Source organism: Panthera tigris, chromosome B1 (genome assembly GCF_018350195.1).
Source record: "Panthera tigris isolate Pti1 chromosome B1, P.tigris_Pti1_mat1.1, whole genome shotgun sequence".
NCBI classification, from domain to species: Eukaryota; Metazoa; Chordata; class Mammalia; order Carnivora; family Felidae; genus Panthera; species Panthera tigris.
This window is the reverse complement of record NC_056663.1, coordinates 567940-808428: the sequence shown is the minus strand read 5'-3', so window position 1 is coordinate 808428 and position 240489 is coordinate 567940. Positions and strand designations below refer to the sequence as shown.

General features: G+C 47.8%; 2 protein-coding genes, 1 long non-coding RNA gene and 1 other non-coding gene across 16 annotated transcripts; 2 read left to right on the top strand and 2 right to left on the bottom strand.

Moving 5' to 3' along the window:
* Positions 1-53969: 53969 nt before the first annotated feature.
* On the bottom strand, positions 53970-59863 carry LOC122237595. Its single transcript, XR_006216170.1, has 5 exons — positions 59707-59863; positions 56382-57249; positions 56186-56282; positions 55466-55718; positions 53970-54539 (listed from the first exon to the last, which is right to left on the bottom strand). It is a non-coding gene; the product is annotated as an uncharacterized LOC122237595 (long non-coding RNA).
* A 2524-nt stretch (positions 59864-62387) lies between these two features.
* Positions 62388-108782, top strand: LOC102965620 (testis development related protein). Of its 5 annotated transcripts, none has more exons than XM_042982816.1 (4): positions 68130-68165; positions 69035-69227; positions 105077-105180; positions 106358-108782. In XM_042982816.1, exons 2-4 carry the CDS (start codon positions 69120-69122, stop codon positions 106701-106703), a joined length of 558 nt encoding a protein of 185 aa, XP_042838750.1. In that variant the 5' UTR covers positions 68130-68165; positions 69035-69119; the 3' UTR covers positions 106704-108782. The 5 variants fall into 5 exon arrangements, with proteins under 5 accessions (XP_042838754.1, XP_042838750.1, XP_042838751.1 ...); XM_042982817.1 differs by lacking the exon at positions 68130-68165 and adding an exon at positions 68533-68638; XM_042982820.1 differs by lacking the exons at positions 68130-68165; positions 69035-69227 and adding an exon at positions 62388-62426.
* Positions 108783-118617: 9835 nt separating this feature from the next.
* Positions 118618-172889, bottom strand: FBXO25 (F-box protein 25). Of its 9 annotated transcripts, none has more exons than XM_042982811.1 (11): positions 172824-172889; positions 163258-163398; positions 144992-145095; positions 144026-144075; positions 141313-141426; positions 132378-132471; positions 130167-130351; positions 126298-126480; positions 124886-125029; positions 122504-122530; positions 118618-121965 (listed from the first exon to the last, which is right to left on the bottom strand). In XM_042982811.1, exons 2-11 carry the CDS (start codon positions 163389-163391, stop codon positions 121876-121878), a joined length of 1125 nt encoding a protein of 374 aa, XP_042838745.1. In that variant the 5' UTR covers positions 163392-163398; positions 172824-172889; the 3' UTR covers positions 118618-121875. The 9 variants fall into 9 exon arrangements, with proteins under 9 accessions (XP_042838745.1, XP_042838743.1, XP_042838748.1 ...); XM_042982809.1 differs by lacking the exon at positions 122504-122530 and adding an exon at positions 168850-168933 and having other exon boundaries at positions 172781-172883; XM_042982814.1 differs by lacking the exon at positions 122504-122530 and adding an exon at positions 168850-168933 and having other exon boundaries at positions 118618-121902; positions 172781-172883.
* A 44577-nt stretch (positions 172890-217466) lies between these two features.
* LOC122238175 lies at positions 217467-217573 on the top strand. The gene has a single exon (XR_006217137.1). It is a non-coding gene; the product is annotated as a U6 spliceosomal RNA (small nuclear RNA).
* The last annotated feature ends 22916 nt before the right edge of the window (positions 217574-240489 follow it).

Here is a 240489-nt window from a genome sequence, read left to right as displayed (position 1 = left end):
TTTCCCAATTTTTTTTAAAGCAGGATTCGTGCCCAGTGCAGAACCCAATGCGTGACTTGAGACAGACCCAAACTGAGATCTAGAGTCAGACATTTAGCCGACTGAGCCCCCCAGATGCCCCTGAGGTTGTTTATATTTCCTTCTCAGATACTTTGTTCTCAGTATACAGAAATGCAATTGACATTTGCATGTTGATTTTGTATCCTGCCACTTTACTAAACAGGACTTTACTAAACTTTACTAAACTTTACTAAACTTTACTAAACAAGTGTTTACTAAACACTTAACAGTTTTTTGTGTGTAAACTTTATTCCAAATATAAGCTCATCTGCAAATAGGGATAATGTTTGAAATCTCTTCCTCTGTGATTTGCATGCTGTTTATTCCTTTCCTCGCCCGACAGCTGTGGCCAGGACGTCCGGTACCGTGGTGAATAGTGGTGGTGAGGCCCCCGTCTTGTTCCTGACCTGAAAGGAGCAGATTTCCACCTCTCACTGAGCGTGATGTTGGCGCGGGCCTTTATTATGCTGAGGTGGTTTTCTTGTATACTCAATTTATTGTGTCTTTATCAGGAAAAGATGTTGGATTTTGTCACATGCTTTTTCTGCACCTATTGAGATGATCACATGACTTTTACGTCTCGTCGTATTCCTGTGGGGCATCGATCCCGTGTACTGCTTTGTGGGTGTGGAGCCATTGTTGCATCCCAGAGACGGATCCCTCTTGCCCATGGTGTATGATCCTTTTAACGTGCTGCTGAGTCAGTCTGCTAGTATTGTATTGAGGGTTTTTGCATCTGTGTTCGTCAGGAACGCCGGCCCGTAGCTTTCTTACAGTGTCCTTATGTGGCTTTCGTGTCTGAGAAATGCTGGCCTCGTACAATGAGTTTGGAAGCGTTCCCTTCTCTTCCGTTGTTTGGAAGAGGTTGGGGAGGACTGGCCCTCAGGGGCCAGCCTGTAGATTGGGTCTGGGAGGCCGGTGCGGCGCTGGGGTGGGCCAGGAGCCGAGGTCTGGGGAGTTCAAAGCCTGGGTTCATGGTAGTTGGCCTGTTGCCGGACCCAGCGGGCCTGGGTTCGGGGGAGCCCAGAAGGAGCCTGGGGCTGCAGGACCCAGCCAGTGCCGGGAGCCTGCGTTTGCTGGAGTCCACGGGTGCCTGGTGCCACAGGAGCCCCCGTGGGCCAAAGGAGCCAGTGGCATCGTGGTGGGGGGGAGGCCTGGGTTCACGGAAGCCCACTGGGCCACAGGAGTCAGCCTGGCGCTGGGTCCCCGCTGAGATCGAGCACCCACTCCCGTAATCGTAAAACTCAGTACCCGCACAGTGGCTGGCGTGGGAGAAGGTCCCCGCGGGTCCACAGGAATGCACGGAGTCTGTTCCCAGGGAGCCCCTGCTTAAGCCAAAGCTGCAGGTGGGCTTGCCGAGAGGGCCTGAGAGACCCCTAAGTGCTTGAGAGAGAGAGAGAGAGAGCGGGCCCCTCTGTCAACACAGCTGTGCTTGGCGGTAAACCAGGGCTTAACCTAAAAAGGACCGGTCATGTCTACGTAATGAAATTTGACTGCTAAGGAAATAAGCAGTGAGCAGCAAGAAGGCAAACGTCACGGATTTCTGTCCTGTGTGTTCTTAGATTGTGGTCTGGTGGTCAGACACGCGCATTTAGAGCACATCCAGCCTGCAAGCATCCTGCCTCTGAGTTGTCCACAGGTGGAGAATTTCTTCTAAAGCACTAATGTTGGATGGGGGTGGGGGGGGGCGATGCTTGAATCTCATGAAAAACAGTTTCCCCAAAAGGAAGCAGGTCTTGGACTTAGAGAACTCATGTCCTTACGGGAATCACTTAAAACAAATCACTTTCAGGCACCTGGGTGGCTCAGTGGGTTAAGCATCCAACTCTTGATTTGGACTCAGGTCATGATTTCACGGTTCATGGGCTCTGTGCTGACAGCTCAGAGCCTGCTTGGGACTCACTCTCTCTCTCTCTCTCTCTCTCTCTCTCTCTCTCTCCCTCTCCCTCTCTTCCCCTCCCCTGCTCATGCTCTGTCTCTCTGGTTTATTCTGCAAGGGGGTGAGTTAGATTCTACCCACGGGACTCACAGATGGATGAGAGACCATCAGAGGGGAAGGACGTTACCCAAGTGACAGTGGCAGGGCCACTGCTGGGGTCGGCAGTCCGGGGCTGCTGGTGACCCCCTGGTCCAGCAGCAGATTGCATGAAGAGGTGGAACAGCCTGGTGCCTTTGGGAGCGATCTGAGGGACGCTGATGGGTATCCCCCGGAGCGAAGGAGCCAGAATCTCCTGCTGGAGGCGCAGCATCCCCGGGAACTGGTCCCAGAACACTCAGTCACGTGTCCGTTCCAGAGGCCAGCGAGGGCATTGTCCATTTGTTTGTTTATTTAATAAACACATATAAGGCCCCTACCTGGTGGCAGGCCCTGGAGACAGAGGCGAGCCTGACCCGCACCACCTCCAGGCTGACGGGGGAGGGCAGACAAGAGTCAGAACTTACAGCACACACCATGGTGCGTGCACAGCTCCCTTGAGAAGGACACGTGGCGAAGGCACATGGAGTAGGTGGGGAAGAGCAAGAGGCACTCACGGGGCAGCCTCTGGAGGGGGGTCAGTCTTCGGGAGAGCAAGGAGCCCCCTGGTGTCAGGGCAGAACTGCTGGGAAGTCGAGTCTGTTCAGCAGGGCTGGGCAGTGCTAAGGCTGGCAGCTGGATGAGGGACATCGTGGGGCGGGAGGACTAAATATTCGAGTGACAGGAAAGCAACTGCGTAGGGCAGCCAGAAAATCACGCAGAAATGTGTCTGATAGCAAAGTCATAGAAGCCCCAACCACACGGGGCTGTTTTGGTCTCACCAAGAAGTTGATGAGTAGGTGACCTCTTATGCCGGTTTAGCTCCTCAGCAATGCCACTGGGGGACCCAAACCCTTCATGGATTTCTCTTCCTCTATCTTTAGTATGTCGGCTCTTGCTTAATGCTTCATGGTCACAGGGTGGTTGCTGTACTTCCTGCCATCACATCTGCATCCCAGACAAGAAAAATGAGGAAGAACGGTTGATCCAGGCACACCCACCCTCTTTTATCAGGAACACCTACATCCAACTGGTCTTTTGGTTCTGTTAGGGAAAAATCTGTTATATGACCGCGACAGGACTGATAAGGGAATTGCAGTCCCTGCCTAAAGACTTCCCTTCTGGGTTCCTGTTCCCACCCTGCTTGCCTCAGGCGCTAAATTACTCCTAATGAGAAATGCGGAAGTAACAGACTATAAATTGTCCCCTCTGTAGATGCTCTGGGCTCAGATCTCTGGAGAATGATCTCTTCTGGGCCCACCCGTGTAAATAAACCTCCTTCCTTCCAAGATCTCCAAGTGCCGCTTGGTTCTTCTGCCGGGTGATCCAGACCAGTTTCTGTAACAGTTCCACTGGCCATACCTGGGTCACATGGCCACCCTTAGATGCAAAAGGGATCAGAATGTGCCACACTACAATATGTGACTTTGATATAGGAATTATAAGCTAAAGACAATGACAAAAAAGCAGACACAGGAAGAGCTCTCTGTCCTCTCCCTAAGAGCAGAGCATACATTTCCTTTGTCCAAGTGTCCCCCTCTTCGATACCAGAAAGAGGAAAACAGCCCTAATCACTGGAGGTGGTACCAAGATGAGTCACATAAAGAAACTCTCCTAAACTCTCCTTAACTACCATTAGTTTCCCGCATGTTTTTGTTAGCCATCTTCCCATAATTTATCAGCCCGAGAAGTCCAAGCCTCCTTTCCATTGTCTGGTCACTTCTCCACAATGTATTGGCCTTTGTTAAGATGGTACTTAAGTCCCTGAGTCTAACCGATTCTTTGAGGTTTCCCCTTCTTTGCTGTGGAGCCCCCAGGCATATAAAAATATTAACATTAACAAAAATTGTATGCTGCTTCTGCTGTTAATCTGTCTTTTGTTGGTTTAATTTGCAGGCCCCAGGTACATTACTAAGAGGGTAGAGGAAAAGCTCTTCTTCCCCCTGCAGCTGCAAGGGAAGCTGGGAACATTGAGAACAGGTCACTGTGACTTTCTTAGACCAGTTACTATCTACTAGTTAGGTCTGGGCGCAGTGCTGCTCCCATTTCTAACAAAAGGGGGGGTGTTGTTTCAAGAAAGAGAGGCAGTAGAGGTGCTTGGGCAGCTCAGTCCATTGGGCGGCTGACTTCAGTTCAGGTCGTGATCTCACAGCTCATGAGTTCGAGCCCCTCGGCAGGCTGTGTGCTGACAGCTCAGAGCATGGATCCCGCTTTGGATTCGGTGTCTCCCTCTCTCTGCCCCTTCCCTGCTCCTGCTCGGTCTCTCTCTGTCTCGCAATAATAAATAAACGTTAAGAAAAAAAAATTTTTTTTAAAGAGGGGAAGTACGGGTATCAGGAAGGCACTGAGGACCATTTGCCGGCTAGGACGTCATGCCAGGAAAATCCTATGCAGCCTCGCCGTTTTATAGAAATCTAGGAAGAACAGAGACCTAGCTCACAATTCACAAACGTTAAGCCTGCTCGCCTCTCAACTACACTTGGCTCGGCATGCAGGGCCCTTGCCCGGGCAGAGGTTTGCGGGCCAGGCTGCGCGTCCGCGTCGGGACCCACAGACTCGCGCGGCTCCGAGAACCCCGCCCTCAGGCAGCGGCTCCTCGCTGTTTCACCTGCAAGGATCCGGGAGTTCCCTGCTTCACTCCACTGGCCCCAAATTGTGCGAGAGCCACCCACCAGACGGATAAGCGGCGTCCCCTCCGGAAGGACGAATCTGTAACTGACCAGACCCTCACATCCAGACGCTGAGCCGGATCGCAATAAGCTGAGGCGGTAACGAGGCCTCTCGGGGAGCGAGCGTGCGCTTACAGGTGTGCATGCGACTTGCATCAAGCTTGTTAGGATCGGTGCTGCCCACTATGATTACCATTAAGTTCTCCGTTGCTACTGACTCACTTGCCGGAGCCTGGATTCCCGGGTTCTTCTCCAGCCGCCCGGGTGCCCGTGCGCACGCCGGCCCCTCTCCAGACTCCCGGGTGCCCGTGTGCATGCCGCCCCCTCTCCAGCCGTGGTCCTGCCGGTGCGCACGCCGCCCCCTCTCCAGCCTCCTGGGTGCCAGGGCGCACGCCGCCCCCCTCTCCAGCCGTGGTCATGCCGGTGCGCACGCCGCCCCCTCTCCAGCCTCCTGGGTGCCAGGGCGCACGCCGCCCCCCTCTCCAGCCGTGGTCCTGCCGGTGCGCACGCCGCCCCCTCTCCAGCCTCCTGGGTGCCAGGGCGCACGCCGCCCCCCTCTCCAGCCGTGGTCATGCCGGTGCGCACGCCGCCCCCTCTCCAGCCTCCCAGGTGCCCGTGCGCACGCCGCCCCCTCTCCAGCCTCCCAGGTGCCCGTGCGCACATCGCCCCCTCTCCAGCCGTGGTCCTGCCCGTGCGCACCCCGCCCCCTCTCCAGCTGTGGTTGTGCCGGTGCGCACGCCGCCCCCTCTCCAGCCTCCCGGGTGCCTGTGCTCACACCGCCCCCTCTGCAGCCTCCCGGGTGCCCGTGCGCACGCCGTCCCCTCTCCAGCTGTCACCTCCTCTCCTTGAAGGTGAGTGCGTTGAGGAAGACCTCGCCCACACACCGTGAAACCCGAAGACGGGAAAGTGGGGAAGAACATCTCGGTGTGATGGTGGGCACTCCGCCTGCCTCCCTCCCTCTGCTCGGCGCCAACTCTGACAGGCGAGCCAGGGCGGCTCAGGGCCCGGGTCCCAGGCCGGCACACCGTTCAGGCAGTCACATGTCTGTGCTGCATCAGGGAAACCTGAAGCAGCCGAGGGGCGTGCTTCCCAAACTGGGGCAGCTCCGTGGGAGCCCGCCCTGCATCTCCGACCCCTGCTGCCTTCTTCCCTCGCACTGCCGTCTGGCTCCCCGCGACCCTGAACAGAGCAGGTGTCCCCAGAACTGAGTTTCCTGCTTGCATCTTGAGCCAAGATGTGATTTTTTTTCCTGCTCGTTTGGGACTGTCAGAGTGGGATGTCACCTCGAGTGCTTGCAGGGGAGAGAGCCTGAGACAGACGCACAGACACCCACTCTTGTAGAAATGCTCCTTTTTAGACAGGTTGCTCTGGCAATCCACATGTCAACTTCTGGGAGTTTCTGAAGCCTTAGGCCGTGCTGAGCCCAAACCCCAAATGCACTTGGAAGCAGTGAGAAGCAGGTGGCTGTGGGACAAAGCCCCAAAGGCTGCTTTCTTCCTTCTCCCCACTTCCTTCCCCAGAGGAACCCCAAAACCACATGTGGCCCTGGGGCCAGGGTGGTTCCTGAGGGCCCTGGTGGGACCCATTCTGTCACCCGATTCCTCCTGGGTGCAGGCCACGGAGCTGCTGAAACCTGAGAGAAAGAGCCTTTGTCCTCCATTGCTTCCCCCGCCCTGCGGCTGGTTAGTGGGACGGCGCATGCGGAGGCCTCTAAAGGCACGGGCTCTTTCCTCTCTTTCCTCGCGGGGGAGAACTGCTCATTGCACCTGTGGCCTGCCGGCGGCCAGCTAGGAGCTCGCTGTGTCCAGCCCCGTGTCCGTCCCCATGCTGATTTCACTGCTGGGAGCACAGGTTCCTCCTCAAGCCCTGCGTCCTCCCTCCTGCACACAGTGAGCACCTGTGGCCTGCCTGGCACCTTGCTGGGCACTGTCAGTGAGTCAAAAACAAATGTGCTTCAGAAGCTGCCAGCCCAGCACGCCTCCACTTGGTATACGTGGCGTGTACGTAATTAATATCACAGAGAGTAGAAGACGAGCTGTCTCACTCACCCTGGGCAGCCCTCACAGGACACCATAGACCGGGGCTTCTCACGGTTCTGGAGGCCGGACGTGCAAGATGGAGGCGCTGGCAGGTCCAAGGTTGCGAGGTGGTGCGAGGCCTCCTCCTGCTTGGCAGACGGTCTTCTCCCTGTGTCCTCGCTGTGAGGAGCGGCCATCCCAGTGGGTGTTAGGCGAGCATCTTTCATGTGCTAATTGGCTGTTTGTGTGTCTTCTTTGCAGAGATGTCTGTTCAAGTTCTTTGCCCATTTTTGATCAGGTTGGTTGTGTTTTTTTGTTGAGTTTTAGGAGTTCCCTATAGATTCTGAGTATTAATCCCTTATAAGATACACATTTGCAAATATTTTCTTGCATTCTATGGGTTGCCTTCTTCCTCTGTTGATAGTGTCTTTTGATACACAAAATTGTTCAATGTGCATGAAGTCTGTTTTTTGTTGTTGTTCCCTGTAACTTTGGTGCCCTATCCAAGAATAAATGTCAAATCTGGTGTCATGAAGTTTTTGCCCTATGTTCCCTTCTAAGAGTTTTATAGTTTTGGATCTTACAGTTAGGTCGTAGATCTGTTTGGAGTTAATTTTTGTCTATGGTGTCAGGTGAGGGGCTAGCCTCATTCTTTTGCATGTGGACATCCAGCATCCCCCATGCCATGTGTTGACAAGACTGTCCTTTCCCCTTTGAATGTCCCCAACACCCATGTCAAAAGTCAGTTGACTGTATATGTGAGGGTTTGTTTCTGGGCGCTCTCTTCTGTTCCATTGACTTAGAGGTCAGTTTCACCCTGTTTCAGTCACTGTAGTTTCGTGGTAGGTTTTGAAATCAGGGGCTCTCATACCACCAGCTCTTTTATTTTCAGGATTGTTTGGCCACTTGGGTTCCTTGATTTCCTGTATGGATTTTAGGATGCATTGTTCTATTTCTGCAAAAAGTATCATTGGGATTTTGATAAAATTTTATTTTTTATTTTTCTTTTCTTTAATGTTTATTTTTGAGAGAGAGAGACACACACACAGAGTGTGAGTGGGGTAGGGGCAGAGAGAGAAACAGACACAAAATCCCAAGCAGGCTCCAGGGTCAGAGCCGTCAGCACAGAACCTGATGTGGGGCTTGAACTCATGAACTGAGAGATCGTGACCTGAGCCTGAGGTCAGACGATTGACCGACTGAGCTACCCAAGTGCCCCTTGATAAAATTTTAGATAACATTGTTCTTAGGGTTGTAAAATGTCCTATAAATGTACTTTTTTTTTTGGCAGATGTTAGCACTCTGATCGTGGGATTCATCCATGTTGATATGTGTGTCCTACTTTGCTCACTTGGATGCGATACAAAGTTACACGAATGCATCCTCCTTCTCCCACTGATGGATGTGCCAGTTTTCATTTCTCAGACAACACTGCATGAGCATTTTTAACCATGTCTCCTGGTGCTGGAGTGAGTTTTTCTAAAGTATAAACCCCAGTGCAATTGTGAGGTCATAGGGTGTGCACATCGTCACCTTTACGAGACAGTATCAGTCAGCACCTGTTCACAGTCACACCAGCAAGTCCAATATCCACATTGATCTCCATCGCCTGCTGTGTGTCTCAGGATTTCTTATCTCAACACTGTTAACGTTTTCAGTGGGCTAATTTCTTGGGGGGCGTCGCGGGCCTCCACCCAGTAGATGCCAGTTGCACCTCCCACTCATGACAGTCAAAACTGACTCCAGACATCGCTGAATGTCCCCTGAGGGGCAATGCCACCCCACTTGAGAACAACCAAAGATCTTAACTTTTGTCAACTTGTGTTGATGATGTCACTCACCTCCCTTTTCCTCTCTCCAGGCGCCAGTGAGATGGAGTGTCGCCGTGGCCTTTGGCCACCATGTTTCCTCTTCTGTGAATTTCCTGTTCACAACTTTTGCCCATTTTTGTACTGGGTTTTTCGGTTTATTCTTACCAATTTATATATCTTTAAGTATTCTGGATGCTTGTTTTTTTGCTACTTATTCTAATGGTCTTTCTGTAGCAAAACAATGTTAGTAAATTTATCCTTACAAAGATGGGAAATATAAAACATTGAGTTGATAAAGCATCGTCTAGTTTTAAACAGAGGAGCTTTAAGAATCTTTGGTCAATTTCATTGCTCACTTTCTTTTAGTCTTAAGTAGGAAGAGACGGTTTTTTTCAGAATTTCTTTCTGGTTTGGCATTTACTTTTCACTCGAGTTGTGCTGCTAATTAGGAATCAGTTTGGCCAAAATCAGCCATAGTTTAAGAAAAATTATCTCACGGATGTTTTTCTCTGAAAACACTAGCTAGTGAAAGTTATTAATTAACTCAAAGTGTTACACATTTTTCTGTAAGGATTTTGGTGGGGTTTTTTTAACTGAATTTCTTTTATTCCTTTCAACAGAGATTTACTGAGGATGAGGATCTGTTCCAGGGAGGACGCCATAGACGTGATCAAGTTGAACAAAAAACAGTCTCCACTTGAACAGTTAATAACTCGTTGGAATTAACGAGTTAATTGGGGCCGGGACAAAAAACTATAACATCAGGCTTGAACAGCTTGTTAAAGAAACACCACCCCCCTTGCAGCCAGACTCCAGTGTTTACGCAATGAACCATTTCTCTCGCAAGGATGGAGTTCTGTCTATGCCTCTCGGAAGTCCCTGCTCCATGGAGGGAATCACGGTGTGTGTCCTCCGGATGCAGAGATGCGTCCTCTCATTGTAAAGCTGTGGGAAGTATCCAGAAGCAGGGAGCCGCCGCCCCGGCCCTTAAAGAAGAGGTGGGTGTCCCGGGAAGAGGGAGGGTGGGCATTTGGGGGCTCCCCACAGATTGTGGGTGTTTGCTCACAGAAGCAGTCGCAGCACTGACCCGGGGGAAGGCCCATGTGGAAGCCACACTGGGAATCACCGCCTGGGCCCGTCCCCCCTGAAGTATCCCGGCAGCCTGTCCCCGAGGGCCCCATAAAGTCAGCCAGCATGGCACGTATGAAAATAGCAAGTCTCGTGTGGTTTTTAGGAGAACTGCAAAGAAATGTGTTTCTCTTAATCACCCACAAATTAAAACCCAAGGAGCCAATTTGTTATCTGATGAAGAAAGAGCTACAGCTGCTGGGTGTTGGAGGGTCCCTTTAGAGGAAGCCTGATCTGCACATGCTCTGTCTCTCCGTGTGTCTATCTCTCTGTCTCTGTCTCTCTCTATCTCTGCATCTGCGTCTCTCTCTCTGTCTCTGTCTTTCCATGTGTGTGTCTGTCTCTCCGTGTGTCTTTCTGTGCTGTATCTCTCCTACCCTCCTTTCCTCCCTCCCTCAGGGTCCTGGGTGCTGGCATGGAGTTTACTCTGCCCTGGACATTGGGAGTAGCTGAGTGAGGTGTCTCTCCAGTGAATTCCAGGGGCAGGAGCAGGTGTCCGAGGTGCCACACAGGGGGGCCAGATCGGCAGGCACCGAGCCTGGAAGGGCCAGACGCAGCCCCCAGTGCAAGACCCCCCCACCCCCACCCCGGGCGGCCGGACCCCAGCCCCCGCTCCCCAGCCGCACACGGTCTCGCAGCTGATTCAGAAACAGGATAAGCGAGGAGCGAACACTGAAGGGAATCTGGCGAGGTTTTACAGGGGAAGGGGCTGTGAAACTAGTATTTTGGTTTTGTTTTCCTTTTCAAGGAAAGCTACCCAGTGGGATCTGGGTTTGGTCTTGACTCCTATGAGAGACGCAGGTGAACGCCTCCTCCCCTCACCCCTTCCCGCGTCCGCAGTGAACCTGCCACCAGCATAATGGTGGGGGGACGTGCTGGGCTCTGCCCACGCAGGCTGGTCACAGTGAATGTGCGGCTTCGGGACCAGAGGCCTCTGGGCACCATGAGTCCCCCGGGGGCCCGGGCAGCCAGCATCTGTGGCCGGAGCAGTGGACGAACAAATGTGGTCGGTCCACACGGCCGTCAGGAAGGCAGTCCTGACAGGCTGCGGCCCGGACGAACGGGCCGCGGGCGGTGCCTGGAGGGTCCGATCCGCGGAGGACGGGGTGGGCAGGTGGGTGCAGGGGTGGGAGGTGTCCAGTGTGGACAGAGCTTCAGTTAGGGATGACGGAAGGTTCTGGAGGTGATGGTGGTGAAGGTCGCACAACATCATGAATGTGCTTCATGCCGCCGTACCGCGCCCTCAGAAATGGCTCAACGTTAGTAGTTTAGCAGAACGCATGTGGGAGGCCGTTGCAGGACTAGGACCAGGAGCATAAATCCGGCCTCGTTGGCTTCCCGCCCAGTGTCCCTGACTGGAAGCCACGTCTCCCAGAGACCAGCCTGGAAGCTGAAAAGTCCGGGTGTTTCCCCGAAGTTCCTGCCTGACTCGTCCCCAGGGACCCAGAGCAGTGGGGACAAGGTAGGTGCCCTCGTAGCCTGTGTCACACCCGGAGGGGATAGTCTGCAGGGCAGATGGGCAGATGGGACCAGAGAGCCATGTCCCCTACTCATCTGCAGAGACCCACACTCCAGGGAGGCGACTGAGCCCAGGTCCGGATGGCCGGGTGCTGAACCGAGCAGGAGGTCCCCACACAGATAGTGGGGGCCCGTCGCCTGCCCCCCCCCCGAGTGTGCCCATGACTCGTGTAGCCCTGCCTGTCACCTGCCCCCCTCAGGACCCATGTAGCCCTGAGTGTTGCTGAGAAGACCTCAGCCCCCAGGTGGGGATCCATGAGCATTGGGCCAGGACGTGGGGCCCTGGCTATGGCAGCTCACGGGAAGGGAAGGGGCCTTGCCAGGATCCCACCAGGGACCTCAGCCTGCACCATGGGGCCCTGGAGCCGTTGTCCACCCTACCCTGCCTGCTGCCCCCCAGAACAGAGGATCTCGGCTCCCGGTCAGGGGGTCGCCCCAAAGGGCAGTTCCAGGCCGGCAACTGCCTGGCAGTGAGCTTGGCCTCCTTCAGGGCCTACCTCCCCGCCTCACCTGCTGGCTTTTGGGAGGTGATGTGGGGTTAGTGGACCCGAGTCTGTGGAGGGCAGGACGCTGCCTGGAACCTGTGCTCTCCAGGTGCCCACACCCTCCGCTGCTCTGTCTCCTGGGCTCTTTGCTCAACCCTGCACGGAGGGGGGCCCCCCCGACTCTCTTCCCCCTGGGACCCCAGGGCGCTCTGCCAAGGACAGAGCTGAGGAGGGAGTGTCAGGTCAGGAAATGGCCAGTGAGATGGCCTCCAGGGGCTTTTCCAGAGCTCATTAGAGACGTTTGAGAAAGACAGGCGACTCCGCACCGCATCCTGCCCTCCTCCCGCAGCCCTGGGCACCTGCTTGTTCTCTGCAGGGCCTGGCCTGGCCTGTGGGGGCGGGGGGAGGCGTCACTGCCTCTGCCCACCTGCTGGGAGGCCCCGGGGGCGACCAGAGCCACAGCTCCCCCGGCCACACGCTGTCTCATAGCCGTGGCCACACGAAGGGACACCTGATGACGTGCTCTGCAGAGGGCGGGGGCCTGGCTGCCCCGGGCCTCGCCGTCTGGTTCCCACTGCCCCGGGCCAAGGCAGATGTGGTGGGGCAGGGCATGGTTTGCCGTGAAAGTCTTCCTGTTCGCTAGCAGTTTGGTTTTAAGCAAGTTAGTGAACTTTTCTAAAACTGACTTTCTCTGTGTGAAGAAAGCGGGGGCTCCTATACCCTGCCTCAGAAGGGTGTGATGGAAATAAATGAAATCACTCAGTGCGAAGGCCAGGCCCGTGGAAGGGAGGAGGGGAGCAGGAACGACTACTTATCCTCACATGCTGTGGACGAGGCCCTCACGTTGCTCTCCTAGATGAGTCTCCTTCCTCGGAGGCTCAGAGAGGTCGAGTGAATTGCCTAAGGGCACGCAGCAAGGAGAAAGCAAATGTGGATGCAGGCCTGGGCCTGTGTTGTCTGTTCTGGTCTGCCTGGTACCATGACCTTGACTGGCCCCTGGTGTCCAACAATGCGTGTGTCCCTGTCCAGCGGGAGCCCCGTAACATATGAGTGTGGTCCCCCAAGGAGACCAGGTGTCTCCAGGCTGAGTGCTTAGGAACTAGTGAGCTGAATTCCTCTTACCTCCTCTGGACTGGATCTGAGGCCTCGTTTTGGCCTGTCCCGGAGGATCATGTATCGCCCTTGGGAAGGACCACAGGAGCCGAATGGCGCTACGTCTGCTCCGGACGATCTCCCAGCAAGACCGGGACCGCCGTGTGAACGAAGGTTTGTCTTTGCCTCAGATGTTGGCTCCTCGGCTCGGAGGCTGGGAGTCTGGGATGACGGTGCCGGCGGGCTCCGCTCCTGGTAAGGACCCCGTCCTGGCTTGGGAACGGCACCTTCCCTCCGAGTCCTCATGTGGCGGGCAGAGAAGCATCTCCCCTGGTCTTGTGAGGGCCCTGCTCCCATCGCAGCCCGACCCTCACGCCCTCACCTGACCCCAGTCACCCTGAACCCCCCTCCCAACAGCACCCCCTTGGGGTTAGGGCTCCATCGTGTGTCTGGGGGGCCCACACGTCAGTCCCTAACAGCTGGCCAATGTAGAAAGTGGGACGGAACAGAACACCTTCCAGGACTTAAAGCTGAGTCCGACGCCACCCCTCGAGGTGGGCCCGGCCTGGAGGGTCCCCAGGCAGGGCAGCCGACCCCTCAGGGCCACGACTCGGCTGTGCCCACCGAGTGTCATGTCTGACCCCGTGACGCTGCTCAGAGCGGCACCTTCTCAGCCCCCAACAGGTCGTCCAGTGACAGTTTCGTCCTTGCGTCTGAGCAGAAGTTCCGTGTACTTCCTCGCGCACACGCCGTCCAGTGGCGTTCAGAAGCGCCCCGCGCCCTGCCCGCGCACGCAGCAGGGGACCCGGAGTCTCCCGGAAGGAGGGCACGAGGTCTCCAGAGGAGCGACTGAGGTCCTTCTCTAAACTGTGCTGAAGTCCTGGCTCTCAGAAGATGGGCTTTTCTAAAACGTCACAGTTTCTCACCAGAAGCAGACGGAATGACAGGCAGTTCGTGCGGCGAACTTGAGCCGCGCGTCTGCTCAGATTCCCTGGGACGACGTCGAACCCAGACCAGCCTGCTTTCCCCGGGAAATCTCTCCGGGAAGGCCGAGGTGGGTGGGGGGGCTGTGGAGGTGGTTTTGCACGCCTGCAAGATCTGTGTGCAGGGGCGGGGGGTGGCGTGGAAGTCTTGTTGGCACTAAACCTGCACCCCTGATGGGCCGAGCACAGACGTTTCTAAACAACGTGACTGATGGCTATGGCATGGAAAAGTCTGCGTCAGTTTTCTTGTTCAAGGGCATTTTTGGCCCCAGGCGACATCCATGTGGCCTGACTGGAAACACAGGGAGAAATAGCCTGTCCCGGGGTGAAGAGAAGACATAAGTCAGTGAGTCTGGAAACTTGAGGAAGGGGCCTAAGGCGATGCACGGCTCAGAGGCGGGTTTTACGCACATCTGTCCCCCGAGTGTCCCCTGGGCTAAGGGAGACGTGTGAGCGCCATGATCTGTTCTGCAGCGCGTGTTGGCTCATTCACTCAAAGTCCGCACCTCGAAGGCTCCCCTGGAACCACCGCGTTGTGCAAACACTGCCTGACGATTTGAAAACGCTTGTTGCCCCCAGAGAAAGCCCGTGGCTCCGAGACTTTAGCATCGGCCGCGCTGTCTGCTCACAGCCCCTGGCAGCCTCTCCTCTACCTGTGGGTCTGCGGACGCCCCCCGGGAGTGGGCCCCCTGTGGTCCTCCGGGCCCCGGGCCGCGCACCTGCGTAACATTTTCAAGTTTCCGGTGTGTCGGCCCCTCATCCCTTCCCAGGCCGAGTGACGCTCCAGGGCGCACACCGCAACCTGAGAGGAGGGACGCGGGCCCGCCGCCACTTGGGGCCTTTAGGAGTGAGGCTGCTGGAGCGTTCACGCTCTGCTGTGTGGACCCCGCTGTCGCTTCTCCCGCCGCGCCTACACCGGGAGGGACGCGCACACCTGTGGGTCACGGGGCCATTTTATGTTTAACTATTTGGGGAACTGCTAGACTACTCCCCCAAGCGGCGGCACCATCCTATTATTTTTTTAAATTTCGTATTATAAATTTAAAAACCCTTTTTTTTTAACATTTATTTATTTTTGAGAGAGAGAGTGCGAGCAGGGGAGGGGCAGAGAGGGAGGGAGACACGGAATCGGAAGCAGGCTCCGGGCTCTGAGTTGTCTGCACAGAGCCCGATGGGGGGCTCGAGCTCACAGACTGGGAGATCGTGACCTGAGCTGAAGTCAGATGCTCAACCAACTGAGCACCCCTCCACCCCCACCCTGCACCCCGTGGCAGCACGATCTTACGTTCTCGTCAGCAATGTGTGCACCTTGTTTTTCCGTCTCAAGGGCTCCAACCTCCGGGTGTGTCTGACACTCCATGAGGTCTGAATCCTTGGTTACAGCCGTCCTAGCACCTTGGAGGGACATCTCAGTGTGATTCTGCTTCGCATTTACCTGGTGGCTACTGAACTTGAACATCTTTTTGTGTCTTATTGGCCATTTGTATGTCTTCTTTGAGGACATGTTTATTCAAATCCTTTGCTAATTTTTGACAGGGTTTTGTGGGGTTTTTTGCCTTTTTATTATCAGGTTAAAAGAGTTCTTTATATACTTTGGATGTCAGTTCTACCTTAGATCTTGCAAATGATTTGCAGTATTTTCACCCACTTGCAAATATTTTCTCCCATTCTTCTTGGGTTGTCTTACTTTGTTGACACCACTTGCAACAAAAAGTTTTAATTTCAGTGTGGTCTAATTTATCTATTTTTTCTTTTGTCGCTGGGCTTTTTTTTTTTTCAACGTTTTTTATTTATTTTTGGGACAGAGAGAGACAGAGCATGAACGGGGGAGGGGCAGAGAGAGAGGGAGACACAGAATCGGAAACAGGCTCCAGGCTCCGAGCCATCAGCCCAGAGCCTGACGCGGGGCTCAAACTCACGGACCGCGAGATCGTGACCTGGCTGAAGTCGGACGCTTAACCGACTGTGCCACCCAGGCGCCCCTGTCGCTGGGCTTTTGATGTTGACTCCAAGAAACCATCACTGACCAAAGGTCATGAAGACTTACACCTGTTTTCTCCTAAGAATTTTACGCTTAGGTCCACGGTTCACATTTAGTTAGTTTTGTGCGTAGTGTAAGGAACAGGCCCCAACGCGGTTGTTCCTTACGGGAATATCGCACTGTCCCAGCACCACTGGTGTGAAAGACTGCCCTTTGCCCTTGGACTTGTCCTGGGACCCTTGTCAAAAATCACCTCACCAGACAGAAGAGTCAGGCTGTGGAAGTTTCCTCGTACTGTAGTCTGGTGAGCATTTTTGTAATGGTGGAAGGGTGATGGGTTTTGTCGGGATTATGTTCTGCATCCATTGAGATGCCCGTGTGGGTTTTGTCCTTTATTCTATTCATCACACGGTGGATTCCATTGATTGCTGTTAAGCCAAATGTACACGGCTGGGTAAATCCTGTTTATGCACGTTGTATCGTCTGCCTCCGTGCGGCTTTCCTCTGTGCTGGTGAACAGATGGAGATTCCGTGTCTGTGTTCCTAGGGGACATCAGGCTGCACTTTTCTCCTCCCCAGGGGTCCGTGCCTGGCTTTGGTGTCAGGGCGGTGAAGAGCTGGGAAGCATCCACACCTCTGACTCGTTGGTAGAGTTTGGGAGGTGTTGACGCCAATACCTCTTAGATGTTCTCGGGAAGTCACAGAGCAGCTCTGTGGCCTAGATGCTCATAGAAAGTTTGCATTATTAATATTTCTACTTGTTTTATATCTTTTCAGAGTTCCTCTTTCCTCTTGAGTCTGTTTCAGTGTTTGTGTTTTCCTAGGGTTTATCCACTTCAGTGAACTTTGCTGATAGCGCTCAATTCTAACCTTCTGTTATATTTATAAGGTCATTATTTTTATAAGACATCCCCCCTTGTTCCCGATTTGCTAATTTAATCGTTTTCTTTTTTCCTTAGACTCGTGAGAGGATTGTCATTTTATCTATTTTTTCAAAGAAATATTTTGGTTTTGTTGGTTTCTCTATTCTCTTCTCTGATTCATTTTTCTGCTTTAATCTGAATTATTTCCTTCCTTCTGCTGGATTTGGGTGTGCTCTTCTTTTTCTAGTTTCTCAGGGTGAGAAGTTATTGATTTGAGGTTCTTTTTTAAATATAGGCATTTGTAGCTATGATTTTCCCTCTGAGTGCTGCTTTAACCACATACCATAAATGTTAGCATGCTCGCTAATCTCAAGGGTTTCTAATTTCCCTTGGGATATACTCTTTGATCCAGGATGTGTTGTTTAATGTACATATTTGTGAATTTCACAAATTTCCTTCCATTATTTATTTCATATTTAGTTCCACTGTATGCCGACTGCATACTCTGTATCGTTTCCAGCCTTCTAAATGTACTGGAGTGTGTTTCATGGCACCTGACACAGCACCAGAGAACGTCTCGGTGTACTTGCCCACGTCTTCTGTTGGGTGGAGCATTCCCTGGACATGGGTTAGGTCTAGTGGGTTTGAAGTAGGGTTCCCTCGTGCTTGCTTCGGCAGCACATATACTAAAATTGAAGTAGGGTTCCCTGATGATCTCTGGCCTGCCCATCCCATTAATTATTGACATTGGGTATTGAAGTCTGCAACAGCTGTTGTTAAATTGTCCATTTCCCCTTCAATTCTGTCAGTTTCATGCACTTGGGGTCCCACTCTTCAGTGCATAGAAATTTAAAATTGTTATGTCTTCTTTATGAATTGACCCTTTTATTATTATAAAATGGCCCATTTTGTCTCTAGTAACATTCCATGATTTATTTATTTATTTATTTACTTACTTACTTATGTATTTATTTTTGTATTAGAACAAAGTAATTTTTCTTTTCTTTATTGAGGTATAATTGACACAAAATATCAGTTAACAACATGGTGATTTAATATTTGTGTACATCACAAAATGATTATTAGCACAGTGAGTCTACCTCTTGTCTCCGCCACACAAAATGATTACAATATTATAGACTACATTCCCCATGCTATACATTACATCCCCATGACTTATTTATTTTATATTAGAATTTTGTATGACTTGATCTCTCTCACTCATTTAACTGCCCCCAACCACTCTCTGACAACCACCAATCTGTTTTGTCCCTAATAGTGTGGGTTTGGTTTTGTTTCTTTGTTTCGTTCTGTAGATCACACCTGTAAGTGAACCCATGCGATCTTTGTCTTTCTCTGTCTGACTTATTCTACTTAGCAAAATAGGCTCATGCGTGTTGTTGCACACAGCAGATTTCATTATTTTTTAGGACTAATATTCCATTGAATACTAAACCACATCTTTTTTATCCATTCATCTACCAAGGGAAACAGTTTACTTCTAAATCTTTACTATCGTAAATAAAGTGGCAATAAACATAAGGGTGCATATATTTTTTCCAAATTAGCGTTTTCATTTTCTTTGGATAGATAACCAGTAAAGGAATTGCTGAATCATATGATAGTTCTATTTTTAATTTTTTGAGGAACTTTCCTACTATTTTCCATAGTGGCTGTACCAATATATATTCCCACTAACAGTATGCAAAGTGTTCCTTTTTTTCCATGTCCTAGCCAATACTTGTTATTTCTTGTCTTTTTGATAATAGACATTCTGACAGGTGTAGGGTGATACCTCACTGCAATTTTGATTTGTGTTTCCCTAGTGCAAATGACTAGTGATGTTGAGCATCTTTTCATTTGCATGTTGACCATCTGTATGTATTCTTATGAAAAATGTCTATTTAGATTCTTTGCCCATATTTTTAAAATTTTTAGTTCAAGTTTATTGTTTTATTTTATTATGTATTTTTAAATTTGCATCCCAGTTAGCACATGGTGCAACAATGATTTCAGGAGGAGATTCCTTAATGCCCCTTACCCATTTAGCCCATCCCCCCTCCCACAATCCCTCCAGTAACCCTCTGTTTGTTCTCCATATTTAAGAGTCTTACGTTTTGTCCCCGTCCCTGTTTTTATATGATTTTTGCTTCTCTTCCCTTATGTTTTTCTGTTCTGTGTCTTAAATTCCTCATATGAGTGAAGTCATATGATATTTGTCTTTCTCTGACTGACTAATTTCACTTAGCCTAATACTCTCTAGTTTCATCCACATAGTTGCAAATGGCAAGATTTCTTTCTTTTTGTTTTGCTGAGCAACACTCCATTGTATATATATGCCACATCTTCTTTATCCATTCATCCATCGATGGACATTTGGGCTCTTTCATACTTTGGCTGTTGTTGATAGTGCTGCTATAAACATTAGGGTGAACGTGCTCTTTCAAAACAGCACTCCTGTGTCCCTTGGGTGAATACCTAGTAGTGCAATTACTGGGTCATAGGGTAGTTCTATTTTTAATTTTTTGAGGAACTTCCATACTGTTTTCCAGAGTGGCCGCACCAGTTGGCATTCCCACCAGAGGTGCAAAAGAGATCCTCTCTCTCCACCTCCTCGCCCATATCTGTTGTGCCTGAGTTGTTAATGTGAGCCATTCTGACAGGTGTGAGGTGATATCTCATTGTGGTTTTGATTTTTATTTCCCTGATGATGAGTGATGTTGAGCATTTTTTCATGTGTCGGTTGGCCATCTGGATGTCTTCTTTGGAGAAGTGTCTATTCATGTCTTTTGCCCATTTCTTCACTGGATTATTTGGCTTTTGGGTGTTGAGTTTGATAAGTCCTTTATAGATTTTGGATAATAACCCTTTATGTGATATGTCATTTGCAAATATCTTCTCCCATTCCATCAGTTGCCTTTTAGTTTTTCTGATTGTTTCCTTCACTGAGCAGAAATTTTTATTTTGATGAGGTTCCAGTAGTTCATTTTTGCTTTTATTTCTCTTGACTCCAGAGATGTATTGAGTAAGAAGTTGCTGCAGCCAAGGTCAAAGAGGTTGTTGCCTGCTTTCTCCTCTAGGATTTTGATGGCTTCCTGTCTTATGTTTAGGTCTTTCATCCATTTTGAGTTTATTTTTGTGTATCGTGTAAGGAAGTGGTCCAGGTTCATTTTTCTGCATGCCTCTTTCTAGATTTCCCAGCACCATTTGCTGAAGAGACTGTCTTTATTCCATTGGATATTCTTTCCTGCTTTGTCAAAAATTAGTTGGCCATATGTTTGTGGGTCCATTTCTGGGTTCTCTATTCTGATCCACTGACCTGAGTGTCTGTTTTTGTGCCAGTACCATACTGTCTTGATGATACAGCCTTGTAATACATCTTGAAGTCCAGGATTGTGATGTCTCCAGCTTCAGTTTTCTTTTTCAGGATTGCTTTGGCTATTCGGGGTCTTTTCTGGTTCCATACAAATTTTAAGATTGTTCTAGCTCTGTGAAGAATGCTGGTGTTATTTTGATAGGGATTGCATTGAATATGTAGATTGCTTTGGGTAGTATTGACACTTAACAAGATTTGTTCTTCCTATCCAGGAGAATGGAATATTTTTCCATTTTTTTGTGTCTTCTTCAGTTTCTTTCATAAGCTTTCTATAGTTTTCAGTGTATAGATTTTAAACCTCTTTGGTGTATGGGTTTATTCCTAGATACTTTATGGTTTTTGTTGTAATTGCAAATGGGATTGATTCCTTGATTTCTGTTTCTGTTGCTTCATTATTGGTCTATAGGAATATAACCGATTTCTGTGCATTGATTTTATATCCTGTGACTTTGCTGAATTCATGGGTCAGTTCTAGAAGTTTTTGGGTGGAATCTTTTGGATTTTCCATATAGTATCATGTCATCTGCAAAGAGTGAAAGTTTGACTTCCTCCTTGCTAATTTGGATGCCTTTCATTCCTTTGTGTTGTCTGATTGCTGAGGCTAAGACTTCCAATATTATGTTGAATAACAGTGGTGAGAGTGGACATCCCTGTTGTGTTCCTGACCTTAGGGGGAAAGCGCTCAGTTTTTCCCCATTGAGGATGATATAAGCGGTGGGTCTTTTCATATATGACTTTTATGATCTCAAGGTATGATCCTTCTATCCCTACTTTCTTGAGGGTTTTTATCAAGAAAGGATGCTTTGTCAAATGCTTTCTCTACATCTATTGAGAGGATCATATGGTTCTTGTCCTTTCTTTTATTGATGTGATGAATCACATTGATTGTTTTGCAGATCTTGAACCAGCCCTGCATCCCAGGTATAAATCCCACTTGGTCATGGTGAATGTACTGTTGGATCCAGTTGGTTAGTATCTTGTTGAGGATTTTTGCATCCATGTTCATCATGGAAATTGGTCTACAGTTCTCCTTTTTAGTGGGGTCTCTGTCTGGTTTTGGAATCGAGGTAATGCTGGCTTCATAGAAAGAGTTTGGAAGTGTTCCTTCTGTTTCTGTTTTTTGGAACACCTTCAAGAGAATAGGTGTTAACTCTTCCTTAAATGTTTGGTAGAATTCCCCTGGAAAGCCATCTGGCCCTGGACTCTTGTTTTTTTTTGGCAGATTTTTGATTACTAATTTGATTTCCTTACTGGTTATGGGTTTGTTCAAATGTTCTATTTCTTCCTGTTTCTGTTTTGGTAATGTATATGTTTCTAGGAATTTGTCCATTTCTTCCAGATTGCCCATTTTATTGGCATATAATTGCTCATAACATTCTCTTATTATTGTTTGTATTTGTGCTGGGTTGATTTTGATCTCTCCTCTTTTATTCTTAATTTTATGTGTTTAGGTCCTTTCCTTTTTCTTTTTGATCAAAATGGCCAGGGGTTTATCAATTTTGTTACTTCTTTCAAAGAACCAGCTTCTGGTTTCATTGATATGTTCTACTGTTTTTTGGATTCAATATCATTGATTTCTGTTATAATCTTTATTATTTCCTATTTTCTGCTGGTTTTTTAAATTGATTTGCTGTTCTTTTCCAGCTCTTTAAGGTGTAAGGTTAGGTTGTGTATCTGAGTCCTTTCTTCCTTCTTTAGGGAGGCCTAGATTGCTATATACTTCCCTCTAATGACCACCTTTGCTGCATCCCAGAGCTTTTCATTGGCTTCCATGCACTTTTTAATTTCTTCTTTAACTTCTTGGTTAGCCCATTCATTCTTTAGTAGGATGGTATTAAGTCTCCAAGTATTATTTTTCCAAATTTTTTCTTGTGGTTGATTTCAAGTTTCATTGTGTTGTGATCTGAAAATATGCACGGTATGATCTCAATCTTTTTGTACTTGTTGAGGGCTGATTAGTGTCGTAGTATATGATCTATTCTGGAGAATGTTCCATGTGCACTGGAGAAGAATGTGTATTATGCTGCTTTAGGATGAAATGTTCTGAATATATCTGTTAAGTCCATCCGGTACAGTGTGTGATTCAAAGCCATTGTTTCCTTGTTGATTTTCTGTTTAGATGATCTGTGCATTGTTGTAAGTGGAGTCTTGAAGTCCTCTACTATCAAGATATTATCAATGAGTTTCTTCATGTTTGTGATTAATTGATTTATATATTTGGGAAATACACATTTAGAGCATGAATATTTGCAATTGTTAGATCTTCTTGGTGGATACACCCCTTAATTATGTTATAATGCCCTTCTTCATCTCTGGTTACAATCTTTATTTTAAAATCTAGACTGTCTGGTATAAGTATGGTTACTCCAGCTTTCTTTTATTGACCATTAGCATGATAGATGGTTCTCCATCCCCTTCCTTTCAGTCTGAAGGTGTCTTTAGGTCTAAAATGGGTCTCTTGTAAACAGAGTATAGACGGGTCTTGTTTTCTTATGCATTGTTACCCTATGTCTTTTGATTAGAGCATTTAGTCCATTGACATTTAGAGTGAATAATGAAAGATATGAATTTATTGCCATTATGTTGCCTGTACAGTTGGAGTTTCTGGTAGTCTTCTCTGGTCCTTTCTAGCCTTTTTTGCTTTTGATCTTTTGGGGGGTTTTTGTTGTTTTTTTTTTGTCTTTTCTCCCCTCAGAGAGACCCCTTAAAATTTCTTGCAAAGCTGGTTTAGTGGTCACAAACTCCTTTAATTTTTGTTTGTCTGGGAAACTTTTTATTTCTCTTTCTATTTTGAATGACAGCCTTGCTGGATAAAGAATTCTTGGCTGCATATTTTTCTGATTCAGCCTATTGGATATATCCTGCCACTCCTTTCTGGCCTGCCCAGTTTCTGTGGATAGGTCTGCCGTGAACCTGATCTGTCTTCCCTTGTAGATTAAGGACTTTTTTTCCCTTACTGATTTTATAATTCTTTCCTTGTCTGTGTATTTTGTGAATTTTGCCATGATATGCCTTGTTGATGTTCAGTTTTTGTTGAATCTAATGGGAGTTCTCTGTGTTTCCTGGATTTTGATGTCTGTGTCTTTCCCCAGCTTAGGAAAATTTTTCTCTAGGATTTGTTAACATAAACGTTCTACCCATTTTTCTCTCTCTTCATCTTCTGGGACCCCTATGATTCTGATTTTGTTACTTTTTAATTAGTCACTGAGTTCTCGAATTCTTAAATCATGCTGTTTTGCCTTAGTCTCCCTTTTTTTTTCTACTTCATTATACTCCATAAGTTTGTCCTCTATATCACTGATTCACTGCTCTGTTTCATCCATCCTTGCCACCATGGCATCCATTTGAGATTGCAGCTCAGTTATGGTATTTTTTATTTCATCCCGTCTAGCTTTTACTTCTTTTATCGCCACAGAAAGGGATTCTAATCTATACTTTCAACCCCATCTACTATTCTTATTATCATGATTTTAAATTCTGGTTCAGACATCTTGCTTGTATCTGTGTTGGTTAAGCCCCTGGCTGTCATTTCTTCTTGTTCTTTCTTTTGGGGTGAATTCTTTCATTTAGTCATTTTGAAGAGAGAAAAGGAATTAATAAAGTAAAAACAATAAAAATTTAAGAAAAAGAAAAAAAAGAAAAAAGAAAAAGGACATTTGAAAATTTTAAAAAATGAATACAATAAAATAGAATAAAATGAAATGATGAAAGTGGAATCGAATTTTAAAAATTTATGAAAAGGTAAAAAAATAGAAAAATTAAAGAAAAATCTTTTTAATAAAAATGGAAAATAAAAATATTTTTTTCTCTTTCTGTATTCAAGAAAAACAAAAGAAAAAGAAAAAAATTGAATAGACAGACCAGTGAACAGAATGAAGTATGATTGAAATTATATCCAGTTTCTCCTAAAAATTGAACTATCAAGCACTTTATAGTCCATAAACTAAGCAAGCAGAGATACTTGTGGTGTTCCTGAAGAGTAAGGTTGGCCCAGTTGGGCAGGGTTTATTTAGCGTAACATCTCTGTTCTCCACTAGATGGTGCTGCTTAGCTTACTGGGGTGGACCGTTCTGCCAAGTGTAGGTATGTATGTGCATGCACGTGAGGGTTGAAAATGACGTCACCCAACTACCCAGTCTCTAGTATCAGAACTCTGTGCTCTCCCCCACCAGCAATCAAGCACTCCTCCTTTGTCTCCAGCTTCTGTCTACTCACTGCTTCTACACTGTCCCTGACCAAGCCATCAGGCTGCCAGGCAGCACCTCCCTCCTGAGTTTTATCTCAGATGTGGCTGTGTTTCCCAACCCCTCACTTCTGAAGGACTGTGTCTTTGACCCGTTCTGACCCTCTGGGGGAGGGTCTGGCTGAGCAATGGCTGGATGCCGGCCTGCCCCCAGGAACATTCGTGAGTCTGTGCCACTGCTGACGCCGACACTAGCCGGGTGCCGGCCTGCCCCGGAAGAAGTTCACACGTTTGTGTAGCAGCAGCATTTCAGGGTTTGCAGGAAATCACAACATTCATCTGGAGCCAGTCTTTCCCTTAACGTCCTTGTTCCAGCACCAACAAATGTGTTGTTCTCCAGGGTCTGCTGGGACCTTTGCCTGTGGGATGGCCACACAGCCTCTACCAACGGTCCTCCCAGCAGGGGAACTGCCTCTCCCCATGTGGCCTGAGGATCCCTGGACCTCACTCTACTCCTGGGGATTTGCCTTTGCCACCAGAGCACTGCCAGGTATTGAGATGCAGAGTTTCAGACTCTGCTCTCCTCCTGTGTGTAGAGTCTTACTGGAATTTAAACCCTCTCCTTTCTCCTTTCTCCCTTTTTAGTTCAGTCTCCATGGCTGTTTCCACTCTCCCCTTTCTCTCTGGCTGTTTTTCGGGAGTGGCGGGTGCTTTTCCTGTACCCTCCCCCCATTTCTCTGTCCTCTCTCCACAGAAACACCTGCCTACCCTCTGCAACCTCTCTCTCCCCCAGTTCACCTCTCTGTGCCGTGTACCTGCCGAGTTCTGTGGTTCAGGTTGTGCAGAGTGTTGTGTTAATCTTCCACTCGGTTTTTGAGGTGTGCAGGATGGTTTACTGTTGATCTGGCTGCATTTCAGGGACAAGAGATGCAAAAAAACTTCCATGCTGTTCCGCCATCTTGGCCCCTCAACTTTTTCTGTTTTAAAGTCTATTTTCTCCTGATGTTAGTATGGTGTCCTCATCTCTCTCGTGGCTGTGGTTCACATGGCCATCTTTTCCCGCTCCACACTGGCCTCCTGTGGACAGCGTGTGTGTGTGGACGTGCGTATGTAGACCCAGTGTGTGCGGTGTAGATCTGCGCCTATGTGTATACGCTTCCCTTTACCCAGTCTGACCACCTCTGAGTCCTGAGGAGCCATTCCAGTGATTCACAGACAGTGTCACGGTTGGTGTAGTTGGATCCACGTTTGCCATTACGCTCTGTTCTCCCTGCGTCCCGCTCCTCTGTCCATCCTGCACCACCTTCCATGCTCAGTGGCTCTTTCCCGGCATGAACGTTTCCATTCCTTTCAGACTTTTTTACCGTACTATTGAGTTATTTTCTTAGTGGTTGTCCTGGGGCCTACAAGATACATGTTAACACCAGGATCTACTTCAGATGTGTACTGAGTACCCATGAGATACAGAAATGTCACCCTGCACAGCAGCTCTCGTGACTGCATTTTCATGCTGTCACTGTTGGCTTCGCCAGTCTGTGTCTCAAATACAGTGACACATTGTCATAATTATCATTTTATATAATCTTAACTTCTTAAAGAAGCTGAGGGAAGAGAGAGCGGGTATGTATTTACAAAGTTTGCTAAATTCAAGTTCTCATTGGCCATCTGACCCTTCGCCCCTTCCTGTGGGCAGGGGCACCTCTGTCACCCCGTTTCTCCACTGCCTGCCTCCTCGGTGCTGTTTTCAAATGTATTACATTTCTCTATGATACAACCAAATAATACAATTGTACACATATTGTCTTATGCAATTATTCTTAAATCAGTTAAGAGAAGAAAGGGGGAGAAACAAGCCTGTACCATCTTTTTTAAAAAAAATTTTTAACATTTATTTATATATTTTTTTTTAAATTTTTTTTCAACGTTTTTTATTTATTTTGGGGACAGAGAGAGAGACAGAGCATGAACGGGGGAGGGGCAGAGAGAGAGGGAGACACAGAATCGGAAACAGGCTCCAGGCTCCGAGCCATCAGCCCAGAGCCTGACGCGGGGCTCGAACTCACAGACCGCGAGATCATGACCTGGCTGAAGTCGGACGCTTAACCTACTGCGCCACCCAGGCGCCCCTCATTTATTTATTTTTGAGAGAGAGACAGAGTGCTAGCGGGAAAGAGGCAGAGAGGGAGACACAGAATCCAAAGCAGGCTCCAGCCTCTGAGTTGTCACCATGGAGCCTGATGTGGGGCTCGAACTCACGAACTGTGAGATCATGGCCTGAGCCGAAGTTGGACACTTTAACCGACTGAGTCACCCAGGTGCCCCAAGCTGGTAACATCTTTTCTAATTATAGATGCAGTAGCCTCTGTTTTACCACATGACTTTGAATTACTATCTGGAGCCGCTTCCTTCCAGCCCGAAGAGCCTCCTAGTGTATCTTGTAAAGCGATTCTGCCAGCGACAGGATCTGTTTATCTTCATTCGCGGCATTTCTGAAAGACCGTTTTGCTGGATGTGAGATCCCTGACTGACAGCTTTACCTTCAGCACATGGGGTGTGTCCTTCCATGGCCTTCTGGGCTCCTTTGTCTGCTAACCCAGCTCTTAGCCCTGTTGGGGTGTGTCGGCAGCCTCGGGAGGGGAACGGGATGGCTTCCGAGTCCAGATCAAGTGCAGCCTGGTGCTTGGGGCTGCTTCCTGCCAAACAGAGACAGAGGAAACACGGACACAGTCTGAGGAAGACGAGGAGGTGACGAACCCTCTAGCGTGTCCCAGCCCACGGCAGGGTTACCCCAGCCTCGCAGGCTCAGAGGAGGCTGAGGGCTGGCGTTGGTGCCCAGGGAATTTTGGCCGCTTGACTTCGGCCAGAAGGCAGAAGTCCTGCAGTGGTGGTGCTGTCCCCAGAGGCAGGTGCCTTCATTAAAGGCCCCGCAGGAAGTGGGGACCCGCCAGCACTGGGGAAGGTCCCTGAACGGGAGAGCCCAGAGTGTCTCCTGACAGGCCTTTTAGCCTCAGTTCCTAAAATAGATGCTCGTCCTACCCTTCCTCAGGCCTAGGCCTCATCCTCCCAAATACGAAAATCAAGCGCTACCCAGATCTGTGCCGCCAGGCACAGTTGGATGTAGAGAAACCGTCGTTAATCATCATGTCCTTAGTGTAGCTACACTTGGCTAGTTATTTCCTTCATTGGTACCCTTACGTGTGACATTTAGGACGTATGAATGTACCCACGCAGAGAAAAAATTACCAGAAACACGACGTGCACGTCGTGGACTTCCTTCCTGTGCACATTCCTGGACGTGATGTAGAACTAATACCAGCAGAGCCGCTCGCAGGTCCCTGGTAACTCCTGACCGTTTACATCTTTGAGAAAACAACATTCTACAGTCATCTGGACCATCTGAACTTGGCCATTAAAGAGGATAACTTTCTTAGCTTCTCTGTATTGCATGGGACTGCAGCATCCTCGTGGAAGAGGAAGACTAAGGATTGACAGAAAACAGGAGTTGGAAATCTGTAACAAGATGAAACGTAATTTTCTGTCTCATGCAAGCTGTTACCACACAGATAACAATGGGCGCCTGCCTGTCGTTTCTCTTAATTCACACCCGAGTCGACCCCAAAGCAGCAGATAATATGTTCTCTTGCTGTGTGGACCGCAACACTGACACAGCATTCCCAGGACACACGCGTCTGGCTGGCTGCGTTACCATGGAAATCATGGGGACCACTTTTTGATCACAGCCTTTTGCAGGAATGGCATCATCCTACCCAATGCTTGTAGAGGTTAAGAGCCGCCCCGGATGCTGTTGGAGTACTTGGTCCTGTCATCATCCTCACTTTGTGGTGGAGGAAATGAAGTTTAGCAGGACTGACCTTAGGGTCCCTTCTGCCCAAGTGGTCAGCACCTGTCTGTGGATCAGTACATGTGGAGTTAAAGCCGAGACAGTTCATATTCCCTAACCAGCTATTTCTGGGAGTCCCAGGCAGATCTAACACCGACACAGTAGGATGATGACGGACAAAGGTAGCAGCGAATTGACTTACAGAGCTGACCTCGGCTGTTTCAGGTCAAAATCGACATTGTCTTCCTTTTACTTAAATTATTCTGTGTAATGAGTAACTTTCTTAGGAAAGACCCAGGAGCCCAACACTCAGCGATGCAGGGACTTACGGACAGCTGAAATCTGCCGTCCTTCTGCCCAAAGTGGTGTGAATGCAGGTGCGGCTGTAGTCCTTCTGACTAGAAGAAAGCCCACAGCTCAGACCTGTCCCTTGTCCGTCTCCCGATACGTGTGATCCACAGACGCCTGTCTCATGCAGGCGAGGCGCTCTACCGGCTGCGTGGGCTTCCTCCACCCGACTTCCACCCAACCTGAAGGATGCCCTTTTCAGATTAACCAATCTCAACGTCTAAACACCCCTTCCTACTTTTTATTTAGTCCCATATGAAATCCAAAAGGAAAATAAATTCCAGCCCTTACCGGAAAGCACTTGGAATATGGAAGGGGACACACGCGGCCATCAGTGCTGTCGGCAGGTTACCGCCAGCAACGTGACAAATCTGGTAAGACGCTGCCTGAGTAGCCTTGCATCATTTCCACTAATGCAAAGGGGGCTTTGGCAAAACTGGAGCCACGTGACCAAGCACGCGAATGTTAACACGATCCCAGACCGGAGGAAGTTAAGTGTCTGCAGGCATACGAAGCCTGACCAGATGGCCCCCTTTGGCTTTAAAACAAGGGGGTGAGTGCTGCTCTTTATTTCTGAAAGGTGTGGTCCCAAATCTCAAAGCAACTGAGTTTCCAAAGGATCTGACCGTTCTGCACACCCGTCCCCCAGCCAGCTGAGAAGCCACGTGCAGGACGCAGGTGAAGACAGGCCCACTGCACTGTGGCGGCAAAAGGGCAGGTGGAGACGGCGGAAGGCGAGGCATGGGGTCGCCCCAGAGAAACGTACGACCGTCCACAGGTTCTCAACAGCAAGCAGCCTGTGGTTTGCAGGTGATTCGGGGACAGAAAGGCGCCGGTGTTCAGACGCCGACTGAGCGGCCTAGAAAGGTGTGCACCGACTTTGGCTCAGCTGCCCCTGTTGCCTTCCTGCCTTCTGTCTGTGCTGTGATGACACTGTTCCTTCTGGACACACTGCTGGAGAGAGCCGGGCCTGTCCTCTTCCCCAGGGACACACGTCTGACAGCCACCACCGCCCCCACTCGCCTGCACTGCTTCAAGAACTTGACGAATATTTAAGGAATAAATGACCAGTCGGGGCGCCTGAGTGGCTCAGTCGGTTAAGTGTCTGACTTCGGCTCAGGTCATGATCTCTCGGTTTGTGAGCTCGAGCCCCACGTCGGGCTCTGTGCTGACAGCTCGAAGCCTGGAGCCTCCTTCGGGTTCTGTGTCTCCCTCTCTCTCTCTGCCCCTCCCCCACTTGCTCTCTCTTGCTCTCTCTCTCTCAAAAATAAACATTTTTTCAAAATTTAAAGAATAAATGACCCATAAACCAACTCAGCATAGATTTAAAAATTGTCTAGCCAATTTGGGACTTAGATCACATGTCAGAGAACAAAGGCAGAGAGAAACGAAGGAGGGCCTTGCTGATCTCCTCAGTCAGATCAGCTTTGACCAGGATTTCATCACTCACTTCACTCTCCTGTTCCTTAGATCGAGTCTCGTGAATTTTTCATTTCTCCTTAAAAACACGTGGTTGTGTCTGCATATGTGAAATTCAAGCAGACTTAAATTTTCTCACACAAGATGACCAATGCAATTAAAATACACTTGGGCGCAGTATTTTGGCCGTGTGTGCGCCCACGCTTTTGGGCCACACACTCCATTTACGGTCATGTCGTTTTAAGTAAGTGTTGGCAATTACACGAAAATAAGTCTTTTTACTTAGGAGAGTGATCGTTAGTGGAAGATGTAACAGATCTGCAAAGATTTTAGTCGTCCTGGGAAGCAGGCCCCGAATGGCTGAGCCGCGTCTTCCAAATGCTGTCATTTTGCCTTCTGTCAGCGCTCACCCTCCATCTTCAAAGTCAGCATTAAATTGTGCCACTTGTGTGTCATCAGTTCTGTTCTCAGTCACCTTTGAGTCTCTCTGCTTAGAATAGGAAGCTCGTACTTGACGTTGACTGGAAAGACCCAGTCTGGCTTCTCTGATCGACCAACACTGATCTCAATGCCTCTGCTCCTGCCTCTACTGATGGTAAGAAACGGAGTTCAGAGAGAAAATAATGATAAAACATAAGCTTTTCTTCCCTGTTTTTTAAGAGTGAATTTCTGTGTGCTGCAGAGAAATTACCCATTTTGTACATCTGTTGGGATTGGTGATTGAAATGGATCGGGAAAGTTTCATTCCTGTGAATTCAGTCATTTGGTGGAAGTTCATGGGTGTAGACTGGCCTGACCTCGGATCATGGCTGCAGTGAGCTGGAATCCTTCACACCCTGGATAGCAAGCATCACCCAGGCTGCTTTGAGGAGCTTGGAGGGAAGCTCAAGCTTGGAGGGCTCTTGAGTGCCCACCTGTCCTCCAGGACGCAGACCCTGGGGTCCTGTGGGCTGTGTGTTGTGTACAAAGATGCCTGGGGGCCTTATACACGACAGAGACTGAGCCCCCACGGTTCTGGAGGCTGGAAGACCAGCATCAGGGCACGCTGGCAGGTCCGGTGTCTGGTGAGGACAGCGTCCTCACTCGTCTTCCTGGGAGTCTTCTCGCTGCCTCCCCATGCAGTGTGGGTGGGGGATGGCCAACCCTCATGACCTCATCTCCCCCCACATCACTCAGGGAGTTACTTTGTGGGGACACAGACATTGGGTCCATAACAGCCTTGAACAAGTCAGTGCACCCTACTTTCCATAACTGTGACATGGGGACGGGACCAGAGGGTCTCTAGGAGAATCCCTTCTGTGTCATTCCTGTCAGGACTCTGTTTCTTCAGGGATAGCAGATGCCAGGAATCCCACCAGGTCTATTGCTTCCAGAAGCGACAGGACATCGTCAGTTAAAATGTAATGACATTAATAAAACCAGCTGTGTGTAGACGTCTTCATGACAAGACCGTTGTCTAACACGTGTGCCGGTCTGCACCCCTGTCACCTGTGGTCACCTTTGGAAAAGCCCTAAGGCCCTGTGACCACAATTTTCCATGTTTTGCCGATGGGAACATTGAGCAGCCGATTTGAACATACGTGTTTCCTTCCTTTGGATGGACTGACGGAGCACATGGTGAAATGTGAAACCTAGAAGCAGAGCCCCCAGTGCCCCGGTCTCTCTTCTGGGTCTCAGGCCCCGAGCTCCGACCTCCCCTGTAGGGAGGTGCTGACGTGGGCCTCACTTGCGGTGACTTTCCTGTGGGGCTGTCCGTGCTGAGAAGGCGGTGTCCTGGGAATAACATGTCTGGGGAGAGCCCACGTTCCCCCCAGGGGGTGTTTGGTGCCCGAGATGTGAACGGTAATTACCCGCCCTGGTCCTGGCGGCAGAACCCACCGCGGCTGCATGTCAGGTGCGGTTCGCGCCACGGGTCTTGTCTCCAAAACAGACTGGTCTCTAGTGCTCACACGCCTGAGTCCTAGAAGAAAAAATTCACGTGAAATAAACAGCCATTAACACATGGTTTCACTAGGCCCACAGAAAACAAACAAATTGTTTGTCTCCCAAGCTAATGTGGGTCTACGGATGTCACTCTGTCAGACCTCCGTCTTCTCAAAAGTCACTTTGGGACACCTTCTTTATGTCTCCGATCTGAGATTTTTCTCATGTCTTTTTGAACCAAACAAAATGTCTTTTGGAACAGTGGTAGCAATGTCTACGATCTTGCAATTAGGCAAATGCTCGCTGAAATGTCTCCAAATCAGAAGAGAGGGCGCCAGTGGCTCTTCCAATTAGGGCACCCAAAAGGGTGTAAAAACTAATGTCTGGAACCTGAATGTGGACACAATGACACTGTTCCAAGGTGAAGTAGCCCATTAACCTCCTTTACAAACATTCATTTGAAGACGAAATAGATGAAATTGGCCTCACGGAAGCCAGCGCCCACAGTCTGAGTTCCGGACCACAAGCAGGAACAGCCAAATGTGTTCGTAACTGCAGGCCCTTTATTTAGGAAGTGACAGCCACACTTAGCACTTATTCTGTTGCCCAGAAAAGAGATGTTACAGTATTTTGGTAACGGGGTAATTTTTGGAGAAAAGTTTTATATTATTTTTAAAGCATTTTTCAAACAGATGCTAGTTCTAGAAAAAAACACAAATCAAGTAGAAATGAGACAGTTTCTGTTTTGTTGACAAGGCAGTGACCTATTAATTTGCCGTCTGTAGACAAATGTGATGCCAATCATTTATTACAGTCCATTAGAAACCAAGTCATTAGTTACACTGAACAAGCACAGGGCACCTGGTGGCTCAGTCGGTCGAGCATCAGCTCTTGATCTTGGCTTAGGTCATGATCTCCAAGTTCGTGGGATCGAGTCCCAGATGGGGCTCTGTGCTGACCGTACAGAGCGTGCTTGGGATTCTCTCTCTCCAACTTCCTCCCTGCGCCTCCCTCACTTACTACACACACTCTCTCTTTCTCTTTCAAAATAAATAAGCAAACATTTAAAAAATTTAAACTGATCAAGCACAGATGAATGTCACTAAGATTATCTCCTTGATGTGCTCACATTCACCTGCTAATGGTTTATGTGTCCTGGAGAACTTGCAGCTCTATAGCCAAGGGGCTCATAAAATAGAGCTCGAAAGGCACCCCTCCTCCCCCATGACCTCCGGCCACTACTGTCACTGACAAGTGTTACATAAAATGAGGGCACTGTGCTGGTTTCTTTGCTCCATCCAAGGGGCTGCAATGAACCTTCACGAGCCTGTGAAGAAAGCCGCGTTTTCCCCACTGGCAGTTAAGTCTCAGTGACCCTGACGGCAAGGTGCTAGTGAGTCATGGAGGAGAGGGGCAAGTCAGGTCTTCTGATGCATGCGGGGCTCCTGCCAACCCCATCAGCCACTGAAATCTGCCCATCGGGGGTCTCTCATCAAGTCCCTCCGCTGAGACTTTCCTAGACCGTTAGTTTCCACATCTTTAGGGACAGATGAAGACCATCCTCCACACAAGCTATTCAGACACCTTCTTCATGTGCCTTTATGCTATAGGATTTTTCCCCAGAAAGTTGAATGAGGTTAGTATTTTACTGATTTTAAAAACAATTGGCTTTCCTTGCGTACCGTTTGACTTAAACAAGAAACAGAAGTAAGCTCTGACTGTTACAAACAAAAAAGGGACTTAGTGAAAAGATACTGGGAGCCTGAACCAGAATCACAGCCCAGGGAGGCCAACAGAGTTACTGGGAAGTACCCCACGGCCCCCCTGTGAGACCAGGACACAGGGCAACCACTCTCTGGTCCCCAGAGGGGCGGCAGATTCAGAGTCCCAGCAGGGCTAGGTCACTTGCAGCTCTGTGCACCACCCCCATCACTGGACTGTAGTGTGGGAATTGCCCGATGGAGGTAGAAGGATGGGGGGTTGCACGTGCAGAAATTCCCAAAGAATCAATTAAAAAAAAACCCAAAACAAAAACTCCTGCAACTAATAAATGATTGCAGTAAGACTGCAGGATGCAAAGTTTATGTACAAAAGTTAATTGCTTTCTTATATACCAGCCACAAGCCAGTAGGATTTGAAAGTAAAAACACAGTACCATTCATTCATATTTTCACTCTCCAAATTAAATATTTAGGTATGAATTTAATGAAATGTGTGCCAGATCTATGTGAGGAAAACTATAAAATTCTGATGAAATCAAAGAAAAATATGTGGAGAGGCAATTCATGTACATGGTTGGAAGGACTCCATATTGTAAAATGGCGCTTCTTCACAACTAGATCTGTAGAGTCAATGCAATCCCAGTCAAATCCTGTTATTTTGTGGGTATCAATGAACTAATTTTAAACCTCGCATGGACAGGCAAAGGAGCCAGAATAGCCAACACAGTGTCGAGGAGGAAAACGTACTTAAGTAAGTGACACTGCCAGACTGGAGTACTTCCCAGAGCAGTAGAGTAACCACGACCACGTGGCATCAACAGAAGAGCAGACAAGCGTATTAGTGGAGCAGAATAAGGGTCCAGGAACAGACCTACGCAAATACAGTCCACTGATCTTTGACAAAGAAGCAAATGCAGTCCGATAAAGGATGGCCATTTCAGCAAACAGTGCTGGAAGAAGCGGACATTCACGTGCACGCCAATCACTCTGGACAAGAACCTTACACCCTTTACGAACGTTAGCTCAGATCCGAGACCTAAGTGGAAAATGCAAAACCACAAAACTCCCAGAAGAGAACATAGGAGAACCAAGCTGCCTTTGGGTTTGACAGTCCTTTCTTAGATATGACACTGAAAGCATGATCCATGAAAGGAAAATGGACAAGTTCATTAAGATGAAAAACTGTGCTCTGTGAGAGCTAGTGTTAAGAGAATGAAAAGACAAGCTACAGACGGGATAAAATCTTCGCAAAACACCTCTCTGTTAAAGGACTTGTATCCAAAATATACAAAGAACTCTCAAAACTCAACAATAAGAAATCAAACAGCCAAATTAAAACTGGACAAAAGATCTGAACGGACACCTCACCATAGAAACTAGACAGCAGATAAGCATATGAAAAGATGTCCCACTCGTATGTCACTAAGAAATTGCAGACCGAGATGTTCAACGTCGCTCCTTATCAGGGAAATACAAATCAAAACCACACTCAGATACCACCTCACGCCAGTCAGAGTGGCCAAAATGAAGAAATCAGGAGACTATAGATGCTGGAGAGGATGTGGAGAAACAGGAACCCTCTTGCACTGTTGGTGGGAATGCAAATTGGTGCAGCCGCTCTGGAAAACAGTATGGAGGTTCCTCAGAAAATTAAAAATAGACCTACCCTATGACCCAGCAATAGCACTGCTAGGAATTTATCCAAGGGATACAGGAGTACTGATGCATAGGGGCACCTGTACCCCAATGTTTATAGCGGCACTCTCAACAATAGCCAAATTATGGAAAGAGCCTAAATGTCCATCAACTGATGAATGGATAAAGAAATTGTGGTTTATATACACAATGGAATACTACGTGGCAATGAGAAAGAATGAAATATGGCCTTTTGTAGCAACATGGATGGAACTGGAGAGTGTGATGCTAAGTGAAATAAGCCATACAGAGAAAGACAGATACCATATGGTTTCACTCTTATGTGGATCCTGAGAAACATAACAGAAACCCATGGGGGAGGGGAAGGAAAAAAAAAAAAAAAAAAAAGAGGTTAGAGTGGGAGAGAGCCAAAGCATTAGAGACTGTTAAAAACTGAGAACAAACTGAGGGTTGATGGAGGGTGGGAGGGAGGGCAGGGTGGGAGGGAGGGCAGGGTGGGTGATGGGTATTGAGGAGGGCACCTTTTGGGATGAGCACTGGGTGTTGTATGGAAACCAATTTGACAGTAAATTTCATATATTAAAAAAAAAAAAAAAAAGCAAAACCTAAGAAATTGCAGACCGAAAGCATGAGCTACCACCGTGCACCTATTAGAACGGCTAAAATACAAAACGTTGACAACAATGAATGTTGATGAGGATGTAGAGTAACAGGATATACACAACAGAACAGTACTTGGCATCGAGAAAGAATGAAATCCTGCCGTTTGCAGCAACGTGGACGGAACAGGAGGGTGTTATGCTGAGTGAAATAAGTCAGTCAGAGAAGGACAGACACCATATGTTTTCACTCATATGTGGATCTTGAGAAACTTAGGAGAAGACCATGGGGGAAGGGTAAAAAATAGTTACCAACAGAGAGGGAGGGAGGCAAACCCTCAGAGACTCTTAAATGCAGAGAACACACTGAGGGTTGATGAGGGGTAGGGGAGACGGGAAAGTGGGTGATGGGCACTGAGGAGGGCACCTGCGGGGACGAGCACGGGGTGTTGTATGAAAGTGATGAGCCACGGGAATCTACCCCAAAAACCAAGAGCACACTTCACACCCTGTATGTTCGCCAATTTGACAGTAAATCGTATTAAAAGTAAATAAAAAAGAAACGTACCATCAAGTCATGAAAGGACATGGAGGAAGCTTGCATGCGTGTAAACTAAGTGAATCTGAAAAGGCTACACATGGTATAATGCCACCTTCTGGAAAAGGAGAAACTCTGGAAACCGGTTGACCAGAGTTTGGAGGAAGGAGGGTGAGTAGGTGGAGCACCAGGGACTTTTCGGGCAGTGTCACTACTCTGCATGACGCCATAATCATGGCTATGTGTCATTATACATTTCCCCAAAGCCACAGAATGCACAGCACCAAGAAGGAAGCCTGGACTACTGTCAATAACAATGCGTTAGTGCTGGTTCACCCACTGTAACAAGTCCCCACACTAATAAAATGTGTACGTAATAGGGAAACTGAGAAGGGAGAGCTATGTGGGAACTTTCTGACCAAGTTTTCTGAAAACCTAAAACTGCTCAAAAAAAAGTACTGTTTCTAAATGCAATAAACAAAACTACTGCATACATAGAATATGATCCAAATGGTATGTTTAAACATGGAAAAATATGCTACAGTGTTCATTATGGTTGCTGATAAATGGTGTTTATGGGTTGTTTTGATTTTCTTCTTTGTGTTTTATGCATTTCTTATTTTTAGGCAATGAGAATATGATTCTTTAGTAATTAAAGAACAATAAAAGTAGCTCATTTTGTTTAAATAGGATACATGTAACTAAAATCTAAATTTAAGAAAAGGGGGAAAGATAAATAAATAAGTAGGATCCACAGTCCCACAAGTGTAACTATACCTTGGGGACAGTGGTAAAGAATGTTTGAAATTGTTACTGTCCCAGAAAATCCAGGGACAGTGCTTCCTGTTATTACGCGGACCACTCACATCCATCGTTAAGGAACTGACACTAACGTGAGGACAAATGTTGGACAAACCTGTGTGTCTCTAGCTAGTTCGAGGCGGTCAAAGGTATCCAGGTCGTTGAGAAAAGGATCTGCAGCAAATTCTGACTCCACTAAACCCCTAGCTCATGACCTTGAATAAATCCCTTCTCCTCTTGGAGCCTCAAGTAAAACGAGGGGTTTGGATTGGCTGAGTGGTTTTCAAACTGTTTTCTGGCCATACGACCCTATGTTTAAATGAAGTTTAATTACACAGAAAACCAACCTGGAAAACAGATAAAAGAGGTGTGGTGTTCCTGGCACCTTGCAGCCCCTAATAGGGCACACGTAGAACAAAATCGAGTTCGCTTCTGTCCTACGAAGTCTAAATCTACTTTAATCTGTAACACGACACATGGAAGAACATCTCTGCCCTAGGTCAGTCCGTTGGCTTCGGCACCTGGCCAACCACATACAGTTTTGAAAAGTTAAACTCTCTTCATACTTACTAGGTATTAAGAGTCACAGCTGGAACAGGAGATAAAATGATAACTAGGATCAAAGCAGAGGAACTGGGTCCTAACCAACCACTGCTGCGGTGTTCTGATATTGGACAAAGGGCTTCGGCACTCTCTCTGTGATGAGGACGTGATACCCCAGTTGCTAACCCACAAGTCAGATGACGGGGGGAGGGAGCAGAATCTGTGAATGGTACTGGGTACATTCAGCAATGATGCTGGGTACATCAGAGGGAAGTGAAGAAGTCCTTCAAGTGTGGTGTCAGGTCTGATGTGGCCATCATAACATCTGGATAGATGTACTGGCTTTATTTATAACCCGAAACGCACCGTGCAAGACACTTCACCCATGAGTTTAAACTGAAGCCTTATGGATCGTGGAAGAGAAACATCATGGAAAGCTGCTTCCTGCAAAGGATTCTATCTGAGATCAAGACTGTCTGGCACAAAAGCCAAAAATAATATATTTACCGTTCCTGAAAGGTAATGTCCTTTATGACATGTTTGTGAAAGTCCCTCCACTGAAAGGGAGACAGCTCTGATTTCTTTCCTTTCCGCGGAAATGACCGACTAAGGAGGCACCTGGGTGGCTCAGTCGGGTAAGCGTCCAACTTTGGCTCGGGTCATGATCTCGCAGTTTGTGAGTTCGAGCCCCACATCGGGCTCTGTGCTGTCAGCGCAGAGCCTGCTTTGGGTCCTCTGTCCCCCTCTCTTTCTGCCCCTCCCCTGCTTCTGCTCTCTCTCAAAAAAAATAAGTAAATAAAAACACTGAACAATAAAGAAATGCCCGACTAGGACTTGTGCTCGTGGGAAGGTGCAGTAGCTGTACTTCTCTCCGTTCTTCCCACAAGTGCCAGGAAACCCCACACTGTGTGTCAGGGAAACAAGTGAAGACTCTGAAAGACTGGCTAGGGCCATGACAAGGGTCTTCCTGTTGTCTCGGGGACCTCGGCCTTGGAGCTGAGGAAGCCAGAAGCCTGGACACACCAAGAATTCGGCAACAGGAGCCCCGGCAGAGCTGCTCTCTTGACCCAAGGACCAGGGAGGGGGAGCCCAGAAAGACAGAGCTTGAGGCAGAAGCTGCCAGTCACCTACGGAAAGGGCCGCAGCCACAACCCTGCCCCCCGCCCAGCCAAAGACGGGGAAGGACACCTGCAGGTGACAGAATCCACGGACCTCCAAGACTGACAGAGAAACAGAGAAGACCCAAGTGACGGATACCAGGATGGAAGGGGGGGTTCCATCCTGCACACATCCAGACGACAGGTAGCAGGAGAACACTGTGAGCACCTCTAGACACAGACATTCGACAGCTTCGAGAAACAGACCAATTCTTCAAAACACAGACTACTACACCTCAGCCAGTATGATAGAAGCATTTGAGTAGCCCTATCCGCTATTAAGGTAAATTGAAATCATAATTTAAAATCTCCCCCAAAATAAGTCTCCAGGCTCAGATGGTTTCACTGGAGAATTCTACAAAATGTTTATAGAAGAATTAACACAAATCCCATGCAACTTTTCGGAAAATAGAAGAGGGAATTCTTCCTAATTCATTATATGAAGATAGTATTATCCTGGTGCAAAAATCAGACAAACAGTGCATAAAAAGAAAACTACACACCTACAGCCATGGATATAGGTGAAAATGTTTAAAATTATTACTAGTTTAGTTTAAATTCCATTTAGTTACCATACAGTGTAATATTAGTTTCAGATATATAGTATGTAACTCAACACTTCCATACAACGTGCCCATCACAACAGGAGCATCCTTCACCCCCATGACCTCCCCCCCCCAACCTCCCCTCTGGTGACCCTCAGTGTGTTCTGTATAGTTGAGAGTCTGTTTCTTGGTTTGTCTCTCCTTTTGCCCTTTGTTTTGTTTTGTTTTGTTTCTTAACTTCCACATATGAGTGAAATCATATGGTATTTGTCTTTCTCTGACTGACTTCACTTAGCATAATTCTCTCTAGCTCCATCCACATTGTTGCAAATATCAAGATTTCATTCTTTTTATGGCTGAGTAATATTCCATTGCATATATCTACACACATCGTCTTTATCCATTCATCAGTCTATGGACATTTGGGCTCTTTCCATAATTTGGCTATTGTTGATAACACTGCTATAAACACAGGGGTGCATATATCCTTTTGAATTAGTGTTTTGTATTCATTGGGTAAATACCTAGTAGTGCAATTGCTGGGTCATAGAGTTCTACTTTTTTTTAAAGTTTATTTATTTTTGAAAGAGAGAGGATGCACAAGAGGGGGGGGGGGCAGAGAGGAGAGACAGAATCCCAAGCAGGCTCTGTGCCATCAGCGCAAAGCCCGTCGCAGGGCTGAAACTCACAAACTGTGAGATCATGACCTGGGCCAAGATTAAGAGTCGGATGCTTAACCAACTACACCACCCAGGTGCCCCTAGGGTAGTTCCATTCTTAACTTTTTGAGGAACTTCCATATTGTTCTCCAGAGTAGCTATATCAGTTTGCATTCCCACCAGCAGGGGGTTCTCCTATCTCTACATCCTCGCCTTGATTTTAGTCATTCTGACAAGTGTGAGATGGTATCTCATTGTGGTTTTGATTTGCATTTCCCTGATGAGGGATGTTGAGCATCTTTTCATGTGTCTGTTAGCCATCTGGATGTCTTCTTTGGGAAAATGACTATTCATGTCTAATGCCCATTTTTAACTGGATTATTTGTTTTTGGGGTGTTGAATTTGATAAGTTCTTTAGATTTTGGATACTAACCCTTTATCAGAGATGTCATTTGCAAATATTGTCTCCCGTTCCATAGGCTGCCTTTTAGTTTTGTTAATTGTTTCCTTTGCTGTGCAGAAGCTTTTTATCTTGATGAGGTCCCAGTGTTCATTTTTGCTTTTGTTTCCTTTGTCTCAGGAGACATATCTGGTAAGAAGTTGCTACCACTGATGTTAAAGAGGTTACTGCCTGCTTTTTCCTGCAGGATTTTGATGGCTTCCTGTCTGACATTAAGGTCTTTCATCCATTTTGAGTTTATTTTTGTGTATGGTGTAAGAAAGTGGTCCACGTTCATTCTTCTGCATGTCGCTGTCCAGTTTTCCCAGCACCACTTGCTGAAGAGACTGTCTTTATTCCATGGGATATTCTTTCCTGCTTTGTCAAAGATTAGTTGGCCATACATTTGTGGGTCCATTTCTGGGTTCTCTATTCTGTTCCATTGATCTGAGTGTCTGTTCTTGTGCCAGTCCCATACCGTCTTGATGATGACGGCTTTGTAGTATAGCTTGAAGTCTGGGATTGTGATGCCTCCTGCTTTGGTTTTCTTTTTCAAGATTGCTTTGGCTATTTGGGGACTTTTCTGGTTCCATACAAATTTTAGGATTGTTTGTTCTAGCTCTGTGAAGAATGCTGTTAGAATTTTGATAGGGATTACATTAATTCTGTAGATTGCTTTGGTTAGTGTAGGCATCTTAAAAATATTTGTTCTTTCAATCCATGAGCATGGGATGTCTTCCCATTTCTTCATGTCATTTTTTAAATTTCTTTAATTGTTTTTTAAATTTTTTTATTTTTTAGTGAGAGAGTGAGAGAGCATGCACATATGGGGGAGGGGCAAAGGGAGAGAGAGGGAGGGAGGGAGAAGGGGGGGAGAGAGAGAGAGAGAGAGAGAGAGAGAGAGAGAGAGAATCTTAAGCAGGCCCCATGCTCACCATGGAGCTCGAGCCCACGAACCTGGGATCATGACCCAAGCCAAAATCAAGAGTTGGATGCTCAACCAACTGAGCCACCCAGATGCCCCCTTTCATCATTGTTTTATGGTTTTCAGAGTATAGGTCTTTCACCTCTTTGGTTGGGTTTATTCCTAGATATTTTGTTATTTATGGTACAATGGTAAATGGGGTTGTTTTCTTCATTTCTCTTTCTGCTGTTTCATTATTGGTATATAGAAATGCAATAGATTTCTATATGTTGATTTTAAATCTTGTGACTTTGCTGAATTCATTTATCAGGAATAAATTGTGTATGTTTGTATGCATGTATGTATATTTGTATGTATTTTTTAGAGAGGGAGAGCAGAGAGAGGTGGAGGGAGAGAGGATCCCTAGCAGGCTCCATGCTATCAGTGCGGAGCCCAACACGGGGCTCAAACTCATGAACCCTGAGATCATGACTTGAGCCAAAATCAGGAGTCAGAGGCCTAACTGACTAAGCCACCCAGGTGCCCCAGACTGCATCAGAATTTTTAAACTTTTGCTATGTAAACCGTCTTGCTAAGAAGATGGGAAAACAAGCTACAACGTGGAAGAAAATATTCCCAAATCATGTTTCCAACAGAAGACTGGTGTCCAGAATATAGACAGGAAGCTGGCAGTTCAACAGGACAAATGAGTAGAACGGAAGAGAACTTCAGCAGAGGATCTACAGATGTGCCCCCTTGTTAGCCACGAGGGAACACAAATTACAACCACCGTGAGAGATTCCGTGTCGGAATAGCTAAGATAAACACCAGTGACAACCCCAGGGGCTGGGAGGATCAGGAGTCATCCTTCCACAGCTGGCGGGAACGTGAGGGGCGCAGACTCTGGAGAAACCAAACGTGCGGCTCCCCTGCACTCGAGCACCTGCCTGCCTTCGCATTCTTCCCAGAAAAACGATGACTCCTGTGCTCACACAAACCCGCATGCGAATACTTACAGCGGCTTTATGCACAGATCCCATCCTGGGAACTGCGCTGGAATCCTGAAGAAGGTAAAGGGCCAAACAAACACAAACATTCCTCGGAGTCCCGCTCGTGGGACGGGGATTGAACATGATCCAGGCCACAGCCCAGATGAGTCTCCAGGCAATCGTGCTGAGTGAGTCACATTAGTCCCCAGAGGTTACAGAAAATGTGATTCTATTTATATAACATTCTTGAAATGATGAAACTGCGGAAGGGGAAGCCAGATGAGTCATCGTCAGGGCTGAGAAGGGTGTGGGGATACGAGGGCCACATGGAGGACACTTTGGTGGCAGACGTTCTGTGTCTGGGCCGTGGGCGTGTTCACGACCTCGTCAAGGCTGGACCACGCTCAATGAAGCACACACTGGACCATCTGTGTTACTTCTTTTTTTATTCTTAAATTTAAAAAATCTTTATTTGAGAGAGAGAGTGTGTGCACATGCACACACGAGTGAGGGAGGGGCAGAAAGAGAGGGAGAGAGAGAATCCCAAGCAGGGTCCGGGCTGTCAGCATGGAGCCCAACGTGGGGCTCAAACTCATGAACCATGAGATCACTGCCTGAGCCAAAATGAAGAGTCGGATACTTAACCAACTGAGCCACCCAGGCGCCCCTGTATTATTTCTAACCACTGCATGTGAATCTACAATCACCTCCAAAATTAAAACTTTAATTAAGACGCTAAATGGCCAAATCTCTATTTATGAAAACGTGTCTCACCTAATTCTGAAAGCAAGTAAGTCTACTGGAAACATCACCTATACTTCCTCTCTAGAATGTTATGTATATTTCTTTACTCTGAAGACCTTAAGGTGCTTTAGGGGTCATCACTGGGAACATCAGTTCTGATGCCACTTTTAAAATAATAAGTAATAATGACAATAATCCTGAGCTTCGTGCTGCGTCGGAACTCACATAAACGAGGCAGCCATATCCCCAGTGCCACGGAAGCTAGAAGATGCAGCAATCCATCTCTCCGTGGGCTCGTGTTTGTCACGGCGAACTGTAATGGATGGATGCATCTTTAAAACCCACACGCCATCCTTGCCTGGAATGTGCCGGAAGGCAAAGCCATCTCAGAGGAGAGACACTGTCCCCAAGTGCACAAAGGGCCGTCACAGAAAAGAGCCGCCTTCTTGCTGCAAATGGGGGGGGGTGGGGGGTGGGGAGAGGCAGGGGGGCGGGGTTCACAGGAATGGCGACGTTTTCTTCTCCAGACAAGAAAGCTTGGCACAGCTAGAGCAGCAGCGGGGGACATGAGCTCACAGCGAGCGAGGCCAGGACGATGGCGCTCTCACAGCCCCGCCGTCCCCGCTCCCCGGCCTACGCCTGTGCTTCTGGAAACCTCAGCAGCCAGGGCACTACTGTCCTGGCCGGGGACACACTGAGAGCCCCAAGGGCAAGATCCGTGTCTGTCTGCGGGTCCGCCTCAGGCTCCTACACGGGGTGTGTAACTGGGCAAATGTTATTTCTGCCCCCGAGAGTCCTATGCAACACCCAAGTCATGGCCTCATGAGCACAGCTCCCCCCACCTGCTGGCCGGCTCCTCTCCCCTTTTTCCCGAAAGAGGCAGGCATTGTCCACGGGAGCATCTCTGAGCTGGTCTCGGGGGTCTGTCCCCCACCCTTAGTTCTCCACCACCCTCCCGAAGCGGCGCTCAGAGACACGCGCCTTCCATCCAGCAAACACTGTCTCGCTGTTAGGGTGCACCCAGGATGCCGTGTGGCAGTCAGGATGGCGAGGTCCGAGGGGCTGCTACGCCAGGCCCCCAGTGCGGAGAGGTGGACGGTGCCCCGTGTGGCCCTGCAAGGAGACAGCAGGTGCGACCCCAGTGTTCTCTGGCGTGTGCGGGTTCTGTTTGTCACGGGCGGATAACGCCCCACGTTCCTCATAGGATCAGGGGACGCGTCCAACGAGCTGACGCAGGTAAGGGTGTTTGGGACGAGACCCGGAGGGCAGGTGGGTTGTTGCGGTGCAGCCGGAGGACTCCACACGCACAGACCCTCGCCCGTGGGCTCTCGAGGTGACACAGTACAGAGGTAGCCACAGGCCACGCCGGAGGCCTCGTGCCGTGGTCGGAGAAAGCACCTGGCAGGACGGGGCACTGGGTGGTGATGCAGACAAGGGCCGAGCAGGGGCTGGACGTGTCGCTGCCGTCTTTCCGCTGTGCCAGGGCGGCGATCTCGTTACGAACGCTGGTGTCCATTGCCTTTCCGAGGAGAGGCTTCCAGAAGGCTCGTGTGACCGTGCTGGTAGACGATCGATTCAGGGCTGGACTTCATCCAGCTCTCCGTTCGCACCCCATCAGGCTTTGGTCAGAGCCCCCGTCAGGCACCTTGAGTGGAAACCAGCCAAACTCGGAGCCGGGCTGTTCAGACTGTGGGTCTTGCCTGGCGTTTCTGAAATACTAGACCGAACAGATGATACGAAAGCACAAGCACAGCTTGTAGTTACGCCGGGTCTTGACGTGGGATGGTTTTCGTGGCGCGCTTCGCGACCAAGAGGGTTCGAAGCCACTGCTCCAGGCTCTGAGTGTTTATTTAGAGCCGTGTCTCTGTGGCTGGTGTTGGGAAACTGCCCGCCCGAGGGCCCATCCAGAGCTCCCGACGCCCTTGGAGCTGCGACAGGGCTCCCCACCACTGAGGTCTCGAGCGGGTTCCCCGTCAGGGTCCCCGACCTTCCCAGTCCTCCTGTCCCTGCTCTCCTGGGTCCCGGGGGACAGCCCTCCTTCCATCCACAGGTGATGGAGAGGCTGTGGGGCTTTGAGTAGAAACGTCGTGCCTCATGATGCAGCCCGGGGGGGTGGGGGGGGGCGAGGACAAAGTGCTTGTGGGGTGAAGTGGTCTGGATGCTCAACAAAAACCTGTCCTGTCGGTCTCTGCAGCTACAGCTTAAGTAAATGCCACCGCTTGTTCACCTGTGCATGGAGGGCTCCATCTAAGCCCTCCCCGTTCCTGCCCTCCCACGCCGCCTCCTGCCGAGCCCTGCCTCTGTCTCTTTGTCTCTGTGTGTCTTGCTGTGACCCCCTCAGAGCCCGGGGCAGGGCAGGGGACCTTCACCTCCGTAAGTGTCCCTGTGAGCCTGCCACGCGACCCCTCCTGATGCCTCTGTGAACCTGCAGGGAGGGGGCCACGGAGCACGTTCTCTCCTGCCTCATTCCCTCTGGGGGCACTGGGGGTGCCGTGTCCCCTTCCCTCAGAGCCAAGGTCGCAGAGGAGGCTCGCCAACTCGCAAGCCCCCCAGACAGCCTGGCCCTGTCCTCCCACAGGGCGCACTCTGCTGCTTTTTCTTCTTTACTTCATTTGCTCACTCAGTCGTTCAACAGACGCTCACCAGTCCACGCTGTGACACGCGTCCCGCTCTGGAGGACGCCACACGCTGGGGCAGTGGGCGCTCCTACATGGACTCCGGTGGGATGTGGTGGCTGGGGAGGTGGGTGCAGACTCGGTCCCACAGGAGTGACTCCGGAAGACCCCAACCCCAGGCAGATGCTGGCAACCGTCAGGATGAGGTCTCCTCAATTCCCAGCCTCTTGAGCAGGGCTCACGGTGACACCGATGGTCCCCAAGCCCCCTCACTTTGCTAGGAATATGTGGCCCCTCTGGTTTTCCTGGACCCTCTTGGGGTCCCTGGCTGGGTCAGAAAGTTAAATGACAAAACCAGATCAACGGGAGAGAAGCGCCCAAATCTTATTCAGTTTGGACGTGTGCACGAGGACGGTCGGGGGGGGGACGCGGCCCCGTAGGAGTGGCCTTCAGACAAACACACACTAAATCCGGGAACAAGTTATGAGCGGGGTTGGGGCTCAGCCTGGTCAGTGGTCAGTGGTCAGCTAGGAGGATGAGGGCCAGGTCAGCAAGGTGAGGCTCAGAGGCTTCTGGCCCCCATTTCCCCGTCTCCCTCCCCCTGGTCCAGGCTGGCACTTCCCCGGGGGTCATGACTGGTTTCCAGGTGGTGAGAGGCACTTCCCGCCTCTGTTTCCTCAAACTCCTCTAGCTTCCGACACTCGGTGTCCCAGGCGCCACGTCCTGAGCCCCTCGACCTCTCTGCCCCCTTCGCCACGTTCCACTTCCCCGTGTCCGCTGACAAACGGCCAGCACAGGTGCCCCGTGGGGGTTTGCTGCCCTGGAAGGAGGAGGGCCCACGGGAGAGGAGGGAAGGCAGGCGGGGAGAGCTGGTTCGGGGGCGGGCACGACGGTACAGATACATTTTGAAACATGAAAACAGAGAAAGAAGCATTTCTGGCCGCAAACGAGGTGCGTGCATGACAGGAGAGGTGGTGCTGGCGGTCGAGGCGGCCCGTAACCTGCCGGGGCCTTTGTGCAGCAGGTGGGTGGAGACCACCGGCCGTCTGCGGAGAGGAGGCAGGCCCGCCAGCGGGGGGTGTCCTCCCCAGAAGCCCCGCGAAGGACGTGGGCTGCGCCAGGTCAGAGGTGCGTGGGCTGTGCTGTTGGGAGGGGCCGCGGGTGCTCGGCGGGGGGACACTCCCTCCGTCCGTCGCTCTCCTTTGTGGTCCCGCGGGGGACGGGCGCAGTGAGGGCGACGTTGGCAGGACACTGACTTGCTGCCAGATGCGACCGACCCGGCCCCACGACCTCCAGCAATTCCCCAAGTGCGACCCCCGCCAACGTGAAAACTTCCACGAGGTAGAAAGCAACGTGGCCCCACGCGTTACTCGTTTCTTAAGTAGAAGTTTGGGAAGTAACGACCACGATCCCGCACGGGCACTGGCCGCCGCCTCCGATTCCGGGGCGATGCCGAGCTGTTTCACACGTGCAAACCCAACCACGTGCTGCCACTTAAAGCACGACTGTGCGTGTCACGCTCCTTCAGGTAAGACTTCTGAAAGCCCGAGGGGAGCCCCAGGTTTATGATGAAAGATGGCTTCCTTATTGTCAGTGTCTGCTCCCCGCTATTTTAGTGGCTTCCCTCGGTTTGCTCCGCGAGGCTGAAGAACATGTGGCGTTTCGTGGTGTTTTCACGTGGACACCTCGCCTGCTGCTCTCCTGGGAGGGAGCGGAGAGGCCGTCTGCAGGGCGGGGTGTGGGTGAGCGGCGTGGACGCCCGTCTGCGAGCTGGTGGCCTGCACGCGCCCTTGACGGCTGGGCCCCAGATGCCTCCCCCGCCACGTTAGGACTGCTGCATTCTCCCTGTTTGCCCCACACTTGCCAACGGAAACCTGGGGCGCCCCTCCACAAAGCCGAGCCCTGGGGCCAGCTGGCGGCCCCCCTTCTCCTTGGAGTCACCCCAGGTGGTGGCCGCACCGCCTTCCTGGCGTCGTCCTCCCTCTGCTCGGAGCACATCCTGCGGCGTCGGAGGAAGGGCTTGTGTGACCCTGTCCCTCATCCCCAGACCCGCTGTCCAGATGCACGTTGTCCTCTGGCTCCCCGAGTTCCCACATGCTGTGAGTGAAGACGACGTGGCACCTGTCTCCTGGGTCCCCACATTCGCGGGGCTGTGTGCCTCTGAGCTTGTGGCCGGCCGTTCTGCAACTTGGGTGTGGTTTCTGTGAGGTCCCCTCTGACTTCTGGGTTCTCTCCGTATTTCCCCCATGGCGGGTGCTGGACTGTCTGGGTGGATTCTGTTTCTTTTGTCTTTTCTCTCAAATTCTTCACGTATGTGTTTTTATGTCCAGGACATGTGAGCACTTCTTACGTCCAACGCTTGTGCTGAGTCGTTGACTCCTGCTGGACCTTAACTCCCAGAGGTCTGCGAATGCAGTTTCCGTCTCTCCATTTGGTGAGACAGCTGCCGTTTCTGAGAACATTCTGGGTTTCTTTCTGCCCTCCGTGGACTCTGCCTCCTCCAGGTGTCTGGGTTCTGACTCGTGTTTGGACCTGTCTGGACCTCTGTCCTTTGTCCTTTGTCCTTTCACACGGACTTTCCCAGCTCCTGCCAGGGCCCCTGCAAGCCTCAGCGGGCTCCCCAGTGGGGCCAGGCTGGTGGGGAGGCCACTTAGGACCAGGGTCTGTCCCCATTGGTCTCCCCATGTGACAGCGTCCCTCGGCCGAGGACCAGCCCCCTGTATGCTGTCCCAAGTGTGTCACACGCATCCCCTTGGTTCAGGAGGTGGTATTGCCCGTGCGCCCCCGACACTTTCCATCCTTAGTTCCTTTTCAATGACGGCTTTCACTGTTGTTCCTTATTCACGGTTTCCCAAATTCACCTGGTTTACGGAAGTCCCGTGTTTCCTGCCAGAAGCTTTCTTCACCTTTGTCCCGTTCTTGGCTCACCGTGGACACTTAAGACCAAGGCAGCGAGAGCCATTTGCAGGGCCTGGGGACTCACTTGCCAGCGGCCCTTCCCACGGAGTGATCCAGGTGACCCGATGCCCTTGTTGCAGACAATGTGTTTGGGATCTTCCCTCCGGGCCGGTTCTTCTCTGGCCCCACCTCAGGGGGGTCTCAGCACTCAGCAGGTGCCGCCCCTCACCCCACCCGCGGCCCCTGGGGTCTCTAGGTTTCGGCCAGGGGCCCAGACTGACCTGGCTGCAGGGGCCAGGGGGCATCTCTGCACCCTTGTCAGGAAGCTCTCGTCTTCGTGCTGCCCCTTAACCTGTTTGTACCCGCCCTTCCTGACCCAGCTCGCTCCACCCTCCACCCTGTCCCTCGGGCAGGATAATCTGTCCTTCCCCCAAATCAGAGACTCAGCACCTAAAACATGGGAGCAAAAAAGACTTGAGAGACAGTTTGGTCCCGTGGCCTTTAATGCAGACCCCACCCCAAAACTTGCCAGCGACCTCATGTTGGTGCGATGTGAGTCCCGTCCCGAGACGGAGGACAGATGTGAAGAATGAAAAGGTGAGGGAGACGGGCCGTGCTGGCTGGATCTGGAGGGGGAGGGACCCCTGCCAAGATGTGTGTCTCGGGAAGACAGGCGGAGAGGGCAGGGGAAGCAGGAGAGCGTGATGGCTAGTTTTTATTGGTGCCGTAAATATAATTTCCTCCTCAGATCTTGGGAGCGGATTCGGAAGAGCTTTACTTGGCCCTTCGTCTACGGGCCCTTCTCTTGTTACTGTTACTGTGTCCTCAGGGCTTACTCCTGTGCGCTCACAGCCCGTAAACTGCCACTGGTTGCGTCTCAGGGCCTGGCGGGTGTAGCCCCTGCTCCTCTGACCCCCTCCGGACAGGGCCGACTGCTGTGGTGACCGCCACGCTCCGTTCCCCGATGGCCTCTCACGCTGGCTCACACCGAGCAATCCCATCCCGTGACAGGTGAGGGGAGGCGCACGATAAAACGCACTCGGCTACTCGGGTCAAAATACTGGGGACGCGGCAGAGACGCCTCACTTAGTATCTGGAACATTCTCTCCCCTCCGATGGAGATACAGCACAGAGAGGGCATGGGTAACTGTCATTTACAGCAAGATGTAAAAATTGCCAAGACCGTCTTGTGTGTTTTCTCTCTCCCCTTTCGTGATTTAAATAAACCAAGCTGTGGGAACACAGCAGGCCAGGCTGTGGCACACTGATGGCTCCCCCAGGGACAGCTCATCGGTCCCGTTGTTCTGTGCATGGAGGTGGCCAAGGGTCTTTTCCAGCACGAGGGGTCCAGGACTCACGGAACACTCAGCTCTTGGACAGGGGTCGGTTCCTAGCAGTTGTGGGACTGGAGTCCCTGGCTCGTCACCAGCTGTCCCCCAGGGCCACTCTGCTCCTTGAGGACACCTATGTCCCGTGTCACATGCCCCCCACTGCTACAGCCAGTAACGTATGCATCGTCCTCCTCATGCCCTTGGCCTCTGACCTCCCTTCTGCCCCCACCTGGGGACCCTCTGCTCTCAGGCTCCTGTGAGACCAAGCCCACCTGGACCATCTCCCTGCCACCATGTAACCACGGAGCACCACAGGGGGCACAGGGGACATCCTGACTCCCTCTTGTCACCGAAGCCATTACCATCCCTGAGCAGAGGAACAAGAGGGGAAGTGTGACTGCCCACAGCACGGGAGCTGCCATGCTCTCCCAGGACGGGCAGGGACCGGGCCCTGACCTTGCGTCCTGCCTTGCTGAACCCTGGAAATGCCGCCCTCGGGTCGGCCCCCTTGCAGTAACCATAATGAGGGAAGGACACGAGGGAAGGACAGGACGGGGCAGGAGTGAGCAGCGCCCCCACCGCGGGTTTTATGCTGCCGTGAACACCAGCATCTCTGTCCTCCATCACTTCGGGGCGTCAGTGGCTCATGTGAAGTGCCTGGTTGTTTCAATTGCATACCATGCTGCCTCACCAAATTGTCCTATCGCTTGAGGCACTTTTTCAGCTGGTTCTTCCAGACTCTCCAGATTAGGAAAAGAAAATCGTCCTAGTTTTGTTATTGCCATTTTTGGTGGTAAAACGCACAAAACATAAAAGGTGTGATTAGTGGCATTTCGTACATTCACTACACCGTGCACACGTCACCCCATCTACTTCCAGGACTCTCGTGGCCCCGAGAGGAAGCCCTGAACCCATGAATCAGTGTCTCCCCGTCCCCAGCCCCTGGTAACCAGCAGTCTGCTTTCTGTCTCTGTGGCTCTGCCTGCTCTGCACGCTCCATAAAGTGGAATATTACGTGTCTTCCGTGTCCGGCTTCTCTCCCCTCTCATCATATGTGTAAGGTTCCTCTGTGTGGAAGTCGTACCTTGTTCCTTCTGGGGTGAAACAATATTGCGCTGAATGTTGTACTGCCTTCTGTGTGTCCTGTCATCAGCTGATGGACATTTAGGTTGTCTCCACCCTCTGACTATCGCAAACAGTGCGGTCGTGAATGTCCGTGTGCAAGTTTCTCTGAATGCCAGTTCTCAGTTCTCTGGGGAATGCACCCCAAAGTGGAACTTGGGGCCACCTGGCAGTGGTACATTCACTCACTGAGGGGTCATCCAAACTTTCCCACGGCAGGAGCTCACGTTTCCACTGGCAGCGGACGAGCATCCCTGGTTTGCCACGGCCTCGCCAACGCTTGTTACTTGCCTTTCTCAGAGAGCGAAGCCGCCATACTGGGTTTGGGGCAGAATCTGGAGTGGTCTGGATCCACGCGTCCCTGATGCCGAGTGATGCTGAGCAAATGTTCACATAATTGTTGGCCACCTGAGTGTCCTCTTTGGAGAGATGTCTGTTCAGATTGTTTACTTGGGTTGTTTGTCCTTTTGCTGTTGAGTAGTAAGAACTTTCATGTCTTCCAGATCCTAGACATAGTCTGTCAGATACGTAGTTTGCAAACATTTTCTCTGATTCTGTAGGTTGTCTGTCCTTTCACCACTCTGGTTCTGTCTTTTAATGCGTTGAGTGTTTTATTTCAGTGAGGTCTAATTCATCTACTGTTTGTTGTTGTTTGTGTTTGGATGTCACATCTAAGACCTTTACCAAATCCAAGGTCATGAAGATTTAGTCCTGTGTTTTCTTCTAAGAGTTTTATGGCTTTAGCTCTTTAGTTTTTGACTCATTTTTAAAATTTGATTTATTTAGAGAGAGTGAGCACAAGTGGGGGAGGGACAGAGAGAGGGAGAGAGAGGAGACAGAATCCCAAGCAGGCTCCACGCTGTCAGCAAAGAACCTTATGCAAGACTCTATCCCCAGAATTGTGAGATCATGACCTGAGCCAAAGTCAAGGGTTGGATGCTTAACCGACTGAGCCCCCCCGATGCCCCGAGAAAACTTCTGTTTATAAAGAGAATTTCCATTCATATAGGTTGTCACCTGCCTTACCCTGGACTCTGGACAACCCTTCTTGATGGGGAGACTCTGGCTGAAATCTGCCTGACAAACCCAGCTGAACACCCTTGTTCTCCTGCTGTTCTTGGTCACCTTCCCATAGCTGCCTCGGTTTCCTTTCTTTTGGCCCAAGGTGGTGCGTAAGCCCACGCTGTGATGACTGCTCTGGGTTACTCATCATGTGCGTGTGAACATGCGTGTTAACAGACTTCTTTTTTTCTTGCTACTCTGTCTCTTGCCAGCCTGACTTAAGGGTCCTCAGAAGGCAAGTTGAGTAGAGGGAAAAGACCTTTTTTCTGTCTGAGATCTACGCACCACATAGCGGTGCACGAGTCCCGTGGTGCATGCCATGTGCAAGCTGCCCAGCTCCCGGCGTCGGGGTGCGTGCAGGTCGGTGCCAGGGATCCTGCTCATGCCGGCATCGCTGTGTGATTGCCGCATTGCTCCCCACACGGGGGGTGGGGGGGTCGGTCTTTGAAAACCCTAGCGAAACAAATCTGTCTTATTTGCAAAGTACTATATCTTATGTGAACGAAAGTAGCTTTAAAAATTAAATCCCTGGGCGCCTGGGTGGCTCCGTCAGTTAAGCGGCCAACTTCAGCTCAGGTCATGATCTCACAGTTGGTGGGTTCGAGCTCCACGTCGGGCTCTGTGCTGACAGCTTGGAGCCTGGAGCCTGCTTCAGAGTCTGTGTCTCCCTCTCTCTCTGCCCCTCCCCTGCTCCCTCTGTCTCTCTCTCTCTCTCTCTCTCTCTCTCAAAAATAAATAAACATTTAAAAAATGAAATAAGATAAAAATTGAATCCCAAAGTATCGAGACTAAGGAGAGTATCTGCACTTCTCAGAGTCCCAGACTTGAGCGCGCGTGCACAGCTATCACCTAGAGACTCTGGAGTTGCCGTAGGAAATCTTAGATGTTTTTCTGTCCCTGTTCACAGACTTATTCCAGGCCTTTAGCATAGCATGTAATATAAGCCGGGCACTTAATACCAGCTGAACAGTCTGCCAGTCCAGGTAGGGTAAAATGATGGGGACCAAAGGGACAGATTTTTGAGATGAGTGAGATCCACGGGGCGTCGGACATTGTGATGCCTGTGTGCTGTGAGAAGAAGCAGATTGCGGGAGAGGAGGGAGAAAACCCTGTGTTCAAGAGGAAGTGTGCAGTGCTCCCGTCAACCTCCCTCCCTTCCTGAGTGAGGAAGGGATCTTCTCAGAAGGTCCTCTGTGCCCCAAATCGCCTACAGAACAAGTCACGGTCCAGTGAAATTAGAGAAAAGGAGAACCGGGTAGAAGATAGGATGGAAAATAGGTGTGTGTGGCCTTCCCAGAGGAGATGGCAAGGTCATTGGTCAGGGGCGGGGCTCACGGAGAGAGGGGGGCATTCGTGGAGTGTGTCGGGTGTGGGGGAGGCGGGTGGAAGAAATGGTAGAATGGAAGAATCGTCTGCAGTGGGCAGCGTGAGTTAGCAACAGAGACGCTGGGTACGGTCCTCCCACGCAATGGTGGCCACGGCACTGGAAGATGCCGGCGGGCCGGGGCCTGGCAGAAAGAGAGGGGTCACAGGAGTGTGGGGGTGCAGGAGCCCACGGGCAATCAGTGGGGCACGGACTTTGAAGGAAAACCTGACACGGGACCTTGTACGTGGCACCTCACTCGTGGAGGTGGGAGCCCAGGATGTGACTCCACTGGGGACGGCTTGCACACTCACAGCGCCTGGCCGTCCACACGTCCTGTGGGAGAGCGGAAGACTGAGGTCGGGAGGAGCAGCCGGGGGCTCTGTTCCGTGTTTTCCCGACCTCAGATGTGCTTCCTCTCAGGAAAAGATCCTGAGACCTCACTGGACCAGGCCTTAAACCCAAATTCTGTTCCCCTTAATCCTCATCAACTTTAACTTGTGTAGTTGCGACCTAGTGATAAATTTATTTTTAATAAAGTTGTAAAGTTGAAAAAAAATGTGTCGTTAGGTTTTGGTGGGGAGTTTCCAGACAACGGTTTTTTTCTCTCATCCTTGAGGCTTCCTGTCCCCTCCCAGCCACCACCAGAGCCATGTAAGCTGCCAGCAGTTCCCCACAGTGGCTTTCTGGGGACACTCCAGCTTACAGCCAGCCGTGGCACTGAGCAGGACCGCTCTTGCTGCCCCGGGCAGCCTGTGGTACCCGTGAGGCAGCGGGACGCACCTGCCACCAGCAAGGTGACAGACACCTGCCTCCATGTCCTGGGATGGCCTCATGTGTGACCCCTCCCTCTGAGTGCAGAAGGTCCACTAACTGGTGTGGAAACAGCCGGGACGCACCGCGGGAGGACCGGCAGGGGCTGCTGACTCAGAGCCTGCTGTCCCAGGGCCGTCAGCCGGCTCACCTGCCTCTGGCAGAAGGTCACGGGCAGGCACAGGAGCGGGGTCTCCGCCGGGGGGAGGGGGAGGAAGGTCCGTGTCCTGACGGAGGCTGTGGGCGCCGTGAAGTCGGGCCTGGGCAGGCCTGGAGCGTCGTCCTCAGAACTGGTTTGGGGAACGTGTTTGGCTTTCTGTGGTTGGTCCTAAGAGGGAAGCGGGGACAAAATCGGGGAAGCTGTCAGTTACTGATCAAGTTCTGGCTGTTGGGACAGCTGTCCCAGCATGATTGTTGGGCTTCCTGGATGGGTTGCTAGAGACAGAGGTCTGACTTCCTAGAGACACGTCTGGCTTCAGCAGGCTGGGCCCGCAGGGCTGGTGACCTCTGAGGACAGGGCTGGGTGCCCAGGGCTGGTGACCTCTGTGGACAGGCTGGGCCCCCAGGGCTGGTGACCTCTGAGGACAGGGCTGGGCCCTCAGGGCTGGTGACCTCTGAGGACAGGGCTGGGCCCCCAGGGCTGGTGACCTCTGAGGACAGGCTGGGCCCCCAGGGCTGGTGACCTCTGAGGACAGAGCTGGGCCCCCAGGGCTGGTGACCTTGAAAGATGGGCTAGGCCTCTGGGCTGTGACCTCTGAGGACAGGACTGGGCCCCCAGGGCTGGTGACCTCTGAGGACAGGCTGGGCCCCCAGGTCTGGTGACCTCTGAGGACAGGCTGGGCCCCCAGGACGGGTGACCTCTGAGGACAGGCTGGGCCCCCAGGGCTGGTGACCTCTGAGGACAGGGCTGGGCCCTCAGGGCTGGTGACCTCTGAGGATGGGCTCGGTCCCCTGAGCTGGTCACCTTGGAGGATGGGCTGGACCCCCAGGGCTGGTGACCTCTGAGGACAGGGCTGGGTGACCTCTAAGAATGGTCTGGGCCCTCAGGGCTCATGACCTCAGAGGATGGGCTTGGCCCCCAGCTGATGATGTCATCCAAAACTGGGTTCTCCTCTTGGTGGATATCCAGCCAAAGAGAATAGGAAAAGGAGGGTTTTACTTGCAACCAGTAAAGGGGAACCCGGGGATCTTTCCAGAAGCAGCATCCCCCCAACAACAGACCTGGGGAAGCTATAAGCCAAGGGGCACACATACCCGCAGAGAGGCTTGCTCAATGGGGAGTTCAGCGCCGAACTGGGGCAGAAGTCATTCTAAGGTGACTGCGTCCAGGTCAAAGTCAAGAGCCGCTGCTGGTGGGGGATCTGACTACTCAGAGGGGGTTAGATCTAGATCCTGCAGAGATCAGCAAGCTATGTGAGAGGCCAGTTGGCCCTTCTGAATACGGTTAGGTGTCTCCTGGCCTCATGGTGGCTGTTTGTTCTTAGACTTTCACAAGATGTCCAGGGGCCTGAAATGACTTTTGTTGTGTTAGGAAAGCTGTGTCTATCTTTTTCCGGGGATCCCCCCAACTCTTTCTGCCTACGGTGATGGTGGGAGATGGACTGGCCCCCCAGGGCTAACTGGGGGCGGGGGGGATTCCCCCCAGCCCCCAAGGGCTGCGCAGTTCTACATCCTGTTCTCTTCCATGGTTCCCCGCCAGCCCCATGAGGTAAACTTTGTGGCCAGGGGGCCTCGAATCCGCAAAAGGACGTGCATGTGACCATGACGGTGCTGGAGGGAAAATGAAAATCAGGCCTGTTTGGAGTTCGCCGCATCCCAAACACTGCCTTTATGAATGAGAAATTCACCCCCAGGTTTATAAAGTAACCCCAATCGCCTTACAGACCAAACAGCCCTCTTTCCTGTGCTCTGCAGGGAAGGCATTCCAGGAGTTTTTGCTGAGCGGTGGTGGGGGGGGGGGGTGTCCAAGCAAACCTTAATCTCCAGAGCTTTGCACTTCAGTGCTGTCTGAGGGTCCACATTCTGTGTCCTTCTAGAGAGGTGTCTTGTTTATGGGTAAGCCAAAGCATTTCTGAATGAAAAATAGTAATGTTTTCACACCAAATTAGCCATTCAAATGGTAATTTGAAAACCTCCCCAAAATTTGACCATGGATTTTTTTTTTACTCACTCTGAGGCTACAAGTGTGTTTTCTGAAGGCTCAGAACTCGCTGTGTGATGGGGTCACTCGACTCAATGTGACAGATAACGAGGGAGACACACAGGCGGGCAGGTGCCCCCAAGGAGGTGGGTGGCAGCTGGCAGGAGTGAGGAGGGGAGGGCAGGGCCATCAGGGACCTCAGACCAGCTCGCCCATCAGAGGGTTTCAGTCCGGAAGGGTGAGATCCTGTCTCCATTGAAGGAAATGTAATTATTACCAAAGTCTTTGATGCCTGGATTCCCCAGACAAATAACCGTAGGGGGGATGCGGGGGGGGGGGGGGGGGAGGTTAGAGAGAGGAAGTCATTTTGTGTTCAGATGGAAATCCTGCCTGGGAACAAGATCCAGGGCCGGGGTCCCCTCTGGCTGGACAGGGTCCTTGTCCTAGACCCTCCGGGACACAAGCCTCTCAGACGCGAAGCCTGTTTCCAAGCTCTGAGAAATAGCTCGTTTAGAGACAAGAACAGAGATTTAGGGAGGGCAATCAGGCCCAGTAGTCTTTCTAGAACAAGAACACAGCAAAGATGAATGTATTAAGGGCTAACAGTCCACCGCTGTCTGGTGCCCCGGCGAAAGCTGTGTTTATTTTCAAATGGGGACTTCCGTGCCACACCCAGATGTTTCTCTTTTACCGCAATAGGTAGGTAAACTGGGCCTCTGAGAGGTCAAATATTGTTTTTCACTTCCTTTCCTCATGTGAAAATCAAGAACTCTTGCTAACATGTCTATGTTGTAAAGCCCTGGTTGTACTTTGAGACACGGATCTTCTGCCAACCACGGTCAGTAAACGGTCGTGACAAAAATGACTTCTGGTTTTCCTCCTTCTTGGGCCATGGCTCCTGTCACAGAAGAAGAATAATAAGAAATTATGTTTTTTATTTACTTTTTTCTAATTTTTTTTTAATGTCGATTTTTGAGAGAGAGAGAGAGAGAGCATGAGTAGGGGAGGGACAGAAAGAGAGGGAGACCCAGAATCCAAAGCAGGCTTCAGGCTCCGAGCTGTCAGCACAGAGCCCAACACAGGGCTTGAACCCACGAGCCCTGAGATCATGACCTGAGCTGAAGTTGGACACTTAACCATCTGAGCCACCCAAGTGCCGCATTAGGTTTTTTTATTTTTATTTTTTTAAATTTATTTATTTTGAGAGAGAGAGAGAGAGAGAGAGTGGGGGAGGGCAGAGAGGGGGGAGGGGCTGAGAGAGAGACATCGGGAGGGAGAATCCCAAGCGAACTCCAAGCTGACACAGCACAGAGCCCGATGTAGGGCTCAAACCCATAAACCGTGAGATCATGACCTGCGAGGAAATGGAGAGTTGGACACTTAACCAACTTTCACCGTAATTCCTGCCTATTTTAAAATCTGTGGGCACCCAGCGGGCACCCATTTGAAATCGTGGTTTTCGCTGCACTCATCATGTGGAATTACGGGCTCATCTATCTAGCGGGGTCAGCGCTAGGGACGTGTCTGCTCTGAAGATGCCCCTATAACTGGCCTGTCCTTCCCTTCAGGTGGACCTTGATGTGGTTTAACCTCAGGACTGAATTAACTACAAAATCCACCGGGCAAATACATGCAGAACCAAGAGACAGGGAGACAGACAGGGAGGGAGAGACAGGGAGGGAAAGACATAGGGAGTGACAGGGAGGGAGAGACAGAGGAAGAGACAGGGAGAGACAGGGAGAGAGAAACAGAGGAAGAGACAGGGAGGGAGAGACACAGGGAGAAAGACAGAGGGAGAGACAGGGAAGGAGAGACAGGGAGAAAGAGATAGAGGGAGAGACAAGGAGGGAGAGACAGGGAGAGATGGAGAGGGGAGGCAGGGAGGGAGGGCTGCTGAGGTAGGGTCAGTCACCCACTAGTAAGATGCTCCTGAGTAAGGAGCCCCCTCCTGGAAGGGGTCTGCATGGCCTTGGCCAAGGGGCCAAGGGGCCCACGTGCTGCCCGATGTGGGCACAAGGTGATCGACAGGAGCTCCTGGCTCTGGAAAGAAGGAAGGACACACAAGGGCCCAGCTCAAGTCCGCCTGTTGGGGGTGGGAAGGGGGCTGGGAACCCCTGGACCCAGGGGGCCCTGAGGTGGGGGTCTGTGCAGGTACAGGGGCCACGGGGGAGGGATCGGAGCAGGCAGGGCCTTGGGGGAGGGGTGGCATTATGGTTTAAAACCGCAGCGCCCTGTTGGTCGTGCATCTCAAGTGCCGAGTCGCTGGGCATGATTGCTGAGCTATTGCAGATTGGATAATTGCAAAAGTCTCGTTACTCTGTGCTTTTCACTATTTACCAATTGTGAACATGTGTTATTCTTGTAAGCAGAAAAGATACATATTTTTTTAAAAGTATTGAATATTTTCACATGAGTATAGCAAATATATTGCTGTTAAATTGAATGAGAAGGAACAGGCAAATTGTGTAAGAAGACTTTTAAAAATACAGTTTAGGGGCACCTGGTGGCTCAGTCCATTTAGCGACTGACTCCTGGTTTCCGTTCAGGTCAGGATCTCATGGTTTGTGGGATCGAGCCCCACGTCGGGCTCTGTGCTGACAGGCAGAGCCTGCTTGAGAGTCTCTCTCTCTCTCTCTCTCTCTCTCTCTCTCTCTGCCCCTCCCCCCATAAATAAATGAACAAATAGTACAGTTATAAAAAGAAGAACAAACCAAAGAAGAGAAGGCAAAGAGGGGAAGGAAAAGGAGAGTGTGGCATCATGACATGGTCCAGGCTCGGTGGGGGGGGTGTGGGCCGTGAGTGTCCCCCACCGCGAACACCTCCCTTCCTGGGACTGTGGGCCCAGGGCTTTCTGAGCTGACCTCCCCCCGCCACCTGGTCAGTGCTTCACTCCTCTGGGTTTGGAGTTTGCACAGGGGGGAGGGGGGAGTCAGCAGTCCTCTCTCAAAGGCTGTAATTACTGTCCTGGTGTTTTTCTCCTTTAAAACATTTTTTGTTACATTTAACATCTTTAAAAAGTGACAGATCCGATGGTGAGTTGGGATTTACTCAAGGGTCAACGAAAGCTAATTATTCCCTCAAGTTCTTTGCTGGAGACCATCGGGTCTACCTGGTTCTCCTGCATAGGGCCTCGTGAGCACAGTGTAGACGGGCGGGTTTCCTGCACTTCCAGTGTGTGTGTGTGTGTATGTGTGTGTGTGTGTGCACATGCACCCGTGCATGTGTGTGATGTGTGTGCGTGTGTGAGTCGAAATGGGCAGCCGGCCCTGTGTGCTGACACCCTGCCAGTGAGCCGGGCACCCAGTTGCCCCAAGACCGGACACTCCCCCAGCCCTGCCCCCAGGGGAGTCCTTACGGAAAGTTAACTGAAGGAGTTCAGGACACAGCACCCCAAAGTTGACGCTTGAGTCTATTGATTACTTTGAGCAGAGGACGATGGAGAACCAGCAGGTGCCTGGAGGGGCTTTCTGTGAATGCTCCCCATCTGCCTGCACACAGACCCCCCCGGCCCCCCTCTGGCCCCACCCCCCACCCCCAAGGAAGCTCTTGGTACCAATCCCGTCCCTGGAGTCTGCCCACTGGGAGGATGGACGCTTGTCACAGGCCCCACCCCACACTGTTACACATGGCCACACCTCCCAAATGCCCCTCCCACGGCCCACATCCCCTGCAGTCATTACTCTGCCCGGGAGAAGGGGCAGGGGCCTCAGAACAGCAGTGTTCCCGGTTCAGGAACTCACACACATGATCTCCTGTTGTGTTTGTTTCTTGGGTCCAGCTCTGGAACCCAGGAGGTCAGAGGGGGGGACCCTGGAACCCAGGAGGGCACGGGTGGGGGGGCTTCCTCCCCTACAACCCCCCCGAGACCCTGAGACCCCCAGGGAACTGGCCAGCCGCAACTCTAACCCCTTCCCCCTAGGCAGCCTGGCCAGCATCTGTGTACTGGCTCAGGAGCAGGCGTTACTGCCCTGGTAGCGACAGTGGGCCGCTCTCCGTCCTCCAGGTGTCATCCCCCCAGCCCTCCCACCCCCTGCAGCCTTCCTGCTGGAGCAACCCCAGGGCCCCTGATGCAGAAGCAGCTTCCCCGGGGTTCCAGTGGCCCAGTGGCAGGGGTCCGCGGGGACGGAGATCCGTGGGGACAGGGGTCGGGGGACGGGGTCCGTGGGGACAGGGGTCCGTGGGGACGGGGATCTGTGGAGACGGGGGTCAGGGGACGGGGGTCCATGGGGACGGGGATCCGCGGGGACAGGGGTCCGTGGGGACAGGGGTCTGTGGGGAGGGGGGTCCGCGGGGACAGGGGGCATGCATGGGGTCCAGGGCGCGGGGTCCACGGGGACAGGCCGCGGGGACAGTCTGTGGGGACAGGGGTCCGTAGGGACGGGAGTCCGCGGGGACGGGGGTCGGGGGTCCACGGGGGACGGCCGTGGCCAAGGCCGTCCCAGCTCCATCTCTGGGTCATCCTCCTCTGGGCTTGGCTGCGGGCCTTCAGGGAGACTGTCTGCAGGTTCTCTGCACTAACTGCGCCCCAGGCACGACTTGAAGGTCCCCGAGGTACCACGTGATATCACACCTGTCACTGCTCAGGCCTTACTTACCTGTGAGGGCGGGCCAGGCACAGAGAGGTGACGTGACTCAACGTCACAGAGGAGCAGCTGGGGAAGCCGTCCCTGGGTCCGCCGCTTGGGCTCGCCTCTGCTCTCCTGTCCCTGATAACAGGTTCTTTAAATTTTTTTTTTTCAACCTTTTTTATTTATTTTTGGGACAGAGAGAGACAGAGCATGAACGGGGGAGGGGCAGAGAGAGAGGGACACAGAATCAGAAACAGGCTCCAGGCTCCGAGATAACAGGTTCTTTAAAAATGCATGTTTAGGGAGCCCTGTGGGGGCTCTGTCAGTTAAACATCCGACTGTTGGTTTCAGCTCAGGTCACTATCTCACAGTTCATGAGCTCAAGCCCTGCTAGGGTCTGTGCTGACTGCTTAGAGCCTGCCTGGGTTTCTCTCTCAGTCTCTCTCCTTTCTCCACACCCCTCCTCAAAACAAATAAACATTGAAAAATGCATATTTATGAGTTTCTGTTTCCATATTTCAAAAACGTATAGATATAACTATTTAAATATAGAAAGCCTTTTAAAATGACTGTAATTTAAAAAGGAATAAATACCGCCCTTGTTAACTAAGACACAGGAATGACTCAGACGAGACATCAGATACAAACTGCTTTAAAAATGAAGGATGGGTGGAGGGTGAGGGTGCTTCGTGGCCTTCTTGCCACTGTCTTGGATGATTGCACTCTTACCACCCCCTCGGGAGAAGTGGGGACTAAAAGGTGCTGGCCTTGGGTCTGGTGACGGCGGAGGGGCACTGGGTGGTTGGCTGACCCTCCAAGGTGGCCCTCAGTCAGGGACCAGTCTGCAGGGAGGGGCTCGGAGGCAGGGTGGGGCTCACTGTTTCTGTGCCTTCACACTTAGTTTCAGGGTGTGAGGGGTGAATGCTGTTCTAATAAAGGCTGTGTCCCCACCCTTGGCACCTCTGTTTAAGAAAAGTTATTCTGACATGAGGGCTAACGGTGGAAAGGGGCTCCATCTGGCGACCAGTGGGTGGGGCCCAATGGGTGGGGTGTGCACCCCAGAGCAGGTGGGGCGTGGAGGGACACCACTACGAGGAAGCATCAGGGGCTGGGGGTTCTTCCAGACGGGTTTCATGCTGAAGGCGGGCCAGGCGATCGGACTCACCTGGGGGGCGGTGAGGAGCCTAGTCAGACACAGAGCTGGGGGCTCCCTGAGACTGGGCGACACAGGCCCCACAGGGCCGGCACTGTGGTCGGGCAGTGAGGGTCAGGGCCCTGGAGGAGCCTCCCTGGAGTTTGGTCAAGGGTAGCATTTCTGTCGCCTCACACAGGGCTTGTTAAGTGACCGAGTTCTGACTCAGGTCACAGAAGCAGGTGTTTTGCCATTTGTGTTGACCCAGAGCCCGCACCTGAGACCCAGAAACTGTGTTCCTGGGGGCTTTACAAGCGAGTGGGAGGTAGAGGAATCACGCTCAGGCTACAGATGGAAATCCAAGGCTCAGAGAGGGTAAGTAACTCTCCCAAAGCCTCACAGCAAATGCACGTCGCATCTCGATGCGTCAGCAAGCCTTCCAGATTCCTCTTTCCTCCTCGGTTTCTTTCCTGTGAGGCGTTCCCATTCCTACCCCACAGCGAGTTGTAGTGCAAATGATGAAATGGCAAAATTTGCCAAGGGATTTTTTAATCTGAAAAACAGAACAGTACCAGAACAGAAAACACATTTCACATGAATATGTACATGACTATTCATAATATATATGGTATACATTCGGTTTAATTGCAGGAATGTGAGTCTTTATGTATCATTATGTATGTGTTTGGATGCAGTCGCTGAGGTTATTGTAGGGTTTTTTTATGTGAAAAATAGGAAATAAATTAGAACAAATCAATTATTTGAGTTTGTTGTAAATTCCCTGTCTGTTGCAATGTGCGAACTGTTTATAGTTCACAAAGTAGATTTCTTTTTTTATTTTTTAAATTAAAAAAAAATTTTTTTTAACGTTTTATTTATTTTTGAGACAGAGAGAGAAAGAGCATGAACGGGGGAGGGGCAGAGAGAGAGAGAGACACAGAATCGGAAGCAGGCTCCAGGCTCTGAGCCATCAGCCCAGAGCCCGACGCGGGGCTGGAACTCACGGACCGCGAGACCGTGACCTGAACCGAAGTCGGACGCCCAACCGACTGAGCCACCCAGGCGCCCCATTTTTTAAATTTTTTAAATGCTTATTTATATTTGAGAGAGAGAGAGAGAGCACGAGCAGAGGAGGGGCAGAGAGAGGGGAGACACAGAATCCGAAGGGCTCCAGGCTCTGAGCTGTCAGCACAGAGCCTGATGTGGGGCTTGAACTCACGAACTGTGAGATCATGACCTGAGCCGAGGTCAGACGCTTAACCGACTGAGCTACCCAGGCCCCCCTCACAAAGTAGATTTCTTAAAAAATCAAAAGAGCAAATACTTTTTGAACACTTTGCATACATAATTCATAGCAGACAAATAACACATGAGGCCCATACATGGTGTGTGACATATACAAATCTATGGTAACAACTTCTATAACTATATAAACCAAAGTGGAGTTTCCTCACTCTGCCCCCAGGCTTACTCCCCACGCATGACGAGCATGCATTTTGGTGAAACTCTCTCAGGTCTTGTTTTTTCTAAGTAGAGCTAGATTTCTAATCCAGGTCAATGGGCTTCAAATCCTGTGTTCCTTCCATTAAATGAGATAATGTGTATAAAATACAACCGCACGCCTTGTGTGCAGTAAGCACTCAGTAAATAGTAGCTGCAGTTTCCAGCATTATTTCTATGTGTGCTGTTGAGCTGAGAGAATGAGTGGATCGATTCGTGAATATTTATTTGGCCCACAGTTTGTTCTTGGCACTATGCTAGGAATGCACACGTGTGAGGGGTACCTGAGAAGCTCCGGAGAAGGTGTGATGGGTATAGAACGTTGTGTGGCTCTGTACCCACAGTGAAGGATCTGGAGCTCAGGCCGTTGGACACTGCCTCTGTGGCTCCCAGGCCGTGTGAGGAGTGAGTCCCAGACAGGAAACGCAGCTCACCTCCCTGGGAACTGTGGTCTCCAAGTCTGGAGGCAGGGGGAGGCATGCACGCTCTCCTGAGGCAGTTGCTTTAGTTTTCAAGTAATTTTGCTAGAAAGTTCTATGTGGTACCATAGGCCGTACTTTCATTTGAAATTAATTTTGCCAGGGTAAAACCTCACTAAGTTGAGCCTTCAGGCAGAAATGGCAGACTCGACCTTTAATAAGTAAAAAGTGTTTCTCCACTAGTGAATTTTCAGGGGCTCTAGGAGCCAGCAAGGGCAATTCAGGCTAAAGTAGCTTCCTCCGAAGGGCGGTGGGGCTCATGGAAGGTTTTTTAACCATGCCTTTCTGGACACAGAAACAAATTCTTATGTGTAAGGTTGTCTTTGTGACACCGAATCGTGTGCAGTGCACCACGTGTGAAGTTTAATTGCACGAGTTAATTTTATAAAAATCCTAGATGAGTGACTAAGTGATGGCAGGTCAGAGGCCTAGAGCACGTGGGGAGTGCTTCTCAGATTCCCAGAGGCCAGGGGCACCTGGGGGGCTCAGTCGGTTAGGCGTCAGACTCTCGGTTTGGCTCAGGTCATGATCTCTTGGTTTTGTGGGTTTGAGCCCCACATTGGGCTCTGTGCTGACAATGTGGGGCCTGCTTGGGGATTCTCTCTCTCTCTCTCTCTCTCTCTCTCTCTCTACTCCTCCCTTGCTCACACTGTCTCCGTCTCTCTCAAAAATAGATAAATAAAACTTTTTAAAAAGTATATAAAAAAAAGAATTCCAGAACCCTGAAGCCCCAAACAGGCTTCTCTCTGTTCCCGCCTGCAGCAGGCTCATGCTGGGGCTGCTGCGTTTCACCTCCTCCGGTCCTAGATGTCCTTCCCTGCCGTGCTCTCCTAGAAATGACACGAATGCTGTTTAAAATAAACTGGCATTTAGCATTTTTTATTTAGCAAGTCTGGCCTTCTTTTCCAGACTGTCCTGGATTCGCAGGGGGTTACGGCTTAACTTAGAGTGAAGATTTTCAAAGCAAAGAAATGTGGCTCTAGCGCCGAAAGGAAGCCCCTGGTCTGAGCACAGGCCCCTCTCGCATGAATAAAAGAATCTGGGTTATTTGTTGAAGTGTTCTGACTTGGTTTTCCACGTTTTGTTTGTAGTGTCCTTGAAAGGACTGTGTTTGGATCCTGGCTTTGTTTTGTAACCTCTGCTTTGTGGTGTTTGACTTTTATCAGTGTTTGTGCTTGGAGTGTGTTTATTTTGACAGGACCCCACGGGACCTGGGGTATAGACTCGCAGTGTGTTCACAGTTCATACCGTAAGCATTGCCACATTGTCTATGCATATTGCATTCTTCAGCCTTTCCAGTCCAAAGGCCGAGCTGGTTGGACCTGGTTTGAAGAAGCATGTGTGTGTGTGTGTGTGTGTGTGTGTGTGTGTAAATTTTAACATTCTTATTTAGTCAAGGAAGCAAGAGTTCCTAAATTTAATACCTACTGGTTAATCTGTAGTGCTCTGTTGTGTTACATGATTGAAATATTTGCGTGTGGTGGGTCTAGAGATCTTTTGGGGTGGGTGCGGGTAGGTGCGAGTCTGTGTGTGACTATTTACCTCATGATCCTCGAGACTTATGGAGTATGTGAGGATTTGTGGGTTACCAGATGGTCTTGCTTTCCAGGTAGCTGGCTGCTATTTAAAATTTGGCTTATGCTGCTCAGCAACTGGGTCCCTTCAACACTAACCCTAACCCTTACCCCAACCCTAACATTAAAACTAACTCTTACCCCATCCCTACCCCTAACCCTAACATTAAACCTAACCTCAACCCAAACACTAACCCTTACACAACCTTGACCCTTACCCCAACACTGACCCTAATGTTAACCATGACCCTGACCCTAATCCTAACCCTAAACCCTAATTCTTATCCCAACCCTGACCCTGACCCCAAACCCAACCATAACCCTGGCCCTGACCCTTACCCCAACCCTGACCCCAACCCTAACCCTTACCCCAAACCTGACCCTGACCCTAACCCCAACCCTAATCCTAACCCTTACCCCGACCCTGACCCTAACCCTGACCCTGACCCTAACCACTAACCATCACCGTAACCCTGATCCTGACCCTAGCCACTAACCCTGACCCTACCCTAACCACTAACCCCACAGGGGCCAGCATGCCTGTCTCCAGTGGGTCTGTTCTTAGGGCTCCTGCAGACCTTCCCCAAAGACAGATTCAGACCCTCTTTTCATTTAAAAGAATGCTGCGAATCACTTCTGAAAGAGCCAAAAGATGCCCTTGATTATATTATTATTTTTAGAGTAGTAAAGTTACAAGTCTTAAGATCGTGTTTATGGTTCTGGATTCCTTTTATGAAATATATTTGTAAATTATTCAAGGAATATATGAATGTATATTTAGTGTGAAAACACAAGCAATATAGAAGTATATAGAGTAAAAAGTTTCTCTATACAAGTTACTTTGCTGGGTAGGAGGGTATGCATATTAATATTTTATTTATTTATTTATTTATTTATTTATTTATTTTTTTTTTTAATTTTTTTACTTAGGCTCCACACCCAGTGTGGAGCCCAACACAGTGCTTGAACTCATGACCTTGAGATCAAGACCTGAGCTGAGACCAAGAGGCAGTGCTTAACCAACTGAGCCACCTAGGTGCCCCATTAAACTTTTGAGAGCTATTAGCAAATAGATCAAACTTGCCTTCTAAAATTTTGTACTGTCACTGCTGCCAGCAGCCCATGAGGGTTTCCCTACACTGTTCCCAACACTACATATGTCTTTATAAATGTTTGTTACACCCACTTTGATGGGTGGGTATCTTTTTAATTAAGTTTTTAATTTTAATTCCAGTATAATTAACATAGTGTTGTTAGTTTCAGGCTTACAATATTGAAATTGAATAACTGTACATTACTCAGTGCTCATCACGACAGGTGCATCCTTTGTCCGCATCACCTGTCTCCCCATCCCCACCCACCTGCTCTCTGGTGACCAGCAGTGTGTTCTCTGGAGTTAAGAATCCGTTTCTTGGTTTGTCTCTTTTCTTTGTTTTGTTTCTTAAATTCCACATATGAGTGAGATCATAAGGTAACTGTCTTTCTCTGATGACTTATTTAGCATCATACTCTCTAGCTCGTTGACAGCTGGACATCTCAATTTGCACTTCTGTGATTGCAATGGAGTTGAGTATATTTTATTGTTTGACTCTTTCCAGAGACAGGAAATAAAAGTCATTTTGTACTTTGAGATGTGTGAAGTGTCTCTCCGATTTCTGACTTTATGGGAGGGGCAAGGACTCCTCAGCTTCAGATGGGTCCTCTGACTCTCCAGGTTGGGGTCCAGGCAGGGGGTTCTGTCACACTCCTTATGACTGTGACCTATCTTAGCTTAGAAAAAGTGTTACTTTTTAGACTGTCAAGATGCCTGTAAAAGTACCTTCAGGTGGTTGTCTGTAACCTGTACCCTGTCTGGCACATCCACACCTCTTGTTTGTCAATAGTCAGGAAACCCTGAAAATCATTTACACGTTCTTTTGCCCCAGAACTGCAGCACTGACTAGTCAGGCTTCGTGAACGCGAGGGGCCAGTGTTGACGCAGGTCGGCTGAGGCCCAGAGCGCCGCTCCAAGGCCCGTGCGGGTTCCAAAGTGGCTAGGGGCTGTTTGACTCTGACCAGGCTACTAGACGTCTAGCTGACTCTGCTGCCTTTTTCCGGACCTCTCCCACCACGGATCCCTCTAAAGCCGCCCCCTCCTGTACCCTCCCGCGCCTGCACACAGCGGTCTGCTTCAGTTGGCTCTCAGACCCGGCTAGCCTGGCCGCGCGCACCTGCCGGAGCCAGAATGGGGTGGGTGCGGGGGCAGGCAGGTCACTTGAGCCGCCGGGTGGGCCTGCGCGCGTGCCGAATCCTGGGCGCGGCCGCGCCCCGGGGCACCTGTGACCCCGGGGCTCCTAAGTCGACAGCAGTCGCCCGGGGGCCGAGTCCTCCCGCAGGGGTCACTGCCGCGCGCGCGCCGCCTTTCCTTTTGGGGGCGGAAGCCCGGCGGGCAGAGGGCAGTGGGCATGCGCACTGCGCCCGCCCCGCGTCCGGCGGCCGTTGCCTTGGTGACCGCGGGCCGGCCGCCGGGGCCCCGCCCCCGCGCCGCCGCCCGGCGGACCTGGCCGCGCCCCACGGCCGGGGTGAGGGGTCTGACTGGGTTGGGGTTCCGGGGACTAGGGGGTGGGCTCGGGGTGAAGGGGAGGCCCGGAGTGGGGGGTCCTAGGGTAAGGGGGGGTCAACTCGGGGTGAGGGGTCGGCCCGGGGTGGGAGACGGGGTAGGGGTGAGGAGTGCGGGCTGTGAGGGGGGCCGAGATCAGGGGTGCGGGGAGGGGTGAGGAGGCCAGCCTGGGGTGGGGGACGGTCTGGCCAGGGGTGAGGGGGCCGGGGTGAAGGGGTCCCGGGTTGAGGGAGGACCCGGGTTGAGAAGGGACCGTGAGGGCTGGGGGAGCCGGGATGAAACAGGGTGGTGAGGGGTCCCCGAAGTAAGAATGTCAACCCGGGGTGGGGGTGGGGGGTCGGACCAGGGTGGGAGTTAAGCGGGAGCGGCCCTAGATGAGTAGGGGCCAGGAGGAATGACCCCGGGATGAAGCTGGTCGTTTTGGGGGCGCCCGAGGTGAAGACCTCCGGGGGACGTAGGCTGCGAGGGGCGGGGTCTTGCGGAGGGGGCGGGGAGGGGGCGGGACCCTCGCTGGACTGAGGGGGAGCTGGGTCCTTGGGGTCTGAGCCCGGCCCCCGGGGGCGGGGCCCTCGGCCGGGGTGGGGGCGGTGACCTCGGGTTGGGGGGCTTTAAGGAGGGGTTGGAGGCCGGCGGGGGTAGGCGGGTAGCGGCCTGGTCAGGGGTGGGGGCGCCTGGTTGGGTGCGGGGAGCCCGGTGCCCAGTGGACCTGGGCCTGGCCCGGGGTGGGGGCGGGGGCTCAGGCGGCCCGGGGAGGGACGGGTCCCCGCGGGGTGGGCCGGGCCCCGCCGCCCGGCCCCGCCCTGCCCCACTCGCCGCGTCCCGGTCGTGCAGGAGCCGCAGCCCGAACGTCCGCGCGCTGCGGGCCGGCCGACGAGGGGCGCGCGTCGACGCACGCACCGCGGAGCCGCCTCGGAGCATGTGGAAGCTGAGCCGGAGCCGGGTGCTGCTGGACGAGCCCCCCGAAGACGAGGACGGCCTGCAAGGGGGGCCGCCGCCCGCCGCCGCCGCCTCGGCCTCCGCGCAGGTAAGGGAGGAGGCGGGGCGGGGGGGGGCGGCGGTGCGCGCGGGAGGCCGGAGCCGTGCGGAGGGAGAGCCGTGCGGCCCGTTCGGATCTGGGGCTCGTCCGGGGGCCCCGGTGCTGTGGTGCTCGCCGCCCGCCCACCCCCACCCCAGGGCAACACCCGGGCGGGAGGGCGCGGGGCGCGCACACCCCGGAGCACCCCGGTCCCGGCGCGCTGGCCTTCCTGCAGAGTGGAGGCTGCAGTCGCCGCGCTGGGCGGTGGGGGGCGGTGGGGGCCTGCCCCGGGGTCGCGGCGAAGTGGGTATTTCCTTCTCTTCAACCTTTGCCTGCCTGGAGGAAGAGGGCAGGTGTCCTTCATGCAGAAGATCGAAAGCCGCTGGCCTTACGAGTTCGGAGATATGCTTGGAATGTTTAGAATTTTTTAATTAAAAGGATCCCAGGTGGGGCCTGTGTGTGTGACACATGTGTTCCCCTCCCTCCCCCCCTTTCCAGTGCATAGTTCTCTTCCTTGTCTCATGAAATTTAGGTCAGATTTTCAGCTTTTTTTTTTTGTTTTAATGACGTAGTCCTAAAATTTTGTTGTTGTTGTTGTTGTTAAATGTTTGGAAACTCCTGCTGCTGTTAAAGCTGTTGTGGAAGTTCACGACGATCTGTATCTGTCTTCTGAGGACCTGGGAACGGTCTCGGGACTGTGTCTTCCTGGCCTGCGACCTGAAGGGGCTCGTGCCGGCGGCTGCTGGTGTCGGGTGCCCGCCCCCGCCCGGAGAGGGTCTCATGCAGCACCTGGCTCGCTTCCTAGTTAGCTGCTCTCGGCATCATTTACTTTCTGGTCATGGAGCGCCCGCCCTCCGTCTGACTTTTTTCATTTCAAACTTTTACGGTTGCTCTAAGCAGCAACCCTCCTGAACATAACGATGAGAATTTACATGTTGCTTTAAGTGGCAGCAGAATTAGTTTATACTGGAAATAATTATTGCTGTATCGTTCTTTCTGGAGGAACTCGAAAACTTTAAGCTGACCTTGCTATGTTCTCTGCTCCCATTTCTCTTAATGAATCGTAAAACCCCTTTTCTTTCTTCTTGCAGAATTGTCACCTTAGCTAACAGTGTATTTTTTTTTCTATTTCAGTAAACTTTATTCTTTAGGTACCCAGCAAAATTGAGTGGAAAAGACAGAGCTGGCATATACTCCCTGTCTCCACACACGCTCAGCCCTCCCCCACTCTCCGGTCCCTTTTGTTACAGTCAGTATCCAGCGCTGACGCCTGCGTGATCTGGTGATCTCGGAGTCCATGCTGTGCATTGGAGTTCACTCTGGCAGGGGTGCGTCCGATGGATTTTGACGAATGTAACATGAAATACATCCGCCATTAGAGTACCGTGCACACTACCCTGAAAACCTCCCTGGTCTACTTATTCATCCCTCCCTTACAACCGCTGATCTTTTCTGTTGTGTCCGTGGCTTTGTCTTTTCCAGAATGTCATACAGTTAGAATCCTCCAGGGCGGAGCCTTTTCACACTGGCTTCTCTTATGTAGCCATATGTGTTCAAGGCTCGTCCATGTCTGTTCGTGGCTTGGGAGCACATTTCTTTTTAGCCCTAGGTGATTTTCGTTGTGTGCTTGTATCGTTTATCTCTACTGAAGGGTGCGCTGGTCACTTCCAACTTTGGGCGGTTATGAATAAAGATGCTTTGCTATAAATGCCTTGGTGCATGTTTTTGTGTGGATATAAAGTTTTACTTGGTTAAATACTGAAGAGTGGGATTGCTGTGTCGTAGGGTAAGACGTTGTCCAGTTTTGTAAGAAACCACCAAACTGTCCTCCAGAGTGGCTGTGACACCCTGCATCACCTACAGCGGGAGAGGGACAGCTTCCGTCGCTCCGCGTCCTCGTTCGCCAGCACTTGGTGTGCTCAGTGCTCTGGGTTTGGGCTGTCTTCACAGGTGTGGGTGGCGTCTCCTTGTCTGAATTTGCGTTGCCCTGATGACACGGGGTGTGGTGCGTCTTGTCACGTGCCTTTGTCCACCGTACATCTTTGGTGAGGTGTCCGGTCTTCTGCCCCATTTCTTCACTGGGTTACTTGTTTCTTCCCGTTGGTGTTGAAGAGTTCTTTGTGTATTTTGGATAATGGTCCTTTATCAGAGATGTCTTTCTCCAGTATTTTCTCCTAGTCTGTGGTTTGTTGTCCTCTCTGGCCGATGTCTTTCACAGAGCAGAAATGTTTTATTTTATTTCATTGTGTTTAGAAGTTTTTGGTTTTAATGTAGTCCAGGTTGTCAGTTATTTTTCTCATGGATTGTGTCTTTCATGTAGCATCTCAGAAGTCACGGCCACACCCAGAGTCACCTGGGTTTTGTCCCGTGTCCTCTTCTAGGGGTGAGAGGTGACTGGGCTGTTGCGTTACTTTATCAAGTGTATGTGTGGTTTGATGTGTGGAAACTCTGCTCTAGAAAACAGAGCCGTGTTTACTCGTGATGGGTTAGTCCCACTCCACAGTTAGTTCCTGCAGGAGGGTTTGTCCCAAAGCCAGCTCTTCTTAGAATGAAATGTGAAAATTGAAGGCCAGTCTACTGTAGAACTTCTGCCTCCAAACATGGGAATTCCCAGGCAGGAGGGACTGGGGGATCGTGGGGGGGGGGGGAGGGGTGGTGGAGGGCCCGTTGGTGGTTGGTGGCCTGGGGTCGGTGGCGCGGGCCGGGGATTGTGAACGGGGCGTCTCCCGAGCAGGAAGCTGGTGCACGCTCTTCCTGGCTGCTGGGTGGCAGAGTGCGGGCTAGGAGTGCTGGCCTCACTCTAGAAGGTGTTAGCATTCCTCTCTGGAAAATCAGGTCATGCGGCTCTAATCCGAGTTTTGTGTAAAAAGAAAACAATAGCTTAATGTTAAGTTTTAATAAGTTTGAGATTTGAGGCCTTCAAAATCAGTACTTGGGAGTCGAGTAAAGCCTGTTAGTTTTTACACCGTAGAAAAAAACTTTGAGCAGCTCTTTGCGCCTTGGCCTTTATTGTCCTGAACACAGGCTGTTTTGCATTAGAATACAGTTAAGGTTTATAAAGCGAGTTCTTCAGTGCAGTCACTTAATAAGGAGAGACGAGTTTCTTTTTTTAATAATGTATTTTTTTTAACTTACATCCAAGTTAGCATATTGTGCAATAATGATTTCAGGAGTAGAATCCAGTGAGTGTCCCCTGCATATAGCACCCAGTGCTCATCCCGGCAAGAAGGAGAGACAAGCTTTGATGAGTCTAATGTTTATTTTTAAAAGCCTGCTATGCATATAGGGAGAGATTTCTGCACATTCCACGTTGGCGCTTCTTCCCACCTTCCCACAGGAAGTATCGTCACTTTTTTTTGTATGGCTATCCATGAGAAATATTTATGCACACACACAAACACATTTCCTACTGTAAACATCTTTCTGCATCTTCAATTGTTCCCTCAGTAATGTGTGTCTCAGGGAGCACTTCCTGTTTAGGTGCAGTGGCTGAAAACAATCTCATTTTTAAGGCTGCATTTTTTTCTTAGTGCATCAGCGGGGCAGAGGGGAAGAGAGAGAGAGAGAGAGGGAGGGAGGGAGGGAGAGAGGGAGGGAGGGAGGGAGGGAGAATCAATCCTAAGCAGGCTCCATGCCCAGAGTCGGGGCTTGACATGGGGCTCGATCTCAGGACCCTGGGATCATGACCTGAGCTGAAATCGAGAGTCGGACGCTTGACTGACCAAGCCACCCAGGCGCTCCTTATTGGACCTCTCCTGACGGACATGGAGGCCGAGCCTTTTCCGAAATCCCTGCCTGTCAGTTTTATGCAGTAGCAGAGGAGGGGCTCGGAGCGATACTACACTGTGGGAGTTTAGACCATTCTTGGGTTGCTTTGAGCTGGGCTGCAAAGCGATTTAGCTAGCTTTAAGTTAATGCCTTTATTTTATTTTAAAGGTTTTACTTTTAAAAAGTGTTGATTTTGGAGAGCAAGAGAGCAAGCGACCAAGCAGGGGAGGGGCAGAGAGAGAGGGGGACGGAGGATCTGAAGCAGGCTCCAGGCTCTGTGCTGACAGCAGAGATCCCGATGTAGGACTCAAACTCACGAACTGTGAGATCATGACCTGAGCCGAAGTCAGATGCTTAACCACCTAGACCGCCCAGTCGCCCCTGGCTATGTTGACTTTTAAGAAAGCAGTCCTCTGTAGATGACCTTTAGGAGGTTATTTCTAGTCCCTTTCTGTTACGACACGCAGCATGAGTCATTTCACGTGTCTGAGGTTACATTTCTAAAAGTGGGGCTACTGAGTCCGGGGGCATATACTTCTGTGATTTGATGGCTGTCTCTAAACTGCTCTCCCAAAGAGGCCGCACGGATGCGTGTCGGCCGTGCGTGACCCAGCCTGTCACGAGAGGCGTGTCAGTACGGTATAGCGCGGTGTTTGCAAAGTTTTAGACCTGATGGGTGAAAAGTGGTATCTTTTTTTTTAAGTTTATTTATTTTGAAAGAGAGAAAGCGAGAGAGCGAGAGCGTGAGCAGGGGAGGAACAGAGAGTGGGGGAGGAAGGGAGAATCGCAAGCAGGCTGTGCACTGTCAGCGTGGACTCATGAACTGTGAGGTCATGACGTGAACCGAGGATCCGACACTTAACTGACTGAGCCACCCGGGAGCCTAGAAAAGTGGTATCTTAATTGGGTTTTAATATTTTTCTCATGGATAATATTAAAAAGCTTTTCATATGTTTACAAGCCTGAATAAGAGAGAACTTACTTAGCTTGTGAGAACTTCCTCACCAGTCCTGCCACCACATCATCAGATACGTTAAGCTATAGTCAGAGTAATTGCATTTCCATGGAAATGTAGCCTGTTATTTCAGATTTGGACCCTGGTTTCTGACGTACTTTGCTTGAGTCTTCCTCTGCCGTTTGTTCGCCAGGTGACCTTGTATGAGCTACCTGACCTAGCCAAGCTCCAGTTTTGTTTTTCAACTGAAAAATTGGGACAAGGGTGCAGTAACACCAGCATTTGTCATCTGTCGTGTTAAGGCCTTGACAGGGGTAGTGCGAACGTTTGCCAGATGGAGAGGCCAGTCACAGCAGGAAGGTGATCTGGAAAGGCCATATAGCTGGTGGGTGGTGACAGAGATTCTCCATGCGGGGACTCCTGGCTGGCCGAGTCGGTTAAGCATCCTACTCCTGATTTCAGCTCAGGTCATGATCTCACAGTTCATGGGTTCTGGGATCGAGCCTCATGTCGGGCTCTGTGCTGACAGTGCAGAGCCTGCTTGATATTCTCTCTCTCCCTCTCTCCCTGCCCCTGCCCTGCTTTCTCTCTCTCTCTGAAAATAAATAAATATTAAAAAAAAAAAAAAAAAAGACTCTTCTTGACTAAGCCTCAGTCAGGCTCATCTGAGCCCTGTCTCCAGGTCTGAGAACATTTGTTAGCACTCAGATGGGCTTGTGCACGTCAATTCAGCTGGTGGGGCGCAGCTTGACAGGGTGGGAAGATGTGATTCTACATGCCAGGACAGCTGGCTTTGTGCTCACCATGGAGGCTTGTTGCATTTTACTTATTGTCTCCTAGAGCCCTCTAGAATCTAGACAGCACCTCCACAGAGAAAGGACTTCATGTCTGCTGCTGTGTCCCTAATGCCAACAAGAGTGCCGGGCACCTAGCTGGTGTCGTCAGTCAGTACTTGTGAAATGAACGGTGTGGGCACAGGGTTTTCAAGGGACACCGCCACTGACAAATGCTGCTCAGAGAATGAAGTCGGGAGGGAATCCGAGAATAGGATGTGTGCTCACTGGACGTGGAAGGAGAAATAGGAGTCGCCCAGCCTCAGAAAATCTGATTCATTTTTATTTTTTTAATTTTTTTTAATGTTTATTTATCTTAGAGAGAGACAGAGCAAGAGCAGGGGAGGGGCAGAGACAGAGGGAGACACAGAATCCGAAAGACAGGCTCCGAGTTGTCAGCACAGAGCCTGATGTGGGGCTCGAACCCACGAACCATGAGATCATGACCTGAGCTCAAGTCGGCTGCTTAACAGACTGAGCCCCCCAGGCACCCCTGATTCATTTTTAGATACAGATTCATTTTGGGGGAAGCAGATACTTCTTCATAGGGTTGACATATTGGACACTCATATGAGCTACCTTTTGTCAAATACAAGTAACTGAGAATTATGTGTGGGAAGGGGAAGAAAAGGCAGAGTTAGAAAAGAAGGAAGAGAAGAAAGATTGTAGGTAAAGCAGTCCCTCTCCCTGGATTCATTTGGTTAGCTCATTTTTAAATTTTTTTGAAGTTTATTTATTTTTGAGGTAGAGAGTGTGCACACAAGAGTGGGGGAAGGGCAGAGAAAGAGGGAGAGAGAGAATCCCAAGCGGTCTCTGCTCTGTCAGTGCAGAGCTCCATGTGGGGCTCGAACCCAGAACCCACGAACTGTGAGATCATGACCTGAGCGGAAATCCAGAGGTGGGCGCTCAACTTACTGAAACACCCAGGTGACCCTGAGTTAACCCATCTTAAAAAAAGAGTTGAGGATTCTTTCACTTTGGTGCTGCCTTAACAGAAATATAATGCAAAACTTTTCTAGTAACCATGTTAAAAAAGTTTTAAAAAAAGGTGAAATCAATTTCGGTGTGATTTTCAAAATTTGGTGTGTCTAAAATATTGATTATATCAATATGTAAACAATATAAAAATTTGTGAATGAGAGTTTTCTTTCCCATACTAAGTCTTTGAAATCTGATACGCATTTTATACTTACCAGCATGTTCAATTTGGATGCTAACTTTTCATCAGAAATACTTGATAAATATTTAGATACTATAAAATTCTAAGTTGAAAAAGTAAACCATTTATCCAGGTTGTTCCAAACAGCTGAAAAGTTTTCCAATAGCTGAGTTGAGTATCTGTTTTTAAGCTGACATTTAGGGGCATCTGGGTCACTCAATTGATAAAACATCCTACTCTTGATTTCAGTTCAGTTTATGGGATCGAGCCCCACACAATGCACAGCCTGCTTGGGATTCTCTCTCTCTCTCTCTCTCTCTCTCTCTCTCACTCTCACTCTCACTCTCCCCCCCCCATTCCCCCTCTCACTCTGCCCCTCCCCTGTGTTCATGCTTTCTCTCTCTCTCAAAATAAACAAACATGACAAAAAACAGACCTTTAGATACTTACAAATGCAGATCCTCAGCTGTGCTAGCCTGTGTCTGTCCTCCGCACCCTCACTGTGTTTAGCTGGGGTTTTGAAGGCACAGTGCAGCTCCAGAACTCTCCCAGATTCAGGTGGGCTCATCCGAGAGGGTCTGTGGGTTCTTGTGCGTGCCTGGCCTGCCCGGCACGGGATGAGGCCCACGGCCCTGTCCTTCGGCACAGTGAGCGAGGTGAGGACAGAGCCGTGCATGCTCGATGTCTGTCTCTCCCCGGCCCCAGCACACTGCTGCATAATGTTCACCCGGAGATGCTAAGGTTAAGAATTTAGATGAAAATTGTTACTCCAGGAGTTTAATATCCTGATTGATAAGTTTACTTTCACTGGTTTTTACTAGAGCCTAAGGCAGCATGACTCGGAATATCCTGGAAAAATCGCCACTCCTTGTCACGTTTGCGTCGGACGGTGCGGGTTTCCGTGACAGACCGGAAGTCACTGAACAGAGTCCCGCTTACATCTCCTGCTCTGAGGGCATCTCGCCTCACTGAGCCCTTCCTTGGTAGGTGACCCCACAAGGCCAGTGGTGAGGTATTTACCCTGCCTTTATTGGGTCATCTGGTGGGAAGCATGGCCTTCTTTGCCTTATGTGTGGGGTTGGGGTTTGGGGCTTGGGTGTACGAATAGGGGCTCATCAGCCCCAGTTATAGGATTAAAAGCCAAAGACCAAATGAAACTCAGGAGGGCCTTCACCTGTTATTTGAAAACCAATCAAGATCCAGACCAGGGACAGCGACGAGCGTTTTGTAGACTGTTGTTTCCCTGTCTGGTCATGCATCCCACACCGAGGGAGTTCTTCTTGGTCTGAGAGCTGTGGATGGTCAGATAACAGAGTTTCTTCTCCCAGAAGTCTAGTCTGAGGAAAGACTGGCTCTTCTCACTTCTGTCCATCTCGGAAATGGACGAGGGACCCCAGCAGGCAGGGTAGGAGGGGAGCAGGCAGCACCTGTCCCGTGGGGCCCTGATGTGGGCTTTTCACCTTGCGCGACGGTAACAGGTGTCTGTTAAGGGAAGAAAACTAACGGAGCAGACGGGAGTGCGTCATTCTGTGCAGAATTCTTTTTTTTTTTTTTTTTTTAATTTTTTTTTTTCAACATTTATTTATTTTTGGGACAGAGAGAGACAGAGCATGAACGGGGGAGGGGCAGAGAGAGAGGGAGACACAGAATGGGAAACAGGCTCCAGGCTCTAAGCCATCAGCCCAGAGCCCGACGCGGGGCTCGAACTCACGGACCGCGAGATCGTGACCTGAGCTGAAGTCGGACACTCAACCGACTGAGCCACCCAGGCGCCCCGCCCTCAGGTTCATTTTTACTGAGTGACGCTTTAAGTCTTTTTTTTTTTGACTTTTTTTTAACGTTTATTTATTTTTGAGACAGAGAGAGACAGAGCATGAACAGGGGAGGGGCAGAGAGAGAGGGAGACACAGACTCGGAAGCAGGCTCCAGGCTCCGAGCTCTCAGCACAGAGCCCGACGCGGGGCTCGAACTCCCGGACCGCGAGATCGTGACCTGGCTGAAGTCGGACGCCCAACCGACTGCGCCACCCAGGCGCCCCTCTGTGCAGAATTCTTATCGTCCGAACTGAGTGGCTGATATGAATCGGTTCTACTGTTCGAAAGATACTTTGAATCCTCTTGTGAGTGCTTGCTGTGATGTGTAGTAAGTGGGGTTCCTTCCTCAGTGGGGGTGGTTTCTAAGGTAACTGACCCTGTCTCGGTTCCCACCGTGTGCCAGACCCTGCGGTGAGCACTTAACATGTGTCACTGCAGACCCTCACAGTGGCCCTGAGAAGTGGGCACACGCAGCCCTTGTTATTTGCAGACTCCCCTCCTCACCGAACTGTGTTCGGGACCCCAGCGCCAGTCCTGGCTGTCATGGTCGTGTCCTGCGCACACGCAGAGGCTGACCGGGCGCTGCTCTGCCTTCTTGGTCCAGCTCTCGCACTGCTAACAGGTGTCCTTTCTGCAGTCTTTTTGGTGCCTCGTTTTAGTGTTTTTTTTTATTGGTGAGTTTGCTTGGCCCTAAAGTGCCGTCTGATGTTCCTGAGGGCAAGAGGGCCGTGATGTGCCTGACAGAGAAAACACACGTGAAGTAAGCTTTTGCCCAGGCGTGGGTTACCGTGTGTGGGCTGTTAGCTCAGTGGTAATGAGTCAAGATATGTTAAATAAGAGGTCTTTATACAGAAACACATAAAACAAGGTTATGTAGTGATTGATCGATGGCGATGTGGCCAGAGGCTCACAGAAACCTGGCCCTGTATTTCCCCCAAGAACGGGGATTTAGTAGCTGCTAACTCAGTGTTCAGGACCACTTTTACCGCAGCCCTACCTCAAATGATGACAATCCACAACATTTTACGTTTGAGGAAACTCGTGTGGAGTTATGTAGTCACTAACAGGAATTTGAGTGCTGATTCCTCTGTGTGTGTGTGTGTATACAGATATTTGTGTCCATGTATATGTATACGCATATGCATATATACACATGTATATATATATTTTTTGAGTAGGTTCCATGCTCAACATGGGGCTTGAACTCATGACCCTGAGATTCAGAGTTGCTTGCTGTACAGACTGAGCCTGCCAGGCACCCCAAGTTTATATTTTTTTGCTACACTGTTTCTCTTACCTTATTAGGATATCATAAACTCGTGATATCATTTTTCGTTTTGCAAATATTGATATATTTTTTCCCTTCCCCTCTCCCAAATATTGGTATTTTATATAAAGAAAAATTTTAGGACTTCAGAGATCAGTGCCTAGGAACGGATGAAATTGTGTTCTGGCTCAAATTCCAACGTAGCAAACCTCATAGTACAGTTGTGCTTTTTGCTGTCCTGATGTTTTGTAATAACGAGTGTACTGATAGAAGTGTTGTGTGGGGGTAAGCAGCCCTCTCTGGTGGAACGTGCTGGAACAGGGTGGGAAGAGAACTGTCGTAGACACCCGCACTCTTCTGCATCCACCCCTCTCCTCGCTTCGTTACTCACTGCGTTGTTTGAGTGGGAGGGCAGGAGTTCCTCTGGCCTGAGGGAACTGACCGAGGCCCCCCAGTGCCCGTTAGTTGGCACGGGAGGTGTGTACGAGGGAGGGAGGGGGGGAGGGCTGCGAAGCCTCGTGCAGGAGTTTAGACAAACAGTCACGATACTTTACAAAGAATACATGTCTCCGCAGAAGGGAGTGCGGGCGGGCGGGGTGCGGATAGAACAGGAAGGATCCCAGCGCAGCTGTTCAGAAGCGAAATCAGAGCCCGAATTTCAGACTGAAGGGGAGTGAGCTGGTCAGTGAGCCTGTGCCTTGGGAGGTGAGGGTCAAGGGCTGAAGGGCAGCTGGAGGGAGCAGGACAGAGCTGTCACCTGTGGCTTTGGGGGCGGTAGGGGGCACGTCTGACCTGAGACTGCAGAGTCTGGCAGGTGACGCGACGAGGGGCAGAGGCCCAGTGCTCATCTTCGGCAGCACTCTGGGAAGCCCGCGGCAGCGGCTCCGTTCAGAAGTCCGAGTTCCGTCGGTCCGTAAGTTGGAGCCAGGGAAAAGGGAGTGGGTAGCGAGGTGTGTCGACAAAGTCCCCGTCCAAGAGTGGGCGGGCAGATCTGGGTCCCAGGTGTCTCTAGAATTTTGTGACCTGAAGCAAATAGTCATTCTGTGTCCCGAACCCTCCCTTACTGTAAAGGGCACGTAGGAAATGGTTTAAGCTTGTCCGTGGGCAAGATGGTCTGGGTCACTTCTCAGCTTTGCCCTTGTGGCAGACGGACAGCCATTGAACATGTAAACGAATGAGTGTGGGCGTTCCAGTGAAACTTTATGTATAAAAACCTGGGTTGGTCTGCGGGCCATTGTTTGCTAACCTCTATTTATATTTTATTGATGTGCAGTCGATATAAAATATTACACTAGTGTCTTGTGTAGCATACACTGATTCAACATTTCTGTGCCTTGGGAAGTGACCCCCACTGTGAATCGAGCTCCCAGCTGTCACCGTGCGGAGTTGTTACAGTGTTACTGGCTGTATCCCCTGTGCTGTCCTCTTAATTAATCTGTAACTGGAAGTCTGTACCTTTTATGCCTTCCCCTGTTTTGCTCATGCCCCCCCACTCCCCCCCCCCCGCCCCCCGCAACCACCAGATAGTTCTTTGTATCTAGGAGTCTGTTTTTGTTTTGTTTGTTTGTTCTTCTTCTTCTTTTTTTTTAGATTCCACGTAGAGGTAAACCCATATGGCATTTGTTCTCTATCTGACTTATCTCACTCAGTGTAATATGCTATAGTTCATCCATGTTGTTGGAACTGGTGAGATTTCATTCTTTTTTTTTTAAATAGCTGAATAATATTCCTGTGTATGTGTGTGTACATGCACGGTGTCTCCTTTATGTGTTCATCAACCAGTGGACACTTGGGCTGCTTCTGTAGCTTGACTATTGTGAGTAATGATGCAGTGAGGATACAGGTGCACGTGTCTTACTCTATTTACATTTAAGTAAGCTTATTCGCTCTTAGTCATTATTAGGGATAGAACTCAGGAACAAGCACAGGGAAGAGGTGCGCGGGCAGGGTGTGTGTATGTTGCAGGGGCGGTGGGGGGCGGGGTCCAGAGCTACCTTGCCCCCTGTGGACAGGCCGGCCTCCGAGCACAGGAATGTGGTCACCACCCTGGAGTCTCCCAGAGCCCTGTCATTTAGGAGATTTGATGGAAGTTCTGTTCCTGGGGCCTGATCAATTACATCACTGGCCAGTTTCCAGGGCTCTCCTACCCAGAGGTCAGGGGAAGGGAAGGGGGGGCTGCAAGTGCTGCAGGGGTTGGCTTTTCTGGTGGCCAGCCCCGCACCGGGGCTCCCTGGCCCCCTCTCCGGTCCTGCATCGGCATACAAAAGGCTATAAAATTCCCAGGAAGCTTTGTGCCAGGAAACTGGGACAGAGACCAAATATTTTTCAGTCTACCACACCCAATATTTGATGTGTTATAAATACGCATGGATTTCAAATTAGACATTTTATCAAGATAGGTAAATGATTTCTTTAAGAACTTTGAAAGTGATAAAATCTCTGTATTTCTTTTTGTTTTTTCCTTCTTGCTTTTATGCTTAGAAAGGCATTTCCTTCCTTGAAATCAGGTTTCTTCCAGTTCCTTTATGGCTTCATTTAAAAGGAGTAAGTCTTTCACCTCTGCGGACTTCATTTTCCTGTCTGTTGTATAAATAAGGATTGAACTCCCCCCCCCCCCCCAAAATAGATTACCGGTTGTTTTAAATCCATTAAAAATTTGTTCTTTCACCCTCTTTTCATGCCACTTACTCTCTACGGAAACTGATGAGGTCTTTTGGGGGTGAAGTGGGGTCTGTGGGGTCCGGAGCCAACGGCCAAGAAAGAATTCTCAAAGATGTTTTTGGTGCAGAAAGTGATCTTATGGAAGCCCAGGGGCAGGACCTGTGGGCAGGAAGAGCCGCCCTGGGACCCGGAGGAGAGACTGGTTATATACCCTGGGGCTGGGAGAGGTGAGGTCCAGGGGAGGTTTCCAGTGAGACTTTTCCCGGATACTGGAGGCCTGGCCGTAGTCAGGCTAAGGTTTTTCCCTCCAGCAAAGCATTAGCATTAGGACAGGAGGGAGTCCTGGAGGAACTCTGCTCTGCCTCCAGTGTCTGTCAGTGGGCTGCAGGTCATGAGGACATTTCCTTCTACCTGCCACTTCCTTCTGCCTTTGTTCCCGCGTCACATTGAGTGAGAGTTCCTGTTTCTGCACATCTTTGTCAGCACTTGGTGCTGTGAGAGTGTTTTGCGTTTTGGCCGTTGTGACGGCTGTATAATGGTGTCTCGCTGTCATTTCAGTTCCTTGATGACGTATGATATTGATCTTTTCCTGCGTTCACTCGCCATCTGTATATCTTTAGTTAATGCTTAGTTTTTTTACTGAAATCAACGTACCACGTATACCCTCTGCTTTGGATGAGCATAGACGGCTTCCCTAAGACCGGATGCCAGCTACAGCCACGTTCCACATTACCGTGTTTGCTCACGGAAGTGGAGAACAGGGGCTCCTGCGTGGCTCAGTGGGTTAAGCATCTGCCTCGATTTCAGCTCAGGTCATGATCTCACGTTTCTTGGGATCAGGCCCCATGTCGGGCTCCGTGCTGAGCGTGGAGCCTGCTTGGAATTCATCCTCTCTCTCTCTGTCTCTGTCTCTGTCTCTGTCTCTGTCTCTCCGTCTGCCCCTCTCCCCTGCTCATGCTTTCTCTTTCAAATAAATAAACAAAAAAAAAGTGGAAAACAGACCTGTTTTTGTATGACAAATAGGAATTCACCCCTTCGGTTTTAGTCTGTATATTTTCTTTGATGAGATGTTTGTGTAAGTCTTTTGGATCCATTTTTAAATTCGGTTTTCATTTTCTTACTGTTGAGTTGTAAGAATTCTTTATATATTTTGGACAATGGTCCTTTATCAGGTTTGTCTTTTGCAAATATTTGGGGGTATGGGTTTTCCTCTCATCCTCTTGAATTTTTATCTTTGTTCTTGTCTTCCACACCCCTGAGGGCTGTGCCCTAGTGCGGCACCGACAGGAGCTCACTGTGTCTGGAGGGCCTTGGGGGAAAGTAGCTCACTTGGATCTGAGCCTTCAGAGGCCCGGATGACTTGGGACCTACAGCAGATCCCGTCCTCCGCCCCATGAGGAGAGCACCCTGCCAGACAAGTGGAGTAATGCAAGAAGAGAGGCGACTTCTAGGCATTTGCCATTCCAGTGATGATTTTATAATCCTCATTTATTCAAGTCTTCTTTTGAATATAGTTTACGAAGGCAACACGTAACTTTTTTTTCTGAATATTGCTAATGTTTTTGTCCTTGTGAATGGTTTTTTTTCTATTGTCTTTAACTGTAATAAAGCAATTTTTTTTTATATTTAGCCATTTCCTTAGGTCTAATGGCTCATTTGATGCTTTGCCATTTTCTTGTTCTCTAGCCTAAATAATAATAAATATAATTTCCTTTCCAGTAGTTTTAACTCGTTTCTGTTTTATGCCTTGTATTGATTAGAACTTACAGAACGTTACTGAGTAATTGTGCTGGAGAGCTGCTGTGTGTTCTTGCTGACTGTGGTGGGCTTTGCCGGCTTGTTTGTTTTGATGGGACTTTAAACATGCTAATGTACACAACATTTTATACTGGTTGTATTCAGAGAGACTTCATAGTATTACAGACACAATTTTGTTGTTTGTTGTTTGTTGTTTTGCTGTCCCAGAGATGGATAAATGAGCATTTAAAAGTCCTAGCTCAGAAAGGTACTGGAAGTCAGTGTGCAGAAGGGAAGGGACTGTGATTAGTCAGAGGCCTGGCTGCCTGTCCCAGGCAATGTGGACTCGGGAGGCCCTACTAACGTCCTGCTCCGTGAGGCCCTGAAACCTGACCGAATCCCCGGTATTTATGAGCTTCACTCAGAGTTAGTAGCTAAAGCATAATAAATTCTGAATTGTAAAACTCTTCCTTTTATAGCTTTTTCTTTTTGGGTAAATTCATCAAAGTTCAGTTCCTTCATCTTACCAAACGAGAAACTTAATTTTAAGGTAGCTCTTCAGGGGCTTCTGGGTTGTGCACTCGGGAAGCGTCTGACTCTTGATCTCGACTCATGTCATGAGCTCACAGTCTGAGGGTTCAGGCCCCACGCTGAGCTCTGCATTGATGGTGTAGAGCCTGCTTGGGATTTGGTCTCCTCTCTGCCCCTCACCCGCTTGTGCTCTCTTTCTCTCTCTCCAAATAAATAAACTTAAAAAAATTTTTTTTAAGGTAGCTCTTCCTCCTCAGGAACAAATACTATCCTGCCCATTGGTGTGAGCCCTGGAGGGAGAGGGGATCAGGCTATGAGGGCGCATTACATTGGCTCACGTAGCATGTGTTCCCAGGTGCTGGTGGGGCCTCCTCTAGTAGAACTGGGAAGAGAAAACTTACATTTCTCATTGTGTTTGGGGGCAGCCAGACTCCCTATGCCCGAGTTACCTGGGAAAGAATTGAACTTGGAACGGAGTTGACCGGGGAGGGAGGAGGAGAGGGCTTGAGGTTCCGTTTCGCTGATGTGGCCTGTCAGTCATGGGCTGGCTTGGTTCTTGGTGCTGCCGCACGTACAGGTGACATGTTATCCTGGAGTCAACAGGTTTCTCAGAGGCATCCTGATCTCTGGACCGGGACGGAGAAGTTTGATCTAGAGCAACGCTGAGGACAGCACCCTCCAGTTCCTCTAGCGTGCTGGTTGTATGTGATTTACAGAAGCATTGAGGGTGGAGGTCTCCTATGGCTCCTGTGTGGTGGAGAGAAGCATGGAGGCCCACCTCTCCTGCTGTCTTCACTTTCTCGATTGTGTCCTTTGAGGCACAGTTTTTAAAAATTAGCGTGAGCTCCAGTTTATCTCTTGTTTTCCTTTGTTGTTCATGGTCTTGATATCTTCGCTCAGAATCCTTTTCCAAATCCAACCTCATAAAGATTTAACCCCTGTGTTTTCTTTTAAGAGTTTTATAGTTTTAGTTACTACATTTAGATCTTTGATCCATTTTGAATTAATATTTGTATATGGTGTGAGGTAAGGGTCCAATTTCATTTTTTTGCTTGTGGCTATGTATTATTCACAGCATCATTTGTTGAAAAAGACTATTCTTTTCTTATTTCATGGTCTTAGCTCCCTTCAAAAAAACCAGTCGACCTTAGATGTATGGGTTCGTTTCTGGATTCTCTTCCATTCATCTATTTATTTATTCATGTGCCAGTGCCGCACTGTCTTGATTACCATTGCTTTGTAGTGAGTTCTTTTTAAGAATGTTTTTTTTATTTGAATGTCATTGACACATAATGTTATGTTAGTTTCAGGTGTATGACATTGTAGTTCAACTTCTTTATATATTATGCTGCACTCACCACAAGTGTATCTGCTCTCTGTCACCGTATAGCACTGTTACACCACCACTGACTGTATTCCCTCTGGTGTGTCTTTCATCCCCAGGACTTCCTCATCCTATACCTGGAAGCCTGTACCTCCCACTCCTCTTCATCCACTTTGCCTGTCACACTGTCCCTTTCCCTCTGGCACCTGTCAGTTTGTTCTTTGTGTGGGTGCTTTGTGGTAAGTTTTTTTGTGAGTGCTTCTACTTTTTTTTTTTTTTAAACATTGTTTTGACCATTTGGAATCTCTTGTGATTCCATATAAGTTTTAGAATAGCCTTATCATTTTCTACAAAGAAGTCAGGTAGGATTGTGATAAAGGATTGGATTGAACCTATAGCTCAGTTTGGGGACATTGCTATCTTGACAATGTTATGTCTTGTGATCCATGAACATGGTATGATTTTCCATTTATTCAAATACTTTAAAACTTTATTTTAGTAATATTTTGTAGTTTTCAGGAAATAAATTTTCATCTTTTATAAAATTTATTTCTGAGTATTCCTTTTGATGTGTTTTTAAATGGGATGGTTTTCTTAATTTCTTTTTTTGATCATTGCTGGTGTATAGGAACACAACTGATTTTTGTATATTGATCATGTGTTCTCTCAACTTGTTGAATTCTTTTATTAGTTGTAATAGGTTTTTGGTGGATTCCTTATGATTTTCTACGTAAAAGATGATGTTATTGCAAAGAGAGCTAGTTGTACCTCTTCCTTTCCAACCTGGATGCTTTTTATTTTATTTTTTCCTGTTGCCATCTTGGCTCCTTCAACACAGTCTTAAATCGGAGCGGCACGATTGGCATCCTTGTTCGTTCTTGAGCTCAGGGGAAAAGCTTTTAATATTTAACTGTTTAGTATGATATTACCTGTGGGTTTTTCTTAGGTGCCTATTGTCAAATTGAGGAAGTCCTTTTTAAAAAAGAAAAAAAAACAAAGCAAACACTTAAAATTTATTGCTGCCATACCTAGAGACTACGGTGAGTTTTATTGTAATTATGTATGCAAATTGTACTTAAACTTGAATGGACTGCTTCCAGTTTATGTGTTTAACATTAGATAGTAGGTCAGAATAACAGACTTTGTGCTAATAATACATTAAAATGGGTCTTAAAAACACTTAAAAATAATTTATTCTTAGACAATTTTTAAAATTTATTTTTCTGAGAGAGAAAATGAGAGTGTGTGTGAGTAGAGGAGGGGCAAAGAGAGAGAATCCCAAGCAGGCTCCACACTGTCAGCACAGACCCCAGTACGGGTTTCAATCCCAGGAACTGCGAGATCGTAACCTGAGCTGAGATCAAGAGCTGCCCAGTCTTAAAATAATTTGATTAGAAAAGTTACATGTGTTTTAGGTAGGGCATTTATATAAAATATATACACACATATATAAGGAAAAAAGTAGAAATAGTCTATAGCCCTCTACCAGGGGAGAGCTGTTACTAGTTTGTTGAATATTTTTATCATGAAAGGGTGTTTATTTTGTCCAATGTTTTTTCTTCTCTATTGAGATGATTATGTAATTTTTGTTATTTATTTTCATGAAATGATTTTATTATATTATTGATTTTCAAATGTTGAACCAACCTTGCATTCCTGGGATAATTCCCACTGAGCTATGGTGCACAATGCTCTTTAATTTTTGCTGGATTTAGTTTGCTAGTATTCTGTTGATGATTTTTTTCTTTATACTTGTACGAGATATTGGTCTATTTCCTTTTCTTATGATGTATTTGTATGGTTTTGGTATAAGGGTAATATTTCTGTTAGAAAATGAGTTAGAATGGGAATGCAAGCTGGTGCAGCCACTCTGGAAAACAGTATGGAGGTTCCTCAAAAAACTAAAAATAGAACTACCCTATGACCCAGCAATTGCACTACTAGGCATTTATCCAAGGAATACAGGTGTGCTGTTTCGAAGGGACACATGCACCCCCATGTTTATAGCAGCACTATCAACAATAGCCAAAGTATGGAAAGAGCCTGAACGCCCATCGATGGATGAATGGATAAGGAAGATGTGGTAGATACATACAATGAGTATTACTTGGCAATCAAAAAGAATGAAATCTTGCCATTTGCAACTATGTGGATGGAACTGGAGGGTATTATGCTAAGTGAAATTAGTCAGAGAAAGACAAAAATCATATGACTTCACTCATATGAGGACTTTAAGAGACAAAACAGATGAACATAAGGGAAGGGAAACAAAAATAATATAAAAACAGGGAGGGAGACAAAACAGAAGAGACTCCTAAATATGGAGAACAAACTGAGGGTTACTGGAGGGGTTGTGGGAAGGGGGATGGGCCAAATGGGGAAGGGGCACTAAGGAATTTACTCCTTAAATCACTGTTGCACTAAATGCTAACTAATTTGGATGTAAATTTAAAAAAAATAAAAAATAAAAGAAAATGAGTTAGGAAGTGTTTCTTCCTCTTACATACTTTGGAAGAATTTGTGAATAAATGATATTTATTCTTTTAAGTGTTTGGTAGGATTCGGTGGTGAAGACATCTGAGCCTGTGCCTTTCTTTTAGGATAGCTTCTGGATTGTTGATTCAGTCTGTCCGATTGTTTCAGGTCTATTCAGATTTTTTGTTTTCTCAAGTCCATTTTGGTAGTGTGTCTATGTAGGAAGTTGATTTGTGCTATGTAATTTGTTGACGTACAGTTGTTCAGAGTTCTTTATTCTCGTTTTTTAAGGTTTTTTTAAAAAAAATATTCATTTTGAGAGAGTGCACAAGAGACTGTGAATGGGGGAGGGGCGGAGACAGAGAGGGAGAGAGAGAATCCTAAGCAGGCTCTGCGCTGTCAGCACAGAGCCTGACTCAGGGCTTGAACTCACAAACCCTGAGATCATGACCTGAGCTAAAATCAAGCCTCAACTTAACTGACTGAGCCCACCCAAGCATCCCTATTATCCTTATTTTTGTAAAGTCAATAATAATGTCTCCTCTTTCATTACTGATTCTAGTAATTTGAGTCTCCTCTCTTTTTCCTTTGGTCAGTCTAAAGATTTGTCAATTTTGTTGATCTTTTGAAAGAGCCAGCTTTTGTTTTTGTTAACTATTATTTTCTTCTCTCTGATTGGTTTCTGCTTTCATCTTTTTTATTTCTTTCCTTCTGCTTTGTGTAAGGTTATTTGTTTTTCCAGTGTTAAGGTGGAAGTTTAGATTATTGATTTGAAATTCTTGTTCTTTATATAGACATTTAAAGGTAAACATTTTCCTGTAAGCACTGCTTAACTGAATCCCATGAGTTTGGGTAGGTTGTGTCTTGTCTGTAATTTATTTCGAACTATTTTTGGTTTCCCTTTTCAGTCCCTGTTTGACTCGGTGGTTGTTTAGGAATGTGTTGTTTAATTTCCAGTATTTGTGAGTTTTCTTGCTGTTGATTTCTGAACTCCTACCACTGTTGTCAGAGAACCTACTCAGAAGGAGTTCATCCTGTTAACAAATATAAGGAGGTTTGTTCTGGGTCTGGTGTACATTCCCTCCTGTACCCTGCTCTTTTGCGCACTTCAGAGTGTGCTCTGTTGTTGGAGTGTTTTTGTTGCTCCTGTGGCTTATTGTATGTGTAGGGGTGTTCGTGTTTGATAGTGGCACACCTTTCATTGTTGGCTTGTCTCATTCTCCCTTTATTTCTGTCTGGTTTTGCTTCCTTTTTATTTTACTTTTTTTTTTTAATTTTTTTTAATGTTTATTTATTTTTGAGACAGAGAGGGACAGAGCATGAACGGGGGAGGGGCAGAGAGAGAGGGAGACAAAGAATCCGAAACAGGCTCCAGGCTCTGAGCTGTCAGCATAGAGCCCGACGCGGGGCTTGAACTCACGGACCGCGAGATCATGACCTGAGCCGAAGTCGGCCGCTTAACCGACTGAGCCACCCAGGCGCCCCATTCTTTTTATTTTACTTTTAAAAATATGTTTTATTTTATTTTTGAGAGAGAGACAGAGTACAAGCAGGGGAGGGGCAGAGAGAGAGGGAGACACAGAATCCCGAGCAGGCTCCAGGCTCCGAGCTGTCAGCACAGAGCCCGACGTGAGACTCAAACCCACAAACTGAGATCATGACCTGAGCTAAAGTCAGATGCTTAACTGACTGAGCCACCCAGGCGCCCCTATTTTTTTAAACTTTAAGTTTATTTATTTATTTTGACACACACACACACACACACACACACACAAAGCAAGAATCCCAAGCAGGCTCTGCACTGTCAGCATACAGCCCGACACTAGGTTTGAACTCCTAAACCATGAGATCATGACCTGAGCCGAAATACAGTCAGACACCCAACTGATTGAGCTACCCAGGCGCCCCCGTTTTTCCTTTTGCATTTTGTTGTTAGTATGAGTCTGTATGTCTTTGTCATATCCATTTGTCATTATGAAATTTCTTTTTATCTTTAGCAACTTTTGAAATTTTAATGTTTATCTTATTCACTGATGGAACTGCTCCAGCTTTTTGTGTGTGTGCGTGTGCGTGTGTGTGTGTGTGTGTGTGGTTGCTTGTTTCTATGATCTCTCTTCCTTTTACTTTCAGTCTCCTGTATCTTTGAATTTAGGGTATGTTTCCTGTAGGCACCCTTTAGTAGGATCAGATTTTATAATTCAGTATGGCAGTCTCTGCCTTTGACTGATTATTTAATCCACTTACATGTAATAGTATCGCTGTGGTGGGGTTTACATCTGACATTTTACTTTTTGTTTTCTGTGTCCCAGGTTTTTTTGCTTCTCTACTTCTCTTCTGTTCCCTTTTGTGTTGTGTGTATTTTCTCACATCACATTTTAGTTTATCACTTACTGTCTGTAGTGATTAGTCCAGTACACTTTGCTTCCCACCCACTTCCTTTATGCCATTACTGGCAAATACATTACACATGCATTATATTTGTAGGTGTTGTGGGCCCAATATTGTATTATATACATATTGTATTATATACTTTTTTAAGTTAATTATAAGAAGGCAAAAAAGGAGGCCGTATACTGTGTTTTATATGAAATGACCTCATCTCCTTACCATGTTCTTTGTGTTCCCTGCGGATCTGCTCACTGTTACTTGCTTTTAGCCCAAGGGGCTTCCTGTAGTGCTTCTTGTAAGGCAACACATTCTTTCAAACTTGTTTATCTAGGGAAGTCTTGATTTCATCTTTCTTTCTGAAAGATAGCTTTAATGGGTAAGGCTTTTTGTTTGACAGCAGTTGTTTGCTGGTGCTTTGGATGTGATACTCCACGGCCTCCTCGCCTCCACTGTTGTCTTGGGAGAGTCAGCTTTCAGTCTTCCTAGGGCTTCCTTGGTAAGTGACTAATCATTTTCTCTTGTAGTTTTCAAGATTCTCTCCTTGTCTTTGTGTGGTGTAGTAAAAAATGTATGTGGTCCTTGCTCCTGATACCTAGCCCGGAAGCTCTAAAATCCTTGAGATTTCCTGAATGTGAAGAGCGTTTGTTTTGCTAACACAATGACTGAAGATGAGGATTCGTCACCAGAAGGACCAGGCCTGTGACGAGAGGCTTGAGATTTCCAGAAGGGAGAAGACTGAACGTTGAAATGTAGCTTCTGGCCAGTGATTTAGTCAGTCATGCTGCAGCATGAAACTCCAATAAAAACTTTGCACACGAGACTTAGTGGAGCTTTGTGGCTGGTGAGCACACAGAGGTGCAGGGGGTGGGGGGTGAAGAGCGGGCCGGCTCTGGAGGAGGGCCGAGCCCTGCACGGCCTCCCCTGTGTGTCTCTTCATTCGGCCGTTGCCCGGCTGACACCTGTAGTCTTCGGTCTGGAGGTTTCCTTAGTTCTGTGAAGTTTTCTTTCAGTTCTGGTACCGGAACGGATCATGGGAGCCCTGCATTTATCTCTCTTCCATCCGAAGTGGGGGTGTCCCAGGACGCCTGCAGTCCGGCTGCGGGCAGGTCAGTCCTGCAGGACAGAGACCACTCCTGGTGCTTCATGTCGGGACGGTGTCCCGTGAACCGGCGGCGGGTGGATTTTGGTGTGTGTGTGTGTTTGCGGGTGTGTGTTCACCCCATTTGTACTTCGTTAAGCTTTCCGGACATACTGGTTTTCGGTTTTCAGTGAAGCCAAGTAACGTTCTGTCGACTGTCCCTTCTCCTGGCGCTTTTGGTTGGGCGTGTGCCGCTGCCTCGTTTTTCTTCATTCTCGTTGTCCCTGGTTGTTGGCTTCGTAATCCATCTGTGCTGATCCTTCTTTGGGTTGGGGGGGGGGGTCTTTAGTCTCCAAATTAAGACCTGCTGAAACCTGCCAGTAAGTTTTTATTTCATTTATTGTACTTCCTGGTCTTCATGGTCACGTCTGTGTCTTTACTGATGTCTTTACTGCGTCTTTACTTTTATCTATTTATGTATCTGTTTTTTTATTACTCAGAGATCTGTATTGATTAAGGGATTTTCTTTATATTGTACCATTTGTTTAAAAAAAAGGGTGGCATTCCATAAAATTAACCTCCACACTCAAAACGTGGTTTCTGAGAGAAATGCCAATTGTCATGTCAGTCCCTGAAATTGATTTTAAAAGTGAAGAATTCAGCTTTCTAATTGTAATTGGTATCCCTTCCAAGTGAGATCCAACAGCCTGGTTTAACAAAAACCCCACGTAAACAAAATCTAGATAGAAGAGGGGGGGGGAATGAAATATGATCATTATCTTGGGGGTGCACACACAGGTCAGAAAACACGTGATGATAAATGACTCCTGTTTGATTGTTTTCATTACTTTTAAGAAGAGAGCATGGAAATAAAACCTTTATTTTCAGTTATTACCCACCAAGAAATAAGACCAGGTTAGGTCCAGTTTTAGCTCTTGACACAAGGTGAACTAGGAGGCAGATTTACATCCGTCAGGTACAACTAATGGACCAACTTTTTCAAGTTCAGACTGCCTTGAAATCTTGCAGCCTATGGGATATCGCTCTGTTCTAGCCTACGGGGTATCTAGAAAGCCAGCAATGGCTGATGCTGAGCAGAGCTTGTGAATTGTTTTTAATAGGAGGTCAGCCCCTTTGGATAGAGAGTCTTTTGCTTCCAGAGCTGCAAATGCTGCCGCTGGCTCACAGCCAGCTCTCCAAGTCCCGCTCCCCCCCACCCCTGCCGCCGGCCGGTTACTGAAGCCGACGAGTGCCGACCACAGGTGCGCGTGGATTCCCACGGAGCAGTAATGTGTCCGGTGCCTGCTGGACGGGAGGGCACCTGTGCCCAGGAGGCCGCGCCAGGCCGCTCTGTGCCACAGACAGGCGTGCGTGCTGTTCGGTGTGAGATCGCCGAAGCCCTCCACGTGCTCTGATTAACACGTTTGTTTCCATCAGGCGTCCAAGACTCCATGCAGTTACGGTTTGTGTAGACTGAACGTTAACTCGTCATTTAGGAAGGTTAATTTTCATTTCCACGAAATACTTTGTTAGGCGGCTGGGTGTGGGAAGTTCAAATGCCCTCTTCCCCGCTCCAGATTCTCCTTGCTCTAAATAAGTAGTTACCACTGTCAGTTTACCGTTTGGTTTTCAAACAGATATTGTGAAGGACATAAGGTAGAAATTTCTAGGGATGGGAAATGATTAAAAATGCCACTTAAAATCAGTTCTGAGTGAGTTTATTATTATTAACTTTGGGTTGCAGAATGTGCCCAAGCAAAGAACACAAGCTCGCTTGTCCGAGTGACTGTCTCGCCGCCGTCCTCGCTGGTTTTTGGCACATTGATTGGTCTGAAATGTAAATGCTAGCGTGTGAAGACGTGGGTTGACTGAGGGTGTGTGCTGGCCACACTTGACAGGTCGCGTGCGGCTTACCCACCTCTTCCTGACAGTCTGTGGGTATTAAGTGCAGATGGTTTTACGGTGCTGGACTGAGTGTGCAGGTCCGGAGTCTCCGCAGTGCCCCCGACTTCCCTTCTCTGAGCATCTTGTAAACTTGATCCTCGCACTCACTCGGTAAACAAATTGATTAGGGACACTGCCTTCTGTCACTGTTTCCTGGCCTCAGGACTCTTAATTAGCACGTCACTGCTGCGTCCCAAGGTTAAACGAGACAAAGAAGACTAAAGAGAGAAAGGAACACGTTACCCCAAATGCAGCCAAATGCAGCGTCTCAGCTTTTCAGAGAAACCTGAGGAGCCCCTGTGGGCGCTGCCCCATCAGCCGAGCCATCCCCTCCTGGCAGGGATCACAACTGGGTCACAACCCGGGGCGGAATAGGAGAGCTATTTAAATGACAGCAGCTCAGCCGGCACCGAGAGCCTTTGTTCTTCCACCCGCATGGATACAGTGAACTTGCGGAGCTGACCTGAGGTGGCGAGGCCGAGACCCAGGTCTCCCAGGCAGCTCCCAGGTCACCATCTCTGGACACCATGTGTCCAGAGACTGGCTTTTCCTTTGTTGTGCCCATTTTTCTACTTGGCTGTTTTTCGTTTTTCGTTTTATAAAATTCATGTTGAAGGCTGGATTTTTTAAAGTTTTTATCTTAATCCGGTGTAGTTAACACACAGTGTAATGTTAGTTCCAGGTGTGCAATACAGTGACCTTGCACGTCCACACCACACCCGGTGCCCTCACCACAAGGGTATCCTTTGTCCCCAGCACCTGCTTCCCTCCCCCCACCCCCTCCCCTCTGGTGACCACCCGTGTGTTCTCTGGAGTTGAGAGTCTCTTTTTTGGTTTGTCTCTCTCTTTCTCCTTTGCTGGTTTGTTTCCCAAATTCCACATCTGAGTGAAATCGTAAGTTGTCTTTCTCTCACTGATGGCTTTCACTTAGGCATTATCCTCTTCAGCGCCATCCACATCGTTGTTAATTCTTTTTAATGGCTGGGTGACATTCCGGTGTGTGTGTGTGCACGTGTGTCATCAGGCGATGGCCACTTGGGCTGCTTCCATAGTTTTTCTGTTGTAGATAATGCTGCTGTAAACAGCCAGGTGCGCGTATCCCTTTGATTTAGCATTTTTGCATTCTTTGGGCAAGAACCTAGTGCAGTTGCTGAATATCAGGTAGTTCTATTTTTAACTTTTTGAGGACCCTCAATATTGTGGCTGCACCAGGATGCATTCCTACCAACAGTGCGAGAGGGTTCTTTTCTCTCCACATCCTCGCTAACACTGGTTTCCTGTGTTGCTAATTTATTAGCCATTCTGACAGGTGTGAGGTGATCTCTCACCGTAGTTTTGATTTGCGTTTCCCTGATGATGAGTGACGTCAAGCATCTTTTCGTGTGTCTCTTGGCTGTCTGTACCTCGTCTTTGGAAAATTCTCTGTTCATGTCTTCTTATAGTTTAATTGCTTTTCTGGATATCAAGTTTGAGAAGTTCTTTTTTTGTATTTACTTATTTATTTATTTATTTATTGAGAGCGAGTGAGTGAGCAAGCTGAGGAGGGGCAGAGACAGAGAGAGGGAGAGAGAAATCCCAGGCAGGCTCTGCACTGTCAGCACAGGGCCTGATGCAGGGCTCAAACTCACTAACAGTGAGATAATGACCTGAGCCGACATCAAGACCTGGACACTTAACCGACTGAGCCACCCAGGCACCCTTGATAAATTTTTTATGCAGGTTGGGTACTAACTCCTTTTTGGCTACATCATTTGCAAAGCTGCCTTTAGTTTTGTTGTTTCCTTCACTGTGCAGAAGCTTTTCATTTTGATAGAGTCCCAGTAGTTTACTTTTGCTTTTGTTTCCCTTGCCTACAGAGACGTGTCTCATAAAGTTACTGTGGCCATTGTCAAAGAGGTAGCTGCCTGTGTTCTTGTCTAGGATTTTGATAGTTTCCTGCCTCATATTTAGGACTTTCATTCATTTTGAATTTATTTTTGTGTATGGTGTTAAGAAAGTGGTCCAGTTTTTCATTCTTCTGCATGCCACCCTCCAGTTTTCCCAGCACCATTTGTTGAAGAGACGGTCTTTTTTTCCATCAGAAATTCTTTTCTGCTTTGTCGAAGATGAGTTGGCCATATAGTTGTGGGTCCATTTCTGGGTTTTCTATTCTGTTGTATTGATGTACTTCCTATTTCTGTGCCAGTACCATACTGTTTCTATCGCTATAGCTTTGTAATATAACTTGAAGTTGAATGGTGATGCCTCCAGCTTTACTTTTCTTTTTCAAGATTTCTTCGGCTATTTGCGGTCTTTTGTGGTTCCAGACACATTTTAGGATTGTTTGTTCTAGCTCTGTGAAGAATGCTGTTGGTATTTTCATAGGGATTGCATTAATTCTGTAGATTGTTTTGGGTAGTATTGACATTTTAACAATATTTGTCCTTCCTATCCATGAGCATGCGATGTCCTTGTATTTCTTTGTGTCTTATTCAGTTTCTTTTATCAGTGTTTTATAGTTTCCAGAGTACAGATCTTTTACCTCTTTGGTTAGGTTTATTTCTGGGTATCTTATTATTTTTGGTGCATTTGTAAGTGGAATTATTTTCCTAATTTATGTTTTTGCTGCCTTATTATTGGTACATAGAAATGCAACAGATTTCTTTATGTTGATTTTGTATCCTGCCACTTTACTGAATTTATTTTATCAGTTGTAGCCATTTTTTGGTGGAGTCTTTCGGATTTTCTCCATAGAGTATCCTGTCATCTGCAAATAGCGAAAGTTTACTTCTTCCTTGTCAATCTGGATGCCCGTTATTTTTCTCTGTTGTCTGAGTGCCAGGCTGGGAGAGGTCACTGGATGTTATCATTATATATGCCAACCGTTCCTAGTGTTTTTCTTGTTTTTTATTTTTCCAATTAAAAAAGACCTATAAAGTTACAAGTGAAAGAAGCAGTTCCCAACTCGTTCCCTCTCCACCATAATTTTTGCTCTTCAGAATTTATCACTTTTAATGTTTTAAGCTATCCCTCAAGACACTGGATTCCCCGCTTCCGAGTGCAGTGCTCACTCTGCAGTATATGGGCTAGGAGTTCTGTAGAGAGTGCATGCTGTGTGTGTGAACGGTCCCCTCCCTGTTGGGGCGATTTAGAGCGGAGCACTTGCAGGACGAGCTCCTCCGCATGAGAGACGCTTTCCACGGTCGGAGAGTGGCTCTTATTTCTTGTTGTGGTTTTTTGCTTTCACATGTCACCTGTGGCACAAAATTCTAGACGCAGTTATTGTCCCTTAGGACGTCTCCCTCCGGCCTCCACTGCTGCCCAGAGGCGTGCTGACAACATGGGCTCTTGCCACCCTCCTGGAACCGGTCTTTCTCAGCAGGTGTAAACGTGCGTGCTGTCCTTTGTCCCCACGTGTGTGCGTGTGGGCTTGGGAAGAGGTTTTGTTCTGTGCCGGGGGCACTGCTGCGGCTGGCGTTCCCCACCATCGTCTCGTGTTTCCTCGTGAAACTCGCATCTGGACGCAACAGCGTTTACATTTGTTCTGTCCTAAACCTTTCTCTCTTGCACGTGGTTCTTCTCCCATTTGACTTCGTATCTCTTCAGTAATGTCTGGTCTCCTTTTCGTGTCCTCATCTGCATTTTGATTTGCCCTGCCTGCCCACCCGCCCCAACCCCTGCCCTGTCTTCCCTGCTTTCCTGGTGAGCTGTGTTTACCTCCGGACCAGGAGGACAGGCCACGTGGAGGGCTCTGCCTGTCTTTCACTTCCTGGGCCGCCTGAGTGTCGCTGTGTGGGGGGCACCGTGTGCCCTCTTTCCTGCCCCTTCCCACAGGTGGGAGGGGCTGAGAGGGGTTGCTGCGATGGGAGCCTGTGCCAGTCTGCTTATCTGGCAGGAGTTCAGATGTGATACAAGGTGAATTACTTCCTCTTCTGTGCAGCTAGGATGGGGTCAGGTCATAATGCCCGGAGAGAACTGAGAAAACAGTGACTCAGTTACTTGCTGCCTTTGTGGCTCAGAGGAGGAACACCGACTTACCAGGTCTTAGGACGGCAGCTCAAGACATATACGTTTTTGGTGGATTATATGTTCACTAGTGCTATGGGCTGTGTCTGTGTCCCCCTCGATTTCATTCGGTGAAACCTAACCCCCAAGGTGACAGTTCAGAAGGGGGGCTTTGTGAGGAGAGGAGGTCGTGAGGGTGCAGCCTCCGTGATGGGGTTAGGGTCCTTACAGAGGAGACCCCACGGCGCTCCTGGCCCTTCCTCCTCCACACGGGGACACAGGGAAGACACTGTCTGTGCACCAGGAGGAGGTGGACCCTCACCCGACCCCAGATCTGCCCGTCCGGCCTCCAGCACTGGGAGGATTAAGTGTTGGGTGAGCCGCTCCGTCTGTGGTCTGTTACAACTGCCCAAACTAAGACACTCAAAGGGTGAACAAGGAGTCTCTTTTTAATTTGCCAGCCAACCAGTTCTTTCCTTGCTGTGCTGTTGGCATAGAAGATACACGTCTCAAAGACAGGCGTAAACACATAAAAACTTTAATACCCCATGCAGGGATGGCTCCATCAGGACATGTACGTGAACACGTACAGGTAACTGTATAAAGACTAGACATGGCTGCACCTGCACGCACAGGGGCACCACCCGGTAGGGAGTGGGGACTGTTGGCATTCTGCCTTTGTGATTCGTGTGCACATGCTGCTGGCAGTGTCGTGGTCGCGCCCGTGGGCCCTTCTAGCTGGGTGCAGACGCACCCTGCTGTCTCACTTGAGCCCTCTGCTGACGGGCATGCGGTTTGGACCCCCTTTGGGACTACAGAGTGTGTTTTCTTGTTCGCTGGCCTTGTCCACACAAAGATGCGCTTTCCTCTGAATCCCAGGCTTCCGTCTTCGCTTCCACCCATGTGAACGGTTCCGAGCTGGTGTGGATGCTCGGGGTCTGTGAAAGAAGAGACGTGCACACACGTCTCATGGTCCTGAGTTCCTGTGTGTGTCCCGTCCGTGGGCACGGCCATGGGACTGTGCACCTCAGAGTGAGTGGCCGCGTGCGGCTCCTGCGCCCTGTGGTTACAAGTGCCTTTGACCCACAGGCCCCCAGGGAGCACCTGTGCAGGACACGGTCGCTTACTGTGCTGGTCTCGGGACTGTGTGTGCCACTCACGCTTCACCCCAGCCTGACCGAGGGCCGTCAGCGGGCGCCCCTGGTGTCTCAGAAGACCGGCTCTCCAGCAGGGCGGCCAGTGGCCCCTTGTTTCGGGCGGAGGGCCGGCCCATCTCACTCTTACCCACCTCAAGGACCCCGGTTAGCCACACGGCCTCAGTGGAGGGAGGGATGCTTGTCACCATTGCCTTTGCGTCTGCGTGTACCCAAGACGTCTCTGTCATCCGGTCCTCCAGGTGGGACAGTGGGGACAAGCAGGGCTTGGGAACCGGGCTGCCCCTGTCGGCTTCACACTGGCCCAGTGCCTCCCTCTGCCAGGAAGGCCAGGTCTCTGCCTCCCTGGCGAGGCCTCCGAGCTTCTCTCCATGCCAGCGGAGTCAGACCACGTTGCTCTAAGGTATTTTCAGCGTGCGCTTCCTGTGGGCTGCCGAGTGTCCCGGTCAGAATTGTCCCTGTGGCCCAACAGCTCTACAGAGCCAGGGATATGGATTCACAGTTTGACCTAGAGGCCTGAACTGGGTGGTGAAAGCATTTTCTCCAGGATTACCAGTGTGTCAGTAACCTCTGGGTGTGTAAACGTAAGATTATTGTGAGTTCTCAAGTTTAGAATGGTCTAGAAAAAGTCTTTGAAAATGACACCATAATTGGAACCCTTGGCCTGGCTGTGGCTCTCCATGTTCCTTGAGACACGGCAGCCTGTGCCCATTCCCGCGTGGGCCGCTCGTAGCTTGGGAGCGAGGCTGTAGAGCAGGTGTCGTCTCCACGGCTTTCAGGCAGAGTGAGGACACGCTGGCTGATGCTGATGCCAAGGAGAGGCTCTGGGGAGGTTCCCGTGGCCCTGCCGCCAACACACACGACACGCCGTCACCTCCCTTCCCTGGGTGCAGAGTGCGACCCGGGAGCCCCGCATGCGATCCACCGTGGCTGGGAACGTGGTTCTCCGGTTCTTCTGCATAGACACCAGGAGATGCGTTTAGCGTGCGAGCGATTCTGGGCATCAGAGCACTTGTGGGTTCATATACGTAAGTCACTCGCACCAGGTCACACACCGCACACCTGGTGACTTACACACTGACCTTGAACTCTCACCATATAATTACTGACAACAGTGATCTCCTAATAAAATACTGACCTGCCTGACCCAACGATTTTTAACTTTCTCCCCTAAAAATCCCCTGTGAACTCAAATACCTTGAAAAAGTACACACATTTAATTGCTTTTTTTAAAGTATTGACATTACGCAGGACATGGACGGAACCGGTGCCCACAGGTTACGTGGCATGTGTGGGACTTAACCAGTGTGCTGTGTCGTATTCTTCTTTGGGGTCCCTGCATTAGTTCCTGTTTTTCAGAGGTATTTTGGTATAATATTCCCTTTGTCCTCTCCAATGAAATGGTGTGGCTCATCCGTCACCATTCAGGGTTCTGTTTTTTTTTTTTTTAGGTTTATTTATTTTGAGAGAGTGTTTGCACATGCGAGCAGGGGAGGGACAGAGAGACAGAGAGAGAGAAAATCCCAAGCAGGCTCTGCACTGTCAGCACAGACCCTGACTTGGGGCTTCATGCCATGAACTGTGAGATGATGACCTGAGCTGAGATCAAGAGTCAGACACTTAGCTGACTGAGCCCCCCAGACGCCCCCATCACCATTCAGTGTTGGTGTAGTTTTTCCTGTTGTGGTAAAATCTGTGTATTGGTACATTTTGGACCAAGAGTTGCAGCAGGCCCCTGGGGACAGTAGCTGCTGCTTTCTAGTACCGTGAACAGGTGCTTCTGGGGTTGCTCGTGATGCCAGGAATTAAAGAGTTTGCCCTTGCTACCTTGGGGTAACTAAAGCACTTCAGCCTAGCATTTTATTGCCTGAGGAGCAACCGAAGACAATGCAGATGACTCTCTATTTGGTTTTCAAGTAATTTGGGGACATCTTGGTGGAGATAATGAAGTGTGAGACTGAAGTTTGAAGGATGGCGTGGATAAGGGTCTGTATCCTGATCCAAGGAGGTGAAGTTTGCAGGTTCCCTTGTTTTATTTCTCATTTTACGGACGTGTCGCTGCAGACAGCCCCGCGGAGCACCAGACGTGCAGCACGGCGGCTGGAATTCTGGGCACAGCGACATCGTGTCACCTACATGAGAAGGAAAGATGTTTTTTCTTTTCATAGAACTTTCAGGATGTACGGACGGTTTCCAGTGTATCACAGACTCGGCCGTGTCCCCATGTCGTACGTTGCACCTCAGTACTTCCTTATCTTCTAGCTGGGAGTTTGTACCACTTGATCCCTTCCTCCAATTCCGCACCCCCTCACTGTGCCTCCAGTATCCGCAAATCTGTTCGCTTTTTTCTTGAGTTTGTTTTTAAGATGCCATTAACAAGTGAGATCCCAGTATTTGTGTTTCTCTGATTTTTCAGTTGGTACAATCCCTTCGAGGTCCATCCACGTTGTCACAAACAGCGGGACTTCCTTCTCGTTTTATGGCTGAATGCTATTCCCTTGTGTGTGTACTACGTTTCCTTCATGCGCCAGTGGAAACTCAGGCTATTTCCTTATCTTGGCTCTTGTGAATAATGCTCATGCTGCTCTGAAAACGGGGTGCGGGTGCCCCTTCAGTGTCGGTTTTGCCTCCTTGGAGTGAAATGCTGGATCACATGGTACTTCCATTTTCAGTCGTTTGAGAAACCTCTGCACAGCTTTCCACAGTGGCTGCACCCAGGTACCTTCCCACCGGTGGTTTCTCCCCATCCTCGCCAGCACCTGCAGTTTCTAGTTTTTGAGTCCGGACGTTGTGACAGAAGTGCCCCGTATCTCCCTGGTGACGGGTGACGTGGAGCACCTTAGTGTATACGTGGCCTTGGAAAAGTTCCTATTCAGACCTTTTCCCCATTTTAAAATAGGATTGTTGTTTTGTTGTTATTAAGGTAGAGTTCTTTATATATTTTGGATATTACCACCTTATCAGCTACATGGTTTGCACATTTTTTCCTTATTCTGCAGGCTGGGGTGTTTTTTGTTTGTTTGTTTGTTTGTTTGTTTTTTTCATTTTGCTGGTCATTTGTTCTGTGCAGACTCTGGTTTGGTCCCAGTTGTGTAGTCTTGCTTTCATTGCTTCTGCCTTCCTTAGGTGTCACACTCAAAAGGCATCACCACGACCCACGTCAAGGGGCTTTGTCCTGTTCTCTTCTAGGACTTCTGTGATTTTCCAGTCTCTTTTTCTTTCCTTCAAAAAATTTTTAAATGTTTATTTTTGAGAGAGAGAGACACACACACAGCGTGAGCAGGGGAGGGGCACAGAGAGAGGGAGACCCAGAATCTGGAGCAGGCTCCAGGCTCTGAGTTGTCAGCACAGAGCCTGACACAGGGCTCGAACCCATGAACTGTGATCATGAGCTGAGCTGAAGTTGGATGCTTAACCAGCTGGGCCACCCAGGTGCCCCGTATGGTTTTCCAGTCTTAAATTTAAGTCTTTAATGCATTTCTAGCTAATTTTTGTGAGTGCTACAAGACAGTGGGCCAGTTTTCCCGAAAACTTTTACTGAGGAAACTTGTCTTTTCTACACTGAGTGTTAATGGCTCTCATTAGGTACTAGGTGACTGTGTATAAGGGTTTATTTCTGGGCTGTTGGTTCTGTTCCCTGTGTGTCCTTGTGTCTTTGCCAGTGCCATGGGGTTTTATTATGCCAGCTTCGTAATCCAGGAGCGTGGAGCTTCCCACTTTTTCTTTCTTAGTGGTTTGGCTATCTGGGGTCTTTTGTGGTTCTGTACACATTTTTAGGATTGTTTGTCAAAAAAAATACCATTGGAATCCTTCAGGGATCACACTGAGTGTGTAGTCAGCTTTGGGAAGTATGGAGATTTGGGCAGTATCGCTGGAGTCCGTGAACAGAGGATACTCTCTATTTCTGTCCTCTTCACTTTTCTTTCGCCAGTGTCTTGTAGTTTTCAGTGTAGAGCTCTTTCACCGGTTGATTAAATTTATTGTTAAGTAGTTTATTGTTTTTGATGCTGTTGTAAAGGGGAGCATTTTATTTCCTTTTTAGAAAATTCACTGTTGACATAAAGAAAGGTTACTGAATTCTGCATGTTAACTTGCACGCTGCAGATGCACTGAAGTCGTGGATTAGACCTGACAGTGGTTTGCTGGAGTCTGTGGGGTTTTCTGTATATAAAATCATGTATTCTGCAAACAGAGACAGTTTCACATAATCCTTTCCAGTTCTGACGCCCCTTCCTCCTTTTCCTTGTCCAGTTGCCCTAGCTAGGACATCCATTGCTAGGTTGAACAGGGGTGAGCATCGTTGTTTCGTTTTTCATCTGAGAGAAGCTTTCAGCCTTTCACCATTGAGTGCGATGTTAGCTGTGGGCTTGTCATTTATTACCTTTTCTCAGTTCTGTTCCTTCTATACCGAATTTGTTGAGTTTTTAATCATGAGTGGGTGTTGCATTTTGTTAAATACTTTTTTTGCATCTACTGAGGTAAGAGTGTTTCCTTTGATTCTTTCATTTATGAAGGGGACTGTGTTTATCAACTTGCATATTTGAACCATTCTCACATCCCAGGGATAAATCTCACTTGACCACGGCGAGGGATTCTTACAACGTGCTGTGAAGTTGGGTCTGCTAGTATTTTATTGAGAATTTTTGCATCTATATTCATCAGGGGTACTGGCCCATATTTTTTTTTTTTTTTTTTTTTTTTTTTTTGCTTGAAGTGTCCTTTTCTGGCTTTGCTGTTAGGATAATGCGGGCCTTCCTTGTAGATGAGTTTGGGAGTGTTCCCTCCTCTTTTAGTTTCTGGAACAGTTTGAGAAGGATTAGTGTTAATTCTTTTAAAGTGTTCGGTAGAGTCACCAGTGAAGCCCACTGGTCCAGGGCTTTCCTTCCTTGGGAGACTTTTGATTACGGATTCAGTCTCCTTCGTAGTAATGGTTTGTGCAGATTTTCTATTTCTTCCTACTTCAGTCTTGGTAGGTTGTATGTTTCTAAGAATTTGTGCATTTTTTCGAGGTCATTTAGTTTGCTGGTGTATGTTGTTCATAGTTTCTTACCATCCCGTGGTCATGAGCTATCAGCTGTCACGTCTTCTGTCTTTTACATCAAATTTTGTTCACGTGGCTCCTGTTTTCCTTGGTGAGTCTAGCTAAAGATTTGTCGGTTTTATGTTCTGTATTTCGCTTATTTCTCCTCTAAGCTTTACCGTTTCCTTCATTCCGCCAGCTTTGGGCTCAGTTTGTTCTTCTTTTTCTAGCACCTCGAGACACAGTGTTGGCTGGTTTCTTGCAGTCTTTCTTGTTTCTGTACGAGCTTCCTCTTAGCACAGCTTTTGCTACATGCCCCGGGTTTCTGTATGTTGTTTTCCATTTTTGTTTGTCTCAAGATTTTTGTTTAAATTGCTCCTTTGATCCATTGGCTGTTCAGAAGAATGGTTTTCAATTTCCAGGTGTTCCTGAGTTTCTCGCTTTCCTCCTTTAATGTTGTCTAGTTTTCTACCACTGTGGTCAGAGCTCAGTCTGTGGCACGGGCGTCAGGCCCACAGAGCCGAGTGCCCAGCCGGCCGTGGCTGCACACGGTTCCACCCGCCCCACCGAGTCACACGGGCACTCACCGCCGGCTCCTCTGCTTTGTGGGCCTGCTGCCATCTATCATCTGTCCGTGTGTTCCATGTGACTTCTGCCTCTTCCAGTGTCACCTGTCCGTAGAGACCCCCATCCTCACTGCCTGAACCCAGGTCTTCAACAGATCTGTGAACTAACAAGGATTTGATGTCCCACAGAATGAGCCCGCGAACTCTGACCTTCCTGGTAAAAGAAGCTTTTGGCTTCTGGGGAGGGTGAGGAAGGGCCGGGGCACACGGTAGAAAGACTGAAAAGTTACAAATGGAAATTTATTAACGTGCAGAAGTTGATACAGAGTCGACAGGGAAGCTGAGAACAAAGAGGACCCCGGGGCTGGACAGCACTGCTGTCCCCCCCACCCCGGCCTGGTGACCGCAGCACGGGAGGACGTAGCCGTCTCCCCAGCTCATCTGCATGCTCTGAAAAGGCCTCCTCATCGAGAACAGTTCTCCCATGGGGCGGCCCTGACCAGCTCGCACCCACATTTACACTCAGGATTGGGCTGGACCCTCTCAGGGCTGCTGGGCCATCGGGTCACCCAGCAGGTTCGTTAACGAGCCATTTTCTCTGTTCTCAGACACTGTCGGAAGCCGTGGCCATCATGCCGCCTCTTGGTCCAGTGTCCACAGTCACTTTATGTTACATATTTAACATGTCAAAGTATCCGAAAGCTCGGTCTGCCCCCTAGGAGTCCCCCTCTGTTCCCCTCCACTCCCTCACAAACAAGAGAAATCCAGGCCCAGCTCGGTGAGTTCATGCACAAGGCACCTGCTCAGGGGACCTGCCTTTTCCTCCATTCCGTATTAACACAGACCTTTGAGTCTGAGGTGCCAGGCATTGACTGAGACACATCTGGACTGGGACAGACTCAGTAAAGTGACCTCCTCTCCAACCCCCCCCCCCCCACGCCAGCCTGGTATGGCTGTCCCAACATAGGACTGTTGGCCAGCCTGTTCCCGGAGCATGGGGGAGTGACCCTGGCGGCCTGGACATGCTGGTGGCGGGTGCCGTGTGTGTGACCTCTGTGGTCACTTACAGCCAGGGGGAACTGCCCGTGTGCAGACACGGCGGAGGAAGGCAGGCCATGCTGGTTTCTTTTCTAACTTCAAGCTCCATGGTTACTGTTTATTTACTACCTCAGATTTTATCTTTTTCTAACCTCTTACTAGGTTCAGGGAGCAAGTTTCCGAGGCTGGAAGGAAGTGACTTCTCTGTTTAATAAAGACGATGAACAGCACCTGCTTGAAAGATGTAAATCCCCCAAGTCCAAAGGGTAAGTCTCCGTGGGTTCAAGTGCTATGGTCTCCAGGGAGGCAGGTGCCGCGGGTGACGTTACCTCAAAACTGTGGTCCGTCCCTCCGTCTCGCGGGCAGATAGGAGGGTTTTCTTCCCCGGGGAGTAGACAGAAGTGGGTTGTACTAGTTTTGACATTCAGGAGACAAAACGAGTAAAATGTTTTTCTGGGAGAAGGTCACAAGGGTGGCTAGAAGGACCTTTTGAGAGGTTATGGAAAAGTGGAAGAAGGCGTTTTCTCAGACGAGCTCTTGAACTCAGAATTGTAAGTGGAACGCATTAGCCTTCCAGGGCCTGTAGCCGTGCTGGAGATATTCTGGCTTTAAAAAATCAAGGGAAAAAAGTTAAAAATGCAAAGGACTGGTGAACTGTAAAAGATTTTGGAAAATTGAATATATTTAAACTGACACATTGACGCTGACTGTAACTGAAATTCTAAAAAGTGTATTTAAACACGAAAATACCAAATTCAGCGACAGCTGAGTGGTATTGCCAATGGCATGTCTGACTGGAGGGGAGTTTCTGCAAGCTGGACCGCAGACCAGGTGCTCAGTTGAGGCCCAAGGACGCCTGGGTGGCACCGTGGCTGTGACCTCTCCGCACGCTCCCATGGCTGGACTGTGTGCACGGGCCCCTCGGTCCAGTCCGGCTGTGGGACCAGCCCCCAACGCACACATCCTGGTGCTCTGCGCCACCCCCCCACCCCCCATCCCCGACCCCCCCACCCCCCCCCCCCGCCGCAGCGTCCTGTCTTCACGGGCATGGTTTCCACGAGTTCCCCACTCAGCGCTTCAGCCAAGCCTGCTAAGTGTGATAAGCCTGCTGAAGACCGATTTGATAAGAGGAATGTCCATCCCTGTGTTTCTGAATTTGACCCCGCGTTTCTTGTTGCACTCAAAACACTTGAGTGTCTCCCTGGGAGCCAGCTCTCTGCCTGTGTGCCGCCTGGCATGTCTTCTTAAAATAACGGCCTTTGGTTTCTCTGACGTGTAGGGACTAAGTTTTCTTTTCTGACTTTCAAGTTTGACACTGTAGGTTTGTGTTCACCTTCTAAATGATTTAAAGTTTTCACCAAAGAATGTTCTGTGCATACAGCAGACCCTGCTTGAGGCCCTGAGGGCCGCGGCCACCGACACTTGCCCTCTTGTCTCCCGCAGAGCTAACTTACGGCTGAGGGAAGAGCTGAAGACAGAGAAGAAATCGGGATTTTGGGACAATTTGGGTTTAAAACAGAACATACAGTCGAAGAAGCCAGATGAGATCGAAGGCTGGGAGCCTCCCCGACTTGCTCTGGAGGACGTGAGCGCTGGGCCAGACGACCCCGCGAGCGGCCGCCCGTCCGGGCCGGGCTGGGAGGAGGGCGCTGGCGGCTGCAGCAAATACACCAGCCTGGCCAGCTCGGGGAACAGCTCGCGCTGGAGCCTCCGGTCGGCCGGGAAGCTGGTTGGCATCCGACGGCAGAGCCGAGGCCACCTGACCGACGACTGGGAGGAGCTGGAGTGACCTGCGGGCACGCCGCCCCCCGGAGGGGCCCGCGCAGCCCCTCTGGTGGCGTGCGGGCTCTCGGTCTGGTGATTCCCGGTGTGTCCGTTTGCGTCGGGGCGTCCGGGCCTTTCGTGTGGACGGCAGGGGCTCTCCTCTGCGTGCCCACATTTGGACTGTCCCCCTCTGCGGGCTTGGCGGGGGCCCCCAGAGGGTGTGTGTGCGTCCGAGGCGGCCCCACGACAGCCCCCACAGCTTGGCGTCCGGCCGCGGAGCCGCCTCGCGCGGTCTTCATCATGTCCCCCGCCCCCCGCATGTGGCATCCGTGCGCCTCTGTGACTCTCGAGACCGTAGCAGCCGCGCCATCCTCCCGTCAGCAGGAGTCTGTCATCCGGGCGCCAGACCAGTCTTCCCGAGGTCACGTTCAGTTGCATTTAACCCGGTTAACCCAGCAAGTTGAACTTCTTCTCATTTTAGATACCGGGAAAGCAGAGGCTACGTTTGGTCAAGCGTGAAATGCCACCACGTGCACACGTCTTCGTCTTGTGCCCTGGGAGGAGGGGGTCGCGTGTGCGTGCTGGGTGGTGGCTGTGGTCTCGACCCGCGTGCGCCCTGGCTGGTGACCAAACGTGCCTCTCACTGGTCTTGAACTTCATGGCTTGATCTTCACATTCTCTGATTGCAGGTTAAGGAACCATAACGTGTGGATCCGTTTAGCCACTGAGTTTAGACACTCTTGTGTCTGGCAAATCCTGACTTGCTGATGGAGTTTAAACTGTATAAAACACTGCAAGTGCCTCTCTGTGATGTCCAGGTGTTGGGTGTTCGAAGGGAGGCCACACAGGTCTCCACGGCAGGTGGCACTCCAGTCTGTCTTAGGTAACGTGGTTTGAAAGAAAAGGCATAGGGGTTGTTTGGGTTAAAAACAAAAACCTCCAGTTACACTGTGCATACCTCTCGTGAAAAACACTGTCCTCCTCCGTGCTGCTCATTTAACCTTCTTGGGGGTCACCGCGCGGGCCTGACGGCAGGACTCCCAAGGGGGAACAGTGTCCGTCTGTCCTCTATCCATGTAGCGGTCTTTCTCCCGTCTTGTGCTAACTGAACAAGGAGCTTACCTGACCAAGTCTGGAAAGGGGGGCACGTTTTAGCGGTGTTTAGTCCAGTTTGTGTTAGAACCTCGAAATGCCGGGGGTTTCGCGTTGCAGGGAAAGCTTGTTTCCTCAGGTAAATGGGTCAGTAGCTAGGCCGCCACCCCGCGTCCCCTCCAGCTATGCCCACGGTGGCGGGTTTATGCAAGGATTCTGCAGCAGGAGCCAGAGGCCCGGGGAAATAAACACTGTGTCCGAGGCTCTGCGAAGCTGCCTCGTTTGGGGGGTGGGGGTGGGGGGTCCCGGCCGGCAGGTGTGAGTCGCACCCTGTGGGCCGCTGCAGAGTCATGTGGGGATGCTAAGTGCCTGTCACTCACCGCTGTGGAAGTCTGTGACGTGGGGTTGGCAACCTCCTCCTTCATAATACTGTTTCTCAAATCTGAAGACAAAGCCAGACGGGAAGTGGAGCGTGCACTGTACATCATTTTTCCTGTCTGCAAAGATTAATGTAAAAATAAACTCTTCTGTTGCATCTGGTGACATGAAAATAAGTATGCTTGTGGTTTTTAATATATTTATTGACGTGCTTTGGGAGAAAAGTATTTTTCCTTGCTAAGAATTTACCAAAGCAACTTTGTGTGGTTCACAGGTTAAAGAGAGTGTGGTTTTGATGTGGGGTTTTGTTTGCAGCCTGTGGACACGCACCTTCACTGTGTAAAGAGCAAGTGGTCTGTGCTCCTCCTACTGTTGCTGGTGTTTTTAAAGGAAAGTGAGTGGCTTCAAAGAAAGTTAGAATCCATTCTTAATGCTGAGGTTTTTTAAAAAAGAAAATCAACTTCCTCTTTCATTATTAGTCTGCATGACTATTGGCGTCTACTCCAAGGTAAATGCTCCGGTGACTTTAACCACCATAAAGCTAATGGCACTTTTCTGGATACCTTAAACCTCATTTTAAAATGCAAACAGTACGTGTAGACTTTTTCATAAATAAATGCCAATTTCCACCTAAGTTTCCAAGATGTATCTTTTGCATATCTGCCTTTTTCCGCCCTCGGGCACCTGTGCGTGGGGGAGGGGTGTGCGTGCTCTGGGGCTTAAAGATAAAAGCGTCGTAATAAGCAGTCTTTCCCTTCATGTAGCGAAGCATCAGGAACACATCCGCAACAGTTTTACTTAATCACCTGTTTTTCAGAGAGAGTGGGGTGCGGGGTGGGGGGCCAGAGAAAGAGGGAGACACAGAATCTGAAGCAGGTTCCAGACTGAGCTGTCAGCACAGAGCCTGATATGGGGCTCAAACCCACGAACCGTGAGATCATGCCCTGAGTGGGACACTCAGCTGACTGAGCCACCCAGGTGCCCCAGCACCTTTATCTTTTAAAAAGATGACCATCCCTTAGACATAAGTCTTTGAGAAGGTGGCCCGTGTCAGAGGAGACAGGTACGTACCTCAAGAGCTGGGGAAGCACGCGGGAGATCCGTGGGTCTCAGGGAGCAGGCACTTTGGGGGAGGCACGGGGGGGTGGGGGGGGGCACTGATTTCCTTCCCTATCCGTGGGTGTCCTGAGTGGTGGTTGCGGCCTCTGGAGTTTCCCTTCCTTGTCTCAGTGGAGAGCCAGTCCATGTCCCATCACCCTGGTCGTCCACACCCTGCCTCACCCGTGGGGCCACGTCCCAGCTGCCCCCCAGACCTGCCTGCAGTGCGGGGGTCCCCGTGCATCCTGGGAGCTTCCTCTGCCCGCTCTCTTCTCCTGCTTACTCCTGGTTTCCTGGTTTTTCTGCTTATTCCTCAGTGGGTCTTTCTTTGCCTGTATAACAGACCAGCAGGTGGCGCACTATTCAGTAAGCCACGAAGACTAATCGGCTAAGACCGCTTTTCTAATGATGGGATACTTTTCAATAAATGTTCACCACCGTCCCTCGGGTGAGGAGCTGAACCCCGGGGTGGGTTCTGTTGCAAAAGCAGGGCAAACCTCTGATGAGGCGGCGTCAGACATTCCCTGAGCGATTCAGTGGGCTCCTAGGGGCCGGGGAGCCGTCCCCGTCCACGCGTGGGTTGGCTGGCCGCGGAGGACTCGTCTGCTGTCAGGCTGGCCGCAGGCAGGTCCTTGCTGGTTCTAGACGTCGGTTCCCTGGAGCTGGGCTCCCACAGGATCCATTCACGGGCCCAGCCTGGGCCACACTGAGGCATTGTATCCTCAGTACAAGGGGTTCACAGGGGCTCCCACCTGGCCACGGCTCAGGTCCCAGGAGGGCTGGTCACAAGATGCTGGGCTCCCGGCCCAGGTAATTTATAAACTAGGCACAGTGATGATCATAACAACACGCTGTGGGAGGAGTCACGGGAGTGTCGTCTTTCTCAAAACACCCCCACTGTGCTGTGCTGACTCTTCTTTCTGTGACGACCAGACAGGGCAGTCGCAGTGAGGGCAGTGACGCGGCCTCAGGCCACTAATGGCCATCTGGTTGGGAGAACACAGGAGTGAAACTGTCATTTCTTTGCTCCTGGGAGTGTGGCTGCACAGGCTATGACCTTGGGGTGACCGCAGGGCCGGCTTGGATACTGACTTCCATCGAGGGTCCTTTTAGTAACTGCCGTCAGGTGCCTGTGCAATCGGAGCCCCTCGGTGGGTGTCGGGAGCGCCTGGGCATCCCGGTGTCCCTCTACAGGGCACTTGGCAGGCCCTCCTAAACCCTCAGAGCTCCCCTATCTCGTCACCTCGTGCTGGCAGCTCCATTGTGCTTTGGTCGCACCAGGCTGGCCCTGGGAGCACAGGCTCTGGTTCCAGCACTGTGGTGGGGTCAGCAGCAGCAAGGCCTTCCTCCGGCACGTTGTGTCCAGATCAGGGTCTGCACCGTGTGCGGGTGGAACAAAGTCACAGTGCGCACAAGTGGCTGTGACCAGCCAGCTGCCCGGGCCCAGGGGTTGAAGCAGTGAGGTTGTGTGCGCTTGTATCTAGAGGTGAAAATATAGGCTCGTCAGGTGCGTCATCTGCCAGTAAGACTTTCAGCTCAAACCCTTTCTCTTCCGAGTATTCTTTGACTTTCTCAATGAAGCATTGGTGGCACCTTTCCGTAAGTAAGATGGCGGTCACCCACACAGCCCGGTTACGTCCTTGGTTTTGAAGGCCTGCCCTACACCATCCGCCCCGCTGTGAACGCAGTTCCGTGCACATCTCCTTCCGGGGGAGCCGGGCTCCACCACAGCTGAGGACCTGCTGGGACGGAATCCGTTCTCCTCAACGGGCACCTTTGGCTCTGCTGCAAGCCTCCCCCACCTCCGGGTCTGCATCCTGGCCTCTCACCCACGGTCTCTGATTGAACCAGCACCACGTTCCTCCTCCACGGATCGAAGGACGTTCATGCGGCGACCTCGGGGACTTCCACCCTGGGCTCTTCCCTTTTCACGTAAAAAGGAAGCACTTTCTGTGACAGGCCATCTGACAGCCCGGCCAGCTACCAAGTCACTTTTCAACATTTAGAGAGCGATTCATTTAAGCATTTAGATGTAAACTACAGACATCATGACATTTCAATCCTAAATGCTGTCAGTATACACATCTAAAAATGATATTCCCCTGAACCACCACTGTATCACAGGCACAACAAAATTATTCAAGTAGAGTTTTCCATGTGGCTGAAAAATGTCTTTTTAGCTTCTTTTTCCTCAAAACCAGGATATGGTGTATGAATCGTATCTGGCTTGGTAAAAACTCATAAATGTTAGACATGGTAAGTTAGGGTTAAGTTTCCCCAAGCAGTGGAGGCAGGTCTTCCATGCTGGAGGCTGTGTCCCTTTCCACCATCCTGGGTGGGCGCCATCATCAGGACGTACCCATGCAGGGGTCGGACACTCAGAGTCGTTCTCTGCTGTCGGCCAGGCTGCCTCCCACCTGTAGTCTGGTGGTGGGTCTCCAGAGGTTCCGATCATGTCGCCAGGCCCTTATAACCTCCGTCTGTTGGCCCGGATTCTCAGGTCCACCTCGGTAGCAGCCGTGCTGCGCAAGAAGGATGTTCATTTGGATGGATAAACGTATGCAATTAGAAATGGTCTTAACATGGTTTTCCAGAATTGCAGAGGAGATATTTTCATTTGGTGATAAAGGCTGTGTATAATTTCAGCTTTCCAAACAACTCATTATTACTGATCTCTTTGGGATTACTTCTATTGACTGTGATTTCCTTACTAAGTCAAGATCAGTGTTAGAGTTTTAGGAAAATATTTATAGGATTTTAAAAAGTGCAAAGTTTATTTTCAAGAAAGCTGAACAAGTCTGGAAGTGGAAGGGGAATACCATTCACTCCAATGGAGTTTGGAGAAGTGGGTTCCCCCCACCCCCCAATCACTAGAATTTCAGAATTCTCCTCCCTGGAGACTTCAGAACTGGTCAGTAGGGTAAATGGAGAGACACCAAGAATTTCTGTTCTGAAAGAAATCTCCAAGCTCAACACATGAAAGCACATGAAGCCAACTTTCCCAGGAACCAGAGGAGAAACCATCCCTGTGGAGACACTCAACTCTGGATGCTCCAGGAGGGCACCACGTCCTCCTGTCTCCCTCACTTTATGTTTGGGAGCTTATGTGTCTTCAAAAGTAACATAAAAATATTGGGAAAATGTATCCAAATATGAATAATTACCTCAAGTAGAATTATGGGTAGCATTTAAAATTTTCTGTGGATTGGCTTTTTAAGAAAGCTTTTTACAGTGGACATATACTTTTTGAAATACCTGTTACCTGTTTTTTTTATTGCAAAAGTAAAATGGAAAATATCAAACATACTTTTCTCTTCTATAAGTAATGGGTTGGCAAACTACTGCCTACTAGCTAAATTTGGCCCACCACCTGTTTTTGCATGGCCCACAGGAATTATTTTTACATTTTTAAATGGTGAAAACACTTAAAAGAATCCTATATCACAACACATGGAAAGTCTATGAAATGCATGTTTCTGTGTCCACAAAGTCTGGCACGTGGCACAGTCACTCGTGGGGAGGCTGCCTGCATCGCGGTGTCGCAGCCAAGCCCTTGGGGGTAAGGCAGCATGTAGCCCACAAAGCCCAGAATGTCTACACAAGTCTGCTAAGCCTGGGTATAAAGTCCTGTGTGTACCCACCCATTCGGCCACTGATGACCCCATTTTGTTTTATCAAGGTGCCTCTGACTGACCAAAGACATTAAAGTCAATCACAGACATCCTATAATTTTATCATCTTCATGTTGTTTAAATAAAGAAAACAGTTGAGAATTCATCAAGAAGATCGATAATCACACCTGCAGCAAACAGTGATAGAACTGAAGGAGGAAATTGGAAACTCCAGGGTACAGTGCAAAAAACATCAATCCCTCCACTTTCAGTAAGGGATAAAATCCACTGAGTGGTAAATCAATTTACCATACACGTTAACAGAGAGAAGGGAAAAACATGATCATTTCAACCAATGGAGAAAAGCCACTTGGTTAAAAAAAAAAAAAAAATACTCTAAGATAGAATTCTGCCTGATCTTACAAAGGGACATAAAAGCCCACAACTAACATCCTCCTTATTGACAAAAGACCAAGAGCTTTTCCTCTAAGATCCAGAGTGAGACAAGGACCCTCTCTCACCACTCCCTTCTCCACATAGCACTGAAAGTCTTTGCCACAGCACTTAGACAAGAAATAAAAGGCATCCTAATTGGAGGAAGACGCAAAATTATGTTTATAGATAACATGATCTTATTTGTAGAAAACCCTAAAGATTCTTCCAAGACAAAAAAAAAAAATGAAGAAAACCAAAAACCACCAAAAAGTGTAATAAACAAGCTCAGGAAAGTTGAAGGATAAAAAATCAGTATCAAAACAACAGATGCATCTATTTATACACACTAACAATGAGAAATCACAAAAGGCAATTAAGAATATTTCATTTATAAAAGGAACAAAGAATAAAATACTTAAGAATAAACGCAATGGCAGAGGCTAAGTATTGTACACCGAAAACTACAAAACGTGGCTTAAAGAAATTAGAGGAGACACAGATACATAGACCCCCCTGTGCTTGTGGGTGTAAGACTTCATATTAAGATGGTAGCACCACCAGATTGATCTATAGATTAAATGCAATCTCATCAAAATCCCATGGCATTTTTTTGCAGAAACAAAAAAGATGGTAAAATTTACATGGAATCTCAAGGGATCCCAAGTAGCCAAAACAATCCTGAAAAAGAACAAAGTTGGAGGACACACACATCCTGATTTCAAAACGCACTATGAAAGGGCACCTGGGTGGCTCGGTTGAGTGTCCAACTCTTGATTTCAGCTCAGGTTATGATTCCAGGATCTTGGGTTGTGGGATTGGGCCTCATGTCAGGCTCTGGGCTGAGCACGGAGCCTGCTTGGGATTCTTCCCTCCCTCTTGGGAGGGAGAGAGTGGGAGAGAGAGGGGCTCCCTCTGCCCCTCCCCTACTTGTATGCACTCTCTCTCTGTAAAATGCTACAGTAATGAAAATAGTTTGGTCCTGGCATAAGAACACATTTAGACCAATAGAGACCAATGAGTAGAACAGAGAGCCTGGGAAGAAACCCTCACACCATGATTTTAGACAAGGGTGCCAACACCATACAGGGACAGAAAGGGCAGTGTTTTCAACAAATGGTGCTCGGAAAACCGGATGTCCACACATGAAAGAATGAAGTCAGGCTCTTACCTTCCACCATACCTTTCACCAAATGCCTAAACACAAAAGCTAAATAAAACTAAAAGCCCTGGACAAAAGCAGGGAGAGAGTTTCATGACCTTGGATTTGTCAGTGATCTCTACAGAGATGAAAAGGTCAGCCAACAACAGGAGAAAGAGAGAAATGGGCTCCATTAAATTGTCAAGTGTAAGCATCAAAGACATAACCATGAGAAGACAACCCGCACAGTGGGGCAGGATCTTCAAGTCACAGACCTGTAAGGAGTATCTAGAATATAGGTAGAACTCCTGCAACTAGACAACAAAAATACAACTTCACTAAAACGTGGGCAGAGGACTTGAATAGCCCTCTCTCCAAACACGACACACACATGCCAGCGGACACATGGAAAGGTGCTCAACATCACTCTTCATCAGGGACATGCGAATCCAAACCACCAAGACACCTCATGCCCGTTAGGGTGGTTACTGTACAGGAACGAACACCAACCTCAGAAGGTGACAAGTGTGGGAAGAATATGGAGAAGCCGGACCGCTTTGGCATTGTTGGCAGGGTATGAAATGGTACAGTGTCTGGGGAACACAGTACAGCACTTCCTCAAAACAGGATTAACACAATTAGCAACTGATCCAGCAGTTCTGTTTCTGGGTATTTATCCAAAGGAGTCAAAATAGAATCTTAAACTTTTTTTTAATATTACATATTTTTGAGAGAGACAGAGGATGAGTGGGGGAGGGGCAGAGAAAGAGGAAGACACAAAATCTGAAGCAGGAACCAGGCTCTGAGCTGTCGGCACAGAGCCTGACGTGGGGCTTGAACCCACAAACCATGAGATCATGACCTGAACAGAAGTTGGACGCTCAACTGAGCCACCCAGGGCGCCCTGTTTTTTTTTTTTTTTAATTTACATCCAAATTAGATAGCATATAGTGCAACAATGATTTCAGGAGTAGATTCCTTAGTGCCCCTTACCCATTTAGTCCAGCCCCGCTCCCACAATCCCTCCAGTAACCCTCAGTTTGTTTTCCATATTTAGGAGTCTCTTCTGTTTTGTCCCCCTCCCTGTTTTTATATTATTTTTGTTTCCCTTCCCGTATGTTCATCTGTTTTGTCTCTTAAAGTCCTCATATGAGTGAAGTCATATGATTTTTGTCTTTCTCTAATTTCACTTAGCATAATACCCTCCAGTTCCATCCACGTAGTTGCAAATGGCAAGATTTCATTCTTTTTAATTGCCAAGTAATACTCCATTGTATATATATATACCACACATCTCTTTATCCATTCATCCATCAATGGATGCTTGGGCTCTTTCCATACTTTGGCTGTTGTTGATAGTGCTGCTATAAACGTTGGGGTGAATGTGTCCCTTCGAAACAGCACATCTGTATCCCTTGGATAAATACCTAGTAGTGCAATTGCTGGGTCGTAGGGTAGTTCTATTTTTAGTTTTTTGAGGAACCTCCATACTGTTTTCCAGAGTGGCTGCACCAGCTTGCATTCCCACCAACAATGCAAAAGAGATCCTCTCTCTCCGCATCCTCGCCCATATCTGTTGTGCCTGAGTTGTTAATGTTAGTCATTCTGACAGGTGTCAGATGGTATCTCCTTGTGGTTTTGATTTGTATTTCCCTGATGACGAGTCATGTTGAGCATTTTTTCATGTGTCGGTTGGCCATCTGGATGTCTTCTTTGGAGAAGTGTCTATTCATGTATTTTGCCCATTTCTTCCTTGGATTATTTGTTCTCTGGATGCTGAGTTTGATAAGTTCTTTGTAGACTTTGGATACTAACCCTTTATCTGATATGTCATTTGCAAATATCTTTTCCCATTCTGTCGGTTGCCTTTTAGTTTTGCTGATTGTTTCTTTCGCTGTGCAGAAGCTTTTTATTTTGATGAGGTCCCAGTAGTTCATTTTGGCTTTTGTTTCCCTTGCCTCTGGAGACGTGTTGAGTAAGGAGTTGCTGTGGCCAAGATCAAAGAGGTTTTTGCCTGCTGTCTCCTCGAGGATTTTGATGGCTCCCTGTCTGACATTGAGGTCTTTCATCCATTTTGAGTTTATTTTTGTGTATGGTGTAAGGAAGTGGTCCAGGTTCATTCTTCTGCATGTCGCTGTCCAGTGTTCCCAGCACCACTTGCTGAAGATACCGTCTTTATTCCATTGGATATTCTTTCCTGCTTTGTCAAAGGTTAGTTGGCCATACGCTTGTGGGTCCATTTCTGGGTTCTCTATTCTGTTCCATTGATCTGAGTGTCTGTTCTTGTGCCAGTCCCATACTGTCTTGATGATGACGGCTTTGTAGTATAGCTTGAAGTCTGGGATTGTGATGCCTCCTGCTTTGGTTTTCTTTTTCAAGATTGCTTTGGCTATTTGGGGACTTTTCTGGTTCCATACAAATTTCAGGATTATTTGTTCTAGCTCTGTGAAAAATGCTGGTGTTACTTTGATGGGATTGCACTGAATATGTAGATTGCTTTGGGTAGTATCGACCCTTTAACGGTATTTGTTCTTCCTATCCAGGAGCATGGAATCTTTTTCCATTTTTTTGTGCCTTCAATTTCTTTCATAAGCTTTCTATAGTTTTCAGCGTATGGATTTTTCACCTCTTTGGTTGGATTTATTCCTAGGTATTTTATGGTTTTTTGTGCAACTGTACATGGGATTCCTTGATTTCTCTGTCACTCCATTGTTGGCGTATAGGAATGCAACTGATTTCTGTGCATTGATTTTATATCCTGCAACTTTGCTGAATTCATGAATCAATTCTAGCAGTTTTTTGGTGGAATCTTTTGGGTTTTCCATATACAGTATCATGTCATCTGCAAAGAGTGAAAGTTTGACCTCCTCATGGCCAATTTGGATGCCCAGGTGCCCCATTCTTGAGGACATATTTACACACCCATGTTCACAGCAGTCAAAAAGTGTAAGCCACCAAGTGTCTGTCCACAGATGAACAAAACGACAGGATATTATTTAGCTTTAAAGAGTCAGGAAACTCTCACACCTACTACAACACAGATGGACCTTGAGGACATTATTTTAAGTGAAAAAGGCAGTCACAAAGGGACAGATGCTGTGTGAATCCAGGTATTGTATGTATCCAGGGTAGGTCATCCACAGAGACAGTAGATGGCAGTGCCAGGGGCTTGGGACCAGAAGTCAGCGTTTAATGGGGACAGAGTTTCAGTCTGGGAAGGTGGAAAGTTCTGGAAGGGGACAGTGGTGGTGGCTGTTCAATGTGAATGTACTTAATGCCCGTGGACACTTACCAGTGGTTAAGATTATGAGTTTTGTGTGTACTTTACCATAATTAAAGTTTTAAAAATGACACTGGAATTTTTTGCATAAAGAGTAGAAAGGCGGTTGTATTTACCCGCGCAAATTCCTCAAAATGGCTACCAAATAAAAGTGATTTTTTTCTTATTCCAAAAAAACAAAACACAGCATGACGTGGCAGGTCGTATCCCAAACAGAAGAGCAGTGTTGGTGGGCGGAGTCCAGGTGCCTGGAGAGCTGCCTCCTGGCTCCTCTCTGGCCGAGGGCCACAAGCCAGTTCTTGGCTGCAGCACTTGCTGCAGGCCTGACCCTGGGTGAGAGGACAGGACGGCGAGGGACACACGGCGGGGTCACCCACCTCTTCCAACGCGGGTGGTCTGTGGGACAACACCTGCTGCCACGCCACCCTCGGGGCTCCAGAGACATCCACTCAGGTCAGTCACGGGGACACTGGTGTCTACATGCCAGGAACCTGTGCAGGACAACAGACGGGCAAGGCTGCACTGAGAACCGGGTGGAAACGGACACTGTCAGCCCGGAGGGTGCTGGCAGGCGGGCGCCCAGGGCGGGTAGGTCCTGACGGCCTTCCTCGTGTCTGTGCACACCCTCTGGTGGGTCACTGCGCAGTGTCTGATGGCACGCAAGGTGGGGAGGAGGGAGGAGGAGGGGTGGAGCATGATTTGCACACACAGTTCATGAAGGAAGTGATGTGATGTTTCATAAACCATGAGCGCTTTTGGGTTTTTTTTTTTGTTTTTTTACAAATTTTTAAAATTTATTCATTTTTTGAGAGAGTGCATGAGTGAGGAGGGGCAGAAAGAGGAAGACACAGAATCCGAAGGGCTCCAGGCTCCGAGCTGTCAGCACAGAACCGACGTGGGGCTTGAACTCACGAACTGTAAGATGATGACCTGAGCCGAAGTCAGATGCTCAACCGACCGAGCCACCCAGGCGCCCCGACCTTCTGCCTCTTCAAACTGGTTTTCAGAGGGCAGCACCCATCACTGGCAGTGACTGTGGAGAAAGCATTCTGGCCGTTGCTGAAGCGCAGGCTCCTCGGGAGAGGAGCTCCAAGCAGACACGCAGAACCGGGCAGCCTTATCCTCGGACAGGGAGCAGGTTTTCCGACAGGGAAGCTTCTCAGGAGCCACGACTCACATGGGGTTCTACCCAATGTTTAAAGGAGAATTAACATGAGTCCTCCACACACCCTTCCACCAAAGGGTAGCTGGACCACTTCCAGGGCAAGGTCATTCTCGGAAGCCGTCTTCACCCTGGTGCCCAAACCAGGCAGCACGACAACGTGCAGACTGAGGCCTCTTACAAAAAACCCTGCACCTGACGCCGGAAGACCCAAACCCACAACCATGTACGCAGGGCCTCAGCTCACAGTGCAAGGGTGGTGCAACCTGCAGAGATCAAGGGATGTGGGCGCCTGGCGGGCTCAGCTGGTGCCCCACGCTGAGGGTAGGGATTAAAGATAAAATCTTAAATTAGCCAATGTGATACCCAAATAGGATGAAGGATGAAACCACATGATCTCAACAGATGCAGAAAAAACACTTGACAGAGTCCAATACTCATAATTTAAAAACTCCCCAAAAAGTAGAACTGGAAGCCTCACCCGCAACCTGATAGAGGCGTCTGCAGAAAGCACACAGCTGACCTCGCAGCCACCCTCACGAGAGAGACGACAGATATCTACACCCTGCTGTTAACCTGGCAGTTCCAGTCCGTATTCCCCGCTGCCGAGGATGGGGACGCGTGTCGCTGCTCGTAAGGAATCTACACAACTGCTCTGGGCCGAGTCAGGGGTTCAGCAAGGTCAGAGGACACAAGCGAACACATGTTTTACACAGGTGTCTGCACAGCAGGACAATGGCAGCATTCACACACGGCACACGTCAGACGCAGTCAGATCCTCGAATACGGTCTCACAGCAGACCTACTTCTCAGGCCCAAGGCCTCAACAGTCAACAGTGCCACCTGCTGAACTGTGACAGGGACCACCTCGGTCCTCTGTGTCCACACCGGGTGAGAAACATCTTTCTGTGCCTTGAGACGGGCAAAGTGGGGCTGCGTCTGGATGGGCTTCCTGGGCTGGCAGTGCCCACAGGGCTCACCTCATGCACACCCCGTCTCGGGACCAAAGGCACATGAGACTGACTGCAGGGTCTCCAGCTGTCCATGCCCTCATGTCTCACCGTCCCATGCTCTGGAAGGCTCTCCACAGACCGGAATTCCCAAGTACCTGCATTCCAGGGTGTGGATTTATGACCACTCTGCGTCTCGCCCCATCCTGGAGGATGGATCTGTGCCTCCACGTGGCTGTTGCTGCCTTAGTCCGCGGCCTCAACTCCGTGTCTTCCTGGACACGGCTGAGATTGCCACTAGCTCGGGCCGGGCTCGTGCACGCACCTGGGCCTCGCGCATCCCAGGTCTGGGTCTGACTGCGTCCCCTGTGCAGAGACAGGCTGTGCTCCTGTCCCTGCGACACCATCACCATTGTTTGGGGAAAAGAGCCCAAACTTCAATATCCTCTTTAGAAGAAATTAATACAAAAGGCAACAGGCAAAAGGTACACGTTAGGTAACTGACCAAAAGCAGAAGCGAATGGCCGACAAAGAAAAGGAAATGTCGCCACGCCTCGTCCTTCCCTTAGGAAAAGCGCCGAGGGAACAGGACATGGGGGTGGCCGTCCTTAGGGACTCAACACCGTTGTCTCCGGTTGTGACAACTTCTGTTCACAGGACAGTCTGAAAACATCCTTCGACATGTTTGTCTTGAGGAGGTACCAGCTGCACAGCCCGCGGGCCCTGACAACAAAGACCAGTCTGGATGGTGCTGAGCAACCAACGAAAACCATGCTTTCAAAATGCTGTTGAGAAAACGGTTGCTCATAAAGTGAAAACGGTAAACGGAGGCTTACGCTCCATGAGAAGCTCTCACACAAGACACAGACATCCTGGGCTCCACGGCCATTCCGCGGGAAGCGACTGTGCACCGCGTACAAGCTGTGCCCCCAGCATCAGGGCAATACAGGACAGGACACCGAAGGTGCAGAATCTTTACTTACAAGCACGCAAAACTGCAAACCATTCCAATACACTTGGCAGGAACAAACACTAAAGGACAAAGTAGAAATGATTCCGCGGGGGGGTGGGCGGGTGGTCCCTGACACTACTGAAAGATCGGAATCCACGATGTGTTTCTCTCCAACAGCGGGTGGGGGTGGCAACATCCTTTCTGGCAAGAGACAGCAGGCCCCTCCAGGGGCAGGATTATGGGGGATTTTTATATTCTTTTTTAACACCTTTATTTTCAAAATTATCTAAAATAGACGTGCATTATTTTAAAAATAAGGCAATCTTTTTTAAAAGTTTAAATAAATGATATCAAAATCACTCACACTTTTCCAGAAAGATGCAAAACAGAAGCTCCATCGGTAGACAGACAAGATTTATTACTCTGTCTGTAAAAGGAGCTCCAGTACAGGGCAATCGAGGCCGAGGGCTGTCCCTCCTCCTCCTTGCCATGGCGCATGCTCCGTGGCCGGCTGCTGCCCCGTGGTTCACCAGGAGCACCCCACCACCGCCTCTGCCGGCCACGAAGCTGTGCAGAGTTCACAGCCCGACCACCGAACACAGAGACACCACACGTCTCCCGAGGTTCAATGCGCAGAGGGTTCACTTGGACACAGCCAGTGCAGTTAACACACACGAAGAAAAATAAATACTCTGCACCCGGTATCTACAAGGCTCACTTACTCTGTCCCCTGCCTCTCATGACTACGAAATCAGGAAACTATCATTGGACAGTTAGGAAGAACAGCATTAGCTGTTAGTGTCAGCTCAGCACACAGTGTGGTGCTAAAAATCCAGAATCTGACTGAACCGTACTTATAAATCTGCAAAGTTGCCAATTTTAGTAGACTTGGATGAAAAGGACTTTCTAGAGGAGAGAGTAGAAATGCTTTTGCTTGGGTGCCCTGACCCCCTTTGAAACTGAAACCAGCCCCACAGCCCTGGCCACACGGGGGAGCGTTCTCCACGTCGTCCTCGTCCTCATGTCCCTATCCTCACCGCTGGCTGCTGCCTGGTGTGGGTGCCACCCGGTGTTGATGCCCCTCCCGCAGCGACGGCACCTTCAGAACCGGAACAGGTCGATGAAGTGCTGTGGAGACACAGGCATGAAGCAGCTGTCGGGGTCGGCGGCCGTGCAGGGGTGCCCCGAGTCCTGCGGGGGAGGGAGAGGCGTCAGCACCCAGCAGCTGCCCCGTCACAACACGTGGGAAGTACACGGGCCACGGCAGTTTGTCAGAAGAGATAGGGGCCGGGGGTTTCTGCCTCCCTGGCCTGGCGCCACACGCTGTGTTCCCCCACAGCCGCTCTGCTCCCACCCTGCCCCGTGGGGTCAGGCCCACGCCCATCAGCTCGCAGGCAGCGTGCAGCTGGGGACCAGGGTCACACCTAACAGGACAGAGGACTAAGGACACAGGCTTTCTGTGGACTGAGAGCCCAGGCCGATGGGAGCCCTCGGCCATGCCAGGGCAGCACCTGCGCAGGAGGTCTAAGGACTAGTCTACGATTTCCTCTCCGGCTGAGCCTGTCGCTCGAGCGCTGGCCTGCAGGGTCTTCCCTGAACCCTGGTGGGGCCGGAGCAGGCAGGAGCCCACCGCTGGCCGCAGGCCCCACGCATGCTGGGAGCCCAGGCCAGCCGGTCGGTGGGGAGCATGCATGGGACGCGACACAGGCCTGGTCTAGCACGGAGGTACCTTGAACAACAAAGCAAGGCGGCAGTCCTTCGAGATCGTGGAGAAAGAACCGGGAGGAGTGCGGGCAGGGGCGGGAGAGAAAGGAAAACCAGCATTAGAGCGAGCGAGAGAGTGGGCTGCACTGAACACTGGCTCTGATAACAGGTGTTTGAGTGTTAACGGGAACCATCGGGTGATTAGACCAGGCCACACACGTATCGTTAAAGCGAGCGTGGGTGGCAGCACCGAGGACCCCCTGACTTGAAGATGGTCCTGTGGCAGCGACAAAGATGCCCGTTTCCACATCCACCTCCACTGACCACTCGGTGCCCAAGCTCTTCGGGACTGTTCACTAGAACACGCAAAGCAGAGCTGGTGTTTCCACGTACGTTTTGTACTGAAAGGTTTACAACAGGTTTAGGAAAGCCCTTTGTTCCTTCCCTCACAGCTGAGCGCCTGCTGCTGAATCAAGTGAACTAGATCCCACAGGTGCCAGGAGCCTCGTGGCCACCCGCCCACCACCCACTGGGGTCAAGAGGAAGGAGACCACCACCCGCCCGGCACGTGTGGGCCTGGCTGCAGGGACCTGGGGCTGGATACCAGCGTATGGTCACTGCATCGTGGAGGCAGAGTGCACGAGGCGGACCGGGAACCTCCTGCACACAGGCACAGCCGGCTGTAATCACTCCCACTCCCACCCAGAGCCCCAGACCTGCAGTGTCATCAACACTGGCCTCTACTCAATCTGATCTCTGGTGGCAGACATCCCAAGACAGGTGACATGGTCCCAGGCAGTACCTGGACTCTGTCTGGCTCCCAACAGCCCCCCCTGCAACCTGACACCACTCTCCCTGGAGTTGCGGGGGGGGGGGGGGGGGGGTCCAGACACTCAGCTGCAGAACAGGCAGGAGGAAGGAGCAGGGCCCCCAGTGTAGGCACTGAGCAAGGGGCCCTGAGACCAGATCGCATGCAGGGACCCGCTCCAACGGCATCAGGGGACACACCGTGGTGGGTTGGCATCAGTGCTGGGACTGCAGACAGAAGTCAGTCTGGTCCTGTCAGGTGAGCCCCCAACACCTCTCTGTCCACAAGGACCTGCCGTGTGTGACACGCGGCCCCCATCACACTATTGTCTGTGCCCTTTGACTGGTGACCCAGGCCCCTCTGCCCCCACCTGGAGCCCCACTCATCCTCTGACAGACATGAGACCGAGGGAGGGACGGGCCTGCTCACAGACGCTCTGCTCTTGAACTGTGTTCTAGAGAACATGTTCTACAGGACAGCCACTGCAAGACACATGACATGTTCTGTCTTTTCCGTTCTGAGAAGGAAGTCCTGCTAAAGTGTAAGCCAGCGAGTCAGAAACACGATCGCATGTAACTGGAGCAAGGAGGCATCAGGAAGGATCCGTGACGCTGCCCACCTTTCACAGAGTAAATAAACCTCCATTAAAATAATACAGCAAACAACATCATTACATTCACTGCCACGGATAACCTGAAAACCCAGAAGTGACACTACTGTAAATATAACGTGAAATGAGAAAAATCTCAAGCAGTCCTCTCTTTTCCGACAACCTAGGGCTTGCCATATGGTCCACCTAACAAATCACAGGTAGAAGTGAACAGATAGGGCTGGATCGGCCAGGTAGAAGCGGATGGCGGGAGAGCGCGAGAGGGCCATGCCGCACACGGGACGCGCACCGGGTCACCCTCAGCAGGGTCAGCTCCGCCCTCCCGTGGAAGTCTCACAACATAAACACACAGTCCCAGATGCAGAGTATCAGCAGGTGAGGAAGACGAGGGGCTGCCCAGGGCAGGTGTGCACGTGCTCACCTCCGCCTGGAGGGCCCAGGAGAGCCCCGGGTCTGCGTGGCAGGAGGTGACAGGGTGCCGGGCGCCCAGCACACTGGGTACTCGGGTTCAAGTGTGAGTCAGGAAACTCTGGTCCAGTTTCCCTCAGGTAAGTCGGGAAACCCCCTGTGTGTCTGGAAGGCTATGCCCTCCCTGCTGTGGGGGCTGGGCCTGGAGGGGGAGCCTGTGGAGGCACCTCCAAGGGGTCCCGGGACAGCTCCGAACGGGCTCCACACAGGTGTACAAAGGACAGTTCACCCCTGCCCTCCAGTTGTGGGCTGGTAGGGCATCCAGAACCGCAGGCAGGAGGTGCGGCAGGAACCCGGCACCGGCCCAGGACCAGGTGCCATGGGCCCCACCAACCCGGGGACACATCCTGCCAGCGAGTGCCCAGCAAAGGCAGAAACGCGTTCTGATTCAGACTCCAAGTTGTACGTTTTACTTCCGTGACTCGGTCCCCCTGCCGGGACGCTGAGGAAACTCCCATCTTCTTACTGTTGGGCCTACAGTGGACAGCCGTGTCCAGGATGCAGCCGCCCAGCCGCCTCACCTTCCAGAAGAGGATGCTGCAGTGCCGGCAGAAGTGCAGGGTGTCCCCGTACTGCTCCCGGGTTGGGTAGTGCTTCTCCAGCACAAAGTACATGAGCTTCCACTCCACGTGGCCCTTCTCCGAAACGATCAGGTGTCTACAAAACTGGACACACACAACTCTGTTCAGCACGTGGCTTTCACAGACGGTATCAGGTGCAGCTTGATTTCACAAGGCAGCAGAGTGCACGACACAGTTACCTGAAATCCAACTCACCTGGATCAAATCAGATGGGACCAGGACAGGGCAGCATCCCCACCCAGGAGACCTGTGCCCTCCTGGGGCTCTGCCACCGTCACAGAGACAGCGCCCAAGGCAAGTCCCACCTGCCACCTCCATCCTGGAGAACCTTCTCTCTCCTTCCCTGGCTTGTCCCCCTGCTCCCTCCAAAGAATCCAACACCCCTCATCTATGCTGACCATAGAACCCCAGTCTTTCCTCGCAGCTGAAATTCATCCGGACTTCTCTGATTCTCCGACAGCAAATCCACCTTGACCATTTTCTCTGGGGTCACAGAGGCCTCCAACTAAACCCAATGGCCCTTTGCTTAGCTGACGGCCCAGGACCTCCAGCGCCAGGCCTGGTGGGTCCCTTACACCCTGGACTCCGTCTGGTCCCCAGGGCAGGTGGCCCGCTCACTTCCCTGTGCCACTCCAGCCCCAGCTCCTACTCCAGGAGCTGTGCCGCCCTCCTGGCCTCGGACGCACCCTCACGCTCTCCTGAACGTTCTTCCAGAGGACCAACAATCTCCCAGAAACCGCACTCTGCTCCCAGTGCTCTCGTGGATCCTCTCAGCCCGCTGGGGAAACCCCGGGACACGGCGTGGCTGCAGCACCCTCACGCACACCACAACCTGCCCTTCCTCAAGGACACCCGCCACCCTGTCCTCCGAGAGCACACATCCAAGGCTCTGTCTACTGCCCTCATCTGTCCCCACAGCAGCCACACCCGCCTCTGACAGGTGGCCTGGTTCCTGACCGTCCCACCTGCCCCTCACGTGCGTGAGACTCCAGCTCCGGTCCCGGAGGCACGACAACAAACCGGAACGGCCAGCAGGTCGCCGGTTCTCAGAACTGGGTCTGAAGGCACGGGCTGCGGGGAGGGGAGCGCAGAGAGCCGTGTACAGCTGCTGGGCACAGGCTCGGGTTCAGGGGGCACAGCACCTACAGGGCATGCGGCGCGGCGGAGGCCGGCGGGCAAGGAACAGATGCCCTGGTGCCGACCGGGGACCCGAAAGCCCTGCTTCGCTCTGCCATCTGTGCTGGGTCACATCTGCCGTCACGGACCCTCCCCAACGTGGAAAATGAACTTCACAAGCTCCCGAGGAGAAATCACGGGGTCCTGCACAAGCTCTGAGGGGCCCCCACACTCACCTGCTTCTCCGCAAAGTGGTACTGACACAGCCGCTTCCACAGCTGCCGGTCCTCACTGAGCGCAGACAGGGTCGGGGTCACCTGGCCCAGTGTCACGATGTCCCAGCCATCGGAGAATCTGTACAGGATGTTGTTGAGCATGTGCAGTGGGAGGTCGCTGAGTGTGAGGCCGTCGTTCACCTGCTGGAAGGGACACAGACGGCGGTTCACTGCGCGCAGCACGAGAGGGCGCCAGGCCACAAGGAAGCCCAGCAGCCGAGCCTGAGCAGAAGCTCCGACCAACGCAGCCCAAATGCCACCGTCCCTCCCTCCTGGCAGTGGAGTCCTGTGCTGCCCCAGGCCCCGGGGGTCACACCCTCCCCCTGCGCAAGATTCACGTCTTCCACGTGACATGGACGTGGCTGGGGGCCAGGGGGTCCTGAGCAGGGAGGGGGGCGGCAGGGAGCCACTGGCTGATCGCAGAGGCCCCGGCAGCTCTGGGTATCCAGTTTCTAATGTAGAAGCTATGCCCTCCCCGCTCCCTCCCGAGGGTGCAGCTCCAGGGGATGGGGTGGAGCCTGTGCACATCCCATGGGGGGAGTGGAGGGGAGGTGGGGGAGGGGACCCGGATGGAGAGAGAGGCGACAGAGGGAGGGAGGCAGGCACCCTGTCAGCACCCCCACCTCCCGGCAAGAACCCCTCACTAGCACACGGGGAGCACAGTGAGGGTTAAACAAGGGCGCAGAGTCCTGTGGGCTCGGGGACGCGTGCACACCCGTGCACACTCCTGACGTGGCTGAGTGGCTGAGAGGCTGAGAGACTGTCCTCGTCCCTGGCGGTCAGCCCCAGGGACGGCCGGCTCCCTCTGGTTTCTGTTCTCTTGGGCAGCCCAGTTCCCTAGGCACAGTCGGTGCCTGTGGGGGGAGCACTCCTCGAGCTTGGTCCCCAAATCCCCCGGCAGGTGCGGAGAGGGGCCAGGCCGCGCGCTCTCGGTCCACGTCGTCGCTGTGTCACTGCCCAGCAGCAGCCCCGATACAGGTGAATCGTGACACTTTGCGGGGACTGTGAGGAGGCTTCCCATGCCTCCGGGCGTGGTGACAGTTCAGGGCACATCTCTGAGGATGTTTCCCCTCGTCGGACCCCTAGCCACCAGCCTGGGAGACGTCACCGGGCAGTGCTGCACAGGCGTGTCCCGTGTTCCTGCCATCGCACTGACAAACGTGTCCCCGCCTCCGCTGGACAGCACGGCGCCCGCAGACACGAGCTGTCAGTGCTGCTGGCACACGGCAGAGGGCGCACGCGCGGGCCCACACACACGCTCCGTGGGCACTACAGCAGGAACGTGACGGCTCCTTCTGCTCCTGTGCTCCTCCTTCCTCCTCCCCAGAGGAACCTGCGCATCACACCGGAGCTCATGAACACCCGCTGCCCTCACAAGGCGCAGGAAACGCCCTGATTGGCGAGGCCGGACAGTCCAGTGTGACTGAACCAGATGGCACCACAGAAAACACCAGCGTGGCTCATCACGACTTCTGACGGCGCAAACGTGAGGCGGCACAAAACCCCGGCTGGACCATCAGTTGGAAGCTGAAGCTGTGGTGCCTTCCACTCAGCTGCCCCCCCCCTCTGCTGAGCCATTTCCTGTTAAGCTCCGCAAGCAGGTCCCCAGGCAGGCAGGAACGCTGCTCCTCCCCTCCTGCTCTGGCCCTCCTGGCACATCACAGGCACCCGCTCCCACTCCTGCGGAAGCACGCCCACCTTTGCTGCAGGCCCTCGAGCTGCCCTGGCTCCCAAAGGACCCAGTGAGGACCCGCCTCCGCCCTCAACTTTCTCCCCTCACAGCAGGGCCGCCTGTCGTTGCCCTGGGGGGAGTTTCTGCCACCTTTCAGCAGCAGCAGCAGCAGCAGCAGCAACAGCAAGGGGTCTGCTCCCCGCAGGCAGGACCCCAGACTCAGGCACCATGACTCTCACACCCACGAGCTGGACTGACCTGCGGTCACGCACTGTCCCCTGCAGTCTCGCCCAGGCTGCCTGGGCTCCCAGCACACAATGACCGCCTGATGCAGATGCCCAACCTGGCCACACAGTTCTGGGAGGCCAGGAGCCTGCGTTTAAGGGTCACCACGTGGACTTCTTTCCTGGAACTTGGAAGAGGAGGCCACCGCTGCCACCAGGGACACGGGACGCGGTGTCCGAGGCCGGCGGGGCTCAGCTCCAGGCGGTGCTCTTGGACCCACACCGTCCATGCCCCGGGCGCATGCTCAGCTGCCCTGCTCCACTGGCGTCTACACAAGCGTCCTCTGAATAATTGAAGGTGGAGCTCAAGGCTCACTGGCCTGTGGCCTCAGCCTGACGCCCTGAGGAGCTCCTGCCTCCGAGTTCCTGTAACCTTTCCACCCGTGAGCCTCCCCGCACTGCCTGCTGTGAGGGTACAAAGCCCAGGTCACGCGGGCAGAGAGGGAGTCCATGGCGCGATATCAGATATCAGGACCGGTGTGGACATGACCGTGTCACTTGACACACCAGTCTTTCCGTTTCCTCCCTGGTGCGAGTGACTGCGGGGACCATGCCCCAGGAAAGCCAGCTCCGAGCGCAGAGCGGGGCCCAGGTCAGGAGACAGTCCCCGCCATTGCCCTCCCTTGGGGCCTCCTCCAAGCTGCCGTAAACGACAGGAAGACCCACCAGGAGGCGGGTGCCTTCTCGGTCCTGCTAGCAGCCAAGGCCTCTGCCTGCCTTCCCCTCGTGATGCAATGTGCGCCAGCCCAACCGTGTGCTTGTCTGCCCTCCCGTGGGGGCTGCTGTCACCGCACGTTTCTCTCTCCACGAGCTCCCTCCATGGGGGTCCTGCCCTCAGACCCCTGCTGGCCGCCCTCCCCCAGCTCACTAGTTCAGGCGGCACCTCCAGGCTGTCTGGCCATGCACGCAAGAGACAAGTGGGACACAGGTGTGAGGTCTGGCCACTTGTGCAAGGCTTCCACACGGCGTGCGTGTCCCTCTCACAGGCGGACTTTCCAGTCACAGCCCTCAGCCGCGGGGGGGGACACCACATCCGCTGCACAGATGATGCTTCTGTCAAGTCTGTTGAATGCTTACCAACACTGAATGTAAGAGAATCTGTTGTAACTTCAAGCCATAGTTAGGGAACCTCTACTCTTTCCGTAAATCCCATATTCAGATGGCAAATAAGTGGCCCATAGTTAAGGTTTTCCAGATCACTTCTGAAAGCAGCTGCCTTCGTGTGGAGCCTCAGGCACACTGACAAGAGGGGACCTCAGCCCCATCAGAAGGGCAATCTGGAGAATCCATCACCTGCTGGGCACCGCAGGCCATCCTGTCCACTCTTTCCCTTACAGAATCCTGGACGTGAATAGAATACCACCTGCAACACTGACTTAGTCAGCTGGGCGAACACTTTCAGTTCCTGGAATAAGCCCTTTCCGGACAAGTGACGGGATCTGCACCCTCTTCTGCCCAAGCATGTTCTTGCAGAGCTCCAAGCAGATGCATGTGACAACAGGGACAGCAGGCTCGTGGGGCAAACGCGGACCCTGGAGAAGCAGCACTGTGTGCACAGGAGTCGCTGGCAGTACAAGGCAGGTGGACTCACGGGGTGTTATTCTAGCCCCAGACCCCTAACTTCCTTTAGAGGCAAGTTAACGCACTGCCTCACGATCCATCCTCTCAGTGATGGCCAGCCCCACGGTCTTCTCAAAGGCAATGGAAGCCATCACGGGGCCATCTGGCCCGTATCATCTTCAAGCAGTAATTACAAACACACAAAGAAAAAACCCCTCCAAAAGCTGTACCAGCCGCTCGGGCCCTGTGGTCACCAGGAAGCATCCTGTGACGCGGACTCCCCGCACGCGGCTGTCGGGCCCACGAGCCCCTACCTTAGTCATCTGAAGGTTCTGCAGCTGCTGCTGCCAGGCAAGAACGGTCTCCAGACGGCACACCCAGATGTTGCTGTTCCCCACCAGCACGGACTTCCCGACCCCGCGGACAAGGATGCACAGGGTGGAGCTCAGGTCCTGGAGAAGATCCTTGATGAGGCGGGGGTTCTGGTGGTCGTCGAGCACTGGGTAGGACAAAACACAAGACTGTGGATCTGTACAAGTCAACCCCTCGTCCACCGACAGCATTCACAGACGCGCCACAGAGTGGAGCACTGCTCTGCCCCAACACGGGCGAACCCAGGGGGTGGTGTCCCATAATGGGGAGGGAGGGGGGGCATCGTGAAGGGACAGACCGCATGTAGAGCCCGTTCTGAGACAAGGCGGGGTGGGCACCAGGGAGGGGTCAGAGTCCACGGGGATGTTCCGGAGGCAGATGGAGGGGTGGTCACACAACCATGGGAATGTGTGAAAATGATTATGGTGGTGAATTTAGGTCATGTATATTCAACCAAAACAAAACACGATGACCTAATTTCACCACAACCCCAAACTGGCATCACTTCTGAGATACCAGAAACATGATAAAATTTAGAAAAACATGAAAATATTGCCTAATAGTAGAATTATGGTTGAGTCTATAATTTCGCCTTTAAAATTGGCAGCTTCTATTTCCTTTATACTCATCATAAAGAGAATTGATATTTAAAAATGCCTTACACATAAAATCCTAAATTTACACGGGAGCATAAACTCATGGTGTGAAATTTAAACTCCATTTATTATTAGCCAGTAATTACTCAAGACAAGCGTTAAATTAAAAATAAAGCTCCAGGCTTGTTTGATGCCTAAACGTTTACAACCTTGGTCATGGAAACATAAAGCAAGCACGACATGTACCTGGTTACCTGTGACAAAGTGAACTCTCTCTCTAGAAATTGGGGATTCCCTGTGACAAGGTGAACTCTCTCTCTAGAAATCGGGGATCGCCCCTGACAAGGAGAACTCTCTCTCTCTAGAACTCGGGGATTCCCCCTGACAAGGTGAACTCTCTTTCTAGAAATTGGGGATTCCCCCTGACAAAGTGAACTCTCTCTCTAGAACTTGGGGATCCCCCTGACAAGGTGAACTCTCTAGAAATTGGGGATTCCCTGTGACAAGGTGAACGCTCTCTCTATAAATCGGGGATTGCCCCTGACAAGGTGAATTCTCTCTCTCTCTAGAACTTGGGGATTCCCCCTGACAAGGTGAACACTCTAGAACTCGGGGATTCCCCCTGACAAGGTGAACTCTCTCTCTAGAAATTGGGGATTCCCCGTGACAAGGTGAACTCTCTCTCTAGAAATTGGGGATCGCCCCTGACAAGGTGAACTCTCTCTCTAGAAATTGGGGATTCCCCTTGACAAGGTGAACTCTCTAAAACTCGGGGATCCCTCCTGACAAGGTGAACACTCTCTCTAGAAATCGGAGATCCCTCCTGACAAGGTCAACTCTCTAGAACTCGGGGATCCCCCTGACAAGGTGAACTCTCTCTCTAGAACTCAGGGATTCCCTGTGACAAGGTGAACTTTCTCTCTAAAACTCGGGGATCCCCGTGACTAGATGACCTCTCTCTCTAGAACTCGGGGATTCCCTGTGACAAGGTGACCTCTCTCTCTAGAAATCGGGGATCCCCCTGACAAGGTGAACTGTCTCTCTAGAACTCGGGGATTCCCCGTGACAAGGTGACCTCTCTCTCTAGAACTCAGGGATTCCCCATGACAAGGTGACCTCTCTCTCTAGAACTCGGGGATTCCCCGTGACAAGGTGACCTCTCTCTCTAGAACTCGGGGATTCCCCGTGACAAGGTGAACTCTACCTCTAGAAATCGGAGATCCCCCCGACAAGGTGAACTCTCTAGAAATCAGGGATCCCCCTGACAAGGTGACCTCTCTCTCTAGAACTCGGGGATGCCCCGTGACAAGAGGAATTCTCTTTCTAGAACTCGGGGTAACTATCTTCCGTCTTATGCTCCTTTGTGTGCACAGCAACCTTCAGGAAAGGAAACCACAGGAACAGAAGGGTAGAACCACAGAGCCGAGTGTAGAGCCGGGTCTAGGAACTACCGCGTCATTGGACAGTGCGGCTCCTGACCACACTGGCGAGTAATAAAGAGGAATCCCGTCCCCGTCTCCTTATCTAGGTTATTAAGCACATCGGTCAGCAGCTCACCCTTCTGGACGATTTTGTCCAAAATGTTGAAGTAATTCTTCTGGGCGACGCCGCTCAGCGAGGTCAGCTGGGATTTCGCGATGAGCTGCAGGAGCTGCAACGGGAGAGGATGCAGAGCTGATGGGGAGGCAGGAGCCGCGCTGGCCCCTGGCCTGTCACCGTCCTCAGAGCAGTGATTTCCGAGGGTGGACGCGGACTCGAGGGGCGGATCCAAGGCGATTTTCACCTCAGGCAGGTCTCCTGAATGCGTCCTTACGGCGTGCCGGGCCGCACCTTTGGCCGCCACCAGCCCTCTCCCCTTTACGCGCTCTCTCCCTTTCATTCTTCCTCATCTGCCCGCTCCTGTCCCTCCGTCCATACCGGCGGCGGCGTCTCTCTGGCCCCTGGCCCGCCCACCGCCACCTCCCATGACAGCCCCTTCCGATTCCGGCACCGCCACGGGGGTCTGCCTGCACAGTCTCACTCCCACCGGCGGGGGCGCCACAGGCTCTCCACGCCCCCCTCCGACTCTGTTCTGAGAGACGCGCGCTCCCTCCTGCAGGGCCTGTTCGGCAGGGCCCCCGCTCCTGCCGGCCCACAAACGGGATTCTCTGGGGGCCACAGCCAGGCCTCCCCGTCGCCGGCACGAGTGTCTGCTGGTGGCCCCCACACCTGCCCCCGACCCGCGGTCAGAACATGTCTGTTCCCGGCTTCCTGCACCGTCTCTGCCCAATCTCGGCTGCTTTCCGCAAGCGTGAAGCCGCCTCAGAGTGCGTGAACACCCGCCTCCTGTCTCCCGGAACGTGGATTTTCCACCCTCCCTCCAGTTCACCGTGCCGGTGTCCAGAGGGAGAAAAGGCATCCAGGGAGGCCGCGAAAGTGCAAACCAGGCGTTACAAGGATGACGACCACGTGATCATCTTCAGGGGCAAATCATCCTCCCATCTCTAACATGCTTACACATGTGTGCTCCGCTGCCATGATCACAGACACACACACACACACACGTCAGGGCGGGGCCTACAGGTCCTAGCCGATCAAACCAGACGTGTCTGAGACGATCCAGCCCCTCGGCTCCTGCTCCTGATCTGATCACTGCTGAGCATCTTCCTAGTTTGAAAGTCCTCACAGCCAGCACCGTGGGGCTGAACAACACCCGCTTGCTCCTGAGTTTAGAACCACATTAGAATTCGGGCCAACTGGGAGGAAGGGATGGGCTCTGTTCCAGAAAGTGCTGCACCAGTGACAGGTCTCCAGCCACCGCGGCCTCCCAGACCTCGCGCCACGGCCCTGCAGACAACCTGCCCGCGTGGCATCGCTAATAAACACAGGTTCCCGCCGCCACAACACGGGGCCTCGGAGACACAGACCAGCCATGCAGACACACGTCTCTTCTGCTCCCCAGAGCACAGAGGGAGGAGGAGGGAAGGACCCCAGCCCAGCAGTCTGTCCATGTCCCTAAATGCCACTGTGAGGTTTCCAAGTCAGCCAGACTCCCGGGGTGTGTGATGAAGGGCTCCAGGGGCAGTTTGATGGGGTGCGGCCACAGACGCGAAGGAGGCTCTCAAAGGGAGTGCCGCCCACTCTTCACTTTTACACAGAGAAATAACAGTTATTTTTATCTCTACACAGTATCAACTGAGACAACTCCTGTAAGTGAAGTGTCTCCGGGGTCCTCAGCAACCTCAGAGCAGAGAACACGCTGAGGCCAAGCTGGAGGCCTCCTGCCCTCATGAGCGCTCCTTCCCTGTGGGGACCAGGGTCCATGGGGCTGCGTGTTCCCAAGCACCCCCCCCCCCACCACCACGGTTTTCCACTGTCGTGTAAAATATCCACATGAGACAGACCGGGCCATCACTCACAGGGGCTGGAGGATGGACGGACACCTGCCAGAGACCAGCACATGGGCCTGTGCAAACCCAAGGAAAACCAGAGCAGCCATGGTAACGGGTGACAAGTGACACTTCAGGCTGGAATGGTAATTAGGGGTGTCCGGGGGCTCGGTCAGTTAAGCGTCCGACCCTTAGTTTTGGCTCAGGTCACGATCTCACGGTGAGTTCGAGCCCCTCATCACGCTCTGCACTGGCAGGGTGAAGCCTTCTTGGGATTCTCTCTCTCTGCACCTCTCCCGCTCATGTTCTGCCTCTCAAAATAAAACTTAAAATGGTAATTAAGATAAAAGGGCAAAAGACACAATTTACAAAGAAAATATGATGAAACAGCCTTTATTTAGTTAGATATACAAAGAAAATCTGTTGCAAATTTAATGAAAGTTTGGTGGGTTTTTTTTTTTAATGTTTATTATTTTTGAGAGAGAGACAGAGAGACAGACAGCAAGCAGGGGAGGGGGCAGAGAGAGAGGGAGACACAGAATCAGAAGCAGGCTCCAGGCTCTGAGCTGTCAGCACAGACCACAACCCACAGACCACAAGATCATGACCTGAGCTGAAGTCGGCCGTCCAACCGACTGAGCCACCCAGGCGCCCCAATGAAAGTTTGTTACAGAGATTTTTATGTATCTCTTCAAATTTGAAAATTCAAAATGAGAAAGATTTGGAAGGATTAACATAACCACCAAATCTTGTTTAAATACAAGCAGAGAAAAATTACATCCTTCAAATAGAGAATGTGGATTTTTCTCATGGGTCAAGAGAACCCTTACAAAAATCAATTACGAAAATGGCCACAAAGGAAAATGCAACACATTTCAAAGGCACCGAGCACTTAGGGGCCCAACTCTGTCAGAATGTAACAAAACTAAAACTGAATTCAGCTAAATAAAGCGCCAGGGTGCACTCCTGATTAACCATGGCTCCGAGAGAAAGCTCAAGGCTCCACACATACAGGTATTTCTGAATGATCCCAAGAGCACACGGGGCGCCTGGGTGGCGCAGTCGGTTAAGTGTCCGACTTCAGCTCAGGTCACGATCTCGCGGTCCGGGAGTTCGAGCCCCGCGTCGGGCTCTGGGCTGATGGCTCGGAGCCTGGAGCCTGTTTCCGATTCTGTGTCTCCCTCTCTCTCTGCCCCTCCCCCGTTCATGCTCTGTCTCTCTCTGTCCCAAAAATAAATAAAAAACGTTGAAAAAAAAATTAAAAAAAAATAAAAAAGAGCACAGGGAGGTGCAGAAAGACCAACAAAAAGGGCCAATAAGTTTCCTGTTTAAACGAAGTCTATTACAGACTTTTACGTGGGACACTCTTCACGGGCACAGCTAGGCCACTGCTCCACCAGCACGTTCACAATCACTGGGAAGCAGAGTGATGACCACAGACGCTGTCTGTGGGGCCTGACGTCACTGGCCTCTTACCGCACCCCGGGGCGGGGGGGCATGACTGGGACCGTCCACAGAGATCAGGAAAGTGACATCACAGGGAGCAGAGCCAGGACCTGTGCACAGGCATCTTTCCAACCCAGGCCGTTGCCCCCAACTGCCAGGTTCAAACAGCCCTCAGTGACTTAGAATTTCATGATCTGATTTTTAGAAGTCTTCTCAATTTCACAGCATTTAACAATATAGGAGCATGGCCGAAACTCTGTGAGAGCAGAGAGTTCTAACCAGATGTCACAGGCAGGAGCAGAACCGTCACCCTAACCCTGGATGCGACAGAGCAGTCTGTGCGGAATCCCAGGGAGGGCGTCTGGCAGACGCGGCCAAGGCCTGGGACCCCGTCCCTCTGCTCAAGGGCCAATGGGCCTCACAGTTGACACAGGCTGCATTAAAACCAAGCCTCCCATTTGGGAACCGGCTTGAGCAGATGGTTTGTGAGTCAGGATTTCTACTGCTTGCATTATCCCTTTTCTCCACTTTCCTTGGACTAATATCCCATGGACTCTCATCTTACAGATTTCTCGAACCGGCAGAAAAAAAGACTGCTATTTCATCTATGTTATACTGTTACACAATTTATAATCTTCCTCATTAAAGGGAGCCTTGGCGGCTCTGATTCTCACACAGGTCATCTCACTGACAGGATCAGCGTGTGGACAGTTGAAGATTAAAGCCGAGGCCGCAGCCCATAGACCCAGGAGAACGACATTGCGGATTTCTAGGTGACGTGCATTCACTGGGAGGACTGTCTAAAGAACCAAAGCCTACGTTCCCAGTGCACTACCATGACCATCAGTTTATGCTACATTGCTTTAAAATGTCAGAGCTACAAGGTCGAATTTAATTTTACTGAGAACAAAATGTCAAGCTAGTTGACGAGCGCTTCCTTCGACTGAAAGCAGGTGTCTCACAGAATACCGATATAAAACAGGAGTTTCTCAAAGTTATATGCTTTCTGATACTGTTTTAGTAATATACAATTTTAAACAAAAGACACAAACAATAAAACTACTTGCCAACAGTAAGAGAAGGATAAACAGGAAGGGTGTTGGGGACACAGCAGTGAGCAAAGCAGACCAAGTCCCCACGCTCCTGGGGCTCCAGATGGGGACCTGGGCGGTGATGACTGAGGCTCAGAGGCTCTGAAGCAATGACCAGACGGGCACACACAGGCTGCCCGTGCAGGAGCCAGACGCTGACCGGAGGGCAGGGACCAGCCACACTGAACTGGCCGGAAATGTGGCTTCACCACCAGAGAGCACAAGTGTTTACTGCACAGTGTGAATGGAATCTGCTTTACAAGAGTCTCTGAAATGCTGGTTTGGCGGGTTTCCAAATGTGTGCTTAATTTTCTTAAGTAGAATTCTCAAAATCCCACTAAATCTAAGTCTTTTTTTTTTTTTTTTCTTTTTTTTTCTTTTTTTTCAGCGTTTTTTTTTTTTTTTTTTAATTTATTTTTGGGACAGAGAGAGACAGAGCATGAACGGGGGAGGGGCAGAGAGAGAGGGAGACACAGAATCGGAAACAGGCTCCAGGCTCCGAGCCATCAGCCCAGAGCCTGACGCGGGGCTCGAACTCACGGACCGCGAGATCGTGACCTGGCTGAAGTCGGACGCTTAACCGACTGCGCCACCCAGGCGCCCCTAAGTCTTTATCTTAAAGAAGGTAAGCTCATAAAACTGACCAGAAATGCATCTACTTATACATGATTTACAAATGGGATAAATGGAAACTGAGCTGGATTATGGACCAGGTATTAAGAACCGTTCACTCACCAGGGGTCAAATGTAAGCTGCATCTTGACTTGTCCTTATTTCTTCATCAATAAGGAAACTTCTCAGGCCATATTATGAAATAATAGCTGTGGACAGTCACTTAATGAGAGAAAAATTACTAGTAAGTGAAAACATTTCAGTTTGCATTGATTTTCTGGGAGTGAAGAAATTTAATAGCTCAATAAATTATGGTAAGGCTCTTTAGTAACAGGCCAGGACAATTTTCACAAACTATTAAAACAAGAAGAAGGTGTTTGTGGATTAGAGCCAGGACTTCAGAGCAGTCTGCCATCACCGATAACCAACCAGCCTGACACTGGCATATGGCAGCCCCCTCATGACGAGACAGCAGACAGTGGTGACGAAGGACCATGGTTTCTCAAGTATGCAAACAGCTGGGCGGTGCGGGAGGCGTGAGTGCTGGTGCACACGGGCGTCAGCCCAGAGCAGGAAGTGCTGTCCTGCTCCCCAGCTGCGTGGACAGTAAAGTCAAGACCTGCCCTGGTGCAGGAGGAGGGGGCCGACCCCGTCCCGCACTTGGAGCCCTACGATACGCAGCCCATACCCACTCACAGGTCTCCCTGGGGGCCCCACCAGCACGCGGGTGCAGAAGGGATGTTCAGCTCAGCCTCTGTTCCACGTCAGCCACAGGCGTTGGACACACACAGCACCTAAAGTTAATTTTTCTTCTCCTTCATAAAGTTGAGTGAATAAAGCTCAGATAAACAACACTTACTCCTCAAAATCAGACTGAAATTTTGAAAAATTATTAAAGTAATCTAGATATGAAAACATTTCAATTTTTAAAAATTTTTTTTTAATGTTTATTTATTATCGAGAGACAGAGAGAGACAGAGCATGAGCGTGGGAGGGGCACAGAGAGGAGGAGACATGGAATCTGAAGCAGGCTCCAGGCTCTGAGCTGTTAGCACAGAGCCCGACGCCGGGCTCGAACTCACAGGCCACGAACGAGATCATGACCTGAGCCGAAGTCGGACGCTTAACCGACTGAACCACCCAGGCACCCCTACATTTCAAATATTTCTTCACAGATAATCCCAAGAATGGCTTACCCCCGTTACCTACAGGACTGGAGAGGACAACTGAGTCTGAATTTGTTTTTTAGAGGATACTGAATTTTCATTCCTGCCAAGGTGAGAATGAAGGCTATACCCCCACTCCAACTGCTTACTTTCACTTTGGCAACAGAAACAGTCCATAATTGAACACAAAACTAACTTTTATTCAGAAGACGTGTAATAATTATTCATTAGTCTCAATTTAAATTTGCTAATTTTAGGGAAACAAAGGGATCTCATGGAATATCAAGAAGTACAAACTCTGAATTTCTTTTACAAATTTTCAAGGAAACCATCACTGAATGCCACTGGAAACCTAAGGAAACAATGAAGCATTTCACATCTGGTTTATTTTAACAACACTGACGAGGACGGACTGCTCAGCATCAATTACGGGAGATCACCCGACTGACAACTCCAAGACAATCCTCTTAGTTGCTGATGTAGGAAGCATTGCTACAAACATTTAAAGCAGCACAGAAACATCAAGCAGTGGCTCCTGCGGGCAAAGCTGACTGTATCAGTGCAGGTCATGAAGCCCCACGAACCCCTCTCTGGGGCACACACACCCCATGAACGCCTTGGGGCACATGCACTCCTTGAGCCCCTCTCTGGGGCGCACACACGCACCCCGCGAGCCCCTCCCTGGGGCGCACGCACCCGCTGGGCAACAAGGAAAGCGCCTCCCGGCCAAGTGTGTGGAGGCCCTGCATCTCCACGGAGAAGGTGGCAGCTAGCAGAATGGAGCTGGTGGGCTTGGTGGGAGCAGGGGAGGCGGGGGGAAGAGGGGGGGGGTCCTGGGGTGAAAACCCAGACCGCAACTGGGAGAGGGCAGGAGAGCTGGCGTGGGCAGAAAAGGTGCCGGAGGGCCAGTTCTGTGCCTTTGCTTTTACTGGAAGGTGGGCATAAGCGAGGGGTCTTTGGAGGGGGATGTGAAGGGCAGGGGGGCAGGTGAGAAGGCAAGGATTCTCGCTGGGCAATGATGGAGCCGGGAGGCCCTGCGGGCAGGAGGAGCCACTGAGACTGGGAGCACTGCCCCTGGGGGCCTCCCCCACCACCTCCCCAGGTCACCAGGTCCCTATGACACTGCCCCCGGGGGCAACAAGGACACGCCCAGTACTGCCAACTGCGTGAAACCACGGCAGTGGACAGTACATTTTAATTTTAGATGTATGCATTTTTTGTATGTGTTAGGGAGAAAATTCAGTTTCACAGGTTTACTGTTTAGGATGAGGCTAAAGTAGGTATTTTCATTTTCAGAAAGATGAAGGACGTGTGAAGAAAGGTTCTTGAGCAGATAAGAGTGCAGCATACAGAGAAAAAAGTTCATGAGGGGTTTGAGCAACGGAAATGCAGGCGTCTGACCGCAGTCCACGGACCCTCCCCCGTCACGGCACCTGGCCCAGTTCTGGAAATGTCTGAGCCTGACCACACAGAGCCCTTTTCTCCCCCACCACCCCCCCGTCTCTGCCTGGCTGCCAATTTCCAGTACCCCAGCACAAGTGAACTCTCTGGTCGGGGGCGGCGGTGGGGGGGGGGGGGTGTTAAGAATGGCTAGGACAAAACAACACAGCAGGATCCGAACTCTGGGAGACCACCATGAGGGGACACCTGGGTGGCTCAGTCGGTTAAGCGTCCGACTTCAGCTCAGGTCATGATCTCGCAGTTCGTGGGTTCAAGCCCCGCATCTATCTGGCTCTGTGCTGACAGCTCAGAGCCTGGAGTCTGCTTCAGATTCTGTGTCTCCCTCTCTCTGCCCTTCTTCCGTTCATACTCTCTCAAAAATAAATAAATATTAAAAAAAAAAAAAAAAAAAAAGGGAGAGAGAGAGAGAGACACAAAGAGCACCATGGGGAAATACCTACAGGAAAACAGACCCTTGTGCAGACGTATGGTTTTCCTGGACCCTGGATTCTTGCCACTGTGACGGGGCTGGGTCACATGCCAGCACCTCACCTGGAGAAGAGGTGAGCAGCAGCCACGCCCCAATGGCCAGTGTGTACACCTGGGTGACAACTCAGAACACACTCTGGCCCTGGTGCTGGAAACTCCCGGCCTTGGGGCCCCATGTGCTGGTCACTCTCGATGCCCTGGCCAACTGTGACCACGGCCAAACCAAGCAGGTACCATTACCTCAGGTGTCAAGTTATTTAACCCCCAACATTCTTGCCCTTGCACTCACGCTTTTAATTTCCTAAGAGCTGTTACTAGGGAAATATTTCCAATGTGTCACAGCCCTATTTAAAAACCCAAAATTAACAGCATCACAAACCATCGCTTACACTTTGCCTACAACATTACAGGTGATACGTGCTCTTTTTGAGCCAAGACAGAAACTCCTTCTACGAGTAACAATCCACACTCAAGGCCTCTGTGGAGATCTACTCTGATGAACCCCTTTCTCCTACCAGCTTGCTGCCTGTTGTCACACTTACGACAAACACCAAGTACAAAACGCATGTGACATCATCAGGTCAGAGTCTCACGAAAGACCTGCTCTTCCCTCTGTCCCTCTGACTGCAATGACCCCAACAGACCAGACTGCCCGGTGCGTGTGGCCCGTGAACCCACAGTGCAGGGCGGCCCAGAAGAAAGCACGTGGGACACGGGGCACCCAAAACCCCCGTTATTTCTGTTTTCTCCTCAATGCCTCCCCGTGCTCTCTGCTGCCATCTGCACTACTGCCAGACGTGCTTAGACACCTGTACACCCGTCACCTCAAAAACCAGGCAATAAAGTGTCATCAAAATGGCTTTTGAAACAGAAGACTTACCTTGACCACGTAATTGAACCTCCGAATATCCTGAATTGCACTGGAGAAGTCTAAGCGATTAAAAGCCTCTCCCAAAGTACAATAGCCGTGCCTCTGGAAACAGACACAGAACAGCTGAAATCCATAATTAGTCAATTAGTCAAAATCAACTCAGTTAATGTGAATGAATCAGTGCAAATTTTTTTTGAACTTCGGCAAAGGGCATTTGTTTTTACGATTTATTCCATATTCGGATGAATGTGGAGCGAAACAGCAATGCTCAGTGGAAGCCATTTATACTCAAGACGTGACACGCCGCCATTTTATACCACTGTTGACACAAATATTACATATCTTGTTGATTTCTCCTGTTGGAACACGTGGGGGGCTGAAGTCACAATGCAATGTGTATCATGAAGCGCCTACATCTGGCGGGCTGTCGTGAAGACCGGAGGGTTACAGAGGCCCGGGTTGAGGCGCCCAATCCCCCCGCAGCTCCAGAAGGCGTTCGGCCACACAGGACAGAGGACAAGGCCCAGGGCTGAGGGCACTATGTGTAATTTCCAAGTGGGGGCAGGGGATACGGGGCACCGAGACCCAGGAGCTGATCATCAGACCCACACGGCCCAGAGTACAAGGAAACAGGTGAAATACGGAATCGTTTTCAGTACTGAAAGCAGTGCCATGTAGCTCAGCTGTTGGTCCTTCACGACGCACCTGACACTCTACAGTCTGTACAGACCCGAACCGTGGGTTTCAGGAGTCAGTTCCACTCGATCTTCCGTGTCTCAAGTACCGAGAGTATAGATTTTTTCAATTCACAGTTGTGGGGTTAGATGAGCTGCTGATAACCCTAGAAACACGAGGTGGCACCCTCTCCCTCTCATCCTAACGAGGCAGGAAGGGGCTGGCAGAGCAGGATCTGATGGAAGATGCCCCGCAAAGGAGGATTTGGTTTTGTGCCCGAACCCCAAGCCCAGTCCTACTGTGTGCAGAACCCCAAGCCCAGTCCTACTGTGTGCAGAACCCCAAGCCCACTCCTACTGTGTGCAGAACCCCAAGCCCAGTCCTACTGTGTGCAGAACCCCCAAGCCCAGTCCTACTGTGTGCAGAACCCCAAGCCCAGTCCTACTGTGTGCAGAACCCCAAGCCCACTCCTACTGTGTGCAGAACCCCAAGCCCACTCCTATTGTGTGCAGAACCCCAAGCACACTCCTACTGTGTGCAGAACCCCAAGCACAGTCCTACTGTGTGCAGAACCCCCAAGCACAGTCCTACTGTGTGCAGAACCCCCAAGCACAGTCCTATTATGTTCACACACAATACTTGTTATTAAGGAACACAATACTCGTTGTTAAGGAGTATCTGCTACAGGCACAATATTTTCCTGGGAGTTGTGCAGGAAGCAAAGAGTAATTATAGATTATAATCTGAAATCAATCACTGCTGATACTTCCACGTTAATTCCTTTGTCTTCTCAATCAACACAGCTCTAAATGCCTATATGGCCTCAGATGCCTTTCCAGGTAGCCACCGTGTCACAACAGCCTCTTCTATTCTGAGGAATTAAATCTGATTCACAGACTGCAGAACACAGTTTGGACCACGTGAGCCCACCCACCCGTGTGGGGGCCCAGAACCACACGCGGAGCCACAAACAGGCTGTGGGGCAGCCACAGCTGGCGCTAAATGTACAGATGCACGCCGCCGTGCAGGGAGAGGGGCTGGCTGTGAGTCACGACCCCACACCCTCCTGAGATGGCCTGTGTCCCTGCCACACCTCTGCAGACTCATGACAAACTCCCCCTGTTGTTTACGGATCCCAAACGGATGTGTGTTCTGTAGTCAGTGCGGTAATACAGAGCAAACGAAAAATTAAACAGCCTTTCAGAAGCTCACGCTACTCAGATTCTGCCACAGGCTCTTCTGATGGTGTCTCACTCAGAGTGGGTGTGAGCTGAGCACTGTCTCAGACCACATGTGACAGTATGAACCAGCACCCGATAGGGCCAATGGATCTTCTGTTTCAGAAGCCAACCTGGAAGCCTATCGGGAGCCGGGCTAGTTTCAGAACATCCACTAATAACACCTCTGGAACATTTAACTTAAATATATACTAAACATCTGCTCCCTAAATTATTCTCCCACCAGCGGCAGGATAAGGCAAATGCGGATTCTGAGAACGCAAAAGGAAGGAGGCTTCCCTGGATACTAAACAGACAAAACGGAAGCACAGTTGAAGTCAACTGTTTATGGCTCAAGGAAAAGCTGCAGCCAACTAGAGCACAGGAGGGGCGTGGCTCACCCTGCTCCCGAAGCTCAGACTTGACCACAATGTCCTGCTCGTACTCAACGGGGCGGTGCGCACCAAGGCTCCCACCAGCCACGGCACACGACAACAAGGATACACATCCCACCAGTACCACAGGTTCTCATCAACAGTTTCTGGGGAGTCATAGGGAAAAACGTCAAACTGTCTGAAGGTCCACACTTGTTCCGAAACAGCCCTTCTGCTGATTCAGATCTGTACTGGCACTAACCACACACCGCATGTGCACAGGTACATACATGTGTGCACGCACACGCGAATCACCGCTTCAAAGATCCTATGTTTTCACCTACTAGAATGTGAACTGTAGATTCATACTGGAAAAGAAATTGTTTATTTAATAGGACATTATGTATTCAACAGAAACAATACCAAATATACTCTTACTTAAAACAGAATACTTACTTCTCTCGTGCTTTCTTTATGGACATAGATCCATTTCTCACGATAAAAACCTAGAATAAAAATTAACTTTGTTTTTAAAACCTGGCAAATCATTCAAAGTGAAGATTTTTAAGGAACTTCCAACAATTGCACATGCTAACAAAATTATGTGACTCATCACATAGATAAGAGATGCTTTCACCTGGTTAAACGTAAACAGAACTACTTTGTTTCCTAACATCAGTGTAAGAGATGCTGAAACACCTTTACATGAAAAATTATTTAAGACAGCACCACGTCTTAGTAACTTAGAAGAAAATAGCGTCTTAACAACGGCAGTAATACCAAAACATAAGACTATAAAAATGTGATTGTTAATTCTTATGTCTCCTAATAAAAATTCTTCTTTTATTGCCTTTTTCATATACCTCAAATCCCAGAGCTTCAAGGACCATGATGATGCTGGTATCTATAAGACCCTATCTTGGTCAGTAGCCTGATTACCCACAAACTGTTCTCATGCCTCCCTCTGTGCTGCAGAGCAGAGCGGCACCTGTCAGCCTGTCACGTAGGCGAGGTACTGCCACCAGGCTCCCAGATCCATCCCCCCCCGCCCCCAGCCTACACACTTCTGGGTGTTCCTGATCCACCTCTGCCTGGGGTCTCCTGGACACAAGCCCACACTCAAGGCATCCTGCGGTCCGGCCTCCTTGTGTGGGAGCGAGCTAGTGCACTGAACCATGAACATGCTCAGGCATTCAGACGTATGAGCTGTTCTGTGGGCTTTGTTAGCTTTTGTTGTTGCAAAGCTTACTAAAGAAATGGTTAAGCTGTGAACAGTCTGATGACTAAGTGGGCAACACTGGATATAGTGGTCATTTGCATATCACCTCTTATTTCTTAAGACAGCACTGTCAAAACGATGTAGTATATCAGTAATAGTAAACATGTAAAAAGTCATAAAATTATTAATAAAAGTGATCTTACATTGAGTATTTGTATCGTTTCTAAAATGATCCTTTTTCCTCTTTTTGGATGTGTATTCCTGCTCTTCATTACTGAATATTTCTTCATCGTCACTATTTAAGATACTGAAATAAAGACACATTTTATTAGACACTTTTACAGGGATTATCTTCATTTGACTTTTCTTTTATTAAAAAAAAAGATAATACTGGCTTGCAATTCAGGAGACCAAAATAAAGATTGTGTTAAATTCTGAAAGCAACCAGTAACTTTCAAAAGCAGCATATCACAGGTTTGAAATTACAAGGCTAATGCCTCGTGTATTTTTTGATTTGAGAAATCTGAGACTTCTCCTGGTTCTTTTGAAAATGTGCTACCAGGAAGGACCAAATACGTTTCAGACTCCCTCTGGCTCAACCAAGGTGGTTTCAGACTTCAGAGCACTTTACTACAACACAGAGATCATAAACGCTCTGGAGAAATGGTAACGGGGGAACATGATGGCCAGCACTGACATGATTTGCCATTTCCCTGCTCTGGTGTTGAGGACACACACTCAACATGTCTGTTGGCCTCCCACATGTTCCAAGACTTCCCCAGAACCACTACCGCACAGGAGCATTTTCTTAGCATCAACCAAATAACGCTGTTAGGGCACCTAACTGAAGCCAGGGGAATGAAAATGTTCCTTTCTCCGCTTTAAATACATCTAATTAAGAGCTTCCCAATTTTTCTTTTCTTTTTGGCTAAAACACGGAAACAAAATTTAAAGAGGTAACCTAACAACCTGAACACACTTTCTTTCAAAAGATAATTTATAGTTATAAAAATAACATAAAATAGCTTAAAACGCCTCAAGAGTAAAGACGCACACAATTTTTATTTTCAACACACTGGCGTTGGGTTGATTTTGGTCTGCAATCAGGGAAAGGCTGGCTAGCGGAGGTCCCGGCCCAATGCCCAAGCTGAGGACTAATACCACTGCTTCCCCAGCTCGCTCAACAAGAAGGCTGCATGAGGCTCCTTTCACTAACCAGCTGCATGTGCCAAGGGAATCCATTCATCACAGTCAAAACAGACTTAAACCTCACTGCAGATAGTTGTAAATCATCAAGATGAGCACAAGTGTGTTTACAAAAACATGTAAAAGCTTTCCATTCAGCGCGGGCGTTAAATAACACCAACTCGTCGAAGCTGGCTGGTCCTTGTGTCGCATCTTTGATCTTACACTGGCTGGTTGTCATTGATTCAGATCCTGAACACAGAAGCTTTCAAAGCTGTGCAGCTTGGCTTTTCTAACTACAATCTCGACCACACCAAGGAAAAGCATACAGCTGCTCTTCTCCACAAAGTATGCCCCAGGAACGACAGAGGCAGCACAGGGGGAGCAGAGGAGGCAGGCCTGGGTGGCACCCCAGACTCTGCCCTGGGGGGTGGCCCCCAGATCCTCCTACACCTGTAGGGAGGAATGGTCCCCTTTCATTCGTGGGACACATGGGCAGGACTGGTTGCATGAGCCATGTCCTTCCAGCAGGTGGACCACAGGTGGTGTGGACTGGGGCCCCTGGGCTCCCCACACTGGAGTACACAGAACATGGAGTCAACCTGCTTGGCTGTGTGGGCAGTGAAGGAGCCCAGCAGACCTCGGTCAGGCCCCCGGGATCTGCACCAGACACGGCACCACCCCGCCACGTCTCACACCTAGTAGGACAGCTACTATAAACCAACCCAGAAAGTAACAAGTGTTGACAAGGACACAGAGAAACCAGAGCCCCCTGTGCTGGTGGGAATGAAAAAGGGCAGCCTCTTTAGAAAACACATATTCGCAGCGATTCCTCGAGAAAGTAAGCACAGATTCACGGGACGGCCCAGCAGTCCCACTGCACAGCGTGTGCCTGAACGATGTGAGTCTCCAGGACACGTCTGCACGCCCACACTCACGGCGGCTGGAAGATGAAAGCACCTCACGCCTGTGCACAGGCAGATGGACAAGCCAAACGAAACATGGTCCACACACACAGTGCAGCATTATTCGGCTTAAAGCAGAAGGAAATCCTGGCACACCCTAGATGGTGGGTGAGCCCTGAGGACGTCATAGGAGGTGAAGGAGGCTGGTCATAAAAGGACAAACCCCAAGTGATTCCGAGTCTCTGAGGGACACAGGGCCATGGAACGCGCAGAGTCAGAAAGCAGAGTGCACCTGCTGGGCTGGGGAGGGGGTGGGGATTCACTTACTAGGAACCCAGCCTCTATCCTTGAGGGTGAGCAGGGAGGGAGTAGGGACAGCTGCAAAGCCGCAGGAACACGAGGCCCCCACACATCGACCCTCTCTTCACCTACTGCTCAGCCCCCTCACCCACCTCTGATGAAACAGTGTAAACCCCAGTGGGACATGATCTCAGGAGCAAGCAGGCCAGGATGATACCCAGTCCCACTGTGACTGGTGTCCTCACGGAGGAGCTCCAGCCAGCCACCTGGCACGTCCCCGTGTGCACACCGCTGCCGGCGGCCCCTGCTGCTCTCATCGCCTGGACACGTCATACGTCCAACCCAGAAGCCCATCTGGAACTGCATCTGCGTCACCAACTCCCTGCCCCTTCTGATTCGCCCAGTCTTCCCCCCACCAGCACGCTACAGACCTACAGCGATCGACCACGCGCGCCGCCCCCTTCCCCCCCGCCCAGTGTGCCGCACATCTCCAGTGTGCACCCATTTGCCTCCCGCCAAGGGTGCTGCAGATCTCTGGTGTTCACCCCATCTTCCCTGATCATGCTACAGATCTCCTGTGCGCACCCCGTCTTCCTCCCAGCACACGACAGATCTCTGGTGTGCACCCAGTCTTCCCCCCAGAGCACCACAAATCTCCCGTGAGCACCCAGTCTTCCCCCCAGAGCACCACAAATCTCCCGTGAGCACCCGGTCTTCCCTCCAGTGCACCACAGATCTCCGGTGCACACCCCGTCTTCCCCCCAGCGCACCACAGATCTCCGGTGTGTGCCCTGTTTTCCCTTGAGTACAATACAGACTTACAGAATTCAAGGTGACGTGTACCTTTTCTCATTCCTAGGACTTTCCTTAGGAACTGTAGCACCTACTCTGATCCCACTGCCTGAAATGAGAACCTTATATAAACCAGGTGTGTCCACTATTGCATTGGGTTGATTAGAGGCCCTCCAGAACATGTCCAAGTGCTGACCCCGGCCTCTGCGGTTGTGACCCTAACTGTCCTCATGAAGGTTTTGTGCCCCTTGCTCCAGCTCTTCTTCCTCTAGTGAGAACATTCGTTTGCTTGATGTTGTTGTTCAAGAGACCCCTTAACCTAACCTCATTTTTGAAAACCACCTGGGTGTTTTCCATTCCCGTCTTCCATGTCGCGGTGTTCTTCTGCAACCGCTCCCCTGGTGTGGAGTCCCTCCGTTCCTGTACTCTTCAGCTCTGACTGGTTCTTGTTTTATATTTTTTGCCTCTGCTGAAGGTCTCACCGAGTTCATCCACCCTTCTCTCCAGCTGAGTGAGCACATTTACGGCTGTTACCTTCAACTCTTCATCAGACACACTGCTTACCACTGTTTCATTTAGTCCTTTCACCAAGGTTTTGTCTTGTTCCTTCTTTTGGAACATATTCCTCACTCTCCCCCTTTTGCTTGACTTTGTGTTTTCCTGAATTAGGCTCATTGTCCTAAACTTGAGGGAAAGGTTCTGTGTATGATCACCCCCTGGGTAGACTAGGTGTCTGGTGATGCTGGCTGACTGGACGGAGCTCTGGCCGGTGTGAGCTAGGGTCACGGGGCCCTCTAAGCAGGGGCTCCCTGGCAGGATGGCCAGAAATGGCAGTGGGCTGTGACAGCCCTGAGGCTCCCCGTGCAGCAGGGACTCTGGCAGGATGGCTGAAGTGGGCGTCAACCAGGGTGCCCCAGGCTGTGTACAGCCGGCAGGGTACCCCGGCAGAGTGGCCAGGGTCGGGGGAGTGCAGATGGAGGGCCCTGGGGACTGCAAGAGCAGAAGTGGGCACTGGCTGGGGTGGTCCCTGGGCTCTCCACACAGAGGGCATCGTGACAAGACAGCTGAAGGTGCTGTGGGTGCAGGCTGGTGCTTGGTGCAGGGGGTGCCCCAGTAGGGGGTCTGGAGCCAAAGCGAGCATCAGCTGGGGGGCCCTGGAGCAGCCCAGCCAGCATCAGAAGCCAAAGTGATGCGGGTCTGGAGCCTCCTGGGGCACACTGTGCAGGAGGAGGGCTGCTGGTGTGGGCTAGTGGCCAGTGAGGACTTCTGGACCCAACCCCCACCCACACTCTCCAGGTCGGGGGAACATAAACCATAGGACTCACAGCTCCTCAGACCCAGAGAGTTCCAGCAGCTCGCCACTGTTGGGTAAAATTTTAAGGATGGCTCTTTTATAGACTAGCTCATCTTTTAAACTGCACCTTTTTTCTGAGCTCAAAACAGACAAATGTGCTACAGGTCCCTCAGCACTGTCCCTGCCCACTACGGCCCACAGCCTGGGGGTGGGGTCCCTTCCCTGTACAGTCTCTATCTTCCGTGGTGCAGAAGTTGTTCAGTCAGCCCTCAGCTCTTCCTCAGTAGGAATTGCTGGGTTAATAGTGGTGGGTTTGGGGTGTCCTGGAGGAGGTGAAGTCAGGGTCTCCCTATGTTGCCATCGTGGCCCAGAACCAATCCCGATCACAACCTAATTTGGAAAAAGGATCCCTGGTGATGTATTCAAGTGAAGGACCCCGAGATAAAAATCATCCTGGATTAACCACGTGGGCCCTAAATCCAATGGCTGGTGCCCTCATAAGAAGAGGAGAGGCCACAGGGAGACAGACAGGGACAAGGCTGTGTGACAGTGGAGACAGCAGCTGGAGTGATGTGGCCACAAGCCAAGAGATGCCAAGATTGCTGGCAAATGCCACAACCTGGAGAGCCCCGCCCCCCCCCCCAAAGCCTGTAGACACCTGCACTTTGGACTTCTGGCTTCCAAAACCATTAAAATCTGTTGTCTTATCTTAGGCTGCTGATTTCACGGTTATGGCAGCCACAGAAAATGAGGGCAGTTACCAATCTTTTAAAATTAGTTCAGGTTGATATTAACCTTGAAAACACATATGTGCTATCAATTCTACTATTAAATACAGAAGACACTGGGAGAGAAAAACTCTGCAGACACTGCCTCATGAGAAACATTTTATAAACCAAAGCAAACATCACATACAAAATGTGGCCATTTTTACCCAAGCAAAACACAGTGAAGCCCTCGTGCACAGTCACTAATACATGGTCCCCAGGTGGGCCTCCTTTGGCATCTCTTTCAGAATCCCAGCAGGAACTGGACGGCATGTCAGCTCCTGTCCCCGATGCACCACACTCTGCTCTAACAGCTGCTAATTACTGTTTTCCCTTACACATCGATTCATCAGAGATTGCCTATTAAACTCAGCTTTTTATCCACACATTTTCCAAAACAGATCAAGGGTTATAGTATCTTCTCCTGCTAGCCAAACACCCACATTTACTCATCTATCTATTTAAAATCACTTTATTACATCAGATTATTAGTCTGTCTTACGAAAAGAGATTTTAAAAGAAAAAGTTCAATTTATTTAAGAAATGATGAAAAGCTGGGGCGCCTGGGTGGCTCAGTCGGTTAAGCCTCTGACTCTTGATTTCAGCTCAGGTCATGATCTCACGGTTTGTGAGTTCAAGCCCCACGTCAGGCTCTGCGCTGACAGCTCAAAGCCTGCTTGGGATTCACACTTTCTCCCTCTCTCTGCCCCTCCTCTGCTCAGGCGCTCTCTTTCTCTCAAAATAAATAAATAAACATTTAAAAAAACAAAAAGAAATGATGAAAAACTGTTTTCAGTTTTTAGCAACAATATTGCTAAATCTCGCACCCAACACCCTCAAGGACTGTTGAGGAAGGCGTGTTCCGTGGAGCACACTGGGCAGGCGGGAGCCTTTCAGCCTCACGGTTCGCCCAGCAAGGAGAAGCCCCAGCCTGCACACACCACGTGCTCTTGCGAAGGAAACACGGTCTCTCAGAAGTTCAGAGTGGAGCTCCCTGAGCAGGGTGCTCAGGCAGTCCAGCTCCCTCGGCTGCAATGTGGGTGGGGCAGTGCCCTCTGGCCCTGACACCTGCACACAGTGCTGACCATCACCTCCTGCCTGCTGTCCACCTGACAGACAGACTCACCAGCACTGGTGGTGATATCCATACAGCTACGAACCCGATCAATTCCTCTCCACTTAAGTTCAGAACGTGTGTCCATAACACATGATGCAGAGACGACAGCAATTCTGTGCCAAGGGAGCACATCCCTGGAACAGGTTCAGGAGACAGACTCAGTGAGCCACACCCTATTATCTAGGTAAACCGACTCTCAGGGTCAAGGCCACAGTGAAATTTATGAACGTGCACCAACACAGGAAATAGTGGGCCCAGAAGCTTAGTGAGGAATCCACTACAGAATCCAGTACAGAGTGGATTGTTAGAGACCAACAGGACCAGAGAGGCAGAGGCAAACAGCTGTTGAGCAAATTAGATGTATTTATGTGTAGAACTACAGCACAGCGTGTATGGTTATCTCAGTGTAGACAGAGAACCACCACGAAAAGTGTGGCAGAAGGGACAGGGAGCGGGGGGGGACAGAGGTCAGTAGCTAACTGCAGTTATCAGTTACCGTAGGAGCCAACAGTCAGCATTCAGAACAGAAGGAACCAAGGGTACAATATAAAGGTGTTACTGTAAAGGTGAAAATGAGGGGGAAAAACCTTCCCCGATACTGAAAGAGTAAAGGCGACACGAGATGACAGGCTCTTTGTTGTGTGTGTAGGGAAGACTGTACACAGGCACCGAGATACACACACAGTTACATCTGAAACACAGAACTTAAACCAGACAGCAGGAAGTGTGCAGGGCGCAGCCATCAGAAGGACGAGAGCTCTGGATCGGCCCACAGAACAAAATCAAATGCAAATACCGAATACGAGAAACACATCTATGAAAAGATGGTGAAAAACAGAATTTATGGGTCCCAAGAAAAACAACTGTCAAGGGAAATTATAGCATTAAATACAGATATTGATAAAAAAAAAAAAAACTTAATGAGAGTAAATAATTGGAACGTACAATTCAAAAAGCTAGGAAAAGAATTACTAAAGATAAAAGCAAATACCAGTAAGTAGAAAAAATGGTGGCACTAAAAAATAAATCCAAAGCTAGTTCTCTAGAGAAGACAATCAGCAAGATATACCACAAGATAGCTTATCAGAAAAATAAGAGTACAAATACTTAAATTACAGAATGAGAAGAAAATTACAAATGCAAACAGAAAATTTTAAAACCTGTGAAGGACTATTTTATAAAACACTGTAAATTAGTTACAAGAAATAAAACTGATATTTTTTTTTATTGGTGTCTTACTAAACTTATATTTTTAAAAAACTATCAGATTTTTTTTCCCTTAGAAGTAGGGCAGGTAATTATATGGGGCGCCTGGGTGGCTCAGTAGGTTAAGCGTCCGACTTCGGCTCAGGTCACGATCTCGCGGTATGTGAGTTCGAGCCCCGCATCGGGCTCTGTGCTGACTGCTCAGAGCCTGAAGCCTGTTTCAGATTCTGTGTCTCCCTCTCTCTCTGACCCTCCCCCGTTCATGCTCTGTCTCTCTGTCTCAAAAATAAATAAATGTTAAAAAAAAAAAAATTAAAAAAAAAAAAGAAGTAGGGCAGGTAATTATAAAGTCTACTTAAGAAGCAGCAGCAAGGAAGAAAAAGAAGACAATTGTGAACAAGAATAGTAACAAGGGAGAGCATCTCATCCTGATACTAAAACCCATCATAAAACCTCATGAAAACTGCCTCTGGTCTAGTTCAAGATGGCAACACAGGAGGACTCTGAACTCCATGCCTCCCTTGGATATATCGAATCTGTGACACAGAGAACAATTTCCCCTGGGGGGGGGGGGGAAGGCTGAGTAACTCTCAACACATGGAATGAACGAGAAAAAACCTATATGGAAGCAGGTGGGCGAGGCTGAGATACGTCACTGTAAACCCCACCCCCAGCACAGGGACACACAATGAGGAGGGAACTCACAACCCTAAGCCTGTCCTGAGGAGCAAAGGATTTGAAACTGACATTGGGAACCCCAATTTTTACAGCCTGCACCTGAGAGACAAGCCCTCAAAATGTCTAGCTTTGAATGCCAACAGGGCTCAATCCATGGACACAAGGTTGTAGCTAACAGAGGAATGGCTTTCAAAGAGCTCCAACGTGCAGACTCTCCCACCCTGGGGCCCAGCACAGGTGCAGCTGGCTAGAAAGTGCCCAGACTTTCTGTGAACAAGGCTCATGTGCTTTTTTATAAGGCACTGGCCTGGGGGGGGGGGGCAGGGACATAACTTAACACACATCTCGAGGCCTACTGATCCACTCTCCAGAGACAGAAGCTGGCGGGCGACATCTCTGTGCTCTCCTGCCTCACGTTAGGTCTGGAAAGGAGCCTGTACACTCATCAGACATGCTATTTGCTGTGCTCCCGCCCCAGAGGCACCCCTAGATCTTCTGGCTCTGGGTAGCCAGCATGGCTCAAGCTGGGGGCTCACAGGACCAGATATACTTGCCTACTCTACAAACTGCTGCCCAAGGGGCTGGCCTCCCATCGATCAGAATCAATGTGCTGGTTGAGATCCTCCCCTTTGGAACAATGACTGGTCTTGACGCACTCAACTACTGGGAGCCATTAAGAATAAAGCAGGCTGGCTGCCTGCACAATCACAAAGATGTGAGAGGTGATCAAGACTGAGGGCAGGGTTGACCGAGAAGCTGCAACTCCTACATAAGACCAACCCTTCCAGCCTGGGAGAGGTGGCGGTTTCCTCTAATGCATAAAACTCACACAGAGAGTCCAGCAAAATGAAGAAACAGAGTTATATGTTTGAAACCAAAGAACAAGATAAAACCTAAGGAAATCTTAGTACCACAAAGATAAGTAACTTACCTGATACAAGAGTTCAAAATAATGGTCATAAAGATTCTCCCTGAGCTTGGAGGAAAAATGAAGAAAGAATCTCAAGAAAGAAACAGAAATATACAAAAGTACTTAGAAATCCAGAGCTAAAGAACACAATAACTGAATGGAAAAATACAGCAGACTAAAGGAAAGCAGAAGAAAGAATGAGTGAACTCTGAAGACAGGGCAATAGAACTCCCCCAATCAGAGAAGCAAAAAAGGTAAAAGAATGAAAAAGAATTAAGAGAGCTTAAGGGAAGTGGACCAACATTCTCATTACAGGGAGAACAGAGAGAAAAAGGGCAAAAAAGTTAAGGAAACAATGGCTAGGGGTACCAGGTAGCTCAGTTGGTTAAATGTCCAACTCGATCTCAGCTCAGGTCTTGATCTCAGGGTCATGAGTTCAAGCCCCACATTGGGATCCGTGCTAGGCATGGAGCCTACTTAAAAAAAAAAGAAAAAGAAACAATGGCTGAAAACCTCCTTACTCTGGGAACAGAAACAGACATCCAGACCCAGGAAGCCCAGAGAGTTCCAGTAAGATGAATTCAAAGAGATCCATACTAAGACACATTGTAATTCAACTGTCAAAACTTAAGGACAGGGCAAGAATTTTAAAAACAGCAAGAGAAAAACAACTGGTTGTATATAAGAAAACCCTGTAAAACTCCCACAGACTTTTCAGTGGAAACTTCTCAGGCTGGAAGGAGGGGCATGATGTATTCAAAGTGCTGGAAGAAAAAAACGCCAACTGAGATTACTGTACCCTGCACAGCTGTCCTGTAGAACTGAGGCAAGATGGTTTCCTAGGCAAGCAGGACTTACAGGAGCTCATCACACTAGATGAGCCTTACAAGAAGTGCCTGAGGGACTTCTTCAAAATAGGGGGAGGGGGAGAGGGGGAGAGGGAGAGGGAGACACAAAGGAATGATTCCAAACTCCGTTTTAGAGGTTAGCAGTGCTTTCATACCAAATTGGACATGAACAGCATGAGAGAAGAAACTTACAGGTTCATATCCCTGATGAATATAGATGCAAAACCCGTAATCAAATATTAGCAAAGCAAATCAACATAACATTAGAAGCATTATACACTATGATCAAATGGGTTTATTCCAGGGATTCAAAGACGGTTCAACATCTGCACATCAATGTGATATACTACATTAACAAAAGGAAGAATAAAAATCATATGATCAACATAACAGATGCACAAAAATCATTTGACAAAATTCGACAAACATTTAGGACAAAAACTCTCAGAAGGGTACAGATGAACCTACCTCAACATAATAAAGGCCATATATGACAAGCCCACAGCTAACATCATACTCAATGAAGAGCTGAAAGCTTCTCCTCTAAGACCAGGAGCAAGACAAGGATAGCCACCACTTCTGCCACTTTTAGTCAACATTAGACTGGAAGTCCTTTCTAATTTTGCAAGAAAAGAAATAGAAAGCATTCAAATTGTAAAGAAAGAAGTAAAACCATCATTATTTCCTGGTAACATGATCTTATACATAGAAAACCCTGAAGACTCCATCAAAAGACCATTAGAATAAATGAGGTCAGAAAAATGTAGGATACAAATATATAAAAATCTATGTTTTCTAACACTAATAAGGAACTCTCAAGAAGATAAATTTAAAAATTCAGTAAACAGCTTCATTTACAATTAATTGTGCCAAAAAGAATAAAATACCTAGACATAAATTTAACCTAGGAGATTAAAGACTTGCACACAGAAAACCACAAGACATTGATGAAATAAGCTGGAGATGACATATAAATGGAAAGATATTCCATGTTCATGGACAGGTACAATTAATATTGTTAAAATGTCCATACCTGAAAGCAATCTACAGAATTAATATAATCCCTATAGAAATTCCAATGACATTTCTCAAAGAAATAAACAATCCTAACATTTATATATAACCACAAAAGACCCCAAATATCCAAACCAATCTTAAGAAGTACAAAGCTGGAAGCATCATGCTCCCTGATTTCATACTATGTTATAAAACTATACTAATCAGAACAAAATAGTATAAGTAAATAAAGATGGTCATGGGTCAATGGAACAGAACAGAGAGTGTAGAAAAAACCCACACAGGGGCGCCTGGGTGGCGCAGTCGGTTAAGCGTCCGACTTCAGCCAGGTCACGATCTCGCGGTCCGGGAGTTCGAGCCCCGCGTCGGGCTCTGGGCTGATGGCTCGGAGCCTGGAGCCTGTTTCCGATTCTGTGTCTCCCTCTCTCTCTGCCCCTCCCCCGTTCATGCTTTGTCTCTCTCTGTCCCAAAAATAAATAAAAACATTGAAAAAAAAATTTAAAAAAAAAAAAAAAAGAAAAAACCCACACATACATGGTCAATAAATTTAAGACAAAGGAGCCAAGAATATCCAATGGGGAAAGGACAGTCCCTTCAGTAAATGGTGCTGGGAAAACTGGACAGCAACATGCAAGGAGGAGGAAGCTGGACCACTTTCTCACCCCATTCACAAAAATTAACCCAAAACGGATTGAAGAATCAAATGTAAGACCTGAAACTATAAAACTTCTAGAAGAAAACAACAGGCAGTAAACTCCTTGACAGTCATCTTGGAAATGATTTTTTTGGGTTTGACACCAAAAAGCAAAAGTAAACCAGTGGGTCATATCAAAACAAAAAGCTTCTGCAGAGAAAACCATCAACAAAATAAAAAGACAACCTTCCAAATGGGAGAAAATATTTGCAAATCATGTATCTGATAAGAGGTTAATATAAAAAAGCGTTTTTAAAAACTCATTCAGTAAAAGAAAAGAAAAAAGAAAAAAAGAGAAAAAAGAAAAAGAAAAAAAGGCCAAACAATCCAATTTAAAAAGGAGCAGAGAATGGGGATGGACATTCTTCCAAAGAAGACACACAGATGCCAACAGACATATTACAAGGTGCTCAGTATAGCAGTAATCGGGGAAATTCCGCTCAAAACCACAATCAGAGACCACCGCACACCTGTCAGATTGTCTAGTATCAAAAAGGCAAATAGCAAGTGTTGGCAAGGACCTGGAGAAAAGAGAGCCTTCATGCACTGTTGGTGGAGGTGCGAACTGGCGCAGCCACTGTGGAAAACAGTGTGGACACTTCTCAAAATATTAAAAATAGATACCCTATGATCCAGCAATTCCACTTCTGGTTTTGTTTCCAAGAAAACACCAATTTGAAGAGACGTGTGCACCCGTATATTCAGGGCAGCATTACTTACAACAGCCAAGACATGGAAGCAGCCTGAGTGTCCACTGACTGAAGATGATGTGTGCACGTGTACACATATACACGTACATACATGCACATATGCACATACACACTGGAATATCATTCAGCCATAAAAAAGAAATCCGGCCATTTGTGACAACAAAAAAATAAAAAATAAAGTCCTGCTCCAACGAAGCCAAACTCAGGTACTGTGGAGCCTGAAGCTTATAAAAATTTAGGAATCTTAAGAAAAAGAAAATATTTATGTTAAATTTTAAAAACATAATCACAAAATACACATTCTGAAAAGGTCACAAATACTACAAAACAAACACAAAAACAAAACACATTCCAACTACATCCGCTAGATTAAATGATAAAAACCAAACTCCAGCTGGCGTTCACCAAAGGGGAACCTTCTTACTGTCAGAAGCAGGAAAATGTAGGCCTGATCCTACTGAGGGCTCACACAAGGTCACAAGGACCTGTCTTTCAGCTCCGCTGCCAGTGGGGACAGCTCTGCTCCCCAACTCCACGGGGTCGCCAACTCCTAGCAGCTCGGCTCCCATCATCACAATGCTGAGTCTAGCAAGTGGGGGTTGGGACTTCACCAAGAGCTCAAACAGTCCAGAACCCACACCTTCTGGCTGCACCTGGCTGAAGCCAGTCACTATGCCAGGACACAGTATGTGCTGGCTGCTCAGCCGTGCTCACCTAATCCACAATATACAAACATCTGTTGTGTTTCCATATATTAATAACAAGATACCAAAAGGAAAAATTAAGACAGCAATCCCAATTATAATTGCACCGAAAAGAATATCTATCTAAGAACAAATTTAATCGAGGAGGTCAAAGACACGTATGCTGAAAACTAAAGGACACTAAAAAAAAAAAAAAAAAAAAAATACAAAAACTGAAGAAGACACAAATAAATGGAAAGACATGCTGTGTTCACAGACTGAAAGAACTAATATTGTTAGCACGTCCACACTACCCAAAACAATCTACAGATTCAACACAATCCCTATCGAAAGTCCAAAGGCACATTTCACAGAAGCAGAACAAATAACCCTAACATATATGGAACCATAAAAGATTGTGAATAGCCAAAGCTATCCTGAGAAAGAAAAACAAAGCTGGGGGCATCATGTGCCCTGATTTCAAACTATATCACAAAGCTGTAATACTCAATACAGCGTTGGCATAAAAGGCATGCAAATGAACAGAACAGAACAGAGTATGCAGAAATGGATCCTCATATATGTGGTCAATTAATTCAGAATGATGGAGTCAAGAGTGGGGAAAGAAGAGGCTCCTTAGTAAATGGTGTTGGGGAAGTGGACGCCTTCATGCAAAAGAAGGGTACTGGATCACTACCTTACCCCCCCAAGATTAAGTCACAATGGATTAAAGACTTGAACGTAAGACCCGAAACCATAAAACTCCTGGAAGAAAACATAGGGGTGAGCTTCTGGATAGTCACTGGTCTGGGTGACAATTTTTAATCTGACACCAAAAGCACGGGCAACAAAAGCAAAAATAAACAAGTGGAACACATCAAACTAAAAAGCTGTACATACGGGTGCCCAGGAGGCTCAGTCAGTTGAGCGTCTGACTCTTGATTTTGGCTCAAGTCATGATCTCTCAGTCATGGGATCGAGTGTGCAACCTGCTTAAGATTCTTTCCCTGGGGCGCCTGGTGGCTCAGTTGGTTAAGTAGGACTTCAAGCACCAGAGGATCTCCTGAATTCTCTATCCATCTTCGTGATCAGAGACCCATTTGGCATTCTCGTAGGGGAACCAAAAATATGGCCTCTTTCCTTTTTCCTTGGCGGGGGACCCACAACTGAACTGGTATTTTCAGTAGAGTTGACAATACTTTCTGTGGAGCCCCAAATTTACGATGCCCACCACTGCTATGTCCACTGAGAAGCAAATGACCAAAATAAACCTTAAATTATTGAAACTGAGGTTTGAAACAACGTTCAATGAGATGTCAATAAAAATAATGCAATGAAAAGGTTTAATAAACTAAACGCAAAGGGAGAAGATGCTAGAAATGTCACTGTTAAGGCAGAGCTAAGCCCCACATAGCTGGCCCCCCCCCCTCCCCGCCACCACCACACCTCAGCCTCACAGGAGCGCTGCCTTCTCTCAGAGGCCTCCTCAAAGCCTGCAGCTACTAAGCACGGTGCAATCTGATGGGAAAGGCTACCAATTCTCAAAGACACAGTATCCGGACCCTCCTCTGCAATACCTTCCTTTGCAAAAATCCTACAAGATCTGTCACCAAATGTCACACTGAGTAGCAACAACACCCTGGTGGGGGGACCGAGCCAGATGAGGACTTAGTATGGTTCTCCCCAAGCCAAAGGCTCACGGTGTATCTGGGGGCTGCTCCCTTTTCTCCTCATCCAGTCTGTTGCCTACTATCTCGTTGACCATGTTCCCCACCATCCGACTGCATGGACACTGCCCTGGGCACATGCGCATCCTCCCTCCACTAGAATCCCAAACTGGGTATCCCGTCGTCACTGTGTGGCCCAGCCCACCCACCCTCTCTTGTGCATCTACAGGGGAGTGAAGAAACCTCCCCAGGAGGGTGCAAGATGAAGTACCCACGTATCAATCAGTGCTCTGCCGTACAAGACTCTGTACGCTCCACACATCTTTTAAGGGAAGAATGAGGCATGCAAAATAGAGGTGAATGTTCACTCCATCATCAACCTCCACAGTATCACGAATGTTGCTTGAAAAAGCAGCTTAGTCAGGATTCAAAGTATGAACGGGTCAGCCCTACCTGAATTAACCCTGTTGAACCAAGTAATTTCTTACCTACATGCTCAACTTTTAATCCTAAAATGAGGCAAAAAGAGAGCAAGGGGATATTTAAAGGTCTTGTATCCTCATGCCCATTATAAAACATTTTACAAAGCTGGTTAGAATCTTGAGTGTGTAAATTATTTTTACTAGCTTTAGAAAGCCCATCTTCAACCAAAGAATTGGGAATGCTGTTTCTCACAGACATTCAGAGGAAGAGGTAATTTTCCTCAGCAATTTGAAATGGTGGTTACATATGGTTTTATTTTCTGCAAATTTTAGTTCAAAGTTAAATTGCTTTTTCTTCCAGGGTAAGAAAAATATCAGACACTGGCTATATAGTTCTGGGTCATCTGTGGCCTCTCCCCACAGGTTAGGATATGCATTTTTGTGGAAATGGGCAAAAGGAGGAGAACAAAGAAAAAAAGAGTAGGAAAAAGGGCAACCAGAAGGTGTAAAGGACAGACAGTTAACTCATTCCGCCTTCACTTCACCCAACGAATAAAGCCCTGTCTCAATAAGCACAGCTGGATAGGTTTCGATGGCGCAGAGAAGCATCGGTCAGCAAAGCTTACTATTTCAAAGGATTTTTAAATGAAGTTTGAATGGGAGTGGGTGAGGGGAGAGTTTACAGGGAAGAGGGTGAGGGAGACAGGTGGAAACGGAGTTTATCACGTAAAGAAACATAGCTTGAGTGGATTTTCGCTAACTTTGTGTGTATACAGAAAAATGTGTGGGAATGTGTGGGGAAAAATACACAAGGAAGAAAAGACAAACTCATGCAAATTCCTTAGAGTAGAAGTGGCAGTAACATCATATTTCACACCTGACAGCTTTTTCAGTCTGACATTTCCCAGACTCTTTACCCATCCTAAAATGGTGACTTCTGGAGTCTCCACGTTTAACAGTAGGTCATGAGGAGTCCATGCAAACATCAACCATTTCCACATGTATTCAACCAACCTTGAATTTAAATAATTTGCTACGAAAACTGGAAGACAAAAAATAACTTAAAATTCACAGCTGTGTGACATTATCTAATACTGATAGCATGCATAATTACCAATCTTATATAAAATTTACATTCATCAAGATTAAATAAAATTCAGAATGGAACAGAAATGCCACAATATATACATGTTACCTTTACTATAATTATAATCTGAAATATATCCTATAATTTGAATATAGTCAAATACTGCAAACCAGTCTCTAATCTAAAGCACTACATATCTGTCAGAAAATCAGACAGGCTGAAGTGAAAAATAAACTATTGGGACTACATCAAAATAAAAAGCTTCTCTACGGCAAAGGAAACAATCAGCAAAACTAAAAGACAACATACAGAATAGGAAAAGATATTTGCAAATGACATATCCAATAAAGGGTTAGTATCCAAAATACATAAAGAACTTATACAACTCAATACCCCAAAAAAACAATTAAAAAATGGGCAGAAAACTTTTCTCCAAAGAAAGCATACAAATGACCCACAGACACATGAAAAGATGCTCAACATCGCTCATCATCAGAAAAATGCAAATCAAAACCACAATGAGATATCACCTCACACACCTGTCAGAACAGTTAAAATCAACAACACCAGAAAGAACAAGCGCTGGTTAAGGATGCAGAGAAAGCGGAACCCTCGTGCACTGCTGGTGGGAATGAAAACTGGTGCAGCCACTCTGGAAAACGGTATGGAGGTTCCTCAAAAAGTTAAAAAGAGAACTACCCTACAACCCAGCAATTGCATTACTGGGTATTTACCCAAAAAATGTAAAAGCACTAACTCACAGGGATACATGCACCCTTTGTTTGTTGTAGCATTAGTTACAAGAGCCAAGATATGGAAGCAGCCCAAGTGTCCACTGACCAATGAATGGATGAAGGAGAAGTGGTGTATACACAACGGAATATCACTCAGCCATAAAAAGAATGAAATCTTGCCATTTTCAATGACGTGGATGGAGCTAGAGCACATTATGCTGAGCAAAATAAGTCAAAGACAAATACCAAATGACTTCATTCACATGTGGAATTTAAGAAACAAAGATGAGCAAGGGGAAAAAAAAGTGGCAAAGCTAAGAAACAGACTCTTAACTATAAAGAACAAACTCATGGTCACCAGAGGGGGAGATAGGTGGGCAATGGGTGAAATAGGGGATAGGGATTAATGAGTACACGTCTCATGATGAAAAAAATAATAAAATGATTTCTTAAAAATGAAAATCAGATGTCCTCCCTGTTAAAAATACAGAGTTGGTAATCATGCAAATGCAAAATTAAAATATACAGTGAAACTGAGGTGGCTGGGTGACTCGGTTGAGTGTCCGAATTCAGCTCAGGTCATGATCTTGCGGTTTGTGGGTTCGAGCCCGGCATCGGGCTCTGTGCTGACATCTCAGAGCCTGGAGCCTGCTTTGGATTGTGTCTCCCTCTCTCCCTGCCCCTCCCCCACTCACGCTCTGTCTCTCTCTCTCAAAAACAAACATTAAAAACAATTTTTAAAAAATATATACCGTAAAATCAATTACTAGATCCATAACACCTTGAAGAAAGAAGCCCTGAGATCTTCCTAATCCTTCGGATGTTCAAATTGCATTTGTGGTAGAGACTGCCGGTCACCATCCCCGCTTCTGTGTTCACACCATCTCTGAGGTTTATCTGAACACACAGCTGTGCATCACAGAGACCACGCCCCCTAGTTCCCATGCATCTCATGCTCCAGCCAAGATGTGAGCAAATGTGACACACGCGTCCTGCTCCTCTCCTGCCCTGCTGACTGGACCATAGGTGCTGTGGGCGATACGCCCTCTTCGACTGTGCAGAAGGGCCAGCAGAGCACCAGCACAGAATGTCTTTCCATCCCTGAGCAGAGTCACTACACCAACTCAGGATTTCCAGGGAGAGAAACAGACTTCCTGTCTTGTGCAAGCCACTGTCATCGGGAGTCTCGGATACATGCTGCCAAGACCGTATCTTCATTTCCTGAGCTCCTCAGCTATAACGTGGGGTCGGTGGTAATCCTGTTTCCTCAGATTACTGTAAAGGTTACCTGTTTTACATAGAAGAGAGCAGCATCTGTCGGTGGGCACTACACAGTCTACTGTGTGTCTGGGCAAACTCAGCCAGAGTACAAGTTATGGAGCTTTTCTGGGACTTCAAAAATAGAAACCATAAATGTTAGGCAGGCAGATGGCGTGGTTCTGGTATAACTTACATGCTGTGACTCAGGTTGCGCTGGTTATTCTCTCTCTCAAGTTCCCGACTCCAGGATTCACATCTCTTCCATCCATCTTCTGTTTTAATCCAGCTCCATCCAGGAGATCTCCAGTCCTGACCCAAAAATGGCATAGTTCCCCTGCAAAAGAATTTATGTTAAGAATTTATGTAATTAGCAAGTTTCCTTTCATTCAGAACGTTTTAATGTTTATTTTTGAGAAAGAGAACATGTGCACACACACGTGCACACAAGTGGGGGAGGGGCAGAGAGCGAGAGAGACAGAATCAGGGGCAGGATCCAGGCTCTGAGCTGTCAATGCAGGGTTCGAACCCACGAACTGTGAGATCATGACCTGAAGCTGAAGTCAGATGCTCAACCGAGTCACCCAGGTGCCCCTCATTTTTAAAAAATGTTTATTTTGAAAGAGCAGAGGGGAGGGACAGAAAGAGAGAGAGAGAGAGAGAGAGAGAGAGAGAGAGAGAGAGAATCCCAAGCAGGCTTTGTGCTGTGTAACACAGGGCTTGATGTCACAAATCAAAGATCATGACTTGAGTTGATATGAAGAGTCAGGATGCTTGACCAACTTGAGCCACCCAGGTGCCCTGAGAACATTCATTGATTCTAAAGAATAAAGCTCTTAATATTTAAATGTCTGCATGTGCCTTAAATGCTGGCTAGACACAGGGGAGCAAAGAGGACACAGTACCTCAGGTGCACCAAAATGATAAGAAGGGCTACGTATTGGTGGACGCACTAGCCCAACATTGCATCTGTCAGGAAAGGTTTACCTGAGGGGCCATCTCAGCTGGGACCTGGAGAACAAGTAGGGGTCAAGGAGTGAGGAAGAACGGGAGCATTACAGCAAACAGAAAAACCCTCTGCACCAGAAATTAGAAGCAACGTAACACGAGACATATTTGTGTTCAGCACTGTATGTGCGTCAACCTGGTTGCAGCTCACAGTAGGACAGCAAGCATAGGGAGCTGTGAGAAGGGAGACTGGAGCAGTGCCCAAGTCAGAGGACTGGACTTTCCTTCAAGGGCAGCGAGGGGCCAAGAAAGGAACTTCCGCAGGTACACGATTCGATTAGACCCAAGTGTTACAAAAGCCTCAGGGTCCCACTGTGAGGACGGAGGTCGGGGGACACGTGGCGGGAAGAAGAGTTAGGACTGGCAGCTACGGAATACAAGCCTTTACGAGGTGCAAGAGGAGGGCTGCAGAAGACACAGATGCTAGAAGCACTTAGGAGGCAGGGTCACCAGCAATCAAGGCCTTGTTTGTCTTGCTCTCTGACACTAAGGGGACCAGCTACCACACGCTCAGCTATGCCCAGGAGAGGCCCGTGGGGCACGGAGCAACCCCAGGCTGGCTGCACGTGTCAGGGGAAGTCAGAGAGACAGATCTGAGTTTGTTGAACCTGCCTCTGAGATAAGGAATAAAGAAAGAAGAGACATTAATTTCAGTTTTGGACAGGCCTGTCAGATCTACTGAGTCTGTGGCGACAGGACAGCACTATACTAGAATCCGCGTATAAGGACCCAAGTATAAAAATCATGACCTTCGGGGCACCTCGGTGGCTCAGTCGGTTAAGTGTCCGACTCCTGGTTTCGGCTCAGGTCATGATTCCACAGTTCATAAGTTTGAGCCCCACATTGGGCTCTATGCGGACAGCATGGAGCCTGCTTGGGGTTCTCTTTCTGCCCCTCCCCTGCTGGCTCTCTCAAAATAAATAACTTTATAACTCGGTGACAAAAAGAGCTCAAATACTAGCTCTTCCATTGCCCAGACTTGCCTTCCTGTGGCTCAGTGCTTCTCAACCCTCACTGTGCGTTAACCTGTCTACCAGTCTTAGAAGCTTTTAGAAAATACAAGTGCTTGGCTTCATTCCAGACAATTAAATACAAGTATTTGTGTGTGACAGGTAAGTGCATTTTTTTTTTTAACAATGCCAGGCATGCAAGGGAGCTCAACAAACATTGAATGGATGCATATACAGATCCATCGCTCAGAAGAGAGAATAAGGCTGGAGAACACAATAGGAAAACCGTCAGCATTCAGGTAGTCACCAAAGCCATAGGAATGATACCTATGGAATGATACCTACGGATGTTTCCCCCACAGAGAGTAACAGTGGGAAAAAAACAGAGGCAAGGGAAAAAACTCCAAGGGACAATGACATTTAAGAGACAAGCAGATAAAGATGAGCCAAGAAAGGAAATTAAAAAGGAAGAGCCTAAGAGGTAGGCGGTAGGGAGCAGGAAGACAAGAGAAGAATGTATTTCAAATGATTGGCAGAAAGGAAAACATTATTAACAAGCTAGTATGGTAAAAATTCTAAAGTGTATGTTGAATTTAGCTACAAAAACATAACTGATAGCTCAACCAAAGATAGTTTCAATAGAATAATGTATTATGTTAATCTCAAGTCCAAAGTAGACTTGGAGCATTTCTCTAATGTACAGTGTTTCTAACACAGAGTACCTGAGTGATAAAAGTTTTTCAAATATAATCTCCCAACTATATTATAACTAACAAAAAATAGGCTACTAGATAGACTTCGATACTGGCTTAGAAGAGACAAAAAAAGGAAAGTCCAAGTCTTCAGCAACATTGCTGGCTCAATTCTACATGCTCATTTCCCTAAATGGCATATGAGATGTTCTTGTATACCAAGAGGATCTCAAAACGCCACTCAACTTGAGCTTCCAGCAAGAACACATCTTTTATAGTCCCACATTCATTCACTTAAATTCTTACTTTAGAAAGTACTTAAATATCCCTGTTTAAATACCAGCACTATTTTGGTAAGCATCATCTTGCAGACTTGTTTCAAGCTACCAACTACCCTAAAATGCAAAAGCTACCACCCATGTCTAGTCAATTCAGTTAACTAGAATCGTCTCCAATAGTATACAATGATTTTCTAAATTTTCATGAAGCTTCAGATATAGTCCAGAGAACACTCCTAACCCAAGAAGGCAAGATGCTCTGAAACAGTTTAGTCTCATAAAACACACACGAGGGAACAATGTGTACGAGGACCATCTCTGAGATCTCTCGTTATCACAGATTTGGAAAAATCCATGTTTAAAAAAACTAGCAACCATGCAGAATACTGCTAAACAGACCAAATATAGGGGTGCCTGGGTGGCTCAGTCGGCTCAGGTCATGATCTCACAGTTTGTGAGTTCAAGCCCCACATCAGGCTCTGTGCACAGAGCCTGCTTCAGATCCTCTGTCCCCCACCCCTCTCTGCCCTTACCCCACTCTTCCTTTCAAAAGTAAACATTTAAAAAAATAAATAAATGGGGCACCTGGGTCCTGCTTCAGATTCCAGGTCCTGCTTCAGATCCTGTGTCTCCCTCTCTCTTGCCCCTTCCCCACTCACATGCACACGCTCTCTCTCTTAAAAACAAATAAACATTAAAAAATAAAAAGAAAAGTGAGAAAACACAAATAATGTATGGAAATATATTTTAAAAACATAAAAAAAATATGTATGTACTGAGTGAGAGAATAACTAAAAGAAATTCAAAGTAAAAATCCAGCCATCTAGGACCTCTGAAGAAAAACTAGGACATGATCTTGGCCTTAAAGCCCATGGTTAGATCTTAAGTGGAGAGACTAGGGAAAAATACCAATCCCAGAAATGGTGGGCAAAAAGAAACGAAGATGGGAATACAAGTGACACCTTTCAGAATAGTGAACAGAACAGGTCGGCTAGGAGAGAAATCTTTGGGAAGCCTGGTAGGTAGGGTGGAAAGGTGTTCAGAAGCCTTGAATATCAAAGGTGTTCAGACTTTATTCTCCAAATAAAAGTTTTTGGGCAACGTGGTGATGTGAGCAGTGTTGTTCTGAGAATGATCTGCCTGGGTCTGTGGAGAAGACGGAACGGGAGGGTGGAGGCGGAAAGCACAAGTAATCAAGCAAGAGAAAGCTCTGCCGACACCTCCACTAACACACTTTCTTAAAAGATGATGACGCACGTTGTACTTGTCTAGTTAGGCACTAGGCCCACTCACCACTTAATACACGTCTATTCAGGCCTCAAAAGCAACTTCTATCACGTTTAACCAAAGTTTTCACTGTGAAGAGTCAGCTTAGTATTCCAAGTAAGATAATCGACTCTTTTGCAACTACCTCTGCGAGCAATGAATGGTTAGCCTGAATATTTCACACGTAGGTGTTTGTACTTACAGGGATTGGAAGGAATGAAATGCAGCTACATAAAAAACGGTACATTTCTGGGGCGCCTGGGTGGCTCAGTCGGTTGAGCGGCAGACTTCGGCTCACATCATGATCTCGTGGTTCGTGAGTTCAAGCCCTACATCGGGCTCACTGCTGACAGTGTGGAGCCTGCTTCAGATTCCCTGTCCCTCTCTCTGCCCCTCCTCCACTGGTGCCCTCTCAAAAATAAAACATTTTTAAAAAATAGTACATTTCCAAGGTTTTTATTTTCAACACCGAGGAAAAGATTTGTTCCGCTGTAGACATGAGGATTCCAGAGATTTGACATATTATCTTCTTTGGGTCACAATGAAGCTTCATTTTAAGGTGTAATCCTATACAGTTCATGAACTAAAGCATACTCTGGAAGAAGACTTATTAGAAACAACAAAAAGCCATCCATCAGGGAAAAAGCAAGAAGCAAAATGGACAAGAAGCAATGTGAAAGGTCTGGTACCAAATTTTCAAAAATACTCCCAACTTGAGCCATCTAAATTTGCAAATCAGAACTACTACTAAACTTCTGGAATGATGAACCCATCACTTTTGACGGAAATATATTTATCTGTCTTGCTAAAGACCTGAAATGCTACACCTTAATAAATTTTAACTAAAATCACATTTGTTTTAAAAATTTCAAACACAAAAATAAAAGCAAAACTTACTCCTGAAAATTATTAAGCACGTAAGAGCAGCTACTCAGAGGCGGCTACTCTGTCGTGAAGTAGCTGGTACAATTTGCAATTTTATGCACAGGTCATGCTAACGGATGTCAGAGAGCATAGGGGCTGAACTCTCAAAAATCTTCACTTCATCTCTATTGCACACAGCAGGGCGTGGGGGTGGAAACTCCCAACATGGGAGGCAGGTCAAACCCAGAAAGGTCTTCCTCCAAGCATTTTCCTTTTCTTAACTAATGATACAATAGCAATGTGTATTAGATCTTAGTATGAGTTAGGCATTCCTATGATCAACTTACCTGTATTACCTCAGCCCTCACACTGCTATCACACTTCTATCTCACACTTCTATCTAAAAGCTAGAAAATGTTGCCATCCCCCTTTCTACAGGCTTAATTCTCCATTTTGCAGATGAAGAAACTGAGGCACAACATCTGGCGGAGCTGGGAGTTACATTCCTACAGTTTCATTCCATGGTCTATGCTCTATGCCTGCATGTTTATAAAAAAATTTTTTTTAATGTTTATTTTTGAGAGAGAGAAAGAGAGTGCGTGCACGTGCGTGAGCGGGGGAGGGGCAGAGAGAGAGAGGAAGACACAGACTCCAAAGCAGGCTCCAGGCTCTGAGCTGTCAGCACAGAGCCCAACGCAGGGCTCGAACTCACAAACCATGAGATCATGACCTGAGCCGAAGCCGGACGCTCAACCGACTGAGCCACCAGGCACCCCATATGCCTGCACGTTTGTGACAGCAATTCATGAGCACCCTGTGAAAACAAAGGTCATAAAACTGTGGTTTGTTGTTGTTTTTTTTTTTTTACTGTTACCTTATATAGATCATATCTAGTGCTGTATGCAAAAGTAATGAGTGATCTAAATATAAAAACACTCAGGAAAACATACCAGCCTTGTAAAAGGCTACATGTACCTCACTGTTTGTCTTAAGTTAGGTGAAAAGGAACCACAGGAACGGGTACTCACAGCCCTTATTAAGTTCATCCCCCAGACAGTGAAAGCTGTCCTGTGCAGAGCTCAAGGCAATGCTACACATACTATACTCAGGTAAGAAAATCACAGACAATAGCAAAGCAGTTCCACAGTCAAGGAAAATAGCTGGCAAGCGAGTTTCTTTTCCCCTTATTTCTTATGTCTTAACATAAATTTTGAGTAAACTTCCATTGTTCCGCATCAAGAAAGGCTGGTCATCAATTTCACAAGCACTTGATCTCTTTCACTACTTTCTTATCCTTACAAGATTTCCAAATAATTTAGAGCCAAACATGAACACGGCTTATAAGCATGGAAGAACTTGATGCCGAAAGAACATCAAGAGATGGTGAGCGGTGGATTGAGAATCAGAAATGGGATTTACTGTAACAAGGCCTGAGTGAGGATCACAGAGGCTTCCAAGAAACAGAGACCAGGAAATAAAGAGGGAAACTAAAAAGGAAGAGGAGTATGAATTCTTGGGTAAGAATGCGAAAACGTGTATTCTGATTAGGGATGGAGGTTACAGATTTGGAAAAGGCAAGAAATGAGGGTTTCCAGAGAAAAGAACAGATTCTTAAGAACATCCTACTAAAGAATGAATGGGCGAACCAAGAAGTTAAAGAGGAAATTAAAAAGTATATGGAAGTCAATGAAACTGATAACACCACAACCCAAAACCTCTGGGACACAGCAAAGGTGGTCATAAGAGGAAAGTATATAGTAATCCAGGCCTTCCTAAAGAAGGAAGAAAGATCTCAGATACACAAACTAACCTTATGCCTTAAGGAGCTAGAAAAAGAATAGCAAATAAAACCCAAAACCAGCAGAAGACAGGAAATAATAAAGATTAGAGCAGAAATTAATGCTATCGAAGCCAAAAAAAAAAAAAAGAAAAGAAAAACCAAAACAAAACAGTAGAACAGATCGATGAAACCAGAAGCTGGTTCTTTGAAAGAATTAACAAAATTGATAAACCACTAGCCACTTTGATCAAGAAGAAAAAAGAAAAGACCCAAATAAATAAAATCAAGAATGAAAGAGGAGAGATCACAACCAACACAGCAGAAATAAAAACAATAAGAGAATATTATGAGCAATTATATGCCAATAAAATGGGCAATCTGGAAGAAACAGACAAATTCCCAGAAACATATACACTACCAAAACTGAAACAGGAAGAAATAGAAAATTTGAACAGACCCATAACCAGTAAGGAAATCAAATTAGTAATCAAAAATCTGCCAAAAAACAAGAGTCCAGGGCCGGATGGCTTTCCAGGGGAATTTTACCAAGCATTTAAGGAAGAGTTAACATCTATTCTCTTGAAGGTATTCCAAAAAATAGAAATGGAAGGAAAACTTCCAAAATCTTTCTATGAAGCCAGCATTACCTTGATTCCAAACCAGACAGAGACCCCACTAAAAAGGAGGACAATAGACCAATTTCCCTGATGAACATGGATGCAAAAATCCTCAACAAGATATTAGCCAACCAGATCCAATAATACATTAAAAAAAATATTTCACCACGACCAAGTGGGATTTCTACCTGGGATGCAGGGCTGGTTCAATACCTGCAAAACAACGCAATTCATCACATCAATAAAAGAAAAGACAAGAACCATATGGTCCTCTCAATAGATGCAAAGAAAGCATTTGACAAAATACAGCATCCTTTCTTGATAAAAACCCTCAAGAAAGTAGGGATAGAAGGAGCATACCTTGAGATCACAAAAGCCATACATGAACAACCCAACACTAATATCATCCTCAGTGGGGAAAAACAGAGCTTTCCCCCTAAGGTTCCCCCTCTAAGAAACAAGACAGGGATGTCTACTCTCGCCACTGTTATTCAACATAGTATTGGAAGTCTTAGCCTCTGCAATCAGACAACACAAAGAAAGAAAAGGCATCCAAATCAGCCAGAAGGAAGTCAAACTTGCACTCTTCACAGATGACATGGTACTCTATAGGGAAAACCCAAAAGGTTCCACCAAAAACCTGCCAGAATTGATTCACGAATTCAGCAAAGTTGCAGGATATAAAATCAACACACAGAAATCAGTTACATTCCTATACACCAACAATGAAGTGACAGAAAGAGAAATCAAGGAATGGATCCCATTTACAGTTGCACAAAAAACCATAAAATACCTAGGAATAAATCTAACCAAAGAGGTGAAAAATCCGTACACTGAAAACTATAGAAAGCTTATGAAAGAAACTAAAGAAGACACAAAAAAATGGAAAAAGATTCCATGCTCCTGGATAGGAAGAACAAATATTGTTAAAAGGTCGATACTGGGGCACCTGGGTGGCTCAGTCGGTTGAGCGTCTGACTGGCTCAGGTCATGATCTCGCAGTTTGTGACTTCAAGCCCCGCGTCAAGCTCTGTGCTGGCAGCTCGGAGCCTGGAGCCTGCTTCGGATTCTGTGTCTCCCTCTCTCTCTGACCCTCCCCCGTTCATGCTCTGTCTCAAAAATAAATAAATATTAAAAAAAAAATTTTTTTTTTAAAGATAGAACTACCCTACGACCCAGCAATTGCACTACTAGGCATTTATCCAAGGGATCCAGGTTTCAAAGGGACACATGCACCCCCCATGTTTATAGCAGCACTATCAACAATAGCCAAAGTATGGAAAGAGCCCAGATGTCCACTGATGGATGAATGGATAAAGAAGATGTGGTAGATATACACAATGGAGTATTATCCGGCAATCAAAAAGAATGAAATCTTGTCATTTGCAACTACATGGATGGAACTGGAAGGTATTATGCTAAGTGAAATTAGTCAGAGAAAGACAAAAATCATATGACTTCACTCATATGGACTTTAAGAGACAAAACAGATGAACACAAGGGAAAGGAAAAAAAAACAGGGAGGGGGAGAAAACAGAAGAGACTCATAAATATGGAGAACAAATTGAGGGCTGCTGGAAGGGTCGTGGGAGGGGGGATGGGCTAAATGGGTAAGGGGCACTACGGAATCTACTCCTGAAATCATTGTTGCACTATATGCTAACTCATTTAGATGTAGTTTTTAAAAAATAAAAAAATAAAACAAGTTAAAAAAAAAAGGAAAGAACGGATTCTTCAGATGCGTGAGTTTTCAGAGTGAGTCTGAATAGGCCCACAGAGAGCAGTGGAATACAGCAGGAAGGGTCCAAACGGAGTTCACAGTGAAGAGGAGGACGCAAAGCCCAGGCGTCAGCTGAGAGCGCAGGGAGTCAGGCACTGAGAGGATGCCAGCGCCACGGACGAGGACAGGGGACCCAGGACCGCGCAGCAGGTGAGGCGCGGTGTAGACGAGGGCAGGGGACCCAAGACCGCGCAGCAGGTGCGGTGCGGATAAGGAGCGCAGGGAGCAGGGGGTATCTCTGGGAGTAGAGGCTCGGGGCACGGGGCCACCGGCTTCAAGACACGAAGGAACCCCGGGAACAGCTGAGAAGGCGGGGACGCGGCAGGGGACGCGCAGACCCCGAGGGAGGCGCCCCCAGCGGGGGAGCGCTGGGCGCGGCGGAATCGCGGGCGTGCGGGGTGGGCGGCGGGCAAGGGAGGCCGCGCCGCGCAACGGAGGACCGCCTCTGTTCCCCACCCGGCGCGCCGAGGGTCCCCAACCCTACCTGGCGCGGGGCGGGCTGGGGGGAGGGGGGTCGCCGTCCCCACCTGGAGCGCAGACGCCCTCGGTCCCCACCTGACGGCCGAGCGGAGGTTTATTGCCGGAAGTCGTCCACCGCCTACCGGGGAGCGCTGACAAGAAGCCCCGCCCCGGGCCGCGCTGATTGGCAGGTGCGGCTCCGCGTGGCCGTGTTGCTACCCGGCTCCCCGAGGCCGAGCCGCGCGCGTGCGCAGTGGGCAACGCCGCCGCCTTTCTGCGCGTGCTCAGTGGGTGCAGCTGGTCTGCAGACCCCCGCGGGCGTGGCGCGGCGTCCCCGCGTGGGAGGGCGCGCGTGCTTCCTGTGCGCGCTCCTGAGGGTGCAGCGCAGAGGGGCTGGGAGAAGCGGCTCGCGGAGGGTACCCGGGACCTACCCGCCGTCTGCTCCAGTTTCCAACCGCTGCTCTCCCGGAAACGCCTCAATGTCAGAAATGCACTTTACATTTGCCCCCAGCCTCTGGCGCGCCAGTTACCTTTTGTACTTAAGTTTAAGGCTCAAGCATTTTCCGTTTATAGACGATTTACGGTATTGAGATCTTTCAGGAAGGGTGGAGACGCCCCGGAGGGCCTTCTTGCACCTGTGGGCTTTTCCAATCACTAACCAAGAACGTTGGTGTCGGTGGAAGGGGAGGAAAGAGGAAGGCCGGCGAGTCAGGTGGCTGAGCTGGGTCCCAGCCAGACTTCGGAGGCTTGCAGGCGGGAATGGCTAGTGATGAGCTGTGGCAATGAATAAGGCTTCACCACCCTGTGCCTCATTTTCCCAGAAATAAAACAAGAATTAAATGACTTAATAGAAAACACTTGAAACCATGCCTGGCATACAGTGAGCAATAAATAGGTACTTGATTTTAGTATTTGCCTTTATAAAATGTTTTTATATTTGGAACACATTGCAGCAAGCATATACTAGGTATTCAGATCTTGGAAAAATAATTTTGTAAATTATTTGATGTGCTTGTTACAGTAGCATTCTTTGACTATGCAGTTTTAAAATAATGTAAAAGTGATTATGGCCCTGGGCGCCTGGGTGGCTCAGTCAGTTAAGCTTTGGACTCTTGGTTTCTACTCAGTTCCTGAGTTCCAGACCCGCATCAGGCTCTGGACCGATAGTGTGGAGCCTGCTTGGGATTCTCTCTCTCTCTCTCTCTCTCTCTCTCTCTCTCTCTCTCTCCCCCCCCCCCCCCCCTCTCTCTCTCTCTCAATAAACAAACTTTAAGAAGTGAGTATGGACCGAAGACCGCAATATTGCCCACATGTCCATGGTTCAGAACTGTCACCCTCCTTCCCGTTTCCCTCTCCTGACCCCTCCCTCACTCCCTCCCTTTCACAGCTGCAAGTTATTCCATTACCTGGGTATAGCATAGTTTAAATCTTCTACGTGGATGGGCATTAGGTTCTTTCCAATATTTTGCCATTAGAAATAATACCCAATTAATAACTGTATGGTTTTTCTGTTTATTTTACAACTTGTAGAGGCATATTTGCAAGTAAATTACTGTAATTAGGATTGTTGCATCAGGGATAACTGGATATAAAATTTTGGTAGATATTGCCAGGCCAAAACCCATTACCACCATGGAGGCCATAAGAACAGTATTAAGTTTAGCCTAATTTGCCAACACCCACATAACTCCTTGTGAAGGAATCCCACTGGTGGGCTGACAGGAGGCAAAGTAACTGGAATCCACGGAGTACAAGGTGGAGTCCCCACACAGTAACAGCAGGAGAGGCCACAGAGAAGTTCAGATTCATTCTGGTCCACAGATATCTCTGACAGCACACTTTGCTCCCATCATTTACTCTATGCTCACAGAAGATAAGCATGTGCACTGCCCTCTGGAAAGTCCACCAGTGGAGAAGAAAACGGGAGAAGGGCAAGGAATATTGCTTCTATGAAGTTGAGGTGTGGCTGGGGATCGTGGAAGAGTCACCCAGGGGGTGGAAGCTCAGTGTGGGGAAATCGTACCCTGAGAAGAGGTGCCTACTTCCCCAAGACTGCTCAGGCATTCAATTTATCCAACAAGTTTATCTATTTGGGTGAGGGAAAACATCAAATTTCTCTTCTTTAAAATAACCCAATTCTGATAACATGGAAGGATTTGGGAACATTTAAGCTCATTGCAGTTCCTCCCCAAAGTTGGGGTCTCTCCTAGCAGAGAGCTGGGGCAGCCACTGGTCACAGGCAGTGCTGGGTGCCTCCATACCTCACTGGGCAGTGGGGTGATGGGCCAACACACTGACACCCCTGCTTCTGGAAGTACACTACACAGCCATCTCCCTGACCTCCCCAAATGCTGCTCAGAACAGGGTGAGCATCCCTGATCCTCTTGGCACAAGCTTGACTTAGTCCCTGCAAGGCTCAGGGAATGGTCTTTCTTCTTGTTCTACCCTCTCAGGAACACTCATTTTGTGGAGTCTTCATGCAACATATAGAGACTAATTCAGCTTTCTACAGTATACCGAGGGAAGGTACACCAAACCAAATCACCAAAACAAAACCCGCTAACCTTGATAGAGAACCGGTAGGGTAAAATATAAATTAGTGTCTCCACTGTGTGGTCACGCAGGCTACATGCTAGGTGCCGTGAGAGATGCTGCGAATACAAATGAAATCAGTTGTCAAGAGCTCACAACTTAATGCAGATATAGGGGTGGCAAATACACAGAAAATGGAGGATGAGGGCTACAAGGAGGTACAAAATGACAAGGACACCCAGGGGCAAGAACAACCCCCTCTGACAGAGATGCCTCCAGGAAGGCACTGGAAGGTCACACGGACTGTGAACTTCAGAAGCCAATGGGCAGCAGCAGTGAGGCGGGAGACAGGGTCAGGCAATCTTTTTGTTTGCGTATTTGTTTCAAATTTCCTCTTGGTGTTGAGTCTCCCTATACTTCAGATAGGGGTTAGAGTAGAATTTTAGGGTTGTAAACTACGTTGGTGGCCAGGAATGCATGGGACAGGTGAGACATCAGAACGGGGAGGCTCATGTGAAGAAAACAGAGCCACTCACGGGGGTCTCCTCCACCGACTTCTGAAACTCTACTTGACCAACAAAACGTATCTCCAGCAGGATTCATCCTGATAGTAGCCAGCTTGCAGCCCCACAACACCGTGTTCAGCTCTGAAAACTTTTCTGTTCAGCCCAGCACGAAGCCACAGCCGGGCTGACCCCACTGCCAACTGAGCATCATAGCAGAACTGGAACACACACTTTGGAGTTCAACAGACTTGGGACAATCGTGTGGACGCCTAGACATGCAATTTGGGGCAAGCAACTTAACCTCCGGAGCCTTGGTTTCTCACCTGGAAATGAAGGTACTGGTATCTACCTCTCAGGCTATTAGGAATGTTAAATGTATTAATATTCGTCTCCATTCATCCAGCAAACTTTACTTCCCTCTACCTTTCCTGCACGTGTTAGGCAGTGAACCAATCTACATGTAAAAGGTCAGGCTACCAAGACCGCATATTTATCCATATATTTACATTAATACATATGGCCCAGCACATCCTACTCCTAGACATTTATCAAAGATAAAACAGGTTCACAAGAAGCACATGCAGTGTTAGCACCATAGTCACAGCCGTAGTCAGTGGAATGTCCTAGAGATCTATCCACAGGAGAGTGTATTAACTGTGGTGTATTCAAACAATGGAATACTACACCCCAATATAAAAAACAATGTAATACTGATAGATGCAACAAAACAGGTGATTAGCAAGAATATTATCTTAGTGATAAGAATACAGACACAAAAAAGTATATACTGTATGCTTTACAGGATTCATTCACATGAAATTCTAGAATAGGCAGAAGTAACCTGTGAGGATAGAAATCCCATCAGCAGTGACTTTGGGACTAAGGGAAGTGACAGAGGCAGCTTTCTGGGACTATGGAAATGTTTGGTGTCGTTTGGGGCAAGAATATGAATATGTTAAATCTGATTTCCCATTTCACTCTGGTATACCTCAACAGACCAGTATGTATTTTTTTTTTTACTTTGGGAAGAACATTTCTAACATATTCCTAGTCAAATCTTACCCAAAATATTGAATAAAAAAAAAAAAAATCAAACCAACAACTGCATTGAGTGCTTACCCCATACCCAGAATCATATTAAGAGTTGTGGGAAATGCAGAAAATGTGGAGACCTTCCGTGACCTCTGGGAGCTTATGTTCTGTGATTTGTGAGGCAGGAAGTATTTTTGAGAACGATTAAAGAGCAATACCAAGATGTCAAACCCAAGGAGGGGTCAAAGCAGTTGCACAAATAGGGAAAAATGTTGATAGGGGGTCATATGTACAAAGAAATCCTGGTAACCGAGGAGAGTCCAAAGAGGATACTAAAATTCACTTCGGTAGGTGAGAGATGAAAAACAATTTCATAGCTGAGTATGGAATCCAACAGGGCAATGTTTTTTGTAATGTCTCTTGGAGACACTCACTTTCCTCTAATGGTAAATCCTGGAGAGCAGTTACTCCAACCTAGAAATAAGAATGCAGATCTCTAAGTACCTCCCAGTTCTGGGAACTTGAAACTTTATCCACAGCTTGAAGGGCACATCTGCACGGGGTCCCACATGGTTCTTGGCTTGTTTACGTGACCCTGTTCCAAGAGACTTGGATCAGCTCCCACGTCTTTTTGTAGCAACAACACTGATAATGACGCTATTAGTGGTTAAAATTTACTTAGCACTCACTACACACCCGGCTCTGTGCCAAATGCTCTGCTTGACGTAGGCTCAAAATAACCTGCAAGGTCAATCCTATTACTACCATGTCTTGGAGAGGAGACTCCTGAAGCTTCCAGAAAGCTAAGCACGTTGTCAGGACCCTACAGGGAGGCTGAAGTGGATCCAGGGTTGGATTCTGGCTCGTCTAATCTAGTAACTGCTTTTCCACCATCCCTGGGAAGGACCTTCCCAAGCAGGCCCCGGGTACATATTATCCTTACCATTCACTAGACAACCATAGTATCTTGTAACTTCCTTCAGTTACTTAAGTCCCAAGCCAGCCCTGCCTCAGACTTAAAAAACAACCAAAAAAACCTCAGTTCTTCATCAAGACCATAAGCTCTCTGAAGACAAGGACTCAAGTCTCCCATGCTTGTTGGAAGCCTGCAAATCTCACCATCTGCAGAAAGGGGAGACAGAAGAGTAACAGACTGGCTACCAGTCACAGCTGGAATTCTTCAATCTAAACAAGGCCACCATTGCTGAAACACTAGAACAGTCCAGCCTTCAGAGTCACTCCAAACGTTGTAGTGATGTTCCCTGGTCATCTTTATTTCCACAGCAGCCTGTGCTGGCTTTGGCTCCATATTGCTCTACGTGAGATCCAAACAATGAAAAAAATGAACAACACATTGCTAAAATGGAGAGACACCTTGGCCAGGGAGCCGAGTCCCTCCTGACAGACAAGGCCCATGTCTTTAGGACTCACATGCAGCTGGTGTAGCGGCTGCAGTCTGCGCACCGGAATCAAGCATCCCACTGCAAAAATGGCTTCTTTCCCGGACACAACAGATGGGTCTCTGTGTCTGTTGTCAGCTGAGCCTGGAATTCCTAGATCCTTCTTCCTATGTCCAAATGCTAGACCACCGTGGGTTGATCTTGGTGGCTGAGGTGCCTGCACCCTTATAACATCATCATCTTTGGGCTGGATCCCCAACTGCTACAGATTTCCAGTCTCCTTAGGTCACCTTGTTCTCTTGCCTGTTATTACTCTGTCCCTCTGCCTAATAAGGGGAAGGGATGACTGACCATATCCTCCCGGAATGGCACAGCCCCAGAGTAATGGACAAGCAAAGTGTATTAAGGGGAGCCTTCCCTAAGGAGAGAGACAGGAGCAGAGCAACACTGGTGGCCCAGCAGGAAGCTATGGGAAATAGGAGTTCACCTGTCAATAGAGAGGAGCTGAGCACTGCTGGCTATTTGTACAGAGGGTTGGTGAGGGAACCGTGCAACTGGTTAGACACTGGAAGCGGTGGGGGTCAGGGAAGCCAAGAAAAAAAATCAACCACATGGGATAATGTGAGTGAACTCCTCGGCCCTACGGGAAGAGGAGCTCCAAGGACTATCACAAAAGAATCGGGTGAAGTTGTCACTATGAACAGCACAGGCTGTGAAGATTATAGAGTTCTGAAAAATCATGACCCTTGTAGCCGAACGGGAGAGGCCCTCTGGTGTGCGGGCAAACCAGCTTTTCAGAGAATCGGGGATAGAAGCTCTGGTTGGTAGTGTTTACTGATTTTTACGGGGTGAACACTCCCACTATGACAAATTTCAAGCTACCAGTGTGAGATCATTGAATAATGAGGGAAGAGAGGCACTTGGTCAAGTCCGACAAGCAATGTGAGCCAGCTCCAGCACACCTCTCACCTCTGGGTCTATGCCTGTTGAAAACTGGTAGCTGTTGCTATTTCCCATTTCTTAATGAGACCTCATTCCAGCACATTCTGATAAGAGTGTTTGTAAGTGCCAGATTGTCCAGTCATTGAGACTTTTCCAAGTTTCTGGTGAGGGTCACTAGTTGTACCCTCAAATTTCCAAGAAATTTTGTCAGAAGTTTACTGCTCTTTTGATTGAATTGAAAACAACAACGTTAGGGAAGCAGTATTTTTAATGCACCTGGGCTTTACTAAGTCATTATGATAATGTGTTACATAATTTTGAAAAATTAATTCTAGTGTGGTTATAAGCAATAAAATGATGAAGTGATTGATGGCTACATCAATCGTTCTACCAATAATGTCTGGGAGAAAATGAAGTTAAAGCAAATCCAACTAATGTAGAAAAAGAAAGTGGAATTGAATGGGGGAAAGGTCATCCCAAGTGATTCCCGTCTTTCAGGAGAAAGTGTCTAGGACACACGGAAAAGAGAAGAGAATGCAGAAATTTAGCTTCTATGTTCTGATAGAGACCTCAGCTTCATCTGAAGTGAGGGTGGAAAGACAGGAAGGAGACAAGATCCATGTCAATAGTGGCTCTGTGTCCTTAGGACCAAGTTGGTGAAAGCCAACGGCGGCCTGGACAGTCGGTCTGTAGAAGGTACAGAATTGATTTCTGTATACACCAGGACACATGCTCAAAGACAACCAAGTTCAGTACACCCTGGCTAATTGTAAACAAGGGAGGCACCTCCTGGTGTGGTGACAGCCTTACGTTTTACCTCTGCTCCATGTGCTGACCCAGAGAGCAGAAGTGCCAAACCACCCCCAAGGATAGGTGAAGTAAAACACAGCAAAACATACCAACATTTTTCCTCAATTTCCCTACAAATGCTCTTTACTTTTACTTCAACAGAAAACCTGGGGTGATACAAGTGGTACAAGCCACTGGTGGGTGTAGAACCACTGAAAGCCTAATAGGTTAGGACTATGTTAAGTACAACATGCAACTGCTCATGACCCCATTCTTGAAAACATTCTTCCTGGGAGAAATTCTCTACTATGTCTGGATGGACTAAAGTAAAGAAAGGCAAATGCCGAAACCAGGAACACATTCAGGCAGGGAACCCAGTCCCAATTGTGTATTTTATATAGATCATGAAAAAAGTTTGAGACATATCCAAACTAAAGAGAAGAACTTGGAAAGTTGACTTATACAAAATTAGAGACGCTAACTAGCTCAGTTAAGCAAGTACAAAGGGAATGTGATGATTAACTGCATCTCTGAAGAGTGTTTATACCCCACCCCATTGACGGGAGATTTGCACGGAGTAATAGAGGGGACAATCTCATATTACTAGGAGTTTAGGGAATCCACAGGAGAGTTTTTTTTAAAGCCGGGTGGCTCAGTCAGTTAAGAATCAGACTTCAGGTCATGATCTCACCGTTCATGGGTTCAAGCCCCACATCGGGCTCTGTGCTGACAGCTCGGAGCCTGGAGCCTGTTTCAGATTCTGTGTCTCCTTCTCTCTGACCCTCCACCATTCATGCTCTGTCTCTGTCTCAAAAATAAATAAACATTAAAAAAAAAATTTTTAAATAAAATAAAATCTTCTAAAGTCCACCTTAAAAGAAGATAAAGGACAATTAAAATGTCAATGTTTCAACCTGAATCTAAAAGAATTATCTGTGAACTTGCCTGTGAGGATTTTAAAAGGCAGAGAAATTTTAGGACCAAAATCATGTGTTGTCTTCAACCGAATTCCAGATGGGTATTTTCTAGTCCCACCCAAGCCTGGGGGTCGGGAGCATTTTTCTTCTAAATTACTGTTACCCACCAGATTGTAAAATGCTTTGCCCTCTCTTATTGGAGAGGATACTTCCACATGTCCTAGGCCATGGTAATTGGAGGTCACAGGTGTGGTCATTTGGTTGGACCTTGGTGAGACTTAAGCATAGGCAGGGTCTTTCTGCTCTATGATCCATGAGTAACATGTAGACAGTTACTCATGGAAATTCCAAAGGATCAGTATGGCCCCTCTGCTAAAGTGACTCAATAAAGTTGCTCAAATGATATGTCAAAGTCTAAAGACCTTCATTTTTGTGTGTTGATTACATGGACTCATGTTGAGTGGCTGCTGCAAAAGAAATTGAACATTTAAACTTTGTTCTGCCTTTCAGTTCTGCATATTTTGAAGGCAATGTGGATATTCTATCCTAGTAGTGCCAAGTCACGTACAAGGAAGTGAGTAAATGCAGGTCAGGAAGATTACTATTTCAAGATACTATCTCTCCCTACCAGGAGAAAAATTGCACAGATAGAAAATATTCTGTTAGCATGATCAGCCAGACAGCCTCAGTGTTTCCATGGAAAATGGCATGTGTTTGAAAGAAAAATCTTGAGAGGAAAAAAATTTATTTTGTACAGATGTCTCTTCTTTGACCAAAGGACAATTATCCAAACATATGTCTACACCAATCAAACTCTAGAAGAAGGAAACACAGATTTACAGCAATTTCTGCTTTTACAAGTGAAGTGCCCTCTTGTTTTACTTTTTATGATCCTGGGATGGAAAGAAAATTGCCCTGTGGACAGTGTCCACACCATGTCTTACAAAAACTGCAGCTTAGTGGAAAAGTCTGGAGAATAGGTACTTCGCAGCTGGAGGGCACTGTACCCTGTGAGTGTCCTACATTTACAAATAATGGCTCCCTCCCCTTATCACATCTTAGTTCAAATGTCACCTCCTCATTAGACCTACCCTTAGTATTTCAGTTACAAGCACAACCTCCCTTACTCAGAACCACCCCCACTGCCCTATTTTATCACCGTTTAATATACTGTGTGTTCTACTTCCTAATTGCCCCTAAGATAAAAGCTTTACCGGGGCAGAAATGTTGGTCTCTTTTGTTCATGGATGCATCCCAAGCTCTTAGGACAGTGGCTGGTAAGGAGTAGACACCTAAGAGATACTTGCTGAATGAATGAATGAGTGAATAAGTGAATGGAACACATTTCTCATGTAAACAATGTTAAATATACAGGTTTTCATTCCAGGCCAAAAGATTCTATTGATCTGACAATATAACTGAAAGAACACATCAGGAGTGTGGATAAAAGAAGATATTTACAGATGCTGTTCCTTATTTACTTGATAAAGTTAGACATCCCTATAGTCTGAATGTCTGTGTCCCCTCAAATTCCTGTGTTGAAGTCCTAATGCTCAATGTAATGGGACTTCCAAAGGTGAGGCCTTTGGAATGTGCTTAAGCCATGAGGGTGGGGCTCTCAGGAACTGACTTAGCATCTTATAAAATAGGCTCCAGAGAGCTCCCTTCTACCATGTGAGGATAGAGAGAGAAGGTGCTGGCCATGGACCAGGAAGAGGGCACCAGATGACCATGCTGGCACTTTGATCTTGGACTGCCCAGCCTCTGGAACTAGAAGAAGTAAATTTCCGTTGTTGATAAGCCACCTAGTCTGTGGCATTTTGTTATAGTAGCCTCAATGGACTAAGACAGTGTTCTCTCACTTCTTTTACAGAACTGTAGAATGTTAATTTCCCAAAGCTATCCTGAGGAAGAGGAACAAAGCTGGAGGCATCATGCTTCCTGATTTCAAACTATATTACAAAGCTACAGTAATCCTAACTGTAGGATAGGGGTGCCTGGGTGGCACAGTCAGTTGAGCATCCGACTCCTGATCTCGGCTCAGGTCATGATCTCACAGTTCATCAGTTCAAGCCCCACATTGGGCTCTGTGCTGACGGTGTGAAGTCTTCTTGGAATTCTGTCTCTCCCTCTCTCTTCCCCTCCTCGTGTTCTCTCTCTCTTGCTGTCTCCCCCTCTTAAAAAAATAAACTTAAAAAAAATAAATAGTAGGATATTGGCATAAACACAGACATGTAGGTCAGTGGAACAGAAAACCTAGAAATAAAAGCCACATATACAAGGTTGATTAGTTTAAGACAAAGAAGCCAAGAGTACAAAATGGAGAAAGGACAGTCTCTTTAACAAATGGTACTGAAAACTGGACCATTCTCTTACACCACACACAAAAATTAACTTAGTGGATTAAAGAGGTGAACGTTGGACCTGAAACCATAAAACCCCTAGATGAAACCATAGGCAGAAAGCCAAATTCAACAAACGGCAGTACATCAAACTAAAGAACTTCTGCACAGCAAAGGAAAACATCAATAAAATCAAAAGCGATTTACCAAACAGGAAAAAATGTTCATAAATCATCTAATTGATAAGGGGTTAGGAACCAAAATATATAAAGAACTCCCACAACTCAAAAAAAAAAAAAAAGTCTGAGTTAAAAAATATGGGTGAAGGATCTGAATAGACATTTTTCCAAAGAAGACATACAGATAGCCAACAGACACTTGAAAAGATGCTCAACATCACTTATCAGGGAAATGCAAATCAAAACCACAGATACAACCTCACACCTTTGGAATGGCTATTACCAAAAAGACAAGAAGTAACAACAGTTGACGAGGATGTGGAGAAAGAGGAACCGTCTTGCACTGCTGGTGGGAATGTACACTGGTACGGCCACCATGGAAAACAGTATGGAGGCTCCTCAAAAAATTAACAATAGAACTACCCTGCAATCCAGCAACTCCACTCCTGAGCACCGATCCAAAGGATGCAAAAACACTAACGCAAGAAGGTAATATGCACCTCCACATTCATCGCTACATTATTTAAATAGCCAAGACACAAGAGCAAGCTCAATGTATGTTGACAAATGGATAAAGGGGATACGAAGCATGTGCAGACACAACGGAATATCATTCAGCAAGAACGAGATCTTGCTATTTGCTAAAATGCGAATGGACCTTAAGGGCGTTATGCTAAGTGAAGTAAGTCAGACAAAGACACATACATGGAATCTAGAAAACAAAACATACTTACAGAAACAGAACAGATTGGTGGTTGCCAGATGCACGTGGGTGAGGTGAGGGTGGTCAAGAACTGCAAACTTCGTTATAAAATAAGTCTTGGGGTGCCATGTGCAGCACAGGGCCTCTAGGCAATCACACCATGCTCCACGTGTGAAAGTTGCTGAGAGAGTAGATCTTAAAAGTACTCGTCACAGGAAAAAAGAATTTGTGTCTATGTGGTGATGGACAGAACTACACTACGGTGCTGATTGCTTCACTATAGGCGCAAACACCGAATCACCGTGCGGCACACCTGAAACACACGTTGTCAGGTAAGTCTCAAAAAATAAGTAAAATACACTTAATCCCATCAAAGTAAGGCATTAATTTGCTACCACGGTAGCATGAAGCTTTCCCTGGATTCACCTGAAATTCCAGGTGAACAAAGGATGGGGAAGGAGAAGCATGAACACTAAGAGGTGATGGAGAAGACGACTGGAGGGGGACAGGAGGCAAAGCAGAAAGACATGCCTTGTGGGCTCACGAAAGAGGTAGTGCATCTGAAAAGATTAATGTCTCAGCTTGCTCTTGGGAAGTGGACATAACATACAGTGTTAAGTTCTGTGGAGAAGCTGAAAGCCAAACTCTACAAAACAGGCAAGAATTCCTTTCCAAAACTGTTGCTTAGAAAGGAAGCACGTTTTTCTGTTCTATTCCTGTTTAATTATCACATTTTAAAATTATCACTATTATTATACTGAAACAATACAATAGATGGATTATAGACTTAATATTTATTGAAACAACAAATGGATGAAAATAGGGGAAAAAAAGCTTATGAGCATCAAGAAACATTTCAGGCCACTCATAATTCCACCACTCAAACAACTACTATTTTTTTTAATGTTTGTTTATTTTGAGAGAGAGAGAGAGAGAAAGAGAGAGGGAGAGAGAGAATCCCAAACAGACTCAGCACTGTCAGCACAGAGCCCAACGCAGGGCTCAATCCCACGAACAGTGAGATCATGACCTGAGCCAAAAATCAAGAGTTGGACACTCAGGGCTCAGTCAGTAAAGCCTCTGGCTCTTGATTTCGGCTCATGACATCATCTTACAATTTGTGAGTTCAACTCCCACATCTGGCTCTGTGCTGGCATGGGCAGAGCCTACTTAGAATTCTCTCTCTTTCTCTCTCTCTCTCTGCCCCACTCGCACTCCTCTCTTTCAAAATAAACAGAGAGAGAGAGAGAGAGAGAGAGAGAGAGAGAGAGAGAGAGAGACTCAACCAACTGAGCCACCCAAGCGCCCCACCACTTTTGTTTGTAAACAAAGCCCTATCTTTAAGCCTCAGATAATTCTGAAGGAAACAGTCACCTTTGGAAGTAGGAAGCCATGACTCCCAAAGCCCCAGGCAGGCAGCACGAAAGCCACTAACTGTGTTCCCATGCTATGGGGATCCTCTGCATCAGTGTTTCTCTACATGCGGCCCTTAGACTGCCTACATTGTTCATCGGCTGTGCTTATTTAAAATGCAGATTCCCACGGGGCACCTGGGTGGCTCAATCAGTTGAGTGTCTGACTCTTGATTTCAGCTCAGCCATGATCTCAAGGTCATGGGATCAATCTTGTGATTCTCTCTCTCTCTCTCTCTCTCTCTGCCCCTCTCCCCTGCTTGAGTACTCTAAAATAACAAAATAAAATAAAATAAAATGCAGATTCCAAGGCACCACTGTGGCTACTCAATTTCTGAGGCTGAGGTGTGGGCACTTGGTTATGAGCTAGCCACTTAGGAAATTCTAATACACAGTATGGTTTTGGTTGCTGGCGTGGATAGATGGTTCCCACATATGCTAGGCTGTATCCATGATGATTACCCAGAACTCAGTAAAGCTGCTAATCCCATCCCCATAAAATTATCTTTACTTTGTGCTCAAACCTGCCTTCTACGGTGAGAAGTCTTCCCAGTTGATTCTGGGTAGCCAGATTTGGAAACCCCCGCCTAGATCTGTTATTTCCTTAAGCCTCCAAACTCTGAGCGACTGGGCTTTCAATCAGTACGTAAAACAACTGAAAGCAGTTGATGGGTTTGAATCAGAAAAATCTGGGCAAAGCTCATGCTTCCCCGCATTCCCAAAGGGACGGTGCCATCTGACCTGGAGGCTCTCTGAAGCCTGGACAAGTTGTATTCACTTATCTGACCATCTGCAGGGACACAGCAGAGTCTGGTGTAGGCCACTGAGCCATGAACATTCATGGAGCAGAGGAGGTGAAGGAGAAACCAAGTTTGCTGACTCAGATGGTCACCACATCCTGGAACGAGGCCCAGTGTGGGTACCAAACTGTGCACCCAAGAAAAATACCACCAGGGGCACCTGGGTGGCTCAGTCAGTTAAGTGTCCGACTTCGGCTCAGGTCATGATCTCACAGCTCGTGGGTTCGAGCCCCGTGTGGGGCTCTGGGCTGACAGCTCAGAGCCTGGAGCCGGCTTCACATTCTGTGTCTCCCTCTCTCTCTGCCCCTCTCCTGCTCGCACTCGGTCTCTCTCAAAACTAAACAAACATTAAAAATTTTTTTTAAACCAGAACAACACCCAAATGCCACCGGCTCTGCTCTGTAGACACTGCCGTGTGCATGCACAGCGTTTGCCGCATACCAGCAGTGCTGGTTTCTGAGAGCAAACAGGAAGACTTTTCCAGCAAATGGGGTCACATATACAATGAATCCAGCTTCTGAGAGAAAACTATGAAATGATCCCTGTGCTCTGGACCCCTTGTCAATCTCCAGAGTCCTTCCCACCGCGGTAGGAGGAAAATGGTAGAAGCTTTTCAGACAGCATTTTGGTTAAGAGAAGTGCAAAAATAAGAAAAAAATCAAATTCAATGGCAGGGCTATGCCAGGAGCGTGGCAAACAAGAATTCTCGGTGGTCTGCCACCTTCTAGAGGTCCTAATTACCATAGCCCATGGCTTTGACTTTTGTGCTCTATTCTCCCAAGAAGAGGACAGAGAGGGAGAGAGCACAGCGAAACTTCTTGGATTTACGCCGTCCGGGTTAAGATACAGGACACCACATGTGTATCTGGGCAACTACAAGCCATGTTGATTTTGCCAGGGGGAATGGGGAGAGATCAATGTTACATGTTTGATCTCTACCTTTTCAAGTGTGTCAATCAGGATCCCAATAGGAAACCGACAGAACGTTCAAATTACGGTAATTTAAAGAGGTTTTTTTTTTTTAATGTTTATTTATTTTCGAGACAGGGAGAGACAGCATGAATGGGGGAGGGTCAGAGAGAGAGGGAGACACAGAATCTGAAACAGGCTCCAGGCTCTGAGCCGTCAGCACAGAGCCCGACGCGGGGCTCGAACTCACGGACCGCGAGATCATGACCTGAGCCAAAGTCGGACGCTCAACCGACTGAGCCACCCAGGTGCCCCTTAAAGAGGTCTTAATAAGGGGACTATACACACAGGTGTGGGCAGGCTTTTGGAAACCCAGGGGCAGTGTGGTCCCCTGGGCCGGGAACAGTGAGAGCAGAGGTGAGACAGCCTGAATAACACATTCGTTAGCTGTAAGACAAAGACCTGCCGATCCAGGACAACAGGTTTATGAATATTATGGAAGGCCAGTGGGTCTCCTTATCGATGATGTGCGGACACACAGGGGGCTTGCTTACCGTTTCCACGGTAATCCTACCGGAGCCCTCCCAACGCGGCCATAGGTGTGGGAGGCAGGGAATGTTCTGTGGCTTTACGACCAGGTCCTGGCTTTCAGTGAGTCCGTGACCTTCATAAGACCTTCTGGGTTTTGTTTTCTCCCCACCCAGGGTTAGACCAAGTGTGGCGAGAGGGGCTGCAGGGAGCCTGGGGTGAAACGCTGGCGGGTCAGGCTCTGGCTCTCCCGCCTCCACCGAGGAGGCCTTGTTAGGAAGAAGGAAAAGGTGTGGCCTGTCTCCGAATGGCTCCTCAAACGGTCTTCACTGTGAGGACCTGCCTTAGAGGGAGAGGCATAGCCCCAGGCCCTCGCCCCAGGCCTGCATCCCCACCGAGCCTCCAGCAGTTTGTCAGAACACGCAGGTCCCCACCACTGTTGGTTCCCACGAAGCCTCCTGTCCCTGAAATGTGAGTCTGACCTACCTGTGTCTCCACCGTTGGGGCCTTGATTCATCCCGTGACCTCAATGCCCTGATGCAGAAGAGCAGGAATGAGGACATTCAGGCTCCTTACCTGCCAGGACGGAAGCCAGACGGGCAGCTCCTCGCGAGGTCAGGTGCGTCTTAGCCCCTGTGGCCCCAGGACTCTATATATTTGCCCCCAGGCCTGCGCAGTTCACGCCTGTTGTGGCCTTGGTGGCCCCACCCCTGCACAGCTGTTGGGCCTGAGCTAAAGAGGTTAGTGGGAACGATGGGCTTTCGGAGGCAAACCTCCCTCACCTGTGCCCGAGGGATGGCAGCCCACTCAAGGCAAGCCCCAAGGAGACCCTACCCCATCAGCACACCTCTGCTTCTGTGATGCAAGACAAACTAGCGGGTGGTTTAAGCAGACGATGTTTGACTCAGGGTTTTCTTTCAGGGCGCTGACAGGTTCACCAGCAGAAGATGGTTTTCTTTTCAATCGTGGCAGAAACTATTACTGAGGAGAAAACCTTGGGCCAGCGTGGGCTGACGTTGACGCCTGGTGGGTGTCAGCCGAGACCAAGGTCTCCCCTGGGCGGATTCCTGCCATTTTCCTTACCACAGTGAGCTGTGCTTCTCGCTGGGCCTCTGTGAGCTCCCCAGGGGCCAGAACCACACTGTCCATCCCTGCAGGCCCGACGCCTGGTCAGCAACAGGTGCTTAACAATGAGCTCTGACTGAGCGAGTGCCGGCCTACAGGCTTCTCCCCCTCTTCCAGGGTGAGCTCCGTGCTAGGTGGGGGTCGTTTTCCAGGGCCGCTGGAGGACCAGGGCGGAGGCCCGGAAGACGGCAGCTCCTGGCTGTTCCACTTACCCAGACACAAACCACGATGTAAACATCACTGCTCTTTGTTCTTTCTGGGATTCTCAGATCAGTTGGGACTAAACGAAGCTTAATGGAGCAGTGAGTCTGATGTCAAATTTGGTTAAGCTCAAACGTGCTCACGCTCCTCACACACTGACACTTGCACGTGCCACACTTGTGCTCACACACCATGCACACAGTTGCACGCTCACACACACACAATCTTAAGGCCAGCCCAGGTCCTTCGTGCAGACGCCGGCAAAGTGCAGCGTGCCCTGAATTGCCCCTCGGAGTCGCTGCTTTAGGCAAGTTGCTTCACCGGGGCCTCTGATTCCTCATCCCTAAAATCAAGCATTCAGGGCTTTCCTGTAAGTGTGTTTGCACTAGACTAAGAGCTCCAGGAGGAGGATGGGAGCCTGGGAGGCCAGGAGCTGCCCTGATGCTGCTTTGCAGACAGAGAAAGAGGCCGTGATGGGGACTGAGTCTGGACGCTGGGAGACCAAAGGAAGCAGATTCTCCTTGAGGGGTGCCACAAGGAACCCCTGTCAACACCTTAGTTTTCGGCCCCTGACCTGCAGAGCCATGAGGTAATGGAGCCATGCTGTCGAAAGCCACTCAGCATGTGGTAGTTTCCTGCAGCAGAACACGAGACGAACATGGGTGTGCAGAGGGGCTTGTTGGTCCCGAAAGGATTAGAGCTATCGTAGCTGCATTTTTAAAACTATTGCTTCACGTAAAAATCAATGCCGTGAGTGAACATTCAGGACAAAAAATCCACCGAATGGTGGTATTGGTTTCTTATTGCGGCTGAAACAAAATTATCATAAACTAACGGCTTGAAACAACACACATTTGTTGTTGGATCGTTCTGGAGCTCAGAGGCTGAAAGGGGCCTTGCTGAGCTGTGTTTCTTTGAGGAGAATTTAATCTCTTGCCTTTTCCAGCTTCTGGAGCTGCTTGTGTTCCTCCGCTCCCGGAAGCTTTTCCCCACAGGCCCAGCAGTGACTGGTCATGCCTCTCTCACCTTCTGCTCAGAGGACCCTGTGGTTCTTCCAGGCCCACCTGGATAACCCAGGCTAACCCTCCACCTCCGGTCAGCTGACTAGCAGCCAGAATGTCTTGAATTTCTTTTGCAGTATGACCCAACATATCCCTGTTTCCAGGGATTAGGATTTGGACATCTTTGGGGCCCATATCCTGCCGACCACAGCTGGGTTGCTGCCCTTCATGAGAACAGTGGTCCCGCACAGGTGGACATGTCCTGGGCCATTTCTAGCATGATGATTTTTTTTATTTATTTTATTTTTTTGTTTATTTATTTTGAGAGAGAGAGAGAGCAAGAGAGGGGCAGACAGACAGGGAGAGAGAGAATCCCAAGTAGGCTCCACACTGTCATCGCAGAGCCCAATACAGGGCTCAAATTCACAAGCCGTGAGATCGTGACCTGAGCCGAAACCAAGAGTTGGACACTTAAAGAGTTGGACTGAGCCACCCAGGCACCCCTCTAGTGTAATGATTTCTGCCGTGACGGACCTGACACCTCCCCTGCAGATTCGCTGGCCGGACTTTGCTGGGCCCCCACCCTGCCCCACCTGCACTGTCCGCTCCACATCTGCAAGCATATCTGTCTCCTGTTGGTGCCACACGGCTCTCAAATAAGGCCCGGGGCTGCAGCACAAGAACACTGTAGAAACTCACCCCCGGAGCGGGCTGGCCACAGACACTTTGCTTTCTGTGGTTGTCTTACCTATAACCTTTTGTTTCTGAGTTCCGCCCCGTGGTCACAGTCCACGTCTCCCAGGTGGACCACAACCTCTGTGGGGAAGTACAACTCTGTTTTGTTCCCAATGGGCTCCTGTTCTCTAAGCCCGAGGGACTGAAACCACAGGTCACCGGTGCACGAAGGCTTGACTGAGCGGAGATTTACAGCAGACGATGGGCAGCAGGAGGCCCGACTGTTGGGTGAGCCTGCCTCCAGTTCGATGTCTAACCGCTGCCCTGTTGAATTGCGGGATCACCCTACAGCTTCTAACTTCCCGTCAGCAGACATCACCTGTGACGTGGTGGTGACGAGGGCAGTCGTTCAGGCTGCCGAGGTTCAAGTCACAGCTGTTGTTGCCCAGGTCCCAAAACACCTGTGCCTCGGTTTCCTCTTCTGTAAAACAGGGGTAATGGTGGAGCCCCCCGCAGCAATCTTGTGGGCTGCAGTCCCTTGTCTTCAGACTTAGAGCAGAGTCTGGTGCGTGCTGAGCTCCTGGACGTCACGCTTCTCCTTCCTGTCACCACCGTCCTCGGGCAATACCCATGCTGATGCCACCCACAAATGTCACCAGAGGATCTCAGTCAGGAAGTGCAACTTTCCAGGGGAGGGAGGGAAGCTGATTTTGGAAAAGCATGTCAGTGTGGTTTGCATGTCATTTAGTTAGTCCTCTGAAGAAGAAAATACATACATACGGTGAGTAGAGATTGAGCAACAAGTTATCCTGAGCAGGTGGACCAGGCCTCTTCTGTCCAGACCACACCGGGTGCACACAGACCAGGTGTGATGTCCCCACTCCTTAAACCTCCCTTTTGCTCACTGGAGACCAGTAGATCTCACCTTAGGGATTCCTGACCCTAATTTGAGGTCCATTTCAGTAATAACAAATAGTCAGGAGCAAACAATCTGTTACTTGGAGAGAAATATTAGTAAGTTCGCTGACCTCAGAACAAATTAATTAAATCATCAGCCTCTGGGAGGACATGGGAGCGGTGGCGTGGGGCTCCCCACACCTGGGGCAGATCACAGGGACCTCTGGGATAGGAGCAAGGAACTCCGAACGCTTTCTCCATTCTCCAGGAAAGGCGTGGGGAGAGATGATCCTGGCAAGAACAAAACATTGAGGGTCGAGCAGGATACAAGACACTGAAAGTGAGGCTAATTAGCACGTCAGAGAGCAAGTCGACTGTAGAAGCAGAGGACAGTGATTGCAGACTGCATATGTATCATGCGGGCTCCAATTGGAGGCTCCCCTGTGGAAGCAGAGAGAAACTCTGAGAAGCTCAGAGAAACGATCTGCAGATAACACGGAAAGACATTTAATCGTATGTCTTCCTATTTGAAAAGGTTAGCCTTCCTATATGAAAAGGTTAGCCTGCTGCGTTGCCATGTAGTCATTAATCTGCCAGGGGAAAGAGAAAACAGCCTTGCCCACTGTTTCTTCTTCTCATTTAAAAATATTTTTAGGGGGCATCTGCGTGGCTTAGTGGGCTGAGCGTCCAACTCTGGATTTCAGTTCAGGTCATGATCTCCTGGTTATGGGATCGAGTCCTGCATCGGCTCTGTACTGAGCGTGGACTGAGATTCTCTCTCTCTCTCTGTCTGTCTCTCTCTCTCTCTCTCCCTCCCTCCTTCCCTCCCTCCCTCTGTCTCTCTCTGCTCCCCCTCTCAAAAACAAATATGGTTTTTCTCTGATTGCTTGTTTTCTAACTGGAAAACTTACTGTTTATGCGGTGGCTTATTTCCCTGCTGCTAGACAGTATTACAGGAGGGTGGGAGAGACGCTGATCCTTGCCTCACGGAGCTGAAGAATGAATCTCGCGGACAGCAGAGAGTGAGCAAAGTGATAGAGTTCATTGAGAGAAAGTACAAAGTTCTCAAGAGTGTGTGATCCCTACTGGGTAGCTGCTGAGGGATTTTGTCCCTGACTTTTTACTGGGACCTTATCAGAAAGTTTGTGAGTCTCCATGCATGGCGCCTGGCCCAGGTGGGTCTGGAATACGTTTATCCTTATTTTTCCCCCCCAAACCCCGCCACTTCTTCAGCCTCCCACTTGCAGCTGCCATCTGTCTCCCTGAGAGTCCCTTATCTCTCCCTGCCTAATGTTAACCCTTTGCCCACTCATTAACTGTTTAAATATCCTGGTGTGATAGCAAGGAAAAGCAGACCACCGGGGGTTTCTCAGTATAACTGTACAGACAGCTAAATTTTGCAGTCGGGTGAATTTGAGGCTTTCTCATACCTGGAAGTTCGTGGTGACAGGGGCAGGGAGGGAAGATGCTAATGGAGCATGAACCACCCAGGGTTTCCAACACCCCAGGGCCACCTGCCCCTCCCCAACTGAGCTTCCTGTCCACACGCAGGGCCAAGAGCAAGAGCAAGAAAGAAAAAGGGGCAGATTTCTTGGGGACACACCAGAGGTGGGGTTTGGGGAAAACCCACACATCGCTCCTCCTGCGTCGCCCCACCCCCCTCTGACCTGCTCACAGAAGGCTCAACTTTACCCCAGAGCCAGGCTGTGTCCCTGTGGTGGGGGTGCAGGTGGTACCCAGGCCAATGGGAGAAGGGAGGGGCACACCCACCTCCAATGGTGGGAAGTAAAACTGAACGTGAATCTTTGTGCTATTTCTGTTGTCTGAGATCCAGCATTTCGGCTGAGAGAGTCAGCCCGAAGGCAAGTGGAGAGTGGGGGAAAGAGGCTGCCACTCACTGGGTGTGATGTAGGGGAGCAAAGGACAATGCACTTGAAGACAGTGACAACGCCATCAGTGAATGTGGTCTTTCTGCAGTAGAGATCCTACAAACATATTAAACAGTGAGGCAGGAAAAACACTGGGCAAACGGAGAGTCTCCATGACCCGTGACAATTAGGAAAAACACCACGCGGCCGTTAGTGCTGCTCTTGTCTGACTGGGGTTCCAAGCCACTGCAGCAAAGTAAAAGATAAAAACAGAGCTGTAGGGAATGAAAAATGCAGAGCACAACTATCACTTTCATGCAGATGATGTGATTGTCTACATATAAAATCCAAGAGAATCTATGAACAAACTACTGAGATTATTAAACATTCAGCAAGATTTGCAGAGAACAAGGGGCACCTGGGTGGCTCAGTCAGTTGAGTGACTGGCTTCGGCTCAGGTCATGATCTCGCGGTCCGTGAGTTTGAGCCCCGCGTCGGGCTCTGTGCTGACAGCTCAGAGCCTGGAGCCTGTTTCAGATTCTGTGTCTCCCTCTCTCTGCCCCTCCCCCGCTCATGCTTTGTCTCTCTCTGTCTCAGAAATAAATAAACATTAAAAAAAAAAAAGATTTGCAGAGAACAAGATCAATGCAAAAATTCATAGCATTTCTTTACAACTGCACTAGCCAGATGGGAAATCGGACTGAAAACTGTGTCATTCATTCATAGTTACAGCAAAATCTAACAAAAAGGGGCAAGACCCTTATGGAGAAAACTATCACATATTATTGAAAGATATAAAGGAAAAATTAAATAAAAGGTGGGAAATGCAGATTGCATGGATGGGAAGATTCAACATTTTAAGAGAATTCTCCAAAATCTTTAAATTCAATGAAAATTCAATCAAAATCCCAGTGAAACATAAGGGGAACATAAACTGGTTCTAAAGCATATATGGAAAAATATGTGTGAAGAAATAGCTTCAGAAATGTTTGGAATGATAGCGTGCCCAGAATTTGCTTCAGAAGGATCTGGGGTGGGGGTGGGAACTGAGAGGTAGGCTTGAACTAATCATCGTTGAACCCAGGGAATAGGCCCATGGGGTGTTCACTCTCCTATAGAGTCTACTTTGGTGTGTTTAAAACATTCTATAATATGGGGCGCCTGGGTGGCGCAGTCGGTTAAGCGTCCGACTTCAGCCAGGTCACGATCTCGTGGTCCGTGAGTTCGAGCCCCGCGTCAGGCTCTGGGCTGATGGCTCGGAGCCTGTTTCCGATTCTGTGTCTCCCTCTCTCTCTGCCCCTCACCCGTTCATGCTCTGTCTCTCTCTGTCCCAAAAATAAATAAAAAAAAGTTGAAAAAAAAAATTTTTTTAAAAATAAATAAATAAAACATTCTATAATATAAGGTTTTTAAAAAGTTTATGAAATAAAAATAGCTAAAGCTTTTTCTTGCAAAAAGCCAAATTAACTTAGGAGAAAGCAAATATGTGACAAAGGTCCAGTAATATAGAATGTGACATCAGCACAGCAGTAGAGAAGTGGACCCACGGAAACGGACGAGCCCAGAAACACACTTCCACATTTTGGGAATGTGGTGATATGATGGAGGTGGCCTTACAAGTCAGTGAGGGAACCAGGGGACTTTCAGGATAGAGGCAGAGACATTGGATTTCATATGGGGAAAATCCATTAAACAAGACTCCTGTTCATGATAAGATGAATAAAAGCCTGAATATGATCAACCAGTAACTAGTGGGATGAAAGACAGGCAATCTAGGACTTTCTAAATCATTAACGTTGTGTGAAAAGAGGGCAGAATCATAAATACAGCATGCAGCCATTTATGGAAAGTAACACTTTCAAAAAACAATTTTTTATAATGGATACATGTGAGTGCTAACATTTTTTTAAAAAAAGAATAAAAAAATGCAAAGAAAACATACCAAACCAATTACCACTGGGTGAATAAGGATGAGACTATATTTTGTTGTTGTTTGTTTATTTTTTAAGTAAGCTCTACCCCCAACATGGGGCTCGAACTCACAACTCTGAGATCAAGAGTCACAGGCTCTAGCCACTGAGCCAGCCAGGTGCCCCCTATTATTTTCTTTTAAAAAGACTAGAAACACATCTGACAAGTTAAATCTTGGTTCTGGGAACATGACTGTGTTTTGTAAAAATTCTGTGTACTTTTCCTGTATCTTAAAATTTTTTTCAAAATTGCAAAAAGGCAAAGAAATAAGAAGTCATTCAAAGGAACAACAGAATCACTAAACAAAATCAGGGTCAAGATAAGCTCTCTGAGGAAAACCAAACACTGAAAGAAGAGGTACAGGTGTGTAGGGGGAAGGCAGGGCAAGGCAACAAAGACCCAGCTCAGGAACAAGTGGACAAGAATCATGGTCACGTCAGCCACAGCAGAAGCTTCCAGAAGTAGGATAAACTGACAGGAAGCACAGTCCTTGGTGCCGGGAGAGATCAGAGACCATCACGCTGGATGGCGTGCAGAATGGTGAGTGGCTGCAGAGATGGCGGCCGGGGACCATGGAGAAACTGCACGTCCCTGGTGGCTCTCTTAAAGACAAGGACAGGAATCAAGGGGGGAAAAGTGAAGACATGAGAGCATGAAGCTATCTTTAAAAAATGAAAAATCTTTATATGTCGATCTTATGTTCCAGTTAAAAAAGTGATACAGAATGACGTCATAAAACATCTTGATTAAGTCACTGAACTTCAAGGATGGGGAAGGATGTCTGGTGTCTAAAAAGAAAATTTTCCACAGGGGCAGGAAGAGGGTCCCTGAAGAGCTTTCTTTCCAGCGTGCTCCAGTGGTTGACTTTTGACTCTGGTGACACATGTATTCTTACTCCGTAACGCGGGACTTTGTTTAGCTGCAGTTGGATTGGGGTGAATTTTAGTCTTCTAGGTGATTCTTTTTTTTTTTTTTTAGTTTATTTATTTTAGAAATAGAGACAGAGATAGAGTATGAGTGGGGGAGGAGCAGAGAGAGAGAGGGAGAGAGAATCCCAAGCAGGCTCCACACTGTCAGCATGGAGACCAACGCGGGGCTCAGACCCACAAACTGTGAGATCATGACCTGAGCCGAAGTCAGACGCTTAACCGACTGAGCCACCCAGGCGCCCCAAGTCTCCTCGGTAATTCTTTAGGCAAGAATCTGTATTTCTGTTGTTAAATAACAGAACTCAAACAGGTGGGTCTGATGATCTCACTGGCCTTACTAAAGGATTTGTGATTCGAGCACCACCCCATCCAAGGAGCTGGGCCAGGGAACGGTGTTACAGAAGTGGGGCGGGGGCAAGAGAGGAAAGGATGGTTGCAGACAGGGCTGTTTAGGGTGGGGGAGGGAGCGAAAGCAAGGGGTGTTCTCATGCAGATGACCTCATCTTTCTTTGGGGCTGAGACAGAAAGAAACAGTCCCGGCTGACGGCTGACCAGTTGAGGCCACAGCTCTGGGGAGGTCGACACTGGAGCTGCACTGGGTGTTAAGAAGCCCTGATTGGGGAACTCCGTCTAAGTTACACCACCGTGGGCCTGCGGTCTCCTTCAGCACTGTCTGGATGTGGTCTATGTTGCTGGCTCGTCCACTCTCTGCAAACAGAATGGCCTTGAATAGCCTCACCGAGTATGTGTATCGTATCTGATCTTGTTTAGACTGAAACACACTGGAAAAGCTTTCTGACCTTGTGTCTTTCACACGCAGTTCGTTTTCCTGTCAGATAGCCTCCTTATTATTATGTTCTTCATGGACATCTGTTTTGCTTTGGATGACTTTTACTGTTTGGGTGTGTACCTTTGTTTGAGAAGGAGTATGATAAAACCAAATGTATTTTTTACTAGGGATCATGGCTGATCATAGTCTTTCTTTCCCTCTTCCCTTTTCCTCCTCCTCCTCCCTGCCCCTCCTGTTACAGCAGAAAAAAATGTGTTTTGATTCACTTTCTCTGGTTTCTTCATAAACTGTGCTCGAAGTGTACAAGTTATTGTCAGTCCAGCAGGTTTGACTCAGGGGCCAGATTCAGGAAGGCAGAAACCTGAACCACAGTCTGGGCTTTGGGCTCAAGGATGGAGGGGCATCTATTTCCCTGCAGATGTTTGAAACCAGGGGCTGAGCGAGGGTCTGCAGCAGGTGCACAGGGTGGGGAGAACATTTCTCCAGAAGCCAGAGCCAAGGGAGGCTCCTGGGGATGCGGGCCAGAGGGACAGGGTCTCTCTCAGCTTCCTGGGGTCTCACTCCTAGAAGGCAGGTTGCTCAGGAATCGTGGTTAGGAAGCACGGGTGATTCACTCAAAAGGAGCCGACTGAAGGTGGCTGACTCAGCCAGCCAGGCAAATTTGCTTCCTTCATCCATCCTCAGTCTGCACCCTGTCCACTGGGTTACAATTGGCAGGAAAACTCTGGAAAGACCTCCAGAGGTGGTTCCATCTGGTGGTTCATTCACTCTCCAGACTGGACCAGGTAGCTTAACTGATTTTCCAACACTTCACAGCCAATTAGAGAACACCAAAACTCACTTGTAGTTTTTATTGGATTCTTCTTTCACTATTCTTTATTGAAAAGATCAAGTATCTATTATTTATGTTTCCTCCCTTTAATTTCTTTAAATGCTTAAAAATATTTTGTTTTCATGCATTTATATTTACATTTATATTCTATATATTATATACTATTATACTATGTACTAGATACTATATAGTAATACTATATATAATAGCCGCATATCATAGTTATAATATATGTAACTATACTACATACGATATTTATACTATACATATTTTGTATACGTACAGTGTATGATATTAGCATATAATGTATACAGTATAATATATATTATACATAGCATGTATTATATAGTATATTTAGTATCTTACAATGGCATTTATTACATATCATGTCATTTATTATTAGTAATATAGTGATAACAGTATAAGCATATATAATCATATTATAAATGATATAATTATGTATTATATGTAAGTATATAATACATAGATATATAATATAGGATCATATAATATGTAATATATATGTGTTTGTGTATATCTCCATCCAAAAGCAATGTACAGAATTATATATAATATATAATGATACATAATAATATACGACCATATAATATGTAACATATATGTGTGTATATCTCCATCCAAAAGCAATGTACGGAATTATATACAATATATAATGATGTATAATAATGTAGGATCATATATAATATGTAATATATAAGTGTGGGTGTATATCTCCATCCAAAAGCAATGTCACTGGGCTCATTCGATGGCCCTCATTGCTGAGCTCATCTGGAGGACACTTTCTTGCAAATCCCTGAGGAGACTCTTCTGCAGCCTCCTGCGTCCCAGGGTCACAATATCTTCTTCGGGACAAGCCTCCGTTTGTGTTTTCTCACTTATGGCATTTCTTTCTCCTACACACAATGTTGCAACAAAGCTACTTTTTCTCTCTGAAACTCCCAATTATTTTTTCCATGGACAGTATTAATCCCCATGGATCCCGGGAGCGGTGCTATCTGTAGGAACCCTCTGCAGCACAGCTCATGGGGGATGAACTGGCCACACACAACTGTGGGTGACAAGCAAGTGTTACTTTTCTGCAGACATTCAGAACGATGCTTCGTAGGCTGAGAAAACATCTTATGTAAATAAACTGTGAGGCTGGGATTGAAAAGCAGGAAGCAGCTGGCAGCCGAAACTGCCTTTGGGCCCTCATCTGTTTAAACACACAGGAAAGGTCTCGTGAGCCGTAAAGTCAGCACAAAGGTGCATTTGGGCCATATATAAAAGAGACTTAAAGCAAACCCTGCTTAATCCTTTCAAATGGAGATTCCCCCCCAGCCGGAACACAACTCGCCAGTTAGATGAACATCCTGACCAACGAAGTGTCTCAGCGCTGCCCCGTGAGGGAGGTGTGTTTATTTAAGGAGACCTCGCAGGGGGGCGCCAGCTGCATTTCCCACCCAGCGCACAGGCAGGCGAGATGCGGGCAGCACGCTAGGGCTAGGAAGGGGGCCGGTGCCAGTGAGTGCTGCAACAGTTAGGCAGATGGTAATGGGGAAAGGTAACAACGGACTCTCCCAGCTCGTATCGTGGAAGGAAACCCGCTGGATCTCTCGCTGTAATCAACACACACCGCTTGGCACGGCTGCTGATGCAGGTGGTGTTAGGGGTGAAGTACCGGCCTCACGGGCAAGCGCCGGAGTCCGAAGTTCACGTGCCCTGTTGAGTAGGCTCGGTGTCAAACAGCCCATCCTGCGTGACCTAAACTGATTAGCAACTCCCCACGCCCCCCTCCGCAGGCCGACCACCGCCACGCCACCCGGATTCTGTAAACGCAACCATTGCAGGTGCTTCGTGTACGCACAGTCGTGCGGCATTCATCCACCTGTGACTGCTCTTTTCACTGAGCATCGTGTCCTCCAGTGTCACCCATACTGTCACACACTGAGGAATTTCCTTCTTTCTCAGTCGGACATAACTTCCCCTTGCCCCTTGGCACTACTCAGCCTCGATTTTTCCTCTGTCGTGTTGACCCAGGACGCATCGTTTGCTGTAAGTGGCGACCAAGTGATATTCTGGAATGTGGCAAGAGCAAGGCAAGAGGAAGTGAGGTCTTGAATTAGAGAAGCGGCCTGGGGCCCCAGGAGAAAGCATGGATCTGACGCAAGGAAATCCAGAGGAAGCGGCTTTGTTCTTGCCAGCAATCACCAGGGCAGAGCTCCTGGCAGGGCTGATAAAGTCTAGTGGCTGCAATCGCCTTTGAGATCCCAGCTTGGCAATTTGCTCAAAATTGTTGAACATGCCACGCAGTTAATTTTCCTATTTATGTAACTTTGTCAACATGTCAACAGAAGCATTCTGGAAAGCCATTTAAAGTGAGCATATGGGTCATGATGTGTCACTTATGAACTTCATCAGTGGAAGAGGCCTACCTTCGTTTACTGACATGCTGTTTGATTAAGTTTAACCATATTGAGTTATTATCACAATTAGACATCCAAAGTCACCAAAAACCACTTTCCTGAATTCAGTAGCAGATGTGCAAAGTCACTGAAGAACATTTAATATTATAATGCTCTCAGCAAATCAGCAAAGAAAATGCCAGAGAGACTTGCACGTAAATTGCTCTTTGGAACTGAAAAATATACTGTATTCTCTGCCATAGGCCCCAGTTTCTCCTCATGGTTTTAGCAGGATATCCCATTGTTCTAGGGGTTACAGGCAGAAGCTGGTTCAAGAGCCACCAACCTGCTGTGTAAGCTGAGCAGGTCACGAACCTCACTGTGCCATGATCCCTCACCTATGAGATGGTGGTAGGAATAGTCACAATAACATTGTTGTAAGGAGGAAGTTAGTGAATATACGTAAAATGTTCAGAATGGCACTGGGGGCACAGTGGTAATACAGGAGTTGGCTGTTACTCGTGGTCATTGTGCATACCTTCTCTGTCAATATTTTTGTGTGATTGAAAATGTTTTTGTGGTTGTTGTCTTCATAGTCTTATCAGAACATGCCAAAGGCTGACGCTGCAGATGTGGAAGCTTTCACACAAAAAATTGGTAGTGATGCACGGTACAATACTTTAGAGTATGAGTCAAGGCAGGCTAGGCTATGCAATGGTGACACACTGGGAAATCTCAGTCACTGGAGAGAGAGATCACTATTTCTCGGTCTTGCCATGTGTACATCTTGTCTGAACTGGGGGGCTCTGCTCTGTGTGCTCACAGGAGGTGCTGGGATTCCAGATTCTTTCTAGCAGAGACAGGACCAGAGGGACAGGGCACATCTCTCCTGACTTTGATGTTTTCACTTGCAAGTGACGCACGTGATTTCTGTTTCCATTTCATCGGTTAAAGGAAGTCCCACAGACAGATATAGGGCAGGGAAGGGAGGAGAGCTGGAAACATTTGGGGAGCAGCCCATTCCAAGCTGAGGTGTGGATCTCCCCTACCACATGCAGAAACAAATGGACAACATGGCTCAGCAACAGGGTTAAGGGGCTCCCCATCCCAGCGTGTCTTTTGCAGAACTGTAAAGATTGCATCCTTTCCCCTCTCTTGGAGCCTTTCAATATGTGCTCAATATTTTCAAATTCTCAAATCTTTCCCTGTTACTTTCCTCATTAGTAGGCTACTATCAACTGCTGGAAACACAAAGAGAAGGGGTATTTCTTTGATGGTGATGGGTGCCAGGGGGAGTGTGATGTCTGGGAGAATGCAGAAGAAAGAGAATCAGAGGTTTTCCTTCTTTCCATCCTGGGAATTAGCAGTTTTTAGCCCAGAAGAGCTGTGGTAGGGGTGTATGTTGCTATACACACAGAATGGCCATTTGTACAGGGTCTGTTACACACTTTTCCCATTTTTTTCAGTTCTGAGAAGGTACATAAAGCATATAAGTTAATAAAGTATTCTTTGAGTTTCTTGTTCCATTCAGTGGTGTATAGTAAATTATGATTACTGTAATTAAGGCATTGAAGAATGGGTTAGGATGGCCTGTATTTTAGCTGTATATTGTATACCATTTAGAGTCTGATATATAAAGTAAAATCCCAACTCTGCCAATAGTAGACCTTGGCCATCTCAATTTCCTCATTTGAAAAATGTGGAGGAAATACTGTTTTTTTTATCAATTCAAAGCCACAGTGAAAAGCCACAGCCATATCATAGTTTCTTTCTGTGATACAAAATAATGCTGAGTATTTTCTAAAGATGGTCTTAGGTTCAGTGAAATCCAGAAATAACTGTTTTGGAAGGCCATTGGGACGGATCAAGATGATATGAATGTCAAATATTTTGTAAAGTTGAAGTACTACAAAAATGCTAGCTATTATCTTACAACAGGATTTTCTCAAAATGTCTTTTTTCTCAAATATGTAAAAAATACTAAAAAACAGTTTGAGAAAATCAAAATGATTTTGGTCAGAGCAACTCATATATATGATAGCAATTCTAATGTGCCCCAGAGATTTTGTGGGCCACACTGGCATATCAGGAGGAGGAAATGAGGTGCTGAGGCCAGTGGTATTAAAGAATGTCTCCTGTATCCACTCTGTGTACAGTTTCAGCAGCTAATGGAACCACTGAACGTCTTGCACTCCACTCACTCACACTCTAAGCCTTGAAGCGTCCCATGCTCTTGTGTTCTGAAGCCAAAGCGTGTCCCACATTCACACACCCCTCCCAGTTTATGTCTTTGCGGGTTGGCCCCGTTTAAAATTCAGAAAGTGGGGTGAGTGTGGCTTTCTATCTATAATGACATTCTAGATAGTGAGGTTCAGAATGCAGACAGAGATGGTACACCCATGGGCCTCAGAGAATCTGAGAGTTAGAAGGAAACTGCATGATCATAGTGTTTTCTCCGGGTGAAGAAACTAAAACTCAGGAAACATAGCAATTTCAAATATTCTCTGGTTCTGTATCACTGAGACCGAGAGCCAGCCACTCGTTTCACTTTCAGTCAGCCTATTTTACTAACGTGCTTAACATGCACCAAGCAACACCTTTTTTCTTTTCCGCTTATTGCATGGTAAGTATTTCCCAAGGCTGAAAGAATCAATGGGCAGGAAGTGACTCAAATCCTGGGAAAAGAGAACCCGATTTCTGAAGAAAAATATACTTGTTCAGTGGCAAGTAATGTCCCTGAGTTCTAGGTATAGACAGAATTGCACAGCAAGTGGGAGCCCTGTGTGTTGCTTTTGACTTGAACTTTGGTATCACTAGATTCTGTTTGAAGCCATGTAAAGCTATACTGGCTCTGAGACAGGCCTTCCCCCAACTCTTGGTTCTTGAACAATCTAGACATTTGTATTCTTTCTCTTTTATCTTCCTACTCTCTTTCAAATCATCCCCACTTGAGCCGGCTCTTCAGTCCCAGGCCAAATTTGAACTCTTCCTTCTTGACTATCAGCTTGAGTTGAAACTTCCCTCTCTCTGAATCCTATCGTGCTAACAGTAGATGCCGTTCACTCGGTGTTTCCTCCTCCCTGATAATGCAGTTAGTGATGTTTCTCAGCCGGCAGACAGGCTTTGTGCGGGCTCAAACTGATGCTAATACATTTCTGTGAGTCAGGACCTGGCTAGTCTTGACTATACCTCTCATGACTCAGCGGGTGATTACAAAGCACACAATTACATCTAAAACTGGATGTCATTGGGGCGCTTGGGTGGCTCAGTAGGTTAAGCATCCGACTTCGGCTCACATCATCATCTCACAGTTCATGAGTTTGAGCCCCGCATCGGGCTCTGTGCTGACAGCACGGATCCTGCTTGGGATTCTCTCTCTCAATCTCTCTCTCTCTCTCTCTCTCTCTCTCTCTCCTCTCACTGCCCTTCCCCTACTCACACTGTCTCTGTCTCTCTCAAAATAAATAAATAAGCTTAAATTTTTTAAAAATAAAATAAAGTCTGTTTTAAAAAAATGCACCAAGGGGCACCTGGGTGGCTCAAGTCAGTTGAACATCTGACTTCAACTCAGGTCATGATCTTGTGGTTCGAGCCCACATCGGGCTCTGTGCTGACAGCTCAGAGCCTGGAGCCTGCTTCAGATTCTGTGTCTCCCTCTTTCTCTGCCCCTCCCCTGCTAGTGTTCTGTCTCTAACGCTCTGAAAAATAAACAAATATTAAAAAATATTTAAAAAAAAAAATTGTATCAATGGACAATTTCCTCTTCAATTGTCTCTACAACTAGCAGATTGAGCCCTACCCATTGGGCAAGTACTAATTGAACACACTGAAGGTTGGAGAGACTGAGACACAAGCTCAGCATAAACTCAACCCTGGTGCAGTGCCCCACAATCAGGAAGGAACTCAAAACCTAGAGCTTCTTCCTGAGGGTTGAAGGGTTCCCACACTGGGAACCCCAACTTTTAGGTCCTGCACCTGAGAGAGAAGCCTCCAAAATGTCTAGCTTTGAAGCCTGATGGGACTTATATCCATGATAGCCATAAGGCTATAAAGAACTGAGAAATGGCTCTTAAAAGGCTCATGTGCTTAGACCCACCCAGTGCAGAGGCAGCCAACTGTGCCCAGACTTATGTGAAGCATGCTCATTTGCTTATATTAAAGTGTAAGCCTAAGGGGCAGGTATCTCATTTAATACACGGATATAGGAACCTACTGGGATACTCTCTGGGGACAGATATTGGTGATCACCATCTTCGTGCTGTCTAGCCTCCAGCTGGTGGGCACAATCTTTTCCCCTCCCAGTGGGTACCATTTGTATGTTCCTGCTCTGCCTTGATCCAGCTGGCAGGTGCCATTTTTGTGCCCCTGTCTGCTGCATTCCAGAGTGCTAGCATCTCCTGGAAGGGAGCTTTTCCTCGCATCTGGCGCCCTGGGTTTGTGGCTGCCACTCAGGGCATTCCCCTTGACTGCCCACTTCTGAAGACCCGGGGACCTTGCATTCTGTGGTCCCACGGGAATGTAAAAATCAGATACAACTTCTGGCAGGCTACCACCCCAAACCACTAAAGAGATAGCAAACAGAAACACATGATGTCTTTCTGTGAAAGAGTGCTTATTTGCTTGACCTGGAACTTCAGGCTGAGGCACAAGCTTCAGGTTCAGCACACACCTGTGCAGGTGCACCCAGGGAAGGTAGGCTGGTGGGTGCCATGTTTGCATTCTCTGTCTACCTCATGACAGCTCACTGGTATCTCCCAAAAAGGAGCCAATACACTCATCTGGAACTCTGCCACCCAGGGACACCTCCAGATTGCCTGATTCCAGTGCTCCATGGGGCTCATTCTTTTAGTCCCACAGGACTGTATATATCTGCATACTTTAAAAGCTTTGGTCTGAGGGTCTGGCTTCCAATCAACCTGCATTAAGGTGCTGAATGAGATCCTCCCCTTTGGAACACTAATAAGTCTTGGCACACCCTTATGTACTCAGAGCTGATAAAAATAAAATAGGCAGCTTAGACAATCATGAAGGTTTGAGAGAAAACCAAGAACTAGGATAGGTTGAATGCGAACGTTTATTTCCCACACGAGGCCACTCCTCACAACTGGGAGACGTGGCTGTTTCATCTAATGCAGAGAAACCAACAGAGTCCATCAAAATGAATAAACAAAATGATATGTTCCAAATGTAAGAACAAGATAAAAGCTCAGAAAAAAAACTTAATAAAATAGAAATAAGTAATTTACCTGATAAAGAGTTTAAAGTAATGGTCATAAAAATAAACAGGAGAAAAATAGACGAACATGGTAAGAACTGTAGCAAAGAGATACTAATATAAGAAAGTACCAAATAGAGGCCACAGAGCTGAAGAATATATAACTGAACTGGAGGATATGATCAATGGCGTTCAACAGCAAACTGGATGAAGCAGAATAGACCAGCACACTTTGAAGACAAGGCAGTGGACTCATCCACTCACAGGAGCAAAGAGAAAAAAGAGAATGGAAAACCAACGTACAAAACTTACGGGATTTGTGAGACCATCTCAGGTGGGCCAACGTTCGCATTACAGAGTCCCAGAAGAAGAAGAAGAGAGAGAAAGGAGCAACACACTCACTTGAACAAATAATGGCTGAAAACGTCCTTAACCTGAACAAGGAAACAGACGTCCAGTTCCAAGAAGCCCAGAAAACAAGTAACAAAATGGCAATAAGAACATAACTATCAGTAATTACGTCAAATGTACATGGATGACATCCTCCAATCAAAAGGCATAGAGTGTTTGAATGGATAAAAAAAACAAGACCCAACTATATGCCGCCTACGAGAGACTCACATCACAGAAACAGGGGGAGATCAGGGAGAGCACATGTAGTTTTTTTATTGCTCAAGGTAATTATGCTGGTACTGATAGTATTTCCTTGTTATTCTGAGGCTGTTGTGTATATAAAGTATGATAAAGCACGAGTGATTGTGGGATATTTTCATTCTGTCAACTCCATGAGCTTCAGAACTGGCATTCTTTTTATTTTTATATTTTATTTTAGAGAGAGAGTGTGTGAGTCAGGGGGAGAGAGAGAGAGAGAGAGAGAGAGAGAGAGAGAGAGAGAGAATCCCAAGCAGGCTCCACACTCAGGGCAGAGCCCAACTCCAGGCTTGATTCCATGACCTGAGGATCATGACCCGAGCCAAAATCAAGAGTCAGACACTAAACTGACTAAACCACCCAGGCGCCCAGAGAACTGGGATTCTTTGAGCAGAAGAAGGGGGATATGAATGTGGTACACAAGACATTATGTAAAAACCCTGTGTTCCTGAATTGGATTGGGAAGTAGCAGTGTGAACTCATGACTAACCAGAGCAGTGGGCACCCCTAGTGCACATGTCTGTGACCTGAAATACCAAGGTGACCTGCATTATTGGATAGGAAGGAAGCAAGGAATCAACCAAAGTCTACTTGGACTTAAAAGGGTTAAAAGAATTCATGACCAAAATTTAAGAGGCTCCCACTGGCCAAACATGGAATCATTGGAGATTTCAAAAGAATATTGGGGCACCTGGGTGGCTCAGTTGGTTGAGCATCCGACTTCAGCTCAGGCTGTGATCTCACAGTTCATGGGATCAACCCCTGCGTCTGGCTCTTTGCTGACAGCGCGGAGCCTGCTTTGGATTCTGTCTCCCTCTCCCTCTCTGCCCCTCTCCTGCTCACTCTCTCTCAAAAATAAACATTAAAAAAGTGTTTTTAAATAAAAAAATAAAAATAATAGCAAATTGCAATTGATTGAAACCCATGCATTATATTTTTTTATTTAACTTTTTTTACTTTTTAAACTTTACCTCCAAATTAGTTAGCATATAGTGAAGCAATGATTTCAGTAGATTCCTTAATGCCCCTTACCCATTTAACCCATTCCCCCCTCCCACAACCCCTCCAGCAACCCTCAGTTTGTTCTCCATATTTATGAGTCTCTTTTATTTTGTCCCCCTCCCTGTTTTTATATTATTTTTGTTTCCCTTCCCTTATGTTCATCTGTTTTGTCTCTTCAAGTCCTCATATGGGTGAAGTCATATGATTTTTGTCTTTCTCTGACTAATTTCACTTAGCATAATACCCTCCAGTTCCATCCACGTAGTTGCAAATGGTAAGATTTCATTCTTTTTGATTGCCAAGTAATACTCCATTGTATATATATATATATACATATATATATATATATATACCACATTTTCTTTATCCATTCATCCTTTGATGGACATTTGGGCTCTTTCCATACTTTGGCTATTGTTGATAGTGCTGCTATGAACATGGGGGTGCATGTGTCCCTTTGAAACAGCACACCCATATCCCTTGGATAAATGCCTAGTAGTGCAATTGCTGGGTCGTAGTGTAGTTCTATTTTTAGTTTTTTGAGAAACCTCCATACTGTTTTCCAGAGTGGCCGCACCAGCTTGCATTCCCACCAGCAGTGCAAAAGAGATCATCTTTCTCCACATCCTCGCCAACATGTGTTGTTGCCTGAGTTGTTAATGTTAGCCATTCTGACCAGTGTCAGCTGGTATCTCCTTGTGGTTTTGATTTGTATTTCCCTGATGATGAGCAATATTGAGCATTTTGTCATGTGTTGGCTGGCCATCTGGATGTCTTCTTTGGAGAAGTGTCTATTCATGTCTTTTGCCCATTTCTTCCCTGGATTATTTGTTCTTTGGGTGTTGAGTTTGATAACATCTTTGTAGATTTTGGATACTAACCCTTTATCTGATATGCCATTTGCAAATATCTTCTCCCATTCTGTCAGTTGCCTTTTAGTTTTGCTGATTGTTTCCTTCGCTGTGCAGAAGCTTTTTATTTTGATGAGGTTCCAGTAGTTCATTTTTGCCTTTGTTTCCCTTGCCTCTGGAGACGTGTTGAGTAAGAAATTGCTGCGGGAAAGGTCAAAGCAGGTTTTTGCCTGCTTTCTCCTCGAGGATTTTGATGGATTCCTGTCTGACATTGAGGTCTTTCATCCATTTTGAGTTTATTCTTGTGTATGGTGTAAGAAAGTGGTCCAGGTTCATTCTTCTGCATGTCGCTGTCCAGTTTTCCCAGCACCACTTGCTGAAGAGACTGTCTTTATTATTCTTTCCTGCTTTGTCAAATTTAGTTGCCAATACGTTTGTGGGTCCATTTCTGGGTTCTCTATTCTATTCCATTGATCTGAGTGTCTGTTCTTGTGCCACCATGCATTATATTTAAAACCATAACTTCATGATAATGAAAATGGTCATTGGTCACCTTCAGAGAATGATAGCAAATCAATTTTTATCTTGAAAACTGATAAAGGGACATAATCATTTATTTTCCCTTTTCTATATGTACTATACCACTGAGTAATCAAATAGATGAAAGTATCTGTTTTTAAAGGTGTGCCAACTAATAAGTAATATAAATGAGTTGAGCATTTTAATGAACTAATGGATCTATAAATTGAGACTCAACAGCTGGCAACATCTCCCAAAGAGACAAAGGCACTTTCCTTGCTGCCTGGTAAAAGAAGACGGTCTTGCAGGACAGATGGTGCCTGAGTCTGAGGGAGCCACTGGACTCAGCTGCCAGTCTGAGCTGCACCAGAATCCACCATCTGCAAACCTGGGCTGCAGGAAACCCTGCAGAAGTGGCCTAGGTTCTCCGTTCTCCCAACTCCCATGGAGGCAAGTGAGAAAGAGAAAGGAACAGAGGTGGGCCCTGTGGGGTCGAAGCTTTAGAGTAAGACCAGCCACGGGCTGAGGACCGGGAGGAGGCAGAGCACAGGGCTCTAGGGCAGTGAGGCTTCTCCGTGTGACTGCAGCGATGAACACATGTCATCCTACCTCCGTCCAAACCCATAGAACATCCAATGCCAGGAGAAACCTGTGGGCCCTGGGTGATGGCAGCGTGTCCATGTGGGCTCATCACTTGGAACAAAAGTGACCTCTGTCAGGAGTATTGATGATGGGAGGCGGGGCCTACACAGGAGATCTCTGCACCTTTCCTTCAGTTTTGCTGTAAACCCTACACTACCCTAAAGAAAAAGTAAACATTTAAAAAAGGAGTAGGTAGAATGAAAGTGTACTGCCTGGGCCTGTACTGTTGGGTAACGAATCTTTCACAAGCACAAGGGAGCCCTTCCTTGAGGGGTCAGGACCCTGGTTGGCACCAGGGGACAAGGGGTGGAGAACAAGACAGGGCGCAAGGATGGGCCTCTATTGTCATTCCAAAGGTGCTATCCTTGTAGTAAATCACTGAGCTAAACATGTGTGTTGTACTCTTTTTGGTATCTGTGATCTATTAAAAATAAAAGAGTTACAAATGGTTGAATTCCAGAGAAGGTGAACCCTTTAATGGACTCAGTAACTGGCAGATGAAAGGTGCAAGGTTTGGGACCAGTGTCAGGTCTACAAGCAAGAAGTTGGGTTAATTCAGATCCACCCATCCTTCATCTGTCAGGATGTGAAATACATTTGTCTTCAGGTTTTGTCTCACTTCTAAAAGCTACTGCGTCATCCTCCGTGAGTTAGGACTTGGCTGGAGCACAGATCTGGTGGGGGTCCACAGGAAGAGGCAGGCAGTGGGAGGTGGGGTGTGGGGGCCACGGGGGGGCTGCAGACCCTGGGCAAAGCCAGGCTGAGAGTGACACGTGGAGGAACTTCAAGGGGGCCAGGGGGTGCCAGCAGGAGGCCTTTTCGCCTAACCCTGTTGCTCCTGGCCACCTGTACAGGCGACCTCTTCCAAGCAGACATATATGAGACCCCGGTGTCCCCACACTGGGCTCCCCTTCACAGGATCTTTGAGACTAGAATGCTCTCAAGAACTCTACTTTCCAGTGGCTTATGGTGTCGTATATTATGCTTGTCAAACGTACAGTGACTTTTCCTTTGCATTTTGATCAGAACCTTTCCAAATATGTTCATCCTTTTACAGTTACTGAGTGGCCTTGAAGACTTCTCTATATTCAACAGGCGGCCCCGGCCTTTGCCTGATAGGAGTACTGATTTGTAAATTTGCAAATTCAGGCTGCCTATAAATGTTCCGGTGCCTTCTAAAGGTTGCCTTGAAAAGCGAACACAGTTTCCACAATTGTTCTTCGCAAGGCCCCATCACATGGCCAAAGCACACTTGCCCACTTGGAGGTCTTTGCTGCTGTGAAAGACCCGCCCAGCCTACAAATGCCCTGAGGTAGGGTGCCTGCCCCTGGCTGGGACCAATTCAGCCTTCACCACCGTAAAAATACAAAGTGACTCCCTTGCTTTCCATGTGTTCTCACTGGTTTTCAGTTGATTTGCTGTTCTCCAAATTGGAAAGTCCATGGACACTTTCCTTTCAATCATGTAACTGGAATGGAGGTCCCCTCTTCTCCCCTGTCCTGCGCCCCCACACTGACCCACATGGTGACTGAAGCTTCAATAGCTTGGCCTGAAGAAAGCAAGATATTATATGGCCCTTGAGAATCACACAGGGGGGCAAGGGTTTTGGCAACAACTGTGAATAATTCTGCAGGTTTCTCCTGACTCTTTTTTTATTAATTTGCTGACTTTCCTAATTTACACAGTGACTCGTGTTTCATATGGAGTTCTTCCTGGGACAAAATTATGCTGACAATGAACACACTGTGCAGGAGAGGTGATCTGGACTTGAAAACAGTGTTTCTTCTGAAAGCCTACCTGTGTTTCAGCAGAAATAGAAAAGCTACTGAACCAAACAACAGACAAGGGTCACGGTCTCTGCTTTGACCTCAGGCAAGGGGCTCAATGGGAAGGGAGGGAGAGCAGGACCTGAGTTTTTTGAGTAGCAATTCTAAAAAGCCACCTGTGCTTTATTTCCTAGATTTGAAACACTTTATCAAAAGTTTGACCAATTTGTTCGATTGCTGGAGAGGCTTTTTAGGAAATCACTTCCTAAGCTTTGTAGGAGCACATAGAAGCCAATGGTAATGTCTTAACCACCTTTTGGAAATACACATTTACTCTCTTTTCTGTGGGAGACTGAAAATACCTTTCCAGGTATTTAAAATGTTTTTAATTTTTTTTTTTCAGAGAGAGAGAGAGAGAAACAGAATGTGAGCAAGGGAGGGGCAGAGAGAGAGGGAGACACAGAATCCAAAGCAGGGTCCAGGCTCCTAGCTGTCAGCACAGAGCCTGATGCAGGGCTCAGACCCACAAACCATGAGATTATGACCTGAGCCAAAGTCGGCACTTAACTCACTGAGCCACCCAGGCACCCCTTCCTGGCTGTCTAAAGACATGATGGGTATAAGTCTACTTGGTCCACTAAATAAGATGCTCAAAAGTATAGGAGCCATGAGGATTTCAGAAAACTAGTCAAATTAGGCATCCCAGGTGACATTCTGACCAAATCTATCTTAAAAGCATTCATGAAAACTGCAATTTTGAACAAAGATTCTCTCTGATGTGGTGTGGACCCCAGAAACACACAGGGCACCAATTTCCAAGCCAGGCTACACAGACTAATTACTCAGAAGCAGATTGGACTGCAGGCCTCAACTCTGCCCAGGACAGCAATGGCTCTACAGGGGGTGAGCTACTGATGGAACAGGTGGTGGTGGTGGTGGCTGCGGTGAGGCCCTGGGTGGTGGTGGTGAGGCCCTGGAGGTGGAGCCCCACAGGCTTGTTGTTGAGAGGAGGTCCCTGTGCAGCCAGTCCCTCCCCTCGGAGGGCCTGCCTTTGGGGATCACAAGTGCACTAGGACCGCGGTGTGGGAAGCGTTCATAGTCCAGGCAGTGCATCTGCAGCCCAGGGTCCTGTGTCTTCTCACACACGGGATCCTCTGCGTCACACCACAGCCCCACTGTACAGGTGTGTTCACTGACGTGGTTTGTCTCTGGTGCTTTGTTTCCTTCTCACTTTTTTTCTTTTCCCCCTTCCCATATGTTCATCTATTTTCTATAAGTTTGATCATGTGATTTTTTTTGGATACTGGCTATTGACCACTTTTATTACATACTACTTGGAAGAATATCAGCCCTTCCAAGAACATCTATGCTTGTATTTCCATTAAATATATATGTATCTGTTTTTTAAAAATAAAAATGGTATCATTCTATACAAAGTTTTTGATTAAAAAATTTAACGATACTGGAAATCTTCCATACAATTCATTAAAATCGACCTCAAGTTTCACTGTATTCCATTTTATGGCAGTATGTTCGTTTATTTGACCAAAGTCTTTTTCATGAATATTTCTATCATTTCCAACAGATGTGAGGGGTTATTTTTCTATGACTTCAGTTATATTATTTATTGAAAAGTTAATTTTTTATTTCAATACATTTATTACCATTTAAATTTTATCTTTTCATATGCTCACTGATCATTTAATTATTTTCACTGAAATTACTTTTGTCCTTTGTCCATCCTGATTTGCTTTTCCTTTTGTTTGTTGATTTATAAAAAGCCCTTTGCATATTAATGTAATTGGTCATTTTTCTGTCATATTTCTTGAAAACACTTTTTGTCCGTTTTACATTATATTCTAGCTTTGTTGATGATATTTTAAAAAATAATGTAGAAATTTAAAATTTTTATGTGGTCAAATCTGTCATATTTTTCTTTATAGTTTTCATAGTTTGGATTGTTTATAATTTTTCTGCTGCAAGATTATAACATCAATTCTCTCATGTTTTCTTAATGTACTTTTACTATTTCATTTGTTTGTTTAAATCATTTGTCAAACTGGAATTTATTTTGGTATAAAGAGTGAAATGGAACTCAGCACAAACTACTGAACAGTCCGCTTCTTCCCAGTGATCTGAAGTGATGTTTTATGATACCAAGTCTCATATGTACTTGGATGTCTGTCTGGCAGCGAAACTACTTTAGTGGTATGCCATTTCTACAATAACAGGGAAAATTTTCCTGGGGATTTTCCTTGCTTAGAGGACTCAGCAGTCCCTCCCGCCTCCTGCCAGCCAGCCTTCCTCTCCTCAGTTTCCTGGGGACCATAAAGCAGCCACCCCTGTGAGGCTGAGGTGGCTCCTAAGGGACTCTGCATGCATGACCCTTTTTCAGGGCACTACAGAGCCCGCCTTACCTCACGCCTCTCCAGGTTTCAATGTTTAGGGTGAAGGGCAGAGGGCCTCCCAGGTGGGGGCACATGGCTGGTGATGAGGCACATTTATGCACCTAGAGCGGTCAGCTGTGAGGGGATGCTCCCTAAGCCTTCTCCACCCAGTCACATCTAAGAGCAACAAAGGGACACCTCAGGCCCCCACATACAGCCACCTTGTCCTCCTCTCCTTTCTTAGCATCTCCCCGTGATGTCTGTCCCAAGGATGCTGTCACACCCCTTCCTGGCCACAGAGGTCACCTCCTCCAGGGACATCACCTCTGGACACGCCCAAAGCTGCCATGGCGGCCTTCTTCAGCTGGGCACTGCCCTATCCTTGAGGCTGGCATTTTTGGCTCCTCGTGTGGTGCTGCCTTACCCAGGGTGGGTGGACGCCCTGCGGGATGCATCCTCCAGTCAACGCATCACCCGGTTGTCCCAATCCATTTTGGAAATGAACGGGAAGAAGGCAGGCCCTCTCAACGCCCCTTCCCGAAGACAATTTCTTCACTCCAAAGACCAACTTTGGTTTCTTCTGCAAGAAGACTGCACAAACCCAAAAACGTCTTAAATTCTCAGAGAGCACACCTTCTGGTTCCAGCTGGACTTCCCTTTCGGCACTGCCTGCGCAAATACATTATGAAAGGAACAATCTCACAGACAATATAACAAATACACTTGGACACAACTGACTCCTCCAAAATAGTACCAAAAGTTTAATGATATAAATTTGGAACCACGATTATTGGCAACATTCAAAGTTAATGCTTCATTTTCAGAGTGACTAAAAGGCTTTCCTTCAATGCAACGGTAGGAATGAGCTAAAACAAATGATAGTTACCACAGAATATGTACCGAAATTGAAACCGTTATGAAGATCAAATGTAACGTGACATGGTTCAAGAATTGTGGAGTTCTTGAAAATGCAACATACACAAGCTTTTAATAAAATTATATTTAAGTGATTAATAAATTGTTAAATTAAGAAATTATTAAAACATTGTTTTAATTGTATTTAAAATATTTGAAGTTTCTCATGGCTAGACTCTAATGTAGCTAGAACCGTAATTCAGATTTCCTCAGTTCTGCCCAGTGTTTTGTCCTGGCACTAGATTGTCTCCCATTCACCTAGTAATAATAATAACTGGAATTATTTCATGAGAGATTAGGGTGTAGGAGTCTAGTAAATTAACGAGAACATCTCTAATAAATTTGAAATAATGATTTTGTTCTTAGGACGCTATACTGAGAAAATGTTTAATACAGAATTTCTGCAGAACGCCAGCCCCACGAAATGCATTGGGGGAAAATGGCCTTCCAGGTCAAGGACACTTGATGATGCCTACTGCTATGTTCACATGTGTTACAGCACACATGAACACATTAGATGTTTCCAGAAATCCTGCAATAATGTTATTTAACGCTAGTTTATCCAAATTTGATTCACTGTAGAAGATTTTGCCTTAATACCTGTTACGATCCCATGAATCAATAGTTCACAAAAATCCTTATTTATAAACTCTGCTTTAAATTAACCTTTTAGTGGCACCTGGGTGGCTCAGTCAGGTAAGCATCTGACTCTTGGTTTTGGCTCAGGTCATGATCTCACAGTTTCATCAGTTCAAGCCCTGGGTCAGGCTCTGTGCTAACAGCATGGAGCCTACTTGGGATTCTCATTTTCTCTCTCTCTCTCTCTCTCTCTCCTTCTCTCACTGCCCCTCCCCTGCTCACACTGTCTCTGTCTCTCTCAAAATAAATAAATAAGCTTAAAATTTTTTTAACAAAATAAAAGTCTGTTTTAAAAAAATGCACTGAGGGGCTCCTGGGGGCTCAGTCAGTTGAGCATCTGACTTCAACTCAGGTCATGATCTTGTGGTTTGAGCCCACGTTGGGCTCTGTGCTGACAGCTCAGAGCCTGGAGCCTGCTTCAGATTCTGTGTCTCCCTCTTTCTCTGCCCCTCCCCTACTAGTGTTGTGTAACTATCTGAAAAATAAACAAACATTAAAAAACATTTTTAAAAATTAAAAATGCACCAAAGAGGCCAGAAATCTACAGAGCCAACACAAAGTGATGCTCACGTAAGACCCAGGTATAATCGAGATATGAAACATGATTGTTCTAGAGAAGCTGAGCTTCCAGAAGACACTTCTTATTGAGCACCTATTATATGCTTACCTGCTGCTCAGTCATATGCATTAGCTGCTATAACTACTAAGTAATCTGACAGCAAAGTCACTGCTCTCAGGGTAGCATCAGTCTTATGGCAGTAAAGCTAACAAATTAATGTCAACAGAATGATGATATAAATAGGAGCATCTCCCAGAACAGGTACCATGGAACACCTATTCTGGTGGTTATGCACAGCTGTTATTTGTGAAAGGGTCTGTGTAAGTTTGGGAAATGCCAGCTTGGCAAACATTAATGGGCATCTTTACTGAAAGATTTCTCCAAGTCCATGTGCATTTTAAATGTCTAAGAGGGTGACATAGTGAGCAATGTTTACCATCATGTTTGACCACAGGAAGAGTTCCTTGGGGAGACACTAGGGCAGATGCTTGTGTCCAGAATCAGCACTAAGTTGGTGGTAGAGATTAATCAATTATTTGCATTCTAGCCAGGCTCCAGAGTGTAGGAGGCCTGGAGGAACGGACTGTGTCACTGAGAGGGTGTAGGTGGAGAAGGGAGCGAGCACAAGGCGGTAGGGTCTTCTACTGCCAGCTGCAAAGCAAGGACAAGAAATCCCGGCACAGATGCTAACGCTGTATGAGGCTGGAAGACAGTGGGGTGAGTAGACAGAAAAAAGAGACTGAGAGATTTTCAAAGGAACCAATCAATCTCACTGATGGATTTCCAGCATCAGTGGCAGCGTCTATGGCAGCATCTGGCACAAAGTAGGAATCTGAGTGAGTGGGTATAGGATTGAACTGAGCTCTGGAATAGTGGGGACCAACTCTGTAGACATGAGGAATATGGCCAGGGTCTCCTGGGATCCGGATGGCTGGAAAGAAGAAATGGTGGTCCATGTGGAAGAGGACATCATGAATACTTCCATTTCTTCTAAGGTAACATTTCCCTTCTATCAAGATCCACAATCATCTTACAAGAAGTTAGCTATTTCTGTGTCTTTCTGCCTTGAATAGGTTACCTTTCATTGAGTCCCAACCATGAAGTAGCACTGGCAGCCGCATAACACATGCTTGAGATAACACTCTTGAGGTTTACACTGTCTGATGGATCAGGACATTGAGTTTCAGGTGTTGTTAAGTCATCTTCCTGACCCTTAGTTAAGAGATAGAACTAGGATTTGGTGGTTGTTTTTTTGTTTTTTGTTTGTTTGGGGTTTTTTGTTTGTTTGTTTGTTTAGGATTTGAATTCATACAAATTAGATTCCAAAGCCTGTGGTCTTAACTGTGGTGTCATCTTAGCCAATGAGCCCTTTGGGGAAGGTTAAGGGCAGGGTCTGGCACCACGAAGAACTCTGTTGGATTTTCCTACGAACCCTATGACATGGCTGGCACCGTGCCCTATGAGATCTGAATGCAGCCAGCGGTTACTGAAGAAATGAAGAAACCAAGCACATACATGGAACTATGTGCTCACAGGGTTTCCTTGAGGCTTTGGCACCAGTGGGTCTAGAGCACAGGGTAGGAACTGGGAATTACTAGGAAATATTTCTGAATAATTATGAAAGCCCAATCTCAGAGTTTAGGTTTGATTCTTATTGCAGTTAAGCTAACAAATAATGTCAACAGAATGATATAAATATGAAAGAGGGAGTCATGAAAGAAAATGAAAAAGGGTGTGTCCAAGGTGGATCAGCTTGGGAAAGCTATGAAATAGGACTAGAACTCAGAAAATATTCCCTGAAAGAAATGGTACATTAATGAATGGAGGTAGAACTTTTGGAGGGAAATGAACCTGTATATAAGAGTAACCACGTGAAGGTAATGCTCACTTCGGCAGCACATATTCTAAAATTGGAACGATACAGAGAAGATTAGCATGGCCCCTGCAAAAGGATGACACGCAAATTCATGACGCTTCCACATTTTTTTGCTCTTCACAGATGACATGATGTTCTATAAGGAAAACCCAAAAGATTCCACCAAAAAACTGCGAGAACTGATCCATGAATTTGGCAAAGTTGCAGGATATAAAATCAACGCACAGAAATCGGTTGCATTGCTATTCACCAACAATGAAGCAACAGAAAGAGAAATCAAGGAATGGATCCCATTTGCAGTTGCACCAAAAACCATAAAATACCTAGGAATAAATCTAGCCAAAGAGGTGAAAAATGTATACGCTGAAAACTACAGACAGCTTATGAAAGAAATTAAAGAAGACACAAAAAAATGGAAAAAGATTCCATGCTTCTGGATAGGAAGAACAAATATTGGTAAAAGGTCGATACTGGGGCACCTGGGTGGCTCAGTCAGTTGAGCGTCTGACTGGCTCAGGTCATGATCTCACAGTTTGTGACTTCAAGCCCCGCGTTGAGCTCTGTGCTGGCAGCTCGGAGCCTGGAGCCTGCTTCGGATTCTGTGTCTCCTCCTCTCTCTGTTCTTCCCCGCTCATGCCCTGTCTCTCTCTGTCTCTCAAAAATGAATAAATGTTAAAAAAAATTAAAAAAATTAAAAAAAAGGTCGATACTATCCAAAGCAATCTACATATTCAATGCAATCCCTATCAAAATAATAACAGCATTCTTCACAGAGCTAGAACAAATAATCCTAAAATTTGTATGGAACCAGAAAAGCCCCCGAATAGCCAAAGCAATCTTGAAAAAGAAAACCAAAGCAGGAGGCATCACAATCCCAGACTTCAAGCTATACTACAAAGCTGTCATCAAGACAGTATGGGACTGGCACAAGAACAGACACTCAGATCAATGGAACAGAATAGAGAACCGAGAAATGGACCCACAAGCGTATGGCCAACTAACCTTTGACAAAGCAGGAAAGAATATCCAATGGAATAAAGATGGTATCTTCAGCAAGTGGTGCTGGGAACACTGGACAGCGACATGCAGAAGAATGAACCTGGACCACTTCCTTACACCATACACAAAAATAAACTCAAAATGGATGAAAGACCTCAATGTCAGACAGGGAGCCATCAAAATCCTCGAGGAGAAAGCAGGCAAAAACCTCTTTGATCTTGGCCTCAGCAACTCCTTACTCAACACATCTCCAGAGGCAAGGGAAACAAAGGCAAAAATGAACTACTGGAACCTCATCAAAATAAAAAGCTTCTGCACAGCAAAGGAAACAATCAGCAAAACTAAAAGGCAACTGACAGAATGGGAGAAGATATTTGCAAATGGCATATCAGATAAAGGGTTAGTATCCAAAATCTACAAAGATGTTATCAAACTCAACACCCAAAGAACAAATAATCCAGGGAAGAAATGGGCAAAAGATATGAATAGACACTTCTCCAAAGAAGACATCCAGATGGCCACCTGACACATGAAAAAAAATGCTCAACGTCACTCATCATCAGGGAAATACAAATCAAAACCACAAGGAGATACCAGCTGACACCGGTCAGAATGGCTAACATTAACAACTCAGGCAACAACACATGTTGACGAGGATGCGGAGAAAGAGGATCTCTTTTGCATTGTTGGTGGGAATGCAAGCTGGTGCGGCCACTCTGGAAAACAGTATGGAGGTTCCTCAAAAAGCTAAAAATAGAACTCCCCTACAACCCAGCAATTGCACTACTAGGCATTTATCCAAGGGATACAGGTGTGCTCTTTCGAAGGGACACATGCACCCCCATGTTTATAGCAGCACTATCAACAATAGCCAAAGTATGGAAAGGGCCCAGATGTCCATTGATGGATGAATGGATAAAGAAGATGTGGTGTGTGTATATATATACACACACACACACACACACACACACACACACACAATGCAGCATTACTTGGCAATCAAAAAGAAGGAAATTTTGCCATTTGCAACTACATGGATGGAACTAGAGGGTATTATGCTAAGCAAAATTAGAGAAAGACAAAAATCATATGACTTCACTCATACGAGGACTTTAAGACACAGCATAGATGAACACAAGGGAAGGGAAGCAAAAATAATATAAAAACATGGAGGAGGACAAAACATAAGAGACTCATAAATATGAAAAACAAACAGAGGGTTGCTGGAGGGGGTGTGGGAGGGGGGAATGGGCTAAATGGGTAAGGGGCATTAAGGAATCTACTCCTGAATCATTATTGCCCTATATGCTAACTAACTTGCATATAAATTTTTAAAATTAAATTTAAAAAAAAGTAACCATTTGAGGGTACATTGCTTAAATGGGGTCTTCAGAATCCATGAAGTCCTTTGATACCTGCTCTGGGATCTCTACCTGCTTGAGAAACACATTTCTAGTGGAAAGATGAGGATTATCCCACATCTCTTAACTCATGCTCATGATGAGTTTTTTTTTTTTTTTTAACATTTATTTGTTATTGAGAGACAGACACAGACCATGAGCAGGGGAGGGGGCAAGAGATGGAGAGACACAGAATCTGAGGCAGGCTCCAGGCTCTGAGCAGTCAGCACAGAGCCTGACGCCGGGCTCGAACTCACATACCACGAGATCATGACCTGAGCCCAAGCTGGATGCTCAACCGACTGAGCTACCCAGGCACCCACCGCATGATGAGTTTTTGTTTTTTTTTTCTTGCGTCTGGTCAGAGTACTTTACTCAACTGCTACATAACATGATGAGTTATTTTTAAGTTGAATGTCAGGAAGAAAATACCTCTCCTCTGTAGTGTTATTTCACAATTAAAAGGCGTTTTCTTGAACTAGATGTTGGTCTCTCAGTAAGAACTGCTCGGGGCCCTGGAATTTTTGAGGACTCTGACTTCTCAATTTGATGGCACTGGTCTAAGTGGCTGTCATAGCAATTCAGGCACCAGGGAGATAGAGCTGGAGAAACTACAGTCAAAACAGCTCCTGAAGGAAGATGTCAAAAAACACGTTGCTTTGCACTGAGTAGCCTGTGGGCCTGAGCACATCTAGCTCTCACTGGGAACCGCCCTCACCAGAAACGCGCCCTCACAGGGAACTGCCCTCGCCAGGAACACGCCCTTGCCAAAAAACGCGTCCTCGCCAGGAACAGCCCTCAGGAGAAACACGCCTCCACTGGGAACCGCCCTCGCCAGAAACACGCCCTCTCAGGGAGCCCCCCTCACCGGGAACCGCCCTTCCCAGGAACAGGAACCGCCCACACCGGAACCTGCCCTCCCAGAAACACGCCCTCGCCAGGAACCGCCCTCGCCAGAAACACCCTACACCGGGAACTGCCCTCGCCAGAAACACGCCCTCACAAGGAACCGCCCTCATCAGGAACACGCCCTCTTTGGGAACAGCCCCCACCAGAAACGCGCCCTTACCAGGAACCGCCTTTATCGGGAACCGCCCTTGCCAGGAACCACCCTCACTGGGAATCGCCCTCACTGGGAACCGCCCTCACCAGGAACCGCCCTCACCAGGAACCGCCCTGGCCAGAAACACCCTCACAGGGAACCGCCCTCGCCAGGAACCGCCCTCGCCAGAAACACGCCCTCACAGGGAACCGCCTTTATCGGGAACCGCCCTTGCCAGGAACCACCCTCACCGGGAACCGCCCTCACCGGGAACCGCCCTCGCCAGGAACCGCCCTCGCCAGAAACACGCCCTCGCCAGAAACACGCCCTCGCCAGAAACACGCCCTCATAGGGAACCGCCCTCATCAGGAACACGCCCTCTTTGGGAACAGCCCCCACCAGAAACGCGCCCTCACCAGGAACCGCCTTTATCGGGAACCACCCTTGCCAGGAACCACCCTCACTGGGAACCGCCCTCACCGGGAACCGCCCTCACCGGGAACCGCCCTCGCCAAGAACCGCCCTCGCCAGAAACACGCCCTCGCCAGAAACACGCCCTCATAGGGAACCGCCCTCATCAGGAACACGCCCTCTTTGGGAACAGCCCCCACCAGAAACGCGCCCTCACCAGGAACCGCCTTTATCGGGAACCACCCTTGCCAGGAACCACCCTCACTGGGAACCGCCCTCACCGGGAACCGCCCTCACCGGGAACCGCCCTCGCCAAGAACCGCCCTCGCCAGAAACACGCCCTCGCCAGAAACACGCCCTCATAGGGAACCGCCCTCATCAGGAACACGCCCTCTTTGGGAACAGCCCCCACCAGAAACGCGCCCTCACCAGGAACCGCCTTTATCGGGAACCGCCCTTGCCAGGAACCACCCTCACTGGGAACCGCCCTCACCGGGAACCGCCCTCGCCAGAAACGCCCTCACAGGGAACAGCCCCCAGGAACACGCCCCCAGGAACAGCCCCCAGGAACAGCCTCCAGGAACACGCCCTCTTTGAGAACAGCCCCCACCAGAAACGCGCCCTTATCGGGAACCGCCCTTGCCAGGAACCACCCTCACTGGGAACCCGCCCTCACTGGGTACCGCCCAGCCCTCTGCTCTGCTGGGACTATTTTGCCAGAAGAGAGGTATGGGTTGTCTCTCTCCACTGCTCCATTGTCTTCTGAACCCACAACAGAAACAAAGCCCTTAACTTGTCTATGACATATACAGTTCAAGAGGGAAAGGCTTACACGGAAACAGAAAAGACTGAGCTTTGACATCATTCTCCTCCTTTTAAGCCTCACAATGTATCTCTAGTGGATTGAAGTTGTTCACCTTCTTTGACATTAGCTAAGGATGTGGTGAGACCCTGCTGTAAAACGAATGTAGTCTCATTCAAAAGCAAAGGTATATGATGATTTTGGTGGGTCTCACCCTGTATCGCAATTCAATAGTTGGTCAACACAAGAGGGACGCAAGGAGAAAAATTATACTTGTAACTCCAGCATTAGGAAGGAAACTTCTGAGTAGAACACCCCTGCTCTACAGATGTGTGTGTCTACTCTTTTTATAGGCAGTTTTAAGAAGAATGCATTCCAGGACATGGTCTTATAAACCATCCAAGACTATTTATTCCTTCCTTTAAGACAGGTGCATTTTCCCATTTGGGGTGTGACAAACTGTGGTGTTCACTCATTATATTTTCCCTCTGGTCTCTCTTTCCCTTGTTTTTGAAGACTCTCCAAAAGACGAAACGACCTGATATGTAAAAGGTCTCCTCTCTGAGAAGACTAGCTGTGAGAAACACATATCCATTTCCAATGACGTCAAAATGGCTCATAAAGATGGAGTGATGAATGGGAGCAGCAAGGAAGGGGCTGATAGAAAGCAGTGTTAGTGTGTCCACTCAGAGAAACACACGCATTTTTTACTGATGGCCATTTTTGTACAGCCTCATTCGTGGTAGTGATTCATCACATACCCAAACCAGTCTGCAATCGCTCATCACCGGCCATCTTCCCTGAAAAGTGATTATCTGGAGATTTAAAACCCAGTGTTCTGTGCCAAATGGGCTGAAAAACCTTTAGATGAGGATCCTGATTTGGAGACTCTTCTGAAGCAGTGGTTTGTGGCAGTGGTGCCCAGAGGCTGGGCCTTGAGGCCACCCTCACTCTGGGGCCAGTGGGCACTCCCACTCCTGGGAGGGCTGGCCGTGATAGTCCATTCATGTGTGGCATCTTTAACCTAAGGCAACCCCCACCCTTATTCCTTAATAGTCTTTCCAAGTATCAGTCAGCAGACGCCTCTGCTGTACACTCAGCTTGGGCTGTCAGCAAATAATAAACAGTGTAGATCTAAACATAGAAGGAACAGGGTTTCTTCTCCATGGAGATCCAGATCTATGCGTGTGTCTGTCACCTGCTTCTTCAAGAGCTGCTACTGCACCCTGCTGGCTCCTCACGCTATCTGTGCCTGGGACAGCCGGGTCCCTCTGGCTGTCAAAGTCCTCATGCTGCACTGATAAGATTTTTTACTTAAACATTTAAAAAGTAGAAGTCAGAGAATGCAGGACATAAATGACCATCTGAGAAACAGCATTTTCTCTCCTGTGTGCCCTTCTGCTTTTCCCTTTGGTCCTAGAACATTCAGGAATTTAGGAGGATCCAGGAAGGCTCAGAGTCACAGGCAACAGGGACACCCTGCTGCTCTTCATCACGTCATGAACAAGAGATGAGTCAGACTGTGGGCTATTCTAGGTCTGCACATCTTGGATTGTAGGTGGTTCTAAATCTGTCCCAGGTTCTCATCCCAGCCTTGGAATTCCACCCTTCAGAAGTGGGACAGGGGCTGCACCTCTGTAAACAGAGGTGGTCCCATCCTTTATTTTTTAAAAAAATTTTAATGTTTATTTATTTTTGAGAGAGAGAGAGAGACAGAGCACAAGTCAGGGAGGGACAGAGGGAGAGAGGGAGACACACAATCCAAAGCAGGCTCCAGGCTCTGAGCTGTCAGCACTGAGCCCGACAAGGGGCTTGAACCCATGAACTGTGAGATCACAACCTGAGAAGTTGGATGTTCAACCGACTGAGCCACCAAGGTGCCCCAAGATGGCCCCATCCTTGACAGTGAGTCTGTGCTTAGTGAATCCGAGACTCTGAGAGACTGAAATTTTATGAGATTTTCACAGTTAAAGATGCTGAGAAGTGCCTTGCTCAGTGACTACACAGTTGGAAACAAGAAATTACATCCTTTAGAATGACAATATTTGTCCAAATAAAGCACCACACCTTCAATGGAATAAAGACACAGAAATACTTTTAGAATAATGGTTTATCCATGGAGAAATTCCTTGAATGAGACAAAGTATCCAACACAATTACCTACCAGAGATTTCTTACAAAGAAGAGGTATAGGAGGGGTAAATATGGTAGAACAGCGTGGAAGTTTTTTTTTTGCATCTCATGTCCATGAAATACAAGCAGATCAATAGTAAACTATCCTGCACACCTAGAAAACTGATTTGAAGATTAACACAACAATCTGCCCAACAGTTCTGAACCACAGAACTTGCCAGGTATGCAGCATGGAGAAGTAAAGTGAGGGAGAGAGAAGCTATGGAGGGCAGGGAGCTGTTTTTGCTTGCAGAGAGAGGATGGAGACTGGGATGGGGGAGAGTACGGGAAAAGCACCCCCTCCCCAAAAGGAGCTGGAGAGAAGGTGTGAAAGAGGAAACAGCCACAGGGACTGAACAAAAAAAGGAGAAAGGAGAAGGTTTCAATTCCATTAAGACTCTATAAACAGGGGGAGTGAAGAGTCTGAAACATCACAGCTCAATACCTGGCGATGCTCTGGTGGGAAGGGTGAATCCCCAAGAGCAGAGTGAGGTCTGAGGGTCCTTGGGTCACACAGGGAGAGGCGGTTCCCCTGATGGAAGTACATTTGGTAGAGGCTGTGTAGTCACCCCACAGGCAAAGGTCCCAGCAGACCCTGGAGAACAGCCACATTCACTGGTGCTGGAACAAGGATGTTAAGGGGGAAGCCTGGCACCAAGTGTGTGTTGATAGTCCATAATCCCTGAAATGCTGCTGCTACACGATCACGTGAACTTTTTCTGGGGCTGGCTGGCACCCATCCACAAGCTCTCACCATCAGCAGCAGCACGGCCCTACAAATGTTCCCCAGTATGGCTGGCACCTGGCCATTGCTTGGTGAGACCCTCACACAGAGGGGCAGAATGGGTCAAAGCTGTAGTCCCTCTGAAATAAGGGGTCGGGAAAAACAGCTCCATCTGAGATAAAACTAAGGAGGGAGATTGCCACCTGGCAATCTGATGGCTTTGTCACACACAGTGTAAAAGCAGGAAGTGGACGGAAGCCAGAGACAAAGGATGGGTGCACAATTGCTGATCTGGGAAAACAGAGTTCCAGTACTAGAAACTGGGTAGTTGGGTGACGCCATTTTCACCACTCCTGGGCATGCGATACACACCTACAAGCGCCACAACAATCACCCCAGTAAGCTAAGCAGCACCATCTAGTGGAGAACAGAGTCAATGCACTAAGCCCCGCCCAAGTGGGCCAACCTTGCTCTTCAGGAACACAAGTCTTTCTCCTCTTTAGTTTATGGACTATAAAGTGCTTCATAGTTTGACTTCTAGGAGAAAACAGTGTAATTTTATCCTATTTCAGTCTGTCGCTCGTCCATCTATTCACTTTTTTCTCTTTTTTGTTTCTTTTTCTTGAATACAAAAAAGAGAAAAAAATTTATTTTTATTATCAATTTTTATTAAAAATATTTTTCTGTAATTTTTTTCTACTGTATTTTTTACTTTTTTGTAAAGTTTTCAAATTCTATTTTACTTCCATTATTTCATTTTATTCTATTTTATTGCATTCATTTTATCAAAATTTCAAATGTTTACCTTTTGTTCTTGTTTTTTTTATTCTTCCCTTTTTTCTCTAATCTGTCAAGCTCCTTTCAACAACCAGACCAAAACACACCTAGGATCTAGGATCCTTTATTTGATTTTGTGTGTGTGTGTGTGGTGTTTTTTAACTTTTAACTTTTACCTTTTTTTTTTTACCTTATTAATTCCTTTTCTTCCTTCAAAATAATGAAACAAAGGAATTCACCCCAAAAGAAAGAGCAGGAAGAAACAACAGCCAGGACTTAATCAACACAGATATAAGCAAGATGTCTGAACCAGAATTCAGAATACAATAATAAGAATACTAACTGGGGTTGAAAATAGATTAGAATCCCTTTCTGCAGAGATAAAAGAAGTAAAAGCTAGTCAGGATGAAATAAAAAATGCTATAACTGATTGCAATCTTGAATGGATGCCATGGTGGCAGGAAGGATGAGACTGAGCAGCAAATAAGTGATATAGAGGACAAACTTAGAATAATGAAGCAGAAAAAAAGAGGGAGACTAAAAGAGCACGATTTAAGAATTAGAGGAATCAGTGATTCATTACAAAGGAACATCAAAACCATAGGGGTCCCAGAAAATGAAGAGAGAGAAAAAGGGGTAGAAGGGTTGTGTGAGCAAACATAGTGGAAAACTTTCCTAACCTAGGGAAAGACACAGACATCAAAATCCAAGAAACACAGAGGACTCCCATCAGATTCAACAAAAACTGAACATCAACCAGACATATCACTGTCAAATTCACAAAATACACAGGCAAGGAAAGAATCATGAAAGCAGCAAGGGAAAAAAAGTCCTTAACCTAGAGGGGAAGATAGATCAGGTTTGCAGCAGGCCTATCCACAGAAACCTGGCATGCCAGAAAAGAGTGGCAGGATATATTCACTGTGCTAAATCAGAAAAATATGCAGCCAAGAATTCTTTATCCAGCAAGGCTGTGATTCTAAATAGAAGGAAAGAGAAAACGTTTCCCAGACAAACAAAAATTAAAGGAGTTTGTGACCACTACACCAGACCTGCAAGAAATTTTAAGGGGTACTCTCTGAGGGGGGAAAAGTCAGGAAAAAAAAAAAGACCAAAAACAACAAAGACTAGAAAGGCCCAGAGAACACCACCAGAAACTCCAACTCTACAGGCAACATAATGGCAATAAATTCATATCTTTCAGTACTCACTCCCAACGTCAATGGACTAAACACTCCAATCAAAAGACATAGGGTAACAGAATGCATAAGAAAACAAGATCCATCTATATGCTGTTTACAAGATACCCACTTTAGACCTAAAGACATCTTCAGATTGAAAGTAAGGGGATGGGGAATCATCTACCATGTTAATGGTCAACAAAAGAAAGCCAGAGTAGCCACACTTATATCAGACAATCTAGACTTTAAATAAACACTGTAACAAGAGACAAAGAATGGTATTATATAATAAATAAGGAGTCTATCCACCAAGAAGATCTAACAATTGTAAACATTTATGCTCCAAATGTTCAAGCACCCAAATATATAAATCAATTAATAACAAACATAAAGAATCTCATTGATAATAATATCATAATAGTAGGGGACTTCAACACCCCACTCACAGCAATAGACAGAACACCTAAACAGAAAATCAACAAGGAAACAATATCTTTGAATGTCACATTGGACCAGATGTACTTAACAGATATATTCAGAACATTTCATCTAAAGCAGCAGAATACACATTCTTCTCCAGTGCATTTGGAACATTCTCCAGAATAGATCACATACTAGGACACAAATCAGCCCTCAACAAGTACAAAAAGATTGAGATAATTGCTTATAATATTTTCATATTTTCAGACCACAAAGATACGAAACTCAAAATCAACCACAAAAAAAAAAATTGGAAAGAAAACAAATAGTTGGAGACTAAAGACCATCTACTAAAGAATGAATGGGTTAACCAAGAACTTAAAGAGGAAATTAAAAAGTACATGGAAAACAATGAAAATGATAACACCACAACCCAAACCATCTGGGACACAGCAAAGCTGGTCACAAGAGAGATGTATATCCAGGCCTTTCTAAAGAAGGGAGAAAGGTCTCAGATACACAACCTAACCTTACACCTTAAATAGCTGGAAAAAGAATAGCAGATAAAACCCCAAACCAACAGAAGACAGGAAATAATAATGATTAGAGCAGAAATCAATGCTATCGAAACAAACAAAACAAAACAAAAAAACAGATCAATGAAAACAAGAAGCTGGTTCTTTGAAAGAATTAACAAAATTGATTAACCCCTAGCCAGTTTGATCAAAAAGAAAAAGGAAAGGACCCAAATAAATAAAATCAAGAATGAGAGAGGAGAGATCACAACCAACACAACAGAAATACAAACAATAAAAAGAGAATGTTATGAGCAATAATACACCAATAAAATGGGCAATCTGGAAGAAACGGACAAATTCCCAGAAATATATGAACTACTGAAACTAAAGCCAGAAGAAAGAAAATTTGAACAGACCCATAACCAGTACAGAAATCAAATTAGTAATCAAAAATCTCCCAAAAACAAGAGTCCAGGGCCAGATGGCTTTCGGGGAATTCTACCAAACATTTAAGGAAGAGTTAACACCTATTCTCATAAAGCTTTTCCAAAAAATAGAAATGGAAGGAAAACTTCCAAACTCTTTCTATGAAGCCAGCATTACCTTGATTCCAAAACCAAACAGAGACCCCACTAAAAAGGAGAACTACAGACCAATTTCTCTGATGAACATGGATGTAAAAATCCTCAACAAGATACTAGTCAACCAGATCCAACAATACACTAAAAAAAAGTATTCACCATGACCAAGTGGGATTTATACCTGGGATGCAGGGCTGGTCTGATATCCGCAAAACAATTAATGCGATTCATCACATCAATAAAAGAAAGGACAAGAACCATATGATCCTCTCAATAGATGCAGAGAAAACATTTGACAAAATACATCATCCTTTCTTCATAAAAACCATCAAGAAAGTATCTTGATACTTGATACAAGTATCCCTTCAATCAAGGGATAGAAAGATCATACTTCAAGGTCATAAAAGCCATATATGAAAGACTCACCAATAATATCACCCTCAATGGGGAAAAACAGAGAGCTTTCCTCCTAAGGTCAGGAACACGACAGAGACGTCCACTCTCTCCACTGTTATTCAACATAGTATTGGAAGACTTAGCCTCAGCAATCAGACAACACATAGGAATAAAAGGCATCCAAATCGGCCAGGAGGAGGTGAAACTTTCACTCTTCACAGATGACATGATACTCTATATGGAAAACCCAAAAGATTCCAACAAAAAACTGCTAGAATTGATCCATGAATTCAGCAAAGTTGCAGGACATAAAATCAATGTATCGAAGTCAGTTGCATTCCTATTCACCAACAATGAAGCAACAGAAAGAGAAATCAAGGAATGGACCCCAATTACAGTTGCACCAAAAACCATAAAATACTTAGGAATAAATCTAACTAAAGAGGTGAAAAATCTATTCACTGAAAAGTATAGAAATCTTATGAAAGAAATTGAAGAAGACACAAAAATATGGAAAAAGATTCCATGTTCCTGGATAGGAAGAACAAATATTGTTAAAATGTCAATACCACCCAAAGCAATCTACATATTCAATGCAATACCTATCAAAATAATAACAGCATTCTTCACAGAGCTAGAACAAATAATTCTAAAATTTGTATGGATCCAGAAAAGACCCTGAATAGTCAAAGCAATCCTGAAAAAAAAAAAAAACAAAACACAAAAGCAGGAGGCATCACAATCCTGGGCTTCAGGCTGTATTACAAAGCTGTAATCATCAAGACAGTATGGGACTGGCACAAAAACAGACACTGAGATCAGTGGAACAGAATAGAGAACCCAGAAATGGACCCACAAATGTATGGCCATTGATCTTTGACAAAGCAGGAAAGAATATCCAATGGAATAAAAACAGTCTCTTCAGCAAGTGGTGCTGGGAAAACTGGACAGCAACACGCAGAAGAATGGACCTGGACAACTTTCTTACACCACACACAAAAATAAACTCAAAATGGATGAAAGACCTAAACGTAAGACAGGGAGCCATCAAAATCCTAGAGGAGAAAGCAGGCAAAAACCTCTTTGACCGTGGCCACAGCAACTTCTTACTCAACACGTCTCCAGAGGCAAGGGAAACAAAAGCAAAAATGAACTACTGGGACCTCATCAAAATAAAAAGCTTCTGCACAGCAAAGGAAACAATCAGCAAAACTAAAAGGCAACCGACAGAATGGGAGAAGATATTTGCAAATGACATATCAGATAAAGGGTTAGTATCCAAAATCTATAAAGAACTTATCAAACTCAACACCCAGAGAACAAATAATCCAGGGAAGAAATGGGCAAAAGACATGAATAGACACTTCTCCAAAGAAGACATCCAGATGGCCAACCGACACATGACAAAATGCTCAGTATTGCTCATCATCAGGGAAATACAAATCAAAACCACAAGGAGATACCACCTGACACCTGTCAGAATGGCTAACATTAACAACTCAAGCAACAACAGATGTTGGCAAGGATGTGGAGAAAAAGGATCTCTTTTGCACTGCTGGTGGGAATGCAAACTAGTGCGGCCACTCTGGAAAACACTATGGAGGTTCCTCAAAAAATTAAAAATAGAACTACCCTATGACCCAGCAATTGTATCACTAGGTATTTATCCAAGGGATACAGGTATGCTATTTTGAAGGGGCACATGCACCCCAATGTTTATAGCAGCACTATCAACAATAGCCAAAGTATGGAAAGGGCCCAAATGTCCATAGATGGATGAGTGGATAAAGAAGATGTGGTAGAGGAGGAGCCAAGATGGCAGAACAGCATGGAAGTTTTTTTGTGTGTCTTGCGTCCATGAAATACAGCCACACCAACACTAAACCATCATACACACCCAGAAAACTGATTGGAGGATTAACACAACAATCTGCACAACCTGAACCACAGAATTCAGCAGGTACGTGGAGAGGTGAACTTGGGGAGCGAGAAGGTGCAGGAAGGGATGTGCTTTTGCGAGCAGAGAGAGGACGGAGACTGGGGGTTGGGGGGGGGAGAATATGGGAAAAGCACCCCTTCCCAAAAGAAGCTGGAGAGAAAGTGGAAAATTGGAAACAGCTGCAGGGACTGAACTAAAAAGGGAGAAAGGAGAGGGTTTAAATTCCATTAAGACTGTAAACAAGGGGAGCGCAGAGGCTGCAACTCCGCAGCTCCATACCTGGTGGTGCTTTGGTGGGAAGGGCAAATCCCCAGGAACAGAGTGGGGTCCAGGAGGTTCTCGGGACCCACACGGAAAAGCAGTTCCACTGCTGGAAAGACATTTGGTAGAGACTATTGAAGCCACCTGGTCCCAGCAGACCCCAGAAAATGGCCACATTCGCTGGTGCTGGAACAAGGTCATTAAGGGTGAAGCCTGGTGCCAGATGTGTGTTGTGATTTTCCATAATCCCTAAAGAGCTGCTGCTACACTATCTCGCGAACTTTTTCTGGGGTGGGCTGGCACCTGGCCATAGTCTCGGGGCACTGGCAGCAGCAGGGTCCAGCAAGCATTCCTGGGTGCAGCCAACATTTGGCCATTGCTCATTTGGCCATTGCTCGGTGAGACCCTCCCGCAGAGGGGCAGAAGGGGTCAAAGCCACAGTCCTTTGGAAGTAAGGGGCCAGGGAAAACAGCTGGATCTGGGACAAAACTCGGGAGAGAGGTACTACCCGCAGCCTGGTCACGGAGACTGAAAAAGCTGGGAGTAGACGAGAGCTGAAGACAGAGGACGGGTGCACGATTGCTGACCCGGGAGAACAGACTGGGTAGCTGGGTGGCGCCATTTTCACCGCTCCCACGCATGCACCTACAAGCACAGCAACAACCCACCCCAGTAGGCTAGCAGCACCACCTAGTGGAGAGTGGAGCTGTTACACTGGGCCCCGCCCAACTGGGCCAACTTCACTCTTCAAGAACAGGAGTCTCACTGCAGGCTTAGTTTATGGACTATGAAGTGCCACATAGACTGACTTCTAGAGAAAACGAAGTAATTTCAGTCCTACTTCAATCTGTTAGCAGATCCATCTATTCAATTTTCTTTTTATTTTTCTCTTTTACACTTCTTTTTCTTGAATACAGAAAGAGAAAAAAATTTTATTTTCAAATTTTATTAAATATATTTTTATTTAATTTTTATTACTATACTTTTTGCTTTTATGTAACTTTTTTCAAATTCTATTTTACTTGCATCATTTTATTTTAGTCTACTACAGTGTATTCACTGTTTGAAATTTTCAAACGATTTCCTTTTTTTCTTTTTTCTCTTTCTTCTCTTTTTCATTTCTTTTCTTTTTCTTGAATATAGAAAAAAATTCATCATTTTTAATTTTTATTTAAAATGTTTTTATTTAATTTTCTACTATGTTCTTTACTTTTGTGTATATTTTTTCAAATTCTATTTTACTTCTTCCATCATTTCATTTTAGTCTACTTCAGTGTATTCATCTTTTCAAATTCTCAAACGATTTCCTTTTTTTATTCCCCCCCCTTTTTTTCTCTAATCTGTCAAACCACTTTCAACACCCAGACCAAAACACACCTAGGATCTAGCATCATTTATTCGATTTCTGTGTGTGTGTGTGTATGTGTGTTTAATTTTTTAATTTTAATATTTTTTAACTTTAATTTTTTTAATTTTACTTTTTCTACCTCATTAATTCCTTTTCTCCCTTCAAAAATGACAAAATGAAGGAATTCACCCCAAAAGAAAGAGCACGAAGAAACGACGGCCAGGGATTTAACCAACACAGATACAAGCAAGATGTCTGAAACAGAATTTAGAATCACGATAATAAGAATACTAGCTGGAGTCGAAAATATATTAGAATCCCTTTCTGCAGGGATAAAATAAGTAAAAAATAGCCAGAATGAAATTAAAAATGCTATAACTTAGCTGCAATCATGGATGGATGCAGCAGTGGCAAGGATGGATGAGGAAGAACAGAGAATCAGCGATATAGAGGACAAACTTATAGAGAATAATTAAGCAGAAAAAAGAAGGAGATTAAGGCAAAAGAGGACGATTTAAGAATTAGAGAAATCAGGGGCACCTGGGTGACTCAGTCGGTTGAGCGTCCCACTTTGGCTCAGGTCATGATCTCACAGTTCGTGAGTTCAAGCCCCACGTTGGGCTCTGTGCTGACAGCTCAGAGCCTGGAGCCTGCTTCCGATTCTGTGTCTCCCTCTCTCTGCCCCTTCCCCGCTCATGCTCTGTCTCTCAAAGATGAATAAACATCAAAAAAAATTAAGAATTAGAGAAATCAGTGGCTCATTAAAAGGAACAACATCAGAATCATAGGGGTCCCAGAAGAGGAAGAGAGAGAAATAGGAGAAGGGTTATGTGAGCAAATCGTAGTGGAAAACGTTCCTAACGTGGGGAAAGACACAGACATCAAAATCCAGGAAGCACAGAGGACCTCCATTAGATTCACCAAAACTGACCATCAACAAGGCATATCATAGTCAAATTCACAAAATACTCAGGCAAGGAGAGAATCATGAGAGCAACAAGGGAAAAAAAAAAGTCTTTACCCTACAAGGGAAGACAGATCAGGTTTGCAGCAGAACTATCCACAGAAATTTGGCAGGCCAGAAAGGAGTGGCAGGATATATTCGGTGTGCTGAATCAGAAAAATATGCAGCCAAGAATTCTATCCAGCAAAATAGAAGTAGAGATAAAAAGTTTCCCACACAAACAAAAATTAAAGGAGTTTGTGACCACTAAACCAGCCCTGTAAGAAATTTTAAGGGGGACTCTCTGAGGGGAGAAAAGATGGAAAAAAAAAAAAAAAAAAAAAAAAAAAAATATATATATATATATATATATATATATATATATATATATATATAAAGCAACAAAGATTAGAAAGGACCAGAGAACCCAACCAGAAACACCAACTCTACAAGCATCATAATGGCAATAAATTCATATCTTTCAGTACTCATTCTAAATGTCAATGGACTCAATGCTCCAATCAAAAGACATAGGGTAACGGAATGCATAAGAAAACAAGACCCATCTATATGCTGTTTACAAGAGACCCACTTTAGACTTAAGACACCTTCAGATTGAAAATAAGGGGATGGAGAACCATCTATCATGCTAATGGTCAACAAAAGAAAGCCAGAGTAGCCATACTTATATCAGACAATCTAGACTTTAAAATAAAGACTGTATCAAGAGATGCAGAAGGGCATTATATCATAATCAAGGGGTCTATCCACCAGGAAGACCTAACAATTGTAAACATTTATGTGCCAAATGTGAAGGCACCCAAATATGTAAATCAATTCATCACAAACATAAAGAAACTCATCGATAGTAATACCATAATTGTAGGAGTCTTCAACACCCCACTCACAGCAATGGACATATCATCTAATCAAAAAATCAACAAGGAAACAATGGCTTTGAATGACACACTGGACCAGATGGACTTAACAGATATATTCAGAACATTTCATCGAAAGCAGCAGAATACACATTCTTCTCCAGTGCACATGGAACGTTCTCCAGAATAGGCCAAATACTGGGACACAAATCAGCCCTCAGCAAGTACAAAAAGACTGAGATTATACTGTGCATATTTTCAGACCACAACGCTATGAAACTCGAAATCAACCTCAAGAAAAAATTTGGAAAGGTAACAAACACTTGGAGACTGAAGAACATCCTACTAAAGAATGAATGGGTGAACGAAGAAGTTAAAGAGGAAATTAAAAAGTATGTGGAAGTCAATGAAAATGATTACACCATAACCCAAAACCTCTAGGGATGCAGCAAAGGCGGTCATAAGAGGAAAGTATAGAGCAATCCAGGCCTTCCTAAAGAAGGAAGAAAGATCTCAGATACACAACCCAAACTTATGCCTTAAGGAGCTGGAAAAAGAATAGCAAATAAAACCCAAAACTAGCAGAAGACAGGAAATAATAAAGATTAGAGCAGAAATTAATGCTATCGAAGCAAAAAAAAAACAACAAGAACAACAAAAAACAGTAGATCATATCAATTAAACCAGAAGCTGGTTCTTTGAAAGAATTAACAAAATTGATAAACCACTAGCCAATCTGATCAAGAAGAAAAAGGAAAGGACCCAAATAAATAAAATCAAGAATGAAAGAGGAGAGATCACAACCAACACAACAGAAATAAAAACAATAATAAGAGAATATTATGAGCAATTATATGCCAACAAAATGGGCAATCTGGAAGAAACAGACAAATTCCCAGAAACATATACACTACCAAAACTGAAACAGGAGGAAATAGAAAATTTGAACAGACCCATAACTAGTAAGGAAATCAAATTAGTAATCAAAAATCTGCCAAAAAACAAGAGTCCAGGGCTGGATGGCTTTCCAAGGGAATTCTACCAAACATTTAAGGAAGAGCTAACACCTATTCTCTTGAAGGTGTTCCAAAAAATAGAAATGGAAGGAAAACTTCCAAACTCTTTCTATGAAGCCAGCATTACCTTGATTCCAAACCAGACAGAGACCCCACTAAAAAGGAGGACAATAGACCAATTTCCCTGATGAACATGGATGCAAAAATCCTCAACAAGATATTAGCCAACCGGATCCACCAATACATTAAAAAAATATTTCACCACGACCAAGTGGGATTTATACCTGGGATACATGGCTGGTTCAATATCTGCAAAAACAATTAACGCAATTCATCACATCAATAAAATAAAGGACAAGAACCATATGATTGATCCTCTCAATAGATGCAGAGAAAGCATTTGACAAAATACAGCATCCTTTCTTGATAAAAACCCTCAAAAGTGTAGGGATAGAAGGAGCATACCTCGAGATCATAAAAGCCATATATAAACGACCCAACACTAATATCATCCTTACTGGGGAAAAACTGACCCAACACTAATATCATCCTCAATGGGGGAAAAACTGACAGCTTTCACCCTAAGGTCAGGAACAAGACAGGGATGTCTACTCTCGCCACTATTATTCAACATAGTATTGGAAGTCTTAGCCTCTGCAATCAGACAACACAAAGTAATAAGAGGCATCCAAATCAGTCAGTAGGAGGTGAAACTTTCACTCTTCGCAGATGACATGATACTCTATATGGAAAACCCAAAAGATTCCAACAAAAAACTGCTAGAATTGATTCACAAATTAGCAAAGTCGCAGGATATAAAATCAACGAACAGAAATCAGTTGCATTCCTATACACCAACAATGAAGTGACAGAAAGAGAAATCAAGGAATGGATTCCATTTACAGTTGCACCAAAAACCATAAAATACCTAGGAATAAATCTAACCAAAGAGGTGAAAAATCCATACACTGAAAACTACAGAAAGCTTATGAAAGAAACTGAAGAAGACAAAAAAAAAAAAAAATGGAAAAAGATCCCATGCTCCTGGATAGGAAGAATAAATATTGTTAAAATGTCAATACTACCCAAAGCAATCTACATATTCAATGGAATCCCTATCACAATAACACATTCTAGCATTCTTCACAGAGGTAGAACAAATAATCCTAAAATTTGTATGGATCCAGAAAAGACCCTGAATAGCCAAAGCAACCTTGAAAAAGAAAACCAAAGCAGGAGGCATCACAATCCCAGACTTCAAGCTGTATTACAAAGCTGTAATCATCAAGACAGTATGGTACTGGCACAAAAACAGACACTGAGATCAATGGAACAGAAGAGAGAACCCAGAAAGGAACCCACAAACATATGGCCAACTAACCTTTGACAAAGCAGGAAAGAATATCCAATGGAATAAAGACAGTCTCTTCAGCAAGTGGTGCTGGGAAAACTGGACAGCAACATGCAGATGAGCCTGGACCACTTCCTTACACCATACACAAAAACTCAAAATGGATGAAAGACCTCAATGTCAGACAGGAAGCCATCAAAATCCTCAAGGAGAAAGCAGGCAAAAACCTCTTTGATCTTGGCCGCAGCAACTTCTTACTCAACACGTCTCCAGAGGCAAGGGAAATAAAAGCAAAAATGAACTACTGGGACCTCATCAAAATAAAAAGCTTCTGCACAGCGAAGGAAACAATCAGCAAAACTAAAAGGCAACTGACAGAATGGGAGAAGATATTTGCAAACGACATATCAGATAAAGGATTAGTATCCAAAATCTACAAAGATCTTATCAAACTCAACACCTAAAGAACAAATAATCCAGGGAAGAAATGGGCAAAAGACATGAATAGACACTTCTCCAAAGAAGACATCCAGATGGCCAACCGACACATGAAAAAAATGCTCAACATCACTCATCATCAGGGAAATACAAATCAAAACCACAAGGAGATACCACCTGACACCTGTCAGAATGGCTAACATGAACAACTCAGGCAACAACACATGTTGGCGAGGATGTGGAGAAAGAAGATCTCTTTTGCATTGCTGGTGGGAATGCAAACTGGTGTGGCCACTCTGGAAAACAGTATGGAGGTTCCTCAAAAGATTAAAAATAGAACTACCCTATGACCCAGCAATTACATTACTAGGCATTTATCCAAGGGATATGGGTGTGCTGTTTCAAAGGGACACATGCACCCCCATGTTCATAGCAGCACTATCAACAATAGCCAAAGTATGGAAAGAGCCCAAATGTCCATAGATGGATGAATGGATAAAGAAGATGTGGTGTATATATATACAATGGAGTATTACTCAGCATTCAAAAAGAATGAAATCTTACCATTTGCAACTACGTGGATGGAACTGGAGGGTATTATGCTAAGTGAAATTAGTCAGAGAAAGACAAAAATCATATGACTTCACTCATGAGGACTTTAAGACACAGATGAACATAACAGAAGGGAAGCAAAAATTTTAACTAATTAATTAATTTTAATTTAAAAAATTAAAAATAAAATTTAAAAAACGATGTGATATACATATCTATATATACATGTATGTATATATATCTATAAGGAAGTATTACTCGGCAATCAAAAAGAATGAAATCTTGCCATTTTCAAATACATGGATGGAACTAGAGAGTATTATGCTAAGTGAAATTAGTCAGAGAAAGACAAATATCATATGACTTCACTCATATGAGGACTTTAAGACACAGAACAGATGAACATAACGGAAGGGAAGCAAAAATATATAAAAACAGGGAGGGGGACAAAACATAAGAGACTCTTAAATACAGAGAACAAACAGACGGTTGCTGGAGGGGCTGTGGGAAGGGGGGATGGGCTACATGGGTAAGGTAAGGGGCACTAGGGAATCTACTCCTGAAATCATTGTTGCACTATATGCTAACTAACTTGCATGTAAATTAAAAAAAGAAAAAAAGACAAAGACAAAGAAGAAAATGAATAAAAAGTAAAAACTCCACAGTGGCATTGATGACATTAGAGCTATTTTGTGTCATTTCACCTAAGATCCCGTCAATTAACTGATTATTTCTGTGAGGACACCTGCATAATTGCTAAAAACGTGCTAAAAATGAACCTGATTCAATTGCATGTTTCTTGTGGTTCAGGGCATGGATTGTTCTAGTAGATCTTCCTCCAGCTCTGCTACCACCACACCCTCACTCTCCTGCTGGGGCTTGTGACTGAAGCCAGTGCCGTCCTGCCCCCCCCCCAACCCCGACCCGTGCTGGGTCCCTCTTGTCACCTATGCCTACCACTTAGGGCCTGGGCTGCCTCCACGTCGTTTCCACAGGAGTAGCTTCCAGTGCCTCAGCACCCTCCCAGTGTCTTCCACCCCCGGCCTCTGATGGAGACTCTCACCAGCACCTGGTGACAGCATGCATCTCTCTTTTCTGAGAAGGCCCTCCCACTCCTGTTTGCATGTCCTGTCTGCAGATGACCTTCACGACCACCCCGGCCACTTACTCATCCTGACAGGAACATGTGTGACACGCGCTCTCTCCACCAGGCCAGGGGTGAGAGCCTGCCTGGTGCCGACATGAGGATGTGTGGGTTTCTCTCTTCCCCTGCGTGACTTTGGCAAGCACTTAGCCTCCTTGAGGCCCTGTTTCCATGCCTGTAAAATAAAAGAGACGATGCCTGCCTCACCTGTTTCTCAGAAGAGTTTAAGAAATGACACCTGAGAGGTGACAGGTGTGAAGACACGTGAGAAGTAAAACCCAGCCAACACATGGGTCATGTTACTAACACTCTCATTATCAACCCCTTCTTATGACTGTGATAATGTCCCATACCCTTTGAGGTTTATCACAACCATGTGATAATGAAGGTGACGAGCACATTTGCCAGTTGATAGACAGCTTTATCTTCAGGCTTCAATAATTCCATTTTGAACAGCAAACATGACCCGTGATCAGTCATAAAGCTGCGGAGAATAGGTTTCATGCTTTGAAAGCATCTCAACCGTCAGCATTTACAGGTGCTCAGCATGAGCTACTCAAGGAGGAAACACGTTGTCTTTCTATCTTTGAAAAGAGGACAGCCTGTGTGCTTTCTCTGTACATAAGGACAAGCCCATAGAGGGCGTGGAGAAGGATCTGAAAGATAAGGTAGAGAAATGAGGACAGAAGATACAAGATGGATTTCATATAAAGGCTGCCACACACACTATCATCTCCTAGTCTGTACTAGGTCTGCCGCCACAACAAAGTAGCACACACAGCGGCTTACACCAGACAGTCAGGAAACCGGAGACCTGGGTGTGAGCCTGCCGGTTCCTCCTGAGGCCGCTCACTGCCCTGCAGACACCGTGTGTCCCGTGTCCTCACACGGTCGTCCCTCTGTGTGTCTGTGTCCTCCTTCCTCCCCCTGTGAGGACAGCAGCCCTGTTGCATTAGGGCCGCCCTGATGGTCCCCTAATGGTCCAAACACGGTCACCCTCTGAGGTTTGGGGGGCTAAGGGTTCAGCATATGAATCTGGGGGGATACAATTCAGTCCGTGACACTGTCCAAATACCTCAGCCTCTTAAAACCAGTGTGGCCCTGGGGACCTCTATCAGCAGACATGTTGTGATAAGGCTGAACTTTGGTGCTGGCGTGTTGACACGTGTTCTGTGAGGTTTACAACCTGCGGTCCTCAGACTCAGACGGAGGGCTGTGTGTCCATCACCCTGGGGGTGACGCAGTGGCTTGGCACCTGGGGCGTCCATTGTCTTGCAGATGCCTGAGTTTCCTAGTGCACCTGTGTCCCGCACATGTGCACGCCTGCGTGTGTGTATGTGTGTGTGCGCACGTGTGTTGGAGTGCAAGAGCTGGTGCCTGTGGAGAGGACTCAGAAGCAGAAACGAAGAGGGAAGCAGGAGGGATTAATATCTGAATTTATTCGTCATTTCCATGGGTACATCCTGATCACAGAGACTTGCGGTTCGGGGCTGTGGCCCTTGCACACCCATCCACAGAGGAGCCTCGGGAGACTCATGGGAGTGAGGACTCAGGAGGTGGAGACGTGGGCATTCAGAACTGTGAAACAGACAAGACGCCAACAACACAAACGTAATTGGTAAATGTGCAGAAAAACTTACTTTCATTTTCAAATCTTTGTTATGTTAAAGAACATTATGCTTTTCAGGGCAACTGTATGGCTCAGTCAGTTAAGCGTCCGACTCTTGGTTTCAG

Coding starts and splice junctions, on each gene's coding strand:
- FBXO25 (XM_042982809.1), bottom strand. CDS start 168,926: ATGAATTGCTGTCACAAACGTGCAGGCATATGGGGTGCCTGGTGGCTC. Junction 141,427..144,025: donor ATAAAGAAAGCACGAGAGAA/GTAAGTATTCTG, acceptor TATGGATTTCAG/CTGTTCTGTGTCTGTTTCCA. Junction 126,481..130,166: donor AGAACCTTCAGATGACTAAG/GTAGGGGCTCGT, acceptor TGTCCCTTCCAG/CAGGTGAACGACGGCCTCAC.
- LOC102965620 (XM_042982816.1), top strand. CDS start 69,120: ATGTGGAAGCTGAGCCGGAGCCGGGTGCTGCTGGACGAGCCCCCCGAA. Junction 69,228..105,076: donor CCGCCTCGGCCTCCGCGCAG/GTAAGGGAGGAG, acceptor ACCTCTTACTAG/GTTCAGGGAGCAAGTTTCCG. Junction 105,181..106,357: donor AAATCCCCCAAGTCCAAAGG/GTAAGTCTCCGT, acceptor TGTCTCCCGCAG/AGCTAACTTACGGCTGAGGG.